At 33.3% G+C, this 288,358-nt stretch overlaps 1 protein-coding gene and 1 pseudogene across 2 annotated transcripts; both read left to right on the forward strand.

Annotated features, from left to right (window-relative positions):
• Positions 1 to 28,790: 28,790 nt before the first annotated feature.
• Positions 28,791 to 228,512, forward strand: SNCAIP (synuclein alpha interacting protein). 2 transcript variants are annotated; one of them, XM_051997926.1, is made up of 12 exons: positions 28,791 to 29,631; positions 123,525 to 123,627; positions 154,114 to 154,186; positions 186,917 to 187,782; positions 190,229 to 190,408; positions 198,302 to 198,415; positions 204,005 to 204,130; positions 206,702 to 206,871; positions 212,140 to 212,232; positions 213,592 to 214,651; positions 216,469 to 216,542; positions 227,899 to 228,512. In XM_051997926.1, exons 2-12 carry the CDS (start codon positions 123,571 to 123,573, stop codon positions 227,981 to 227,983), a joined length of 2,898 nt encoding a protein of 965 aa, XP_051853886.1. In that variant the 5' UTR covers positions 28,791 to 29,631; positions 123,525 to 123,570; the 3' UTR covers positions 227,984 to 228,512. The 2 variants fall into 2 exon arrangements, with proteins under 2 accessions (XP_051853886.1, XP_051853894.1); XM_051997934.1 differs by lacking the exon at positions 216,469 to 216,542 and having other exon boundaries at positions 227,899 to 227,988.
• LOC127545007 (microtubule-associated protein RP/EB family member 1-like) lies at positions 71,341 to 72,228 on the forward strand (annotated as a pseudogene).
• Positions 228,513 to 288,358: the final 59,846 nt, after the last annotated feature.

Consider the following 288,358-nt stretch of genomic DNA (forward strand, 5'->3'; position numbering starts at 1 on the left):
TGGGTAAAGTCATTAAAGGACCTTGTTAAAATGTAAACATTTTTTCAGAGATGGAGTAACAAATTGACTGGCATACAGAAAAACGTTCAGATTGGTATATCATAGACATTATTGCAAGCATCTCTCAATATTTCCTATTTTGACAGCTCCCTACAATTGAGGGACAGAAAAACTCACAGACACTTTTTGGCCAAATGGAAACCTTATATGGTAAAACTTGGAAGAAAATTATACAAGTGGGTAGAGGAAGGAACTACTGGAACACGTTTCTACTTTCCAGGGCCAACATTGGTCATATTTGTGAAATAATATTCCTCAAATTCCCCTTCTCAGCACTTTGACAGCCCCAAACAGTAGGTCTTCAGAGCACTCTCCTCTTACTTTTGCCTTTGTATTTCTAAAACTCCTGTTTTTATTTTTCCACACTTTTCCCCCTCCCTCCCCAATCAAAAACTGTGTGTGGGGGGGGGGGGGCTCATTTCTCAAGATTTTTTTTCCTCAGGCAAGTAGAGTTAAATGACTTGCCCAGGGTTACACAACTAGGAAGTATGGAGTGTTTGAGGTCACATTTGAACTCAGGTCCTCCTGACTTCAGGGCTGGTGCTCTATCCACTGAGCTTCCTAGCTGCCCCCTTCTCAAGATATTCTTAAAGTATAAGCCTAATCAACTTATTCAAATGAAGATAGCTTTATTTGTGTTGTTCATTTGTTTGCCACCATAGGAATATTCACAGAGGGAGGTGGAAAGATTTAGCATTAAGAATATAATTAATTTCCACCCAATGATGTTGCTTATTACCTTTGGTTTTGTTTTAAATTTTAAGAGAAGTTTCTGTGAGAAAGTAAATGTAGGAAAATGCACTTTCTATAGATGAGAATGTAAGGTCTGTAATTCAGAAGGCATTTATAATTAGTTTTCATCGAATACATTTATTGCAATCAAAACAATGATATAATCACAAACATTTTGAGTATGGATTATGCTGCCATTAAGGATTTTATCATTTAATTAAAATTGCCTCTTAACTCCTATTTCAAAAGATTTAACAAAAGTAGTTCAGATCATCTTTAAAGTAAGTCTTTATCTTCACATTAAATTAAAATAAAACTATTGCTCTGTGAAAACATATGTCATAATAAATACAATTGAAATGTTAAGGTCAAAGACATTTTTTAAATAAAATCATACACTTAAAAAGAGAAATAAATTTAATTTCCTTGACAGCACGTTTAGTGTCTTATAGTTTCTATCTCTAAAAACATTTGCTATAGAATTTCTAAAAGTATTATTGCAATGTGTTTTCAGGTGGAAGGCTCTATTTCTACACCTTCTGAAAGCAATAAGAACAGTTCCTATAGGTGAACAATGAACCTTATCCTAGGAGAAACTCACTGAGTTAAATTTAATGAGCCTTAAGATTGTAAAGTGGTTCAGAATGAAATGTGGCTGCTGGTTGGATCTAGAACATAAATGAAGCAATGTTTTGCCGGAAGAGAGTAAGCTACTGTATTGTCTAAAACTGACAAAAAAAACCCAAAAACAAAACTTTTCTTTATGAAGCAGCATAGTGTAGTAGATAGAGCACCAGCCCCTGATTCAGTAACATTTGGGTTCAAGCCTTAGCTCTGACACATGCTGGTTGTGACTAGTGGCAAGTCACCAACATCTGAGTTCCTCAAATAATTGTCTATGATTGTAAGCTGAAAAACACGCCTCATCCGTCTTGGTAGAAATTTTCTTACCAAGGAGTCAGGAATCCTTATTCCAATATAATCAGATTCCAGTGCTAGTCATTCCCCCAGCTACATCCCCAAAACTTTACATTACAAATCTTTGGACTTCTTTTCTCAATGTAACTTCAAAAATGACAAAAAGCAGGAATTTTCTTTTGGGGAAAGATTGCTTAATTTTTGTCTTGGTAATCCTGATAGCTGATTCAGTGTTTTGTGCAATTTTAATTTTAAAAAATTCTATTTCAGACTGATGCTCTATTTATAGAGGAGACTTCCATGTATAAACTTTCTGCACCTATGCAAATCACCAATATGTCTGAAACTTAGGGTCTTAAAGAATTAGGAAAGAGCTTGAATAATTTGTCCATGGTCATTCAGCTAGTTAATGAGTATCAAAAGCAGAACATGAATCTAGATTTTCCTGTCTATGAAGCTGGGATCTATCCATTATAGTATGATAATATAATAATTAGCACTATACAGTGCCTACTATATGCCAGGTACTGATGTGGAAGCCAGAATTCTAATCAGCTCATCCGTCTTTATTTACTAGCCTTGATCCATCCATTATGTTTATGTTGTCACAGCGATAAATCCAAATTCTTAAATTGTCTTGATTAGTATAAGTTTAGACACGTCTGGGACCTGGCCAGTCACATAGATTCCACCTTGCTCTATTTTGTTCCCTTACAGGCCTCTCCCTGATTTTTCCCCAACTCCTTCCTAGGTCCTCCTTTTACTCTTCAGAATTTGCCCTTGCTCCTCTTCCTTTGAAACTTTAAAGATTCCTGCACCCCAGAAGAACATTGCTTAATTATTTATGATTCTTTCTTGCTTAATCATGTTTGGTTGAGTCCATAATCTATTTCATATAATATGGCATATAATATGGCATATAAATAGCAAATTTTTGTGACCTGTGATAATTGTCTCACATGATTTCTTCATGTCTTGAATTACTTAACATGCTCCTATTTTATTACTTTTTAATAGTCTAAAACTATGTTGTCTCTCAGTCTCCTAACATATTTCAGTACTATGCTAAACACTTTACAAATTTCTCATTTTATTGTCACAACAATCCTGGGAGGTAAGTGCTATTATTATTTCAAGTTTAAAATTGAAGAAACTTAGGCATGCAGAGATTGTTACCTCCCAAGATCACACAGTTAGTAAGTGTCTGAGGCTAGGATCTGAATGGAGACCTTCCTGAACTCAGATCCAGTTTTCTCTCCACTGTACTACCTAGCTGACAGATTGTATATATGTTGAATTTTGAATTGGTATGCTTTATTGAAAGACTTTATGATGAGGAAAGGAAAAGAGTTGCACGTTTTGAAAATGTGAATGATCTCTTATTGTTCCTTTGTTCTTAATAGAGATGTCTAAGTTTGTACCACATACTTCTCCCAGATTTCTAAAAGGAAATATAATCTTCTGACTAAAAATATTTCTAATTTTATCTAATAAGTTGTTTTTCAAAAAACAATGCAAATATAGATAGTTTAGGAGATTCCAGAAGTCATTTGTTTATACATACATACAAATTAATCAGCTTGATAATGATAGAAGAAATAGTAGTAATCATAAATATCAGGCTCATTGTAGAACTATACTCCTCTATCATGATGTGCCATTCAAAAACTTACAATATTGCATTAAAAATTAATTTATTACATTTCCCCACAGATTTTTCATTCAACATGTCAATTTCACAAATAAGGCTCTCATTATTTAGAAAGAATCACTCCTATCTCTATTCCTCATCCTCCCTTCTCTCCAATCTTCCAAACAAAATGTACCATATTCTTTCTCAAGAACTAGGATTACAAATAAAGAAAATAGCCTCTTAGTTATGACAATAATGTTACATTTCACTTGAGCTACAATAACAGTAAAATACAATGCATCAGTTTTCAGCTATATTGTGGGGATTGCTTTTGCCCACATTTGTTAACTGACTACTGGTGTGTCTAACTTTATATACATGATGTCAAAAGTTTCTTCCTAGTATAACAATTAACATTATAATATGTGAATCCAGAGTTACTTTGCTAGTAAAATGCATGATACGTGTTATGATTCATTATCTTATTTTTTTAATGTAATCTTATTTTGATTGTTAACCTATGAAAAGTTGTAAATTGTTAGTTGCTTCTAATAATTCTTTTTGGACAAATTATCTTGCACTATTATTATATGACATTTACTTATTTGGAATATAATTAAGCTAGATTGTTTATTTAATTAGTTCAACCATTAACTATCTGTTTTTTACATTATTTAAATTTATATTGAAAAGCTATAATGAGGAGGTGGAGTCAAGATCGTGACAAAGGCAACAACCCAGCCAAGATCTTCCAATAGTCTTCACCAAAAAAACTTTAAATATTGTATTAATTGAATTCTGGAGCAAGAAGAGCCAAGAAAAGAACCAGGCTGAAAATATCTAGCCCAAGATATTTGAGCCCAAATATCCCAAATATTTAGCCCAAGAGGTTAGGAGGTTAACAGGAATGGTCAATGATAGTGGAGTGAAGGCTGAACCGGTGACTGCTGGGAATCTAACAGAGGACCTTGCAGAAGGCTCTGATAGTGGCAGCAAATCTTTAAAAGGTCTCATCCTCGAGAGAGTAAGGGTTTCAGGTAAGTGGTCAGAAAGATTATAGGTGATTACCCTATACACAATTCTTGGTCTCAGTTCTGAGGACATGAGGAACACAAGTGTTTATGGCCAGAGAGGAGAAGGGGCTCAGTTCCAAGACCAAGAAAAGCATTGATTGTCACCATGGAGCAGGGGTTCTGGTCACAGGAGTAAGAGAAGTGCTACCATTTACAATTGCAAAGAACTAAGGACCCCTTCCTGAGTAAAGATCAGAGGACAGTTCAGAGGAGCAGTGACTAGCTCTGGAAAACATGAACTCCTAAAACTAGCTCTGAAAACAGCAGTGAAAAAAAAAAAAAAAAAAAGCTTGAAATTTGAAACAGTAACTTCTAAAGTCCCCATCTAAGGAAAAGAGCTTAACTTTAGTGTAAAGTTAAAAGTCAAGAAATAAACTAGAACAATGAGCAAAGAACAAAAAAACTTGATTACAAAAAGCAACTATGGTGACAGAGAACTTCAAGATGTTAGATCAAAAGAAGACAATGAGAAAACAGCTACATGCAAAGATCCAAAGGGCGAAAAATGAAAATTGAATACATGCCTAAGAAAAATTCCTGGAAGAGATTTTTAAAAGAAAGATAAGAGTGATAGAGGGAAAACTGGGGAAAGAAATAAGAGCCCTTCCTGAGTATAGATCAGAAGACAGGTCAGATAGAAGAAAATCATGAAAAGAGAATTAATGTCTTGGTTAAGGAGGTACAAAATAATAATGTAGAAAATAGCATCCTAAAAAACAAAATTGGCCTAATGATAAAAGAGGCACAAAAATTCATTGAAGAAAAGATTCCATAAAAAGTAAAATTGTCCAAGTAGAAAAAGAAGTAGAAAAGCTCATTGAAGAAATAATTCCTTAAAAATTAGAATTGGACAAGTAGAGGTTAATAATGCCATGAGACATCAAGAAACAATAAATCAAAATAATGAATAGAAGAATAGAAACATAGAAGAAAATGTGAACTATCTCACTGGAAAAACAGTTGACATAGAAAATAGAAAGAGAAGAGAAAAGTTAATAATTATTGGACTACACAAAAGCTATGAACAAAAAAATGGCCTAGATATTATGTTGCAATAAATTACATGAGACAATGGCTCCAACACCTTAAAACCAGAAGATGAAAATAGAAATTGAAAGAATGCAGCTGTCACCTCTTGAAAGAGAACATACAATGAAAATTTCCAGGAATATTAAAGCCAAATTCTGGAACTCCCAGATCAAGAAGAAAATATGGCAAGGAGCCAAAAGGAAACCATTCAGATGCCATAGAACCACAGTCTAGCTCACACAAGATTTAGCAACTTCCATATTAAAGGGTCAGAGGGCTTGGAATATAGTATTCTGGAAGGCAAAAGGAGTTAGGATTAAGCCAAGAATGATTTACCCAACAAAATGGAACATAATTCTTCAAGTGAAAAAATGTATATCAATGAAATAGAGGATTTTCAGCCATTCCTGATAAAAAAAAAGATCAGAATTGAATAGAAAATTTGACTTTTAAACACAATGGTACATCAGAAGGTACATAAAAGTACACATGAGAAGCATAAGAAGGTAAACATGAAAAAGAAATTATAAGAGACTTAATGAGATAAAACTGCTTATATTCCTGTATAGGGAGTTGATGATACATGTAACTTTATCATTATTATGACAGTTAGAGGGAGTTTACATAGACAGAAAGCATACATATGAATCACTTATGTTGGGATGACCTAAAAAAAATTAAGGAATTAGCAAAAGGAATGCACTGTGAGAAGGGGGAAGAGAAGGGTTTAATGAGGAAAATTATCTCACATAAAAAGGTATGTAAAGAACAAATTTTACCATGAAGGGAAAATAGGAAGGACCAGATAATGCTTGATCCTCACTGTTATCAGAATTTCTATACCATAATGATGTGTGTGTGTGTGTGTGTGTGTGTGTGTGTGTGTGTGTGTATCTTACCCAACAAGAAACTAGAAAAATGAGAGGATAAAAAGGGGGAATTGGTGATAAAAATAAAAACCTGGATTAAAGGAAATAGTGGTCAGAAGTAAAACAGATTTCTGAGTAGAGATGAAGTAAAAACAGAGAGACAAGGATAAACAGAAAAAATAAACTAGGATAAAGGGAAATACATAGTTAATAATCATAATTGAGAATGTAAATGGGATAAACCCACCGTTAAAAGAGAAGCACAATGAAGAATGAATTAGAAAGGAGACTCCATAACATTTTGTTTAAAAGAAATACACTTGAAACCAAAAAAAAACATGCAGAATTAAAATAAGGGCTGAAACAATCTATTATGTTTCAGCTGATGTTAAAAAAAAAATAGGAGTAGCAGTTATGATCTCAGACAAGCAAAAGCAAAAAGTAGATCCACCTAAAGGAGATAATCAAGGAAACTACATTTTGCTAAAAGGTACCATACCTAATGAAGCAATATCAATATTAAATGCATATGTACCAAATAGTAGATAATCCAAATTTCTTTAAGAAAAAGTTTAATGAGTTCCAGGAGGAAATAGACAGTAAAACTCTACTAGTGGGGGACTTCTAACTTTCCCCTCTCTGAATTAGATAAATCTAACCACAAAATGCATGAAAAAGAAGTTAAGGACAAAAGACAAAGCTATAGCTAACACAGATTTAATTAAAAGAGATAAGGTAACCATATTTTGATAAAAGACACCACAGACCATGAAGCAATATGAATATTACATCTATATGTACCAAATATTATAGCACCTATATTTTTTTAAAAAGTTAAATAACTTACAGGTAAAGATAAAGTACTATAATAATGGGGGCTTTAATCTTGCCCTCTCAGAACTAAATTAATCTAACCAAAAAAAGATAAGAAGTCAAAGAAGTAAATAGAATTTTAGATAACTTATATATGATAGATCTCTGGAGAGAACTGAATAAAAATAAAAAGGAATATGCTTTTTTTCTCAGTGGCTCATATTGGCCATATATTAGGGCAGAAAAATAAAAAGTATCCTTTTCGCATAAAAATGCAATAAAATTATATTTAATAAGAGACCATAGAAACCTTTTAAAAACTATTTGGAGACTAAGTAACCTAATCTTTTATTTTTTTAAAGAGTGGCTTAAATTATAGAAACAATAATTTCATTAAAGAGGATCACAATAATATCAAAATCTATGAGATAAACAGCAAAATCATTAAACAGGAGAAATTTTATATCTCCAAAGGCTTGCATTGATAAAATGGAGATGAATAAATATATTTGTGAGTAAATAAGAGTGAGACAGAGTAGGGTAAGGTGTAAGACAGATAATTCCAATTACAGTAAATTAAAAGGGGTTTATACAAATAAAACAAATATAGTCAAGATCAGAAGGAAAGGAGAAAATTTAGGGAGGGGGAGTTTTATAGACAATTTCTCAAATAAAGGTCTCATAATTTTAAATATATAAAGAGCTTTGATAAATCTATAAAAATACAATTCATTTCCCAATTGATAAATAGTCTAAGGATATGAATAGGCAGTTTTCCAATGAAGAAATCAAAACAATTTTTAGTCATGCAAAAATGCTTTAAATCATTATTCAATTTAAAACAAATTTGAGATACCATTTTACACCTATAAGATTGGCTAAATATGTGAAAAAAAATTGGGACCCTAATTCACTGTAGAGCTGTGAAATGATTCAGCCATTTTGGAGAGCAATAGATGTTCTAAAATATTTATAGCAGTTTTCTTTGTGATGACAAAGAACTGGAAAATGCAGAGGCACCTATCAATCAAAGAATGGCTGAACAAGTTATAGTATATGGTTGTGATAGAATACTTACTGTGATATAAAAAATATGAACTCAATAAGCAGAACCAAGAGAACACTCTAACAGTAACAGCAATATTGTTTCAAGAGCAGTTTTGAATGACTAAGTTATTTTGACTATGACAAATACCCAAATCAACTTCAAAGGACCTATGAAGGAAGACACTATCTGCTTCCAGAGAAAAAATTCTTGAGTATGTATAGAATGATCCTAATATATGTATATATGTTTGTACACACACACACACCACATATGTATTTGTGTCTAATGGTAACCATCTCTAGGGCAGGAGTAGAACTGATTGGGTACACAGTATTCAGCAGGTGGAACTGATTAAATACACAATATTAAGCAGTGTAACCGATTACAGTAATCTAGAGTTTGATATACCCAAAGATCCAGACTTTCAGGGTAAGAACTCATTATTTTACACAAAGTTCTGAGAAAACTGGAAAGCAACTTGTTAGAAACTGGATATGAACCAATATACTATATGATGATGAAGTCAAAATGGATACATGATTTAGATATAAATGAGGCATTAAAAAATTAGAGGAATATGGACATTTTTACCTGTCAGATCTGTAGATAAGCAAAGAGTTTATGATCAAATAAAAAAATAGAGAAGATCATGGGAAGAAAAATGAATAATTTTAATTATATTAAATTTAAAAAGGTTTTACACAAAATCAGCATAACCAAAATTAAATGTAAAGAAGGAAATTGGGGAAAAATCTTACTGAAATATTTTCAGGTAATGACTTCATTTCTCATATAAATAAGGCACTGAATCAAATTTATCATAAATAAAATTCCCAATTGCTACATGAACAAAAAATACTAATAAGAAATTTTCAGAAAAAGAAATGTATAATCATATGAAAAATGTTGTAAATTACTATGAATTAAAGAAAACAAAATGACTCTGAGATACTACTTTGTACCTATCAGATTGGTTAATACACCAGAAAAGGAAAAATGAGAAATTCTGGAGGGAATGTGGAAAAATAAGTACTCTAATGCACTATTGGTGAAGTTGTGAACTTGAAAGTTCATTCTGGAGAATAATTTGTAGCTATGCGCAAGGCTATAAAATTGTGTATACCCTTTGACACAGCAATACCACTACTAGGTCTGTATTCCAAAGAGAGCAAGGAAAAAGGTATAGAACCTATACCTACAAAAAAAGTTTATTGGGGCTCTTTTTGTGGTGGCAAGGAATTGAAAATTGAGGGAATGCCCATCATTTGGAGCACGACTGAACAAGTTGTAGCATATAATTGTAATAGAATACTATTGTGCTATAAGAAATTTGATCCAAAACTCCCATTCTCACATTTTATAGATGAGGAAATTAATATGTTAGTAGGTTAAATGACTTGTCTAATGTAGTATACAGAGAAAAAGCATCAGAAATGAGAATCGAACCCAAGGCCTTTGACTTCCAATGCTTTATTGAAATTACCCCTTTTCTTAGTTTTTCAATATTTTTGTGGTATTTTTCATCATGGTATCTAATTACTAAGGCAGACATTGAAAATGGAAATTCTGTAGAATCCTTATTCCATCTTCATGAAAAGATGACAATATTGGAGATTCAGAGGAATAGAAAGACTATTCCACATAGAAAAATTAGAAAGCCCTAATGAAGTTAACAAAAGAAATATTTGAAAGCAAACCTTTATTACCTATTCTGAAAGCACAGACTTCCTTAAAGTTAATACGTCAGATTCTTGCAAATAAGGTGATGGAAGTGATACTGAAGGTGTCTGCATAGTATTTAACTTTGTCATTAAAAGAAAAAAACTTTATCTTCTGAAGTTATTTCTCTTGTTATTTCCTTGCTATAATTTGACTTTTACTAAGAAAATATTTCTAAACATATACAGATGATTCCCATCCTCCATCCTTTAAGTTGAAAAGGACTTGTTAATTTTTGTTCAAAAATAGAATAGCTCCTGGGTATACTAAAATAAACATGTCTATCAGAAAAGCAACCTGATGTACTTTTAAGAACCTGAGTTTGAGTCTCTGCCTTTTATTTGAAGATGTGACCATATTCCACCTTTCACCTTCAGTAACTTCATCTATAAAAAAGAAAAAAGACACACACACACACACACACATTTACTACTTTTTTCACAGAGTTATTGTGAGAAGGTACTATATATACAATAAATATATAAAAATATTTTATTTACCTATATTTTATATCATCGATATCTCCTCCTATGTTTTCTCCTCTCTTTTCAGATACTATCTTTTATAACAATTAAAAAAATAAGATAAAGCTAGAATGATAAGGCTGCACAGAGCTAGTAGGGCAATTTAAGAGCATTTGATTCTACTTACAATAAGTATTTACTATTGCAAGGTAAGATGCCATAAAGTATAATGGATAGAGGGCCAGCATTGCATCTAATAATTGTAAGAGCTAACATTTATATAGTGCTTACTATGTGACAGGCATGGTGCTAAGCATTTTACAATTATTATCTCTTTTGATTCTCACAACAATCCTAAGAGACAGGTGCTATTATCATTGCCATTTTAGAGATGAGGAGACTGATTCAAATAAAGGCTGTGACTCAGAAGTCACTATTTGCTAATAAATGTCTGAGGATGCATTTGAACTCAGGTCTTCCTGACTTCAGATCTAATGCTCTATCTGCTCCATGACCTAGTTATATTAGAAAGTAGAAAGAGATCTGGATTCAAATTGTGACTTCAACATATATTAGTCATTTGACTAAGGTCAAGTCATTTAATCACCTAGTGATCAATTTTTAAGAAAAAAGTGGTAGACCACTTACAGATTCACATCAATGGGAGAATTTTTCACATCCAGAGGCCTCTACAACAATGCAACTAGAGGGTCTTGACACTTCCTGCTTCATCCCGTTTCAAACCTCTTCCCCTCAAAAAAATCAGGAATTGCACTAAACAATAGAAATACAAAGGCAAGACCAAAACAGCTCAAGCCCTCGAGGAGTTACTAAGGAAATACAAAACAACCACATATAAGTATATTATAATCTTGAAATGTCTTGATAATGGCTGCATGTTCTCTGTTTAAAGCAAAGGAATGTCCTTTTGGAGAATGTAACAGAAAGCTCAATATAAGAAGATCATTTTATCTAACCATGACATAAGAAGCCTTTGTTTACTGCATTGATCTCAAAACCTTATTGCTGCCCTAGGTCTTTTTCATATTGCCAGTTAGTTTGTTCCTATTGCCCTTCCATGGACATTAAGATCCTCTGATTAGGGATTTACAATTAATCTTATTTTTATTACATTTCTTCAGCTTTAGAGGTTTTTCCTGCTGTGTATACAACAGATCTATAACTCTCCTCTCTTGAATATGATTAGCAATCACATTTAATCAATCTGCTGAGAAGTAAATAAGCCTTCCTTTTAAAACTGCTTAACTAGAGTTTAATTCAGACTAACTGAAAGGCCTTCTTTTGTTTTTTAATTCTTGTAATCACACTTCAGCATACTTTAACTATTTGCTAGTGTACATATAATGTTCATTTATGTATTCCTATAGTCATAAAAAATGATGGCAAAATCTTTAGCTAAAGAAAACACAGAAATCTGAGTATTTAGAACCAAAATCCAGTTTTTAAATAGTCAGGAAAATTTATTCTTGGTAATAGGAAATAAGGCTGACATCCTAGATTGCTTTGTAAAAGGAGTAAGAATGAACTTTAGACTGAAAATTAACAGTGAAAAATCTAGTGGTAGACTTGTACCCCCATGAAACCATTTTTCACAAATAACTGTAATAAGAATTTTTAAAAGAATAAATAACTTTCTTCATCAGAATACTGATCAAATTCCATGACTTGAAGAAAATTTGCTCTGCATTTCAGTTTTAGGAATTGATCAAGTATTTGGTTAAAATACTATGTAGGTAAATATAATAGAAGATAAAAATTTGTCATAGGACACAATAAGAAAATTTGTAGTAGGATGTGTAGAATAATTGGGATGTATGGTTTTTTCACCAAATAGAGAAATAATGAGACAGTGTGGTATAGTACACAGAGAGTTGGTCTCAGCCAGAAAAACCTGAGTTAAAGTCCCATCTCGACCATAAACTGACTTGTCATATAATTGTGAAAGTCACTTATTTCCCACATCCCCAGCAAATGAGATTATAAATTCTAGAGCCTGTAACAATCTGCATTGTAGAAGAAATTGTTCCATTGAAAATTCCCTCTACCAAAGAAATCAAAGGTTTGGAATATGATGTGTGTGTGAAAGAGAGACAGACAGTCAGACAGACATAGTCAGAGATAAACAGGCACAGAAAGACAAAGACAGAAAAAGAGAGAGAGAAAGAGAGGCATGGGCAAAAGAGACAGGCAGACACAGAAAGACAGAGACAGCTTTTATTGACCTTTATACTTTGTGACTTAAACATCGTGAGAAGGGAAACATTGCAAGTCATAGGTTTTGTGTAAAAATCTAGGTAAGTACATAAATATAATCAAATATTGTAGAAAGTACATAGCCACATAATGTAAAAACCTTAACAAGACAATGCATTTTAATTGTGATAAAAGAGAAATGTAATTGTAAATTGTCACTACTGGTCTCTAGACTTTGATATTATGATCACTGTATATTAATAACAATTGGTTGTTTGTCCTTTAGAGTATCACTAAAGCTGGATATTAGAGAATTCTTTATTGGACCTTTTTTTCTCTTTTCTGAATGTGCCATTTCAAGAATATATAGTTAACATTTATATATGCTCTGTTAAGTTATCAAATATGATTTCTTACTGAAGTCAAAATGTTGAACCTTTGTGTGGATAAAGTAGCTTATAGTCTTATTGGCACTGTCCAAGAAAACTTTAATGTATCATGAATAACTCTATTGTTTAATTTCCTGAAAATTTTACCACTATGTTTAGCCACCTTTGGGGCTAAGGAAATATACAAAATTTACGTATTTTATCTAAGAGCTATGTAATGGTGCTTTTCCCTATCTTGGAGCACATTCAGACATAATTCTTAATGACTACATGGAAGCTCTGTGGAGTTGGTTTTCAGCCACTTATGACTCATCACTGAGAGTACCCTAATTGACTGCTAAACTAGAAGAACTGATGATTCAAGAGACCTATGGAAAGAGGAGACAGCTTCCAGCTGGGCCCCTTGGCTATAGCTTTCAGGCTGTCAAAATGTGACTCAAGTGAGGGGTGAAAAAGGACAGGGTCCTCTTTCTGCCTTCAATGTCATGACAATCTTACTCAAATGGCAGTGGGCTCTGGGAGCTACAACTTTATAGATCTCTGAAAGTCTCTACCTTGTTAAAATTATTTTTATTTGGGCAACACTGTAAGTTTGGAAAATTCTGTAAGTCTCTGGTTGCAATGGTAGCATCATCTCCTGGCATGAGAGTGCCAGCAGTATATCCATCCACATGAACAGCATTCTAATGGCAAAGGAAGTGTCTTCAGTTATATCAAAGAAACGCTTTTACTTTCTTCTTTGGAAAAAGTCTACTTTTAGACTTTTAAGACATACCTTTTCTAGTGAATCACATTATCTCTAGGTTTCCAAAAAGGGGATAGCAAAAAAGAGGTCCAGTGTATAAAATAAAGTGTCTACAGGACAGATTATTTATTTCTATACAATGTTTTAAAAAGGTCAAACCTAGAATCATCACAATTTATCTCAACAGAGGTTTGATAGTATTTAATAATTTAATTTATAACTATACTTATAATCTTCTAGGAGGTTAATATTTAGTTCTCATCCAAACATAAAACAATAGGAAAGATTGCTGATTAGTACACTTGTTTGGTATTATCTGATCATCTTTCAGTACCGGTCCAGGTATTTTCTTTTTCAGCAACCTCTGTGAAATGCTGGTGATGTCCCTGTTGTCAGTTACTGCAGTTGCCATGCCAGTGAATTTTTGCATCTCACAAATCATATATAATGAAGAGATTTTTTTTTAAATGTTAAACAGAATCCTCCTAATGCAAAGCTAAGTGGCACAATGGTTAAAGTTCTGGAGATGAAGTCAGGAAGACCTAAATTCAAATCTAATCTTCAGGAATTTCTAGCCATGTGATGCTGGGAATGGCCCTTAACCTGTATCTGCCACAGGTTTTTTTTTTTAATTAAATCTATAAAATGGTGATTATCACAGCACTTATTCTCAGGGTTGTGGTGAAGATAAAATGAGGTATTATGTGTAAAGGACTTAGCAATGCCTGGCACACAGGAGGCACTTAACAAAAAAAATTTTTTTTGAAAATCATGTCAAAAGTAAAATCCAACAAAAATGAACTGAGACATATTTTCTCTGAACAAGATTGTATTTTATTAGCAGGGGTAGTACTTATTAAGAAAACAGGTTAAAGACTGATTCCTTTAGATCAAGATGCAGCTTCTTTTCAGAGGCATAAAACAGAATATAATAGGATAGGTAAGGAAATGATATAAATTGCTTATAGGGTTAGTGACATTGTGGGGGCAAGGAAAACAAGATTGGTTATATAGCTAAGGCCTAGGGGATAGTGTGATTGACTGGAAGTTCAGATTCAATTAGAGGCTTGCAATAACCACTCTTTCCCTCTGAGACTAAGGAAAGTCATTGTTTGAATCCACCTAAAAGATTAGACATAAGTTTAGCAGTTTTTGCCCCCTCTATCAGTATGTATATCTGCAGTAGACAGTACAAATGGATGACAGGTTGAGCCTAAATTTGAACAAGAGAAGGAAAGCAAGCCAAGCTTTGAAAAACTACAAAACTCTAACTGCCCCAAAACTTCCATTGAAAGCATTGCCAATATTCTATCAAATGTTGTTCTATATTAATGAGACATGGCATATATCTGTTTCTGAAGAATATTTTTTTAAAAAAATCTCTCAGAGAGCAAAGAGAAGAACTGCAAAGGGGATAAGAAATCTACACTATCACCAATGAGGAATTCTGAAAAATTAAATGACAAGACTTGGACTGTTCACATAACGAGATGGAAGGATGCTCCACTGGCACCCTCGTGATGTCAGGAAAAAGTGAGGAAGATATCCAACATATTGAGTGGGCACCCTTGTTGCAACTTATGAGACAGAATGGAGTTTCTTAAGATTCTAAAGAATTACATAACATGGGCAAGTATGGATAGATTTTTATTCGTATCACTGAGCAGAACTTCTAAATCAATTTAGTCAGGGTCCCTCAACCATAGACCATAAAAATAAAGTTAGTATCTTCCATCTTCCTTCTTTTTCCTTCCGTTTTCCTTCTTCTCCTCCTCTTCTTTTTGCTCATCTCTTCTTTCCCTTCTCTTATTTGTAATTTTTTATACACATATAAAGCCGAATTTTCCATCAAACTTCAATATTTCTAATATTGAATAATTATGATATTTGGAAGTTTACTATTAATTCATTTTTTTTCTTGGACAATGCTGCCATTTATTTCTGTGGGAATATTTTCAATGGGCATTAGGTAACAGACATGATGAGGATGATTTTTCACATTCTTTAGAAGGATTTAATGGATAGCATTTAAAACACATTCAGCAGACCTGTTAGTGCATTTACATCATACTATAGAGTAGAGTACTGACTGACATCAATAATAGATATTATACTTTAAAAAATGAAGCACTCTCCTCTACTTTTAACCTTTATAGGACCTTGCTATTAGGGTATCTTTCTATCAGTCAACATTGTTCCTTTTTTAAAAAATCATTTCCATGACTATGACACATCTCAGGGAAATTATTAGAAGTGTCTTTTTTTCCTTTGATTTCATGTAAATACTTCACAACTCTCATATTGTTTTTATGTTTTATATTGCATTGTTATAGTTACTTTATTCTAATAACTTCTATAATGATTAGTGTTGTACCTTGGTGTGGGTATATGTACACACATGCATATGTATGTATGATAACTCCCTACTATATTCTCAATTGTACAAAAGTAGGGCCTAAGCTTTATCTTTGCATTCCTTTTTGTTTCTAATATTCAGAAGATATTTATTAAATGTTTGTTAAATTAATAAATTTTTAAATTTTTTCTATTATAGGCAAGGGGGAAAATACTTTTTGACTAAAAATCATTGACTAATATATTTATCTTGTAGCATTTAATATGATCATTTATTTAAAGGCAAATGACTAGCTGACCTTGAAATTAGGAAGACCTGAGTACAAATCCTATTTCTGGCACACAAGAAATATGCTACATTTAAGACTGTTAAATTATACATTCTTGGGGACAGGAGTCTCCAGGATTTCCTTATTCTGATAAATATGCTTGTCATAAGGCTAGCCCAATTAAGCAAAAAATATTTTCACCTAAATCTAAATTTGCATCTAAAATTGGAAGTTTCTCAGTGCCATTTAGTTTAAACCCCTCATTCTTTAAATGAGAGAAATGAGACTCAGAAATATTAAATGACTTGTCCCAGTTCTTACAGATAAGAATGTTAAAGGTAGAACTTGAACCCAGATATTGGAGAGCATTTAATTCCAAAATAATTGTCTTTTCACTGTACCATAAAAACCCCATTCTTCACACAGCTAGTTGAGGGGGTCTGGAAGGACTAGAAAGGGGAGTGGAGAAGGTACCGATAACACACTTTTATTTTATTTTATTTTATTTTTAAGAGACTGATGTGAAAACCAGGTTTATTACTAGAGAAATGAACTTGCAGGTAGAACCCAAAGAGTTCCCAATTCTTTTTTTTTTCCTCTTTTATTTATTTATTTAGTTATTTGTTTGTTTGTTTGTTTGTTTGTTTATTTATTTTTAACCCATGCCAGGGTAATTTTTTATAGCATTATCCCTTGCACTCACTTCTGTTCCAATTTTTCCCTTCCCTCCCTTCACCCCCTCCCTCAGATGGCAAGCAGTCCTTTGCATGTTAAATAGGTTACAGTATATCCTAGATACAATATATATGTGCAGAACCAAACAGTTCTCTTGTTGCACAGGGAGAATTGGATTCAGAAGATATAAATAACCCGGGAAGAAAAACAAAAATGCAAGCAGTTTATATTCATTTCCCCGTGTTCTTTTTTTGGGTGTAGCTGCTTCTGTCCATTCTTGATCAATTGAAATAGAATTAGCTCTCTTTAACAAAGAGATCCACTTCCATCAGAATACATCCTCAAATAGTATCGTTGTTGAGGTATATAATGATCTCCTGGTTCTGATTATTTCACTTAGCATCAGTTCATGTAAGTCTCGCCAGTCCTCTCTGTATTCATCCTGCTGGTCATTTCTTACAGAACAATAATATTCCATAACATTCATATACCACAATTTACTCAACCATTCTCCAATTGATGGACATCCATCAGTTTCTAGTCACTACAAACAGGGCTGCCACAAACATTTTGGCACATACAGGTCCCTTTTCCTTCTTTAGTATCTCTTTGGGGTATAAGCCCAGTAGAAACACTGCTGGATCAAAGGGTATGCGCAGTTTGATAACTTTTTGAGCATAGTTCCAAATTGCTCTCCAGAATGGTTGGATGCCATAACACACTTTTAAATTTAATATGTATCATTAAATTTTCTTCAGCATTTTCTTAAGTTTAGACAGTCAAGACAATAAGTCAAGTCCTGATTTGTAACATTTATTGAATTCTGAGTGTAAATGTTCACTGAAAATTTTAGAATTGGCTTTCACAGGTCAGTTTGAGCTGTCTCTAGTGAGTGCATCTTTGGTTCTAATGATCCATAAGTAACTATGTGTCCTTGAGCAAGTTCAGTCTTGTTTCCTTTTTCGTAAAAATTAGTGGGCATTTATTAAATGTGTATTAAATTAACAAATAAGAAGGCTCTAAATTTTTCATTATAGATAAGGGGAAAACATTTTTTGACTAAAAATCAACTTTTAATAGATTTATCTTGTAGCATTTCATATGATTATTCATTTATTTAAAGGTGAATGACTAGCTGACCTTAAAATGAAGAAGACCTGAGTTCAAATTTGAATTATCACTCAAATTAGAATGCCAAAACTCTAGAGGCTTAAAAAATTTAATCACACAGGGGCATTTGGGAAAATCTAACCCTTTGAAAATGCCTGTACCCCAGATGAAAGTCTGATATTCTCTCCCTTTTTCCATTAGTTTTTTTTCTATATCCTATATTTATTTCTGGGACATTGTGAGCACAAAATTTCTGCACATGGTACTGAACAAAAAATAAAAAGTACTTCTTTTTATTAAACATGAACATATAGTTACAAATTATTGAAGAAATGATTATATGTGACTTGAAGCATTCATTAATTACCTACTTAATATATTCACTTCAATCAACCTCTTCCTTCTCTTCATTTCCCTCAATCACTTTTTATTCCTCTCAGATGATTTGTAAAGAACATTTATTCCATAGCCATCAGCTTCTGCTTATCCAGTATAATTCTTTGGCATTTATTTTCTTCTCCAGGTGCAGTAGTATCATGATTCCACTGGGAGATTTCTTAAAGGAACCATTCTTTCTAATTGACAAATGGAAGTTATGAATTAAGGACAGAAAGTGGAGCTCACAAGATGAACAAACTGAAAAAAAATAGAGAAAATTAGTTTGCATCTCTTATAAACTCTGAGGATCCTTAAGCTAACTCCCTCTCTCCTACATAAGTCTCACTCCATGGAGTTATAATAATTGGAGGTAGTTCTCTAATGGCAGCCGTTTGAGCCTTCACAAATGTATTCCTAACCCTCCTCCCCTATTCTGAGTTGAGAATCATTTTAGGGATAGTGGATAGAACACTGGCCCTGGAGTCAGGAGAATCTGAATTGAAATCCAGTCTTGGACACAACATTTACTAGCTGTGTGACACTGGGCAAATCACTTAACCCAAATTGCAAGAGAGAGAGAGAGAGAGAGAGAGAGAGAGAGAGAGAGAGAGAGAGACAGAGAGAGAGACAGACATAGACACAGACACAAATAGACACAGAGAGACAGACACAGAGAGACAGAGACAGAGACAGAGAGAGACACAGAGAGAGAGACACAGAGAGAGAGAGATTGAGAGAGAATCGTTTTAATCAGATTTAGTGAGTAGCTTTCAGAAAGGAGTATTTACTAAAGTGTACAATAAGAATACTTGGTATAAAATAGCCCCCTAAAAGTCACACATTCTTTCATAAATACATTAAAAGTCCAGGGAAAGTGGATTCAGTCTTAGAGATCACATGTGACAAAGGATTAATGTAGTTCTTGGCCGCTTAAAGTGCCTTTTTGCATGAGATGCTAAAGAAGTTTCCTTTGGATATGGTATAGTAGTTTGGGATCCTCATGGAACCATGAACTTGGATCCCAATATAAACACTGATTTTACTTACTAATAAATATCCTCTGGTTTGATATCATAGGTGTCAAAAATGAGATTGTATGCAGCCTACAACACTCTTGAATGCAGTCCAAACAGGATAATAAGCTAGGTGATAGGGTAAATAGAGCACTGGACCTGTCAGACACTTACTAGTTATGTCACCTGGGACAAATCATTTAATCTCTCTTTCCCTCATTTTCATTATCTGTAAAAGGGGGATGATAGCACCTACCTCAAAAAAAATATTGTGAAGATAAAATGAGATAACTGTGAAATGCTTAGCTCAATGCTTGGCACATAGTAATGCACTATCTAAATATTAGTTGTTATATTGTTATTAATGTTTTACAAAATGTAGAAAAAATAAAAACGGATGTCATTAAATTTTAAATTAAGTTGATATGGAGCCTAAGACATTCTCATGTTGGAATAATGGCCTCCATTTCTATGTGAGTTTTTTACCACTGCTCTAGTCTTTTGGAAACATAAAAATTCACTTGGGCCAAAGCTGAAACCAAGGATTCTCCTTCCTTCCAGGCAGTTTCTCCTCAGAGGTTTAACTACAATGTCTGATTGCTCAAACCTCAGATTCTAAATTAGCTTAATAATTTATAGATGCCCCTGAGAGTATGATTGAGTTTGCAAATCCTAATTTTCCTTTGCAATGCCATTCTAGACCAAGTTCTTTTTTTTTTTGTCTGTAACCTAAACTCTTTGATTGATTGATATGCTCTGTGTGTATAAACTTGTCTTTCATTTATGAAGAATATAAGCACTAATAAGCTTTTCGAATTTGTCTGAAATAATTTGGCAAGAACCTAAATTATATATTGATAATGACTGACTACTGCACAAAGTACGTACAGGTATATCCAGCAAGGAACCAGAAAGTTTCCATGGTTGTTAAAATACCACAGGAAACGTATTTTAAAATATATGAACTTTCTTCCAGTATACATTTGGAAGAAAGCAGAGACTTTGAAAGTATACTACTGAAAAAATTGCCAACTTTAGTTGGCATCAACAAGGGTAAAACAATATTTTTTCCAACCTCAAAAGGATGTCTTTTGAGTGGAACCTAGAACAGATGATAGCCCTGGAAGAGTAAAATGGGTCATCCACTAGTTACTTTCCTTGGACACTTATGATCTTTAAACTAATGTTTTTGGAAGTCTTTATCCAAAAAGTCCAGGCTAAGCCTGGTACCAAGAGATAGCCAGATAAAATGGATTTTGGGCTTTCTAGTTGTAAGCTAACAGAAGTGGCCACTCACATATGCCAAAGAAGCAATTGCTTTTATGTTGTTGAGCCTATTTTAAAGTAAATAGATGATACAAGATCATATTATTGCTGCTTATCTAGAGATGCCCATTATAAATTGGACAATATGTGATAGATCCTCTAACAATATAAGTGGGCTTCCATTGTTAAATGGAAATACTACTTTAAAGAGCTTGCAAATAATTCAGGTATTAATCCTCTTCATTAGCAGGTTGTGATGTTGCTAGAGGTTGAGCCTGAAGGTCTTAGCCCCATTGCTTTACTTGTAATAAACCTTTGACCAGAAGGACTTAGCTCTTGAGGAAAACTCTTTTGCTTGGTTTACTGATGGTTCTACCTTTATGAGAAAGTATATGCAACTAGACTCTGACCAACTCAGTAATGGTGAGTCTCTAAGTTATGGGTATGCTATCAAGTCCTCCTAGTGAACCAAGCTACAAGCAAGATTAGCCTGTAAAAGATCTTTGAGGGACAGGTAGGAAAAAAAATTAATTGATAGTAGTTATTTGGTGGTGGCTATGGGTTTGGCTGAATAGAACATATTTGGACAATTTAACTTTCTCCTCTTTGGAGTTAGGATTATTGAAAAAAATTGCTGAAATTTTTCACCACAAACTATTGTTTGTGGGGTGTGTTAGTGGCTGTTAGAGACATCATATGCTCTTTGCTGAACCAAATGATCAGATTAATGATCTTATGAGAACTGCAGAGGTTCAATATGGGGTTCAACATTAATCTGGACAAGGGAGTTGTGGTGCCATTTTATTTTAGGCATGGAGTCATGTGAACATTTTATATAAAGAGAAAGTAGGTGTTTCTGTTTGGCATGCCCATCAGAACTACCTTTGAAGAACAAGTATCGTATCATCTCATGAGGTTCACAAATATTCCTCTATTTGAGGAACTCTTCTTCTGCAGGGCAAGAAGTTGTCCTTGTTTAAGTTAAAATCTATTTAGTTTATGGGAAAGCAGAGCCATTTAAGTCTGCTAACATGGAAGCCACTCTTAAGGTATCTGTAGAACACCTCCTTCTTTCTTATGAATCCCTTTATACTTTTGATCAATATAAAATATATATTTTATTTTGAAGAAGGTCTGCTTTGGGTTCATCACTTTCACATTTACTAGGTTTTCCAAATTCTAGCCATATCATTGCTAGTATCATGGTATCACGCATTGCTAAAATAGACTTTTAAAACAAAAACTCATTATTATAACAGTGTTGGGTATTCTATCTTCTAGAAACTAGACCTGAAAAATTAGTATTATCTCAAGAAAGAGGCAGGATCTCTACTCCATGAATTTCTTGGATCAAAGTTTTAGGAAGACAAGCCTCAGCAGAATGGATATAGTCCCATTCAATCCTTTCCAGTCCTTTTTTATTCCATTTTGTCTGTGAGGTTGCCCAAATCTCAACATTTCTTTACCCTTCAGAAGGTTCTGTGAAACCTGGGGGAACCATACAGGTGTCTTTTCTTAGATTGGGATAGCTCATTCCTAAAAAGGGTTTGGTGGGATCTGCTTTTTAATAATATGGATAGTGTGGAATTATATGGGGACTACTATAGCTAGGTTGTCATTGCCAACTCCAAGTCAAAGTCAGATTCTCTATAATGATGGTGATTAAGAATTGACTTGGAGGTACTGGGAATCTTTGGCTAAATGAGTGATGATTTTCACTGGATGAAAGTGAAAGGGAGTTTTCATCCAACCCATAGAAGAAAGGTATCAAAGAATCGTCAATAGAGGCCTCTCTAAAAGAGACAACATTTAGTGGATGGTTGGAGAGAGGTAAAACCTGAGATTTCTGATCTTAGTTCTCTTTCAGTCCTTAAGAGGTCCATTACCTTGCGTTTTTCTTGTTTGCTGCTATCTGCTTTAAGTTTTATTTTTCCTTTCTTATGAAGTCTATTACAGATCTCTCTTAACCCCCAGAATAGGGCTGTCCAGTAGCAGTACCATTTAAGTGGTAAAAGGTCCTATAAGAGCATTATTTTCTAGATCTCTGCTATGTGGTCTGGGCTAAATTTTCTTAGAACCTTCTGCATGCAAACTAGGCTACTTTTTACTTAGATGTTAAAAATCATCCTTGAGACTCAATTGGCTCAGGTACTAAGGCTTGAATCCTTGAGTTGATTTTCTGGTCAACTAATAGCATAAAAGAGGCCAACTCACTATATATTATTGTCTCTTGGACTTTGTGGATATATAACTGCCAAATGACTCAATCCAGCCTGCTGGCCAGGAATACTGAATATCCTTTGCCTGCTATATAGCTAGGTTCCTCCATTAATTGCTAGATGACCTATACATATTTCATTTCATCTGATTTTGAGCCTCAACTACCAAACATAAGCAAGTCAAACCAGTCCTATAATATAGGGCATAAAACAGAGCAACATATGTTCACCAGAGTTATTCCTCACTGTCATTGAGGAGAAGAGAGCCAACTCCAAGACAAAGTCAGATTCTCTACAGATGGTAAAGTCCTCCAGATGTTCTTATTTGCAGATTAGAGTGTTTTGACTTCACAGACTACTAAAGAAGGTTCATAATCAAAATGGCTATAGAATGTCCTATATTAATATTAAGCTTTTATTCCCATACTTTAAAATGCAAAATACAATTTTGTAATTCTTTGGTTAAATACAGTTACCAACATATAAATGACCTAAAATCCTAAGTGATATAAATATTTCCTTGTAGATTACAACACTTCTACACTTTTTCATCCTATAAAAATCTTAACCATATCATTTTGCATGTTCACTACAGATGATCCACTCATGAGACATTTCTAAATATTGCACTAAAAATAATAAATTACTAGCAATTTATTACCTCTGGACTTAATTTGTCTTGTAAGTCTGGGTGCTTCCACCTCAAGTGGAAGATAACTTATCTATCCAGGAAAGGAAACACTAGGTAGAAAATAACACTTATCTCTCTTCCTTATCCACTATGGAGTCCTTCCGTTATGGACCCAAGTAATTATTCTGATGAGATTCAGAAATGGAGATACTTAGCTTTTACTCAAAAAAAGGAAAGATTCTCTGAATGATTCCCTTTTCATATACATTAGCTTGTTAAATCTTCTGCTCTAAGACCTTAGGGGAAATTTTAAAGTTTAGCTTTTACTCATGTTAATATTGCCCTAAAATGAGGAGTAAAAAGAGATTTAAAGTATAATATAAATCAGATATGACACAGATGTCTTATTCCTCCAACCCCTAAAATTATAAATATAAAAGATGCTATACATGAACAGAAAACTTAAAATAGGACTCATTAATTTAAGTTATAATTATTATAATCTAGTAGGAGGCTATCATCAATAGTTTGTAGATTGCTGATTAGGTGTTAAGAACCATGCCTAAGTGAAGGGGCAGGACAATTCTCCCAGAGCCTCCACAGCTATGAATCATAACACTTGAAGGAGTTGCAAAGCAACCTTTTCTAACTCAGATGTTCCTTGTGGATTGGGAATGAAATAAATTGCAGGCAAAAGAGAAGAGGAGAGAGATCAGAAAACATAACTGCCTCTCAGTTGAGAGGTCAGAGAACAGCAACTGCCTCTTAGTCTTCTTGTATCATCATCATCCTCTCACATGAAGAGATCCATTCTACAGGTCTGAGTTAGATCTCCAGCAGCCACTGGCAGGTGTCTCACATATCACAACAATTAGGTATTTTATATTTCCTCTTTATTGTCTCATCAGAATCTATTCTTCTGACAAGCCAGATCGGAAATTTGAGCTCCTTCTCTTATTGGTTATCTTCTCTGATGAAGAAATTTTCTTTATTGACAATCAATTTCATGCAAAGGACCTGGGACCTCTGGTCTTAATTCCTTTTCTACGACTGGATACTTACACATCAACTAGAACTTACCTACTCAGGAAAGGAAACTTTAAAAAGGCAGCTAGTGGCTCAACTTCAAATTTGCCTACTTCAGTCCCTCTTCACCACCTGAGAATATTCTGTCCCCCATCTGTCACTCTGTGTCTCAAAGTTACATGGTATTACCTGGAGCACTTAAATAAAAGAGATCCTGAGAGATAGAATGCCAGATCTGAAGTTAGGAAGACTCAAATCTTCATGATTTCAACTCTGACACAGACAGTTACCAGCTACATCCTTCTGGGAAAGTCATTTAACCCTGTTCTCCTAAGTTCCTTATCTGTTAAATGAGCTAGGGAAAAAAATGGCAAACCATTCTAGTATGTTTGTAGAGAACCCCCCGAATAAGGTCACAAAGAATTGGACATGACTGAACAAAAACAACAAAGCTGGTGTACAAACACTAAATTACCATGTTTGTTAGAGTTCTTGGAAGGTTCTAAAGATGCACCAGGCATATGATCCCTGAGATAGTCCCTGCAAAGTATTCAATTCAACATATGTCACACAACTACAAAATATTCATGCATATACATGAAGGAAATTCACTTTGGAAAAGCAGAACTAGTAGCAGCCTAAGGCTAATGAAAAACCTTCCATTCAGACTCATAGAACTTGCTTCTATAACATAGGCCTAGTCAGGGAGATTATCCAATTTGTGATCATTTATGTGAATGCCTCTCTTATTCTTTGGCCATCATGGAAGGTTAAATCTAATAGATTTTATTAAGTCAGTACAAGCCTAGTTTCTCCCATCCCTATTTTCTTTAAGGCAGTGATTTATTTTGTGTTACTGCCATTTTTTTTCTTCATTGCAGCAGATTTACCCCTTTCTAACACAATGAAGATCTGTTCTGGAAACTAAGTAGAAGGATAGGATAGATGTATTTTAGAAATAAGGAGTAATCCATTTTTTAAAATGACCTAGAGCCTAGAAATTGATGGAAAAGAGCTCTATTCTTATATTAAATAGTCACCATTATAAAAAAAAAAAACCCTGGATTGGAAAGATTATATTCTTTGGAACTTGGTTATCTACAGTAGCTAAGGAATAGGGTAGAGGAAAATGATTGATTTGGCATGATATTAATATTCTTCTAAGAAAATGTGTTATTGTTACTCAGTTGGCCCAAGTATTTATTCATTGTGGGAGAAAACATGAAGTCTACTCTGTGTTTGGGATTTGATACTGTTTTAGGAGAAACTTTTAAAAATATGCAATCACACTGATGGTATATATGGAAAAGTGTATACCAGGAAAAAATGTAAATAACAGTATAAACACAACCATGTGGAAACAATGGTGAAAATATAATGAAAACCATGTTAGCACCAGAACATAACAAGAGACAATAAAAAGGAACTATAAAAAGACAAAGAAAAAAATTTGAAAGTACATCTCCAACATGGTTGTTTTTCACTATTGGATGTTACTTATTAGGGACCCTTTTTACATTGATCATTCTGCTTCATTCCTCAGTTCTTGCTCATACAAATTCCCAGTTTAAAAAAAATCACATTTTTTCCATGTATGAATAAAAGCACGAGATTATTGAAGGAACTCTAGTGAGCATCTGACCCATTCTTATATGTTTTGGATTGAAAGCAGTTGAAAGGAGGCAGAAGTTTGTAATTTCATCCCCCCCCCAATAAAAGGTTTTCCTAATAAAAGGTGTGAAATTGTTTTATGCAATAGGAGTAGACTTATGTTCAATAAAGAATATGTCAAAGGTGTCAATGAATTCAATCTATTGATACCTACTGGATGGAAGCAAGATAGTTGCTTTTGTAGTAATACTTCATTATTATTAATAACATTATTATTAATACCTATCTACTCTGGATCTCTCAATATTTGTGGTCTGTACTAGGTTCAGTCCTTGTGAACCTTGACCATCTATAAGAGAAGTTAGACTCCATTTCTCTCTCGGACTCATTACTCCTCTCCATTCTATTATTTGGGCAATGATTTATTTGAAAAATAGGTTTGTTTCATAGGCAAGAACTAATAAATATAAAATATTAATTAGATATGGAATATCTATTTTGTACACTCAAAATAAATACATAATACACAAAATCCACAATTATGAACTGGCTGCAAACTTAGAAACCATAACAAAAAAAAAAATCATAGTGATACATTTCCAGAAGATTGCTATTTAAACTATCTAGACATAATGTAATTTGGGGGATTTCTGAATAGGCATTTTAAAATTCTACACTCAATCTGCATTATCCAAATAATCTCCCTAGGTCTTTCGGCAGGCAATGCCAAATGCTTGAACTCCTTCCTTTGTTTGTATCCCCTCTGGAGATGCCTCAGGTCCTTTGCTACCACTCAATTCTGACCAAGAGATCTCAGTTTGACAGCTAACAAACTTACAAGTTTGCCTCTAAAACTAGTAATGTCCAACTGGGCACAGTTGTTGGATCATCTACACTCAGAGTAGAAAATACATAAGGAAAATGCAGCCAGTCTACCTAAGGGCTAGGTTCAGCTCGCCTAGCAAGGCATTTGCTCTAACAGCCCATATGGTAGTGTCACCATGTGTCTGGAGTGAAGCTAAAGGCAGTCCTTTCCTCCAACCTTCACAGGTAGGGGCTCAAACAGTTATGGTGTGGTCTGCATCTGGGAGGGAAAGATTAAAGTAAAGGTAAATCATTCCCTTTTAAAGATCCACTGAGTCAGCTGCTCTTCTTGCTTAGTATCTAATACAGGGATTGCTTCATCATCCCAAAGAGCCAAGTAGTACAGCAAGCACATGTGGTTGGCCAGGAGCAAGCAAGGAACTGTGTTGCCTCTTACATTGTCAAAAAAAAAAAAGTTTTATTTTAAACAGATGTGAGTGAATTAAACTCAATATTTTCAAGTATTTTAGTGCCATGTGATGTCATCTGACAATATGTTATATGATGGATATTGTGCATTTTCTAAATAAGAAAGCCATCTTTAAGTATATACTTGCATTTTTGTACATGACAAATTTAAAAAAAGGCAATAAATTGCTTGATTGTTTGACGAAAAGCAAAGAGCCAGAAATTTCCAGTAGCAAATGGAATTATCCTAGTGTCAAATGTCTTCTGTGATTAAGAAACTCTATGCTTTTTTGAATAGGTCTAGGGAGCTGACATTTCCTCCCTAATTTCCTTGCAAGGGTAGTAATAACTTAATGAGTAATCTGGTAAACTTTGTTTTTCAAACCTTATTAGGAATTCATTTCTGGAAAGAATGATACAATTATCACCAAATCCTCATCATTAAATTATCCAGAAAAGTCCATTATTTCTACTTTTGTCTTTAGGGGATAGTAGAAGGATAATGGTCTTGGTGCTAGGAAAGAGTAGTTTCCTCACTTATGTCTCTGGTGAGTAGCTTCAGCCAAACAATCAAGGAGCAACAAACAGCATGGTCTTTAGTTTAAGATGATATATCTAAGTTATGTGAACTTCCTTATACTGTCTTGGCTAGAAAGTCCACTAAGAAGAGAAGTTCTCAAAAATCATTTAAAGCTTTCCAACAGGCAAAAATGAGATGTTTGTGAGCCAATGTTCTTATAAATGTTTTCACTCTCAACTTTAAGAAGTAAAAGAGGAAGGATAGTCACTACTTTCTTTACTAACCTGCCCCTCCCCCTTGTGAAAGAAATAGTATGCTGGAGTTTATTATTATTGTAGTTTCAAGATTGTAGTAGTTTGAATATATTAAAAAGACTCTCTAAAGCAAAACTCGACCTCCTAACTTCCTTCTCACTTTTCCTCCCTTTAACATATGAGTGTAGGTTACTCCTTCATCAAAGAAAGAGTTATGGTTAAGCAGTGAAGCGTAGTATGTGTGTGAAGCCCCTGGGGATGTTTGGGAATGCCAAATGCCATGCCTATGATAATTATTAGCCTAAGGTACTTTTCAAGCAATGTTCTGCTACTAGGACTATGCCTTCTCCACATAGGCTTTGTGTGTGTGTGTGTGTGTGTGTGTGTGTGTGTGTGTGTGTAACCTGAAGCCCTTCAATAGAATTAAGAAAATAAATTTAACCAAATGGGCCTAAAATAAAAGATTAATTAGGAAAGGAGAAAAGTAGCAAAAAATAAATAAATAAGGAAGCAGAGGAGGGAAACAGAACAAGGGAAAGGGGAGAAAAAATGGAAAAGCCAAAAAAGAAGCCGAACAAGAGAGGGGAAGAAAAAGGGGAAACGACTAAAACAAGAGGAAAAAAGCAAATGCATAAGCAGAAAAGTGGAGGTGGGAGTGGGAAAGGGTAAAAAAAAAAAAAAAAAAGAGGGCAGGTTGCAGAAAAAGAGCCTAAAGAAGCAGGAGAACAAGAGGAGCCGGAGAGGAAGAAAGAGAGGGGTGTGTTTGTGCTTGTCGGGAGGTGGAGTGGTTCGGGGGCTCTTTCAGCACCATGGGGGAGGGTCGCTGTCAGTCAGAGTGGTAACAGCGCTTGTAGATACGCGGTGGAGGAGGAGGCAGAGGCGACCTGAGCAACAGCGGCTAGAGCAGCAGCAGCAGCAGCAGCAGCAGCAGCACAAGCAGCAGCAGCAGCAGCAGCAAGTCCCTCCAGCTGCGTCCCCGCCCTTGCTCCCCTGTTCTTCCCGGCGCCAGGAGGAGGTTTGTAGCTGTGGACGTCACGTGGCGGTCCCCCTTCTCTTTCGCCGTTGTCTTACTCCCACCTCGATTTCACGATTCTCTCCGGCCCCCTCCTAAACTCGGGGCTTGGGAAAAAAGAACCGCGTCCCGGCCGCATTGTGACGTAGGGAGGGAGCCAGCAGCGGCTGCTGCTGCTGCTGCTGCTGTGGTGGCGGTGTCTCGCCTGCCGGTAAGGGCCCTTTCCACGGGAGCCGGAGCGAGTAGTAGCTGGAGCAGCAACCGTTTTCAGCATCATCGTTCCCACTCAGGAGCTGAGTTCTAGGGCACCTCGGGTGAGTTCAAGTTCTTCTGAACCCAGGTCCCAAAGAGGGAGGCAAAGGCCTTTGCTAGAGGTTCCTACAAGTTTGCATGTGTGCGACCCCCACCATACCAGCCACTTCCCTCTGTCGCTCAATGTTTCCCTTTTGTGCCTTGCATCCTTTGCTTGCAAGGGAAGAAAAGGTAGCTTTGGCCAATGGAACCAGCGCCAGAGTGGCCCGCAGCAAATCTCTCTTGAAAGGGTTTGGGAGAAGATGTATCTATAGTAACGGTAGCCGCTGCCAAAAGGGCTGTTTTAACCAAGGAGGGAAAATTGCACCAGCACAGGAATTTCAGTCTCTGCTCGCGGATTTCAATTGATTGTTCTCTTTTTATTAGCTTGTTTTGTATTTATCAGTAAATCACAGCACCGCTACTGTTACTGGCCGTGATGTTGGTTGGGACTGTTAAGGTAACCAATTAAAAGATCTAACAAAACTACGGGGGAGGGAGAGGTTGGAGAGAGAGATAGACAGAGACAGAGTCATACACAGATAGAAACGGAGAGACAAGAGACGGAGAAACAGAGACGGAGAGTTACATAGAAAGACAGAGAGATAATATTTCCATATCTATATATCTTTTTAGTATCAAAACAGTCTGGGTACCACACTGTATTTACCTTCATCGCAATTCAGTCAGATGCCAAAATCTGGCATCTTTTTTAAGTCATTCTTCTGGGGGCCTGTTTGTGTTAGCTTGATGAAATGTTTTGTACTTTGCTTACTGTCCTGGTGAATTTCATGTGCAGGTGTTAAGTGGAGTAAAGTGGTAGTTTGGCTATTGTCAAATGCCAGGTTTTGTTTGCTTAATTTTTTTTAAGAAAAGAAAAAAGGGGGGAAATACTGAGACATTACTGGCAGCCATACAGTTTCCACAGGAAATACTAGCATTCTTTGCTGAACTCACTTGCAAGGAAGAAAGAAAGCCTCTAGGAAAAGAGCAACAACATTGTGACTACTTTTAAGGGGATCATTAGTGAGTATATACACACGCTTATACACATTCTCTCCCTACCCACCCCCCATGTTGTTTGCCTTGAGAAAGTTGACCAAGGAAGGAAGTTTTACTGTTTGTGTTATTTTCCTGCTGCTTGAAATAAAGCTCTGAACTTCTCTCAGCTTATGACTGACAGGTAACTCTCTAAGAAGGGGGAAAATTGCAATAGAACTGTTTTGTGGCACATCGTATGAAGTGGAGCCCAGTGCAGGGTGCTGTTTTCTAAATGAACTTGGGACAATATGGGGGAGTTTTATCAGGACTACACATATGCAAATTATATCAATTCTCTGAATGTCACTTTAAAAACAAAAAGTTTCTCTGTTTAATCTGCAACCTGGTAAAATCTATTTTTCTTATTATGGAGTCTTATGAACACAGATGTGTTGGGACGAAGTAGAAATCTGTATTTCATTTATGTGCTGGAATTTCAAAAGACAAAAAAACAATAAAACTGCCTGTGTGTATTTTATATAAAATATCATCTGCTGTATCTTTGATTAAGTGTAATTGGAAATTTAACTTTATTTTGTTTTACCAAGTCCCTGAATAGTGTCCTTAAAGCTTTATGGAAAAGGTTTTATGTTACATTGTAATAACAATTATAGCATTCCCTAGCAAGACTACATTGATTGAGAATTTACACATACAAGAAAGTGTGTATCATACTGGAAAAAAAAATACTGATTTTCCTAGTTGTTTGGGATATAAAACATGTAGAAGAGAAACATTTATTCCTTGCATTTTTTAAGAAGGGAAAAGGAATCTAAACATGAACTTTAAATGACTTAATGTCATAGTGTTAAAAGGGATAAATACAGGATAATAGTTTGGAATTGAAGTTGTTTTGTACTTCCATGTTCACTATTTTAAAATGTGCATGGGGAAGTAGAGCAAACAAATTTTTTTCATTATGTAGCAGCCTTGCTAATTTCAGGCAGTGGTTCAAATGTAATTATGCACTAACAAAACAAAAACTATATGGCAAGAAACTTTTTACTCAATGTTATTTTGAAAGGAGTTGCAGCATGTTTAACTGATGTTTAAAGGGAAGTAACTCGAACAAACATCTAATATAAACAAATGAACTTTGATATCATCAGAAAGAGCCTGAAGCAGTTTTGCTTGCCAGATTTAAAACATTTCTTTGTCAGGGGAGGAAATCTCACATAGAGCAGGTGCATCATTATAAGAAACACAAGGGAATTTCTCTTTTTAATGCAAAATCTTATTGAACATTGACCAGAGAATAAATGACATTAGTAAAATAGATACTCTATGTGTTTGGCAGTCTGTCAATCTGATGCTGTAAGAAAAAAAATTATTAGAAAAATGTATCCTGGGATAAAAGTAGGTAGAAATCAGATGCTAGCTTAGAACCTTTGTCAAATATATGCTTGCTACTTCTTTATACTCTTGGGATGATTTGGAATTGATAGGAAGCAACTTATAGTGAATAAATACATTTATCAAGATAATGCATACATTACATATTTTATTGTACTTAATTTGTTTTTATTTAACATCAATTTATTTTTAGCTTTAAGTAATTATTGAGAAAAACTTATTAAAATATTAGGAGAAACTAAATATTGTGTTGACTTTTTCTCTTATTCTTGAAACCTATTTATTTCAGCATCTATTTATTGAACTTCTCCTCCATCCTAGGTGGATGAAGAATACAAAGGAGTATAATAAGCAGTCCCTGGTCTCAAGGAATTTAAAATCTAGTGGAAGAAACAATACATACATATATAAAAAGTTCAAAAACAATTTAGACACCAAAAAATGCAATGCAGACAAGATATGCTAAAGACACTCAAAGGAAGAACAGATTGATTACTATAAACTGTAGAGATTAGTTTCATGATTGAGTTGGAGCTTTAGCTGAGCCTTGATAAAAAACCTTTGGAAGGAGAAAAAAAGATTCCTAGGGAGAACAATGGCACTATCCCAAAATAGAATACAAATAAATACATACAATAATACATTCACATACTTATGTAAGTATGTATAAATACATATGTATAAATCTACATGTCTGCCCATATAGCTATCTCTATATAGTTCCCTTCTCATTGATATCTCTTCCTCTCCTTTGGGAAAACTGATTAAGGAACCATTGCCTTTGATTCCATTTTTCCTTTTTGAAACAAGAGTTCATGGCATGTTCATGAGACAGCTTCATATCATGTACAAAGAAGCATGCCATATTGCCTCTTCATTCAAGTATTTTGATTCCAAATCTAGCTTCCCACTGCTAGTTATTTCTTTCCAGTCATTAGAATCCATCATTTATATTTAAGCTACAGAAATAATGTAGAAAGTTAAATCCTATTCTCGGATACTACCTTTTTAAAGTGATTTTTTTTTTACTTTTTAAGTCCTGCTTTCTCTTCTAAGGTCTCCACTTTCAGTTACTTGTAATGTGTCCTCAAGTTCTTCATTTTTTGTCTAAGACTTCATAATGCCTAGGAATTCCTATTCTAGGAATAACATCTGGTTCATTCCTAAAGCAATCATCTACAATAGATGTGGAACATTAAATCTGACAGGTTTGAGAAAGCATTTTATTATATCTGGATATATACCGATAGAAAACTACATATATAGTGACTTCAGTATCTAGCTACCTTTATATCCCTCATTTAAGCAATCATTGACCCATCAGGATACACTTTTTCTCCCTGTAGTCAATAACTGATATCTTTACTACTTGACATTATCTGTTGATTCTTTTTTTTTTTTTTTTTTTTTTTTTTTTGGTAAGTAAAAAAAAAAAAAAAAAAAAAAAAAAACAAAAAAAAAAAAAAAAAACCTGCTTCCTCTTTAGATAACACCTAGGTTGTTTTCTTTTTCCTGAAAAGAGCTTTATTATAAATATGTAGGCATGTATATGTGTGTGTATGTGTGTGTGTGTGAACACACACAGATACTTAACTTTATAGCTATTTCTTTGTCTCTCCATCTCTGTCTCCTTCTTCTCCCTTTCCCTCTCCCTTTCCCTTCCCTTTTTTCCCCCCTTTTCTCTCCCTCCCTCCTCCTCTCCATATCTTCAGTGATTCAGGGGAATTTCTTTCTCTTCGTCAAATTCTTCCACTCTTTTAGATTTTAGACTAGAGATTCTTAACATTTTTTTGGTGTCATGGTTCTGTTTCACAGTCTGGTGAAGCCTATGGACCTCTTTTCAGAATAATGTTTTATTTAAAATGTATAAGATTATAAAGGAAACCAATTCTATTTAAATAAAATGAAATTTTTTCACAGTCGCATTCATGAATGTACCCCTACTCTGGACAGTGACTTAGATTCCCTTCTTGTTGTTCATAGTCATTTTCTTCTTTGATTTCCATTTGGAGCATTTCTTCTCTCATCTCAAGATATTTAATGTCAGTTAAATCTAATTTGCCAAGTTGAATAATGAACAGAGGGTCCCCCATAACAGTGATTGCTTAAAAGCCTAGTACCTTGAATTATCCAGGAATTTTTAAGATATTATAATGATATAGAATTCAAAGGGTCACATGAAACTAAGGGTTTCAACAATTATGAGAAGCAGAAAAGCTGGAATTGTGTTATATTTGTCTTCCTTCTTGGGGCAATTAACAATGATGCATGTTATGGATGTAAAAATAAACTTTAAAATTTTAAGGTGTAATTTCTTTTAGACTTTCCCTTGTAGCCTCAGATTTGTTATGGAAAGTATTAGTATTTGAATGAAAGGATCACAGAATTTAGTGTCAAAAGAGTTAGAGGATCATAGATTTAGAGTGGGAAAGAGACTTTGGATATCATCTTCTTCAACTTCCTGGTTTTGCAAATAAAGATACTACTGTAAAAATAAGAGATTAAGGCACTTCTCTAAGATAGTACCTGCATTTGGAGTCACTGAGGCCCTGGGTATTCATCCTGACTCTGTTGCGACTACCTTAGGATTTTTTTTACTTCAGAGTTTACTAGTCTTAACATTTTTTGTTAAGCAAAAATCATATCCTGTCAGTGGCAAAGAATTATGGGGGCAGAAGCCCTTGCTCATCATTTTTGTAAGGAGGCTGGCAAAGAGAAAGAGATTTCTTTGATCCAATTAAGGGATAAAATTATATAACTCCATAAGTTGATCTGAGTTGTTTTAAAATTCATACTCATAATAAAATTCATATTCATTACTTCTTTTCCAAATAATAGGATTTCTTTCTGTGCTCCTGAGATTTTTATTACTTTTCACTTTTTATATAAGCTTCTTAAAGGGGGAATAAGCCAATGTGAAGAACTAGCAATCAGTTGTTTGGATTCCCTGTGTATGAAATAGGGATGAGTTATATTCTTTGAATGTTAAGTGATAGCCTATTGAGTGGGCTGAATGAAGTTTATACAATTTCCCCAACAGGAATAACAAAAACATTGCCTATGAGTCTGTACAAGGCAGACTGAACTTGAAGCCAACTTTCCATGCCCACGGGGTCCATACTTTCAGGCCCCACTTCCCATTCATTGTCATGAAATCTGGGCTACCCTATAGTGCTTAATTAAATGTGATCACTCTAGCACTACACTTGTCAGCGACTAGAGGAGCTCTCTTCTTCTCTCATAATACCATACTCCATGGCTATCTAGGGTGTATACAATAGACCACCACCATTGGGATTCTGGGACCCACGGGTGTAGCTCATTCCTGAGGGTAGTTTAGACGTTTTGGAGAAATTGACTCAGCTAGTATTCAGCAAAAAAGATGACCACATTTTGGTGAAGGGCTTATTCTATTTGCATTCTCTGGCTTCTTTACAGCTTCTTAACTTTCCAAATTTAAATAAAAAGAGGAAAACAAAACAAAAACTCCTTATACTTTTCTAGCAGTCATCTTCTCTCTATGATGCTCTGAGGGATTCAAAGGTTACGAGAGTGAAGTAATATATTCAGAAATACCTAGCATCTTTTCTCCCATTTTGTAGAGGGGAAGGTGAGCTATGGTCAGGGTGGACATTTAGCACCTTGCTATCTCAAAATTTGCTTTTTTCTCTAAACATTCATATTATGGGCTGTGTTAGGAATCTTTATGATATACCCTGACTCTGCTATGATTGAGGCAGTGTGATACAATGCAAAAAAAAAAAAATGTTGGTTTGGGCACCTGAGGAACCAGGGTATGAATCCTGGCCTTTCATGGGTGACCCTGGGACCTATTTAACTTCTATGGAACTTCTCTCTCTCTTCTCTCTCTCTCTCTCTCTCTCTCTCTCTCTCTCTCTCTCTCTCTCTCTCCCTCTCCCCATATATGTGTGTGTGTGTGTGTGTGTGTGTGTGTGTGTGTGTGTGTGTGTGTCTTAGAAGTACAAGTATCTCAACCTTTCTTTATTGGACAAATAGGTTGTCTAAATTCCTTATAGTTATAGAGTTCTATGCTCCTAGTTTCTAAAGCAATGTAGGACAAATTTGGATGAGATTTGATGGAAAGAACATGAGCAATATTAAAAGTTTTCATGTTCTTAATCTTTAAGACTTGGTTCCCTTTCCTGATAATGAGCATTAAAATATAAAGTGGGATCACAGACAATCAAGCAATAGTATGGTTGTACTATTTATGTCTTTATTTAATAAACTATCAAAAACCAGACATAAACCAAAAAACAAACATGCTTCTTAATTTTTATAAGTTGGTTTAACCAAAATATATAAAAGTTTAAGAAAAGAAATAGTATTGGTGGGAAGCTGTTAGAATGAAATAGTTTTCTCCACATTTTCAGTAATGGTAATCATTAGTAACCTCTATAGGAATTGGTATATTTGTGTGTGTGTACATCCACAGATGTTGTGTGTGTGTGTGTGTGTGTGTGTGTATATATATACATATATATGTAATATATATATATATATATATATATATATATATATATATATATATACTATATATTATATAGTATGCATCATCTGTCTCTCTGGCTTTTTTCTCTCTCTGTCTCTGTCTGTCTCTGAGTCTGTCTTTGCTCTGTCTCTCTATTTCTCTCTTTTAATATATATGGTATTTGAATTTTGTGAACTCTTGTAACCATCTATGGTGTTTGGTTGTATGCTGTATCACACATTATAAATTGGCCAGTGAAAAGATAACCATTTTTACCCTAGATTCTTCAAAAGACTACTCTCATGAAACAGAATACAATGAAAGTAGGCATCAGTGTTTTAACTGGTAGAGATGTAAAAACAATGCACCTTCAGAAAACTGCACTTAATTCAGACCCTTTAAGATGCAGTTATGATCTACAAAAGAGGATCATTGTATTGGGAATTAGAATTGGGATCTAACCTCAGTTTCAACTTGGATCATCGTTTATTTTGGAAAAATCATTTAAACTTTGTGTGTTTTCGTGTCTTTGTGTGTTTGGGGCAACATATTCTTTATTATCAGCAGTATTAGTATTTGAATAAAAGGATCACAAAGGGTTAGAGGATTATAGATTTAGAATGGGAAGGGACCTTCAAATCCTTCATTTTAAACAGTCAAGATGAATATAACATAGGCTCTAGTGACTCCAAATGCAGGTGCTCTTTGTACCATATATATAATAGATAATAGCAATTCATATGGTGATAGATTATAATACACTTTCTTTCACAGTGATTTTGTGAGATTGATAATGTAGATGGCATAATCTCCATTTTACAGAAGAGAATATTGAAGTCCATTATCGGGAAGCAACTTGCTCATAATCATAATCTTATTAACATGGAGTCTTCCAGTACTGGAGATCATTTCTTCTTCTTCTTCTTCTTCTTCTTCTTCTTCTTTCTTCTTCTTCCTCTTCTTCTTCTTCTTTCTTCTTCTTCTTCTTCCTCCTCCTCTTCCAGTACTGGAGATCACTTCTTCTTCTTCTTCTTCTTCTTCTTCTTCTTCTTCTTCTTCTTCTTCTTCTTCTTCTTCTTCTTCTTCTTCTTCTTCTTCTGTTAAGTGACTTGCCCAGGGTCACACAGCTAGGAAGTATTAAGTTTCTGAGGCTGGATTTGAACTCAAGTCTTCCTGACTTAAAGACCAGTGCTCTATCCACTGTGCCATCTAGCTGCCTCGAGATGACAACTTCGATATAGATTTTTATCCTTTCTGATCCTTGTCCATATCCTTCTGTAAATCCTCCAAGAAGGTCCACACAATGTGTGAGAAACCTTCATCTATGTGTTTTGGCACTGTAGGTTCCAGTGCCTGAGCATTGTTTGCTGTTAAAATTTGCTTTTGCTATATGATTAGTTCACATCATTTTAAATTTGAACATTTTCTGGTTGAATTTTTATGCTGTTTTACCAATCCCGTTCATTTGAGCCATGAAGGAAGAGAGGGAGAGAGGGAGAGAATGGAGAGATGAAGGAAAGAAGGAAGAAAGACTGAAGGAGGGAAGGAAGAAATGATTATTAAGAGCTATTATGTTTCAGATACTGTGCTAAGTTTTTTATAAATATTATCTCATTTGATCCTCACAGCCACTCAAGAGTTAAATGTTATTATTACCTGTGTTTTTAAGTAGAAGAAATTTAAATGGTTAAGTGTCTTGCCTAGGATCACCCAACTAGTTAATGTTTGAGGCCAAATCTAAAGTATTCCTAACTATTCAGACCCAGAATTTTTAAAAATAACTTTTTATTGACAGTATATATGCATGGGTAGTTTTTTACAACATTATCCCTTGTACTCACTTCTGTTACAACTTTTCCCTTCCCTCCCTCCATCCCCTTCCCTAGATGGCAGGCAGTTTTATACATGTTAAATATGTTATAGTATATCCTAGATACATATATGTGTGCAGGACCTAACAGTTCTCTTATTGCACAGGAAGAATTGGATTCAGAAGGTAAAAAGAACCTGAGAAGAAAAACAAAAATGCAAACAGTTCACACTCATTTCCCAGTGTCCCTTCTCTGGGTGTAGCTGATTCTGTCCATCATTGATCAATTGGAACTGAATTAGATCTTCTCTTTGTTGAAGATAGCCACTTCCATTAGAATACATCCTCATACAGGATTGTTGTTGAGATATATAATGATCTCCTGTTCTGCTCATTTCACTCAGCATCAGATCATGTAAGTCTCTCCAAGTCTCTCTGTATTCATCCTGTTGGTCATTTCGTACAGAACAATAATAGTCCATAATGTTCATATACCACAATTTACCCAGCATTCTCCAATTGATGAGCATCCATTCATTTTCCAGTTTCTAGCCACTACAAACAGGGCTGCCACAAACATTTTGGCACATACAGGTCCCTTTCCCTTTTTTAGTATCTCTTTGGGGTATAAGTCCAGTAGTAACACTGCTGGATCAAAGGATATGCATAGATTGATAACTTTTCGGGCATAAGTCCAGATTGCTCTCCAGAATGTTTGGATTCATTCACAAGTCCACCAACAATGCATCAGTGTCCCAGTTTTCCCACGTCTCCTCCAACATTCTTCATTATGTTTTCCTGTCGTCTTAGCCAATCTGACAGGTGTGTAGTGGTATCTCAGAGTCGTCTTAATTTGCATTTCTCTGATCAATAGTGATTTGGAACACTTTCATATGAGTGGAAATAGTTTCAATTTCATCATCTGAAAATCGTCTGTTCAAATCCTTTGACCATTTATCGACTGGAGAATGGCTTGATTTCTTATAAATTAGAGTCAATTCTCTATATATTTTGGAAATGAGGCCTTTATCAGAACCTTTAACTGTAAAAATGTTTTCCCAGTTTATTGCTTCCCTTCTAATCTTGTTTGCATTAGTTTTGCTTGTACAAAGGCTTTTTAATTTGATATAATAAAAATTTTCTATTTTGTGATCAATAATGATCTCTATTTCGTCTTTGGTCACAAATTCCTTCCTCCTCTACAAATCTGAGAGGTAAACTATCCTATGTTCCTCTAATTTATTTATAATCTCATTCTTTATGCCTAAATCATGGACCCATTTTGATCTTATCTTGGTGTACGGTGTTAAGTGTGGGTCCATGCCTAATTTCTGCCATACTAATTTCCAGTTTTCCCAGAAGTTTTTGCCAAATAATGAATTCTTATCTAAAAGTTGGGATCTTTGGGTTTGTCAAACACTAGATTGCTATAGTTATTGACTATTTTATCCTGTGAACCTAACCTATTCTACTGATCAACTAATTTATTTCTTAGCCAATACCAAATGGTTTTGGTGACCACTGCTTTATAATATAGTTTTAGATCAGGTACAGGTAGGCCACTTTCATTTGATTTTTTTTTCATTAGTTCCTTTGAAATTCTTGACCTTTTGTTCTTCCATATGGATTTTGTTGTTATTTTTTCTAGGTCATTAAAGTAGTTTCTTGGGACAGACCCAGAATTTTATCCACAGTCACCAGCTACCTCTAAGGTAGAGAGCCAGACTTAGTATTAGGAAGTCCTAGTTTCAAATAGTGTTTTTGATACTTGTTCTGTGACCCTAGGTAAATCATTTAAACTACTTAGTGCTCTCCCCAAAAATGCTCCAGTTTGGGGGAAATAATTATTTGGTGGAATATATAAAATGTCTGCCTTGGAGTCAGGAAGATTCATCTTCCTAAATTCAAATCTGGCCTCTGATACTTACTAGAGGTAGGACCCTGCACAAGTCACTTAATCCTGCTTGCCTCAGTTTCCAGATTTGTAAAATGAGCTGGAGCAATAAATGCTAAACCTCTTCAACATTTTTGTCAAGAAAACCCCATGGACTTGCTATGATCCGTTGATCAGAAATAATAAGACATGACTGAACAATTGAATAATTTGTGGCCACGAGATGATGAAGTGAATGGAGCGTTGGACCTGGAGTTAGGAAAATCTGAGTTCAAATCCAGACTCTGACACTGTGTGACCCTGAACAATTCACTTACCTCGGCTTGCCTGTTTTCCTCATATGTAAAATGAGGTGGAGAAAGAAACCACTTCTGTATCTTTGGCAAGAAAACCCCAAATGCAGTCAGAAAGAGTCAGACATGACTGAAATGACTAAATAACAAGAAGGTGTTGCACAGATTTAATTGTCTTGGTAGAGGGATTTCCTCACCTGGAGTTCTCTATACTTAAGGAAATCATAGTTTTGGACCCTTGTTCTCTCAAAAAAAATGATAAAAATACTAGGGATGGAAAGACAAAGTGAACAATATTTCTTTCCACCCTTCCCTCAAGGAACTTTTATTATACATGAATTTTTTTTCATGAAAGTTATCCATTGTCTCTATATGGCAGAAATAGCAGATATATATGGAAGAAATAGTCATAGACATACAAAATTAAGAGGTGGTTCACCCCAGTTTTATAAATAGCAACTCTTTGAGGCTTGAAAAAAAAAAAACTTGTGGCTCTAGCTTTCCTGTAACTATTATACTCTTCTTCAAACACTATGGCTTTATTGTGCTGTCGCTGCAGTTATAAGAACTAGTAACAAACCTATATAAAAACTGAAAGCTACTTTTGAGTCATTCAGGATAGCCAGACTATTTGCCAGAGTAGGGAAAGGTTTAACAGAATTTCCATAAATGTGGCCTTCGAGCTGTGTTTTAAACCATAGGATTTCATTGAATCCCAAGACCTGGAAACTTAGAACACTTAGAGGGTCCCAGTGCAAGAAAGCAATATCAAAATTGAAATAAATGAGTCATTTTAATTTCCTCAGATCTGCATACACAAGCACCCTTAGATGCTGAACATCATGATTTAACATGATTGTTGTGCACTAAAAATACAATTTAAAAGTCTAATGTTTAATTAAGTTAAATACTCAAAGATTAACATAATTACAAATCCTGGGCATTGGATGTAGTACAGTGTTTGCTCTGGTTGCTAGGAAATAGGCAAGGTCCATTCTCAAGTTACTCATTGACTTGGCCAGAATGTGGATGTGAACTCCCCTCAAGTAACTGACTTGATCATTTCTTTCCTCTGGAGCATATTTCATAATGTATGTAAATATATTTTATAAGCAACAGAATTCCTACCTTTGTGGGCCAATAGGGAACAGAGGTTGCACCTAAGTAAATACAGGCAGAGAATTTTAATGAATCTTTACCTAAAAGATCTTGGGATGACATCAGTGTTATGAAGTCAGCATTTGGGTTTTTATTTTAACATATTTTTCCATTTGATATAATCATCAAGAAAAATTTTTCTTAAACATCTAATTATCATGAAGGCAATTGATGGTTTGGCATTCTACCCATTCAAGGGATGCTGTCAAAGTCATTGGGATGGAAATTCGACTCGAATTGATGATTTTCCAAAACTACTAAAAGTTCTACTTTTAGAAATCCCATTATGCTTTTCATTCTCTTCCTCCTCCCCTTTGGCAAACTGTATAGCACGACAAAGTATATAGCAGTCAAAAGAGGAAAAAAGAAAAAGAAACTAACTCATGCAAACATGAAAGGGGTAGCTCTAACTTATTTTCTGTTTGTGTAACTTGAAAACAAAAAGAATTGCTGGTATGTTCTATTTCAGGCAGAAATTATGCATGAAAGAGCAGGGTGATGAGGCTCAAAGAACCCAGAAAGAAAAACATAAGTAGTTTTTAATTTAGTCTCTTTGAAAATCAGTTTCCCAACTTTTTAAAATTGAAGCTAGTGCTTACTAATTTTGCTTTTATGAAATTTGATTTGTGGAACTTAATAGCATCTTGAAGTACCAATCACTTGCACCCAGAGGTGGTATTACAAAGTACACTTAATTTAAAAGAAAAAATTGTCCACCCTGAAAAATGCTACTTATCTTTAATAAGTGGAAAATGAAGGGAAAATATTATTCTTAAGTGAAACAATCAGGGCTTAGTACAATGTTTTCCTGAGCCTGCAGCATAATTATGTTTCCATCTTTTTGATAACAACAATTTAGTTCTTATTTTTTCTGGACTTGAGATTCTTGATTGTTTTGTTGTTGTTGTTTTGTTTGTGAATTTTAGTATGACTGGGTTAGAGATAATAATATTGGTAAATATTTAACCAGTTCACCAAAAAAAAAAATGTATAACATATTTGAAAATTTAATTTGCATTATTAACATTTTCTCTAACAATTTCTTAATTCTAATCTAATAATCCAATAATTCTTAATCAACAAAACAATATGTATTTATAGCATGTGCCAGTTTCCAAGGTATAAGTGATTATACTGAAAATTTAACAATTACCTCTTACCAGAGCTTTAAACTGAGGAGTAATGTTTTAGGTACTTACTTGAATTGTCCCAATCAATTGTATATACAGACTATCTGTTTTTGAACCCCACAGTGACACCAGTATGATTACAGCTTTTCCCTTCCACTACCTCTTTCCATTTACATATGGGCAAATTGAGGCTCTGAGAAGTTAACTTATTTGCCTTTGACTGCCCAGCTCTGGTAGAGGCAGATTGAGCAACTGATTTTCCTTTTTTCAAGTCCAGCACTCATATCTGCTATATAACAGAATGCCTCTAGAAGGTTAAAGATTATGTATATATATATATATATTATATATATATATATATTATATATATATATATATATATATATATATATATATATAAGATCAGGTTAGCAAAGAAAAAAAAACATTAAAGGTTAGATTATATAGTGATTGAGGGGTAGAGGTGCAAACTGGATTGAGGTTTCTTAACTTCTGTTTCTGTGTTTGATCCACAAAGCTATACCTATATATAATTAGATGGAAAAGTAGAAAACATATCTGGATGGAAGAGCTACATTTTTAATATATTCATTTCAACACAGATCATATATTGACCTCACAGGCAAAGGATTTTATTTTTTGTCCAATTCATTGCAATTGTACTCATTTAACAACTTAAGAAAAGTGTATCATCTAGCATTCTTTTTGCTAATAGCTGGGACTAGGGATTGTAGATTGTTTCAGTTCTCCATAACTACAAGTTGTTAAGGGTGAATTGTAGGATGTCAGTTTGTTAGCCAGAATTGGTGCTGAACATGAGGACAATTCTGCAGTGCTTTCATTACTGCTGAGCCTCTTTGTGCATGCTCTTGAACTTCTCATACTTGAGTCACTTAAGAAAATAAGGATAAGTAGCTGCTTAGTTGGACAAATAGGATCTTTATTCCTATAACTCACAGTACACTCATAAAACTTTGAGTGTATGTGTCAGAAATAAAAGCTAACAAATTGATTAGCCAAGGATTAGTCATTTGAGAAAGCCCTCACATGACAACCTCTGCCTCTTTGATAATAAAGTTGTCATGATTGGCTGAAATTTCATGCTGATTGAATACATCTTGATTTGCCTTAGAAAATAATCCAATGAGAATGTAGAAAATGGAAAAAAAAATCTCTCTCTTTCTCTCTCTTTCTCTCTCTCTCTCTCTCTCTCTCTCTCTCACACACACACACACACACACACACACACACACACACACACACACACAATCTGGGTCTAAAATTCCAAATGATTGAAAAAATATTAGCTCCTTATCATCATCATCAAGCATTTCTTAAGTACCTACCATGTATTAGGAATTATCTTAAGTGCTAGGAATACAAAGAAAGGTAAAAATCTGGTTTAGTTTTCAAGTAGCTCATAATCTGATGGGAGAGAAAACATGAAAAAAAAGTATGAAAGTATCAGAACTGTATAGTATAAATGGGAGACAATCTCAAAAAAGAAAGAATTAAGAGGTAGTGAGAGAAACTTGAAGGTGGGGTTTCAGCTAAGTATCGAAGGAAACCAGGAAATCAAGGTGAGAAAGAAGAGCATTTTAGACCTGGAGTAAAACCAGTAAAAAAGGCACAATCAGGAGATGTGTGAGGAATAACAAGAAAGACAGTGTCACACACAAAAGGGGATAAAGGAGATAAATAGACTGAAAAAAAATGAAAAGATCCAGTTTTCAGAGGGCTTAAAAGCCAAACAGAGGACATTATATTTGATCTTAGCGGTAATAGGGAGGCACTGGGGCTGATTTAAAATTTTTAAATTTAAAATGGAGGTAACATGATAGCTTTTCAAAGAGATCATATTGGAATTTGAGTATATGAAATTAGGATAAATTCGATTCAGGAAGCCCACATAACAAATATTAGCCCAAGTGTAAGGGGATAAGAATCTTAATGAGGATGGTAGCTAAGATTGAGGAACTAAGAATGATTCCAAGATTGTGCTATTAGAAAATTAGGGGGATTTTCTTGGCAGTAATAAGGAAGTTCAGAAGAAGAGAGAATTCTGGGGAAGCGATAAAGAGCTCTGTTTTTGGACATGAGTTTGAGATGTTTCTATGACATTCAGTTTGAGATGATCAGTAGACAGTGTACAATTGTTTGCACATTGTCTCTCCCATTAGACTGTCAACTCCTTGTGAACAGAAAATTGTTCTTTTCACTTTTCTTTGTATCTGCAATGCTTGCTACAGTGTCAGGCACATAGTAAGTGTTTCATAAATACTTATTGACTTGACTTGATTTGAAACTTGGAGTTCAAGGGAGAGGTTAGGGCTGGATAAATAGACCTGAGAATCATCTACATAGAGATGATAGTTGAATACATGGAAGCTGCTGAGATCACCAAATGAGAAGATATATGGGAAGAAAAGAAGAAAGTTCAAGACAGAGTCTTTGAACTAACCCTTAGTTAATAGGCTTGATCTGGATGAAAGCCAGCAAAGGCTATTAAGGAGTGATCAGAAAAGTAGGAAGAGAACCAGTAGAAAGCAGTTCATAAAAAATTAAGAGAAAGTATTAAAGAGAAGAAAGTAATAGTGTCAAAGGCTGTACAGAGATCAAGAAGGATGAGAATTGAGAAAAAGCCATGGGACTGGGCAATTAGGTCATTAGTAATTGTTATTCAACATGAGTCAATTATGTCGACCACATAGCTATCAAGCAAACAGTTAAGAATGCATATTGTCTTATGTACTGTTGTCATTTCATATAATCATTCTTTATTTAACTATAATGAACCTTTCATAAGAGCAGGAGAAAATTGTCTTATATTTCCTTGTAATTTATGCAGTAATTTTGTACATTTTACATGTCCCCAAAATATAGTTGCTTCTCAACTTTAAAAAAATTAAAATCATTTATTTTTATATTGCTTTGATTTTAAATATATCAATCCTCTCTAGGAAAGCCAGGACAGTGTGTTTGCTACAAAGGAAAGAGAGTTGTAATGATTGCTTATTTGCATATGATTGATGAGCTAGCACCATTTCCCCCCCAGCTCTTGGCACAGGTCTATATATACAACTAGCAGCAGGGAGAGAAAAAAAAAAAACCAAACCTAGTAAATGAGCCTGGAGCAAATATAACAAACACATAATTCACTCAAGAGGTTTTGCCAGTGTCATGCATGATGAGAGGTGAAGTCAAGCATAATTTTTAGATGATATAATAAAGATAGATAATATGTCACAATGGACAGAGTGTTGGCTCTGGAGTCAGAAAACCTGGATTCCAATCCTTGCTTTGCTATTAATTGATCTTGGGGAAAGCACTTAAGTTCTCTGGAACTCAGTTTGCTCATCTGTACAATGTGTGGTTAGACTGGACTTCTGAAGACTATTCTAATTCTGTTTATGTGATTCTTGATCCTATAATCCCTTGCTATTATAAAAAAGAACAAAAAAGAAAATGCCTTTTACTGAATAGAGTTGTCTTCAAAACCAAGAAGATCTGAGTTCAAGTCCCATCTCTGACAAATATTGGCTGGGTCTCTAGTCAAGTTACTGTATTTCTTATTATTCCAGGCAAGTCTTTTAAGACTATAAATTGCAAAGAAGTTGCTGAATTGGTAGTTTTTTTTTTCATTTGCTAGTATGTTACAGCAATGAAATCAAAAGTTAAATCCTTATCCCTATCTCTTTGTATTCTTTAGAGAATGTACTATAAGAATCTGCTAGTTTAGAGAGTTCCCAAGTTATTCAATGACCTCATTGAGGCCTCCTTAATTTAGTATTCCCAACCTACTGTGCATTTTTTTTTTTGCCACTTCTTGTTTTCCATCTGAAGTAAAATGCTGTATTTTTTCTGGAACAATGGGAGGAAGCAGTGTTATATTCTGAATTACTACTCCTGTTCTCCCTGCTTAAATTTCTATTATAGTAATATAAATGCCATAACATATGATTAAAATGAAGTCCTAGTCAATGAAGTTTGAAAGGAACCAAGCCAAATTTGATCTCATATACTAGAAATATTTATGGCCAATTTTCCTTTTACCTAGGAGTTGTGGCGTGGCATTAAGCCATGAAGGAGGGGCCTTGAGTTTTAAAGTGGGAGAAAAATGTAGCATTTGCTTTTTAGGGAAATAATGGAAAGAAGCTCTGATCTAAGAAATAAAAGGCCTCCTCATCGTCAGTGGATGGTATGTAGTAAGCCATCCCATCTGTGCAGCAGATATGTACACACTAGGCTTCTTGGTATAGATCTTTTCCCCAAGAACAGTCTCCCTTTAACATTTAATGTTCTCTTATTTGGAAGAATGCCTTATTGTTTATTTTTTAATTGTTCATGATGATTTCTGGTTATATTCCTTGTAGTTTCCTGCACTTTTGGATCGAACCTTTCCTTGCAGATGTGAAAAGCAGTTAAGGAAAAAAATAATAGATATACTGACAATATCTTATTAAATCTACAACTTTCTGTCCTTCAAGTTCCTCTTCCTTTCTCCTCTCTACTTTATTTTATAATTAGTTCCCCTGTACCTTTGCTGGTTTTTTAGTTACTCAGTGTTAGGCTTCTTTAGTTATCTCATTTTCAGTCTCCTATTTTATATTTTATTCTTCAGTTTTTGGTTATTTTGTTGTGTTTAAGTTTACATAGATCTCCCCATGTTTCTCTAAAGTCATCATTAAGCATAAATTTAATAATTTTGTCAGTCAGTATTTAATACATCACCCACTCCTCTTCAGGCATTGTGTTATGTTCTGGAAATATAGAGCAATGAAAAGAAAACCAACACAATTACATCAAAATGTACATAAATTATAAACAAAATAAATACAATAGAATTATGGAAAGAAAAGCATTAGAGACTAGAAAGAGGTAGAGTGAGGGTTTAAAAAGTCTTCCTTGAAGCAAATTAGGTATTCTAAAGAAGTAATAATGAAATTTAGGCATGGAGAACAGCCAGTAAAGATACATCAGCACGAGGTGGAACAGCAATACCAGTTTAACATGACAACAGAGTTTATGAAGGAGAGTAAGGTTTAATAAGGCTGAAAAGGTAGATTAGGTCTAAGATGTAAAAAACTTTATATGATAAAGAAGAGTTTATGTCTAATCCACAAGGTATAGGGAATCTCTGGAGTTTATTAAAAAGGGGAAGGATATGGTTGCCCTTTGAATGGGATTGGAAAGGGAAAAAAAGACTTGAATTAGAGGTTCAACTTTGAGCTATTACAGTAGTACATGTGAGAGGTTATTAGCACCTGAACTATGATTATAGTTTTGGGTAAAGAGAAGGGGAAGCAGAAATGAGAAGATTTGGGAACTTAGTGGATATGGGAAAGGAGACAGGTTGAAATTCAAAAATTATGGATGACTCTGCAGGTGGTTTCCTGGACTGAAATAAAGAAATTTAGAAAATAGTGGGTTAGAGAAAAATAGAACAAATTCACTTTTGAATATGTTAAATTTAAGATATCAATGGAACATTTAATTCAAAAGGTCCAGTAGGCAATTGGTGATAAAGAATTGGTATATATGCATATCTAACTCAAAATGTTCAGTTGGTGATACAAGACCCAGATTATAAAATAATATCCATTACATGTTTTTGTTAAAGTTTCTTCAGTCATTCTTCATTTGTTGAGGATTCGCTTAGTTTCCTAAGTATTCAGATTTGTACATGGTAATATTTAGAAGAATATACTTAGCAAAGCTCATACTTCTCTTCTTTCCCTCCTTCCTTCTCAGTCTGAGTTCTTTGTATCTAAAGGAAGAGAAAATAAATAACTCTTAGTCCTTAATGAACTTGCACAATGAAATTGGATTAATTCTGACTCCATAGAGCCATTATTGATTTTCCACACCAAAGAAAAAAATCAGATATGAGCGAGTCCTTATTGATTGAAATCAGTCTTTGTGTTAAATCCATGTATTTAGATTTTACGTTAGAAGAAAAGGCACACAACCTGGGGTTTATGAATTTGCTTTGAAAATATTTTTACATAAGTATTTTAAAATAAATTGACATTCAATATATTTTATTTTATGTATTAAAAAACCTTATTCTGAAAAGAGTTTAATTGAACTCTGTTAAACATCTAATTAATTCCCTATTGTGTTAGAGGTGGGAGTGATGGTTGAAGGGACTGGTCCAGACCACATCTTGCTTCAATTTACCTAAGGATATGATCTGTTTAATTCTTACACTCAATTCTAGCTAAAAGTTAGTGAAATGAGCAAAAGTCTTCATGAGTTCACTCACTTAATGCATACAAATATTAGAATATTCTTGCAGAATTTAAATTGAATACATGGAACATTAATCAACCACAATAATTATCTGTTATTTTAAGCCAACTTTCTAACTGGAAGCACCATAAAGACTTTAAAAAAAAAAAAAGACAACTAAGACAGCTGTAGTCCTTGAATTGTTTTTAAAGGTAAAGGTGTTACTGCCTTTAAATAAAGTTGACCAATTATCGATAAATATTTGTGAATTCTAATGATTAATTGATGACAAAGGTTCTCTTAGATCTGCTTGCCGATAAAGCTGTCTATGGTGTTGACTTCTTTAAAGGCCTTCTGAAGCACCCCTCTATAACTTCTTTGCTGAAGGCAAAGTTTGTCTTTCATTCTCAAAGATCAGCATGATATCAGGGAGATGATACCCTGACATGCAAATGAATTGGGTTTCAATGAGGGAGGGCTGTGCAGTTATCAGCCTCTTTCTTCTCTGGAGCCATCTGGTTTGAGTGGAAAAATATAGTTCTGGATGCCTGGAGGTGGCCCTGGATGCAGTGGGAGACCTTGGACTTTTTAAGATAAGTTCTTTTAACAAATCTCTGACTGAGGTAACACTCAATTAATGATTGAAGTTAAGTAAAAAGTGAGTCAGACAAAGGCCTCTTTTACTTAATTAAAAAAAAAAATCATTCTGAGAGAAGACCCTTAGGATTTCTGGCCAAAACAGAAGGGAAGCACAAACTGATATGGGGAGCTCCCAAATGAGGAAACATCCCCTACCAGTGAAGGCTGGTTCATTCTCTTTTTTGTTCTTCTACTGAAAAGAATATAATATTAGCTTAAAGTCTTCCATAATAAAGACTTTTATTCATCAAATCTTTTTTCTTCTTTCATTTTTCTGATTTTGTGAAATTTTACTGCATGTCACTTACTTTATGGAAAAATTGATATTTCTTTTTAATTTTAGCATTCATATTTGTGAATTAATAGATATTGTGCGGTCTCAGTGAAGAAACTCTTGTCTACCAATATAGTCTGCACTGGGAGGTTACATGACTTTCCTAGGACAACACAGCCAATATATATGCTAGAGGTAATACTTGAGCCAAGACTTCTTAGCATTCATCTCTTTCTCTCTCTCTCTCTCTCTCTCTCTCTCTCTCTCTCTCTCTCTCTCTTCTCTCTCTCTACCAGGCTTCCTATTTTATAGAATACCTTATTTTATGGAATGGAAGCATTCCAGGAAAATTGGCCATTAAGCAGATTTATTTAAAGTAAAACCTATTTTTCCCATTGATTTCCATCTGCCTGAGGAAAAAATTAGGCACTTAAGAAGGTAAAATTGATTACCTTAGGCTAACAAAATAAATCCCTTAAAGTCCTGGTTTGGTCCTTTTTTGTGACTTGGAGGTCATATCAGATTCTTGAAGAATTTATCAGAACAATATAAGTTTTACTAGGTATTAACAAGCAAGCAAGCAAGAAAAATGTTGTTCCTTCAACAGATCTAGCGAAGGATTGTATATCTTAAAGACCACCTAGCCATGTTTGAACAGGCTCATAACCAGGTGGCTAGAAAATAATGAGGTTAGTTTTTTTTTTGATGGTAGTAGTGAGGGTTTTTTGTTTTTTTTTTTTTTGTGTGTGAGTTTTTTTTTTTTTTGGGGGGGGGCAGTGTTCATACTGGTTAATTGGGTTTGGAGCTTGATTGGGTTAATCGGAATTGAGCTTGGACCTGTGACTTTATTGATATAGGGAATTCCCACTTGAGGAAACTCCTTCTATAATGCTGGACACTATCTTCTCTGCAACTTAAAATTGCCTAGAATAAAGAGGTTAAACATTATGCCCTACAGACTCATCCAAGCATTTTGTACAAGAGGCAGGATTTGAATCAAAGTCTTTCTGGCTTTGAGACCGATTTTCCATCTACTCTACCAACTGCCTCTCATAATTATATTATGAATGTATATTATGAATTATGAATTATGAATGTATAGTGAGACTGGTGTCTTCTTTGGTGGAGGATAAACCCACATGAATAAAGTCAGATTCTTGGAATGAATACAAGTCCAAGATTACCATGATAAGAGAAAACTTAATGGACCCAAGTTGCTTCAAAGAGTTAATGCTTCCTCCCTAACCTTTTATCAGGAAGTTATTTGGCCAGTGAAGAAAACATTGGAAATAAGAAAATAGCTGAGCTTGTGCAAAGCTTTTCTACTTCCTGGTAATAAGCTTACCAAAAGACAGTGCTCATAAATCAAAGATGCAGTCACATGATATAACAAGAACTGTCTTTTGTTAATAGAAAACAAGCTTTGCAATACAAGGGAAAGCTGAGAGCTTGCAGCAGCTGGAATGTCCTAGCTTGTTTTTTGCCAAGAAAATACTCATTTTTAGATAAATGGCTAAATTGAAATACTGTAACATATATTCTTCAAATGCAGTTATGGACCAAAAAAATGTTTATAAACATGTCATATTATTACAAAACTCATTTGTTCCTTAGGTGTTTTGCGAGTCCTCTCTACTGAGTGTATTGATTGAGACTAGCTTTATCACTTTACTTGGAGTCAATTTGTGAGAGCTTGTGAGTGAGACCTTTGTAGTTCATGGAGTCTCATCATATTTTTGGAAATTTTCATTCCTGAGTTGTGAATGTTGATGATAATACTACATGGGGTGGAAATATTGTTTTATGGAGAGAGAAAATACTTCACTTATTTTACAGAAATGTATCTAAATTTACATTTTCTAGAAACATCATCCTAACTAATAAGACTCAGTCATTCCCTCTCTTGTACTGCTCAGGATTTCCTATATAAAATTTGAAAAAGACAATATTTAATTATCTAGTACATGTTATCACCTAACACAGAGGGACAAAAGAACAGCAGTGATTCCTCCTTTCTTTGTACCCCAAACCTGAGAAATCAAAATCTACACTAGATATGCAGATGGATTAAAAGTGGCCAAGAATGTTTATGAATGGATAATGAGGAACAAAAGCCAGTGACAGAGAACAGACCAAATGGGATGATTGGCTTTTGTGAGAATGAGAGAACAAACAAAAAGACAAAAATAAAGTCCATATCACTTCTAATTCTCCAAAGAAATTATAAAGAACATTTAGGAAAAATAAATGAGAGTAGCAAAGAGAAAAGGATAGGATCAATTTATTTTGTTGTGTTAATGAATGAAAGCATAATTTAACAATAAGAGAATAATAAAATTTAATAATAAAATAACAGTTTTTGCTAAAGATTCTTTAAAGATCAATTCATCTCATTCTTACTATTTTATTTTATCAATAAGGATTTATACTTTTGCAGTGAGAGAACTGTAAGAAATTTTATAGATTCCATAATCTAATCCCTATATCTTACATATGAAGAAACTGAAACCTGGGAGGAGGGTGTTAAGCGACTCACATAAAACTACAACACTAGCTAGTATTTCATTTTATATTTTAAGTGACACTTGGCTTTGCAACTTGCAGTCCTTGTGATTTTGGCTAAGTCACTTAAACTCTTTAGTTCTCAGTATTCCCATTTGTAAACTGTACAGATTGGACTACGTGATCTCTGAGGTTCCAGCTCTATGATCTCTGATAATTTGCAAAACTTAGATAACCTTTGTGATATAAATGAGATACTCCAATGAGAAATCCAACTTCTTGCTATTGGCAAGATTATACTCTTTCCTTTCCCTCCCCTATTTTTATAGCCTTTAGGACCTATTGTGGTTGATGGAGCATCAAAAACTCCTTCCCTTGAAAGATTTTGTACTCCAGTTCATCCTTCATTCAACTGTCAAATTAATCCGCCTAATCATAGATCTGACCACCTTCAGTAAACTTCTGTGGCTCTGCATAACTTTCAAAATAAAATATAAAATCCTTTAGTCAGCATTTGAAGCACTTTACAAACCCATCTTCTCTTACATTTTCAAGCTTCTCCCATTACCTACTCGGCCCTCTCATGGCATGATCTAGTAACAGTGGCTCCCTTACTGTTCATTGCAGGAGACACTCCATTTCACTATTCTCTGAATTTTCTCTGGCTGTCCTCCATACATGGAATTCTCTGCCTCTTCATCTCTATCTTCTGGCATCCTCCAAGTCATAACTGAAATTCCACCTTCTAAAATAAACATGTTCTAATTCCCCTTAGTGCCAGTATCTTCTCCCCCCCAAACATCCACTCATGATTATTTCTTATATCTTCCTTATGCATTTTGTTTGCATACAGTTGTTTGCATGTTGTTTATCTATTAGATTCTGAGTTCTTTGAGGTCGGAGATTAACTTTTGTCTTTGTGATTATAGCACTTAGCACACTGTCTATCATGTAGTAGGCACTTAATAAATGCTTAACTCATTGAATCAAACCTGAAAATCCTTCAGCTAGTGATGTTTTGGAACTGGCACTTGTGGGAAGATATTTTTGGAGATTTCTCAGAAAAAAAATGCCAGAAAAAGAGGAATTAGGTTGCCAAGGACCATATACACAGATGCTAGGGATATAATTCTAATATTTTGCTCTCCAGCCTTCACTTCTCTAGACAGACTGAGATTAGTGGCTAGTGCTTTGGTTACTGATGAGTGTATTACATTGCTTATGCAGACCATATTTGGTGAGAGGACCCCAGCGCCCACTCAGATAGTTTCTCAAAACTCCTATTTATTGAATAACTCCCCTGGGTTTTTGCTTTGCTCTTCTCCTCACAAAGGAAAAGAGCCCAAAGAAGGAAGTGCCTATTCCTGCTGTAGTCAGCAGTCCCCAGCACTTATCAGTATCCATGAATTGTACTCATCTCCCTCTGCTCTCTGTTCTTTCATTGGCTTTCATTTATCCCCCTTCTATAAAGAATGGTTAATGTTGGCATTGAGGATTGAGGTCTGGGGAAATGTGTGAGGCTGGGTAGAAAGCAGAGATACATACCATCCCTAAGCATAGCATATGGGAAATGAAAAAGGTAATACCATCTGGAGATTACAAATACTTTGAAGGCTGTTTGTGAAAATATTCCCTAGGCAACTCCTAGTGGTTAACAGAAAGAGATTAATAACCTAAAATGAATCAAATGATCCTAGATATGACAGAATAAATTTGTGAGCCAGCTAATAATCACAGAACAAGGGGGTATATTAGTGGTGTTCATATGAGTTTGCCTCTTGATTAACATGTCCTCCATTTTATGTGACAATGAAGATTTACACTAGAGGACTTACACCACACATCCCTTACTTCAACTTGTGCTAAACTTTATCTACCTTTCAGATCTATTGATCACAGTTGAGTAGTCTTGATATTGCAAAGAGAGTCAACTTTGTCTTTGCATCAACTTTCACCAATTTACAACTTACACAAATTTGTATGCATGTATGTATGCATGTATACACATCTTACACACAAATTACAGGTGTCTTTATGCAGGTATCTATACATACATGTTATGTGTGTACATATATACATGTATGTATATTGACCTTACATACATACCACACCATCCATATACACATGCATGTCAGAAATATGTATATGTACACAATAACTATATATAATACAATACATGTGGAATACATTTACATACATATATGTATTTTATATTTTATGTATTTATACATCTTATATGTGTTTAATAGATAGATAAAATATCTATTATATACATTCCTGAGATTTTGTGTGTATGATGTGTGTATAAATATTATACAGGTAGAGGTAAATACACACATACATGTATTCACTTCATATATCATTTATCATATATATACACATATGCCTTTATATAAAAATTAAGCTGTGTATTCTTATGTACAATATATGTGGAGACTATTCTTGGAAATTAGTTTTAAAGAAAAAATCCCCCTTCCCCCCCCCCCATATTTTCTGGCTGTAACTTATTTGGATTTGACAAAAAGTCTCAAAGCTACAGCTTCTGGCCTTTGTTTTGGTTCTAGAGGTTGAAAAACCTGACAGACTAATTTGCAAAATTTTCCTGGTAATGATAAGATTTCATAGGAAGGACTACCTTATATTTATCACATTTTACTCACATACAAAGAAAAAAAAGTTGTAGTCAGAGTAAATATTCACTTACAGATACAGTAATACAGCAAAGTCCAGGAGAATCATGAGAAAATGGTCAGACCACAGCAAATACATAAAGATTTCATACATATCCCTGAGCTATGCTGACACCTATCACTTTCCAGTACTTTTGTTACCTGAGGGGAGACAATTACTAATGGAGGTGAAGTGCCACAGTATCTCAACAAAGAGGGAGAAAGGGAGGAAAGAAAAATTTACTAAGTGCCTATTATGTAGCAGGCACTGTGTTAAGCTATTATGTAGCAGGCACTGTGTTAAGTACGTCAAAAGCTGTTATTAATGCCCAGCTAAAAGAAAAGGCTTAAAAGGAATCAGATGAGACAGAGAATAATGGACAAAAATATGCTTCTTGGAAAGGTAAAGCACCAGTGGAATGGAGGGCACAGATCCTTCCCAAACTGTTACTTGCTGATATGGTGGCTGGAGCATCTCATTCCATGAAAACCCAGTTACTCACTTTACACTTATTATTTCATTTCAGTTTTACAATAATACTGGGAGATAGAAATTACAGATATTAATAAGAAGCCAGTTTTACATAGAGGAAATTGAGGTTCAGAGATATTGAGGAACTTGACCATGGTCACATGACTACTGGGGTTCTTAATTTTACAAAAGAAAATTTTGAACCCAGGTCTCTCTATGTTTAAGTCTAATACTTTTTAGGTAGTAGCTGTGCAGGTAATTTCTTCATCCAAAGTCATTGTTTTCTTAATTCACTCTCAAAAAATTACAGTGATAATGGAAACAAAGGGATGGTAAGGATATGGAAGTTAGTGAAGTTAAGGTAAGAAAAATACAAAAGTATAAAAAATTCTAAGAGTATTTTTCTGGCCTGTTTCATTCATGTTAGAAGAAAAATAAACCTGGAAATTCTGTTTAAAGCTATCTACAGTTGCCAAATTTTGTATTGGAAGATTTGCTAAATTTGTTTAGGATTACTGAAGTCCTAGGTTAATTTTCCTGCAAAGTATTAAGATTGCTTTCCAGGAAGACATAAAGCTGATTAAGCATGGCCTCCTAAACCACATTATTCTATGAATCTGGGTTATTCAGCCAGTCAGGATAAGTTAGACAAAAGTGGCATTGACTCTTTGGGCCTGGATTGAGTGACTTCAGTAGAATTGAGGTAAGATTAAATTACTAATAGATTTTATTAAACTAGTGTAGATTAAACTATGTTTGACGAGTCACCTGCACTGAGAATTTAGGCAACAGTTTAATATAGATTGGGGAAAGATTTAACTAACACAAATTTATTTCCAATCTACAGAATTAGATTTTTGTTTTCTTCTTGGGGTTTCTACTCCTCAAAACCAAGATATAGTATGATCTACATTAAAATGCAATATGATTAATTCTTATAATACTCATCTAAAGTGGAATATGATTTTAATTTTGAGAAATTTGTAAAAAAAATTTATATTTGAGAAATGTCTCCTATTTAATGAAACATTTAAAAAGAACAGTTGTCAAGAAGCTATTCTGTTTTTAATGGAATGTGATTTGCTTTTTTAAAAATTAGGTTTCCAGGAATGATTAACTCATCAGTTCAAATAATCATCATTTCTAAAAATCTTAAACAGTTGATATACAGCCTAAATTTAACTAGTCTTTAGCTTGATGACTAATGCACATATAATAGTTGAGTTCAAGTCCAGCCTGTGAAATTTATTAGCTGTGTGATCTTCTGTTTTCTCAACTGTTGAAGAAGAAGAAGAAGAAGAAGAAGAAGAAGAAGAAGAAGAAGAAGAAGAAGAAGAAGAAGAAGAAGAAGAAGAAGAAGAAGAAGAAGAAGAAGAAGTATAGTAGTATTTTCTTCACAGGATTGTTGTGAGGATCAAATGAGATAATATTTGTTTCATAGTGCCTTGTACATAGAGCTTAAAACTTCTCTTTTCTCTATCCATACCTATATTTATATAAATACTTTGATATTAGCAACTTTTCAATTAAACTTGATTTTGGCACAATTTCCTTGGTTGAAAAATTCCAGTAAATGATTTAGTCTTATGGGAAATTGGAAGTACCAAAAATGACACCTGTTTTTCTTTTCATCTGCCAACATTATGTGATTCAAAAACAGCTTTCCTACAGCTGTTACATTTGATGATGAATGTTATGTAAAATGGCTTTGTGCATCATGGACATGTTGTGATACTTAATTCTTTGAATAATTCTTTGGATTAACTGGTGTAACCCTTCCACATTTTCTTATCTTGTTCAATTCTTTTTTTTTTTTTGTCTGTCCATAAACACTCTATAGGAAATCTACCCAAAGTAGTAGAGGTCTTCTTCTTACTGATTTTATATTTCAGGGCTATACTTTTTGCATCATCCCTTCACCTCAATGAATAGAGTGGGCTTAGTGTTGGTATCAGGAAGAGCTGAATCCAAATCTAGCCTCAGACACATATTTTCTGTGTAACTAAGAAAATCACTTAAAACTTTGTTTGCTTCACTTTCCTCATCAGCAAAATGAGGAGTTATTGTGAGAATCAAATGAGATAATAATTGTAAAGCAGCACAATGCCTGGAATATGGTCCACAACATACATGTTATTCTCTCATTCTTCTGTAGACCAAGGCTTTATATATATTTGATCCCTTTTATGCACATACATCTATTTCATATCTTTATGCCATTTCTGATACACTAATTGCTTTTCTTATTGTTGTGCCATCTAATTATATTCATGATGTGGTTTTCCATTTCTATTTGAGTTATTTGTAATTTTAGCTCTAATGGATAAAATAATGGATTAGACTCAGGAAGAACTGGGTTTCAAACTATGCCTCAGATTTCTACTAGTTGTGCTATCCTGGGCAAGTCACCTAAACTCTTTGCATCTAAATTTCCTCATGTATAAAATAAGGGAATTAGGATCACTAACCTCTAAAGCATTTCTAGGTTTAAAACCCATGATTCTATGATCTGTGACATGTCATTGTATGCACCCATAATCACAGAGGATTCTCTAAATCTCTTTTTCTCTAAAGCCTCCAGGGCTTCTTCTCTCTACTTCCTTCCAATTTCAAAAGAAAATTGAGAACATTCCTCTCCTCTTTTTCTTGTCACCTCAAAATCTCGACATTATTTCCTATTTTCTCATTATTTTTCTAGTTTCTGATAATGAGGACTTTCTTCTTGTCAATAGTAAAAATTATATTTCTCCATGTGTCCTTGATCCCATATCTTCCAATAAATTGTTCTTTCCCTCAGTCTCCCCATCTTACTCTTTAATCATTATTCTCTTGCTATCTATGATATTTTTCCCTACTGCTTTCAAATCTGTCTAGGGCTTCAATAATTATTAAGAAAAAAATCATAGATTTCATTGAGATATTAGCCTAACTCTCCCCTTCCTTTCTCAGGCAAACTCCTAAAACGTGCTCTGTAAACATTTATTTTACATTACTCATTCATTTCTCTACACTTTGCTTTCTATCTTCCTATGTAATTGTAAATTGTAATTGTTCTTTCCAAAGTTATCTAGTGAACTTTAGTTGCCAAATCTGACTTACTTTTTTTTTCTTAGTCTTTTTTGCTGTATTTGACTGCCCTCCCCACCCAATATATTCCCTTTCTGAATTTCCTGACACTATTTTCTTCTTATTCTACTCCCACCAGTCTTACCCTTCCTTGTTTTTTTTTCCCTTGGTGACTTATCTATATTATTTTCTTTTTTTTGTTAGTTTGTTTTTAAGGCAATTGGGCTTAAGTGTCATACATAGTGTCATACAGCTAAGAAGTGTTAAGTGTCTGAAGGCTAAATTTGAACTCAGGTCTTCCTGAATTCAAGGCTAGTGCTTATTCATTGTGCCATCTAGCTTCCGCTCTATATTAATTTTCTTGTCCTGAGTCCTTTCTTTTCTCTTGATAGACTATCTTGAACACCTCATCAACTTCTATAGTTTTAGTTGTCATCTCTACGTAGGTTGTCAGCTGATCTACATAGTCAATCCCAGTCTCTCCAGAGATTCAGTCTTGTGATGCAAATATCTCCAAATCATCTCAAATGTAATATATGCAAAATAAAATTCAGCTTCTTTTCCCAGAAACTGACTCTTCTTCCAAACTTTCCTATTTCTGTGAAAGAGAGGTCATAACTTCATTGTTATCCTGTTATTCAGAGTTACTCCTCACTCTTTTTTACTGCATATATCCATTCCATTATCACATTTTCCCATTTATACCTTTATGTCATTTCTTACATTCAACCCCTTCTCTGCACTCATCTTAGTTCAGGCCTTCTTCACATCTCCCTTAGACTATTGCACCAGTGTAATGGGCTGAGGCTTGAGTTGATGCACTGAGGTCCCAAGCACATGAGGCTAAATAGTAATTGGACCATACTCTATTAATATATAAGCTTGGAGAAAGAATGGCCCCCGCCCACTCTTTGTACAAGTCCTGATGTGTTGTATAGGAAATGACGATTCTGGTGGGTGGAGGCAGGAGAGTGAAAAAGGAAGGAGAGGAGAGCTCAGATCTCTCTCTCTCTCTCTCTCTCTCTGCTAGCTGGCTTCCTGTCGCAGCTGCCCATATTGCTATCGCAATCCTTCTTACCCATATTGCTATCGCAATCTTTTTTCACCTCTTCACTTCAATAAAGACTGAAGATTTTTCCCTTTACCTGAGTTCCTGACTCCGGCTGATTTTAAATATGCGATCATTACAATTGGCGCCCAACGTGGGGCTCGAACCCACGACCCTGAGATTAAGAGTCTCATGCTCTACCGACTGAGAGAAACAAACAGAAAAGAGAGAGAGCTCTGAGCTCTTCTCCCCTTCCTTTTTCAATCCCCTGCCTCCAGCCACCAGAATCGTCATTTCCTATACAACACATCAGGACTTGCACAAAGAGTGGGCGGGGGCCATTCTTTCTCCAAGCTTATATAGTAATAGAGTATGGTCCAATTACTATTTAGCCTCATGTGCTTGGGACCTCAGTGCATCAACTCAAGCCTCAGCCCATTACACATCAGTCTTCTAATTGTTTTTTGGTTTGTTTTTTTTTTTTGCCTCAAATCTCTTTCTAGCTTATCTTCCATATGATGTGATTTCAAAGTGATTTTATTTATTTATTTGACCTTCACTTTCCTAGGCAATAAACTTCAAGGACTTTCTATTGTCTTTAGGATAAAATATGAGCTCCTCTGTTTGGAATTTAAAATCCTTGACAATCTGATCCTAATTTTTTTTTCATTTCAATTCTTTATTACTGCCCCCACCCTCAACAACTCCATTCCAACTGCATTCTGCAACCCACCCAAACTGTTTTCTGTTTCTACATGCAACACTCAACATCTCTCATTTCTTACCTTTCTACTGAATATTTCCATTGTCTAGAATACACTATTAATCAGTAAGGAGTATTTATTGAGCATCTACTATGTGCCATTTTTTCCCCTGAGGCAATTAGGATTAAGTGATGTGTCCAGGGTCACACAGCTAGGAAATGTTAAGTATGTGAGGTCAGATTTTAACTCAGGTACTCCTGATTTCTGGGCTGGTACTCTACTAGCACCACATATCTATCCCAGGTACTAAGTGGGTGCAAAGGATAAAAACACAGAAAATGAAAAAAGCACTCCCTTTAAGGAACTTAACTCCTCACTTCTGCCTCATTGAACCCTTCTCTTCTAGATGCATACTGCTCAAGTACTTCATTATACATGAAAGCTTTCCTGATTCCTTCCAAATTCAGATGCTCTGTCCCCTAAATACCTTGCATTTCTTTCCATTTTTATTGTATTTGTTCTCTTTTTAGTCTGTGTATATTTGTATAAGTATTTGCCATCTCTTGTGATAGAATGCAAATGCCTTGTTTCATTCATTGTATTTATATGCCTTGCACATAATACAATGACTGGCATGGCAGGAGCTTAAATGTATGCTTGTTGATAGACTATCTCTGTAGAGTCACTGATCATTTCCTATAATATGGTGTAGAGAAAGGATATTACAACTATGAGCAGTTTGAATTATTAAAAGAAGTCCTTCACAATTGTCCAAATGCAATACACCTAGATTTCTTCCTTACATACATACACACACATTCATATATGTATACATAACTATACATATAGTATGTACACATATAGATGTACATGTTCACACATCTTGCACATATTTTATTAATTTAAGGTAAACACTGCAATTTATGAAAGAGTTGTATTCACAACATTTGTTTGAGAATCAGTTGTTTGGAAATCTGAATACATTTCCTCATAGAAATAACATTATAAATACATAAATTTAGCTTCCAAGGGCAGCCCACAACAGCTTGTTGACCTCACAGTGCAGCTGAACTTTGTAGTATTAACAGGACTAAACTGGTCTGGGTCTGGAAGAAAGAAGCCATGCAGGGGATGAAGAAGAAGAGAAAGAATGTTCCTTCTCATAAGAAAAGGCTTAGGCAAAATTTAGAAATAAATAAATTTTTCTCTTTAGCATTCCCAAATCATTTCTGGTATACTCTCCCCATCTGGTGCTTTCATTCTCCTTAGACTTTTCAGCTTGTGAACACTATAATGTGGTGCTCTACCCACAATTACTTTAACCCCAAAGTCTACAAAGTTCCCATTTACCAGCCAAAATTACCAATCTCTTCTCCTCAATCAAAATTCTCACTGTTGTTCTCTCTCTCTCTCTCTCTCTCTCTCTCTCTCTCTCTCTCTCTCTCTCTCTTTCTCTCTCTCTCTCTCTCTCTCTCTCTTCTCTCTCTCTCTCTCTCTTTCTGTCTCTCTTTCCTTTCTACCCGTCCCATCATTTTCTTTCCTCTTCTTTCTTATTTTTTGGGGGAAGGGGAGAGAAAGAGAGAAGAAAGGGAAATGGTTGGGATTCTGCCCCTTAAATTAGCCTTTTAAGGCTGTTTTTCATAGTTTTTTTTTGTTTGTTTTTTTTTTTTTTTTTTTACTTTCCTCTTCTTCGGAACTTAAAAGATCCTTGAAAAACTAGTTTTCAAGAGGCCTTCCAAAGTGGTGGCAGAAAGAGCTATAGTGCTGATGGCAGGAGAGAGATTGGTGGGTAGAGTAGATAGAATAGTGATCATTTGTTGTATACATGGACCATTTGTAAATTGGCAACAGCATACAGTATGCTATTAAAGTTACATGTCATTGTACCATATTGATATCTATGAATTTAATTATTTTATATAAGGTATTCCCATTCATGTCCCATTTTATGTATATGTCCCACTTTCCTAGAGATAAGTTGTTAGGGCCAGATCATTTTTTTTTTATTCATGTATCTAATAAAGGCACTTAATATATATTCATTGAATTGAACATGATAGATATAATTTGTTAAATTATACATTGATTGGATATCATATAGAAATCTAGCCTTTAAATGCTATCATGTTTATTATAATTTTGTTTATGATTAAATGATTCAAACATCAATTAAAACAAACCTTTGAATGGTCTTTGGATGTCATAAAAATGCGTTCAGCGTTTAGATGTTTTTATATAATTTAGAATTTCATTTAATAACTCAACTTCAAAGATCCTGTTTCCCAGAATGGCAGGAACCAGATTAAAATGTAATTAGGAAATATTTAACAAAATATGTAAAAATACATTAGAATATAGATAATGCTTATATGTACTATTCGAAGTTAGTTTATGGATTTCAGTGATCTTTAAATATGATAGTAGGCCTGTTTAGATTTGAGTTTGATACTGAAAAGGGGACCCCCAAAACTTTGAAAATCCTTGAAGGAGAAAATCTCATTCAACTTTGCCTCATTGAGGGACTTTGTCCCAGGAACAAACAGTTTTCTTGTTATCTGGGTGGAGTCCGCTCAGTCCTGAAACTTATTGAATTCAATTCAAATTCTAGCTAGAAGCTGAAACCCAATTTGGAGCCAACTTGGGACTCCACCCAAGAGCCCCCTTTGCTTGTAGCCAAAGCCCCCTATTATAAAAGAGCCAAACTAAAATCCTCCCTTTGCAGAGGTTCCAAATATGCTAGCCCTATGCTTGTCACACCAAGGGCCTCTGTCCACTGGAATACTCTTTCTGGTGCCATCCTCTCTTTACCTTCACCTATTTCCCTAATCAGACTTTAACCTTACTTCCAATCCCCATAATAAACCTCTTTTATCAATCTAGGTTTTCGGGTTTGTAAATTCCTTAACAGAGAACCTCTGCACCCCCAGAAGGGAGTCCCCAAAACTCCCTACCTTTGCGCTGAATCCCAAGGGCTTGCAGGGGAGCCAAATCTCTCCATTTGGTTCCCCAAACCTGCCACCAGACCTTATCATTTAACTCCCTGACCACCAGAAACCCTAATTTCATTTTGATTCCCTAAATCTAAACCTCATCAATATCTCTACTCTAAATGATTGTGTAGGTCCAAATACTACTTTAATGTCTGTGAAGAAGGGCAAGGAAGAAGCTAGTTCTAAATGTATGAAACTATCATAATAATGTAAAGAAAACTTTGCTGAAATGGGGTTCTTCCTAGCTTAGAATTCCTAGCTTACTTGGTATTTTTTTTCTTTTGAGGGACATAAAGCTAAGAATTGTGATTAACTGCTGATAGGTGAAATCAGACTCCCAAAGAATTCACCACTAAATGTTAAAATCTTTCCTTTGCATTCAAAAGAACTGACTTTCTTAGATTTATTTTGACAGCCCATTAAAAGCACTTGACAAGGTTCTCTTATTTCTTTGCTTATATTGTTAGGGTACTGCTTATGTTAGGTAATATAATAGGACAGCAAAAAGGATGTCTTGATAGTAGTTTGCCTTCCAAATAAAAAAGTGCACCATATTTCAGTCTTTGGTGTTCTTTGAAACAATAAAATAAATGGCAGTTAATGGTGATATTAAGTAGCTCAGCACTTTATGTCTCCCTTTCATAGTTGAAACAAACATGATTATCCATGTTAGTGTTTGGTTCGGTCTCAAATCTTAATTTAATGGAGGATTTTTAGAATAGCTGAATAGCATGAATACATTTGTATGATGGAGAGAGAGAGAGAGAGAGAGAGAGAGAGAGAGAGAGAGAGAGAGAGAGAGAGAGAAAGAAAGATTGTGTGTGTATGTGGCACAGCTCTGCCTATATGTTAATTTGGAGTGTTAAAAAAAAAAGCATATTGCCATATTACAGTATATAATATAAGTAATGCTATTTAATCTGCCTAAAGAAAGGAATATATAAAAATATAACAGACACCTGTCTATTATACAGTTTCTGGATGCTGAATCTCACCATGAATTGTGTGTTTCTGTTCGTTCATGTCAACAGCTATGAGGCAATGGAAAATAATAGGCTAAATCAGTTGAAAAATAGTTATTCATAACTTGTTAGCATTTATCTAGCAACAAATCAGAAGTTGGAAAGGGACAGTCATTAAGATTACCACTCTTAATATGGCATTTTAAAAATCACCTGAGAATTCAAGTTTGCTATTCTTTTTGGATCACTTCCAGCAATAAAGTAAGTCAAGAAAACACAAAAAATGGCATTTTATTTTTCTCTATATATAGTAATGCAAGCATGCTGACAATGTCAATTTTCAAAAGTTTCAAAAACTTTATTTTTCTCTATATATAGTAATGCAAGCCATGCTGACAATGTCAGTTTTCAAAAGTTTCAAAAACTTTTCAAAAGTTTCCTAATGCAAGGGAATCAAATTGCAATTGAGGATAGTTTTACCTCTTTTTTTTCACTATGAATATTATATCCTGTTTGTAAAGCCACAAACTAAGTGCTGAAGTCATATTTACCTGGAGACTTCCTGTGTAGCAAGAAATTACACTTTATCCAAGAGTTTGGGTTTTCCCTGGAGAATTTGTTATGAGGTTTCAATATTCGAAGTATGTTAAGACAACCCTTCTGTAAATGAATGAACGAGTGCATTCTCAGTGAAATTTTGTCAGTTGCCAAATATATGAATTTGCTGCCAAAATAGTTCATATCTATCCTACTTTGTAGGGCAGTAAAATACTGCTAGTGTCTTGCTGTTAAGAACTCTTAATTTTTATGTGTTAAAACAATTATAATATAAAAACAAGCTTTGGTAGGTAATATTTAAGAAAATATTTTCTTGAGAGAAAATACAATAACCTGCCAGGTTTCGAATATAAACAGTGTGATTCCTTAAAACACACACATATACAACATAGACGTTTTTGCATTTGTCCTATTTTGTTTGATTATTGATAGGTCTAAAATTTGCTGCCAAATTGACTCTTAGCCATTCATGTCTTAGTGTATACTAAAGTTATTTCCTGTCTCGATTCAGGCCTTTATGGCCAATCAGTCTTTATCTGATCACTTGTCTATATACTTGATATGTTTTTATAACATTTTTAATAAAAATGTAAGTAAATTTTAATAGAGTGCTAGTTGCTCAGGGCCTCTTTCTGTTTCTTAGGTTTTCACATTTGACATTCATTGGCTTCCAATATAAGTTGGGAATGAAAAATGAATACTGGACATCTGAACATGTTTCCTTTCTTTTTCAAGTATATATTAAAGAGTAGAAGGAAAAAATACTGGGAGAGTAAAAACTTGTTGACTGCAGCTAAACATGATTTTAATTAAATCAATTTTATTAGGATATTTGAAATTGTTAAATTTAGCTCTCATTGTCTTGGAATTTGAAGTATAATATTTTATTTTCCTTTTGGTAATCTACATAGCCTTTCAATCATTGTTTTTTTGGTTTGTTTTCAAAAATTATAGACAGATTTTGGGAGGTATCCTTTCCTACATTTTGGTATTCCCAGGTTTTTTGATTTATCATGTTGTTCTGGGAGACTTGTTATTCTTAAGTTATCTTTGCACTTAACTGTCTTCAAGGTCAATTACCTTGACTTTTATAGAATTTTGTATTATTTTAATATTGTTGCATATTGTTTTTCTTCCTCTAAATTTTCCTACACTTCAATACTTTTTGTTTCAAATCTGTTAAGGGCTTTTTAATTTCTTTAGACAGGTGTTTCCATCAATTCATTTTTTTCCTAAGCTATTACTTGTGTTTTTAAAATTCTGCATGGAAGACTCCAAGTTTTGACCTATATTCATTACTAATTTATTCTTTTATTGATTTAATTTCTCTTTTGAATCATTCTGCAATTTGTTGTCCTAAGCTCTCTTGGGAGTATATAGGATCTTTCTTTCATCAGTCATTGTTAAACTTCGTTTATAATTTGTTAGGAGAGTTTGCATTCTTTTTAAAATATTGCCTTATTTCTTTTAGTTTAGAAATCCCCTGTTGATTCATCTGATTTATAGTGAGCTTTCATTTAACTTTTTCTCTTGATATTTTTTTTAGCCTTTAAAAAAATGTCCCTTCATTCATTCTGCTGGTGAATAAACTCCCTCTTTTCTAGTGAATAAAACTTTGAGGTTCAGGAATGTATCACTGCTTTAGCCTTTTACATATGGAGATAATAGGGCTCACTAGCCTGGGTCTCTTTGTTCCTTTAGGGGTACAAACAGGATTGACTCCAGCTGCTTTTCAGTATTTTCTTCAGCAGCCCATGTAGTTTTCCTCTCTTTTCTTTTCATTCTCATGACCAGGCAGATACACTTTTTATAGGATGGGGGGAATGATATGTTATGGGCCAGAACTTGAAACAAGGTGCTTAAGTCAGTGGAAGTGATAGAGACAATGGTTATTTAGCAGGGTGCTTAACAGTTCTCTAGTTAAGCACATGTACTTAGTATTTACTATAGTTCTACAAGATTCATACCTTTGATAAGAGACCATATAAACTCGGACAGACTCAGCCAGAAGGAGAATGAGGGAAGACTAGAAAAGTGGTAGCAGACTCTCCTCCTTTGCTTCTCCACTAAAACCAAAACTCTGGAAGGCCTTTAAAAAAGCTAGCAGAGCCCCAAGTAAAGGGGACAAAACTTTGAAGGAGACAATAAAGGATTTGGACCTTAATCCCTGGCTGCACTTGTGGTAATTACTGAACTGAAAGGAAGACTGCCTCTAGAGACCCCAAGAAAACTCCAACAAGAGAATATTACATTTTAGAGAGAATATTACATTAGTATAGGGCAGGTTTGGGTCAGGATGAAATATATTTTCAGCCCACCTATTCTTTCTTCATATGGCTGGGTAGATTCACTGTTTTGTGGGATCAAGGACTTAGGAAGGGACAGGTGTTTGTTAAGAGTTATTGCTGCAGTAAGACTCCGTACTCTAGGGTCAGGCACTATACAAGCATGTGAGTAGACATGTGTGTCTTCCCATGATGCATGGAGGCTCATGGGAGGGATACTGAATAAGAGCTCTATGTAGTGCATAAGAGTTGTTCTTTATTATGAAATCATACAATATTTTGCCTTGTTGGAGATCCTATCTTCTTCTGTGAATTGATCTGTAATTATATCTGGAACATAGGTCTATTTTTTTTAGAAGGAAGAGATGAAAATTGAAGGATTTTAGTGGTTTAAAGGAATTGACTAATCTGTCACCCTCAATTATATTAATTTGAAACAACACATAGTTTTAAAATGACATAATAATCTGTTAGAAAGGGGGAAAGAAAATAAAAAAGCAAGCAAAAAATGAGAAATCAGCATATTAACTTTTTTTTTTCCAAAGCAGCATGTCATGGGCTTTAAACTGTTTTAAATTGTTCTTATAAACTTCTGAGAGTAAGAATCTGATTTGTGAAGCCTCCTCAAAATTGCAAATGGTGAAGAGCATTATCTTTCCCTAATATATCAGTTCACTTGTTTGGGGGAAATTCTATGGCACTTTATAGTCACCCATTTTGGATAGGTGGAGGGGAATAAAAAGCCATTTAATAGGGTAAACATTTGAATGGGAAAAGGTGCTGGATTGTACTTTAAAAAATATTCATAAAATATTTGTTTTTCCAAAAACTTTTTTTTCAACCACATGAGTTTTGTGAACCATTATCTTTTTGTGTTTACCTTTTTGTAGACTACTTACTAAGAGGATAGTAGCCACTAGTAATCACTCAAGAAGAAATGAAATTGAATGATAGATTAAATGAAAGGCAATAAAGAGCATTGTGAGCATGAGTAAATTCCAATACTTTACAAACAAGGAATTATAAAGGAGAAATAGTGTAAAGAATGTCATCAAATAAATGTTTGGCTGAAAAATAAAATGGGTTGGTTATTTAGAGTAAGGAATAGTTTACAGTCTACATAGTCCATTAGAATCTTCCATTAAATCAGTGCTTAATAAATGCTTGTTCAATCATTTATTAATCTTTGAGATATCAAAGAATCTCAAAAAAGACACCCAATACTTTGAATGGGCCTTCCACTCTGCTCCCATCCCAAGCTACAGACTTATGGAAGGAAATGGACAACTGTTCTATAGGACAGGATCACATGGGTGAATTGCAATATATATATATATCCTTAGAGAAAATAACCATACTCTTTTAGGAAGACTAGATGGAGGAGAATAAGGGGAAGGGGAGTGAAGAATGATGTAGAAAAAACTTGTAGGTATTTATTTTTCCTCCCAGAAAGTACTGGGCCTTATTAACAATGGTTCCTGAGATAAATAGCAGGTGAAAATTAACACATGATTTCATGTTAACTTGGGGGAGAGGGAACCACTATTGCATTTTAAAAAGTAGCTATGAAAATAGCCTTAGAAAATGACACTGAGTCATGTTTAATTTTTGGTGATCTTATGAACTATAATGTCCAAACTATAATGTTTCTTGGTAAAGGAACTGAAGGTTTTGTTTGTTTGTTTGTTTGTTTTTGTTTTTGTTTTTCCCATTTCTGTCTCCAGTGGATTAAGGGAAACAGAAGTTAAATGACTTGCTTAGGATCACACAGTTAATTAGTGTCTGAGGCCAGATTTGACCTCAAATTTTCCTGACTCCAGGCCAAGCATTCTATTCACTTAGCCATCTAGATGCCTTCTAGAAAATGTACCATTCCTCAAGATTTATTTTATCAACCTGATCTTCACTAAGGACAAGCACCATTTCTTTCTCATTTTTTTATCTTTAGTCTACATTTTTGAGAATAACAATTTAATGTTCTAAAAGTTTATAAAACACTATTGTTTCACTGATTTTTACAATAAATAGTTGAATAGAATATTAGGTGGTATTATTCCTATTTTATAGCAAAAGAAAAAGAAACTTAAAGAGGTAACTTATATGATCATGGATTTAATGATAGCTAATATTTCAATATTATATTTTATCCTCACTATAACTCTGGGAGTTATGTGCTATTATTATTCCCATTTTACAGGAAACTGAGGCATATAGCATTTACGTAACTTGCTCAGAATCAAAATGATAGTAGGTGTTCCAGGCTGAATTTCATTGAACTCAGATCTTTCTGACTCTTAAGTACAGAGCTCTTGTGTGGTCTAGTTGCCTAGAGCTGAAAGTGATCTCAGAGGTCATTTCATTTAACTCCCTTTTTTGAGATTAGAAAACTGAAATCTTGTGAGTTTGAAGGGGTTGCCTAAGATCACATAGGGAATAAGTGGCCAAATTTGAATTTAAACCCAGATGATCCAAATTTTATAGTATTCTTCTTTTTCCCAAACACTGTACTACCTTGCAAGTGTCTTGCCTCCAGTCTCGCTGATTATAGGTATCATAGGTGAGGTTGGAACTCACTAATTCAGTCAGTCAGATATCATTAACTGCTTGCACTTTGCCAAATATTGGTTTTTTGAATGAAAAATCCATCATTCTCTCCACTATGACACACTTCTAGAAGAGAGCAAAAGATTCTTTGCAATAAACTCTTTTATATAAATATCTATACATTTATATATATATATATTCAAATGTATTTATATATTTAAAAAGTACATATATTATTTTTCAAAGGAGAAACAAGTTCATACAATATCCTCTGAAAAAGTTAAATTGATATTGTTAGCTTGTTACTTGAATCTTTATATGTCTAAAAATACTCACCTATTTTTATAGGTGACTATAAAATGATGACTAATGACCTATTTATAATTTACATTTTTTTTTGTGGGTAGTGTCACTTCTCAATTGAAATTTACACATGCAAATTGGGTCCTGTGAGGGCAATTGTCACAAATTGAAGGTACTCTATGGATTTGTTCAATTGCTTTTCAGTCATATTTAACTCTTTCAGATATTGAAAAGGTCTTCGATTTAATTTATAGATAATGAAACTGAGACAAACAGAGTTAATTTAATTGCCCAGTGACACAACTAGTGTCTGGGACTAGACTTGAACTCTGGGTAATGAATCTTTCTGACTTCAGACCTGGCACTCTATCCACTGGACTACTTACTCCTTCTTTCCCTACAAATTCTGTGGGTACAAACTACTAAAATTATTGTTCACAAGACCCCATTGGTATATTGTCCTTAATAGTGAGCCAAAGCATACTATTGACTCAACTCAAGACATTTACTGAAATGGTTCTTTTCCAATACATAGACATAATAGCAAGGGAAAGAAAGAATACACAGATAGTACTCCCTAAAAGAAATCATATATTTAGGAAGTATGTGTGTGGCTAAAGGCAACTCATGATCTAGTGCTACAGGGTCTTTTTCATAGTCTTCTCTTCTTGCTTCCTCCCAGCCTTTATGAATACAGACTGACTGCTGGACAGTCACTCATCTGGACTTCTCTACTTCTCCACTGCTTCTGCACTCACTGCTTGTGCTAGTTCCTTATACCCCAGGGCTCCATTACTGCAGCACAGTTGGGCCTAGTCTTCCTAATCAGGAAAGTTTCCCTCAATCTTCCAGTACTCAGATCCCCCCACTCGGCATGCAGTCCTGGAGGTGAAAGTTCCTATAGTTCCTGCAGAGGCTCCAGCCAGACCCAGCTCACCCCAGGGTTCCCCACATGGTGTTCCTGTGGAGCTAGCCAGGAGCTAGTGTTTGCACTTTACATAAATTAATCCATAGCTTGGGGTCTTAATTCAGATCTTTTTGAGTTGTGTCAAGAGGACTCCTGTTCTGCCCAAATCTTGATTTTTCACCAGTCTATGTTTGCTCTGAGATGCAATTTTGTTCTATTTGTGGGGGAAATCGGAAGACCTTGAAATTTACTGACCTGATCCGCCATGTTCCCAGAATCCTCCCTCTGAACATCTCTGTTTTTGTTAAGAGTACCACTATCTGACCTGTGGGGTCAGGCGGTTTGAACAAGACCTAGACAGAACTGGGATGCTGGTGAGGGAGGAGTTGGGACTTCTGAAGCCTAAGATGGCAATTAATGTGTATTCAACTTAAGTAACTAGAGATAATTTGAGTCAACATGATATTCTGGCCTGGATCAATGAATCTCTGCAGTTGACCTTGACAAAAATTGAACACTTATGTTCAGGTGCTGCTTATTGTCAGTTTATGGATATGCTTTTCCCTGGTTCCATTGCTTTAAGGAAAGTGAAGTTTCAAAGCATATGGAATATGAACACATTCAGAACTTCAAGATCCTACAAGCAAATTTTAAGAAAATGGGTGATGACAACATAATTCCTGTGGACAAATTAGTGAAAGGAAAATTTCAGGACAATTTTGAATTTGTTCAATGATTCAAGAAATCTTTTTGATGTAAACTATTATGGAAAAGAGTATGAGCTGTAGCAGCTCAACAAGGCTAAGAAACAGCATTCCCTTCCCTCATGACTCCAGTTTTGAATAAGCCCCCAAAAGAACTTCTTGGTACCAGTGGTGCCCATTTCCTCACAGAGAACCACAGCATCTTCCAAGACAAACCCTGGCATGGTCAGAAAGAATACAGATATGGGAAAAGGAGATGATGAGTCAGCAGAATTAATCTAGCAGATCAATGTAGTGAAGCTCACTGCTGAAGACTTGGAGAAAGAAAGAGACTTTTACTTTGAGAAGCTAAGGAATATTGAACTGCTCTGTCAGGAAAATGAAGGGGAAAGTGATCCAGTGTTGCAAAGGATTATGGAGATTCTCTATGCCACAGATGAAGGAGCTCCACAAGAGGAGCAAGAAAGAGTATTAATAACCCATGTACTTACCAGTAGAGCAGCATCTAAATTTTCAACCCCAAATCATGTGCTTAACTGTAAAATACTCCCTTTTGTTATTTTTAGAAGACTCATTGGTTTCTTTCCATAAGCAAAAAGTACTCTTCTTAAAGTGCACTTTGCAGAAGTTTCATTCCTTTTCCAATGGGTTTTGAGTAAGAAGCTTTTATCATGTGGCAGAGCAATAGTAAGGTTCACTTAGGTAACAGAGGCAAACCTTCAAAATTCACTATTTGCTGATAAACACAGTGATAACCAAAAAAGTTGTTTTTATATAAAATTTGAAAAATGGAAACTCAGAGAAATGTTAGGAAAACTCACAGAATGGATTAACTAATGTAAAATCTCAGCATAGAACTAAATAAATGTCTTAAGAGTATTTAAAAATGTTTCCATGTGTCAAATTATAAAATGTAATGTGACAGGAGATTCTGTGTGTTTCATATTGTGATTAGAAAGAAACTAACCTTCCTTATACATGATTCTCTGAAGCGTTGTGGTACGCTTCATAATACTTATAGGCATAAAAATTGATCAAAATTCAAAATAAAGAAATTTATTTTAGAAGAGTAGCACTATCTTAATCATTCAGGTTTGCAACCTTGGAATCATATTTAATTCCTTATTCCACCTTCTCAACCCCACTTTCCCATATTCAGTCTGGTCTCAATTTTTTCCTACTTTACCTCCATCTCTTACATCTGTTATCTTCTCTCCTTTAGACTATCATCACTCTAGTTCAGGTTCTCATTCCCTCTCATTTGAAATGATACAATTGTCATCTAATTAATTTTCCTATCTTAAGTCTCTCATATCCATAATACAGAGGATCTTAAATTTTTTTGGCATCAGGGACCCCTTGGACTATCTAATGAAACTCTTAGATCCCTTTTCAGAATCATGCTTCAAATGCACACAACTATATATGTATATTTACAAAGGAAACCATTTAAATTGATACGCAGTTGTCAAAATCATATCAAAACAACGTTATGGATGTCAGTTTAAGTACCTCTGCTTCAACCATCTTCCTTACAAAAATCACATTGATATTCTTAAAGTAAAAACTCTGACCATGTTATTCCACAGCTCAAAAGACTTTGGTGGCTTTCTAGAATAAAGCACAAACTCTTCTGACATTTAAATCCCTCCATAATCTTTCCAGGCTGATTATACATTACTTTCAGTCACATGCTCCATGATCTAACCAAACTGGCCTACTTTTTGTTTGTAGTTCAGTGACATTGCTTCTCCCATATCCATGCCTAGAATACTTTCCCTAACCTCCACCCCTTTGGAAATCTTAATTCCTTTCAAGATATTTTAGCTAAAATTTTCCCTTTTCCCTTTAGTGTTTAGTATTTCCCACCTTTCTGTTACTTTATATTATTTGCATCATATTTCTTATTCTGTATACATGTTTCTCTGAAGTAAAAAGTAAGCTACTTGAGGTTGTAATGTGTTTGTTTTTGATATGTATTTCCAATATTTAGGATAGTGTCTGGGATATAGTAGGGACTTACTAAATGTTTGTTAAATTGAATTAGTTATCATTTGAAATAATTATTCCTATCAATACTTCAATAACCATTGAGAAATAAAAGATTTGATTTCCTATAAAAATCTATTGATGTCTGGTAATGTTTTATGACATTAATCTTTCCTTCACTGTCAATCATTGGAAAAGTCTGCGTAATAGTGAAGATAACTTAAGTATAGTAGGAGTAGCCAGCATTCATGTGAATAAGACTTTGTCTTGAGTCTTCCCCTATATTTCATCTCACTTATGTCAGTAGTATAGAATTAAAGTTCAAGAAAGATAGAGGCCCCCAAAGTATATTGGGAATAATTTCATTCATAAGTATATTTTAATGAAATGTACTTTTTGATCTCAAGAAATATATAGCAGCAGTCTAAGTTTCCAGAAGGTCTCATATGAAATGCATTGAAGGATTAGCATATTTGTACATACTCTAAGCTAGATTATCTATTTTTCTGCAGCATAAACATAGCAGGGGATAGAACAGTGGACCTAGAGTCAGGAAGATGAGTTCAAATCCAGATTCAGACATATATTAACTGTGGGCAAGTCATTTAATCTCTTTCTTCCTCAGTTTCTTCAACTGTAAAATGGGGATCACAATAGCATTTACCTCACAGGGTTGTTGTGAGGCTCAAAATGAGATATTTGTAAAGCACATAGAAAGTGCTGAATATTTTTTTTTCTTTTTCCTTTTCTTTTGCAAATTTAAAAATCACATAATTAATATTGCCATTGTAAAAGTAGATATTTAATTTAAGAAAGTTTTTATTTTCTTTCTCTTCCTCACATACAGCTGAAAAAGAACAGATACAAGAGATCAGGAAGCTTTGGAGAAAAGAGAATTGAAATAGTAAAAGCAATGAAAAATAGTTTATAGAGCAGTGAGAAGTGAAAACCTTGGTCAAGGTTTCTATCCGTGCTTCCAGCTCACAAATCTGTGGCCAAAAAAGGTTATAGCTTTGGCATTCCTGAGGCCCCAAAGGAACAAAGAAGATGTTAATAAGCTTTCTTTGGGCCTGATTCATATTCCCTTAATGTTCAATCAATCAATAGCATTTATTAGATGTTCACTATGCCTGCTAATATTCTAATTACAGAATAACAGAATACATTAATGTTTTTAGCCTTGAGAGTTCATGGTATCAATGTGGTCTAAAAGGTGATTATTTTTCTTCAATCTAGTATCCTCTTTTTGATAGGAAACTCATGTGATTATGGCTTTTTATTCTTTTTTCTGTCCCTTTCATATTCCACTTGATATACTGGGTTAAAGTTCATTTTTAAAGTGTGATATTTATCTGTTACTTTTTCACTTATTGAAAGTTCACGAGGCACACATTCATCTTAGGCTTCTGCTGTATATCAAAGGCATATTGGTAGTGGTGATAGTCTGTGAGACTGAGCTGATTTCTAGTACAGAGGCAGTCTCCAAGACTGGAAAGCATGAATTCAAGTGTGACTTTTGGCATTATATTGGTTGCTTGATCCTAGGCAAGTCACCTAACTTGTCGAAGCCAGTCCCCAGGAAGCTCTCTAATTGTACTTTAGAAAAGAGGCCTGAATTTGGAATTAAAAACTGTGTTGTGAATTCTCCTTCCCTCGTTTACTCCCAGTATGATCTTTCCTTTTTAAAAAATTGTAAATATACAGCTGGATGGGAAATTTAGTCCAACCATCTGAAGCCCAGACAAGTAAAGTGCCTTGGCTAGGTTTGTAGTTATTGAGTGGCAAAGGTAAAAGTCACACCCAGATCTTTTGGTTTAAACTTCAGCATCATTTTCCCTGATTACAAGATAAAGTAAAATGGAATGTTCTTTTATTTCTGTTAAAATGTGTGATTATACTGCTCCAGAATAAGTGCCAAGGTGGATGACATTTTAAAATAGCTACAGCCAATATATTCATGAGTAGAAATTATATACTAAACAAAATTTTTTCTGATGACACTGTTGTTTATATAAAATCCAAACACTGAAATGTTGAAACTAAATTATGTGCTCAGCCTTCAAATTAAATCTAACCAATCCCCATTTGTGCTTACTCATCAGTTGTGGAGAGTTAAATATTTGCTTGTGAAACTGAACTGCTGCCTGCCAAATGTGTTTCTTGTAGTTTCTTCTCCATCTCTTTTTTCCCCCTCCTCCTCTTGTATTCCCTCTTCACTTCTCCTTCCTTCTGTGCCAGGGAACTTTAGTATTCTCAGACTTTCATGCTGGCAAAGGAGACTGCTAAAAGTAGTTAAACTCATTGATACTGGGAGAATTCTGTTAAAAATGACTGAAAAATCTGAATTCATCATTTAAAAAAATATAAGGCTCATCAATAGCTGACAATTATTGAACATTAAGATTTTTCAGTGCAATTTATATTTATATTATTTTATTTGATCTTCATGAGAGCTAAGTGTTATAGGCATCATCATTATTCCCATTTTATATATGAGCAAACTGAGGCTCATAAAAGTTATTTGACTTTTCCAAAATACAACTGATTTGAGTTAGCAATGCAATGCAAATCAACATCCTTCTTGATGTCAAACTCAAATGTTCTTTCCACTTTACCACATTGTCCCTCAGTTTTAAGTCTAAATGGTGTAATTGCTAACATTGTATCAACAAGAAAAGATCCTGCTTTGCTATTTCTTTATTTATCTTATCCCCTGACCAGGAGTACTCTCCAAGTTTTTTTTTCCCTGGGATTCTTCTTTTTCCCTGAATATACTATTTTGATCGGTGAAATCATCAGCCACCATGGGAATCCATAGCTATCAACTCAATATACATGAATACCAGGTCTGTGTAATCAGCCTTAATCTCTTTTCTCTGGAGTCCCCTATACTAAATTCTCTTAGAAATGCAACATATCCAAAACTGAACACTTTACTTTTTCCTATTCCCAATCCTTTCCTCTTCCCAAAATTTGTTTATTGTTGAGAGTACCATCATCCTCTTAGACTTCCAACTTTGGTGCCATTTTTTATTCCTTATTCTAATCCATACCATATGTCAAATGTTTCTACTTTCACATCTTAAATTATATATATATATATATATATATATATATATATATATATATATATATATATATATATATATATCTTCCTCTTCATTCATACAGCCACTACCACCACTATCATAGTACAGTCCCTTATCATATCTTGCCTAAACCAATGAAGTAGAATTTTTATAGGTCTTCTTGATTCAAATCTTTCCTGTCTATTCTCTATTCAGCCGTCTAGATGATTTTCCAACAGTTCAGATCTGATCCTTTTCAGTACACCCTAGTGGCTCTCCATTACCCAAAGGATCAATATAAAGTCCTTTGTTTGGCATTTAAAACCTTTCCCACACTGATCTCTTCATGGTTTTTAAATCTTCTTACCTTTTCCTCTGCTCCATTCATACTGTGAATAAACTTACTTGCTGTTCCTCACACACAACACCCCTTGTGTTTACATTGAATTTCCTCTATACCTGCAATGCTCTCCTTTCCTAACTCCATTTCCTTAACTTGCTTCTCTGATTTTCAAGATTCACCTCATATCCCACTTTCTGCAGGAAGCCTTTTCCAAATCCACCCCTTTCTGTCTTCACTTTGAATTTAACTTCTGTTTACTCTCTATTTTTTTAAAAACACATTTACTTGTTTTTGCATTGCCTTCCATATTAGAATGTGAGCTCTCTGATGGCAGGCATTATGTTTTTGTAGTTCTTTGCATCTCCTCCTTGCTTAGTACAGTGCTTGGTACATATTAAGACTAGATAATAAATGCTTATTGGTTAACTAACTGCATAATGAAATGAAAAGAAACAAAGTGAGGTGGAAACAGTGTTAGAGTTGAGAAGGACTGGTTTTCAATTCTGCCTCTAACCCTAACAATATGTCTCTCTTCATGTCCATTAACTTTTTTCAACAATAGTTTTCTTATCTGTAAAATATTTACCTCAGAGGGTTGTTGTAAGGAACAAATGAGATAATCCAAGTGATGTACTTTTAGATAAAGTCAGCTATGATGATAATGATGATGATGGTGATGAATAATCATAATTTTATTTCTTGCCAAAGTTCAGTTAGGTAAGTATTGGTGAGCCTCCAGTAACAAATAGATAAAAATCATTGTTTAGACACTTGCTGTAAGATGATTCAGGAATTCATTCCAAATTACTTTGAATAATCTGAAACAGCATGTTTCAAATGCAAAGATAATTTTTGTTCAAATATAATATTCAAAGAGTGATAGCTTGAGTTAAAGATTTTCTTGTTTATTACTCCTTAAGGAAAATATGAGAAAACACTCTTCCATCTTCCTCTTCCCCTGTCCCATCCTTCCCCTTGTAAATAGGTAAATCAACTAATTTTTAGTGTCACACAGAATAGCTCAAGAATGGTTTTTGTATTCAGCCTGGTCAAATTCAAGTTTCAAATTCAAATTTGCTAACTCAGATTTAATATTAGAATAAAAAGAAATGCTTCTAGGATATCAGACAACTAACAAAAAGAAATTTATTTAGTTGTAGCAAGGAAAGGTTTTTAAGAAGAGACATTGTTTCAGTTGGGCATTACTTTTCTGCCTCTGTTGTCCATGATAACATCATCATCAGAAGCTGAGGAACATGATGATACTCCTACTCTGTTTTTTTGTACTAGACCATGAGAAAGCTACATCAGTAACATAAACCAGGGCTATTTTGGGGTTTCAGGGTTCAAAGATTATTTTAATATATTTGTAGGAAAAACTGTTTAATCTGCATGAGGTAAGATCTTAGGATTTTGCATCTATCATAGTACATTCTTTGAGGGGAAAATTTAAGGACAGAATACCTTGAAAGACAAAGGAAAAGACCCCTTTAGATCAGCATATGTGCTTTACTTGCCATGTTCACAGGGAACCCTCAGCTTCCCTAGAAGGTATTGGAGATATGTGAGTGTGTGTGTGTGTGTGTGTGTGTGTGTGTGTACATATATTATGGAAGGGAGAGAGGAAAAGGAGGGGGGAGAGAGGAAAATTGAGGGGAGAGGAAGGAAGAGGGAGACAGACAAGTAGAGAGAAAGAGAGAGACAGACAGAGACAAAGAAAGAGACAGAGGTAAAGAGAGGAAAGAAAAAAGGTGACGAGAAGGAAGGAAATGAGGGATGGAGAAAGACAGAGGGACAGATAGAGAGAGGCAGAGACAGAAACAGAGAAAGACATACAGAAAAAAATGAGAGACAGAGAAAGAGAGACAGAATGACAAAGAAAAATCGAGGCAGAAGTAGAGAGACAGGGAAGGAGAAAGAAGAAGAGAAGGAAGGAAAGGGAAGGAGAAAATAAGGGATCTAGAAAAGGAGAGGGAAAGAGAATTCACATAATTCTAGAAAAAATGAATTCATCTCTCCCTTGAAGTTTTAAAGTGATGCATCTATCACTAGCCCATTCCTCCCTTCATGTGAAATCCCCTTGAACAGCATTTGCCACATTGCTCCATGTCTGCAATTCAGATAAGGTCTCCAGGTTCTCTTCATGTGCTCCAGTGACTTGCAACAAAAAGTCCCATTTGACACAGTTACAAATGGCCTATCAAATTCCTTATAAAATCCCAGACAGTTTCCTCAACATAATATCTAGATAACTCTCCAGTTCCAGTCTTTGAGAGGGCTGAGACTTAGCACAGTTGTTGGGCTGAAGATGACCATTACTCCCCAAATATTTCAAGGATGTTTAGAGAGAATTTACTCTCTTATTCTCCATGACCAATACCTCATGGTCAATACCACAGGCCACAAGAGGTCATCAATGGCTCACCTGTCTCTGCACTCAATTTTTTTTTACTTCACTGAGACCATTCTGTTTTAATATTGCTCCACTTACATCAGTTTTAAAGAAGAGGGAAAAAAAGAGGGAAATGAGGGGATAAAAAAAGGGAGATGAATGCCCAGGTGCTTTACAGGAGGAAAACATCAACATTCCTTTTCTAATCTTCTTCAGTAAATGATGTTACTGAATTCAGACCTATCTTTAATTAGTAACAATACAACTGAAATGGACCATTTATATAAGGGAGGGAAGATTATCAGGCCCAGAATTCCAATGGCTAATTATTTTGAAATCTCAGAAGACTTAAATATATATATATACATATATATATATATAATAATTATAATAACCAATTAATCATTTAGAATGAAACAAAAACTATAATAGTTCCTGCTACTTTTCTTGCATTAGATTTCCTTCTTAATATCCTAAATTTAACCAGCTGAAATTTTTTCAAGTGTACTATTCTTTTCAAGCTTTTGAAGGATTTGCCTTTTATAGGAAATCTGCATTTCATCATAAAGATGGAACACAACATCCTTGGCTTAGTTTTATATGCCACAAATTTGGTCTCTTTTTTATTACTATATGCTTAGTAAGTAGGAAAGACATATTTCAGCAACTTTTTTCAGACACGAATATATGTATATTTGTATTTATATATGTAGGGGAGCAAAAAAAATGGTTCCTTCACAAAGCAGTGTTTTGAATGCCATATTTATATATTTTAATTAATCTGTTCTTTCATCTGAAGGGGCATTGTCTCCGTCCATGAATATTTCATTCCCTCCCCCCAACCTTGCATCTTCCTATCTTATATAATTCTAAAATGAGTTTTTTTGTTCCCTAAATCCTCTGACTTCAAGAATCTTTTGGTTATTTAGTATGTCAAGTACTGTGTGCCATATGATTAATATTGTTTTTGTCACAACAGTCAAGATAAAGATAAAGACTAGTTTTTTTAAATAAATGTTTGATATAATCTTTGAAAGAACATCTGATAAAATAAGCTAGATGTTCTATTGATTACATTCCCAGAACAAATCATATTTCCAAGGGAAATTGGTTAGAAAGTTCAGCCAGTGGAGCATCCAGCAAGAAAATAGAGCTGAATAAACCAATGGTTAAAAAAAATATTCTTATAAACAAATTGAACATGTAGTATCATTTACAAATTTTGAATCTGGTGATAGAGATAATGGAAATCTCAGATGAAGCTATTTTAATGTTTGGACTTTTAAAATTAGTGTGCTTCACTTTTAAACAAGCCTCATAAATAAAGGTAGCATGGCATAATGGATAGAGAAGAGAGCTCGAATTCAGGAAGAAAGATGGATATTCAAAGCTTCCACCTCTGATACTAGTTTTTACATGGACAGATCACAACTTTTAAGTGCTTCAAATAACTCTCTAAGACTTAACCTAAATTATAGACACATTGGGAGTTGCTGTTGGTAGAACAAATAAGTTCATTTTCCTCTTGAAATCAGTCACCCTTTTCCTTAGTCACCCTCCCCACCTACTCTTCACCCCAATTGCTTTAGTATGTCACTGTCTGAAATCACATAATGGAAAGTGTCTGACCCATTTGTGATCCTTGAATTCTCATATTTAGTTCTTTTGCCAAAGAAAAGTCTAGAAATAGTGTTTATCATGCTCACAGAGTATAAAGCAGTGAAAATCATAATTTAGAGATATGTTTATTATAAAAATGCAATTGTTGCAGCTGGGTGACTTATCCTTGAAGCTATTTCATGAAATGTTAAACATAGGAATAGATCTGTGTAAATAACATTTTTAATCTCTTTTTAAGATTTTTCTTTTCAATTATTTTACTTGTGTTTGATTCCATGAATATGGGCTAAGTGCATTTCATGTATAAGGATCTGTGTCAATATCTATCAAAAATGAACAGATATCATACCCTATCTTAAAGGAACTTCTCTTTACAGAGGATAGAAAAGAGATTTTATACACACACACACTCACACTCACACACACACACACACACACAGACACACACACACCCCTATATAAGACTGATCTTCCATTCTACTTTTATCATCCTGAGATATATATATATATATATATATATATATATATATATATATATATATATATATATATATATACACAGGGACATGTTTTGATATTTTCTTTTGCAATAAAATTGCAACTTCTTTTGCATCTATTAATGTTTTAATTTGAGCTTTCACTCCAGATCATTATTAATGAACTAGAATAAGCTTCTTTCCCAATAGTAATTACTTTTAATTTTCTTTAGCAGGAATTCTTAATTTTGGGTCACAAAATTTTACACATATATCTTCTAATATCCTATTACTATCATTTATCATTTATCTCCTTCCTCCTCTTCCTCTTCTTCCTCCTCTCCCTTCTCCTCCTCCTTTCCCCCTTCCTTCTTTTTTCGTTTCTTCTTCCTCCCTCTCTCTTTCCTTCACCTTTCTCCTCCTCTTTTTCCTTCCTTTTTTTAAGAAAGCCTGATAGTTCAGCATGATTTTCATGTGTGCCTTAACTCTTTATCTGATAATTTATGATTTTAAATTTTTCTAATGTTTATTATAATTTGCCAATATGATAATCATCAAGGGATGATTTATATGGTGAGGTAATCTCTAGATTTGAAGTCAGAGAGCTTGAGTTTGGAAACCCACTTTTCTATTTGGACAAGTTTATCTTGGACAAGTCCCTTAAAATTCTCTAGGTCTCAGTTTCCTCATCTATTAAATGATGAATTGAACTAGAACCTCTCTAAGGTTCATTTCAACTCTAAATCAATGATTTTAGAATCTGCTTGCATTTCTTTTAACTTATATAACAATTCTGAAAACTCTTAGTAGTCATATAAAAAGCTACCAGTTTATTGATATTTCAGATAATTGAACTGGAATATGGTAGGCTATTGGTAAATGCATATAATGAATAGTATTTATCAGTAGATTGCATGACATTTTAAAATAATGACATTAGCCTACATTTTAGAATTATCAGTCAGGTTTTAAGGAAAGTTTTCTAGGAATTACTTCCAGATGTGTGTGAATTAAGCTGCAGAGTGAGACCCTGGCATTTTAACATACCTGGAACTAAGGATATTTCAGAAGAAACTAAAAAAAAAAGTAATATTTGCTTTTCTTATTTTCACGCACAAACTGTTAGAAATAGATTATAGATTATGCCCTTTTTTTCAATTGTGATGTGATAGCTTTTTGGAAGGCCTATGTGAGAAGTACTTTTTGGAGCCTGTTGGGATGCAATGGAAATCATGATATCTTTACCACAATGAACATCTGTTTACCAGCTCTGCTTTCTTTGAAAAGTTGTAACAGTACTTTAATGAATGATTTCTTTTTTCTTTCTGACAGGCTTCTGTACTTGGGGCCAGATTGCAAAGATATAACTGTCGTGTGTGTCAAGCATGTTGAAATCATAAGCATTCCTCTTATACAAACTTGTTTAAACAATTTCTCCACATTCTTTTAAAGTGTTTGGTGCATTAAACATATGTGGGTATATTAATTTGATGCAGTTGGAACAACTGGTCTTAGAATATCTATTATTAATGCATCTGTGTTTTCTTCATTTCTCTTTAGACTAAATTCTGAATTATCTAGCAATAACTATTGTCACACATATGTAGTCTTAACAGAATAAAGCATTTTATATGAAAACTTGGAAAAATTAACTTGTTATCCTAATCAATATATGCAGTCTATTTAAGGAATTTGTTGTTAAGTTTTTGACTTCTAAGTGATATTTCATAACATTGTTTTTTCTAAGATTAGAACTGTGAAATACTGGGAATTTAGAGAGAGTAGGGATGAGGATCAGGGGCCAGAGATGGCAGATTCAAGAAGGGAAAGAAGATAAAATCAATATGGAAAATATGGAAGAATTTTAGGGTAAAAAAAAATGAGGATTTTGGACAGTTAAAAATAAGAAAATAAGAAAATTGTATTTCCTCATGTACATCTTCTGTTTTTTCCTTTCTACCATATCTTTTCCAAAGATTATAATTTTGGAAACCAATCAATTTATTCATCATTCATTATATGTTTCTAACATTGTGAATTTAGATCTTTAGAATTTTCTTTTTTAAATTATTATGCATTTTCAGTTATTTCTAATTGTCTCTACTAGCTCTTTATTATCCTCTATGGCTTCAGAATTACCAGAATATCTGCATCTTTAACCTACTGTATTGTTAGGATTTGGAGAATTGAGAAAGAAGTTTCAATCAAAAATATTATTACACAATGACTCTAATACTCATTAGGGACTATTAACATATCAAAATGGAATTTTCTGAATTTTGCTTGGTGATAAATTATCATGGGAGTATATTTTCTGGTACAAAGTGCTCCCAATGAGGGCAGTTAAATAAGAATATAAAATATAAAAGTAGATTAGTCACAAAAAGATAAAGATTAGGGACATCATAAAGATATGAAGAAAGATTGATCAAAAAAAAAAAGCCATAAAGATATGAGAAGCATAAGTAGGTGGAGATGATAGTAATAATCATTCCAACATAGGCTGCAAACGTGTGGAAGACAGAGGCTATCACATGATTGAAGCTTTAGGTTTGTAGTCCTTGGCATAATATCAAATTAATGTTTTTAATCATAAGGAAACCTAAGATAGTTTGAATGGTATGGTATTTAAAGGTACTGATTAGGTTTTTAAAACTATAAACTACTTGATAACAAGTCTCTCTACAATTTTGCAAAGGATAGGTCAACACACTTGACTGATTACTGACAAAATTCTGAGGCAATAATCACAAAGAGCTGACAATGACTTCATCAAGAAGAGATTATGTCACTTCATTTTTTTTTAACTGAATTCCTAGATGGGTCAGAGGAATGTTATGTTTTACTTATATTTCAGCAAAGCATTTACCAAACTCTCAGCTATTCCTTTCATTAAGATGGAATAGTTTGGTTCAAACAATAATGTAGTTAGATGGATTTAGAACTGTTTGAATGTCTGGATCTAAGTACTCTTTGAACTAGGCTTTGGAAGAAAGGAAGAGAGCTCAGGGATCTGTTCTTCACTGTTCAACATTTTTATGAGGGCTTCCCATGGTTGATAACATTGCTAGTCTGATCGTCCCAAACTCCATGAAGCAACTCTTGATTTACATGCTTGCAAATGACCAGGAAGCTATTTCAATATGTTGAACAATAGTTCTTTTAGCTTATGAAATCTTAATGACAATTTCAATGTTGTTGTTTTTAAAAGAAAAACTACTTTTGTCTGAATGAGGCAGGACCCTGACAAAAGCAAGCTCAGGCTTCATCTCGGGGCTCTAAATTGTAATATGTTTATCTCATTGTTGGAGTACCTTGAGATTATGCTATGAGTATCTTTTGAACTAACTAATGATGTTTAATCTGTAGAAGAAAGGACTTTGGGGTGGGTCTTAAAAGCCAGCTTTAAATATTTGAAGAGTTATCTGCTTAATCCCTGATAATTGAAATGGAAGAGATGAGTGGAAAATTGCAAAGAGGCATAATTAGACTTGATTTAAGAAGTTTTTCTAGTATTTAGAGCCATGCCAAAGTGAATTGAGCTCTCTTAGAAAACAAGGGGTTTCTTTTCACTTGAAGTCTTCTAGCAAGATTAGAGAGCCACTTCCTGGATACCTTTTTAAAAGATTCTTGCTCAGGTACAGGGTTCTTTCCAACTCTAAGATTTTTGAATTTTTATGGTATTTCAAATATAACAGAACTGGCCCATTTTTATAAATTTTCTAAACTTTTTCTAAATGAAATCTAGTGTCATTTTCCCTTGCTTAATTTTAGAGCCTTGTTTATTATTTTATTTATATTAATATAAGAAAAAACGAATACTGATTAAAGAAAACATTTCTTCTTTAGTGATTTATATATTCTGCCTAGCCAAGAGAGCATCTTCTTTTGTTTTCCCTGCAATGTCATCAGACCCTATTCAAGCTTGAACAAAGGGCACTAATCAACAGTGTGCATTATCATTTGTCTATATTTGGGCTCAGCCATAACCATGATGTTTATACTGACTTCATTGGGAAAGGCTGACTCTTAAGTAAGTCTGAATAAATCTAACATGCAGATATGTGCATGTCAAGCCTAAGAAGGCAGATGTTTGTAAGAACTTGTGATCCTATAGCATAATATTTTAAATATAGCTCTCAGTAGTGTTTGTTGATGATGAGGTCTTAGTAGCAGAAAACCTGCCTGACTATTCAAATCACGACCATGATAGTACTTAACAGCTACTTAGCACAGAGGCTAAAATGCTGGACTAAGGGCTGGTAAAGTGTAATTTCAAATTCTGCCTTATAGACATTTTCTAATTGTGTGACTGAGCAAATCATTTAGTCTATATTTTAAATTCAGTTTCCTAATCTGTAATATGGAGATAAGTAAAGCACCTATTTTATAGGATTTCTGTGGAGATCCAACGAAATCTGAGTATTGCTTTATGTTGCTATAATTGTTCAATCATTTCAGTCATATAGGTATCCCATTTAAGGTTATTTTGGTTGTATTAGTGTTCCGTTTCCTTCTTCAGCTTATTTTATAGATGACAAACTGAGGCAAACAGGATTTAATGATTTACTCAAAGTTAAACATTTAAGTATCTGAGGCCATATTTGAACTGAAGGTGACTCTTTTTGATTCCAGGCCCAGCAATCTAACCATTGTACCATCTAGGTACCTCTAAATTGCTTTATAAACCATACATAAAAGTTATTTATATAACACTAGTAAATATTAAAATTAACTATGTAGGTGGAGCTAGATAGATAATTTAATCTCCCAATCTACACAATAAAGAACATGATACTTGAACTATTAAGTTCACATGATTGTCATAAGGAAAACATCTATATAATAAATATAAACATATAATATAATTTTATATAAAAATATATAAATATCACATACCATATGCAATTAAATATATGTAAATATCATAAAGTGATATTTAAATATGTCATTATTATAATGATCAGTTAGTTGCTTTGAGACATTGGTGTTTTGAAAGTTTTAACAAAATTAGGGGCCTGGGTACTATCTAGTTTATTTCTACCTTTTCCAGCTAGATTCCACCTAATTCTCTTACCCTCTAATTTATTTCATTTATAATTTAAAGCACTCTATGGAAAAAGATACCATAATCTCTTGAATACCAATCTGAAAGGGTCTCCAAATTTTCATCCTGATTTTTTCATCAGAGGATTTGAGACTGAGGCATAACAAATTTTCTTAGAAATTTTTCATGGGCTTATAAGAGAGTGGAGGATGGAGTGGGTAGGGGTGTGAAGGATTGAAGAGGACTAATTTTGCCATCAGAATCTTTTATTCACTATGTGCTGAATAGTCAGAACAGATGGAGGTCCATTATTTCATTCATTCATTCCTTAAACATTCTAGGGAACAACCATGAAGGGAAAGATTAATGAGCCATTCTCTAAAAATGGCTTCAGGTTCTTAGGAAAGAAGTTGTTCAGTGAATGAAAGATGGGCCAGTAATAATAACCATATATTACAGAAAAATGTGCCAAGTTGGAGAACTGCCCTGTCTTAGCTAGAACTTGTGTAAGTTAATAGAAATTTCTAAGTACTAGTTCATTTTGTTTCTCAATGTTTATGATAGTTCTGAGAGCCCCAGCTGATAATTATTGAGCACCCTATGGATACAATACTCCATTAGTATGGAAAGATATTTAATTTTCATATAAACAAAACCTTTCTTAAAATGAATTCTACCTAAGCCATCCCTTCTACCATTTTAGCCAAATAGTGTTTCTATAGAGGAAGGAAAAAGTATTTTTATAATGTCAGGAAATGTGCTAAGCATTGTGCAAGTATATCACTTGATTCTTACAACCATTCTGGGAAGTAGATGCTATTATTATTCCCATTTAACACTTGAGAAATTGAGGCAAATAAAGGTTAATAAACTTGTCCAGGCTAGTTAGTCTGTCACACAGCTAGTTAGTGTCTGAAGCCAAATTCACACACAGGTCTTTTTGACTCCAGGCTAAGTGCTCTATTTACTATGTCATCAGCTAACAGACACTATTAAAATTTTGATTTGTCAAGGCTGTGAATACTTTTTCTTTGAGGTCCGAGTGAGGTGGTGAGCCATGGATCTGACTTAGTGATTTCATCAGCCTAGAAAACTTGAGTGTAGCAATTCCCTCCACTAATATAGATTAACAGCATTTCTGTACCTTGGTGCTTTAGAGAATTGCCTGGGAAAGTGAACTAAGGGACTTGCCTGTTGTGAAATAATCAGAATCTGTGTTAGAGGCAAGACTTTAATTCTTGGTTACCTTATTTGAAGAATGGCCTTCTGATTTATTAATATTAAGATTTAGTGACTTGAATTTAGTGACTTAAAAGGTTACAGCTAGAGGAGAATTTAGTGATCATTTAGAACTTTGTACTTATGTTCTTCTCACCCTGGAATTTCTCTCTGCCATCTTGGTTTTCTTTCCCCGTTGGTGAATTCTTTTGGGAACCCCTGTATTGAGGTTGGATCTAGGCCAGTCTTGCTTTTCCCTTCCTTTCTGGGCTGCTGACTCTTTACACCATGCTTTTCCCCTCCTTAATCTGTTTTTTAATCTTCCTTTGATGGGTGGTTTTTTTCCCCTTTAGACTGTAAGCTCCTTGAGATCAGCAGCTGCTTTTATTTTTTATTTGTATTTATCTCCTCAGTGGTTACCACAGTGCCTGCCACATAGTAAGCACTAAATAAATGCTTGTTCCCTTCCTACTCTGAGTTCTGTTTTATGCATTAATATATAATCATACACTTGTTGAGTCATTTCAGTTGCGCTTGACTTTTCATGATCCCTTGTGGGTTTTCTTTTTTTTGGCAAAGATGCAGCAGTGCATGTTCCATATGGGCAGGGGTCATGTCTCAATTGTCTTTGTATATTTTACAATGCTTTTCATAGTTATTCTTTCATATCTGAGAAAGCTAAGGCCTGAGGGAATCCAAATCACATACCCAGAAGTCATAAATTATGGCAAAGGCCAGACGAAAATTTAGATTTTCTGACTTTAATGCTCATTCCCCCAAACGTGATGAATTAATACTATAGGTAATTTTGCATGTAGGTGTATGTGGGTGTGTATGAGGCAGCATTTAAAGGAGACAGAGTTGCACAAATTTTTCACCCTCATTCTCTTCCACAATCATTGAAATCCAGGTGATTGGTGATGTCTCATGATGCAGTGGATGACCTTGCCTTCTCAGATATCTGACCAAGTTCTAAGTGCTCCACAGCAACTACTTCAATTGTTTTCTTGACCATTGGAACAAATTGTTCTCATTCAGCTATATAGAATGAATAATGAAGGTATAGGGATTCTATAATTTATAAGATTCAATAGGAATGCCATACAGAGTCTTCCATCATTTATGTGTACATATACATATTAAGTTACTTGGGGCCCAAGGGTTGTTAATTGATTAGGTACTCATTTGCATGCTAGTGAGCCTTAAAGCCCTTAGAAAGAATTAACCAGACTGGGATGTTTGTACCACTTACCAGCAAAGACAATTGAAAGAAAAAATTTTCCTAAGAAGTTTTTGTTTGAGCCAAATTGAGAGAATTTTACATATCAATATTTTGCGACTGTGGATTACATGATATTCTTAAATGAGCAAAAACATAAATTCTTCAAAACTACTAGCTAAAGTTTCCCAATTAAAATAGATCAACTGGCCTATTATTTATTTTGAAATATTTTTTCATATTAAAGCATATGGCGTGTTCATTTTTTGTAGAAGATGTGAACCATGTTTGCCATTTTAATATTAAAATAACAAATATTAATTTCCAGTTATATTGCTTTTTCCTTTAGGACTAATTAAAGAAAACATGTTTATTTTTGTAGGCACAACTCCCAAAGCATACAAGTGCCAGTATATAAATTCTAGTTTAATGCTCCAAGAAAAAGTTTATGATTTGAGGTCATTTAATCTTTTGGAGAGTAGAATGTACATGTGCTTGTATTATGTACATTCTTTGTGCAAGAGCTTATTCTTATTTATGTGGAGTGGCCAGTCAAGATCAGTATAAAAGTTTTTAATAATTATATATATATTTATACATGTAGGATCACAATGGTATCTAGAACTTAATCTTCCTCCCCTTCCCCTCCCCACCCCCCATTTTATAAATGAGCAATTTAAGTGAGAAAAGTGAAATGACCACGGAAAGTAGGAGAATCTTTTTTTGACTTAGTGCACATTTCATATTCCCATCTATTGTATTTCATGAATATATATATATATGCATATATATATATGTGTGTGTATATAAATATTACACATGCATATACAAACAAAAAATTGAGTAAAATTAAAATCTTTTACACAATTTAAGTATGACTCTCTTCAAATTTTATTTTCTTGTGGATATATTAGATTGCCATTTTCAAATGCAAGATGGCTCCCAATGACAATTTATGAAATCATTTTCCAGTTCATTCCCAATGATTAGTGGTTATATTCAAGTCCTCATAAAAGGATATTATAAGGCCATGTACTTGGGCAAATGGCATGATGCATCCATACCAGTGACTTCATACATTTTAATTATAGTGGGGCTGTGATTTGTATTGGTGGAGGGAATACCCTCATTGAAAAAAATCACAGATCTTTGAAGTATTACCACTGAAGCATAAAGGTTCCCCACTGTCATACCATTCTTTTAATTCCTCTTCTGCTCATGAACATCATAGTTGAACATTATGGTCTTTTATGCCAGTTATACTAAATCATCAATGGAAATATGCTTCAATTATTAATAAATTATATATTCTTTGACATAAGTAAGGGTTGTGAAGGTACATCTTAGTATGAAATGTCAGACTAACTGACTTTTAATGTAGTTTTCATCTCTAAATGTATGATACTGGTACAATACTTGGCCAGTGTGGAATCTCTTTCCCTTTTTGAGTAACCATTTTCCCCAGTACACATTGACGTAACACAATACTTGCTTAAAGTCTTTCTTTCATTTTTATAATCAATTGATGTGATTTCTCTTAGAGAAATCAGTTTCTGAAAAAATCCTTATTTAGACAAATAACTTATTTTTCCTTCCCTCCTATACTGCCAAATTAGGTGCCCACCTATTGTGATACTGATCTGAGTTGATCCAAAAAAGATAAGAGGAGTAGAGAATGCTTGTGGACATTCATTTTGTTATTGGTTTTGGCATTGTGATTTTCTTTTGAAAAACTGCAAATCTAAAAAAAAGTTAATCTTGACAATGCCTGAACTTCCAGCATGTTATATCCTGTCAATGTAACTTGTTAAACAATGATTGCAGTTGAGTGCTGATTAAAAGCAGGACTTTCACTGGCTGACTTAAGAGCTAAGACCCTTATAAATTGTTGCTGTGAACTCTTGAACTCAGAAAAATATTTCTGAATAAATATGATAAGGGATAAGGTAATTTGGAGCTTGAAAATTTGCCTCCTTTGAAATAAATCCTCCAGCCTGATTCTTGGCTTTTTGCATTTTTCTTATTATAAAATGCTTTAAACTTATCTAAGATCTTTAAAGTTACTTCATAAGAATGCTTTACTTGTATTTGTACTTTAAAATTACCTACAGAAAAAGTCTTTTCATAAAGGTACTTCAAGGGATCTATTATCTCAGAAGTATGATGTGTTCTGTTCCCTGCTTTCTCCCAGAGAAATCAGTGATGATCTCAACTCATCTATTGCTTCTCATCCTGTCTAATTCTTGTCAATGTCATTCATAAATATCCCATTAAAAATACCCAAATTAATGGAGTTTATCCTCTTGATTTTTTCACCAATTTAAATGTAACAAGAGGTTTCTGTCTGTTATCTTTCACTTTTGGTAGATGAATCATCCATTGGGAATGTGTGATGCATTGTGCATCACCCATTGTCTTTGGGTCACTCATAAGTGGGATTCTTTGGCTATGGATTTAATGTCTATTAAACTATGTTTAATGGCTGTGTGTCCTAGCCATTTAAAATCACCATAAAAAATTTTAGTAAAAAATAGTATTAGTTTTGAAAAGTATTGTGGTCACCGAAAACTACACAATTTCCCAAATGCGACTAATCTTCCTTCCTTTCTAATTAATAAAGAACCAGTCAGTTAAGGAGCTTTTATTAAGCAAGGTACTGTGATTAAGTACTGGCAGTACAAACAAGAGCAGAAATACAGTTCCTCCCAATAATGGAGGGAGACAATATACCAATTATCATACATGCAAGATGTATAATAAGAGTGGAAAGATGAGAGAAGGAAAGGGAAATGAGAAAAAGTCTATTGCAGAAGGTAAGATTTGAATTGAGTATTGAAGGAAGCAAGGGAAACCAAGAGACACAGATGAGGAGGATGAATATTAGAGATCATTCTTCTGGATTCTCTTCCTCCTTGAGATATCTTGAAAATTGATTCCTAAATATCTTTAAAATCATGTCACTTCTAGCAAGGATTTTTTTTATTGTGTCCAGCAACTCTTTCTGACTTCATATTAAGAATCATTTCCACTCTTCATGGAATACATCATGTAGTAAAATATTACAAGTTCAAATGTGGTGATTCCACTGTTGTTGTTGAGAACAGATTGTAATAAAATACTGATGGATCTGTTCCACTTTTATGTCTATTTGTTGTCTTTCATCCAGCTTAATTTATAAAGTTTTTGGCATAGCCTGATTTAGTTGGGTTTTCTACAAAGCTCTCTGGTAGGTCCATTTTCTCCTTCACTGCTTTTAACATATTTTGTGAGCCAATAATGTTTGTAATATTCTTGATGCTCCTTTGAAATGTTTTGCAAGGGAGTTTATACTTCAAATTGGTGTTGCTGTTGGCTGCCATATCTTTATTTTCACTTGGCAAGGAGATCAAGGATTTGCTGAATGAACTGGTTTTTGCATTCTTTTGGCCACCTTACTTTGGTGACTGTTTTGCATCCAATAAACTTTTCTAAATAATGGGGATAATGATAGTCATACTTACATTTGTTTGTATTCCATTTTTTCAGAGTCAGCAGTTGCATAAAAATGACAAATCAGAACTGTTCTAATTGACCACAGCATCTTTTCATTTTCTTCAATTATTCTATTTTGGTGTTAATTTTGACCTTTACTCTAACCAAGCACCATACATAAATATAAACTCTGATATTATTTTTATCATTCAAATTAACTAGATCAGAACTAAACTTCTAATTGGATAAGTGGGGTGACATAGTGGCAGGAATACAGGGCTTGGCGTTGGGAAGACTTGGAAATTCCATTTGATTTGAATGATGAAAATAATGTCAGAGTTTGTATTTATGTATGGTGCTTGGTTAAAATTCAGATAAAGCATATGGGATTATTTTAAATTTTGGAATTTGATGATAATACTTTGGATAAAGATGTCACAGACCTGCAGAAAGTTTAATGAATTAGAACTTTTTTTTCTTTGAAACATCTTATTTTTTTAAATGACCTATAATTTCATTGGTAAAGGATTCTTTTGATGGGAAACTTTCTCTACCAGTGAAGATTGTCTTCTTCTCTAATGTTTAGTCATGTATAGTTATCTCAGTTCCTGAGAGATTATATCTTTTGCCCAGCTTATAAAACAAAGCTAAATCAGATGAATTTTATTCACCAGAAAAAGTAAAATGTGTTAAAGTCAAGCAATGGATCTTCTAGTTAGACAATGATGTGAAAGGTATGAAGAGATGTCCAGCTCTTCTACTTAAAATCTATTGAAGATCTAAGAGCATTGAGTAGAAAAAAGAATCCAAAAATCTACAGAGGAACACTAATAAATTCCTCCATCCATGTCATTCCGGGCAAGAAAAGACAACCAGAAGCCCATAAGTACTGGGAGAGGAATCTTGCCAGGGAAGACAGTATTACTTTAAATAAACAGGCCTGTCCTCAAGCTTTTAACCAGGGTTAATGCAAGAAACCTGAAGTTCTCTAATCAGGGACATTTGTAAGAGGGTAAAGAAGGATGAAGGGAAGATTTGGAATTTTAAGCTCTGTCTGGAGATACTCCTGGGGATGTGAAATATGTATTACTCTTACTTGAAATCATAGTAGAGGGGCTAGAAATCTACAGTTTCTGAACCATAGAAAAGAGAAACTTTAGAAGGGTTGGAAGCTCATGGCCCTTTGAGTTCAGACATGGTAGCTAAAGAGGCTCTCTCAAGAACACTGAAAACTGAGAAGAGAACAGTTTCCTGGAACAGGAAAGAACAGGAGAGAACTTTCATCAGAAAACTGTGAGAGCACATGAAGATGGTCTGCCATAAAATCCCAAATCCTCTTATCAGGTGGCCAGCCCATCTTCTTCCCTAACATGTAATTCCTTGGTTATAGTTTTCTTTAGAGGTCCTTGTTGGTTATATGCTATAGTCTTTTCACGTGTATTATATGCCTCTCCATTATCCTTAAAAATAATTAAAAAATTTTCAGATGCAATTTTCTTCCTTGTCTTGCTGCCAAATAGAAGTATTGATAGATTGTTAGTATTGAAATTATAGACCTTTGATTTCATGGAAAATTTGGTGTCATTGAAGGGACTTGGCAGTTTCCCAAATTCTTCTTCATGTTTGAATCTAAATCTAACTTCTTGCCCATCTGTGCATCATCGTGTTGTTTTAACTGTTGTCTAATATAGCATTATAACTGCTTTTTTTGAGGATATAGAGAAGGAAAAAAGGTGGCAGAGGAATTCTAGCTCTTTATAGATATACATTCATGATACTTGGGGACTCTGATGAATTCATATAATTTTCAATCAATTAGAAAAAAATGTGTTCAAAAGAGCCAGTTTGTCAGTCTTTGGATTGGAACTGTAGTGATTTAAATTAATGCTTGCTTGAAAAATGACTTGCAAGTCTACAGAAATATGGTGGAGTTGACACAGCCTATGATAATAATAAACCTATGCCTGACAGTTCTGTAGCTTGGAACAGTATAATTTTGACACTTAATTCCCTTGGGGAATTTTATTTCTTTAAATATTTGATTGTGGTCACATAAAGTTTCTCATTGAGAGGAACTCCATCTTTGTATGAATGTGCTAGGGATCTGGAGAACAAATAAAGAGTATTTTTAGGAAACTTTTTAGATTTGTTGAGTTTCCATCTATGTATTATGTGTTTGAACACTGCTCCATATGGAACATAATAAAGTCAGAACTTTATTATGGAAAGATTTTAGTTTGGGATCAATTAAGTGACCATTTTTAGTTATGTTCATAATGACTGATACATTTACAACTTCAGTGTGTACCTTTTAGGACAGCATTTCACTGAAGACAATAACAAACAGTAATAAAAAAAAGCTCTAAAGTTTTCAGGTTCCTATACATATTATTTTATTTGAGTCTTACAACCTCTTGTGAGGTAAAAATCATAAGCATGATTTCTCTATTTTCTAGATAAAGAAACTGAGACTTGAGGGGCTTGAGGGGCTAAGGAACTTGTCTGGGGTTCCATAGATAATAAGCATCCAAGGCAGGCTTCTAGCACTCATCACTTATTTCATGATGCCTCATATTTTGCCCACTGCCTCTCATGATGCTTTGCTTTTGTTATAGATAACTTATCTGAAACAGAATGAAATATGTCACCTGTTGCTGTTTCTTCCACTCTTGAGATCTTTCAAATTATTTAGCTTTTTGGATAATATTCAAATTTACATTGAATTTACATAGTCATTCTTTGAAAATTATTAACCAACCCCTGGCTGAATATCTTCTGGATGTTTCATGTTCATCTTCATTTCAACATGTCCAAAACAGAACTCATTTTATCTTGTCCTAAATTTGCCCTTGTTCTAAGTTCCCAGATTTCTGTTGTAGGTACTATCATTTCCCACAAGCCCAGTAGAGAGTTAACCTTGATTCTCCCCTTTTTCTCTCCATCCTTCAATCTAAGTTAGTTGTCAAGTCTCACTTTACAAAACCTCTTGCATAAGTCACTTTCTTTTTAATCAAATAATTTATAGCTATTTAAATTCAGACTTTCAACTTAATGAATAAGGTACTAGAAACAAAAAAGCCTGAGTTCAAATACCATTTCAACTTTTTATCTCTGTATTTGGTGATTATTACTCATTGATTGGTTTTTTGTTTCTTCACTTATCTTAGCTTTCAATTCCTTATTAACCATTTTCTTCCACATTTCTTAATCTTCAGGTAGAATGTTATTAAGAGGAAAAATGGAAACAAAATAAAAGTTGATTGTTTAGTCGTCTCTGTTATTATTCCATTAAGCAGTTTTTCCATCCCCTTTGGGTTCTTCCTTTGGTGACCCAAAACAACTTATTTATTGTCCTCAGTGCTCATCAAAAGCCTCAGGTTATTCTGAACACAAGTGATCATGTTTTTGTTTTTTTGTTTTTTTTGTATTTATTCTATTCCTTCTGTTTTTTGAATATAAGTCTTTAAAAAGTTTATTAGTCAGTCAGTGAGTGCATTCATTGATTCCATGTTCCTCATCAAGTTATGTTTGCATTATCATAATTTTGTTCTTAAAAATATTTTATCCCCCTTGATCTGGATTCCTCTGAATTTTAAGCCATGAAATAGAATCCTATCTAGATTTGCTCTGCATTCTTTTAAATATTCTCTCCTCAAAATTAGGATGCATATCAGACAATTTCTGATTTTTACTATTCTTAAAAACCCTAAGATGTTTTACTCACTTCCTTGCCAAGAGTCTTATGATTTCTATTTTGACAGCTTCATTACTGGTCACAATCAAGTACAAAATGACAGTTCCCCTCACTGTTTCTTTTGCTTTAAATTATCACTGAAGCACATCAAGAAATTACTATCTGTTCTGCTTTTAGCAGAAAGAGAACTCCAGAAGATATCTGTACTCTTATGCCATGCCTCTATCTCAGGGTTTTTTGTTTGTTTGTTTTTTATGTTTTTTGTTTTGCTTTGTTTTGTTTTTATCTTTTTCTAAAATTCATAAGTCATTTCCTTCTCCTGCCTGAGTGGTCTATATCAGGGCTTCTTAAACTTTTTCTACTCACAATCCCTTTTTGCCCAAGAAATTTTTACACAGCCCCAGGTATAAAGATATATAATACAGTATATACAAAATAAGCGTACAAATCACACATTTACTGATAATAAATCATAATTTCATGATTCCCATATTCAGTTACATGATCCCACATGAGGTCATAACCCACAATGTAAGGAGTTTTATACTTCATATGTTTACACTATTCACCATTGCTTCTTTTTCTCTTTGCAGTGATCATCATTCAATTGCTCTCTCCTTAAAGAATCTATTTTCTTGATAGCTAATGCTACTGATCTGATTGTCTAATATGATCCTTTTGAATGTCCTTTCTGTTGCATTTTTCATCATAAATTATTGTTTGATCAAGCCTCAGTGAGGTTTAATTTACTGCATTTTATATCTAATTAATTTTTGGTTATCCATACTCTGTATAACTGATTATATTACTTTCTTCCTAGTTATTATCACTCATAAAGTGTTGGACCTATCCAGTGATATTCCTTCTCCATTGTACTTGTTTCTGATTTGTGAGATCTTGCTTTTTCAGATTTAGGTGGGCAGTTTTTTCCTCACTTCCATTTTCAGTTAAAACTCCTCTTGACTGGATTTGTAAGGTTCCACAAGTTTAATGATATTAAAAGAACTAGGATTGAAACTTGGCACTGCCAATCTGTTGTCCTTTCCACTAAACAAAACTTCATGCCCCACATCATGTTTGTTGAAACTATCCTCTTAGCCTAATAAACCTGAATTGGGTAGCTTCCCTGAATGTTACCTATTAGATTTTCTAGAGAGAGATTTTCCCTTTACCAGCACAGCACAAAACAAATGACAAAGAGAGGCTCCTCTGAGCAAGTCTTAATTTCAGCCTTTACAAGTTATATTACATCACTTAAGTTTTTCTTATCTAAAATTTCCTTATACCCTTCTCTCCAAACAATAGTCACTTTAAAGAAGACAATATAGAATAGTGTAAAGGGCATTATGTTAGAACTTAATCACTCCCACTTATTAGCTATTTGACCTTTTGGACTCTGTTTTTACTATTATTTAAAGGGAAAAAGAAGGATTGACCTGGATTAAATTATCTCAAGTCTATTTTAGCTTTAAACCCTATCATCCTAGAACTGAAGAAAGGTATGAATAACCACAGGAATCTATTGCTTTCCAAGTAAAAAATGACAGTTCTTCCATTACAATCATTTTTTCATCTCCCTTCACACACATATTCTCTCTGTCTCTCTGTCTCTGTGTGTGTGTGTGTGTCTATCTCTCTTTCTCTCTTCTCCCCTCTTCCCCCCCTCTCCCCCTTTTTTTCTCTCTCCCCCTCTTCCCCGCCCTCTTGTGTGTGTGTGTGTGTGTGTGTGTGTGTGTGTGTGTGTGAGAGAGAGAGAGAGAGAGAGAGAGAGAGAGAGAGAGAGAGAGAGAGAGAGAGAGAGTGTGTTGCTTGAGTTGTAAACAAATATTGGCTCTTGTTGCACTCCTTCTTGGTTGGGAACAAATCAGCCCAGCTCAGAAAATATTTTACTCTGAATCATCTTGTTGAGTTAGTCCAGCCCAGCTGTAAAGAAAGCACTGCCTCCTCCCATATGCACTATCCTGTTATTCATTAAAATGAAGCATTGCCCTTGTCCCAATGTAGGCATAGAATCAAGTTTCAGGCATCGCTCTTTAGAAGGCAGATATTTATATTATATACTCAATTTAAAGATGCAAATGTGTGTATGTGCGTACCTCTCCCTGCAAAGCTTGTTTATCTTAGTGCTACTGTGAGAAGCTGATGCTTGAAGAAGCAAGATTTCCTTTTTTTTTCTGTGACCTAAAATTGCATAAAGCAACAGCAGTCTCTAATTAACAGTAATCCAAGGTACCTTGTGATTTAAAGACCAAATCCTTAATATTAGCCCTGTCCATGTGCCTTTGAGGAAACCTAGGTTGCTGTAAGCCACACAAAAAAGCATCTACATCTGAACCAAGTTAAAATAAATTATAAATATCTTGAACAGTTTGAAATTTGGAAAACCGCCTAAGTCCTATACATTCCCTTAGTTCTTCTTCATATCCTGTGTGTGTGTGTGTGTGTGTGTGTGTGTGTGTGTGTTAAATCGCATGCCAAAGTAAATTGAAACAGTGGAGACCCTTTGAGCTCCTCAGCTCTCATATGACCTCAGCTAAGTTTGGTTGGCATTGGTAGTGTTTGGTTTTCAGTGGAAGTTTTTTTTTCCTTTGAAGCTTCCCTTGAAGCTTCAACCTCCCAGTTACCCAATGTGGCAGGAGAAAACAGGATATAGTATTTCTTTCCACTCTTTTCCAAAGCCATTCCTGATGCAAGCAGAACTGAACCCATCACAAGGGAAATATTTAACTAGAGAATGACTAGAAGAGAGTGACCAGGAGGCTGAGGGACCCTCCAATAGCTGGATTGGGTGAAGAAACTGGGTATATTACATGCAGGAGAGAAAAGTCAAGGAGAATACAATAATTATTTTTGCGAGATTCTTAGGTGAAGAGCTGTTAGATTTAGTCTATTTGACTCAAGAGGAGAACTAACAAGGGGTATGTGTTGAAAAGAAAAACATTCATGCTTGATATAAAGAAAAACTTCCTAAATTTGAGCTGTGCAGAAGTAGAACGAGCTTCCCTAGTGGCAGTGGGTTTCATCTCACTTCAAAAAATGTGTCTTCCAAAAAATACTAGATGATCATTTGCTAGGTATTTTGTTATGCTCTGCTTTTTGTTCTGGTGCAGGTGCAAGAGGATAAATTTTGAAATCCTTTTCAACTGAGATTTCATGATTTGATGACTGCCTCATAGTGATATATTTTCTGCTTTAAGAACAAGTACAGTTCAGTTTTCTGTGTCCCTAAATCTAAGATTCTATGTTTTCATCTCTTCTTTCCTTTCCATATCCCATACTTTTTTTCTATATGCTATAATAATTTCCTAACACTTACCTAATGATCTTTTTTACTTCACTTTGTAGATTAGCAAAAACTACAGATATCATCTTTAATTTGGATCAGATATCCTACACATTCCTTTCTTGCTGTTTATATTTTCCTTGAAGTAGGGCTTTCTTGTTTAGTCCCATAATTTACTTCCAGCCATTTGGAATTCTTTCATCCTTTATCCTTTACAATGCATTTTCCTGGCTCTTTTTCTCCTTCAGTAACTACATCATGTTCTTCTTTCCTCAGTCCTCTTCCACCTTCTTCCCCAACAGTAGGTTTCTGCCAATCCTTTGTCCTCAGCCGTCTGATCTTTCTTTTATTTCTTCCATTTCCATGGCTTCAATTATCACTTCTTTGTAAATGATTTCATAGACCAAGTTACATTTGAGTTGGAGCTAGAAGATTTCTTTCTTTTTCTACTTTTATATCTTCCACAGTGCCTAATCAAAACTAAATACTTCTTGTTCAGTTATGTCTGACTCTTCATAACTTAATTGAGGTTTTCTTGGCAAAGATTATGAGAATGATTTGCCATTTCCTTCTTCAGCTAATTTTACAGATGAGGATACTGAAGTAAATAGGGTTAACTGATTTGCCCAGAGTCACCCAGCTTAACCCTATTTATTTCAGTATCCTCATCCTAGGGATGTTGCCAGGGAGCCACAGATGTGCTCATTTTCCAGGACATCACAAAAAGAGGGAGTTTGTGATGTTCTAAAGCATTGGTGCCAAACTCAGAGAGAAACAGGGCTGTTAATGGGTATATAAACATACCTGCTGGTTACATATTGATTTCATTTTAAAACATAATGTTACCTATATTTTAATTATATTGTTATTTGTTTTGTTAAATATTTTCCAGTTACATTTAATCTGGTTCCAACTGCACTTGCTTCCAGTCAAATACTTCAGCCAAATATTTGACATCTCTAGTCCAAAATATCTGGATGGATCCTTAAGTTCTGGGGTCAAGGAAGCTTGCTTAAGATGGGTAACAGCAATTTTCTGAACTTCAGGATAATGGCAGCTCTGGTTTAGGGTAGTTTGGGTATTTTAATAGTAGGGTAGGATCCTACTTGGGTGGGTTTTACTGGTTTGCCACCTCTGAAGTAAAAGGCAGGGTAACAACATTCTCCTAGGGAACTAAGTATAGGCAACTATAGAGAACTAATTATAGCCTGCTGTAGAAAAGGAAGAGAAAGGGAAAAAGCATGTGTAAAAGTCTACTTACTATGTGGCAGGTACTCTACTAAGTATTTTACCAATATTGTCTCATTTTATCTTCCTAAGAGTCTTTCAAAGTAAGTACTGTTATTATTCCCATTTTACAATTAGGGAAAGTGAGGAAAATAAGAATTAAGTGATTTGCCTAAAGTCACATATCTAATAAAAATCTGAAGCTGAATTTGAATTGAAGTCTTTCTGATTCCAAGTTCAGCACTCTAATCATTGTATCGCCTGTCTCAAATGGAATAGAAGATTCATCTTAGGCAGAGTTCCAAAATAAGGAAAGGAAAGAAGAATATCAGTTAGTAGGGGAGAAACATTGCCAGAGAAGAGAAAACATGTTGGACAAGAAAAGACTAGAGCATAGAAAATAGAGGTTTTTCTATATCTCCACAGAAGTGAGGTGTTATTTCATAACACCCTGTGATGGATCACTCTGATTATTGAGTGTTAAAAATACATAGATATAACTTGGCCCTTTGGAAGAACAATGACTTAATTGTTTTCACAAATTGTTGAAACCAAAATATTCATTGTCCAAGTGATCAATCTTTTGGTGGGAAACACAGAATTACAGACTCTGAAGTTCTTCTAATTTAGCTAGGCTGTTTCTGAGTCAACAATCCATTTGGAGACCCCCTTTTTCAAATTCTTTGCCATTTGGTAGTGTTATGCTACAGTTCTCAGTTTTCATAATTATCCTGACCCAGTCCTGACTCAGTTTCACTGCTTCAGCTCAAAGCTCAGTCCTGCAAAATCTCCCCTCTCTCTTTATTAGAATATTTGATAAGGACACAAGATTTGATGTTTTAGAATATCAGAATGCCTCTCCCCATCCCAAGCTACCAGAATGTCAGATACCGTCTTATCAAGATGCCTCCCCCCATGCCTCCCCTCACCCTGTCAGAACTGGATTGTCAAGAGTCCCATTCCCGCTCTCAGCACCCTAGCTCTGCCCCTGCCTCAATCTACCCCCTGAGCTATGTGTATATAGGTCACTGAGAACTCCCAATGTGGACTGGATTCTTGGAGATGATAGTCTCATTCAGCCCTGGGACCAAACCATGGATCCACTTGGTTCCAGTAAATCTCTCCCTTTAAATAAATTATTAAATACCCTCTAATCTCTATCTTATCTCAGTTTCTTCGGCATTACAAATATGCCTCCCATAATTTAAGTATCACTGTAATCTTTGAGAACAAAGACTCACTTCTGTGTCACTATGAGGTAAGATTTTTTTTTCCTATTTGATTTCTAATAAAATGAACAATAAAAAATGTGTTTGGAGAGAATTTACCAACAGAGCAGGAACTCAAACATGCCCACTGACTTCTCATTTTTAATTCAGGAAGTAACAGGATCTGTATCTGTGATCAAGAAAATGAGCTTTGAGAGATTTATTTCTGCTAATCAGCTTTGCAGGTGAATGAAGAACCAGGATTGAGCATAAGAGAATACAAGTTTATAATATGAAAGATCTAGTTTGCATCAAAAAACTGACAACAATCTGGTTGGTCTAATCAGTCTTCCAGGAAGTTCGCCAGTGCTCCGGGACTTGATGCAACCAAAATGTCATTCACAAAAGAAGTATTTAGAAGACTTCACCGCCATAGGGAATCTTTCAGCTTGAACCCTATACTGAAACAAAGAATCACCTGGAGAATAAAATTTATCACAGTTTTCCAGTTCATTTCACACCTTCTAAAATAACTTAGGACAAAAACTTTTTTATTGACTAATTTTAACTTTCAACAAAGCTTATCATACAAGATAATTGTCCAATCAGCAGGTTAGAGAGTCAGATACAATTAGCTAGCATATTTATATAACCCTTATTTTCTGATGTACTTTTCATTTATCATATTTTTTTTGCCCATCATATGCTAAGCAGAAAATTTCATAACATCTACCAAATGATATTTTTTTCCATTGAGAAAAACCAAAAAATATTAAATTGTTCGATTATTTGCCTGAGGTGGACCAGGAAATTATTGCCATTTTAAAAAATTATTGATAATACCCTAGTATTGATTTGTTGTTTTATAAGTTTCCTAATTTAAAACCACATCACAATTGAAGAATTTTAGGGCAGGTGGAGTGACATAGTGGAAGGAATACTTAAAGTCAGAAGATACCTCATTTTGGATTCTGATTGAGAAATTTGTTAATTGTATAACCATCATTTAACATCTCTGAGCCTCAGATTCTTCACTGTAAAATGAGGATAATAATAAATGAGTACCTGTGTAACAGGAATGTTTTTTTTTTAAGGAAAGTAGTGTACAAACCTTATTGTGATATACAAAGGTGAGCTATTATTTATTTTTCATTCTCTTTTTCCAGAACCATGGGTGGAGAGGATTAATGTTGATTCAATGGTCAATATCCATATGATCTTAAAATAGATATTTCTGTAGAATCTCTAGATAATAAATTTCTGTTCTTTCTTGTCAGAAAATTATAGGCCAGTGTGCATGCTGCAATGCTATTAATATATTCCCATGACTATTAATTAAGTGATGATACCTAGTGCTTTCTCATAATAGGAATGTCCCCTTGAGATGACAAGATACACTCCTTTCGGGAAGCATCTAGTGAGATCTGTTTTCAGCCACATCTCAAGCAACAGAATTAGTTTTTTGGTTTTTTTTGTTTTTTGGTGTGTAAGGGAGATGCTTTAAGAGCATAGGAGTTTTTTTATTTATTTGTTTATTTTTGCCAGTATTTGCCATATTTAAATATATATATATATTAAAAAAAAAACTGAGGGATTTAGCTAGAGAGAATAGATTTACCAGAGACAATGGAGTCATTGGCATGCATACTAGAAATCATCACTTGTGCCATTCTCATTTTTGTCAGCATTGTGGGAAATTCTTGCTTATTTTTTTCTACAAGGAGATGTATCAGTGGACTTTTACAACCATCCTTCCTACTTATTTTCAATCTTGTATTTGTTCACCTCCTGAAAAACTTGGTTGTGAATATCATGAAAATTGTTTATTCCTCTGGTGACATGTTGGATTCAGTCAGCTGCAAAATTCTCCGATTCACAGAGACTCTGACCACTCAGCTTGCTATCTGGTTCATGTTATTATTTGCGGTACTTTACCATCGTAAGCTATACCACATTGTCCATCCCTCAAGTGAGACTCCAAACTCGAACCATCAGAAGGGACATTTAAAGGCAGTTTCCATCATTTGGATCACTGGATTTGGAATTTGTATTCCAATTTTAGCTTTCACTGAAAAACCCCAACATCTGAATGCAACCAATGGCACAGGGTTGCTGTGTATAAAGGGGCTTGACACCGTTTGTGAGATTGATTTTGGAAATCAACAAGTAGAATATTACTATGAGAAAATATTTTTAGTCCTTATTGATCTTCTTCCTTTGACCATCTTAGTTTTTGTTTGCTTTTGGATTGTTTTCCTGCTTTGGGAGCAAAGGAAACTAACATATGGTGGCATTTGGATGGGAGATGATCCTTTAGAAATTGAAACCTTTCGAGGAGCTAAAGTCAGTATTTTGTTGACATTACTGATTACCTCTCTGTGGATTTCCCACTTTGTTTTTATTTGTTTCTTTAAAAACTTGGAATCCTATCATTTTATTCCAGCTTCACTCACAGCTCTGTCTTCAGGTTTTTCTGTTGTTAGTCCATATATTCTTATGTTGGTTAATTACAAAGTGAAGTTGGACACCTTCTGCTGCAGGAAAAAAGAAAAATCTACTATACAATCTACAAATGTTCTTTCTTGTCCATATGCATAATGACAAAATTCATGTTATTTTTAGTTTTGGTAACACAAGAGCCTTCCTAATTTAGGGGAAGAATAAATCTCCCAGAAATCCTTGTCAGCTGACAGAAAAATTCTTCAGGTTAGGAAAACAAAACACTTCATACCTAAAATAGGTATCTCAAGAAAACTATGAAAGAGAGAAGGTATGGATAACAATAACTTTGCAATAAGTCTGGGGAAAGAATGGGGGAGGATTTATTAAGGGCCTACTATTTGCCAGGAACTAAACTATGCTCTAATTGAGTAAAAATGTGCTAAATTAAAAAGATAATCCTAAATTGTGCAAAAAAAAAAATTACGTTTCTTATTTTATTTCTAAGTTACTAAGTCAAGAAATGATTGTTATAGAAAAGTTAAACCAGCACTACATAAAAGTAATCTTAGAATTATCGGAGATTCAGTGATAAAAATCACAATCATTACACTTATTGAACATCTGCTATAAGTAAGATACTTTGCAAGAGAATAATAATAGATTTAATACTAAAGATGATACTCATTTTCTGCGAATTGTAACTATTATTTTGTGTATGTGACAGTAATAATTTGTTTGTTCTTACCTATTACTTTTTTTGAAATGTCTCAACATATATGTAAGAAATAAATTAATAGCACAATCTCTTGGTTTTTTACTGACCAAAATCATATTCCACTTAAATTTGAAGCAGTGTTTATTCATCTTATTTAACTATTAGCCCTCTTAGTAATTAACAATGCTGAATGATAATTGGAATAAAGAATTTTAAGTTAGAATTTGCTAAGTTGTAATTTATAATTTCTAAAAATGAATTTTCCCTATTAAACATTTGATTGTCAGAGATTTTTTAATTTCTTACCCATCAATGCTCTTCTCATTATGTAAGGTAATTTTTCCTTAAAAACAATGTTAATGAATTTTCAATTTTTTTTCTTATATTGGTTAATTCATGAATTTTAAAGATTCAGCATTGATTATTTAGATTAAAAATAGTAATACATTATTTTCATGCCATGATTTATTTCCAGTGAAGTACATCATTGACTATAGTTTCAATTGATGAATAAACATTTATTAAGTGTTTGTTACTTGTTCCTTTGTCTATTGACAATAACCAGAACATGTTCAGCAACATATATATTGTCTCTCCTTGCATTCCCCTCTTTTTTCCCCTTTCTTTTCCATTCTTCCACTCATCTCCCTTATCCTATGAGAAGGTTAACAAGCAGATTTTCAGAGTTTTTCTAGAATAGTGAATAAAGATCTAAAATTGTTTATTGGTAACAGAAAATATTTGACTTGCTAGAGTAAAATTCAGCTTCAAGACAGATCTCCCTTACATGTTAAGATTATGTAAGATTCCTTAATACATGCAATCAAACAGATAATTTTGTACAATGCTATTCTTATTATTGCTATTAGCAAAGGAATAAATGTTATTCAAAAAAGGTATGTGTTCATGTTGTACTAAAAAAAGTCCAGTTGAAAAGCAAAATTTCTTATAAATGATGATGTTCTTCAGATGCTTCTGTTTGTAGATATTTTGCTGATCATCTACCTATGACATGATCTATGTGATTGTGGATAAGTCACTTAATATTGTAGTGCTCTAAGAACTGTCTAAAATTATACATTTCAGAGTCTCATCTTACAGGATTTGGACCTCGCAAGTCACATGGGAAGAGACAAAGAAATAAGCTATATTTATTGACCAAATTATTATCTGCAATTGGTAGCACCGTTTTTATACTTCGTCCACAAATTCAGATCAAGAACTGTAGATTCTATCTGACTGTATCTTATACATAATCATTATGTAGGAGAGAAAGGAAATGGCTCTATGCCTTCCTGACTGAAGCAGATTTCCAGACCTGGAAATATAAGAATATTATATATATAAAGGATATATTGAAGAATTGAAAAAATAGAAGCAGAAAGACCAATTTTCAATTTAATTCAACAAATGTTTATTAAGTGACTATTATGTGCAAAATTCCTGTGATATGACCCAAGAGAGGGATTCATAGTTAAGATAATACATGGTCCCTTCTGTAATAAACTTATATGGGTAGATAGAATCTGATCTAGGATTGATGGCAATGGGAATGGAGAGGATTAGTAAATTTAAAAAATATATTTCAAAGGGAGACTTGGTAGCACTTGACAGCTTATTGAATGTGGTAGGAAAGGATAGCATCAAAATTTTGAGCATTTAATAGATAAGAGAGGAGAAGAGATCAGGTTTTTGATATGGAAAAAGAATTTAGTTTTGGACATGTTGAATTTTAGGTGTCAGGACACTCTGATATAGGAACTTGAACTTCATATGAAGTTCAGAGGATATATTTTCAATAAAAATAGGAGTATATTGGCAGGATTTGTTGTGGGGATTTTTCCCCTACACAGTTATTCATATTCACTATTTAGATTTTTTAAATCCATTGTAACACTCATAAATATCTTTATTTTAATTGAGTATATAGCTAATTCATTTGAAATTCTAAGACCTTGTAACACTTAATATCAGCTCTAAATGTTGGGATCTGGTATATATACTACAGTTCAATTAAAGGATGTTTCCAAGTTGAGGTTTCCTCTGTGGGAGAAAAACACTCCAGTTGTTCAAACATCCAATCTGGATCTCATTAGCAAGTAGGGCCTCTGAAGATCTCTGCAGCTGTGAGGTGCAAAGAACCAAGGAATTTTCAAGGTAACCAGTGCCTGAATTCTGTAGGGCTTTGAAGGTCAAAGACAACACCTTATATTGTACAGTGAATAAAACAGGCAGACTTCAGAACATCTGAAGTTTCTGGGTGGTCTTCATGGGAAATTCTAAGTGAGTCCACAGAGGTAGTTTAGTCTGAAGAATACCAGGCATGGATTGTGAGCAGTGAATTAATATCTGGGAGGGGGGAAGGGAAGAAAAGAAAAGGTTACCATCTTTTTTATTTAGGGTAATGATAAAAGTTGACTAGGAGATGATCTGTGATTACATAAGTGTTTCATCTTCACAAATAATCAGCTGTGCTTGAATGAAGAAATCAATAGCCTGTGACATAATTTTTAGAATCTTCCCTTACTTGTCACTATTATGTTTATTTTTCTCCAATCTGAGCTCTAGACCAGTCAAATCTTTACTAATGGCCAAAGAAAGCAACCATATACATTAAATAATCTTTGTAACATTTAGTGTAAAACAGGATCATTCCAGGTGGGCCAAGAATGTGAAATGAAAAAGTTAGCCAGTTCCCAGGCTATTCTGTATTTCTTTCCAGAAAACAGTGCAAGACACTATTGGCTGAAGCTCATGCTTAATTTTCCCATTCCTGTAAATTTATTGTTTCCTTTTTGTTTCCCCAGACATTTTTTGTTATAAAATAGTCTATGAGTTGGACTTTTAATTGCATTTTAAGTATCATCTAACTCTTTGAACATATTGTTTATTCATTTAAAATTGACAAGTTATACTGTAGAAAGTCTGTTTCCTGAGGACATTTAAGCCAAGCATTCCTTCCACATTTTGTCTCAGGATTTCTTTTCATATTATTATTGGTTCCTTCTCCATTGCTCTTCCCATATTCCATTACTAGATTGTTAATTTTTTGCCAGTCTATCATAATGTTTTTCTATCTACCTTGGTTTCAATTTTCTCCTATTTCTTAACCCTCATCCTGCTGATCCATTAAAGTATAGTTTGCTCTTTTAAACTCAGCTGATTGGAGCATATTACTATTGATGATATTGGGATGATGACCTAGGTTACTTAAAATACAACAATTTCTGTCCATGGCTAGAGGCTCTAACATCAGTAACCACTTAATGAATCTGTGCCATTGGTGACCATAGGAACAAAGTGAAAATGCTTGTCACAGCCCCTGATGTGAACTGGAAAGACAACATGACCCCCAAGAGATTTGTCGCATAAAAGGCTGGTCAAGAGCATAACTTTTGTATGTGATGGACAATTTGAAACATAGCAATCATTTTTATTTCTCAAATGATTTTCTGAATACATTTAGAACAGAATGTAGAATTTTAAAATAGCTATTTGAATGAGAAAGATGGAGAAAACAAAGACATAGGGAAAGAGAAAAAAAAGAGAATAGAGACAGAGAGAGAAATTTGATTAGAGCTCATGTTTGTGACCTTTTTCAATTTGGTAAGGGATTTGCAAATATTTATTATACTGCTAAAAAGAATGTGGCCAGACAGCCTTTACAAACTTTCATTAAGATTATTACAGTCATTGAGAAAAAGGTGCTTTGTAAAAACTAATCTATATTTTTGGGTACTGCATATGACAGCTGACATTTTACATTGAACTCAAATTTCATTCTTTGGTTGGAGAAACAAAATGGTAATAATCAATTTTGAGCAATGCCTTAGAAAGACTATGACTCTTTGAAACTATAGTTCAAAACTAAAAAATTCTGACATTAAATGGGAGGAAAATTATAAGGTAGCTTCAGTGAAGTAGTCTGGGCATTGGAAATAGCCATGTCTGCTTGGCATTGGACAGGAATCTACTTCTGAAATCAGTACTTATTTGCTTTGTGATAAGACCCAGTTTATGGAACCATAATGCTTGGAAATTTCCCTTTCTGTAAAATGTAAACAGGCTGTTCTACCTACTTCATGGATTGATTAGGAATAAAATCAGTTAGCAGGTATATGCAAGTGCTTTTAAAAACTAAAGCCCCGTGAAATATGACAATAAGAAATATAAGAAATATGTTTGCTTTCAGAGTGTTACTGTTGCAAAATTCTTTCAAACTGTTTCTCTCTCTTTTATTCTGAATCTCTGTGTGCCTTGGCCCATTAACATTTGACATTCTTGCTCTATCTATCATTATTAGGTCTAGAACTAGGACTAGGACTAAGCTTATAGTTTCTGCCATGACTCCAGCCACTGTTGAATTAAGAAGTGAAAGAAACTTCATTCAACATTTAGAATGAGTTGCTTCCTTGCCAACATAGCTACTGCCAACTAAAGACAACATTTTATATATTGAATCTTCATTTTTTCCACATACATTTGCCAGTTATTCATTCTTTATGATGGATTTGAATTCATTTTATTGAATAAAACATCTTAGAATAGCCTTAAAAATTGAATATTCTATCTATCTTCTGCTCAGAACAGATAGCTATTCAGCATGTGAGTTGCTGAGCATACACTGATTGCTGTTTCGCCTGTTTTGTGTATTAAAGATATTTGGAAAAAGTTGCAATATTAATAAAGTTACCTCCTCATCAAAAATTTATATTCATTTAACAAATATGACTGACTTTTAATTGTTGTGCTATTAGGTATAATAGTAAAAACAACAGTCTTTTTTTTTTCCCAGTGGTAACAAAGAAACATGAGTCCTCAGCATAATTCTATACCCCTTTCTAAAGTGAGGGGAAGGAAGGCATTTTTTTATTTCTGTGGAGGATATATTTCTCCACAGAAATATATAATTAAAGGAGTACTGTCATCAAAAGTAGTCACCTTGGGAGGTTTTGCACATTTTACAGTGTTGTGAGCTCTTTGTGAGCATCTTTTTTGGAATTGTCTGGAGAGCCACTTTATAAGCTATTCACACCTCATTTTTTGACAATAAACACTTTCACTCAGCTTGATCATTCATTTTATTCTCCAGACTTTTCTTTGAAGGAACTTCCAAAAACCAAAGCTACCCTTCTTGAAGGATAAAGATTTGCTACTATTGAAGACTTTTTTTTAAAAAGGCACTATAAGGTCTGAAGATGGTTCCCTGAGCTGGTAGAGACACTCACAGTTGAAAAGATGCTTGATGTATCTATCTAGGACTTTGGAATGTAGCAAATCCTTTAAAAACACTAGATCTATCTAGTTGACATTTCTTTTCCTAGTTCATCTGGCCATATGGAGCACTGTGAAACAAAATTTTTGGTAACATTTCAATGACTGCTTCAGATGAATGGGACTAAGTTTAAAAGTTTCTCAACATTATGGACATGCTCCACTACCTGCACCTGTGTTCTCTTTTCATTCCCTCTCTATTTACCTTTCCCTTTCCATTTTCCCCTCTTGTTTTACCCATCTTGCTCATATTCTCTATAGAAACTTATTGAACCACTTGGTAAGTGATGGGAAAATTAATCCCTCATGTCCTTTTCTCTCGTTTACATTTTGTCCCCACAAAAAGAGCTGGACATGACTGCATGAATGACTGAACAACATGAGGCAGGTACACAGAACATTTACTCATTGAATGTGGAAGCTGGGAGTGACTTGAAAGATCACTGAGTAAAATTTTAAGTTCTTCATTTTGTGTCATGTCCTGTCAGAAATGGTAGTCATGTCCCTGAGATTAAATTTTCCCTTTAAATCTACTTATGGACCATCCCATGGCTGCTGCTTTCTTTTTGGGTCAGTCTGCCAAAGCATTCTGCTTCCTGGTGTCTTTCCCTTTCCCTTTCCTCTTCCTCTATAGCTTGTGTTATCTCTCCTAACTCTGCTGTGCTTCCCAACCCAACTTCTCCTCCTTACAGCTAATTAACTCTTTTAGGGTGCCAAGTCCTTTTCAGAATTTAGACTGCCAGCTAAGGGCATGCCCCAACCTCATGGGATGCTCCCTTTCTACTAGATAATTGTGAATTGTACTGAGGAAATTGTTTTTCATATGTTTTCCCACTCTATTTCATATTTACTATTCCTGATGTCTATTGTATCTCTTCATTCTGTCTATAACTTATTCCTCTAAATAAATCTACCTTTTAATAAAGAGAATGGCCATTGTGAATTCTTCACATGACTGAATCCCAACTTTTGGTACCAAACCCCACATCACAGACCACATCAATCAATTCTGTGGTGCTGGGCTTTCCTTATATTACAATTCTCATAGTCATACATTAAGTGGGGAAATCTATATGGACCTTTGTTGGCAAAGTGATATTTCTACTTTTTCGCATGATAACTAAATTTGCCATAGCTTTCCTGCCAAGAAACTTGCATGGCTGCAGTTTTTGTCTGCAGTGAGTTTTGATCCAAGAATATAAAATCTGACACTTCTTCCATTTCTCTCCCTCTTTTTGCTAGGAAGTGATAGGACAAGTTGCCAAGATGTTAGGGATTTTTTGTTTGCTTGTTTTGTTTTATTTTTTTTAATATTAAGTTTCAAGCCATCTTTTATACTCTTCTCTTTCATTCTTATCAAGTGGCTTCTTAATTCCTCTTCATTTTCTACCATCAGAATGGTACCATCTTTATATCTGAGATGGTTAATTTTTCTCCCAGTAATATTAATTATGGCTTTTCATTCACCTAGCCTCACATTTTACATTAGGTACTTTGCATAAAAGTTAAATAAGGTGACAGTTTTGTCATACTTCTTTTTCAATCTTAAGCCAATCAGTTGTTTCATGTTTTGTTCTGTTTTTTTTTTCTCTTGGCTGGCATATAAGTTCTTCAGGAAATAAGATGATTTGATACTTTCATCTTTTTGAGGATTTGCCACATTTTGTTATGATTCCCACAGTCAAAATACTTTAATGTTGTCAGTGAAGTAGAAGTAGATATTTTACTTTCTTCATAATCCAGTGAATTTTGGCAATTTGGTCTCTATTCTGCTGCTTTTTTGAAAATTAACCTGTGCTTCTGTAACTCTTGGTACACATACTATTAAAACTTAGCTTACACAATCTTAAATATAAACTTGCAGGCATATGAAATGAATGCAGTTGTTCAGTTAGTTGAAGTTTCTTTGACATTGCCCTTCTTTAGATCTGGGACTTAAACTAATACTTTCCAATCTAGTGACACTGTTCATTTTTGCATTACTATGATGTTGAATGGTTTACCTTGAATTAGAATAGCTATCATTCTGTCATTTTGGATTGTAGTTGGCCTTTCCTCTATAGTGTCTTAGATTCCTTCTAACCTGAAGAGTTCTTCTTCCAGTGTCATGTTTTAGCATTTTATTACTGTTCATGGGAATTTCTTGGCAAACTGGAGTGGTTTGTCATTTCCTTCTTCATTGAATCAACTGTTAGTAGAACCCTCTGTTATGATCTGTTTGGTCCCTACATAGCTTAGCTCATTGTTTTATTGAGCTACATAAGCCCCTACCCTATGACAAGGCAGCGATCTAAGACAGAGCCTGACACATGTTAAGTACTTCAGACATGCTTACTGATTGGTGCTAGCCAGTTTGTTCCAAATACAATAATGATTCATTTCCTCTCTGAACTTCACCAATTTATCACAGTTAAATTTTGTTGATAGTTACAAATGTGAAAATAAATCAAATGTATGAATTAATAGTGTTACTTTTCAGAAATTGATAGTATGGAAATAATAGCTAAACCAATTGAGAGAAAATTTAAGGAAAATTTGAATCTTATACAAATCCTTTTGGTGGTCATGCAGTTGATATTGCTAAACTCTTGATTGTTTATTTTCTTTTCATTGTGACAGTAAGTCTATGTAGCCTAGTGTAAATAGATGAGATATATTGATGAAATGGGAATATTAGTATAACTAAAAGGTAGCATACATTAGAGTTAGTTTTTCCATTTTCATGCTTCATCCCCAGTTAAGTACTTTGTTGATATATGAAGAATCTTTGTTAATTAGTGAAGCTCATAAGGCTTTCAGGTTAAAATAATTATGTTGTGGCAGGGACCTAGTTCTGATTCTTTCCATCATTTTAAGTAGTGTTTCAATTCACATCTGGTATGGATTATAAAATAGAAAAGATGAGAAGGGCAGGATCTTCAGTAACCTGAATATTTAGAATTGAGCAGCCTAATTTCATTAATGAAGATCACATACACTTGTAGAGACCTGACTCTTCTGATTCTGATTCTTCCTACTATCTTTTGATGTTACTCATCCAAAAATCCTCTGAAAAGAATGATTGAAAGCATTAGATAATACAAAGAGAGAAATATGAAAAGAGGGATTATTTTCAGTATAACTTCGACATCTCAAAGAATAATTGAATTTACTTCCAGGAGTATTAGAAGAATAAATTCAGAAGAAGAAATAAAGATATATATATATATAATAAAGGATCCCCCAAAGGCTCCTTTCTTAGGTAAAATGCTTTATCTACTTATCTTGGGGAAAGTAATATATTCACATTTGGATTCTTATATTTTCCTGATGATAACTTTTGCTTATCACTTTTAGCTGATTAAGGAAAATTGTAGTCCAGTTTTTTGACTTCTGTTATTAACAAGGGAATCATTACTTTAAAGTTTCTATACAACATACCTCATGTGAGGTACAGAACACATATTATCCAAATTCTGAGGTAAGGAGGGATAGCCAGAATTTAACCCACCCAATTGTCATTTCGTCTATAGCTAACCCTCATTGGGGCAAGAATCTTGCCCACTGCTCCCCTGGAGGTAGATGGAAACCACAACTATCAATCTCTGTAGAGAACAGAGAAGTCTGCAAAGTTTACAGTGTGAATCCCTGAGACTTATGAGGCTTAAATATGTGACAAAATTTAAACAAATAATGGCAATATGTAAATGAATAAAGATGTTCTGCCTTGTATTTGAATAGTTTGATTTGGGGGGTTGGGTTTACTTTCTATTCTAATTGAACATATGGGCTGTATAAGTTTGACCCCACTCTTTAACAGTACACATTTTTCTCTTCTTTATCTTTACAAGTCTGTATTTATTCTTCTAACTTAACATTTCAATATAATAAGAATAGAAAACAAGACTATTGACGATACTTTAAACTGTTTTAAAGGGTTTGTTAAATTTATTGAGATAGTAACAAAACAGACCTGATTGTCTGTATCACCTTCTGAATTCCCTTATACTCTATTTTGTGTATTAATATACACTATTAGTATTTGTATGAAAACTTTTTAATTTAATGTAATTTAAATCACCCATCTTATATCTCGTACTACTCTCTTATCTCATTTATTCATAAATGTTCTCCTACCCATAAGTCTGATAGGTAATATATTCCATAGCCTTCAAATGTTCTTCTAACATCTTCCTTTATATCTAGGCTATATACCCGTTTTGTTCTTATTTTGGCAAATGGTGTAAGTTGTTGGTTTATGCCCAATTTCTGCTCTACTGCTTTCCAGCTTTCCTAACAATTTTTACAAAAGAATTCTTATCCCCTAAACTTGTCTTTATTTTTGTCAAATGCACAGTTACTACAGTAATCTGCTGCTTTAAATTATGTCTATTCTGTTCCTCTGATCTTCCTTTCTATATTAGCCAATACAAATAGCTTGGATAATTCCTACTTTATGATATAGTTGAAGATATGATACTGATAAACCTTTACGTTACATTTTTCAATGTTTTAAATCTTTTTTCCTTCCAAATAAATTTTGTTATTATTTTTTCTAATAGTAAAATAATTTTTGGTGACTCTTGTGAATACCCAAATTAATTACAAAAGACCTATGAAGGAAGATACTATCTGGATCAGATCAAGATTGATAAATAGAACTATGTATAGAATGATCTTACATACACACACACACATGCACACATACACACACACACAAACATACACATTTATGTCTAATGGTTACCATATTTAAGTAGAGAGGAGGGGGAAAAGAAAGTTAAATGTTAACTTCATTATGTGTTTAAAAGGAACAGCATGTTGCATAAAATAAATTTCTAATTTCATGTGTAAATCATCTTTTTCCCCTATTCTACTACATTATGTAAATGCTTGTTTTATCTTTTAAGTTTAGACTTATTCTCTCAATATTTTTGCCTTTTCCAAATTTTTGCCTATTATAAAAATGATAGTTCTTGGGTTTTTGATAAATTATATTGACCATATTGCAAAAGTCCATTTATTCCTATGTTTTGTTTTCTATCATTTTATTTGTATTAAGCTAACTTTGAATTCTTGGTATAAAATCTATGTGGTCATATTTTTATATATTCCTGTAGCCTTCTTTTTAATATTTTATTCAATATTTTGGTGATAATACTTATTAGAAACAAAAGCCCATAGTTTTCTTGCTCTTACTTATCTTTTTCTGGTTTGGTTATTAGGACTGTATTTATTTGATGGAAGGAATTTAATTTAATGCCTTCTTTTCTTCTTTATTTTTTGTAAACAATTTATGTAACATAAGAGTTGATATTTTCTTTGACCATTTCAAAATTTACTTCTAAATCCATCTTATTATGATAGTTTTTTTTTCCTTTCCAAAGGAGTGGAGCTTAGATAGGATACTCCCTTCCAAACAAAGAGATAATGAACTTAAGCAGAAAGAGGAATGTATCTTTGCATATGGCTGATATGAAATTTATTTTGCTTGAGTGTAAAGTTATGTATTGAGGGACTTTTAAAAATTATTTGATATAGTAAAGATAGTGGTAGAGATAGATTAATTTAAAAATACTTATTACCTGAAAAATAAAAAAAAAAGTTTGTTTTTAAAAAACATGTATCATATATAACATTTCTACAATTTTGTTCTGATCATTGTCTTCTTTTCTCTTTTTTTTTCTTTTCTTTTCTTTTTTCTTGTTTTTGAGGCAATTAAGGTTGAGTGACTTGCCCAGGGTCACACAGCTAGTAAGTATCTGAGGTCAGATTCTGACTCCAGTACCAGGGCTTTATCTTCCATGCTACCTCTTCCCCCTTGTTTGTTTTATTTACTTAATTTTAGATCTCTCCGGTGTATCTTCAGTGATACATAATATGGTTTCCAATTATAGTTTTTTGCCTATTTTTCTTTGAATTCAATTATCTTATCCTTTAATAGTTTGATGTTGTGAAATTTGATATATATAGATAGATAGATAGATAAATATGTGTAAACATTTACAGATGAGACATTTTCAGAAATGTGTGTGTATGTCTGTAGGTATATATATAGCACCAACATTTCATTACCTATGAAGCTATTAAGCATAATGTGATTTCTGGTCTTTTCTCCTTTAGATGTGTCTTATATTTACTGTTACTGTTTCTGAGATTATGGTTTGGTTTCACATGAATCACAATAAATTTTACTCCATTTCCTCTTATTTAGGTGTGTATCTTCATGTTTCAGGTATGTTACTTGTAAATAAAATAACACTGGATTTTAATTTCTATTCCTTTCTACTGCCTTTTTAAATGAATATATTATTCCTAATTAGCATTCATCACTATTCTTAATAAGTGTGCTTTTTCCTCCATTATATTTCTTTTTTTAATTTATTTTACTCTTGGAAATCTCTTTTTCTTCTTTATAAAGAGAAAAAAAAGATAGGAAAAGAATGGGATCAATCTATAATTTAAGTGGAATTATACCACTTCCCTTCTTTTTCTTCACACAGTTTAGCTTGTGACCACTAGTTCATCCATTATAACACCTAGCTGCCTCCCATTTGATATATTACTGTGTATTTCTTGTCAGTAAAAAACTGAGGGTCATGAAATGCCTGCATTTTCCTTCCCCAACTATATCTTTGTATCTTCTTTTTCTAGAATGGTCCATGAGAAATGCACTTACCCTCATTTCTTTCCCAGTATATTTTCCATTCTCTTATATTCTTAAAATCAACAAAATAGAATAAAATGTCTTATAACTCTTACAACTTTCTACCTGAGACCTTTGAATATAGTAGTATTCTGAAGGGACACATCTCTTAACTTAGCCCCTTGTGATGACTCAAATAGATATATTTTTCTTGGGTTTTCCCTTCTACTATGTTTGTTTTTCGTATAGCTCAATTTTCAGTATCAAGAATGCCTTAAAATTCTCTCTTCCTTTAAATGTTATTTCCCCTGTAAGATTATCTTCAATATAATACTTTTATGTAAGCCTTTCTCTCATATATCAAAATTTCCCCTTTTTTAACTTGCTCACTGCCTTATGTGATCCTGAATGTATATAGTTGTATTTGAGCTCTTTTTTCATAGTTGTTTTCTGGATTATTTTTCTACCTAGAAATTCAGATTTTGGCTCTGATATTCACAGGTATTTTAAATTTGCAATTTGTTTCAAGGGGTTTCCATTGAAATCTTTCTATTTTTCATTTTCTCTATTTCTTAGGGATTTGAGCAGTTTTCTCTAATGATTTCCACCTCCCCGCCCCCCAAGGTACAATATCCAACATTTAGTGTTTGCTCATGTGTTTCATGAAATAAAAATTTGGGGAGGATTTATCCAGGCTGGAAATGTAGTGGTCACTCATGGGTCTGATTCAACTACTGATCAGTATAGGAGTTTTTACCTGTTCAACAGTTTATCAATCGGACTCACGAGCAACCTGGTAGTCCTGTACTCTTGATAGTTCACTATAAGCATTATTGGCATTAGACTTAGTGAAAATACTTGACTGGTTCAGCTCAGATTTCTTGTGCTCACGAACTCCACCAGTTTTAGTTCTTTTCAATAAGGATTAAGAGTGTGTACCACTAGTCAGTCCAATTATTCTTAAATTTTCTCTCTTCAACCTGTTTTCTAGGTCAGTTGTTTCTGTCTGACTGGAAATACCTTCCATATTCTTCTCATTTTGGGGTTTTTTGGTTTTGTTCTAATATTTCTTAGATCAATATATAATTGAGTTCTGCTTATAGTATCTTATGTTTTTCACCCTTTCTTCTAAGATACTTATTTTGCTTCCAATTTTTCTCTCCATATTTCAAATTTAATTTTTTTTATCCCATGCTTTGTTTTTTCCATCCATTCTTGAAAGGAAGAAAGCAAGCATTTCTAGATATACATATAAAATATAAGTATTTTATAAATATTTCATTTGATCTTTATGTGACTTATTAACAGATGGGTGCTATTATTATCCCAACTTTAGAGATGAAGAAACTGAGGTGAACAAAGATTAAGTGACTGTCTCAGATTCACTTACTAGGGATAGAAATGGTTCCAGCATCGTTCAGGATATCTTTGCTAAGACTTCAGGTTTGGCTTTTGTCATCCTTTATAAGATCTCAAATTTGGTCCTCTCTTCTAAGGGTATTCCTCACCAGAGAACCCCACCTCCTGGATGCTATCTTAGATTAGATATATGAATTATAATTTTTCTATTGATGGTGCTTATCACTTTTCTACCCTTTAAATATTTGCTAAAGTTTTTGTTTGAAGTCAAGTTGACCAAAACTTTTCATGTCATCATCTTAATTGGAAAGTAAGGGAGTATCTTTTTTTTAGTTTTTCTCCAAGGCCTATCCTAGTCTTTTAAAATTACTACTTAAATTATTGGAGTCATCATGGACCTTGTTTTTCTGGTGCTTATTGCTTAACTCAAAACCAATTCATATAAATATATTGATTCCTCTCTAAATTCTTTGTATCATATTTTGATGGAAGTGGATTTCTTTGACAAAGAGACCTGAGTTTCAATTGATAAATGACGGACAAAAGCAGCTACACCCAAAGAAAGAACACTGGGAAACGAATGTGAACTATCTGCATTTTTGTTTCTCTTCCCGGATTATTTATACCTTCTGAATCCAATTCTCCCTACGCAACAAGAGAACTGTTCGGTTCTGCAAACATATATTGTATCTAGGATATACTGCAACATATCCAACATATAAAGGACTGCTTGCCATCTAGGGGAGGGGGTGGAGGGAGGGAGGGGAAAAAAATCGGAACAGAAATGAGTGTAAATATAATGTAATTATTAAATAAAAAAAATTTAAAAAAAAAATAAAGATACACAAGGGAAAAAAAAAAATAAATTCTTTGTATCATGTTTTTAGCATTTAACACATTTTGTTATATTCATGTGCCATAATTTGTTTAGCCATTCCCTAGTCAATGAGCATCTATTTTGTTTCTAGTTGCTTATTTGACAAAAGATGCTACTACAAATATTTTTTATATACAGAAGCATTCTTTCTATTTTTCATGGGTTATACCTAACACTGATCTACAGCTTTATAGGTCAAAACATATAGATATTTTAGTCATCTTTTTAGCATAATTCTAAATTATTTTTCCAGAATGGTTGGGCTATTTTTTCACTCGAAATACAGCAATAAGAGCCTTTCCATAGCCCCTACAACATTATTTCTATCTTTTATCATATTTTCTAGTTTTATGGGTGAAGCTTTAGAGTTTTGATCAGTGATTTTGAGCCGTCTTTCATATATTTATTAATAATTTTTAAAATCTGCTTTTGAGAATTTTTTGTTAATATTACTTTGATTTAAGATGTTTGATAGATATATTTTCCCCTTAATTGACACTTTTTTTCTTTTTTTCCTAGCAGTATTGATTTTATTCATGAAAAAGCTCACTTCTTGGTTTAATATGCTATATAAGATACTTTAGTGCCATCTAACCTTGTGGTATTAGTGGCATTATCAATGAATTACCCAGAGTAGGAGAATACAATATTATATTATCAAGTCAATATGTATTGTAGATTTTTAAAATAATATTGAATTGGAATAACTTTGTACTAGCTATCCACAGAGAACAAAGAAAGTCTGGGATGTCTCAGATTTATTCATGTTGATTTAACAACCACAGTTTGTACTACATGTGTATGTTGGTACATATTTTCTTTTTCCTTTTTTCCCCGCTGAAAAGTTCTGGGAATTTGAAAGAATAATTATATATGTTATTGGCTTAAATTATTTGCTCCAGAATATATTTTGAGATTCAAATAAAGAACAATTCATGAATTCAACTTTGCATATCTTTTGCACTTCTTTATTAACATTTTTTAAATATGTTTTACTTTTTAAAGTATAATGTCATTTAAGAAAGCAAAAGCTTTATTTTGAGTTATAGCTCTCTTGGAAAGTAATGTTCAATATCAGGTTTTACTTTTATAAATCATTGTTTTAACGTTGCTGACCTAATCTTAATGGTTCTACTTTGATGATGAGTGATTCATTTCTTCTCATGAGCAATGTGCTTCTGAATAACAAAGTTTAACCTTGTTTACATAGATGAGAATAGGAGTCATAGAATTCTTTCAGATAATGGAGTTATAGTATGTGAGAGTTTAAAATGAGATTAAAATGAAAATGGCATACATGAGGAAATAAAAGTCCATTTTAGATAACTCAGTCAAATATACATACATACAAGAATGCTGCCAGGAGAGATATATTTTTGTCTGTGAGGTAACAGGGTACTATTGCTACTGATAATGTGCGATAAGTGCCAGAAAAATGAATTAGGGGATTATGTAATTTATCTTGAGAGATTTAGGAGACAGCCCTAGGCAGCTCTAAGGGAGAGTCTAATTGAGGATACTGGTTTTTATTAGATTACTTGGCAAAATCAGTCCCTCAGCAACAAAAGTGTTAGAAAAAAAATTCTAAAAACCCAAAATTTAGGACATATAGATATCTTTTCAGTAGTAGATTTTCCCTTAAATTAAAAAAAATAATAATTGATATCTTTTTGGTTTTGCATGACCTATATTTCTTACTATATTCTTCTACCTTACCAAGACATCCTTCATAACACAGGACAAAAAAAGTATTATCCACAAGTGTTGTATTAGACAGCTGAATATGGTTGAGAACTTTTCCCCTCACAATAGAAAGGACTGAGTGCTGAATATCATGACTTCCTCTAACCAGAGTGCCCGGTTTGAGCCATTACAGTCAGTTCTGATAAAACATGACATATGCATTCCCCCAAAGCACCTAGCTATGCACAATTTCATAATAAAAACTACAGAACTTATGGGGAAAATGGTGTAGGGGCATGATGGTCAAAAATTTCATCAGTGACACAATTTTTAAAAAGATAGAAGCCCAATAAAAAAGATAGCCATAGTAAATGATTAAGAAATATGCCTTGGACTTCACGAGCAAGTTGGTCACATCACAGTTCCATGAGATTGGAGGCCACAGTGGAATGGGACAGATCAGCCTTCCTCTACTCACAGTTCTTACTGCATCAGAAGATAAATGATAAATATAATACTTTCCCTTGACAAAAGACCTGAAGTTTACTTTTGGAAGTGAGCCTAAACCAGTTGCAGCTTGTGATTTACTTTGAAATGGTGTGATTTTCTACATTCTTACTATTTCTTGTGGAAGAAATCTCTGAGAAGCAAACTTGAAATTTTCATTGAACTCAAAATGTTCCCTAATATATCTGTCACATAAGAACAAATTCACACTTTCCAAACATAGGTTACAGCAGAAATGATTATACTTTTCCCTCTGGTGCCTTCCCCTACTCCCTTCTTCAATCATGGAAAGATGGAGACCTTGTCTCACCTCAAGCACCTCTATTCTAAGAAAATCCTTAGTGCTACAGATAAGCTCGTGATTTTATTTAGCAGAGGTCAATGGTTTAAAGGTTCCCTTTTCCCTTACCACCTTTCCCCTAATATTTTGGGAATGTTTATTAATTCAGATTTTTTATTAAAACTTTTTATTTACAAAACATATGCATGGGTATTTTTTCAACATTGACCCTTGCAAAGCCTTCTGTTCCAAATTATCCTCTCTTTCTCCCCATCCCCTCCCCTAGATGACAGGTAGTTCAATAGGTAGTTCAATACATGTTAAATGTGTTAAAATATGTTAAATACAATATAAATATACATATTTACACAGTTATCTTGCTGCACAAGAAAAATTGGATCAAGAAGGAAGAAAAAAACTGGGAAATGCATGCAAATAACAGAAAGAGTGAAAATGCTATGTTGTGGTCCACACAGCTCTCATAGTCCTCTCTTCGGGTATAGTTGGCTTTCTTCATTACTGAACAATTGGAATTGATTTGAATCATCTCTTTGTTGAAGAGATACCTGTCCATCAGATTAATTCAGATTAAAAAAATAATAATTTAAAAATCTCGGATTAAAATAATAATAATAATTTTTTAAAACTCTAAGAAATGAAAAATAAGATTTTTTTAAAAATTTAAAAAACAGGGCAACTGAGTCTACTCCCCAGGCTGGAAAAGAAGTTTCCTAGCCAGGTAATTCTCTGTAGTCAAATAAAACACTTGCAGCCATACATTTTATAACAAAGACTTACTCAAAACACAATTCAAATTATATATTTATCTATGAGAATTATAATTAAAGAACAGACAAGTAAATTGTGCCCAGCTCATAACATAGTGCCCAGCATATGGTAGGTGCTTGATAAATGTTTATTGACTGAGTAAAATAAATAAATTTCAAAGGAGCAGAGAAATACATAACAGTAAATAAGTTTAACTACTTGTATGTGACATTAAAACAAATAGAAGCAGAGAGAAGAGAAAGAAATTCACAATTCGGTCACTTTCTCCTGGATTTTCTTAGGTAGCAGAATGGAGAGACAGGGTAAGAGAAAGTTGCTGGAATATTTCTTCTACACAGTGTCCTCCATTTGCTGCTTCTGCTCATCTAAAGTTTCCCTTATTAAGTCCAAAATGTGTGATAAATCCCATCTCTTTTTTTGGAATTGAAAGAATTATTTTAGAGACTATGAATAACATTTCCCAAGAAGCACATACATTTAATTCCTAGAGACTTTTTTCTGCCTGTAAATCTATGGGATGCTACAAAAGAAAGAAAAAAACATTAGTTTAGAAAAAATAATAAATAAATCAACCAAGTCTGATAATATAACCATTCTTGAATATCTCTGTAAAAAAAGGAAGGGGGTTTATTTTCTCACCTCTTTTCTGGGGCTATGTTAGGTAACTTTAATTATATGGTGAAGTTTTTTTTTTTTTTTAATGGAAGAATATATCATTATTGGTTCATCTGCATATACACACATACATATATATATATGTGAGTTATCACTAAACAATTGTAAAATAAACTGCTTTTCATAATTTTCATAGAATTCCTGGGATGGATCTTTAGCTCCCAATTTTCCAATCTGATACAGTTGAGAAGTGAAGGGAGCCCTGAGTAGAGAGCAAAGCCAGAGACTAGAAGATGACTTCTTGCTGCTTGTTTTTGAAATCATAAAAGCTTAAAAAGCAACAAAATATGCCTTTAAGGGATTGTGGAATTGAATTTTTTTCATAGAGGTTTCATAGAGGTTGGATTTCTTGAAGTTGAGACTAAGTTTTTTCTTTTGTCTTCTTGTCTGTTCTCTTTTAAAACAGGTATTTCTACGCATTCTAAACTACCCAAAATGTTTATAGTGGAATAATGGAAGCTCCTGAATACCTTGATTTGGATGAAATTGATTTTAGTGATGAGATATCTGTAAGTATAATCATTTTATCAAACAATATTTTTGTAATATATAAATTACAAATTTTTCAAATATGATCTTCTGGATGTTAGATAGAAATATTTTTTAGAATCATAGAATTTTAAATTTGGAGAGACTTTATAGTTAATCCAGTTGAAACTCTCCTCCACTACCAGAACCTAATTTTCACTATCTCAGAAAAAGGGCATTCAGTCTTCCCCATATGCTTTTTTAAAATGAATTTATTCACATCGTCTATTTTTACATCAATTCTATTCCCCAGTATATCCTTTCATCCTCTCTCTCTCTCTCACACAAAGTCATTCTTTACAATAAAGTATAAAAAAGTTCAGAAAAATTAAGGACCATATCAGAAGTCTGATATTATATGCAATGTTCCACATTTCTAGTGGTGGGAATAGGTAGAGGAAATAATTGAAGGAAGATACCTTTTGTATCTCTTCCTTGGGGGGGCCTCAATCTTTGCCACTATAATTTTACAGTCTTAAACTTCTATTGTTTTGTTGCTGTTCCTCCCATTTATATTTTCTTGATCCTTGTGTATATTATTTTCCTAGCTCTGCTTACTTTACTTTAAATCAATTCATATAAGTCTTCTCATACTTCTCTGTATTCATTCTATTTATTATATCATACAATCCAGTAATAATACAGAATGGTATCACAATTTGTTAAGCTATTTAACATTTGAGGAGAATTTTAACCTATATAAAAAGTGCCTCTATAAATATTTTGTGGTATATGGGGACTTTTTTGGTTATTATCTCCTGATAGATGTGACAAGCCTTAGTGTCCAAAATTTAAAAAAAAAACAAGATGTCACTCCATAAGAAAAAGAAAATTGATTCTTCTCCTTTCTTCCACTTTGCTCCAACCCCAACATTTATCCAGACATCTATCCAAGATATATGTGTACAGTTAGATTGTCAATATGCTTACTCTACCTTTTTTCTACTACCCATCATATTCTTTGAAATGTTGAACTTTTTAATTTCAAAGTTGATTATTTTTAATCTGACATTAAATTTCATAATGAAATCAGTCAAAGTCTTTAAAAAATCTTTATTTCAAACAGTGATTTTATTATCAACTGGTACTCCACATTAAATTCTCTTCAGGAGGACTTTGGTTCCTAAGATATGCTGTCTCCTTTTAGGAATTTAAGTCAGCAAACATGCCTTAATTTCAGTGACTAAAACATTACGTGAAGTAATAGGAATACTGAGATAAGAATGGAATAATCTTTACTTTTGTGGAGTTTACAATCAACTAGGAAGATTATAATATTTCAATACATAAAAATGTAAATTATATATGAAGTAAAAGAAGATTAATTTCAAGAGACAAGGAATACTCTCTTGGCTGAGTTAAAAAACAATGCAACCATTTAAAGAGATTTCAAACTTCTCTGTTTAGTCTGATTTACTGTTGGCAAAAGAATGTGATGTTTGTTAACCTGTTTATCAACTCAGAATTGGTCCTTAAGGTCTGGATTCAGTATAAAAAGTAGCTGTCAAATTGACCACCATCATTCTTGACTGTGGTTAAGAATTTTATGGGAAAAGAGACCGAAGTAACTTCTAATACTTTAAAATGATCCCCTCTGAATCTGAGCAGAAGCAAACGAGTGCATCTGTTTTTCTGGTTACACAGGGAACAATCAGTCACCAAAATTGAAAAATGAAAAGGGTTTCAACTTATGGATTCACTGTTATAGAAATAAAAGTAATTTCCCATTAGACATGCCTTTATTTTTAGGACTTCATAATCCTCCATCTCTGACAAGACTAAGCTTTTTTACTAGTTAAGTGTTGTCTTAGGGAAAGAAAATGCACATTTCATTTGAAAAATATGTTCAGGAAGGAAGACACGCTGGCCTAAAGCTTGTGTCTTGCTTTCCAGCCCTAATACTTTTTGCACATGGTCTCAACCTAGCTTGTAATTTATATTCTTTCCTTCTGGTCATGAGTCCATTTCTTGTTTTAATTATAGAATATGTTGTATAATGGTGCACAACAACTATAAAATTATTATTTTTCACCTACTGAGACAAAACACAGAAGGCTGTAGAAGAGTTGACAGTCCTTCAAATTCCAAAACAACCCATTTCCCTCTCCCTGCCAAATGAACAGTTTTAAGTATATATTACTGGACTTCTGCCAGCCCAAAGGGCAGAACATTGTGCAACAACCCTGCCGATTCATTCTGGGGAGAGGAAGATATACACAGACATAAAAGTCCAAAATGTGAGTTTATGTAGCTAAAAATAATTTTTCAAATTTTAATTTATTTCCTTCAAAGCTATATTTCAAATTAATTCAATATACATGTATTCTTCTTAGGAATACTATTTACTTTATACTTACTAACTTGGCTTTGATGTGTGCCTTTTGTATTTTAGATCAGAAAGTCAAGATGCTGTTTTTATAACATAAATAGTATTGTAAACAAGATTGATTGTCTTGGACAAGGTCAATAATGGCAAAAACAGGAATTGTGTTTTAGTATTATTTTGACTGATTTTAGAGGTCAGTGTGGTATAAATAAAAGACCTTGGCAGTAGAAGATCAGAAGTTCAGTAACTGATAACAGATTGTGTAATCTTAGGAAAATCTTTGATTTCTCTTTTCTTCAGCTGTCTCATCTCTATAGTGGAGATCATAATCCCTACCTAACAGGATCATCATAAATTCAAGTGAAAGAATATTTCAAAAGGTTTAAAATTCGAAACCATGCTAATTTTCATTTTATGTTACTTAATATGACAGTTTGATGCGAACTGCCAATTTGCTCAATTATGTGGTTTATTTGGTGATCCAGATAAATGTCTACTGAGCAAGGGAACTAGGTATTGATCCCATCAGAAATCCAAGAGGAACACCAGGTTACTAATGTATAGATAGAAATCTGTGGGCCAGACCACAATCATGCTGGGTGGAACAACTGGGTCAAGACTTTATCTACACATAAGACCACAGCAGCAACCTAGATTGTGAGATGGAACCCATGACCTGAAAAATTCTAGAAACCTGGTTAATGTGGAAATTTTAGTACAATTTGACACCTATGACACTACAATAGAAAAATTTATTCAGCAACCACTTTTTTTGTGAGGCACTTGGGTAACTTGCCCAGGGTCACACAGCTAGGAAGTGTTTATGTGTCTGAAATCAGATTTGAATTCAATTCCTCCTGACTTAAGGGCTGGTGCTCTATCCACTACACCACCTAGCCAGCAGCCATCTTTTTAAAGAAATTGTTCCATGTTTAAAATGCTTAGCAAACCAATAATACCAACATTAGTGATAAAAGCACAAAATCTATTACTCTAGCATCAAATCCTATATGCAGTAAATACACAGAAAATAAACAATAAACAAATATGCCAAGTGTTACCAATGTAAGAACAAATTCAAAATAATGAAAAATAATATCAATAGATTATTTGGGGGGGAATTCCTTCAATTAGCAAATAACTATAACTATGCAAGGATCATGCAATAAATCAAAACACTGGATGCAGCTTATATCTTCATCAACACACTGTATTGATAGCATCTAAGAAAACATTTTGTATAAATCACATTTCCATGATAACAGTGGATCAGTCAGGGGAGGAAGAATTGTCTCTCTGCAAATAAGAACTATACCAAAATAATTTCATAACAAAATAGAAAAAGTTGAACTTTAATGTTATCAAAACTACATATTATAAAGAATAACTAGAAAGTATTTTAATTATCTTGAAAATGAGAATGAAATGGAAAATCTATTCAAAAAAGACCTGGCCTAAAAATTGCTCAAAGTAGAGAAAACTAACTAAAGTAACTAAAATAAAATTTCCAGAGGTAAGCATAAATATTAGGGAGAAGGAAATGCTAAACAAAACATAAAGCAAGACAAAAAGTTAAAACAGATTTTGAATTGTCAAGATAAAAGAGTCAGTAAATAAAAACAAAGTTATTTCTAAAATGAGCTTCTGAAACATAAAGGTACAACAGAAGTGGAAAGAGAGATTTTCCTTTCAGCTAGTATCAATAAAATCTGGAATAGTAATTAATGAAATGAGTGAAAAAGAATTAATTGATCACATAGTATATATATATATATATACTATGTTACCCTCTGGGAATATAAATAGAATAATAAGATGATCTATGCTTTCAGTAGTTCACATTCTAATAAAAGACAACCTATATAGTTTTCAGTCTCAAGTCAGGTAAAGAAGTTCCTTGATTTTTAGCCACAACATTTAGTGTCTTCTTTAGTGTCATTCCCATGAATAAAACCATATCAGTTTTTGATGTTTCATTTTGACTCAAAATTCAAAACGGTCAACAATGATTCCAGTCAAATGAGGAAAATAATATTTTCAAAAATAATAACCACAATTTTAGCAGCATGGAAAGTAAGTTGATTTCTTTTTAACTACTCAGAAGAAATACTCCAGAAGAAAGGTACAACTTCAGGACCTCCCATATGTAAGCTGGAGTGAGGTTCCATGGGAGAATAAAGCCTTTGTAAATAGAATAGAAATGATCAATACAGCTATATAGTGGCTGGGAGAACTCAGCTAGTAAGTGTCCTCTTACAACATTGCAATTAAACTACCTCAGTTCAAATATCTCAGGCTAAACTAGCAGCACTGAGCCTTAGTATCTCTGTGATCAAAATTCACAGTGCTTACCCCAAGGAAGATTATTCTTCTAAGAAGCTCAAATTAGTTGAGAGTTTTTACTTATTGGTTCAGTTTATGTCTCTTTTTTGGAAATTCAAAGACTTTTCCTTTCCCTCGCCCCCATCTACTTTTAAAAGGGAACCAGCCTCATTAATGGCAAAAGGAGCTCCCTCTCTCAATTATTGTGCGTTCCTTTCATTAATTACATCAGGCAAGGACTGTCAACTGGCAGCCTTTTGACTGCTGCCAACTTTTCCTTTTTAATATGTCAAGCAATAGGAATGACATCAGAACTGAAAGAATTATAGTCAAGGTGACAAACATTTGGTTGCTTTTTTTGTTGGCAGCCTGGGAAGGACAGATGGCGTTTCTCTTCCTGTTTCTTTCTTCCTATTTTTAGGCAGTAAGAGAACCTGGAAGAGATTTCTCAACAATTAGAAAGGATATAATTTTTCATCTAAATTTTTTTAGTTGGGGGGATCTAAAAAAGGGATGTTCAAATACCCCATCTAGCATTCCCATCCATTTTCAGTAGGAGGTAGAAAGATTGCTCCTCAGCTTTAATCACCATCACCTGGAGTACTAGTCCACCAGCTTAGCAGAGAAGGGGGCAGAGAGGTGAGTAAAGAATGGAGAAGTTCATAAAGAAGATTTGTGGGGGAAAAAAATACATTCTGCTGTTACCATATGGAATTATGAGACACTAAATCTGAAGAGTTCAATAGATAATTGGTGATATGGGAATGAAGTTTGGGGGAGAAAGTAGGAATATCCACATGGTTCTAAGAGTCACCCAGAATAATTAATCCATTAGAAGATGATGAGGTCACCATGTGGGAGAATATATATAAGAGAGAACATATCATGTTTATTTTTGGCAAATGGGTTCCTTATGCATCCATATTTAAAAATATCTAGGTCTTTAAGCTAAATTAAGAATTACTCCTATAGAATAGTCAAATATTTACTAGGCATGTCTTTACTTTGATTTCATTTTAAGAATAAGTATTTTTTAAATTAAGAAACATACCAGATATTATTTTGTAATCTTGTTATACATTTTCTACTTCATTAATTCAGCCAGTTAGCTTTCTATATGTGCAGATTTTGTACCAGTTTCTTTAGAATACTCAAGTTTTTTTGTGTTTTTTTGTGTTTTTTACACACACAAACACACACATATACATACATATAACAAATGTACAACATTCAGGAACATATTTTAAATAAAATATGTCTATATCATATTATTTTTTGATCAAAGCTTTTTATTTTCAAAATATATGCATAGACAATTTTCAACATTCACCCTTGCAAAACCCTGTATTCCAAAAATTTTTCGTTCCCTTGCCCAGATAGCAAGTAATCCAATATATATAAATGTTCAATTCTTCTGTGCATATTTCCACAATTATCATGTTGCACAAGAAAAATCAGATCAAAAAGAAAAAATGAGAAAGAATACAAAATGCAAGCAAACAACAACAACAAAAAATAAATGTTGTGATCCACATTCAGTCCCCATAGTCCTTTTCCTTGATGCAGATGACTCTCTTCATCACAACACCTTTGGAAATGGCCTGAATCACCTTGCTGTTGAAAAGAACCTCATCCATTTGAACATCATATAGTCTTGTTGTTGCTGTGTATAATGTTCTCCTCATTCTGCTCATTTCATTTAGCATCAGTTCATGTAAGTCTCTCCAGGCCTCTCTAAAATGATCCTGCTGATCGTTTCTTACAGAACAATAATATTCCATAAAATTCATATACCACAATTTATTTAGACATTCTCCGATTGATGGGCATCCATTCAGTTTCTGGTTTCTTGCCACTACAAATGGATTGCTACAAACATTTTTTCACACATAAGTCCTTTTCCCTTTTTTATAATCTCTTTGGGATACAGGCCCATTAGAGACATTGCTGGATCAAAGGGTATGCACAGTTTGGTAGCTCTTTGAGCATGGTTTCAAATTGTTCTCCATAATGGTTGGATCAGTTCACAAGTCCACCAACAATGTATTAGTGTCCCAGTTTTCCCACATTCCCTCTAACATCCATCATTATCTTTTGCTATCATCTTAACCAATCTGAGAAGTGTATAGTAATACCTCAGAGTTGACTTAATTTTCTGAATTTTATCAAATATCCTAAATAATTTATATTTGGGGGTTTAATTGAACTCTGAATTAGTGAGTTCAGTTATTTGTGATTTCTCCCTGTTCTAGTTTATTCATATGGTCTAATTCTCTTTTTAACCAATACCAAGTAGTTTTAATGACTGTTGCTTTGTAAGTTAGTTTGACATTTAGAAATGTTATTTCCCCTTTCATTCTAATATTTTTTAAAAAGTTACTTCTTTTGATATTTTAGAACTTTGTTAATCCAAATTGATTTTATCATTTTATTAAATTCAATAAAGTATACCTATAATAGTTTAATTATCATGGCATTAAATTTCTAAATTAACTTTGATTGTATTGTCATTTTTGTGATATTTACATAACCTCACAAGAAGCACAAGTGGCAATCCAGCTAATTACGTTGCTTTTATTTTTTTAATTGAATCTGTAGAAGCAGATTATGTTTGGTAGATTAACCCCCAAATACTTGATATGTTTTGTAGTTTTCAAAAGAATTTTATTTTCTACTCTTTCCCTTTGAATTTGCTATAACAATAAAAGTATTATTATTATAATACAGAAATTCTGAATGGGTTATATTTTATAACCTGGATCTTTATTAGAACTATTGTCTCAATAACTATCTTTGTTGATTACCTAGGATTTTATTTTTTTGTGTGTGCATGAATGAAATAGTTTATTATTGTGCTATAAGAAAGAATATATAAATACATAAAATTGAAACTACTGCCTAAATAACTTACCTATTCAATGCCATACCAATCAAACTATCAAAAGATTATTTTACAGAGGCAAAAAAAAAAAACTGTGAAATCATCTAGAAGAAAAAAAGACCACAAATATCAATGGAAATATTGGAAATGGTTGGAAAGAAGGTGGGCAAAGAGCTAGCAGTACTAAGTCTCAAACTATATTACAAAACAATAATCAGTTAAAAAAAAAACCAAAAGATGTATCAGAAGAGCATATTTGGTATGTAATATACAAATGGAAATTGAAATAATACCCTAGTGTTCAATAAGCAGAAAGACTGAAGCTACTTGGGTAAGAACTTGCTGGTTGACAAAAATCACTGGGAAACTAGAAAACATTTTGGCAAAAATTAGAAATAGAGCAACATTTCAATGGGCAACTAGAGTACTGTGGTTGGAGTCATAAAGATTCTTCTTCTGGAGATCAAATCTGGCTTGAGATACTTCCTAAATGTATGACATTGGGCAAATAACTTAATACTGTTTGCCTCAATTCCTCATTCATATAATAAGCTGAAGAAGGAAATATAAAACTACCTCAATATCTTTGCCAAGAAAACTCCAAATGGGTTATGAAGAATTATCTAGGATTTTCTAAGTAAATATCATTTCAGAAAATAGGGATAATTTTATCTCCTCTATTTTCATAGGCATTTTATTTTATTTCTTTTGTCTTACTGCAGTTGCTAGTTTATCTAAAACTATATTAGTCATAGGGAAAATGAGTATCATTGGTTTATTTCTATATTTACTGGAAAAGCTATTTGCTTTTGTTGATTGATATTCTTGTTATATTAATAAAAATTCCATTACTCCTTCTTAGGGTTTTTAAATATAAATGAATGTTGTACTTTCTGAAAGACTTTTTACCTATATTTCCTAAGATAATTATATGGTTTTAGATGGTTTGTTTTTAATATAATTAATTATATTGTGAATGTAATTAACCCATCCTTTCATCCTTGGTATAAAGGTCATGATGAATGATTTCTTGAGTTAATTGCTGTAGTCTCTTTGACAGAATTTTACCTGAAATTTTAAAATCAGTACTCATTGATAATATTGATATGCAGTTCTTTGCTTTATCCTTCCCTTTAGGAATTATGATGACTTGTTTCAAAAATAGAAGTATGGTTGAGCACTTTTTACTCAATTTTTGAGTGTAACATTTGGAGTATTGGCATTGTTTTATTGTTGCTTATGGTTGTTGGAAAGAATTCTCCTTTTTAGAAATCTACAATTAAAGAAGTAAGGGGAGAGATCACTAATCAAAGTTAACTTTCTAACCAAGGACTAAGATCCCAAAAAGGTATGGTTTTCAGAGGAGTCTGAATTGGGGTAATTTGGTAATATGGGCATGTATTTTAGCTAAAACTTTATTTATAAAGACCAAGGTGTTTTCCCTCCCCCTTCCCCCTTTAATAGTTTCTTTATAGCTAATTTTAGTAATATAATTTTGCCTCTGAGGATTGCTTTTGTTGCCTTCTAATAATTCTAGTATCTTGTTCTGACATTATTATTTTCTTTCACATAATTATTGTTTCTTTTATTTGCTCTTTGAACCACTCATTACTTTGGATTTTATTATTTAATCTACATTTGAATTTATGTCTTTCTGAGTTTCTGTGGGTCTGATTAGCCACTGTTGGACACACTGTAATGCAGCTCTAACATATTGTAGTCCTTTTGGTCCTCTTTGAGAATGAAGGACAACAATCAGCCATTTGCAGTTTGAACCATTCATTACATAGGATTTCATTATCAAATCTATATATGGGTCTGTGTGTTTTGTTTGTGCTTTATTAACTTATTTTGATTATGATTGCTTTATGGATTGTAAAATATGTGTTTAATAATTTTAACTTTTGATATTTATGTTTATATGTCCTTATGCATGCCAGTTTTACAGATATTACATGTGGTTCTGCAAAATACAGAAAAGTACACACACACACACACACACACACACACACACACAGTCTTTATTGGTCCCATAACAATATGCCACAAGTCTTTTAGCTCTATTTTCTTCAACAATTTGCTTAATTCAATATTTTCCCTTTTTTCTGTTTCTTTTAGATTTGTTTAAATCTGTGAAAGGAACATTAATGTCTCCTACTATTATTCTGTTAGCACTCTTGTACATAGTAGTAAATAAATCTTTTTTGGTTGATTCATAATCTTTGTGTTTATTTAATTCTTTGTTTTGTCTCTCTGCTTCCTCATGGAATTACCTTTTCTGAAGTGACAATTTGGAGTTCTAAACAATTCTTCTAAACAATTTCTATATTATTGTCTTGTAGATCTTGCCCTATCCTTTTTTTTCTATTGTGCCTCACTTTTAGAAGTTTCAATTTCTATAAAAAGGAGGAAAGAAAGAGTATTATTGCCTCATGGTAGAAACTTTCCTATCCTTCTGATTCTATGTCCTGCTTCTATAGTCTGTCTTCCTTAACATCATTTTCTTTTCCATTTGCTATAGAATATACTCTCTAAGTCCATGTCATCCTGCCTTTTGGATATTGGTTGCTATCAGAAGCTTTGATCCTCTTTTTGAAGTAGAATAATATACATAGAGGCTTGATAAGAGTATTATTTTTTACATTAGGGTGTTCAGGTTTTTTGACTTTTCATCTTCATTTAAAGGCCTATTACCCTTAGTCATCTCTATATATCTGTCTTTGAATTCTATTAAGTTCATTTTGTTATTGTAGAGATTGTGTTTTTAAAATGTTGTTTTTTACTTCTCCCAGATTATCTTTCGCTGCAATGTTTTTGAATTTCCAATTAGTTATTCTTCCCTTTACTTCTTTGGAGAAGTATACCACTATGCAGTCATATTTTTTTTCTATTCTACTAATCATTTCTGTAATGAAGACCATAAGTTCTGCCATTTGTTCCCTTTTAATTTTTTTTTAATTCTGATTTCTTTTTAAACTATTTAGGAACATTCTGCTACAGTTTTATTCTTTCTTAGGAACCAGAAAGTCCTTTACCTCATCTGATTTTAGTTTCATTTCATTTGTCTGCAAGTGTTTAGATTCTAGACCATGTGGTTTATTTTGTGGTAATACTTCAGTTCTAGGACAGTTTTTTGGTTGAGTTCTCAAAAACATTTTAAGGTGTACATTTGTAGTAGAGGAATATATTTATAGGAATGGATGAAGCAAACTTCTGAAGAATTTATTTAAATATATGGGTGCTTCTAGGTGTAAGATTACATTCTGTTTTAATACCTTCCTTTTGATTGAACTTCTGACATTCTAAGATTTTAGGTAAGTTTTCTTCCTTTTGAGATCTTTGATAACTTGTCTTTCCCCCCACCCCCTTACATTATGTTACAGCTTCCTTTTCGATTCTATCTCATTTGATGATGAATCAAAGGTTTTTTCAGACTTCTACACTGAGGATTTCAGTTTTTGCTAGCTTCAACGAATAGGAAGAGAAACAAAAACCACTCCAGATGGAGACTCTTCCCCTTTCCTTTATATGAGCTACATTATCTCACTCTTATTCCAAAGATATCATTAGCACCATTCTCCAGACTGAGCTCTGTCACCCTGCCCTGCAGTCCCTAGTAGAACTCTTTCTTGCCTTCCTGTACTTCCCCCCTTTTATAAGTGGGAGGGGATAAATTGTACTGTTTGTTGCTGTATCATGTGGGGTGAGATAAAGGAGGCTACTATGGCATCAGGAAAATTATTCCTGAGTAGATCTCAGAGAAGTATACAAAGTGGGGTATTCATTGAGGAATGGAGGAGAACAAAGTGAGAAAATGGAGACTAACATTCTTAGTAGTTGTCATATTGCTGTTACCTAGTTAGACTTCTTATTTTGGCTTATGGAGATCCTTGTAATTGCTTTAACTTTGTGCACAGTTCCTTTTAGAAGTGGCTTTTGAAAGGATTGGAAAAATATCTAGTTTTCCATCTAATAGATATGTGATAATAATAGATCTGTATTATTGCTATGATTCTTCTATATTTACTGTTCTATGGAAATAAGATATATCAAGTACTTTGCAAACCTCAAAGTGCTATTTAAATGATAATTTTTATTGTATATTGCTTAGAGGTTCTGAATATTGTAGTATGGCATTAGAATGTTTTTATTTAGCTTCTTTTGGTCACTGTTACAGGTAAGTGACTCTAGGTAACAGGATTTGTTCTGTAATAATGCTTTAGTTCCAGGACAGTTTATTGGTTGAATTCTCAAGAATATTTTAAGGTCTGCATTGTAGTTGTAATGGAATAAAGAAAACTTCTGAGGAATTCTAGATATTTATTATTGTTCAGATTGTGAAAAGTCTTGAATGCCAAAAATTTTTTTAAACTTTATTAAAATGCATAACAGGAAGTCACTGAAATCACCTTCATATAGGTAAGGATTGGAAGGTAAAACAGAGGTGGGAAGAACTTTTATTTATTTGTTTGTTTGTTTGTTTATTTATTTAGCTAAGACATTTGAGGTTAAGTGACTTACCCAGAGTCACCCAGCTAGGAAGTATTAAACCTGGGACCAGATTTGATCTCAGGTCCTCCTGACTTCAGGACTGGTGCTCTATCCACTGCACCCAGCTAGCTGCCTTTATAGGAAGAACTTTTAAAAAGTTATTTTATTAGTCTCAAAGAGTGATAAAGAAAACCTATGACAAGAAGGAAGAAAGAAGAGGGGAAAGTTACAAGGAATATTTTGAGATTAAATAAATAGGACTTAAAAACTGTTTGGATATAGAATTGAAAAAAAGAAAAATGATAACACCAAAAATTAAGTAAATTTTATCCTATATTCATTGTTTTGTTTTTAATTCAAATGCTTTCATCAGAAATACTAGCTCCTTTTCTTTTGTTAAGGCCTAGAATAAGATAAATTATGATAATGCCAAAGCAGACCTTGAACTGGTATGTTATTCTTATTTTTGTATCAATGTTTTGCATTTATTTAGTATTACAAATTCCAGACCAGGACTTTCAAGTGGGATTAAAAAGCAACAGATTACAAAAGCTATGAAACTTCATTTCAATAATAAAGTAATACCTATCTTTTGTAGGTCAAAATAGTATGTATAATCTTGAGTATACCCTATTTTATTTATTGAGCTTAAAAAGTTTTAATTCAAAAGTTTCTGGAATATATGCACATATATATATATATATAAACAAAAAATTTGAATAAGCAGAAAAAGATAATATCTCAAAGTACCCTCTAATTTAACAAATGGATTTTATCTATAAGTTTTCTAGTTGTGGGAGAAAAAAAACAACATAGCATTCAGTTCTGGAAATAGAATACTAATACTGGACCTAGAGACAAACTATGGACAACAAAAGCCTGTTATGACATAGTGAATTTTTTATGAACTTGGATATTTCAAGGGTCAGTGAAACATCACAGCAAATGGTAAAACCTTACACAGAGTAAGCTACAGAGTAGCTAAAATAAAATGAAACCCACAAATCCTGTCTCAACTATACTAGTGCTTTAAAGTGTTTGCACAGCACATATGTTATTCTTCATGCTCAAAGAAAATGCTTTATTAATAGAAGTATGTGTGAACATGACTTAAGGAACTTTGGGACAAATTCCAGCTCATCATTTTTTATTATTTTTCTTCTTTTAAACACATTTTATTTGATTTTTATTAATAAAAATATAGTTTCTCTTCCATCTTTTTGCCATAGAGAAAAAAACTTTTGAAACATTTTTTCAAGCAAAACAAATTCTCACATTGACCACACACATGTATACACACACACACATATGTATTTGAATCCAACCTCTCTCTGTTAGGTTGGTTGCCTGTATCATCAACATCCTCTGGAATTATAGTTGCCAAATGTATAGATTAGAGTTCTTAAGTCTTTCCAAGTTGTTTGTTAAGATGTTATTTGTATGTGTGTGGATGAGTATGATTCTCCTGATTCTGTCACATTTCTGCATCATCTTATGTAATCTCCCTCTGTTTCTCTAAAACCATCACTTTCCTTGTTTGTTATGGCACAATAAATAATATTCCTTTACATTCACATCATTATTTCTTTAGTCATTCCCCAATAAAATGAGTCTTCCATAGTTTCTAGTTTTTTTTCTATCAGAAAATGAGCTGCCATATATATTGTTTTAACATACACATCCCTTTCCTCTTTCTTTTTACCTGTTTGAGTATAGACCTAACAGTGGTATCATTGAGTAAAAAGATATACATAGTTTATTTATTTGACTTAGTCCCATAGAGCTTCCCCAAATAGTTAGACTAATTCACAGCTCCATCAATAGTGCATTATTGTGCTTGTTTTCCTGCAAGCCTTTAAATATACTTGTCATTTTTCTTTTTTTTTTTTTTTGGTCAGGTTTGTTAATTTGATACCAACCTCAGGTTTTAATTTACATTAACAATTATATGAAACATTTTTAAAATACGGCTATTAAGGATTTTTAAAATCAAGTAAGAAATAGAGGAAAAATTGGGTAAGGAAATGAATGATGCAAAAGGATATATAAAGCATTAACAAGAAGAAGAATACCTTAAAAAACAAATTTGGTCAAATAGGAAAGGAAGTGCAAAAGTTCATCGAGGAAAATAATTTCTTAAAAATTAGAACTGTGCAAATAGAAGCCAATGGCTTTATGAAAAATCAAGAAACAAAACCAAACCAAAAGAATGAAAAAAGTGAAAACAAAGTGAAATATTTCATTGGAAAAACAACTAACTTGGAAAAAAAATTCAGGGGAAATAATTTAGAAATTTTTGGTCTACCTGAAAACCAAGATCAAAAAAAAAAAAAAGCCCAGGCATCATCTTTTAAGAAATTATCAAGGAAAATTGTCCTGATATTCTAGAACCAGAGGGTAAAATATTTAAATAATCTACCAATCACCTCTTAAAAGAAAGCTCACAATGAAAATTCCCAGGAATATAATAATCAAATTCCTGAACTCCCAGATCAAGGAGAAAATATTGCAATCATACAGAAAGAAACCATTCATGTATAATGTGCCACAGTCAGATTAAAATAAGATTTACCAGCTTCTATATTAAAGGATTGGAGGATTTGTTTATGTGATGTTTTGGAGAGCAATGGAGCTAGGATTACAATCAAGAATCAACTACCCAGCAAAACTGAGTATAATCCTTTAGGAGAAAAGGTAAATATTCAGTAAAATAAAGGACTTTTAAAGCATTCATGAGGAAAAGACCAAAGCTCAATAGAAAATTTGATTTTCAAATACAAGACTCAGGAGAAGCATAAGGAGGTAATCAGGAAAGAGATACCATAAAGGGTCTAATAAGGTTTCTCTGTTTACATTCCTACATAGGATGATGATACTTTTAACTCAAGTATCTTTTAACTCATAAGAACTTTCTCATTATTATGGCACATAGAATAAATATATAAATAAAGAGGTCATTTAATTTGAAGGGATAATATCTAAAAAATAAAATTAAGGGGTGACACAGGAACATAAAGGGAAAAGTAGAATGGTGTAAATTATCTGCCATAAAAGAGGCAAAAAAACCATTTACAACGGAGGGGAATAGAGCAAAGGAAGGAGTGAGTAAACCTTGCTCTTATCAGAATTGGCTTAAAGAGGAAATACCATACACACTCAATATGAGTATAGAAATCTATCTTACCCCATATGAAAGTGGGAAGGGGAAATAGGGCTAAAAAGAGTACTTTTGAAGACTTCTTACATTGACCATACAAAGACTTTTGAAGAGTGTCAGGGTGAAAGGAGAGAAAGAAGAGAATAAATGGGAATAATATAGTTAGCAAACGTAATTGTGAAAAGAATTTTGAAGAAAATTTCTTTCATAAGGCTTCATTACACACTATGAAAATTCCTCTTCCCCAATTCACCTACTTCCCTTCTAATTTCAAGCTTATTGATTTGGTCTCTGCAAAATTTTTAATTTTATGTAATTTTAATTTTATCTTCTATGATCCTCTTAATCTTTTGGTCATAAACTATTTCTGATTCATATTTCTAAAAAAACTATTTCTTCCCTTACATTCTAATTTGCTTGTAATGTTTCTATTTCTATCTATCATGTATTCATTTGAAACTTATCTTGATATATGATGTGAGACATTTGCCTATACCTAGTTTATGCTGGTCTACTTTCCAGTTTTTCTAATAAAATTTTTTAGTTTTGTTGATGTTTTACAATAGTAGTTAGGGTTATTTGTTCTTTCCTTCCCTTTCACTTCATGGGGAAAGCAGTTTCTACATATATTTATCAATTTAATGGTTTTTTGTTTTGTGTTTTGTTCTTTGCAAGGGGGAGGCATGGAGAGTGATTGCCTTTAATTTTTCAGAATGTTGACTTTGATAATTAGTTGGGTTTTAAAATTTTTGTTGTTTTTCTATTTTCAATTTACTTATATATCCTTTCTCCCTTTTATTGATGGGAAAATATAGAGATATAAAATTTATTCTAAAGATTATTTTAGCTGAATCCCCAAAGCTATCATATGTTGCTTCATTTTTATTTTCTTTAATGATTTCGGTTCATTTGACTGATTCTTGATGTCTCATATAGTCATTAGTTTCCATTTGCCCCATTCTAATTTGAAATGTGTGATTTTCTTCATTTAGCTTTTATATCTCCTTTCCATTTGATTAATTCTACTTTTCAAGTATAGTGTTTTCTTCAGTGTGGTGTTGTTTTGTTTTGTTTGCATTTGTCCTATTTTGTTTTTTAAGGAACTGATTTTTTCAGTGGATTTTTTTTTTTTTTTTTGCATTTGGCTAATGTATTTTTCAAGGAATTGTTTTCTTAAGTCAATTTTTTCCCTTCCTGTTCCAAGCTGTTGACTCTCTCTTGCTTACCTCTCTTTTTTTTTCTTCTACCTCTTTTATTTGCCTTTTAAAATCTTTTGTGAGAACTTCTAAAAAGCCTCATTGGCTTGAGATCAATTTATATCACTCTTTGCAATTTCCTCTGTGGATCTGAGTTGATATTTTGGTCTTCCCTGTCACCACAGTAGCTTTCTATGATTAAGGTTCTTTCTTGTTTCTTACTCATATTTTTTTTCCTTAATGGTCAAGCTCTGCTCATGGGAGAAAGGGGATGTTGTTCCAAGCTTCCTGTACAGCTCTGAGCCTTGGTTTTTGAGCACAGCACTCTCTTATGTTTGGTATCTTCCTTTCAGCAGGGAATAACACTACCTGTTCTCTCCAGGAAACAGCATGGTTTCCCAGAATTTGCCTTCTGAGCCAGAGCTAGAGAATGCCCCACTACTCAGTTCTACTACTGAGCCATGACAGGAGGTCTTGGTTGCTGATCTGCTGTATTTAAGACCCTCTGCTGGCTTTCCCAGAGTCTATCTGAGCTGGGCTGAACACCCTTTTCACCCTGTGAGACTGACCTTTCTTGAAGTCCTTCCAATCTATCTTGAGCTAGAGAGAGGTTTCATTCCATCAAACTCTGTTCAGAGGCTTGGGTTTTTGTGGGTTTTGAAGGAAATTAGAAGAACTCAAGCAACTTCCTAGCTTTATTCTGCCATCTTGGCTCTACCAATGAAATTCCCTTTTGGTTCTATGATATTGTTCTTTGGATCACCAGTTATTTAATATTCTGTTACTTAATCTATTAATTCCTTAAGGTCATTTTTATTTAGTATAATTTTATTACACTATGAATCGTTTGGAATAATCACTTTGGGGAATGATTTTTGGAAATTATCAAAGAAGTACTATAAAACAACAAGAGCCCAAATAAAATTGTATGCCATAAATTTAAAGTGACAGAATTTTTCTAAAAAAAAATTGATGACTTTCTTTAGTAACAACTAAAAACCTAGTATTAGATATGACAAAATTCAATCACTCAATCAAAAAGCATGAATTAAGTGCTTATTCTTTGGTGGCACTAGAGATGTGAATACAAAAATAGAAGTCTCTGTTCTTGTGGAATTTTATTCTTTATACAAGTATATACAAATATATATACCAAATAAATACAAGATAATGGAAGCAAGGAAACAGTGGAGGGCAATCAGAGAAGATGTCATATATGAGATGGCATTGAAACTAAACCCTTTTCTTAGTGAAGAAGATTAGCAAGTTGAGAATGGAGGGAGATCAGGGGGACAAAGGAGTCTAACATAGAGCTTGTGAAAGATACTGGGTCAACACTGGATCTGAAAGCAAATAAATCAGTTATGGAGGAAATAGACTTGGAGTTTGGAAATGGGTGACAGCAAATGATCAAAATAAAGGTGTTGAGTAGCGACCATAAGTACAACAAATTTATATAAATCATTTTTGTATTCCTTTACAATGTCTTGAATTTAATTAGTGCTTAGTAAACATTTGTTAGAGCTTCCATATTTTCCAGGGACCTGAGAATCAGAAGCACTAACGTGCTGCAGCAGAAAATGATGCTTATAAAAATAGGTGAACCAAATCAGGGGCTCCATACTTGTTCCCATTATACTAACTCTGGTTTTGTACCCAATGCTTAACCACCCTAAATAGGCTTAATGATTCTAATTATGGACTATTTCCCCAGGATCCAATTCATGTAAGGGGGAAATTAAGCAATGATGAGCTTAAAAGGCATATTTCTTCTAAGCTTCTTTAAATGGAGAGGAGTCCTTTAGGGTTTTATTTAATTAGAAAGTATGTTGCAGAAGATAGGGGGTAAAGGGAGTTATGCTTTTCTTTTTTTAACTTGGGCTATTAAAAGGAAGTATTAAAGTGCAAGGGAAGGTAGATTTGGTGTTAAGCACCTGAGTTCAAATCCCAGCTCTAAAGCTTACAACCTGCATGACTTAGGACAAAATCAGTCTCCCTTAGTTTTAGTTTTCCCTTCTATAGAATTGGAATGTTGTAATCAATGGCCTTTGAGCCCCCATCCAGCTCTAAATCTGTGATCCTGTGAAATCTAAGGTTGCTTAGCTTGTATAACCAGAAAAAAAACCTACATCCATATACATCATGTCGAGTTATAAAAATAATTTAATCATTTCTAAAAAATTTCATTTTTACCATCTTTCAGTACTCTTCCTTTTAATTTTGTCTTTTTTTGTTCCTGAACTCCTGCTGTTGTGTCTGCCTTTTGGAATGCTATGTAGGAGTAATTCATGAACCTTAGTGTGGTTGTTTGGATGATTTCAATTATTTTTCCTTTAGAAATCTGATGGGACCTTAACATGTTTAAAAGGCTCTGGCTGCTTGGAATTTTTGGTTCCTAAGATTATGTGGCTCATTTCCATTTGAGTAATGTCTGCACATTCACCCAACTGGCTCTCATTTTGGGAAATACAGGCCAAAGATTTACAGTCCTAAAGAATAGTTTGAGTGTCCAGGTCTCCACACAGAATTTCTTAAAATAAGTCATTGCACTTGTGAATCCCATGCATGCTGTAAATGCTATTTTGAATGGCACTGTTACAAAACTGACTAACACAGACAGGTATGCGTGGTTTTCTTGTGTTACATGAAGTATATGCAATTTCTAGAACTGAACTTAAGGGTCATTTCTGAAATGATGACTATCTTGAGTCAGTAAAGACTAGAGAAAAAGCAAATATAACCTGCTGAGAAATAATGAGTCTTCTGCTCTACTATGCTTCCTTCCCACCCACTACTAACTTCATTAGTATTCACATCTTAATGATTTAAAATTCTGGCTAAAATAAAGGGGGTTTAGAAAATACTGGAAGAATCTGCTTAGAGTAGAATGAAAGTCAGAGAATGAGGGAAAAAGGTATCTGCCAGAAGAGTGAAAAGGAGGTGGGAAGGGAGGGCCTTTAAAGAATAAATTGGTCAAAAAAGGCAGACCATGTGTTATTGTCCTTCACTTTATTGTGCTTTGAGGTTATTGTGTTTTTTTTTAATAAACTGAAGATTTGTGACAACCCTATGTTAAGCAAGTCAGTGGGTGTGATTGTTCCAGTTTCATGCTCACATCATGCCTCTGTCACATTTTAATAATTCTCAAAATATTTCAAACTTTTCATTATTATTATATCTGTTATGATGATCTCTGATCAGTAATCTTTGATGTTACTATTGTAATTGTTTGGAGGGATCACAAAACATACCCATAAAAGACTATGAACTTAATCTATAGAAATCACATGTATTCTGACTGGCTTTTTCCCCTCCTAGTCTCTTTCCCTCTTTTGGGGCCTACTTAGAGAATACTCTATGAAACAACAGTGTTGAAAGTCAATTAATAATCCTACAGTGATTTTTAATTGTTCAAGTGAAAGAAAGAGTCAGTTGATGAGGCAAACTTCCTTATTGTCCTACTTTTAAAAATTGCCACAGCTATCCCAAACTTCAGCAACCACAACCCTGTTCAGTCAGCTTCTATCAGTATCAAGGATAGCAAAACAATTATGGCTTACTGAAGATTTTGATGATGGGTGGCATTTTTAGCAATAAAATATTTTTAATTAAGGTATTTTTAAAAATTATATATTTAATAGACTACAGTATAGTGAAATATATAACTTTTATATGCACTGGAAAAGCAAAAAAAAATTGTGACTTGCTTTATTGTGATGGTCTGAAACCAAACCTGCCTATCTCCAAATTATGAAAATATTTGTCTCAATATTTCAAAGATTGGGGAGGTCATCCACGTGCGCACTTACTTTCTCCTCTAAAGAGTGTAATACATTCGTATCCTTTTCCATTTTTGTCCATGTTTGCCAATAAACCTTTTAATATAATGCTTTTGAGGCTTTCTTATTATTCTGGGAATAATTCTATTTCCACACTGACCATCTGTTGTTTCTTATTCTTACTAGTTGCTAGGACTTTCTCTTTTTCTAGTCTTTAAAAAATTATCCCAGATGTGTAATTTCATCAATATGGGGAATTTAAACTCCCTTCTCTGATGCAGATCATCCGCTCATTTCTTACTTTTAGTTTTGGATAGTTGACCAAACACAGAGAGTTTTAGGGACATTGCATATAGTCACATATTCAATCTGTGTCAGAATCAACATTCAAATCTTGGTCTTCCTGGATTTAAGAGATCTCTATCTGCTATGCTATGTTGCTTCTCATGTGCATATTTAGACATTTTTAATGGATGTATTTTCCTTGCTAATATGCTACAGCCTGCTTATTTATACCTACCATGTGTCATTTTATTGAATTTAGGATTATTTATATTTTTAATTCAACCAAAATAATAATTGCATGTTTAAAGCTAGATTTTCTTATCTCACCTAGACTAGAAGTGTGAGTGTTACTTATTGGCCTGATCCCTCTTCCTTAGAAGAAAACCTTGAATCTTTAACCAGCTTCTGACCTAGATTGGTTTGCCCTTCCTTGGCAAGGCAATCTTCTTGCTCCCACTCTGAGGGAAGGTGTCACTAAATTATTATCAAACTGAGTATATATGCTCAAAGGGCTATCAAATTATGCATTCTCTTTAACCCAGCAGGGCCACTACTGGGTCTGTATCCCAAGGAAATCATAAAGAAGGGAAAAGGACCCACATGTGCAAAAATGTTTGTAGCAACTCTTTGGATGGTAGCAAAAAAACTGAGTGCATGCCCATCAGTTGGAGAATGGCTGAATAAGTTGTGGTCTATGAATGCTATGGAATATTATTGTTGTATAAGAAATGATAAACAAGCTGATTTTATAGAAAAGCCTTGAAAGATTTACTCGAACTGATGCTCAGCAAAATAAGCAGAACAAGGAGTACATTGTACACAATAACAGCAAGAATTTGCGATGATTACCTGTGAAAGATTTGGTTCTTCTTAGGGGTTCAGTGATCAAAGAAATCCCAATAGACTTTGGACAGAAAATGCCATCTGCATCCAGAAAAAAAATAAAGGAGACTGAATGTAGATCAACTCATGCTATGTTCACTTTTTTTTCCTGGTTATTTTTTTTCTCTCTCCTATGGCTTTTCCCTTTTGTGCTAATTTTTCTCTCCCAACATGATTCATAAAGCAATGTATTAAAAATAAATAATTTTTTAAAAACAGTATAGATATCCAATTGCTATGGGTCACTGTGTCTCAGAACTCTTGAATTCAAAAGATCTGCAGCCTCAGCCTTCCTGGTGGCCACAGTTATTAGCATTGTAATTGAAATTGCATTGCTACATGATTCATAATCATAGAATTACAAGGATATTATGTTAAAGAAATGCTCTTTTGTAGTGAAAATCTGTTTGGCATAATTACCTAATATGTCTTGCTTCTCTATGGACCACTGGGCCTTTTCCTCTTCCCTGCTCCTGAAATCTCCTAAATATGTTGTCTCTCCCCTTAGAATAGGAGCTCTTAGACAGCAAAGACTGTTTTAGTTTTCTTTTTATATCTCCAATATAAATAAATATCTCCAATATTTACCATAGAGTTTCCTCTATGGTAGTACTTAATGAATGCTTTAACTTTTATTCATTCATTAATTTTTTTTATTCTATGAGATTTCTATTATTTTAGATTCTTTCTTTATTTAAGGTATCTTTAAATGAACTCTTGAGCCTGGTAAAATTCACATATTTAGGGTTGTTGAACCTTGTGATCTTTCAGTGAGGTACAAAACCAGAGTTGGTGTGGTAAGAATAGGAGTGCAGGTCTTGATTTGGTTCACTTAGCATTTATAAGCATAGGAGCTGTTCAGAGAGTCAGGATAGGTGATTGATCACTTTCTGCTATAGCACATTGACTGTTTCTACCTCTTAGCTCGTGGAAAATGGGAAAACTCCCACAAATCTAAATAATTATGAAAGTTATGAGAATCATAAATCCTCAGGGAACACCTAGGGCTGATTTAAGCAATACATTTTATCAGATAATGAGATCATCCACAGTGTGAATACAAAGTATTGTTGTTATGTTAAACTCAGGCCACAACCTACTTGCTAGGGCTTAACTATGAAAACCAGGGTTATCTCCAAATATCTTGACAATGTATAGTGATCAAAAAGTGCTTAATATGTCCCAACAATGAGATCAATTATGATAGGTACTGTGAAGGGTACATAGATAAGACCTTGTTTTCTGACCTTAATGGTTAAAATTGAATTTATCAAAGTTATATGAAAACAATAGTTTAAAAAAAAGGAAACATTTATTTACACATTAAACTGTATGATCGAGTATCCTTTCTTTGGAAGTCCATTTGGACTATGGCAAGACTTCTCGGGAAAGTTAGATGAGCTGGCTTTTGAAGGATAAGTATGATTTGGATGAGGAAAAGAACAAGGCATTCTACACGTAGTCTCAAACCAAAAAATACTTATCAGAGACTCATGGGAAATAAGTATAGGTTAGGTACATTAAAGAGGCTGCTGTCAATAGGGACATTCTATAAACATTAAAAAAAAAAAACAATGAAACTAGGGTATCATGAGATGAGGAAGTTTCTCTGTATTCTCAACTACTTTTATTACTTTTACTCCTTTATACTTCAGAGTACAAAGGATAACCAAGAATAAGTGGAAGCAAGATAATTGAGCATGGAGATTAAAAGATTTGATATAAAGGGCATATGCATTATGCTTTAAAATAACTATAGCAAGTAATTCTGAAAGTAGAACATACTTTAAAAAATGAGTGTAGCATGGTTCTCTAACTCCAATTCTCTTGCCCACATATATAAAAACAAAATAAAATAATGCTTGATATTCTTAGATGAGAGTTGGGATGGTAAACTTTGGGGAGGGGCTACCTTTCTGATTTGTACATTCACCATTCTGAATAATGTACTTTAAAAGACCTCATTAGTTCTTACTATTTTTCACTTCAGGATATTGTTGGAATGTTCTTAGAATTATAAATGATATTCTAGCAATGAGTTTCATGATTAAATCTAATAAAACATCTAGCCTTTAACAAGATTTGAATGAATGCAATTTTAACCATATCACACACCAATTTTTCTTTCAAGAAGAAGAGAAAAAAAGAGGTGAAAAAATAGGTACTTGGTAGAACATATGGCAATGGATTACAAAATGCCTAATTCTAATTTAATTATAGACAATAATTATTTAACCTGTGCCAGCTGGTCTCAAGAAGCCACCATATTCCTAAGGGACCTAGTTCTTCTCTTGAAAACATAAGTTACCTAGTAGATAAAAACAAAACAAAACAAAAATTTCTCTGTGTTTCTGATTTATCAAAGCCAAATATGTCAGAATATAGGGAAAATAATGATTCATTTTAGATATAAGGAAAGCCTGTATCTTTGAGTGTTTAAATTGGAACACATAAGTGTTTTTGTGGAATGCTTATCCCAAATGGTATCTTGTGGCATCACAAAAATGAAATAATTTCTATACTTAATAACTTGACACTTCACTTTTATGCCTTGGAAACTCTTAAAATTTACTTTGCTTATAACATGAAGTTGGTGAATTAAGTCTAACACCACCTCCAGTCCCAGCAATCTGTTGGTTCCTACTATTATACTGAAAACTGTAGTACATTTCTTTTAAGATGTTGTACTTTTATCACTCAATAATCAGCTAGCTAAAATTATCTGCCTTGTTGAACAGCATGTGGTAATTTGACATTCTTTAAATTTTAGGGCAATTGAAGTAATCCTAAGGATCTCCTTCAGTCATTTTTTCTTTTAAATTGGATGTCCCCCCTGCTCTCTTTTCATATCATTTTTCCTCTCTTCCTTTTTAAATGAGGACTATGGATTTCTGAAAACATAGTGATTTAAATGTGTGTTCATTTTTTTAAAAAATAACATTTGTGATAGTCTTAAGCATTCTATTTTTGGAAAACCATATTTTTATAGGTTAAACCATGCACATGATTAAAGGAAGAAATTCCCTGAACTTAAAAAGAAAAATAATATCTTAATCATATGTGTGTATACATATACATATATTTTCATCCTAACCGTATTTTTCCTATTTTATAAAATCTTTGCTTATAGGAATAATCCAAATGACTGACATCAAATCTAGTGCTGATAAATCATAATGTTAACATAAAATTTATTTTGACTTTTTATTTCTAGGGAAATTATAACCAATATCTTATATTTTAGTAATTCTAACCATTCTTTTAGTTATTTTTCATTTAGATTTGGTATTTTTTCTCCCATTTTTTTAAAGTGAGACAGCCATTCCATTGGCTTTTTAAAAAATTGTTTCTTTTTTCTTTTGCTGCTTTGTCTCCAAAATACTCTCCAATAGAACCTTTCCTTGTAACAAAAAAGTACAATTAAAAAACAAAGTTGATCATTGATGACAGCATATACTTCATTCCCTACCATTGTCATCACCTCTTTCCCAAGAGAAGAAAGATATGTTTTGTACTCAGGCGGTCAAAGTTGATATTGCTCTTTGCATTTCTCTGAATTTTTATGTTTTTTTTTTATATTTTCATGTCATTGTATATAACATTTATTTCACACTGTCTCAGTTCTCACAAACCTTACTATTTCTTTGTGAATTTCAAATATTTGGTTTTTTTCATGAGACAATAATTATCTATTACATTCATAAACCAGAATTTGTCCAGTCTGTGGGCAACTATTTAATTTTCAGGTTATTTTGGTAACATAAAAAGTAATCATTTGCTTCTGAAATTAGTGTGAATGACTCCCAAATATTTACTTCTGATATGATAGTGTGTCATATTTTTCCAACTTTCCCAGTGAACATCTGTATATGTATGGCCTGTCAATAACTCAAATTCCATACTTCCAAAGTTGAACTTTTCATCTTGTCCCTAAAATCATAGTAAGTCCCCAACTTCTTTAACTCTGATTGTACCGCCATATTTTTAGTCACTCAAGCTCAAAGCTTCAGTCATAGTCAAATCCTGTCTTTCTCATCATTCACATCTCCCAGTTCTCAAATCTTATTGATTTTACCTTTGAAATATCTCTCTATGCATTGTTTCCTTTCCATATGTCCACCTTCACCTTTCACCTTGACAATTGTAACAAATCCTAACCTCTCTTGCTACTTTCAATCTTTCCTCCTTATAATTGATTCTCCATAATACTACTATTCTTCTGCTTTAAAAAAGTTCTATGATTCACTGTTACATGAACAATAAAGTCTAAAATAAATCTTCAGAAATTTGAGTTCCTATGCAGACTGGTTCCAACTTACCTCATCAGATTTATTTTATAGAATATTTTATGTCATGCACTATATACTCTAAACATCTTGACTACTCTTCATGCCCTATGTCTGTTCTCTTCACAGAAACATAGAATTTTAGACTTGAAAGGATCCTTAGTAGAAAAATAGTTGGACCAGTACTATAAAGAAATTCCAGTTATGCTTAACAAATACTTATCCAGTCTTGAAGATCTTAAAAAATGGGGAGCTCACTGCTTCCTGGGATATTTCATTTTATTTTTGAAAGCTTTCCAGCTATCATACCTAATTTTTCCTCTTTGCAATTCCCACCCATTGTTCCTGGGTCTGCCTTCTGGGACCAAAAAGAACAATTCTAATATTTCCTACACAAGTCAGTCCTTTAGATATTTGAAGACAACTCTCTTTGTTTACTTAAATCTTTTGCTCCTCCAGCTAAACATCACTATTTCCTTCAATCCATCCTCATATGAACTCCAAACTTATTTGCCATCTTGATTGCCTTGATTATCCAGAAAATCCTGGACACTTCTTAAACTGTGATTTCCTAAATTGGACAAATTATTCCAGACAAAGTCTGACCAGGATTTAGTACAGAGACAACACTATCCTTTTATTTCCTGAGGTTGTGCTTCCATTAATGCAAGTCAAGATTTTTTTTTGTTTTTTGGCCATTGACACATTGCTACTTCATTGGGCTTGTAATATGCTAAAACCCTGAAATATCTTTTTTCTTAATTATAGCTTGTTATTTACAAATTATATGCATTGGTAATTTTACAGCATTGACAACTGCTAAATCAACCCTGAAATATCTTTTGGACCAACTGTTTTATTAACCATACTTCCCTCATCTCATGCCTATAAAGTTGATTTTTCAAAACCAATTGTAAGGCTTTAATGTCACTTCTGAATTTCATTTTCTTAACATCAGCAAGACTGTTGAAATCTTTAGATTTTTGTCTAATGTGTTAGCTACACTTTCCAGATTAGTGTCATTAGCAAATTTGATAAGCACATCCAAGTTACTGATAAAAGTGCAGAGAGACAAACACATACTTTGAAAGAAAACTTGATTGAAGACTGCCAGTGAATTTGACATTTAACTAGTCATTAGGTTTCTTTGAGTCTGGCCATTTAATGAAAAAGTGTGAAAAAATATGGAGATTTGTGGACTAGAATATTGCACTCTCTTGCAACACATTATTGTATTTTGCACAAGAACAATATGGGATTCTCTATGAAATGCTTTTTTTTAAAATCCAGATAAACTATTACCACACACACATTTGCACAGACTAATTCAACAGTTTAATAAATCTATCAAAAAAGGAAATAATATTTGTTTGGCATAATCTCTTTTTGATAAAGCCATAGTGGATCTTTGTAATCCTTGCTTTCTTTTCTAGTTCTTTTTAATTAACTCTTTAACAATGCATTGAAATCAAGCTCTCTAGTCTATAGTTTGTAGTCTGTATTCTCTCTTTTTTGAAAATCCAAACTGTATTTGTTTTTCTCAAGTCCTTGTAATATGTGTTTTCATTCTTCCAAATATTACTGACAATGGCTCTATGAAACAAAATAAATAAATTACATTGAAATTGAAAAAAGATTGGCTTTTTTAAAAATTAGGTAATTTTAAGTGAAAAACTAAAAATTTAAATTAAAAAATAAAAGATAATGGCACTGCAATCATACCCACGAGTTTTTTAGTGCTTCAATTCATTCAAGACAGTTATTTTCCTACTATTTTGCTTTTTAGATACAATATCTTGTTAGTTATTTTTGTTCAGCCATTTTCGATGAAAAGTCCATTCTTGGCAGCAAAAATGACAACTACAACAAAATCAAAATCAAGTAACTCTGACTTGTTTCTGTCAATGCTTTTTGTCACATAATATACTCCATGCAGGAATCCTAACCCTCCTCTTTCTCCCAATGTAACTTTTTGTTTTGACTTTTCTTCCTCAGTTCATTTTGTGTTTTATGGTTACTGGCACTTTTTTAGGGACTGGGCAGTTCTCATATACTTATCTCCATTTTTAAAATCATCTTTTGATTGTTTTATGTTATAATTTTGCATAAAAAATTGGTTGGTGAATTCCTTGTCTATGTGTTAGTCATTTCAGATAACTCCTGATTTTCCTATTTATTACAATTGCTTCCTTTTGTATATTCAAAGTTTCATTCTTGATGATCTCCCATCTCTCCTGACCTGCCCTTGAAGAAGTTTATTTCATGAAGTCCTATCCATTTTTATTAAAACCTTGAAACCTATGTTCCTAATATCTGAGGCATATGTCCAACCGTTATGTATGTATGGTCTTTATCATAAAGTCTAGGAGAAGAGGGTTACTTCTTCCCAAAGATTCCCATAATTTCCATGACAGCAACCAATTTTTCCCTGTTAGATCAGATTTAGAATTTTAGTTCCTCTATCTCATAAGGGAGGTCAAGAAGTTATTAGATGATGATCTTGGAGTGGATAAAGAGGAGAAAGGGGAGAAAAAGGAAGGGGGGAGGGAAAGAGAGACAGAGTGAATCAGAGACACAAGGAGGAAAGAGAGAGGGGAAAGAGAGAGGGGGAGGGGAAGAGAAAGGGAGGAGAGAAGAAGAGAGGGAAGGAGAGAAAGAGGGAGGGGAAAAGGAAAGAAGGGAAAGAGGGAGGGAAGGAGGGAGGGATGGGGAGAGGGTGAGAGAGAGAGAAAGATTTAGTAGATGTCTGAACAATTAAAGTCTCCCATCAGTTCTGTATTCTTCTTTTTTTGAGAGGGAGAGGTGTTGGATATATTGTTCTAATATATCAGTCTTGTCTACTTATTTCCAATAGTCGGTTATATATTATCTTGACAAAAAAGTGATTTCATTTCTTTGCCTTGATTTTCACCCAAATGTTTTTCATCATGTTTCTATTTTGTTCTTAGATTTCTTGATGAAGATGCTTTCTAAAAAGATAATGCTGTCCACTCTCCCCATTTTACCTCCGTTATTTCTTTGAATAGATATATCATTCCATAGCCATGTTCCAGTCATGAAATTCATTCATTTCTTCAAGTCTCAGTTATTTATACTTTGAGGTCAAATTTTTCTTCTTGTATTAGAGCTTCCAGTTTATTAACTAATCTTTTGGCATTCCTATATAAAAATTTGAGACCATGGATTTTATTATATCATTTCTTAATTTGTCTCCTGTGAATTTCTGTCTCAACTGTTATGCTTCTTAAAACCTACTTTCTATGGTATCCAGCTTAATAGATAAACATAAAAAACTCCCTTCCCACATCCTTTTTAGTTGTAATCTTTTTATTAGATTAGCAAAACACCTGGCAAGAACAATTTTAAATTGATTTTGCCAGTTTTTGTTAGGTACTGACTGGGAGTTTATCATCCTTGTATTCTAAGCCATTGTTCAGTAATCCAAATGGTATTCTCAGATACCACGTTATTTACAAATATTCATAGTTTCTTTTTTTTCTTTCAACATCTTTTCATTCAGTGGACAACAATGGAGAACACAGCATGAGCCCCTATAGTTTTTAGTTCTTGCCCCATACTTTGTAGTTTTTGGCAGTTCTTTCTTATATTCCTTCTGGCAGTATACAGTGTGCCCATATGAATCACCAGAAATCAGTAGTAGTCATCTGTTTTGATAAGTCTTGGATGGTTATTTGTTATGGCTCGGATGCATGCCCCAGGAAGACAACAGACTTCTCAAATGTTCTAAGGTCAACAAACAGATGCCTCATTCCCCATGAACAGTGACTGACCAAGCACCACACTGCTCTGTACTTTTCCCTCTGACCTTTATTTAATGATCTCATCTCTTCTGTTTCTGTCTTTGTTCACACTTATCTCCTATGGCTATGATTCCACTCCCTTTTGCATTTCCACTTGTGGAGAATTATCCTTGTAATGCTCAACTTAGTTTCTTCCTCCTTCCATCACACGCACATGCACACACCTCAACCCACTCCTCCTTCCAAATAAAAGTTTTAGTCCCTCTCCTCAGAGTATTTTGTTTTGACCTCTCCTTTGCATTTTTGCATTTTGCCTTGTATTATATTCTTTCATGTATGTTGGATTGTAAACTTGAAGTGGCTGTATTTTAGTTCATTTTTGTGTATTCCTAGCTCCTAGCACAGTTCCTTAAATACAGAAGATATTTTTAAGTGAAAAAAAAAACGTTAATTGGATAGAATTTAATATTATCCTGATAGTCAGCTACTAAGTTGATGCCAGGCCCTTGCCCTGCCATATAACTATTTGAAAATGAAGCCCCTTTCCTGTTCAAATACATATTAGTGCTTTGCAGCCTCCATCCTGTTGAAGATTTTTTTTTCTTTTACAATGGTGTTCTTTTTTTTCCATAGGTTAAGGGAGGACAGTTTAGGAAGTCCATGCAAAGATGGATGTCCAGACTGTCTGTTGTCTTTCATAAACTACCCTAATCCTTTATTGTGCACATCATTTAAAGTGATTCTTGAAAGTTTCCCAATTTAACTTTGGGTTATTATTTTCTGTGGATTATGTGCATGAGACACAAAAATACTCAAAGCTAAGCAGCACTCAGATTGTTTTAAGTACAGAGATGATATCATTTTCACAGGCCACACTCTAGAGTGAAAAGAAGGCAAACTATCAAATTTATTTTGTTTCTCTGTCTACCTCTGTGTTTTTATAAAATCCAAGACTATTCCAAATCATGCAAGTGATCTGAATCTCTCCTTACAGGGAGTTAGGTTTTATTGTCCTGATTTGTGTCACTAATTGAGCAAATAAATTAATCTATCTTTTGGTTATCATTTCACATGTTCTTTTCCCTCTGGTTTCCCATTTAGTACTCAGTAACATCACTCAAGACTATCCCAGAACTGTGTCGGAGATGTGATTCACAGAATGAAGACAGATCAGGTATGACCTTCAATCTCTTTTGCTACTTCCCCCCCCCTTTTTTTTTCTACACTTGCTTTACTGAGTACAGATTTCTGGCAGCTTGCTGTTTTTCCTTTGTGATGTTATTCTTACACTGCTTTTCTCCAAAAAGTTCCCTGTTCCCTTCCCTCAGATGTTAAGTCATTAGCAAAAAGAGATGTGAAGACCTAAGAGGATTGGTCATATATTTATAAAGGTAGATCATCTCATCAGCTCCAAACCACATTATATGTAACAATTTACTGAAAATCGAAGAAACCATTGGTGACAAGACATAATGATACAGGCGCCAATGAAAAAATGTTGGATGCATTTACTACCCATATGGTAATGGACAGCTTGAAAGATGGGTCTTTGCCAAAGCCTGAAACCCTATCAAGGAGCTACATGATAGAATCTACTATAAGGCATACTGTAGCAGTTAAGATTAAAGCAAAGCTTTTGAGTCTAATAGTGTAAACTAAACAGAGAATCATGGCACATAGATGAGAAACAGCTGGATGAACTCTCCTCCCTGCACTGCCCCCCTCCTTTGACAAAAAGTACATTTAGTGGTGTTTTTCACTCTGTAAATCAAATTAAGCCTCTTTGTTTTTCTCTCTCTGATGGGCAAAAAAAAAAAAAAAAATAAGGGATTGCTGGGTGAGTGTTGTATTGAGCTATGATATATTTGTTATTTTTTCATGTGATGATTTGAGAGCATTGTTAAATCTGGAACCTCAGTAGTAGCTATCTGAATCCTTAAATCCATGGGTGATGTCAGACTTGAAATTATACTCAAATTATTTGTCTCAGGTTTAGCAGTGAATAAATTAAAGTTCTTTACTTATAGTGCTACCAACACTATAGATATATAGTTCATTCACATTAAAACCATTTTTATATATTAAATGTATTTTTTCTACTACACAGAGGGGAAGAGTGAATACTGTACTGAATGTGGAGACCAGAAAGACTTGGGATCAAGTAATTCCTTACTTAGTAACCTTGGTTTCTTTATCTTCAAGTTGATCTTGCTGGATTCTAAAGTCTCTTAGAGTTCTGAGTCTATTATCTTCTTATCTCATAGACCAATGGTTCTCAAACTTTTGTTTTCAGTATCTTTATCCTATTAAAAATTATTGAAGATCTCTCCAAAGCACTTTTGTTTATCTGGATTATATTTATAGACATTTACCATATTGGAAATAAAAACTATTTTTGAATTTGTAGACCTTCTAAAAGGGTTTCAGACATCCCTAAGATTCTCTAGACCATACTTTGAGAACCACTGTCACAGACTGTTTATTGTTGATGTTTACTTTGATGAATTTGTGAAAATGGATATCATTTCTTGGCTTTGTTTATTACTCTAGATTTTGTGATGAGAATTGGTTTTCATCAGAAACAACATTTATGGATATATTAAATTCAACTCAATTTTTAATATTTTTAAAAATCATAAATAATGGTTTGAATTGTTTAATGGCTTGGTTACAGAGTCTCAATATGAAATTTAAAATGACCTGTCTGGTTAGGAAATCACCTGAACTGAAATTGAACTTTAGCTGAGTCAGTGAATGACTAAATGCATAAGTAGAATTGAGGAACAATAAAGTTTCATGGTGAGATCACATCTTAAGTCCTACCTCTCAAACATGTTCAAATGCTCTCACTGGTTCAAAAATAAATTTCACTTATCTAATTATTTGATAAAAGCTTTTCTTGATCACCTAGATAAACAATTAACAGAAGCTTCCAAATAGTTTTTCCTGGTACATTTATTGCTAGTTACAAAACAAATGCTTTAACCTTCTATCCAGAAAATTATCAAAATTCATCAATTTGATTAAATTTTAAATGAATTTATTTGGGGGTGGGGAGAGGAGTTTCTCAGCTATTGTAAGTATTGAAATCACAGAAGGGGCAGAAATAATGAGGTGTCAATCTAGTAATTCTGTCATAAAAGAAAATGAATTCCATTCCTTCTTCTTGTTTATCCTAGGTGCCACTTGGTGATCATTACTTTATTCTCTAAATATTAATATATAAAATATTCTAGAATTTTGCTAAGATTTAAAGTTAATGTACCTATGATTCAAAATATCTACCTTCTTTATAAAAACTAGGGCATCATCTGCTCAATTCTAGTCCTGTAACTTCTCTCATTTTCTTAACAATAACTTGCTTAGATGGGCTACAGTAGAGTGTTTAGGGAGAGGATGTTTAGGGATAATATTAATATGCATGGAATAAAGAGGAAGGAAAAAAGTTGAGGGAGAAGATGAGGGAGGGATCCAAGGGTAGGGGGAAGTTAAGTAATGCAAGACAAGTTAAGGAATAGAACTAAAATAGAGGAGTTAGCAAGGATAGGAAATAAGACATGCACATAAACAGACCAATAAGGATAAGGAGTAAATTTATTAGGAAAAAAAGTAGAACTAATAATTATTGATCTCAGATAAAGTCAGACTTAAAGATTCAATCAATAGAAAAATCTACATTATATGTCAGCCATATTAATATTGTTTTAGAGGTATGTATTTGTATGTATAAATATATATGAATATGAGTGTGTTTAGGTGTGATATAGGTATATATATATGTGTGTGTATATATAGATGTATGTATATATGGATATGTGCAGATGTGTATATGCATTTAAATACACAAAAACACATATCTACACACACACATTTATACATTTATTCTTGCTCAATTATACCATTTTTGGGGTAGATGGCAGGAATGAAAAGGGGGAAAAATAAAAAGTGCACAACAGAACAAAAAAATAACATACAAGGAAACAAAGAAAAATGGAATACTCATGAATATAATGTCTTCTATTATATATGTTTTTTGTGAAATGGAAATTTACTTTTATTTTTTTTTTGAATGCTTCCTGATGTTCTAACAGGCATATGTTTTTTGTTTTGTTTTGTTTTTTTCTTTTTCTGACTTTTTTTTCTATTTTTTTCTTATTTTTGCATTTAGTTTCAAATAAATAAAAACCCAGTAGCTCGCCCATTACAAACCTGTGAGATAGTTTATTTAGTCCTGGTAGCTTGAACTCAATGAAAACAGATAAGGGCTCACTTTTCTTTTTTTATTTGAGTCTCAGTTCCCTGTTATCCATTTTTGTTTTCTACTTCCCCTTGTGTTATATCATTATACATTATTCCTTGAATTATTCTATATCAATTTTTTGTACCTTTCTCCCATCCTTCATTCAGAAGTTCAATATTTAACATTTATAATTTTGTCATCTATATGTATCCTTCTATATATGTTTCTCTATATTGATGTATATGTATATATACATCTATGTGTGTATGTATATCTATTTATATATAGATACATACATACATATATATGCACCCCAATATGTGTGTGTATATGTATGTGTATATATATATGTACACTTGACTTTATTAGGTTCCTAAGATACAGTGATAAAAACTAACACAATTTCATTCTTGCATAGGTGTAGTATGTCATTGTCTGTCTCTCTATGTATAAAACATACTTATGCATGTTTGTAGACATATGTGCATGCACACACGTAAATCTGCCTATATCTTCATATACACATATATGGATATATGCATATGTAACAAACATCACAGTTGACCTTTGGAAATTAGTTGTTCAAGCCCAGTTTCATGAATATGGGTCTAGATCCATTTGTCAAGCAGCAACCTAAAACTGGAATAGGCTTACATGAGATTTCAAGGTTTCAGGAAGACCCCACCCTACCTTAAAAATCTCTTCCTAATAATTATCTTCCCAAATGACTAATTATTTGGCTGAAATTCTATCATAAAATTTTAAGGCTTTTGCCCCAGGGAGAAGTAATACTTTAACTTCTTGTCAGTTTATTGAGAATAAGTCTCCAGTCTTTTTAGAGAAGGAAATTTTTTGGGGGGAGAAATATGCCAAGTACCTCAGGATTGTATCATCAAGTGAGATATATAACTAGGAAACTGAAAACCCTGAGGACAAATTTCACCTGCCTCACAATTTTGCATTTAGTATCATGGCTACAAAATAGGTTAGGGGGTCCCTAAACTATTCACTCATTCCACAGACATTTATTTGTTTAAAAAAAAATCTATTCTGTGTTATGCACTATTTCAGGCTCAGGGAAAGAAAGGATAAAATTTGGATAAAGCATTATTCCTGATTTCATGGAACTTTTCAGTCTAGTAGGGGGTCTGAGTACACTTGTAAAAATTTGACAAGCTTGGAAGACAGGCAGTTCAGCAAATAAAGATTAGTTTTGGTCAATGATTGCTATAAAAGTGAAAAAACAGTGATTTGCAGTGAAACATTTGATTGCTGTGTAGCTATTGCATAATACTTGCTGTCAGATTTGGTAAGTCAGAAAAATCATATTTCACTTAGCAAAAGTTTAAAGTAAAATTATATGGATATATACTATTCAAATAAAATATAATCAATTTAATTTAGTTTGGAGCTTATTTTGTTGGCCTGCATATTCAGATATGCATTCATTTTAATGTTATATAAGTTGTTGATTGTTATTTTTAAAAAGTAGATGCTAAACTCTGTATGCATTTTTCTCAAAACAAGGCAAAGTAGTGTTTTATGCAAAATTCAGCTGAAAACGTAGATACAATGAAGTAAATAAATAACAAAACAGTTTATATGTAATTATTTTTCATTCTTTTTTAAAAATTTATTAAATGACTATAATGTGTTAGGCATTATGCTAGACTTTGCTTGTACAGAAACAAAAAAAAAAAATTAAATAGAACCTGCCCTTAAGGAGCTTACATTCTCTGATGAGTAAACTATATATAAGCAAAAAAATAAAATAAAATATGCATAAAAGCAGTACTAAATAACTTCAGGGAACTGGCTGCTGGCAAATTTAGGATAAGTATCATTTGAACTGAACTTTGAAATACGTAGATCTTAAAAAGTAAAACACTTTTCCCAGTTAACCCAATTACAGCACATGGCCAAACTCTAAGTGTTTATTTGCTTTTCGGTAAATGCCATCTTAGAGGTATATTTATATTCTTGGCAATGGTGTTAGGCTTATTCCCAAGTGTTTTCCAATGTTGCAACAAACTTATAAATTTGAAATCTATGGTTTCCAAAGATTTTTGTAGGTCCTGAGCCAGCACTTAAAATAATAAATTGACATGACAACCTTATGGGAATCACTGACATAGTTGATGATGCTAAATATATAACTCTTCTGTTTTCAATTTAAATAAATATTTAATAGCAACTCACATAAAAAGATTATATCTCTGATTCAAATGAAAGTACTTCATTTTCATTCAATGTTGCTGATATTGAGGTTGCAATACAAATTTAATCCCAGTAAATTTGCCCCTCATTCATTAGAGAAGAATTTGGTCTGGGGTTTACAGTCCGACTAACTTGGAATAGCCTTTTAACTTTCTAGTACCATTGAAGAGATCAAGAGAGAAAAAACAAAGAAAGAAACATACAGGTTTTCAAGGTCTACTATTTCAACACCCCATATTTTAAGTCCCTTTATATCTACATCTCCCAGACACAAATTGACTGTTTTCCCTTTCCCACAGCTCTTCACAAAATATGTCTTTTGTCCTGGATTCTCTTCTCTCAAAGTAAAAAACAATGGTGACAATAAAAATGAAGTCAAGCAAATACAAAATACCTAGTAATCAAACAAAAGTTAAAATTAAGATTTTGGAAAATAGACGTACAGTAATAAAATGTCTTCAGGCATTAGTATTTCACAGGTCATCTATAGCCAAGGGAGTAACTAGGAATTTTATCTCTTGGGACAAGTATAGATCAAATTAGTTTGTTTTTGTTTTTAGTTTTTTGTTACCTGTCGCATTGTATTGATTGCTGTCTCCTCTTAAGTTTGTATAGTTCACAAAAACTCACCAGGTCTTTCTCAGACAAATTGCTGCCTAATCATGCATTCTCCATGCTGTACTTTTGAAAATGAGTTTTTATTTACCCTTCCTAAATTAAATTTCATTAGATTTCTACCTAATGCTCTATTGTGTCAAGATCATTGGGGATATTGTCCAGTTAGCTAATTGGATTAGTGGATAGAATGATAGTCCTGGAGTTAGGAAGGCCTACATTAAAATCCTGCTTTAGATACTCAATAGCTGTGTGTGACCCTAGCAAGTCACAACTCTGTCATCCTGTTTCTTTACATGTAAAATAGGGATGATAATAACTACTTCAAGGGATTGTTGTGAGGAACAAATAAGATAATATGTAAAATGATCCTCAAATATTAACAATCCAGACAGATACTACTAACTACTATTAGCTTTCTATCACTTGCAAATTTGATAAACATGCCATGTATTCCTTTATCTTAGTCACTGATAAAAATGTTAAATGCTATACATTCAGCATAAGTATTCTTGGCGTGGGTACATCACAGCAACTACTGATAATGAATCACTGACAACTACTCTCAGTCTAGTCATCCATCTTGTTCTGAATTATATTATTGTCTAATTCATATCTCTATGTTTTCCTCGAAAAAAAATAAGATCCTTTATCAAACATTTTTGTAAAATCAAAGTAAATTTGACCATAACATTTCCTTTAATTCAGAGCTTAATAATTCAAAAACAAAAAGAAATTATGTTAGTCTGGCCTGACTCATTCTTGACAAAGCCATGATGGCTCTTTGTAATTACCACATCCCTTTCTAGATGTTGAATATTCCCAGGAGTTGAACTCAAGCTCATGGGAGATAGTACATATGAAGTATTTCTGGTGAATTAAAATGAATGTGACCAGATTTTTTTTTGTTCAGACTCATGACTTTATTATAGGAACCTTTTGGTATGGAAACACACTCATAGATCCTGATGAAAATCAAACCTATACAATATTGTCTTTTGAAATTTTCAAGAATATTGAAAATCTAACAGGACTGTCCAGAGTTGCACATGTTACCATCTGCTGCATATGCCAAAGACAAGACTAGAATGCATAATTCCCTAACTCCAAGGTTTACCCTCTCTATCCAGTAAGCCTTCCATCATCAGTCGATTGCTTGATTTAAATGAAAACATATATTTAAATTGAGCTTTCCTATGCATGAATATTATCTGTAATAAGGAGTTCATATTTCTTATACCTTTGATGGTATTTGGTAATTCTGCTAATTGCTTTCTTATCATCATCTCTTCAATTCAGCTCAATAAACATTTATTAAATACTTACTATGTACCAGAAAAAACTATTTTAATAGCCTCCTCAATTATTGTCTGTATACCTTGGAAACCATTAAAGACTTCAGATACAAATATTTTTTCACAATTGATCATTTCTTTCCTTATTCAGCTTGCATTAATTTTTCCCATGCACAAGCTTTTTAATTATATGTAATCAAAATTAACTATTGTGTGTGTGTGTGTGTGTGTGTGTGTGTGTGTGTGTGTGTGTGCTTATTTCTATTTCTTGCTTGGCTAAGAATTCACCCTTTTATAGTTATGAAAGATACTTGATCTGCTTCTGTTCTGCTTTTTAAAAATATTGTGACTTTTACTATTGAAGTCATCTTCATTTCAAATTTATTACAATACATTGTTTATGGTATTGGTCTAAGCTTTAATCTCTCATACTGCTTTCAAATTTTTTCAACAGTTCTTATCAATTAGGGAATTCTAAGTATTTTATGTTTTTCAAACACTGGGTTACTGAAATCAACTGCTTATGATGTTTTTTTCTCTAAGAACCTTGATGAATTAGAAGTGTGGAGGTGCTATTTCTCCTTTACTTTAGTAGTTACCCCCCCAGGTGAGCCCTGAGCATTAAATAATAAATAATTAGCTGGAGTGGTGTTTTTGTTTGTTCCTCCCCCAGAGTCTCTGTAGCAAGAGGAATGGAGTGCTAAGACAGGCCCAGCACAAGCATGCATTTTAAATTGTACTCCAGCTGTGTATACATGGATGCTAGTGGAGGTGAGGTGCTGAGTGAACACTTTAGAATTTATAAAGTTCTTTCCTGTCTCCATCACTTACTTTCCAGACAATCCACAAATCTCTTTCAGCTTCAGTTTCCCTATCTGTAAAGTGAGGATAGTTATGTATGTATCTAAGAGAATTGTTGTGAGCATAAAGTATGTATGTTACTTTTATTAAAGCACTATTTAAGTATAATGATGATGATCTTTGTAAGGGTTCTCTCTTCTTTCTCCAACATATTTAACTAGAAATATTCTAAATCTGATAATCCATCCATTTGAAGATGTATAGAGTTGAAGAGGCTCAGAAAAAATGAGAAATTCACCATCTTGCTTGTCACTAGAACTGGAAATCTAAATCAGATCTCTGCTGTTTTCCAGTTTTCCCAACAATTTTTATCCAAAAATGAAGGTATTTCCCTAAATAACTCATGCTCTTTGTTTTACCAAACACTGGAAAACATTTTTCAATTATTTATGCTCTTTTGCTTATCTAATTTGTTCCACTCTTCTATTTTTCTAGATTTGTTTGTTTTTTAAAGGAGAACCATATAGTTTTAATGACTGCTACATTAAAATGTAGTTTAAACTCTAAAAATGTTGTGCTTCGTTTATGAATGCTTTTTCTCAAAATTTTTCTGGATATTCTTGATTTTTTTCCTACCAAATGAATTTTATTATTATTTTGTCCCTTGGAAGTGTGATTCATAGAGCACCAAATCTGTAAATTAGTTTAAGTAGCATTGTAATTTGTTATTTTTAATTTAATTGCAGTAAAACCATGAGACACTAATCTCCCTCCAATTGTAAAGAGTGTTTTGCATTTGTATGCATACAAGTCTCAAAGTTTATTGGTAGGTAGACTTCTAGATATTTTATTCACTTTTTTGATAATTAATTTGGATGAGATTTCTTTTTCTATTTCATCTTACTGGGTTTTCTTAATGAACTAAAGGATTAATAATTTTGCTGATTTATTTTATATCTTGATACATTATTGAACTTATTGTTTCCTTTGATAAGTTTTATCTCTCTAGGATTTTATAAGTAAACTCTCATATCATTGGCACATAGAGATAATTTTGCCTTCTCTTTACCTATTCTCATTCCCTAAAAGTTCATTGTCCTGTCTTATTTGCTTGCTTTAGTCTTGATCTTTTGGAAAGGCTTTTAGTGTATTTCTATTCTTCCCCCTACCCCTCCAAAAGTAATTATTATTTTTAGATAGTTATTATTTATAATGTTAAATAAAATTTTATTTACTTATTTATTTGTAGTATTCTTACCATAAATGATGACTGCTTAATTCATTGTATCTTTTTTTTTTTTAAACTTTTGTTGTGTTTGAAGATGTAAACTTTCTCTAAGGATTGTTTTGGTCTCATGCCAACATTTTGGTTATGTTATGTCATTGTCGTTACTTTCTTTGATAAAAATTATATTCTTTTTTTAGTAGGATCATATTTTTGTTTTCCATTTAAAATCTGAATTTTTTTCTTCACATTTATCTTATTAGTAATTAACTTTTATCATGTTGTGATCTGAAAAGATATTTTTAAAAGAAATATATGTTAATATATTTGTTTGTCTGTATTTGTCCATTAGTTTTTAATGCCCTAAAACAATGTCAGTTTTTGTAAAGGTACAATGCAAAGTGGGAAAACAAGATTTTCATTCAGTAATTCTTAGACATCTTTTTTTTTGATAAAATTTTAGTCAGGTAATTAAGTTCTTTTAAAAAGTAAAGCAGATGCACAGTAAACTCACCAATTAACTTAGGTATTTAAAAAAGTGTTTTAGTAAGATCACATAACAGAAGATAATTTAATAGTTTATCACAGTCCTGTACAAATAGCATTATAAACACTAAACTTTGAAGTGATCTGAAGCTGACAAAGATAAATAAGGGCAACAGAAAGAGTAGATTAAAAAACCTATATTGGCAGAAGTAACAATCAAAAAATGAATATAACCATTGCTTAGGGTCAATGGGATAATGATAACTGGCAGCAGAGAGGATAGGTTGCTCAATTTTTATTTTATTCTTTTCCCACTGGAAATGAAAGAACAAAAATGGCTAACAGGACTTTGATATTCATGTAAAGAGACAGTAAGAGAGCATCTAGTGGTTCTTGGTGAATTGATTCAATTGATTGAAATAAACTATGTCTTATACTGAAAGAATAGGCAGATATGATTGTTGAATCATTCTTATATATGAAAACATGTAGAAAATGAATGGTATTTACAAGATCAAAAAGGGCAAATGTACTAACTAAAAAAAAAAAAAAAAAAAGGAAGAAAATAGTATCCGCATTCTGTAAGCCTGTCAATTTGACTTTGATTCCTTGGATACTCCAAAAGGATTATTATGGAATAGCATCTACAGTATGAAATCCCAATTAAACAGAGATGGCATGGCTTCCTCAAGAACAAATCATATGAGACCAAACTTATTTCTTTTTCATGCAGTTATTAAACTGATAAATAAGAGAAATATAGTAGGTCTTATTTAAAATTATTTCATGAAGGATCCGATATTGGAAATATAAGAGTTTTTGGTAATACAATAATACAATTAGATGGATTCAGAATTGATCAGATGACCAGGGTAATTTTCAACAATAATAATAGCTAATAATAGCTAGAATTCATAAGGACCTTTTACAAAGTAACTTGCAAATCTTATCTCATTTTTTATCTCATAACAACTCTAAGAAGTAGGTACAATTTCTCTCCCCCCATTTACACATGAGAAATCTGAGTCTGAGATGGCCCAGAGTCACACAGCTGGTATCTAGGGTAAGGTTTGAACTCAGATTTCTCAGATTCATAAGTTCAGCATTCTATATGCTGTGTTGTCTAACTGTCAATGATTAGTTGTCATCATTTCAGATAGGGTCTTCTAAGGGATCTATGATTAAAACCATTCTGTTTAGCCTTTTTAACTTGGATAAAAACATAGTTGACATGTTCATCAATTTTGCAAATGATATAAATCCAATAGGGATAGCCAACATATTAGATAATAAAGTCATTATGCAAAATGTTTAGATATATAGAATTGGATGTGTGTGTGTTCATTGTTTATTTTAACAGTAATATACATTACCTAATTATCTCTTTTAACCATGACCATTTATGGTATCAATCCAAGATTTTAGATTCAGTTAAGACATAATAGATTCTATTACAATTCTTCATTTTAACTTTGTGTGAATCCTAATGTTTCAAGTCTGTTTCTTGTAAACAGTCTATTTTAGAGTTTTGTTTTGTGATCCATTCTGGCAGTCACTTCCATTTTATTGGAGATTTTTATTTAATTCATAATAATTATCATAATTATTAGTTTAGATTTTTCCCTCAGTCATATTTTACCATGTTTCTTCTCCCTTCATCCACAAGGAAAAATAAAGCAGAGACTGAAAGAGAATTAAATAAATGCTAGAATATATAATTTAAAGATCTAGATACTTCTCTTTCCTCTTCCACTTTTCCTCACTAAGATCCAGGCCACTGGGTATTGCTCTTTCTCACTGTCTTCATCTTACCTTTGTAATAATCATCATGTTGATGTAGAATTAAATTAGTAGAGTTAAGAGAACACTTTCTATAATGATGGCAGCAATCATTTAGGGAAGACAACGTGCTTATCTAAAATTAATATATACATGCTATATAGAAAATTACTATGAGGTAGTTTGAGAAGAAAACGTACTAAGTGGTGAATGGGGGTAAAGAGTGAGTTGGGATCAAGAAATCCTCTATCTAGACAGTAGCATTTGAACTAAGTTTTAAAGGAAATCAGAGATTTCAAGAGGTAGAGATAAAGATGGAGTAAGGAAAACAGCCAGAATAAAATCATTAACACAAAAGAGGGAACAAAGTATAAAAGCATCGCTGGTTGATAAAATATGTATAGGGAAGTAATGAATAATCTTGTTAAGATAGAAAAGGGTCAATTTTTGAAGAACTTTAAATTACAAGCAGAGGAGTTTAGGTTTCATCTTAGAGGTTATAGGGAACCACATAAGGGTGAGGAAAAATATACAGTTAGATATTTGCTTTAGGAAGTGCCAATCACTTTGATGACTATGTGGAAGCTGGATTGTGATAAGAGACTAGAAACAGGAGACCAATTAGGAGATGATTAAAGTCATGGGGACCCAAACTAGAATGATAGCTGGGGTGGGTGAAATGAAAAGTTGGATGTAATAAGTGTTGTTGAAATAGAAACCAGATATTGCAATATATTGGATATATGGGAACTAAAGTAATTGGAAAGATGGTGGTTCCCTCATTAGAAACAGGAAAGTTTGGCAAAAGGAGGCTTTGAGGAAAAGGTAATGACTTGTAGTTAAGATTTGTTGAGTTTGAAATGACTATACAACATGCAGTTTGAAATCTCTTATAGATAGTTTATGATATAGGCAATGAATCTGAGGGATTACAGTTGAATATGTCAGGAAATGGTTTCAAAATAATTCCCACCACATTAATTTATCACACTTAATATATTTATCAGATATGAATATATCTTGATTGAATCATTCAAACCATAGGTGTGAACAAGATTTATAGACCTTCATTAAGTAAATCAATCAGTCAAAGACTTTAAGTGCAAAAAGTCTTTGAGAAAATTTGGTCATATCTGCTTTATCCATTTCAGGGCTAAGATATTCTAGGGAGGCAGAAGAGATTGTTAGAGCCCTTAGAAGAAACTGTTTCCGGAGATGGGGAAGAAGAAAGCTCCTCAACCCTAACTTTAGTGTAGGTCTCTCTCTGTCCCCAATTCCACCTTGACCAAAGGAGAATATTGTATGCTTAGAAGATTTTCCATCAGTGTTCAAATAGACAGTAGATGACAAAGTAGAGGATAATAGAGCTTTGAACTGCTTCACCAAAGGGTCAGAATTAGGAAGGAAGAAAAATATTGTTAAAGTAGTGGTAATGATTTGGTAAAGCATTGAGAGGTAAAGGAATTAGAGATTGTAGTAAGGACTAAGAATAAGTATAGACATAAATCATGGGGAGAAATGAAATGATAGAAGATTGTTATTAGATAAAAGGATATGGATATGACTAAACTTATGTGAAACTGAGGTGGAGTAGAGTAGGTCATGGCAGTTGAGAGCTGAAAGGTTATGATATTTGAGGGAACACCAATAATTTTTTAAATTTTCCTAATAAAAGGACAAATATTGGAGTGAAAAGGAAGATTATGAATCAGGCACTGAATTATTGAGAAAAGAGGAAGAATGTTTTGAGAGTCTATAGATAACAGCCACTAAGATCTGAATTAGGTGATAAGTTTGATAGAGTAAACTTCAAAGGAGGTAAAACTACTGAGGGAATGAGGCACATATTACTAGGATTAATGGGTTTGAGAAGTTGGGTATTAAGGGTCCAACTCTCTCAGGTCAGTTTTTGTGTCAACCTGGGTTTGGAGGGTACCAAGTCTTATTAAAAGCTAGAATATGGAATAGAGAGAGGAAGATGTCTAAAATTAACAAAGGCTTATTAAATTTAATTTGAGGGATCATAGTAAAAGGTAAGCAAATAAATGGAATGGGGCATTGAAGATAGGGCTGAGGTGAATGGAGATGAGAAGGCACACAGCAGTTGACAGAAAAAGATTTTTGCTCTCTCACTGGGGGATTTAGTATCACAGGGATGGAAAAGTATTAGGGAGAATATGTCCAAGAAGAGTAGAGGCAGAAAGGAAGAATTCAGCTGATGAAGTCAGCTTAATAGAATGTTGAAGGTCTCTGTAAGGTATTTAATCTCTTTTCTTTGTGGATAGCTGGTGCAGATTTATTATTTGCATTTCCTTCTGAACTTCTCATGACTCTAAAATTGCTGAAGTTATTGTCAGTTTAGTCCTTCAAGGTGGTTGAAGAGAGTGGCAAGCAACTACACTAAGCTGTCTGTCTTCAGCTAGAAGCAGTGCAGCCAGTGACTAATTTTTAATAACTTTTTAGCCATTAGTCGCTTCTAATGTCTAAGTTGGAATGCTGAGACTGTGGTTTCAGATAGGACATCTGTTTGAGACCATCTATGCATTGCCTATTGCTGCAATCCTGGACTAGAATGTTGGCCAAATCCAAGGTTTATATCCTTTCTCATAGTCATGGATGGATAGTTGAGCCCAGATTTTCTTCCTGTTGAATTTTGGAAAGGGATTCTCAACTGGGACTAGAGGTTGTCCCCTACTCTAGTCCTGAGAAGGATAAAGGAGCTAAAATCTCCTGGATGGGGACCAGAAGATTAAAGCAGAGATCGTGGTCCCAGGTCAAGGTACCCATTGTGGTTCACCTCTGGAGTTCATACCATTTCTTTGATTGTGTGTGTGTGTGTGTGTGTGTGTGTGTATTGTATATGAATTACCTCACTAGTGTTCTCTATTGTTTGTTGACACTCATTTATTAATGTTTTCCATTTTGCGATCTTTCATTTAGATGTCTTTGCTAAAAGTTTCAACATTATTAAATTTTATTGTTGCCTTATCTGAGATTATGCAGATTAGGCAGTCTGATTTTTAGAGTTCCTTAAAACACAATAAATTTTATTCCAACCCCCATCATTTTTCACTTTCATATTTTAAATGTGCTTATTATCTGAAACACATTGTTGGATTAAAAAAAAATTTCAATCACTTTTATTGGGGAATTTAATCCATTCACATTTAGAGTTACAACTCTTGAGTTTGTGTTTTCTTCTATTAGATATATATGTTGCTCTTCTTTTAAATCAGCACTTAATCTCTGGGATTTGTTTTGCTGACCTAATCTTTTTCTTCCCCATCAGTTCCCCTTTCTTTTGTTACCATGAAAAATTTCAGACTCCTTGGGCTTACTTTTATTATTTCCCTTTTCCTCTCCCTCCCTCTCTCTCTTTCTCTATCATTCTTACTCTTCTTCTCCCCCTCCTTTTCTCTCCCTCTTTCCCCTACTTTCTGTTTCTCTCCTTCCCCTAATCCTTCTGGTTCCCAAAGTTCTCCACCAACCACATCCATTTTTGTTTCATTGTTAGTAAAATTAATGAACCTTTCCAAATAAGTGCTGTTATCTACTCTCTTGTAGATTTTTCTTTTTAGATTACTTTATGTAACACCTGTCCCAAGCCTATTGGTTTAGGACTCCTTATTGGTAGAGATTAATACCCTTCCCTACATGAGAAGTAGGGTAGAGTTGATGAGAATGGAAAAGCTCCATCCTTTTTAGGTCCTCTTTAGGAACTTTTCAAGCTTCTAGTATTCTTCAAGGGTCAAATTTCTTATGGTGTTTCTGGCTTCCACTACTAAGAGAGAAAATGGAAGAGGGAAGCCCCACATCAGATTGATGAATAAAAAGATTCTGGGAAGGTATGAGAAAATTTATTATATCTTTCTATCTAGCTTGCCATACTAGACTTTGGACAATTTCCCCTTAAGTAAGATACACCATTTCTTCTTGGTTATTTTCTTCCTGATGGGAGAATTCCTTCATTCATATTGTCTGGTGTATGTTCATATATACATATCATCTTTGATTTCTTTTTTTTCTATGATTGGATAAATGGATTTCTTTGCTATTCACATTTTGTGAGAAAGAGATCAAGCCTTGGATGTAGTGCTTAGAGTCCTCCTTCCACCAAATAATGATACAATAGATCAGGTTAGATTGAACCTGATCAAATTCCCTAAACTAACAATATTTAAAGATAGCAGATAAATATAATTCTAGGTAGTTATTCCCTCTTTTTTTTAGAGAAGGGAGCAGCATCTATCCCCAACTTCCTATTTCCTTTCCTCATAGGAGTGGAAATCTCTCTTGGAGAAGTGTCAGGGAAGAAGGGACTAGAGATGTCTATTCTAGCTCCCTTCAAGTCACATTAAGATAACCCCATTCTAAAATCTAGAGGATGGCCCTTGCTACGCATGGGGTCTTGTTACATATAGGGCTTTTTACATTTAAACCTATATAACACAAATGCGTCATGGGGAGTCTTTTGTTGTCTTGAATTCAGAGAGATCTATATTGTTTTTTGTCTTTTTCAATATCACTTACCTCTCTTGATATCATCTTCTCTGATCTTAATCAATTCTAATCTTAATTAAAATTACTATTGACACACATGACTCCATCTTGTAGAAGTTGATTTCTGTAATCATTGTCATCTCCCAGCACTGGTCATTCCAAAATGCCTCATTTTTAAAATTGATGTTCCATTATCCAACTTGAACTTCTCCTATTCTATCTATATTATCCCATCATCTGGTTTACTAATAAATGAATGGATTTTCCCCAAAAATATTTTTTACCTTCACTTGCTTTCCACTTGCAATCGTTTTGTTCCATAGATTCTTTAGTTCAGTGATACTCCCTTTGATTTGTCAGTGTCTTTTAATATCCTTTTTTTCCCTTAAATCAAAATATCCACCAAAATTAAAGAATATCCTCCCACTCCATATTCATGATTTTTCTATCCTTAACCTCATGAAAACAAGGATTTCATTTATTCATCTTTCATTGCTGTCTGAAAGAATTTAACTTTCTTCTGTTTAATTAGCTTGCATATTTATATTTTCACATCTTGGTCCATTTGAAGAAATGATTCATTTTCTTCCATTTTGCTAAACAAATAGTTTTTCTATTATCAAGTAGGCTATATAGGCTCAGTTTTGCAGGATATGCTTTTGGGAGAATACATATCTTTATTTGGATTTCAGTTTTTTCTTTGATTTCTTGAAAATATGGGCTGTTCTGTATTATTCTAATTTAGCCTTAAATGTGAAAAAAATTAGCCTTGCCTGCAAAATTTTGTTGCAGTTATGATGTTTCCTGATGATTTTCTGTAAGATCTATAATCATTAGATTATCTCTTAACATTGGATTATCTTCTGTTTTCATGTTAAGTATTCTTAAATGGTACTGCTCCTCTATTTTCTCTGATTTTATTTTTTTTAATTTTCTTCTTTTATTTTTTTCTGCCTCTCTATTTTGTAATCCAATTCTACTACTTTCCTCAAAGAATCCTTTGTTATAGAGTCTTTGTCTTTTGTTCTGAAATTGATTACCTTTTTTTTTCAAGTTCCCAATTTCTTTCTTAAAACATTTAACTTCTATTTTTATTTCTTTGATATTTTTACTTAATTCTTTTATTGTTTTCCTGAACCAATATGAATAGTCATGAAGCTTCTTCTTTCTTCTTGAAGTGGCTTTCAGAACTTTAAGCTTATTTATTTTCTCAAAAAATATTAACTCAATTGCCTTTGCTATAAACCATTTGTCCATTGTGATGAAATTGTCTTTAATGCTTGCTAATTTCTTCATTCATTTTTATTGCTATTTATCAATACCTCTTGTGATTATAGTAATCTTGATGTTAATATCCTTCTTACAACAGCTTTCTCTCTTCTAAGGGTACAATATATTTGTGTTCCTTCTCTAACTCTTACTTCCTATTCTCTATTTTTTCAGATTACCATCTTGGGGGAGGAAGATTATGTCTTCCTCTCTAAAACTGATTTACTTTTATCCTTAGAATTATAGGTAAAGGATTGTGACAGTATTTAAAAATAGCTTTGGAGAAATTTCCTGCATGATACTTTTTGGCAGAGTACTAGAGTAGTACATATTAAAATCCTTTGAATTTTAGTGTCTGCTCCATCTTTTTTTTCATTCTTATTGCTGTCTATTTTTACTCATTTGTGGTACTATAAACTTGTAATAAGTGCTACACATGTTCCTCCTCAAAGTCTTGTCCCCTAAATTCTACTGTTTCACATTTGCCCCCTTTCCTCCCTCTCAAGTCGTAGAGCTTCACAGGTCTCAGTCTATCCAAGAAGTGGGGACCACATCTTTCATATATAGATATATACCTTTCTTGAGTCTTATATTTGAAAGACAACTTTTCTATTCACCTCTTGTCTTTTTTTTCAGGAATGGTTTCAGGAAAATGGTTTTCAGGTCTATTCATTAAATAGCCATTCCCTCCCCCTCAAATGATTATACACAATATACAGTTTTGCCAGGTAGGTGATTTTTGATTGTAATTCTAGCTCCTTTGCCTCTGGAATACCATATTCTAAGTCCTCCAATCTTTTAACAAAGAAGCTGTTAAATTTTATATTATTCTCACTATGGAATAATAATATTGAAATTTTTTTTTCTGACTGCTTAGAATATTTTCTCCTTGACCTAGGATCTCTGGAATTTGGTTATAAAAGGAACTCTCAATTTGGGATCTCTTTCAGGAGGTGATTGATGATTTCTTTCAATTTCTCTTTTTCCCTTTGGTTCTAGAATATCAGGGTAATTTTCCTTCATAATTTCTTGAATATGATGTTGCCTCTTTTTTTAATCATAGCTTTCTAGTAGTCAGTAATTCTTAAATTGTCTCTCATGGCTCTATTTTCCAGTTCATTTGTTTTTCCAGTAAGAGATTTCACATTTTCTTTGATTTTCTTTTATTGTTTCTTGATGTCTCATGGAGTCATTAGCTTCCTCTTGCCCAGTACTAATTTTTAAGGAATTATTTTCTTCAGAGAATTTTTGTACCTCCTTTTCCATGTGACCAGTTCTACTTTTTAGTGAGTTTTTTTCCTTTGATGAATTTTTGCACTCTTAATCCATTTAGTCAATTCTACTTTTTAAAAATAGTCTTCTTTTCAGGTGATTTTTGTGCCTCTTCTTACCATTTGATCTATTCCATTTTTAAGGAATTATTTTCTTCAGTTTTTTTGGTGTTTTTCTTTCAGTTTATCAAGCTTGTTGACTACTTTTTTCAGTTTTTTTGCATCATTCTCATTTCTTTTTCATGTTTTTCTTCTTTGAAAACCTATTTTGAGCTGTTCTAGGAATTCTTTTTGCGCTTGAGACCAATTCACATTTTTCTTTAAGGTTTTGAATATAGTGGCTTTGATTTTGTTGTCTTCTTTTCAGTTTCAATCTTTGATGTCAACACAGTAATTTTCAGTGGCCAGGTTCTTTTTTTCTAATCTATTTATGTTAAAGTTAAACTCTACCTGTGTTAAAGGGGAGAACAGTTCCAAGCTTCAGGCTTTTTGTACAGCTGTTTTCAGAACTAGTTTTAGGATTCTGTAAGTTTTCAGTTCTTCCAAAGTGGTATGATCTAGGAAGAGGTATATTTACTACTATTCTAGCCTCTTCTCTGGTCTGAGTAACCACATGCACTCTTTTCTGTCCTGAATCCAGAATCCCCTGCTCCTTTGCAGCTATATGCCCTAGTGTGTCCATATTCCTTCTTTATCCTGACTGTGACCCAGATTCATATATGGACAGTGCAACAGTCCTGTACTCAGTGCCATTGAAGTGACTTCTGTAAACTTTTGTCTTACTCCTTTACCATTTTTAGCGGAGTTCCTGAAACTGCTGTTGCTACCACTAATTTCAGTTGCCCCCAATGCCTGTTGTTTGCTGGGGCAGTACCTACATTTGTGTAACCTAAAATGTATTACTCTCAGCCTAGTGTGACATACTTATCCTGCCAACTTTCTAAGTTGTCTTGGGCTAGAAAATTGTTTCACCCTGTTCTTTTGTGGGTTCTACTTCTGAATTTGTCCTGACACATTATTTTAAATTGTTTGAGGGGAATTTGGAAGATCTATGCCCTTTTGGTTCCACTCACCCTCCCTTTAAACTCACATGTTTTAAATAACACTACCCTTATAGTTTTTACAAAACTTGTGAAAATTCTCATTTTTGGCAAAACAAAGAACCCCAGCATTGCATTTCTTATGGTTCAAACAGTATTAAAACTGTAAAAAATGCCACACATTTCATTTCGATTCTAAAGCTTGTTTCCCTGATATCAGTAATGCCAGAACTATGTGATGTTATTTTCTCTGTCTTTTGGAATATCCACATGTATTTCTAGGTATAGAAACCCCAGTAAAAGAACTTGGAGTGAATTCAAGACTTAATTCCTTTAAGAAGTTTTACCAGTGTCATGAACCTTAAGAAGCAGGATCAAGCACATTTTTAGATGACAATAAAAAAGAAATAGTTGGGAAAAATGAGAAAAGCAATAGATATGAAGTCAGAGGATCCAGGTTCAAATTCTGGCTTTTATTCCTTACTTGTATTATATTTGGCACCTCATTTGATCTCTGGGACTCAGTTTTCTCATATGTAAAATGACCAATTATTATGTTTTATTAAAAGTTATTTTAAGATCTAAAAGTAATCTTGTTTTCAAAATATTGTCTCCTCTTTCATGAAGAGATATTCCTATAGATAGAGAGTCACTTTTTATTTTATAGGATCCCTAGAGTATGGGGCTTGCAGTCAGGAAGACTCATCTTCCTGATTTCAAATCTGGCCTCAAACACCTATTAGCTGTGTTATCCTGGGCAAGTCACTTATCTCTGCCTCAATTTCTTATCTGTAAAATTAACTGGAGAAGGAAATGGCAAACAATTCCAGTAAATTTGCCAAGAAAACACAAAATGGGGTCACAAAAAGTCTGAAATGATTGAAGAACAAAAAAAGAATTTATACTTAGTGCTCAAATAATTTAGTTCCTATGGAAGTTTTCATAGAACAAAGACATATACATAACTTAGAAGCAATTTCTACTCTAAAATGGGTAGGAAATGGGAAAAATCTGAAATTGACACATTTGCTTATTTTTTTTTACTTATTGTTTCTTCCTGTTAGCCACTGAAAGGTAAACACTTTCTAAATCTAATTCAAATAACCTTTTTCCTTTGTCAGTTAGACTCTGTTATGATCAGATCATCAGTTGAAATTTTTTAAATAAAATTTTAGTAATTCTTAAGTTAAAAAAAATATATCTCCCATATACCTACTCCTTTGCTACCACTTTAGGATTTCCTCATCTGTTGGTCTCCAAATCTTTGGGAACAGAAAAAAAGAATACAGGTAGTGCTCACCAAGGCTTTCCTACTCATCAGAAACCTTGTTAAAGGAATTTTTAATGAATTTCAACCATAATCACCTTTTATCCTTCTCCTCTAATAGAACCAAAATAGGTAGCTGAGGTTGAGCCCTCATCTTAGTCTTTTAGATTCTTGAATAAAGAGAAAATAGAAAATGTTGGAGGAGTTCCAGGGAAGATTCACTTAGATTTTCTCTGTCCACAGATATGTTAATACAGAGTTTTCTTTCCTACCACAAAAATTCCTGACCCCATTCCATGGATCAACAGGTAGTCAAAGTTATCTCCAATTTGAAGTTACTATCCAGCCCTCAGTCATAGGAACACTGAAGATACTTATTTCCCCCTGGACTCTATCTTTCTCTTCCTATTGTCAGAAAAAGGTATAAGCCACTTATCACTTCCTTTAGACCTTGAGGTTTTTGTGCTGAGGTCAATTTATGAAAGGTTTGGGAACTTGGAACTTACATTAAGACTTTTATTAATTTCTGTTACAGACTTTTGGGTGTTCAAATAGAAGGAAACACATAAGACTCAGAATAAAAGCATTCAGAAAATCTTAGATTCCCAATGCCATTCTTAGTGGAGGTTAAAAAAAAAGTCACTATATGCTCTGACATGGAAATAATATATTGCTCCTACTTATCTTTCTGCTTAGGATAGGAATTGAATTCTGTATAAAGCAATTATTTTATTAGTGTTAAAAACCAAAATTTGCTTGATATAAATTAAATAAAGGAAACTTAGAAGACTATATTTTTTTCTCTTTTGATTTCTCAAGCTAGTGTTCAAATACAGAAACCCAAATTTTATATTAGGATGGCATTATAAACAGATGTCAGCAAAGAATTGGCATTTTGGCATTCAGCACTGGCATCAAGGCTTAAAAATAAACCTACACTTAAAGTAGTAAACTACACATTATCTGCATAAGAAAATGTTATTTTATCAGTCTCGTGAGCCAAATAATTGTCCTCTGTCAGCAATTAACTTATAATTATAATTATAAACTTATAGAAATCAGATTAAAGTCAAGGTTCAGAAGAATGTGTTACATTCTGGTTTGGGTCATATAGAATAAAGTATGCATATGTATGATGTGCTTAATGTAGGACCTGTGTAGAAATCAGGCAGATTACAATGTGACACATATAATTATCTTAAATATCTGCCTTAACTTTTTATGTATCCTTTCAATAGTTTGCTAAATAATTACCTTGTCTTGTGAAGACTGGGTTCAAGTTTTGACTCTACAAAATAGGTTTAAGAGCTTTGGAAAGTCTGAACTTCAATCTGTTCATCTGCAAATTGAAAGGAACAAATGCACTATCAATATCATATGTTTGTTTTAAAGATTAAATAAAATAGTTATAAAAATATATCACAAACTTTGTTATATTAGACTAATGTGAATTATATCATATATTTAATGTAGCATTCACTTCTAAATCATCAAGTTTTTAAATATGCCGAATAGTCACATGTTGAGTGAATATTTGCATAGTATCTTTAATTTTCATATATATTTTTCCCAGACCATTCTTCTAGGACAGATTCAGAATAAGTCCCTGTCACGTTCTGGGGTTTAGAAGCATAGTGTCCCCTATGATCTGGAAAATCCATGTAAAATGTTTTGACTCTCCCTTTATACCATAGAAGTCTGAATTTTTTTCCCTTTTTCTTTTATGGTATGTCTACATTACTTTATTGTAAAATTTGGATTAAGTATATATATATATGTGTGTGTGTGTGTGTGTGCATATAATATATATAATAGGCTATATTATATAAAACTATACATATATGTAATGCATTTCTGAGTTTCTAAACTGTTTTAACATTGTCTGCTGACCTTCTCATGCTTTCTGCAGCTTCTGCAAAACTCCCCCAAATTCCTATTTGATTTCTTTTGCTGACATCTAACATATTAAAACTGCAGTGGGGAAAATTGTGATGTGGAAAGGATAAGTGTACGTAGTTATACCCTGTAAATAAATTGTATCAAAACAAGAGAGTTGTTGTATCTTAGACCTAATTGAATATTTACTGTCTTTAATTTCAAGAATGTAAGAAATATAAATTATCTAAAATAGTGGGTTTTAGAACTTGATGGGAAAGGAAGAACACAAGAAAGAAAAGTTTAACTCATTATGAACAAAACTTTTGAAATATTAAAAATAGTCAAAAAGAATAAAGATTCAGACATTACTTATTGAACAAATTCACTTAAGTCATTATGTTAATCAATATTTATTAATTTTTAATGTGCAAAATATTATTGAACACCATAGGAGACTACAGAAAAAAAGATGCAGTTCCTTTCCTCAATGACCTTTGATAACTCAAGTATACAATCTTATTTTCCAACAAATTTGTGACAGTTTGATTCATGTTTTTAAAATTAATTTGGGATTTGTTAGAAAAAAAATTCTAGAAGACTACTGATAGTGGTTAATTATTTCTCTATTTCTGTATATTCTAAAAACAACTACTATTTGAGAACAGAAGTTAAGCTTTCTGAAAATTTAACTTGAATTATACTTAAAAGTTGATTATCAATTTGTTCTATCTTTTCCTAGTTTAAAAGAAAGTGTTAGAGTTTGGGGAATTTACTTTTGTTGGGTTAAGTTGTATATGTACAGGAATAACAAATCTGAGCACCTTAAGAATAATGGAGCAAAGAAAAGTCTATTTTGATAACAGTAGCTTCTGGCTGTTGTTGTTGGGGTTTTTCTTCAAATCAAAGGTAGAAAAGAAAAAAAAACACATTTCATTTTCAGCTTCAGACAGAATAGTAGATTTGTGAATAAAGAGAATGACAACAAAATCAAAATGTTGATGCTTCTTTTGCAATGTCTAGACCCTTCTGTAGAAGGAATTATTTTCATAAGGCACAGACAGAATCCATTTCCATGTAGAGTTCTTAATGGTTTCTGTCAGAACAAAATAGCTAGGAAACATATGGTATCCATTTCCCTGTATCACTTGGAAAAAATTTCACATGTAAATAAAACCAACATAAAAGTGTAGCCCTTTGAACTCAGGATCTTATACAATACATAAATATATTGGTACAATGTGCTCTTTGTGTTGACCCACTGAGTTACGAGTTTTTAATTTTTTTATTACATTCTGTGATACACATTTTTCAGGATTTTCTCGAGTCATTAAAATAGTTGGAAGTGTTTGTTACAAATCTTTAGGTCAAAATATGTACATTAGCAATGTTTGTGAATATTATTTTCACTTGCAGAAAACATAATTTTGTTGATTTTCAGTTGTGTCTGCTCTTCATGGCCCTGATTAGGATTTTCTTGACAAAGATGATGAAATATTTTGCCATTTCCTTCTTGAGATCATTTTTTTGGGTGACAAAACTGAGGCAAAAATAATTAGCCACTTATTTGCCCACAGTCCTGCAGCTAGTAAATGTCTGAAGCCAGATTTGAACTCAAGAAGATGAGTTTTCCTGACTCCAGACCTGGCACTCTATTCACCAGGCCACCTATTTAGGATAGTCCATAATCTTTGAATGCTATGAATTAGATTATGTCATTATGAGAGATAGCATTAAATAGTGAAAACACAGCAGACTTAAATTTAGGAGACCTGGAGATAGATTTCAGCTTTGCTGCTCCCTATCTGTTTGTGCTGAGGAAAGTCTATTAATTTCTCTGTGCCTTTTTGGTCTCTTCTTCTAGATATTTTCTTTTCTCTGATTTTTCATGGTTCTACTTCCTCCTGATTTTCCTTCTACTTTTCTAACATTTTTCAGTGTCTTTTGCTGACTCATCCATATCATTCTTGCTAATTCTGAGTTTACCCTATGATTTTTCCTTGAACTCTCTTCTCTTCCTTCTCTACACTCTTTCATTCATTGGCTCCCATGGGCTGAATTATTATTTCAGCAGGTAACTCTCAGATCTATATAACCAACCCTAAAATCTTTCCTCAGTTCTAATCCCACATCACAAACCCTTTATCAGACTTTCTGAAGAGAAAGCCTTACAGACATCTCAATCAGTATGTCTAAAATCCAGCTAATTATCTTTTACTTTTTATTTATTGTAAATTGTTTTTTAAATATATATAATGAACTCATCGTGCTACTTTTAAAAACTATCTTGCTTCTCTGTGTTTCCCTCTGAAATCCTTTTATTCTCCTCTCTGTAATTTAAATATGCTTCAATAATGTATTTAATTTCCACTCTTTTCTGGGCAACACTATACTTACTCCACCCACCCCACCCCCACCCAAATCTAAGTCTCCCTCTCCATCAAAAAGGAAAAAAAAAACAATCAATGAAAAAAAAATGCTAAGTAAAGTCAAACAAATCTTTTTTCTAGTCTAAAAATGTATCTCATTCTATACTTTGGATCTATAACTAGAGCTCATTAGTTAAGTGGCAGTGGATAAAGTGGATGACCTGGATTCAGTATGATCTAAATTCAAATTCTGAGTCATATATTAGCTGTGTGACCTATTGAAAAGTCTCAACTTCTCTTTGCCTCAGTTTCCTCATCTGTAGGATGGTGATAATAACAGTAACTACATTTCAAAGTTGTCATAAGGATCAAATAAAATAACTTATATAAAGCACTTTACAAACTTTAAAATGATAGACAAATCATAGTTATTATCATTAATCCTCCCAAAATATTCCACTTTCACATTTTTGTTTCTTTCAAGGAAAATTCTTCTAATTTCCCTGATTTGCAACCTTATTATTCTTGACTTTTTATTCCTCAAATTCCATAAGCAATCATTAGTCAAATTCTATCATTTCTTAATTCCACAAAATCTTTTTATGTTTGCCCTTCTCACTTTTCACACATCTTCTATCTTAGTTCAGGTTCTCATCACCTCGGAATGTATTGGATGATGTATTGGAATGATCTCTAACTGGTTTCTCCATTTCAAATCTCTACCCACTTCAATTCAGTTTTCACATGGTTGCTAAAATTATTTTCTTTAAAAAATTTTTTTCATTTTTATTATTTAACATATTTATACATAAGAAATACATTATATATAATTTTATTATTTAATAAACAGCAGACATAACCATATCAGTATAAAAAAGAAAAAACAAAAAAGGGTCATAAAGTTGTTTATCATGTTCACTTTGATTTCCCCCCCAACTAATTAAAACTTTTAAAAAATTCAAATTTGACACAGTAATTTCAACACTGCCATGTTTAAAAATGTCCCTTTCTGAACATCATTTTGCTCTCTTCTTTTTAAATAATTCATTGATGATTTTTCTTTATTTTCTTCCTTTTCTTTTGAATATCACTATCACTCCTAAATTTCCCCATTCTCCCCCAAAACAAAAATTTGAAAGTTCCTCCTTGCAAAAATTAATCATTATACAATTAATTAATTATCAATAATTTTTATTATTAATTAATAAATTAAATTAATAATTTAAATTAATAAATTAAAATTAAATTAATAATTTATGTATACAAAATAAATTTTTCCTTGTGTCGGAAAAAGTATGTCTCATTTTGTACTTCTAGTCCATCTTCTCTGTGAGAAGTAAAAGAATAAGTCATTATGAGTCTCCCAGAATTGTAATCAGTCAATAATTTTTAATTGTATAATGTTCTTGCTCCCAATTTCATTTTGCATGAGGTCATATAAATCCACCTAAGTTTCTCTGAATTTCTAAAATGCAAATAATTCTATTTCATTCATAATTTGTAATTTCTTAAGGCATTTTCCAATTGATTAGTATTCTCTTTGTTTCCAAGTCTTTGGTACAAGAAAAGTGATGCTATAAATATTTTCCTACACATAAATCTTTTCTTTATCTTTGACCCCTTTAAGAAAAATATCTAGTAGTGAGATTTCGGGGTGATTTCAGGTATATAGTTCCAAATTGTTTTTCAGATTGGCTTGATCACTTCATAGTGATCTGTGTGCCTGTCCTTCCACAGCTCTTTCAATGGTCACTTTCATTTTTTTTGTCTTTGTACATGTGTTTTGTAAGAAGTACAATCTCAAAATGTGTTTGGTAAGAAGTACAATCTCAAAGTTGTCTTAATTTTTATTTCTTTTATAGTTAGTAATTTGGAGCATTTTCTTCATAGAATTGTTGATAGCTTACCTTTCTTCTCTTGAGAACTCCCTGTTCATATTTCATTGGGGGAATAGCTATCATGCCATTATTTGTGTCAGTTACTTAAATATTTTGGATATGAGACCTTTATTGGAGAAATTTCCTACAATAATTTCTCCCCATTAACTCTTAATTATTTCTTTTCTAATTCTAACAGCATTGACTTTATCCAGAAACATTTTAACTTTATATAATCAAAATAGTGTATTTTTATCGTCTGTGATTCTATCACTTGAGAACTCTTTTCCTATCCATAATTGTGAAATTTATCTCTACTTGTTTATGATATGAAATTTTATTTGTAGATGTATTCATTTTGCATTTGTTGTAGTACATAATGTGAGACACTGTGCTAATCTAAATTTTCCAGATTGTTTTTAGCTTTCCTGGCATATTTTGTTGAATAAATATTCCTTACCTCAGTATAATTGGAGTTCTTGGTCTTATAGAATAATATCCTACTATATTTAATAACTTCTAGGTCTTGTGTACCTTATTTATTCCTCTGATCAATTTTGCTGGGTTTGGATGTGGCACTTAGGATAAAAATATAGGGACAAAAACTTTGTAAGGTATAGTTTTATAGGAAATTCTTAAATGAGGATGTTCTTTCTATCAATACAGATTGGCATCTTCTCTGCAATTTAAAATCTTAGTTATTTAGAGAGCTAAGTGACTTGTCAAGGTTCACATAGTCAGCATCTTCCAGAGACAGGAATGGAAACCAGGTTTTCCCAGATCTTAGGCTAGCTCTACATTCATCATCAGTATACATTTTTAATATAGTACAATAATTTTGATAATTACTGCTTTGAAGTATGATTAATTAGAAGTCTGGTGCTACTAGGACCCTTTAGTGACCACTTTTTGTAATTATGTCTCTTGAAATTTTGAATTATATGTTCCTTCAAATGAAGGTTGCTATTTTTTTTCCAGTTTGGTAACCATATCTGACATTTAATAAATACTTTATTTGACTTGATGATGTAATTATTATTGCACCAAATTTGCAAATTAATTTATGTAGTAGCATAATATGTATTTTATAGGCATGGCTCCATCATAAGCAGTTAAAAAGATTACTGCTTTGTAGTAGTGTTTGCAGTGTGATCCTACTAGACTTCTCTTTTTCCCCCCATCATTTCCCTCCTGCTTCTTGAATATTTTTTTCTCTCCAGGATTTTGTTAAATTACAAATGGTTCAGAAATAAATTAGGAAAATAAGTAGAGGCAACTGTTGTTGAAAAATATTTTATTTAGGATAGATAAATAGAAGATTTGATAGATAATCAAGTTAATAGATAAAAAGAAGAGAGCCATAGGACATCAGCTTGAGAGGATAGAAGGATTTGATGAAAAAAAAAATTTAAGAATATGAAAAAAAATTATAAAGGATATGGGAAGACGAGCATTTTGTAGGTAAATAAATAAAGTTAGGAAGAATTTGAAGAGACAGTAAACATAATTTAAAAAATACTATTTCCAAGAGGTAAATTCAGAAAAAAGGTGAGTTAACACCATATTTATAAGTATATCCTCAGCAATGACTTGGATTTTAGAACTCTGAGAGAAGCTGAAATAAATGAAACAAAAAACAAAAAGTAAAATTATAACTGAAATAATAGTTCTGGAAGGAAGAATTAAGAGAATTAAATAGCTGAGATAAGAAGGTAGAAGCTATTACAAAAATGATCATTCAATTCCATTTGTTTATATTCTGATTTTCAGTAAGAGTAGATATAAGTAATTCAAAAAAAGAAGACATTAGTAGCTGGGGGAATTGGAAAAGGTCTCCTGTAGAAGATGCAATTTGTGCTGTCTTGAAGGAAGCTGCAGAAACTAGCAGGTAGATATCAAGAAGCAAAGCATTACAAGCATGAGGGACAGGCAGTGCAAATACCCAGAGATGAGAGATGAAGTGTCTTATCAGAAGAGTCTCAATTAGGACAGCATAGTTTAATCATACTATTCATGGAGGTAAATAACATATGAGATGATCAGAAATGTAAAAAGAGGCTGTATTCTAAAGAGCTTTTCATGTTGGAAGATTTAGATTTTATTTTGGAAGGTAGCAGGATTTAGTGAGCAGCAAATGAAATGGTCAGATCTACCATTAGAAAAATCACTTTGGCGATAGAATGGAGAATATATTGCAGTGAGGAGATATTTGAGGTAGGGGGCCAGTTAATAATATTTTAGTTGGGAGGTGATGAGGATCTTAATTAGGATTGTTGCTATATGAATAGAGGGAAGGCAATGTATATGAGAGATGGAAAGAAGAAATGACAAGATTTGGAGATGAAATAAGAATGTGAAGGTTTCAAGCTTAGGTGACGGGGAAGATTATGGTGCTATCAATAGTTAAAAGGAAGTTTAAAAGGGAAGGTTTGAGAGAAAAGTTAATGAGTTTGGTTTTGGACATGTTTAGATTGAGCTACATAGAGGATATATACTTTGGGATGTCCAAGAGATATTTGGAGATGTGTGAATATAGCACAACTGAGAGACTGGATTTTTCTGGATTTGTGGATCATCTATAGAGTGATGGTAATTGAATCCAAGGGAACCAATGAGACTATTAAATGAAAAAGTATAGGGCAAAAACAAGACTTATGAATTCTTATCAAGTGATCACTCATGACTCCAGAAGACAAATAATAAATAGCATGCTTCCAACTTCTTGATAGAGAGATAATGGACTATCAATTTAGAATGAGACATATATTTTGAAATATGGTCAATATGTGAATTTATTTTATTTTTCTCTTATCTATTAGAATGGAAGATGCTCCAAAAAGAAAAGGAAAAAAATGTGTCAATGAAACAATTAAAACTTGTACAGAAGAGAATAAAAAGATGCTCAGAAGGAGCTACAGATAAGCAGAAAAGCCTTGGCACTAATAAAAAAACTGGAATTTCAGTTTCAAAAGCAATCCATTTTTTGATCTTTTTATATGGGAATATTTGTGTTGTTGATGTTTATCATTTGGAATAACTTACAATTAAAATCCTGAAAATAAAGAAAGAAGCTCTCTTTAGATATCAGTCAGCGAAGTGGAAGAGATCCAAGGGCAGGATAGTACTGTGCTGTGAATCTTTTCCTCATGATTTTCCCTCCTAGCACAATAGTCCAGGCCTCCTCTAAACCATTCCTAGAATCTTAACATGAACTAGAATGAGACTAAGAAAATCAATCAGTTAATGAACATTTATTTAATGATCATATACCAAAGACTGAATTAATTCACAATCCTTGTCTGGGCTTCAGAAATTTTCTCCATTTTTAATGGATAAGAAAAATATCTAAAAGTTCACCCATTCCACTCTTACTAGTTTAGAAAATGCATAAGAATTTGCACAACAATACTTACCCATAGATTGAAGCCATCTGTCTCTGAGAGCCTACTCAGAACTGAGCCCCCACTCTCTCTTCTCTTCACACTCTATTACAAGTTTTTAAATACAAGTCCAAAGTCACATAGAATCACATGTTTGGAATGGACTATGAAAGTTCATTTATTAAATTATTACCTCTAAGAAAACTTTACCTTAACTAAGCTTGGAAAGAACATGGAAAAACTAGCCCAAACCTAAATCACAACCTGCCTTTCTCTTCATGATTTTTATCTTCCAATAAGTCTTTCAAAGGACTGATTGGTGCCTTACTCTTACAAGGGCCTAGGATTTAAATCTAAAGAGCTTGTCATATTCTCTCTTGTTTGGGAACTGTATGTAGTAGCCAATATGTAGCCATGTCTCTGGGAAAGTTGTGAACTTTTTGTCCAACTAAGTTTCAAATAGCTAAGAAGTGGTAACTATCAAAGCTTTATTTCTTATGCTTTTATTTCACTAAGTTATTTGTCCCTTGGAGGTCCCATCTCCATTTATTCTTTATTCCACTTGTTTCACCTAATAACCCCAAACTTCTAGTACAGAGGAAAAGGAAATTGTTCTCAAAAAGGGACATTGCCATGAGAAAGGCCAACAGGGAAAAGCATGAGAGGAGCTCACTCCTCATTATCCCTACCTCCATGGATGGAGCAAGGACTCAGATATTTTTATCTATTTATTTTAATATATATTTTATTTTATTTTATAATAACTTTATATTGACAGAATCCATGGCAGGTAATTTTTTTAACAATATTATCCCTTGCACTCGCTTCTGTTCTGATTTTTCCCCTCCCTCCCTCCACCCCCTCCCCTAGATGGCAAGCAGTCCTATATATATTAGATATGTTGCAGTATATCCTAGATACAATATATGTTTGCAGAACCAAGCAGTTCTCTTGTTGCACAGGGAGAATTGGATTCAGAAGGTAAAAACAACTCAGAAAGAAAAACAAAAATGCAAACAGTTTACATACATTCCCCAGTGTTCTTTCTTTTGGTGTAGCTGCTTCTGTCCATCATTTATCAGTTGAAACTGAGTCTTTGTCAAAGAAATCCACTTCCATCAGAATACATCTTCATACAGTATTGTTGTTGAAGTATATAATGATCTCCTGGTTCTGCTCATTTCACTTAGCATCAGTTCATATAAGTGTCTCCAAGCCTCTCTGTATTCATCCTGCTGGTCATTCCTTACAGAACAACAATATTCCATAACATTCATATACCACAATTTACCCAGCCATTCTCCAGTTGATGGGCATCCATGGACTCAGATATTTTTAAATAGTTGTGTATTTTAATCTCAATTCAGGAATCACTCAGGTTCTGACAAGCTTATATAAAGTCACATCACAAACTTATATAAAGTTTTAGATAAAGGGCTGATGTGATACTAATAGTAGACTGCTCCATCATTCATGGGAAAGAGAGCAGAGCAGTTTGACCACTAAAATTGGGGTGTTATCTGTGATACATGTCAAGGAATAAGGAATATACCTCTATGTTCAGCAAGCCAAGTGACTGAAGAGAAAGCAATTCCCAGTTCCTAACTCACTTGAGTCTTGACATACATGCATAATAGTGGTGGTGCTATCTAGTCAAACTTTTTTTTTTTTGCCAACTTACATGCATGATCATAGATTTGGAGGTGGGAGGAATCTTAGAAGCTGTCTAATTCAGCTAACTCCATACTTCCCAGCAGAGGCAAGTGAAGTCCAGAAAGATAAAATGACAATTAGGTCACACAAGTGTCAGGCATGAGATTTGAACTTAGATTTTCTGAGTCCACAACAATTGTACTTTTTAGTGTATCATGCTATCATTTATATGTTACTTTCAAAATATTATGATTTTTAGGAGTATTCTGTTTTCTCAAATTAGATTATATACTTCAGGACTACAACAAACCACATCTTCTAATTCTATCATGTATTCTTCTGCTTCCAATACTTGGAATAATAGCCTTCCACCAAATGTGAATATACAATAAACCATGAGAAGTGATTTAATACAACTCTTCAAAATAGATAACCAACTAACCTATTTTTAAAATCTCTCTATTCACAAAATCCCTCTTCTCCTTGTCTCTTAGTGATTTGGTTCATGATTTTGTGTGTATGTGTGTGAGACAGAGAGAGAGAGAGATAGAGACAGACAGAGAGAGAGAAAGAGAGAGAGACAGACAAAAAGTGAGAGACAGAGACAGACAGACAGAAAGTGAGAGACAGAGAGAAAAGAGACAGACACACAGACACAGAGACACACAGATACACAGATTAGAATACCAAAGTTACAGAAACAAGATTTTATGCTCCTCCTAATAATCCTCTTTTAATATTTTAGTTTCTAGTTCTAGTTGGAACTGTGGAGTCTCAACTCTTATTGCAAATGCACAAAAGCCAACAGGAATTGCAGATGTATACAGTAAGTTTCGTCCTGTGAAGAGAGTTTCCCCCTTGAAACACCATCCAGAAACACTTGAGAACAATGAAAGCGATGATCAAAAGAATGAGAAGGTGGAGTACCAGAAAGGAGGACCTTTTGATCAACCACCTCCAACTGAAGAACTGTGCCCTGGAGATGGAGAGGTCCTTAAAAGTAAAAACCTTGAGCCCAGTGTTTTATTGGGAGAGCTGGAGCATTATGACCTCGATATGGATGAGATTCTGGATGTGCCCTACATTAAGTCAAGCCAACAGCTTGCATCTTTTACCAAGGCAGCTACAGAAAAGAGAATTTTGGGTATATGTTCAACAGTCAATGGCCTCTCTGGCAAGAGCAGCTCCACAGGAAATGCTGAGAGCTTAACAGCTAGCATGACACCCTTTTGTGTCTTGTCTCCAGTAAAAAGCTCTCACTTGAAAAAAGCTCAATCTCTTATTCTTGATCAGCACAAGCTTTCTACTGAAGATTCAGAGCTTTCCCCACCTCTGGTTTCATGCAACTCAGTCCATGAACCTGAAACCCAGAGCAAGGGCTTCCTTAACAAGGCATTTACTGATCCCAGCATACTAAAAGTTGAGAACATTGTACCAGGCAGCAGCCAGCTCAGGACTTTACACCTGCAATCCTCAGTCACAGAGCCCAAACTGGATGAGCAGAGTAGCCATGGGAACTGGAATTCAGGAAATCCAGAAGAAAGGGGCGAGGATATGAAAAAAATTAAGAGCATCTTGAACATTGTTAAAGAAGGACAGATATCTCTCTTGGTAAGTGTTCCTTTTTAACATATATAAATAGATTACAAATTGTGTTTAAGGGGATAATTTCATTAGCCGTAAATTAATAAACATATTTTGATTTTTGTTTTGATCTTGCAGTTTTATTTCAGAGACTTGGGTTGTTCAGTTCTCAAAATAAGTGGTTTTAGGGGGACAGATAAAATAAACTGCACTCAGTTTATTTTATTTCTATCTAATTACATATTCGACTGAATTCAGGCAAAATGCATCTTTTTTTCTGAAAATACCAACACTATTTTCAAAAAAATTAAAACTTAAACCTTTGCCTTTCAAAATGTGAGCAATTCACTCATTTGGTTAATGGTGGCTCATTCTGATGACAGACCCACTTAGAGGACAAAGTATTCCAAAGTGTTGATACCAAAATGTTCATTAAACAACCTTAAGAAGTTCCCTCCTTCTCCCTGCCCAAAGATTATTTACACCTTCACTTAAATGAAATTTTTCTTTAGTTCCCAGTTACTAAAAACTAGAGAAAAAATACTTCCAAAATGATTTAAGATAACCTTGTGATTAAAAAGCTCTAAAATGAAATACCTCCTTTTCAGAATGCCATATCCTCTACTGGCTTCCACATTAGAGTTAAATTTGAAACAAGAACAGTTGTAAATTGGTATTAACAATATGATGTTATAGAAATTATATTTAAAGACTTCAGTATGTATACTGATAGTGTTTTTCTATTTAATAAGCTTTTAGTGTCACTCTCAGTAATATGAGCTTTATCCATTATCAAAAATTATATTTTACACATGGTTTATATAAAAACATAATTATTTGAATGTAATTATATTGGGAGATATAAAAGAAGACATATTAAGTAATAGAACTACCATTGGATCTTAGATAGATCAGAGACTTGATAATTCTGTTACTTATTGGAAATGTAAGCCTGAGTGAATCATCTAACTTCTCAGTGTTTTAGTCATCTCATCTGTGAAATGGCAATAATAATACCTGCCTCATTTATTTCATAGAATTGGTATGAGGATCATAAATATTTGGAAAAACATTTTGAAAATAAGGTGCTATATAAATATTTGATATTAGTATGTAATTGAGTAAATAAAATATGGGCTTGCACCCCTAAAAACTTCTTTTTTCATCCCTTATTCTTTTTGTCTATTTCTCCCATTCTTTTTTCCCCCTTCTCCATGTTCCAAAAATAGAACACCCTCTTTCGTTCATTGTATCAGCTTCTTTTCTCCTGTCCGTGATAGCTGTAATAAATCAAAGAAGAACATAGTTGTACTTAGATAGAGAGACATGACCACAGACATTCTGAAAAACTAGAATAGGGATTAATTAATGCCTCTTGAACTAGCTCTAACAACTAAATTAGTATATCTGTACCAAAAATCACTGTAAACAGTATGGATGGCTAAGACTACAACTTTCTTAGGAGTTCATGTTTTAAAGCAGGGATTTTATATAAAAAATTTCCACCCAGTTACATGGGAAAATAATATTTAACATTGATTTAAAAAAAATTCAGGTTTCAAATTGCCCCTCTTCCCCCCTCATTTCCATCCTCCTTGAGACAGTACAAAATTTTATCAAGGTTGCACATTTCAATCATGTAAAACATACTACCATATCAGTCATGTTGTGAAAAAAGAGACTCAAAGAAGGGGGGGAATATGAAAAAATACAGAAAGTGAAAAATAGTATGTTTTGATTTGCATTCAGACTTCCTTGGTTTTTTTCTCTGGAAGTGTATAGCATTTTTCATCATGAGTCTTTTGGAATTGTCTTGAGTCATTGTGTTGCTGAGAATAACTAAATAATTCACAGTTGATCATTATACAATATTGCTGTTATTTTGTACAATGTTCTGGTTTGGCTCACTTCCCTTTGCATCAGTTCACATAATTCTTTCCATGTTTTTCTGAAATCAACTCACTCATCATTTTTTATAACGGTAATATTCCACTACAATCGCATATTATAACTTGTTCATCCATTCTGCAATTGATGGATTTCCAATTTTTTGTCAACATAAAAATAGTAAGGCAAGGGTTCTTAACCCCAATAGATTTGTGGATAAATTTCAAAGGATCCATAATCTTGAATGCAGAAAATAATTGCATCTTTATTTTCATAACCTCTAATTGAAATTTAGCATTTCTTCCAGTGACTTAGGAAAAAAAAATCTGGAAAGAGATCATAGACTTCATCAGCCTGCCAGTGAGATCCATCCCACAAAGAAGACTAAGAATCCCTGTTCTAAAATGTTTGATGAATTAAATGGAACTAATCTATTTAATAAGCTTTTTAATAACTTGTGGATAAGGTTGTAGAACATTACAAGAACTGTCTCTCTGCTACTACTCTCTTTACATAACCCCCCTTAGGGGATCAGCAGCTCATTCTGACCATTTGGATAATTTTTCTTCCTTTTCTATTTGCATAGCCACACCTAGCTGCAGACAACCTGGATAAAATTCATGATGAAAACGGAAACAATCTGTTGCATATTGCAGCCTCCCAAGGACATGCAGAATGTTTGCAACACCTTACTTCTTTGATGGGAGAAGACTGCCTAAATGAGAGAAACAATGACAAGCTAACACCTGCTGGACTAGCAATAAAGGTATGTCTATACCAGGAGCTCTGGACTTGCTCATAACTGATGATGATAGAACTCAGGTTTTTGTTTGAAGAATTCCAATGTTTCAGGGAATAATCAGGGTTTGCTGGGCAATCACTAATGATAAGCCCCTCCCTATTTAGCCAGACAGTTCCTTGGACAACAGACACAGCCTGTATCCAAGAACCCAATGTCATCTTCACCAAATGATGAGGAATCAAAAAGTATTAGAGCACAAAGAGTAAAGAATAAATGCCATATTTTTTTCTGGATGTGCTATTTTTTGTAAACCAAAAAAGCCAATAATTACACATTCATGTTTAATTTAAATTTAACACATGCTTTTTCTAAAGATGAAAAACTTTGATGACAAAAAATAAAGTATCTCTGAATCGAAAGTAACGTAACATAAAACAAAGCAAAACAAAAATCCTTTCACAGAAACTCATTTAATTACTTTTCTCTAAGTGAATACTTATAAATTCTTTTTCTCTTTTCAAAAGAAATCTCATTTGGAAATGCGATCTATATTTGGATAGATGTGGTAATATTTATATAACATTAGAACTTTTGATTTTTACAATGAACTATTTTTTTGGATTTTTTTATTTAAGGTCCAAGTTCATATCAATTAATTAATTTTAAAAAATGATCCAGTCTATTTGTTTTAATTCATACTTGCCTTAGTTTAGAGGTCTATATGAAACAATGTCTCCTTTGTTCCTTTGTTGATTTTTTAAAGTATATTCTTAAGACATGATAGCATTTAAATGCTTCAGAGAATCAAATGACTTCTTAATGGACCATATCTGATGTTTAAATGTCCTGAGTATCAAGCGTTGTTGAGAGTATTAGTTTAGGGCATTTGCAGAGCACAGCATGCACTTTGTCAGAAACTACACAAATTAATGTCAACAGGGGAGAATTTAAAACTTCAGCAGAATCTGCTTCAAGAAAACAGCCCTATAGTGCCTCAGTTAGAAGGGTAACTCTTTAATCAGTCAGTCATTAAACTTTGTGTCTACTATGTGCCAGGAATTCTGCTAAACAATAGAAATACAAACCAAAGTGGGGAAGAAAAGAAGGGAGAAAAACTGATCTGGACTCACCTTGTCCAGGGTGGAAGAACAAGATCTACTCACCATTCAGATCCAGCTCATAGATATTAGAGCTGATTCATTCTTCCTTAGGCCATATGCTCTTGTCCCCCCACTCCTTTCCTGAAGGCTCACCATAATGCCAAACTTAGTGCAGACGTCTTATAGACTTAGTCTATTCTAACTCAGAATTCCCAAACTCAGAAAGCTCCATCATCCTGAAAGCAGGAATTACAAGCAGATCCTACACTTCAGCAGTATTTCTCTCTCTCTCTCTCTCTCTCTCTCTCTCTCTCTCTCTCTCTCTCTCTCTCTCTCTCTCTCTCTCTCTCTCTCTCTCTGTCTCTTTCTCTCTCTGTCTCTCTCTCTCTCTTTCTCTCTCTCTCTCTTTCTCTCTTTCTCTCTCTTTCTTCCTCTCTCTACTCTCTCTCTGTTTGTGTCTCTCTCAGTATATCTTTAGTAAATCTGGATTTCCATGTACATTGTATTTCAAATTGAGGTACAACTATCTTTTTTGATTAAAAAATTATTGAAAAATATCATAAAGTCCATTTTTCTCTTCAATAAAAATTATGCTTTTCTTGGAGTTCTAATTGAACGAAGAATGTATAAGATGTTTTTCTTTTGATTCTGAGTTCTTTATAAATGAAATATGATTTATGTTATATTCATAATGAAAAAGAAAGTTAAATATGAAAACTCAATTCCAATTTGCATAATTTTATTAATAGTTTATTCCAAACTATTCCAAAAATATTTTGATTTTGTGTGTTTTTATGCCTTTATTAAATAATGGATATTCTCCATTACTAAAAGTCAGTGAATGGGTGAAATTTTTCTAGGAGGTATAAATCTGCAGAATGATAGTCCTTTGACTTTCCTTAGAATATGAAGATACAAAACAATATTTGTCAATGAATAATAATATATTTTTCTATTTGATCCTTAATAATTTAATCTTTAAAAATAGATACTCAGAGGTCAATTGACTTGCAAAAGCTTGTCCATGTAGTAGAAGAATTCACATTTGAAGTCAGATCTTCTGCCTCCATGTACTCTATATATAGCATGATACTTTTTTACAACACCACTGTCACTGTCATGATGACAATGAGCAAACCAGTCCTCTTTTCTGGAACTCAGTGACTCTGTATGTAAAATAAGGAATTGATTCAGATCTTACTATCACAGGAACGCAGATTTAAAGCTAGAAGGAACCTTATGAGCCATTGAATTAGGTTAGTCCTGTCATTTTACAGATGAAGCATCAAAAACTAAAGGAAAACTAGCTAGTAAGTGGCCAGAGACAAGTTTCTCTAAAGTCCTTTTTACTTCTAAAATCTATAATTCTGTGATCACTTTGTATGAGATTATACTCCCTAAACTGAAACTGTAAACTTTTACATAGGAAGAATCTCCTTTTCTTCAATTCTCCAAACTTCAATTTAATCATCTATTAAATGGGGATGCTCCCCACACTTTCTGCTACACCAACATTATTTTGAGGAAGACGCTGTGTAAACCTGAAAAAATGATAGAAATATGAATTATTACTGCTTACTATGAAGTAGGGAAGGATAGCAAATGAGGGAATGTGAAGTAACTTAGGAGGAAAGAAGCTGTATCCATGATTCTCTCCCCATAAATTTTTAGGCCTAGTGGATAAAGAGATGGTTCATAATTAACCTGTCTTGTCTTTATTATTAAATATGAGAAAGCCTATTGGAATTTATATGTTAATGTGTTATTAATATGTGGATTCTTGGAAGGCAGAGAGAAGGCAAGAAGTCACCTGGGTTCTCACTAAAATTCTTCTGAAATCTTAAAGGAGGAAAAGGGACCCACATTGTGCAAAAATGTTTGTGGCAGCCCTTTTTGTAGTGGCAAGAAATTGGAAACTGAGAGTTTGCCCATCAGTTAGAGAATGGCTGAATAAGTTATGGTATATGAATGTTATGGAATAATATTTGTTCTATAAGAAACAATCAGCAGGATGATTTCAGAAAGGCCTGGAAAGACTTATATGAACTGATGCTAAGTGAAATAAGCAGAACCAGGAGATAATTACACATGGCAACAAGAAGACTATACTATGATCAATTCTGATGAACATGGCTCTTTTCAACAATGAGATGATTGAGACCAGTTGCAATAATCTTGTGATAAAGAGATCCATCTACACCCAGAGAGAGGAATATGGGAACTGAATGTGGATCACAACATTGCATGTTCACTCTTTTTGTTATTGTTTGCTTGCTTGCATTTTATTTTCTTTCTCATTTTTTTCCTTTTTGATTTGATTTTTCTTGTGCAGCAAGATAACTGTGGAAATATATGCATATTTTGGATTTAACATATTTTTTACCATGTTTAACATTTTTTTTTACCATGTATTGGATTTTTTACCATATATTGGATTACTTGCTATCTAGGGAAGGGGGAAGAAGAAAGGGGAGAATGGAACACAAGGTTTTGCAAGGGTTAATGTTGAAAAATTATCCATTCATACTTTTGAAAATTAAAAAAGTTTTAATAAGATAAAAAAAACTACTCTGAACACCTTTAAATAATGCCATAAAACAATTCTTGAAGTGTCAGAACCCTCAAAAAACAGGGTGAAATAATTTTTCCAGTCAAAAACAAATAAGTTGCATCTGGGTAAGAGTGCAACACAGTCGAGGACAAGCTAGATGAAGGCAGACCTGAGCTTAGCAAACCAGTAACAGGTTTTAGGAGCCACTGACTTAGCAGCAGCAATGGCTGCTCTCAGAGCTCTCAGTCCACAGAAAGTTGGGGGTCGGTGAGAAAAATCAAGTAGCTGATCAGGAGGAGATTATAAAGGTCTTTTTTGCTGGCAACTATTGCTCTGCTCATACTCAGGACTGGATCACCATTCTGGGTGTCAGTCCCAGGGAGAGTAGGAGTATTATCATATCAGAGCTTGCAGCCTCACTGGAGCAGGAACCCTCATCACAGCTCCAGGGCAGAAAGGCATGCTTGTGCTCACTCACAGACCAGAACATAGGCCAGGAGAGTAGTAAACACAAATCCTGTTAAATCATACCACTAGAAGAACTAGAAACTTACAGGTCCCTAAAAATATCTTTGAAAATAGCTTCACAAAACCCCCGAAGCTTGGGGCAGTGCACCCTTCACCTTGAAAGCAGAGTCTTCCATTAAGAAAGTTAAACGTCAAGAAAAACTGGAAAAATTAGCAAACATCAGAAAAAAAATTCTGACCATAGGAAGTTACTATGGTGACAAGAAAAGTCAAGATACACACTCAGAAGGTAAAAAAAGTCAAAGCTCCAGCATCCAAAGCTTCCAAGAAAAATATGAATTGATCTCAGCTCATAGAAGAGCTTAAAAAAGGATTTTGAAAATCAAATAAGAGAGGTAGATGAAAAATTGGGAAGAGAAAAGAGAATGATACAAGACAGTTTTGAAAGAAGAGTCTGCAGCTTGGTAAAGGAAACACTGTCATTATAAGCTTTGATTTTAACATATGTCTTATAAGTCTAAATTTTAAGCTTTTTGAAAGGACATTTTCTTGATTTTCCATTGTAATCATCATGTATATGCTGTTTTTCCAAAACTTTGATAGGTTGAAAGGGGAAATTTTTTTCTTTCCTAAGTAAAAATGACTTGATAAATGGAATAGTTTTTATGCTTGTTTATTATTTCTAGAATTATATAGCCTTAAGTCTTTCAGACTTATTGCCTGAGACTAGGAATCTCATTACTCTTGATCAGCCTCAGCCGAATGAATACTCTTTAAAAGATACTCATTCATCAAAAAGTGGACTTTGATATCTTTTAAATACTCCACTATGTTCTTTGCCAGATTCTCCTAATTTAGCACCTTGTTTTATTCTTAGTTTCCAGATGGTGAGTTTTTTTCCCCTCATAATTAACAAGGCTCTGCTGGGAAAGTTACACAAACTTTACACAAAAGATTTAGAAGCTAATCAGATGATCTGAGGTAGCTGAAAGGAAGTAGAATTAATTAGGACACAAAATTAAAAGCTTTGGGAAAAAGATATAGGAAGTGAGCATATGATAGTTATTCATTGTGTCCTTGCCAAAAAAAGAAAGCTTTAATCTAAATCTGTGCAATTTATTGTTATTGAGTACCCCCTAGATGTAAATGCTGAACTAATGCTATCAAGAGTTATAAAAAAAAGAGAAATCTACTTTCCAGGTTAACAAGAAGTGTAGCATTAGATGCCTGCTGAATACAGTTTAGGAGTGTAGAAATCAGGCTGAGTATCTGTTTTTAAAAAGCAAAGAATAGTGCAACACATTCATTCATTTATTCATCTACCCATTCACTTATTGATCCAGAAAAACTGATGTGGTGAAAACAGACTCTGCCATTTACTTCTAATAATATCACTAATTTGCCATGTGTCTTTGGGATACAGCATTTAACCTTTATCACAGTTTCCTTATCAGTTTACTAGTGATTATAAGACCTGCCCTTTCTAGTTCCCTTGATTGTGGCAAGAAGAGCTCTTTATATAATTTAAGCCTCTATATAAATTTAGAATTTGTTTTGTTTTGTTTTGCCAGACTCAAATGAGATCATGAATGTGGGAAGTATCAAGAGAAGTATAATAATATGCTATTCCTATGATATATCATTGTTGTTATCATAGTAAAGTAAATATTTTTAAATTATAATATTAACAAGCACCTGCACAAGGAAACACAGCTGTTAGTAAGGGGAGTAGAGGGAAGGAGAAGGTGTAAAAGAACACAGCTGGGTCTGCTATGTTCTAGAAATTAATTCAACCTGTTACAAAAGAGAGACTATAGACTGGGTCAAGAGTATAGTTAAGACAAGTGTCCAGATGACAAAGCCAGTCAATATTTTGTGTTATTCAAGTGACTTGGTGAAAAAATAACCAGGAAAAGCTGCACAGAACCTGCAGTAGTCTGATTATGGTTGCCTGGTGTTTACCTGCCTTTCCTTTTGTGTTTCATTTCATACTTCTGCCCAAGGAAAAGTCAGCAGAGATCCCCTGTCATGTCTATATTTTCCCATGTAATTTTATACTGGAGAATGTAAGAATCAGGGAAAGAGTAGGAAAGGCAGTCTCTTCACCAACTCTTATCAGATCTCTGTGGCTTCAGATGGCTTCAAAAAATCAATGCACTCCAGATATGGCTTCAAACACTTCTGCCTTGGGAGCTGGAAGAGAAAAGTGGCTGGCAAATTATTAGAGCCCCATCTATGGCTCAGACTTTGACTGTATCTGCTGCTGCTTCTGGGTCCTCTTGCTCAGATCATCCAGTCAGACTCGACTAGTTGTCATGTGCTTAGTATCCTTCAACACCCCATATTTTACTTTTTAGGATATTTATCAAAAAGTGAATTTGGTCAAGAAGGAAGGACCCCAACTGGGCTGGGCTAGGCTGGATTGGCTTATTTCGCTGCAACTGGAAGCCCCACTTGTCCTTTTGGGGAATTGAGGGGGAAGGAATCGTTAGGCTGTGGACTGAAGATGTACTCTTTATGGGAAAAATTTGTTCAGCACTCATCTTTTTCACCACTCACTTTGCCTTCTGGAATCAATTAATGATGAGTACCGAGGCATCACTGTATAAACATTGAGGTGAATAATTATAAAGATCAATATAAACTTTAAGATAATTATTAAGGTGAACATAAACTTTGAGATTGTTAGAAAATGTTTCCTCATTTATGAACAATCCCTAATCAAAAGAACAAAAGAAGACCTCTTTTATAGTTTGATTTTTCACAGTCCTTAATGTCCCTATCAGGAAAACATTTTAACAACAAAATATCCATACCCTGAAGAGAGAGATTGGGGGGAAAGGAGGGAGAAATATAGGTATGTATGTTTAGAAACTGAGACATCTACATGTTTATATATATATATACACATATATACATATATATATACATATATATTTCATATATAGAATATTTCTTACCCATTACATACCATACATGCATATATGTATATATTATCATAATATAATGAATATTAATAATATATCATATATTATATAATATCAAAGCAGTTGATTCTGCTTTTGTCCCCATAATATTTACTATAAGTGTTATCTACTTGTCTTAACAGCACTTGCTATTCAAAATAATTCTTAAATGCTTAATAATAATGCAGGTAGAAAGCCCTATAGTTAATCATGAACCATAAAATAGCACTTAGTGAAAAATATCTGTCAAGAAAAATGATAATGAAATTTTTTATTTCCATGCTATAAACCATAAGTTGTAAATATAGCTGATCTATGATAGAAATAGTTCATAAAATTTTAAGTGTTTGAGGGAATGTGTATTTTAGTTGAAATTGTGCCACCAGCTAAAGAAACCAAAATTAAAGAAAAAATAGGATAAGCATTGGAGCAAGAGAGTCTAGGACAGATGCATTCATTTATCTATCTACTTCTGTATTGTAGTGGTAAGAATCCTGGCTTTGGCATCAAAGGATCTCAATATAAATCCTGATTCCACCACTTATTACATGAGTGATTTTTAGCAAGTCTCTTTGTCTCACTGGCTTCAGTTCACTAATCTATAAAATGAGAGAGTAAGATTGTCTGTTCTTTAATGTCTTTTCTGGCTACAAATGCTATGAAATATGACCAAGACCATGAAGCAAGCTTAACAGTCTTGTAAATAAACTAAGCCACATGTAAAAGCCATTGTTCACAAATGATTTCTTCCAGAACTAAGTTTACCATTTCTGAAAAGTTTTTCAGATTAAAAACCACTTTAATATCTAACCTTTCTTTTTTTATCATTTAGAACGGCCAGCTTGAGTGTGTACGATGGATGGTGAGTGAAACTGAAGCTATTGCAGAATTAAGTTGTTCAAAGGATTTCCCAAGTCTCATTCACTATGCAGGCTGCTATGGCCAGGTAGGCTGTTATTATAAATTATCCTCCTTTTATAATTTCCAGTAATAAACCTTTAAAAAACAAACCTTGTTTTTCACTAAAAATACTTATCTATGTAAAAAAACAAACCTTTTTTCACTCAAAATACATATCTATATTCTTCCGGAGTATCTTATTAAATGTGAAATTGTCGTACTATAAGGAAAACCTGCTTTTCAGCAGATAAGCAGGCATGTGGCTATTTGAGACCATGAGTGACATGAGGTTTTTTTCCCTTTGGGAAGTTATAGAGTTAATAGCAGATCTGTTGCCTATATTGCTATTACGAGTCTAGTGATAAAATTCATTACATTTCTTTAAGAGCAGTAATTTTAAGCTAGCCAAGAAAAAAATGGAACTATAGTGTACTAACGATCCATATTATAACCCCTCAAAGCAACAATTTATTTGAATAGATATAAGGTTATATTTTTATGGTAAAAAAGAAAAGAAGTATGCTTCTTATATGTGAAATCATATTTTCTGATTTCATGACCATACCCCATAGGAACACATTCTAGTGTTGTTTTTAACAGATTATTATTTCTGAGCATTAAAAATCTCAAATTTTAAAATGTATATATGTATATATTTTGTATATATATGTACATATATATAAACATATGTGCTTGTATGTGTGTATATGTCTATATACTATATATATTTTTATTCTTATGGGGTATCTTTCATTTTTCTATGGGGACTCTTTCTGGTTCACTGATGGTTCTTTTTGTAGAGTCTATTTTCTTTTACCACAATGATCTGTGACATTTATTTCCTGTCATCAACGATGGTCAAGAAAAATGTCCAATTTTATGTAACAAAAAAAAAAAAACAAAACACCAAGGAAAGTCAAGATATATTTATTGTCTGTCATCTTATTTTTTTATTTGGGTTACTTTGCAGAATTCATTGATTCAATAAGCAAACTTACTGAATAAATAAAAGAAAGAGGCAGGAGCAAGAACTAAAAATTTGCAGATGCCCATTATCCTTGGAATGTAAAAGAGTAACTATCTTAATTAATTTACCTCAATCTATAGAAGTAAAGTGATAAATTGATCTGACAAAAGTCATTTGTGATGATGATTTTAATATAACTATTGGTAATAGCTAGCAAATATATAGTACTTTAGGCAAAGTGCTTTGTAAGTTCTCATCTGATCTTATCACAACCCCATGAGGTAGGTGATATAATTATCCTCATTTAATAGATGAAGAAAATGAAGTTAAGAAAGATGAAATGACTTGCTCAGAATTCCATAGCTGATGAGGCAGGCAGATTCCACATCTAGCTCTATATAAAAGTACTAGCGTTGAAATCAGAAGATCTGATTTAAATCCTGACTCTTTCGTTTATTAACTATGTGAAATGGAGTGAATCATAAAACTTCTCTGGTTCTCAGTTTTCTCATGTGTAAAAATGACAGAGTTGGACTATGTCCCCTTTAAGATGCATTTCGGAAGAAACTGATCATTGTACATCATTAATCCAAGAGTACATTCCAGAATACATGATATTGCCCTTTTATAGTAATTGGCTATAATTAATGTGACTATTAAAGATAAATCTTTCCGTTTTCCACTTTACTTTGCCTATATAAATACTAACTAAAAATTATATACCTTTTTGGAGAGATTTTGGCTAGGTTTACATGAAAAGAGGGAGGAAAGCCTATAACCACTTTGAGACTTTTAAGTACAGTAAGTAAAGAGATATTTCACATTATTCATCTCATGGATATGGCTTTTTGTAGATCATGTTCAGTGTGAATAAAAAATTTTGTCTCTAATTATTTTGAAGTTCTTGGAAAGCAGTGGAAAGAAATGATACTTTTTGAGACTGATTGGTTAATAATGAAACATCTTTGACTTGATTTAGGAAAATAATGAAATTAAAAGCCTACTTGAAGAGATTATGTTTTATTCTTTGCTTCACACTATCAGTTTTCAAGTTGTTAGTCCAGAGGTACAAGCTTTTATTAAACACCTAATATGTTCTATGCATTGCTGCTAAGCACTTTAGAGATATCTTATTTGAACTTAAGAACATTATGTATCCTCACATCATAAATTATAGTCTAGAACAGAGTACATAAATTTTTTGTGGGGTCATTACTATGAAAAAAGAGTTCAGCTAGTCTAAGCACAGCCACTTACATTTTAGATAACCTATGGAAATGTTAACATTGGAAAGAGACAAAGAAAATATTTTCACAAAGACTATTCTTTGGCAATTTTCTAATCATTCCATACAAGCAAGTTTTACAACAAGCAGGCATTTCAATGTGCTTCTTCTGATTTTATTTTTTCAATAAATACTTCTATAAGAGATAGTACAAAGGAAAATTCCTTTCTTCATTTGTTTTGCTTGTCCTCTGCCCATCATATATATTCTTAAAGCATTGGCTAGATCTGATTTATATTCTTATAAAAATTAGCTTTAAATGTCCCCTTTAAATATGAGATAGCTAGTAGTTTTTAGTAATCTGCTATAATTCATCTTCTGGGTGATGGCTACTGATTTTCCTCATCTTGACAAATGATGTTTCAGAGAGTACAATTACTTCATCGCCTGCTTATATAGAGTGAAACTAGCCAAAAGGAATAAAAAACCAGAAACCTCTAAGGACATTAAAGGAACAAGTGGAGAGTGTTCTTTGCCAGTTTTTCCCACTTTACATTATCTGTGTCCCTTGAGATGCTGTTGGTTGCCCAGACAATTGGGACAAAAACCCCTTTAGTCAGTCAGGTTTCCTGACTGATAAATCATGTTGTTATTCATTTCATAGTTTAAATTTATGCAGGCGTCATACTCATAATTCTCTTTGTACCACAGCAGGGAGAATACAAAAACACAATGAACTAGGACCCAAGATACCTGGATCCCTGCTCTGCTGATCTTTACAAAGTCATGTCAACTCTCTGAGCCTATTTTTTTATTTGTAAAATAAGAAATTTTGATTGGATAATCTCTAAAGTCCCTGATACACTACAATTTTGTGACCCTAACTTCTTCCTGCTGTTAAAATATTTCCTTCAGAAATGTCTATATCTTTCTTAAAATCTTCATTAGGAAAGTGGACAAACTAATGGCTGTTGCAAATTCATGATGTTATGACTTCAATTTTTTCAAGGAAATAATTTGAACTCAGGTCTTCCTGATTAAAAGCACAGTTTTCTATCCATTATGCCCCTCAAGTAAATAAACAAGATTATATCACAGGATAACTATTTTACTAAAAAGCAATTTTTGCATTTTGCATTTTGCCTTAATGTCAAAAAAAGGATAAGTCATGGTTCTATGATATTTTATACTATAAACACTTAGCTTACTTCAAAATTTTGAGTAAAAGAATGTAAATATCATTATCTCCATTTCATGAATGAAGAAACTGGAACTCAGAGGCTAAGCCATAGTCTAGTAAGTATCAGAACTGAGATTCAAACCAGATATTTTTAATGTTCTTTGATTTATTTTTTCCCTTATCCTACTATGCTACTCTGACAGAGAGCATTTCAATAAAAGAAAAACTTAATATTCCTTTCTGGTAATCAAGTTACATGATTGGGATATGAATGATTTGTTCACAAGTGAGTCCTGAATTTTTTGGATGGATTATTAAAAAAATAAACATTTCTTTGTACTATTTCATGGTCATATTTAAGGTATACAGCAATAATGCTGCAAATGTTTATATTATATATAAAGCCAGAGTAAGAATCATCTTTTGATTAATGTATGAGCACTTCAATCTTTAAGGACTAGTTTTTCAAGAATCATAATTCACAAAGTTCCATGGTTCTATAAGCTGATATGACAGTTGAGAGTGATTGGTATAATCTAGGGAAAAGAGGAAGAACTAGTCTTTTATACTTAATTATCAAAGAGTAACAAAGAGTCCTGCTTAAATTTGACATGAATCTAATCATTTCTGAGTTAATTTCAGTTCAAAGAATCACATCTTACTATCCAGAATCTGATCATCACATTATGTAAAATACTGGCTATCAACCAAAGTATTCCCAAAAAAGAAAAAGAAGTCATCAATAAAGATACCTTAGGAAAAGTAATCTCCCTATGCATGTTGGTTAGCTGTCACCAGACTAAAATATTTCTGCCCTGCCCCTTAAAAAAGGAGGGTTTAAGCTCATGATCCATTCTCTAACCCTTCTTGAAGCCCCAGTCTCTCACCCCTCTTGCCTCACCTCCACCTGATTTCTGTAGGGTCCCAGGAGGGCAGTAGCATTTTCTGTGTCTTTTTTGGCTTACTAGTACTAAACTCTCCTTATGTACATTCATAGCAGGTTTCAGTACTGTTGAACTCATTATGATTGTCTTTCTCAGCAGGGGACCTCACTTCCCACTTGCTCATTTGGAAAAACTCCAGTGCAAAAATGTTCAATCCATTTTTGATGTTTTGCTCCTTTTCAAACATTGACCTGTTCCCCTGCATAAATGACTTTAAAGCAGTTTGCTATTTTCATCCAACATTCTTTTAGCAGATTAGTTGGCATGTTCTTAAGGTGAAGACAAATTTAATCCAGAAAAGTATAAAAGTTCATGACCAGTAAGAACAAATAATGGGGGTGGGGAGAGGAGAGGAAGAAGAACCCTAAGTTAAAAAAGAAGTTCAAGGTTGTTTCAAATGTACAATCTTCTAAATGTCAAACTCCACCCACTCAAATGTGGACTGTTGTTTTTACCCCTTTTATATTTATTTAAACTTTATATTTAATTTTTCTATTTTAAACCAATGTAATACATTTTCATTTCCCTACTTTTTCCTAGAGCCAAATATAACAAGAAAATACCACAGAAATGGGTTGTAGCAAAGTCTTCTTACTTGTCTCTTGGCCTGTGGAGGTCGGAATTCACAGCTTTGGTTTACCCTACTTCGTAATGGAAAGGGAAAAAAAAAGTTAAAATAACACTAACATTCAGTTTAGTGAAATCCCTAGGGATTCCAATTTGATATCTCTAGTGATTTCTTATATAACCTATTTCACCAAGACATGATGGTATTATCTTTTCTAATGTTCCTACTGACAGTGGGAAAAAATGGATTTTAAGTGTAAATATAAATGGCACTTATCAAAATAGTATTTGCTATTTAGTATTTCACAAATTTTGAGACAATCTCAGAAAATTCTTTTTGGAGTAGTTGGAAAACAAATTACTATGAACAAGGAGCCCTAAATTCTAATCTAGCTTTCCTATTACTAACTATGTGACATTGGGCAACTTATCCTATTTTGGGGCCTTCCATTTGTTTCTTCATCTGTAAAGGAAGGAGATTAAAAAAGATAAAATCTGAGATCCCTTCTAGCACTAAAGTTTCTTCTCAGGTTTTAAGTTGGGTATTTTTCTAAGTTTCTTCCTTCTTCACACAAGTATATAGACCTCTTTAATTTCTTCAACAAATGTTTTTCCAATTTGCAATTCCAATCTGATAAGATTCTTTTTTGACACAAAACTTGTTTCTTTCTAAGCTACTCTATATGGATTTTTATTTTTCCTTTTCATTATTTCTGCTTATTTTTTTTAACATGTGATTTGTTATTTTGTAGGAAAAAATCCTTCTCTGGCTTCTTCAGTTTATGCAAGAACAAGGAATCTCTTTGGATGAAGTTGACCAAGATGGTAATAGTGCAGTTCATGTAACATCACAGCATGGGTACCTAGGATGCATACAGGTAGGACAAATTCCCACTTCATTAGCACCAGGCTTTTTAGAAGAAGAGAAAAATATGTAATAACAAAAGTCATTGTTGATAATAAGAAGCAAATAAGTAATATTAGAATGAGGGAAGAATATCTGAATTAAATTAATGTTCTCTAACAACCATTACAGTAGACAGTGATCCAAATAGCTTCAAATCTACATATATGGTGTGATATATGTGTATCTATATATGATTGTATTGAACTTTATATAATATATATGTATGTGTGTATGTATATATATATATATATATATATATATATATATATATATATATATATATATATAAATGGATTGTATACCTACCAAGTTATATGGATAATGGGATGTTTGCTTTACACGAATAATAACTTATTCATTCTGTATCATAAGTATAACAACAGTTAGTAGAGGGAATGAAGTTATGGAAAGAATTATACTTAAAGAAGAAAAACAGACTACATAAAGATATTCTTGTGATGTTATTTAAGATAGTAAATGATTAGGGCATCTTGATGGCATAGCAGGTAGAATACTAATCCTGGAATTAGAAAGACTCATTCATGAATTCAAATCTGGCTTTAGATACTTACTAGCTATGTGAATCTGGGCAAGTCATTTATCTCTATTTACCTCAGTTCGCTCATCTGAAAAATTAGCTGGAGAAGAAATGACAAACTACTCAAATATTTTGCCAAAAAAATCCACAAAGGAGGTCGCAAAGTGTCAGACACAAGTGAAAAAAAGACAAAGCAGCACAACATATGAATGACCGAGCAAGATATAAAGTAGAGGGTAATCTAAAAGATCCAATAGACTGTATTTAAGTATGACTAAAGCTAGCCTGAAACTGAATCATATCAGGCATAAAATATGCAAATATTTCAGTCATCTTCCTATTATAGTTCCTATTATCTACTGTTTTTATTTGGGGATACTACATTTTAAAAATGTCAAGAAATTAGAGAGAATTATAGAAGAGAGAAGTAGGAAGGAAAAAATTAATTTAGCCTCAAAGTTGAAGGTTCGTTAATCAAGAAGCAAGTATTAAGTGCCTGTCACTGTCCTATGCAAAGGGGTAGGATGGGTATAGCACAAAGACAAAGACAGTACAATCTTGAACTGAAATGCTGAAGGGACTAGAGAGTGGACATAGTGCAACATGGTCATAGATAAGTAAATGTAATATGTATACAAGATAAATACATGGTTATTTGGAAAGGCAGGAAATTATTAACAATCATGAGCATCAAGAAAAGCCTAATGAAGGAGATAGCACTGGAAATAAACCTTGTAGGGAGATAAGAGTTTCAAGACATGAAAGGGAGAAAGGGTACTACAAACATGGGATGGAACCTGTGCAAAGGCACAGAGTAGGAAGCTGTAATGTCATGTGGGAGGAAAAAGAGGTGGACCAATTTAGTTAGAAGATAGGAAGAATAACATATAATTAGCTCCCAAAAGTACATAGGAGCCAGAGTGTGATAAGATTAAGGCCAAAGAAATGTACATTTTATCCTAGAGGCAATAAGGAACCACTGAAGCTTTGTAATCACAGGAATAAAGTGGTCAGAATTGTACTTTAGGAATATCAACATGTTCACTGCATGGAGGATGCATTAGAGAAAAAAGAGACTGGATACATATAATCCAAATCTGAAACTATTGTAGTAAAGGCTAGAGGTGATGAAAGCTTAAACTAGAATGTTATGATGTGCATAGAAAGGAGGAGTTGCATGTAAGACAGGTAATGGATATAGAATTAATTATACTTTGTCAACTGATTGGATGTGAAGGATGAATGAGTATTGAACTGGAAAAGAATCAAATACTACATCAACCCTTCAAAAAAATTGTAGACTGTTATAGGTATACTTCCTATAGTCCTTAAAAATATCAAAAATGAAATACAGGGGGAACAGATTGATTTTGCCTGTTAAATACAATTTTCAGGCTCTTACATAAATTTAAGATTATTCATCACTAAAGAGAAAAGATTTCTCTACTTGATTTTTTAATTCATTTTTAATTTAGATTGTTTAATAGCTAGTTCTCAAATCATGAAATATAGCACTAATCAAAGAGTCTGAGAAGAGTAGATTTCCATATGGTAGGAGAGAAAAAGAGAACAGCGACAAAGTGTCAAAGAAAAAGACATGAACAAGAAAATAGAAAATCATGAGAAAGTACTAGAATGAAAAATGTTGAAGTTAGAATGAGCATGGAATTATGCTCACCATTGTTCATTCGCTCAATACTCCTCTGAGGTAAATGACAAATGCTGAGTTCACCTTTGCATTGTGGATGAGCATAAACTTGAGAGAGAAAATACTTTCCCTTAATCAGCTTTAATTTTCAGCACACTGAGTATTTAATGACCAGAAGTTTTAGTTGACAAACGACAAAGCACAACATATTTAGGGGTCCTTAAATGAACTAGGGCAATACCATACCAATATCAGATGTTGGTAGTTGTTGAAAAATAACAATTGTGATGATAACAAAAAAAAAAAAGTTTTGACAATTCTTTTCCAAATAAATTTCTCTGAATTTTTTTTGACAGACTTTGGTTGAATATGGAGCAAATGTTACCATGCAGAATCATGCAGGAGAGAAACCCTCCCAGAGTGCTGAGCGACATGGGCATACCATGTGTTCCCGTTACCTAGTGGTGGTAGAGACGTGTATGTCTCTAGCATCTCAGGTTGTGAAGCTAACCAAGCAACTGAAGGAGTGAGTTTATTACCTTTTCAGTAGGAAAAAAAATAGATTATTCTGAATTGGCCATCTGAAGAGTTGATGAAATGCCTTTTCCTTTTACAAATCATATGGCTAATTTCTAGAATCTATTTCATTTTTGTATGATTTATTCTAAGGAATAAAGGACTAGGTATGTGACTTCACTTACATGGGAAGCTACTTGGTGAAGAAAATCACCATCCAACTACCAGTTAGCAGTTTTTCTGCAATTTTTAAAAGATGGAACCTGAAGCCAAAAAACATCCATGACTTGCCAAAGTTAAAAATTCCAAGTTTTCTTTCTGCTTTATCACATCTTACATAGGCAAATAAAGGGCTGTTAGTGCACTGCCTTAATTGCCTGTGTTCAAATCTTTAAAAATTCAGAGAAATAACTTTGTAACATATAAATTATTCTGGTGAAATTACTAAACTGGAAAAAAGTTTTCCATTCTCTTTATCCATTAGTCTCTTTTTTACATTGATGGGGTGAGTTTAAATGCATAATAGTTTTCTGGCCATGATTAAGAATATTTACTTAAAATTATGGAAGCATACAACTTCAGCTTTTTTCTTAATATTATTTTATTTTTCCAAATATGTGTAAAGATAGTTTTCACCATTCATTTTTGTAAGATTTTGTATTCCAAATTTTTGTCTCTCATTCCTTTATCTCCCCCCTACTCAACACAACAAGCAATCTAAGTTAAATATGGGCAATATGTTTAAATATATTTCCATATTTGTCAAGTTGTAGAAGAAAAATCAGATCCACAGAGAAAAAACATGAGGGAAAAAATAAGCAAAAAAAATGGTGAAAATACTATGCTTTGATCCACATTTAGTCTCCACAATTCTCTCTCTGGATACAGATAGCATTTTACATCCCAAGTCTATAGGAATATACGTAATAATTTTAAAGCAGTAGTATAGAGGAGAGAATGCTATGCTTGAAATCAGTAAGAACTAGTTTCAAAATAGGTATGTAACTTTTGGCATATCAGTCACAACTGTGTGCTTCAAACAACTTTCTAGGACTTATCAGTTTCTTATACTACAAATCAAAAATCTTACACTACCAAAAATATCTTTATTCTTCTTCAATTGAGTGAGTAAATTCAAAGGAGGGAAAAAATACAAATTTAGCATTTAATATTTAATTAAGCCAATTTAGCTAGATGAACTAAATAATCTAATAAATTATATATATATATATATATATATACAAGAATACAGAGAGCTTCCCCAACTTAATATTAAATAAATTAATTACTTGAATATTAATTCATGACTGAATATAAACTTTTAGAACTGGAAAATGAGAAATTCTGGGAGTCATTTGAATAGCAATGATAATTAAAGCTATGAGAATGGTTATATATCACCTAGGATAAAAGTATATAATAAGGGACAGGGACAGAACTTTGGGAATAGTTACACTTAGAAGTCAGAAAGACAGACTATAAACTCTCAAGGAAAACCAAAAAAGAATACTCAGACAAATAGGAGTTGAATTAGAATAGAACATTTAACTATCGATTGTGCTGTTTAGAATTTCATGTATAAGTCCACTTGGCAAATGCATAAAAGAATTTATCCCCTTCTTTTAGTAAGATGGGGAAGAAAAATAAGCTTTAGAATGACAGCAATTTTTTCTTTAGTGTCTCCTTTAGACTGATCTTCAAAATACATAACACATAGAAATTCACCTATTAAAGAATTCACGGATGCCTTAAACTTTTTTTTTTTTTTTTTTGCAAATGGCCCAAGTTCAGCAATTTGGTTACAAGCTTTTGTCCATGGCCATAAAATATATATGCACACTAATGTGCTGCAGTCCTTTAATTCCCCTTAGATCTTAATGGTGAGCACAGCTTAATAAAAGTATTTAAGTGAATGTAGCCAATGCTATGATTAATCAATAAGAAAGGCTCTGTGTTGACCCCAGGGCCTTCTCTAGATGAATTGTTTTATTACAGTATACTATAGTCAGGTTGGAGAAATCTGAAGTGACTTAAAGGGTTCGGTTTAATGGGCATAGCTTTAGTCCCTGTGGCCCTATTTTTTCCTGGTCTTTTGCATGAGTGCTAAAGTTGGCTATCTCTTTCCATTAGCTCCTATAGACCCTATAAATAACCTTACATGGAGATGGAGTTGGGGGGAGGGATCAAGGGAAAGGTAGGACTCCTACTTTTCCTATTAAAAGGGTTGATGGAAGTCCAAACAGGGGGAGGGGACTAGAGACAAGGGAAAGTACCTAGGTGGCTATTATTTTTCTACTAGCTGTCCATCCCCCACTCATCTAAGCCTATTTAAGGCATACAGCTCATAAATTAGTTTGAGGATAGACCAGGGACCTCTTGTTCACAGAGAAGATTTTAATACTGTGAAAGGATTAGGATCAAGATCCCTAATGAGCATGGGGACTCTCAATTTTGACATAGGATTAAGTGGACCAAGTTCAGCTTGGTACATACCAAGTTTTCAATGGGCAATATATCTTACTAGGCAATAAGATAAATAATATTATCTTATTACACTCTCTAGCAGTTCATAGAAAAACTTAAATTTAAGGATAACTGCTTTGGAAGAGAATTTGACTCTGTGAAGAAACTGGACCTAGCAAGGAGTAGTTAAGATAAAAGGGATACAGGGATGAAAAGATGGGGAATATCTGTGTGGGCTTGGGAATAGTGTTATAAGGATAAAGAAAGTAGAATTGTATTTGGAAGCACATGCTGACCTCCTTTAGTAGGGTAGATATTAGGGAATGAAACTACCAAACATTTATGTCATGTGGAGTCTGAGTTTCCTTGAGGCATTAAAGATTAGATTTACCAGAATGGGGATGGAGGGACAAGATGTGGGGGGCAAGAATTAAAAATGAATAGAAGCAATAGATTGAAATGGTATTCTTCAGTTTTGCCAAAATCTTGATCCATTAGCATAGTGTTTTTTTTTTCATCAAGAATTTCTCTTTTGTCCATTTGTAATTAACTAGATTAGTTCTTTTTAAATGCTCTTTTTCAGAGGGGAAAATTGAATAAAGACTATCATTCCTCCCTAAGTTTTAAGCAGTCTCTTTAGATGCCATGTTACTTACTCAACACAATTATTTCTGACTACTTCTTTCAAAGTCACAACCTCCCAAGAGCTACCTAATAAACCCTTTGAAAGCAGATCTAAAGCTCTCTGTATCACCCACTCATTACAAATTCTTCCTAGCAAGCCTCTTGTCTATCACCACTCAGCAAAACTGAAAGGATTTGGAGAGAAAGCATTATCCTTTAATGTTTTCTCTGACCTTCAGTCCTTTCTGTAACCAATTAGGTTTTCACCTTTGGTCAACTCCAGCTGCAGATGGACTTGACAGAATGAATGAGAGAAAATGAGAATAAACCCATACTTTTTTTCTTAATCCTTCATTACTGAGACAAACTTAGACTCACTACCTCCAGAGAAGAACATTGCTGTGGGGTTATGGTTGTTAGTTAACTTTCATGGCACTAGGCTTGGGAAACTATTAATTGGTGTTCACATAAATTGGCTTTAGAACAGAAAGAAAAGTGATCTCTAAAAAGACAGAGTCTAAAGTTAGCCACTAGGAAAGTGAGGAAAAACATTCTTCCCCAGGGAAGGCATTCATGTTATAGAGAAGTTGTGTAGGAGAATCACTGGATTTGAATTAGAAGGCTGGGATTCATGCTCTAGTATTATTTACTAACTGTGTTAGCTTCATAAAGTCACACGCAAATTTAACATCTGAAAAGACCTTAGAGATTACATAGTTCAAATCCCTCATTTTGGACAGAGGGGATTTGAATTCAGGTTCTCTGCCCCATTATAATACATTGACTCTCGTTGAGCTGGTTTTCTCATTTCTAAAATAGAAATAGGAATACTTCAGTAAACATCTATTAAGCACCCATTGTGTAATAGTGTAAGAATGAGGATCACTGATTTCTCAACTAAATCAAGCAGAAATATCCAGTAGGTGTGAACAAGACCTAGATGTCTCTAGTGAATTAATCACTACCCTTCAGCCCAGAGTAAACATATTTGAATCAAAGATATTTACACTAGATTTGATAAGTCTGAAAAAATACACTGGAAGAAATGCAGTGATTCTACACAGAAATTGTATTTATATTATCTGAAGAAACGTCTTCATTTTCTGTAGATTTTATATAAAATAGAAAGCTCTGTTCAAGACCTCAAAGCTTAGGAGTGTCTTGCAGTATAGAGAAGAGTATAGCTAAACCGCTCAGATAGAATTTCTGGAAAGATGGGGAAGGATAGAGGTCCTCCATCACCTTTCTACCCATCCTTAACGAGAGGAAGATTTTATGAATGTCAGAGGGCTGTTTGATTTATACTTTTCAGCAGTATCCTAGCAATGTTCCTGGAACAACAAAAATTGGTGACAGTATCTGCATTGGGAGCTGAGAGCACACTGGAAACATTAAAGAAAAGTAAATTCAAGACTTAACTGTGAGTGGCAAAACCATGCTAACTCAAGGAAAAAAAATGTCTAAAGTGACTATCTGTACATGGAATTGTAGTAATGGTCTCTAACCTATCTTTTATAGCAACTTCATCTAAAAAAATAAAAAAAGAACAATAAGACAGCAAAAAACTACTACATATCTAAGGATAACTTCATGAATATCCTACCAAAGGAAAAAAGAAACCAGGTATAAAAACAAATACCTATGAGTTAGCCCTTTGCCACATATGGTTGGTGATTTTGAATCCATTCCCATTGGACTCTGTAAGTAGCTTCAGAGTACACATAAAATAATAATCATTACTTGGTATGACTTTTTTGCCAGTTACTGTGCATCATTTGGACTATTTTTACTTCTTTTGGGAGGGAAAGGAAGCAATTGGTTTTAAATAACTTGCCCAGCACCACACAGCTAGGTAGTATCTGTGGCTGGATTTGAACTCAGGTCCTCCTGATTCCATTTTTTTCCAATACTGATTAATCGATAGCCTCTGACTATTCCTGAACAACAACATTCAGTCTGGTTCATTTAGTTCAAACACTATATTTCATGATAGTTAATATGATGTGAGAAAACTGTTTACAGATTGGTTTGACTTTTTATAACCAGTGGCTGTTTTGTATCTCTTAATTTAAAGGAAGTTTCTGTTGTCCCTTTTGCAAAGAAATGATATGATTTAGCACAATGTTTTCCTCTAAATGAGAGAATATCAACTACAATAATAAAAAAGTTTAAACTTTTTTTTAAATTTCAGGCAGACAGTGGAACGTGTCACATTACAGAATCAGCTCCAGCAGCTTTTAGAAGCACAGAGATCTGAGGGCAAAGCCCTCCTTTCTTCCCCCAGGTAATAGCAAAAAATGTTGATATTTGGAATTCTGTTGTATTGTGTTGTTCACAACAAAAAGTCCTGTATGACTCTTCATAACCCTAGTTGGGGTTTTCTCAGAAAAGATACTTGAGTGGTTTGCCATTTCTTTCTCTAGCTCATTTTACAGATATCAAACTAAGGTAAAATAATTGACTTGCCTAGAGTCAAGACAGTGTATCTGAGGCCATATTTAGTCTCAGGAAGATGAGTCTTCCTGATTTGGGGCCCAACATTCTATCTACTGCGTCACCTAGTTGCCCCAAAGCCTTAAAGACATTTTATTTAAAATCCCTATTCTCCCTTTTGCCCTTTACTTTCAAAAAAATTACCAGGGCAATTAATATTCTTCTTGGAAAGAAGAAAGGAAATAGTGTTTGAAGCTATGAGTCTCTTTAGTTACCATTTTCAAGAGTCAACAAAAACTCCAAAGTTTGTACTATATCATTTCAGTCTTAGGTTTGTGATGATTGAAAATTTCCAAAAGACAGAGTTTCTGAGTAAAATATAATTAATTTTATTGACTTTTTCTAGAAAGCAATCAACAAAACTGGCTGATTGTTCCTCTCCATAAACAAAGAGACTGAACTTATTGAATCTTCTGTATTTATAAAGTTATTTTGAAAAGGGGGTACACCTGAGAATAAATCAACTCTGATTGGTTAACAAGTAATAAAAGAATGAATATAATAATGAGAGGTGAGCTGATTCCACCAAAAGTTTTGAGGTAAATTAACACTTAGCACCTAATCTTAATTATAGAGATTTATTAATATCCATAACAGTGATCTATAAAAGACAGAATCTGCATTTTCCCAGAGTAAATGCAATGGGCAGAAATCTACCCATTTCCCTAAACTTGGGATTTCTTTATTGTCTGATTAGATCTTAGTTTTCCTGGTTGGAAAAATCTTGCCCAAGAGTTCACCCTCTGATGGATTTCTGGATGAGGAAATAGAAAAGGGGAAAAATGTTGGTCTTACTCAGTGATTAATTATTAAATACAATTAAACAAATTGTACTTGTTTACAATTTTTTCTTATAATATAATTGCAATTACAATTACAAATAAAACAAATTAAAAACAATTAAAAATACAAAAGAGAAATAATCATTTCTTTCAGGTTGCAGAAAACAATATTTTTTATTTTGTTTCATTTTTCATACCGAAGGGTCAAATGAATAACTAGTATTGTGATATTTTGACCACATATTTTAAAGTAATTTCCATTGTTTTTTCTTGTTCCACTTGAAGAATTACTAGATGCCCTAAACATGAATAATTGCAATTTATAAGCAAGATATTACACCTCTTTTTTCTTTTGCCTGTCTTTTTAGTGCACCATCTTCACCAGCTTCTGGAAAATCCCAGTGGAAGTCAACTGATGCAGATGAATTGTGTGTAACAAAAAACAAGCCAAACATCCAAGATGGAATTCAGGTTCTTGGAAGTATATCAGCCTCCAACCGTACCAAATTCAGGGCAAAAGATGAAGATTCAGATAAAATCCTTCGTCAGTTACTGGGGAAAGAAATTTCAGAGAATGTTTGTACCCAGGAAAAGCTGTCCTTAGAATTCCAGGATGCTCAGACTTCCTCAAGGAATATGAAAAAGATTCCACCAGAGAAGAGAGAGCTGAAACTTGCTCGACTGAGACAACTGATGCAGAGATCACTGAGCGAGTCTGATACAGATTCAAATTCAGAGGACCTCAAAAATACTCCTGTGCGAAGGACTGATAAACCAAGGCCCCAGCCCATTGTAGAAAGTGTGGAAAGTGCTGAAAGTCTACACCTGATGATTAAAAAACATACCTTGGCCACAGGACGCAGGTTTCCTTTTAGCATCAGGGCCTCTAAGTCTGTGGATGGCCATAGCCCATCTCCTACTTCAGAAAGTAGTGATCTGGACTTAGAAACCCAATATGCAACATCTGGGAGTACATCTCAGGGCCAGTCACCTGGGGACATCACACAGTCTACTCCTGATAGTACTACTGCTCAAAAGGTTGCAACTAGCCCCAAAAGTGCCCTCAAGTCTCCATCTTCCAAGCGCCGAACTTCCCAAAACTTGAAACTTCGAGTAACCTTTGAGGAGCCAGTGGTACAGGTGGAGCAAACTGAGCTTGAACCTAATGGAGAAAAGGACAAAGAGCGGGGTAAGGTCCTTCAGCGACTTCCCCCAAATAACGAGACAGGTGACCAACTGAAAAGACCATTTGGAACTTTCAGGTCCATAATGGAGACACTAAGTGGCAACCAGAACAATAACAATAACTATCAGACAGTAAACCAGACCAAGACCTCATCAACACTACCCTTTACCTCACTAGGAAGGAAAGCTGCAGACACCAAGGGAAATTCAGTGACCTCTACTAGCAAAGGAAAGAATAAGGCAGTGAGTGTTATATGGAAAATCTCTTTTACTAATTAATGTCTTGTTTCAGCATGGAGCAGATTTTTGTCCTGTGTCACATTAAGGGAATCCTTAAAGAGTTTCAGCATAAGTAGAGAAAAACATAACACTAAATTCATGCTTTGTTTGAATTTTTTATGTCTTTTTTAGCAAATATTCTGAAAGAGCAAGTAAATTCATCAGAAATCAGATTCAGATTCTCCAGTCTACTGAAATGACTTGATTCCAGGGAAGTTATAGTTTTATTCTCCAAAATGTCATACATTCAATTTATTTCTACAAACATTTATTAAAAGCTTCTTGGGTGCAGAGCAGTGTGACAGCTACTAGAAAAGATATCAAACTTAAATATGACATTTCTTAGCTTTATGAAACTTATAATCTAAATTGCCCATCCATGAAAACTGTCTTCTTGATACTGATTCCTCCCTTACATGACCAATTGACTCTTAAGTCCAATCAATGAGAACACAAGTAGAAATCTATTTTTTAAGGAATAGTCTATCAAAGTTAGGTATAACTTTTGAGGAAATATATAGATATACTCTCTCATTAATATATTCAACATGTATTAATAAATATACAATTGTGAATACCATATTTGTTTTTATTATATTATTTATTTTATATATGTCTTGTTATATAAGTTTGTGTATGTGTGTATATATACATACACGTATATCTTCCTAAAGTGCCTGAATTAATGTGGAATTGCAATAATGATCTCCAACCTGAATTTTAGAGATTATGTTAAAAACAAATATGTTGTAATATAGAGTATCCTAAAAGAGTTAAGTCAGTTCTAAGCTATTTAAACTTAATAAGTTAGGCTTTAAACTGCACTAAGGCTTTTGGGATACATAATTGTGTGAGAATAGATTCTTATTATACATGTTTTGTTACAGAAGAGACTACAGAGAAATAAAAGTTTGAGATCTTGAACATTCTATTAGAAAACATTCTCCCAACTCGCTATGTATACCCCCTGAAGAGGGACAAAAAGCTAAAATGAAATTCAAGCAAAACAACCAATTTGTAATAACAGAAAGTCTAGAGAGCACATACAACTGAAATCAGCCAGACTTAATTTGAGATTCTGGTACAGATACTTATGCTGCTCACATTCATGTGGTACGAAATCAATCCACTAGTTAGTGTTTTACCTTCTGTCTTATCCTTGATCAATTTGATGGGAGTACTCATAAGGACTGAAGTGTCCTAAGGGGAGAAGTCTAAAAGTAACAGGGGTACCAAAGGGGAGGACACACAAGGAAAAAGTAGGCAATCAAATGATCTAAATAATCACTAATTGAATAATCAAATCCTAAATAACTGAATGTTGGCTTTCCAAATTATTGTTTAAATCAAAGGACTACTAAATTTGTTAGTAATGAATTGAACTGCATTAACTATTATTCTAGATAATCCATTGGCTGTAGCTTGGATGGTCTCTTAAGGTGAACATTGGTACATCATGTGGTATTGTCCTGGTAATGGAATTTTTCTTGGATTTTATTTATGTGGAATAATAACACATTCTTTGAAATAGCCTCAAACAGACTTTTGCCTTTATCTAAATATTGTATCAAAACTTAAGTCATTTTAAAATTATATTTTATCCTAATAACTTCTAGGTTTGTGTCCCTCGGTAGTAAATAATAAAAATCTCCTGTTTACAATATGAAGCATGTGCCTCCTGCCCTTTCAACTTTGTGTATCACTTTCAAATCTCCTTGAGTTTTGTGCATGTGCTCACATCATTGCATGTTTTCACTGACTTTGACATTATACTTCTCTAGGGGACTCACAGCAGCAGCTGTACCAATCTTTCCTCTAACTTGCTGCTTGAAGAACACCTGCGTAACTATGCATGGTATGTGCATCATGAAATGAGATAACCCACTTTTCTTTTGCTTAATTTTGAATTGCATGAGCTCTTAACAAATCTTCCTGGTCCTCATTTGCTCAGAAGCTGGTGCCAGAGAAAGGTCGATGACAACCATCCCAGTCCCTCTAAACAAATGTATAATTGCCTATCAAGTTTTGATCAAGCTTGAAAATGATCGATCAAAGAGGCTTAGTTGAGGCCGTCAGCAGGCACAGGCGGCACAAAAGCAGCAGCCTGGTTCGTAAATCATCTCTGTTGCTTCGTTGCTTTTGGCATAACTTTCAGTCTCTGATGAAAGGGAGTCAAGGGCCAGATGAGTATGGAAATTAAATTTCCTGTCGTGCACAAAGTAAACCAGCCTCGAGTCAGAACCAGAACTTTCAAAAAAGGCAATGTTTATTTGATTGCCAATTAAAGATTGGAAGTGTTCTTTCTCACCATGATGCTATCTTAAGGAGCAACAAGACCTTTGTTGTATTAAAGTGTTTGTTTTTTCCAATTTTTTTTTCTGGATCATTGATTTTAAAGTTGTAGAGTGCTTCCAGTAGGGAAACTTCCTGCACTAATGTAGATCCTCAACAATTCTGCAGTTTAGTCTTAAAGTTACCTGGGGTATTAATTGACTTGTTCAAGGTCAAGCAGACAATGTGTATCAGAAGTAGGACTTAAATACTAGTCTTCCTGACTCCAAGGCCGGTTCCCAAGGGATCCATACCATAATACTTAACCTCTTTTGTTTATATTAAGATAATGAATCAAACCATAAAGCTGTAATTCTGGAACGGGATCTCAGAAGTCAACTAGGCCAAATTATCTCACCATTTTTAGACAAGAAACTTTGCCTTACTCTTTGTACTCTTTGATCCAGTGATGGCCTCCTGCTGTTCCACAAGCAAGAAACAACTTCTCACCCTGCACATACCTTTCTGGTCATCCTCCATACCTGGAACACCTTCTCTTCTTCTCCAACTCTGACTTTCTTTAAATCCCAACTGGAATTCTATATCTTTTATTGAAAGCCTCCTTCTAACTCTAAGTACCTTCCCTCTGTTAATTATTTCCTTTTTATCCTGTACATAGTTTACTATATATTTGTTTGCATATTGTTTCTTTGTTAACTTGTAAGCTCCTTGAGGATAAGGAATAATTTTTGCCTGTTTTTGTAACCCCAGTGTTTTTAGCACAGTGCCTGTTACATAGTAGATGATTAATAAATATTGGTTGATTGACTGAAGCTGACGCTAAGCATACAACCAAGAAACATTGATTAATCACAATGTGCCAGACACTTTTTATAATAAAAAAGAAAAATATCCCATAAGAAATATTTGTGATCAAAATACATGTGTTCTTATAAGAGATGAGATTCACTCTTCCAAAAAAAAATGTTTGAAGGAAAGAAAAATGTTTACAATTCTATCCATTGTGACTCTGTCACCTCCTGGTGTCTGGAAATCCAGAAAATATTCATTGTAGTTCCAACTCCTTGGAAAAAGGCCCAGTTTCTCTATATCAACAGAAATGAAGAGAGATATGAAGAGCAAGGGAGGAAAGATAAAGCATTTCCCAGACATTATACATCATTCTCTATGCTAAATTATTCCTCAGTTCCCATCTGGACTCTTGATTCTTAAGGGATTCATTTCAGCCTTTAAGCTTCCTTTTACTTAGAAAATTGAAGGAATGGTTTTCTCATCTCCATAGCTGGAACTATTAGAAAAGGATGAGTTAGAGTCTTATGACTGAATCTTAAACAAAAGAAAGAATTTCCCAAGCTTGTTCTTAGAATCCCACTGAAGGAAAGGAAACATTGCCTTAGATACACGGTAGGGGAAGCTTTGTGTTCCAAGATGAAATGTAGATTTTTCAGAGAAGTTCAAGCCAGAGTGGGGAATTGAGAAAGAATAAATCAAATGATTAATTCACTTCTCAGCTTCATTTTTGCCTGTGAACACCTGTCCAAGGCAGCAGGAAGAAATATCTACTCTCCATCCTAGTAATGTGCCTCAGGCCTAAGGGCCTCAGATGATAGCGAAAATAGCTGCAGTTAATGAAAGCCTTCTGGATTTCCTTAGTAAATTTTTCTGAATTAAAAAAAAAATTCCTATAGATTTAGAAAGCCAGAACAAGACTTGTTACTATTTTCTCTTGACTTGGTAGTGGACATAAATAATGTATGAAATACCACCTAATTGGGTGATTAGCTTGATTTGTAAGAGAAGGAAGGGAAGCTGGAGAAAAGCAGCTTTAAAACTTGGATTTCCCTACAATGAAGCCCAATCTGTAGTCAATATAGTGAAAATCTTTACTGTGCTCATGAGGAATTATGAGTTGGAGACCCTGTACCAGGAGTACACTTGATTTGGACTTGATGTTCCCAAGAACCTCTCTGTTAAAAGAAGAAATGGATACTCCATATCAAACTATTAAAAGAACAGCATACATAATTAAAAGGAATGTCAATTCCATGGGGAGGTTTTTGTTTGTTATTTTTTTTTTTAATTTCTCACAGCTTGAGAAAAGAGGAAAAATTTTTTCTTTACCCTTTAGAATTCTATTCAATTTTACAACTGAATAACTACAGTATGATTCAATTGTAGAGAATGACTTTTACAATGAGCAGATAAATCTTTTTTTGTGTTGTTTTTAAAAGAACAAGTTAGCTTTGTAATATTACAATTTGAAAGGAATGTTGGCAATTACCTTTTTGTTCAAATACCAGTGAAACATTGATTTAATACACTTTAAGTCAGTCTGTGACCTATAACACATTAAAGTGAGCACCAATTCCTGTTACTTATAAGTTTAATATTAAACGTTGGCCACTAGATTTCTTTCTATCTTGAGGGAACAACTTCAGTGTCATATCCAATGATTTAATATTCAAAAATCCCTCATCCCAGCACCAAGCAGTTAATTGTGCAATATTTTTAAAGCATTTTCATGAAGCAGTGGGCATCATGGGATGCAGTCAGTTTTCCTGCCAATAAATTAACCACACTGAGAATTAGGGATCCAGAGCTAAAACTAAGGCTATCCAGTGTTATTTTTATATTTCAAAGTCTAATCAACAGAAATTCAAGAAAGGGGTGATGATTTGAGGGCATCAGGAAGTCCTCTACTGATACACACCAGAGTTATACTTACATATAAATAAATATATACATATTCATATAATGAATAAAGTATTGTGAGAAAAATTCAATTAAAAGTAGATAAAAATATAGTGGTTTGGGAGGATCATGGAAAAGACTAGAATGAGGGCATGGCTAAAATATCTTTCCCTTGCATATTTTAGGAAAAGTATCATTCGCAAAAGGTGACGCCAGTCCTACTGAACAAGCTTGTCTTTGCTTTGATAGCAACATCAAATTGCCTGATAGAGGTATTTGGTGATAGTGACCCATTTTTTTTAATTCTTAATTGAGACCCATCTAGTGTAATTACTGTCCCATATTCCCATTTAATGTTTGTTTTTTCTCTTAATATTTGACTCTCAGAAGACAAGAAAAAAGAAAAGCTGATGCTAGACATCTACATCACTTTTCCAGAACCCTCAACTGGGACATTTTTTAATTCAACATCACCTTAGGTCTATCATCTACAACTTCTAAATCTATAATCCTTTCTAATAATCACTGATGATAATCAAATAATGATCCAAGATACTGGAAAAAGTACACAGAATTGTGGACTCAAAGAACCTTCAAGGTGGAAGGGACCTTAGAAGGCATCTTCCAACCTACATTTGAATTTTAAAATCCCTCTATAACTTTCCTAACACATGGCTGTCCAGTCTTCACCTAAAGAATTTCAATAATAGACAGCTTACCATCTCTGAAAATGGACCATTCCATTTTTCAAAGTTTTAATTACATTTATTCCAAAATCTTCCTGTGCTGATCTGGTCTTCCTGCTCTCTCCACATTGTTTTTAGCTTCAGAAGTCTCCTTTCCCTCCTGAGGAATGGGGCGCAGGACACTATAGTTTGTCTTTGGGCTAAAAGTTAAAAAACAAAAGTATTCATTGTGCCTCTCCCTTAATGCCGGAATCCATTCAGTTAAAACTGACCTTATACATAGAATTCCACACACTTATCCACACAAGCCATGTCAGGCTGCCACAAACATCCCTTTCCTACAATCCCTTATGAAGGGACTGTAATTGAGTCACTTATCTTTTCTAAAATTCTAATCTATAGGAATGAGTTCAGTGAGACTGTGTCCAGCTACATCCTAATGAGGTGATTTTACACAGATCATAGCTACTTTACTGGATTTCATTGAAGAACAGCTGTCAACTGAAGCCAAATGGAGTGATAATCTTTCCCTCTATTTGCGCAGATTGTAATACTTCTCCTCCCATATGATTCTTGTCCATGTCTATAAATAAATCATATTATATGTGTGTGTTTGTGAGGGGTTCACCCAATGTGTCTTCTTGTATTTCTCTTGCAAATGCATGAGTACCAGACAAGCACAAGGTTAATCTTATCTATAATCTGTTGCTTTCAAAAGGGATACAAGCTCATGCATGTCTTTTTTCCCTAAATATGTATCTCTCTGATATCTTTTAATTAGTAATATAATATCTTTTAATTAGTAAAATATTCCAATTCATTATGCCTCTCTGGACTGTCCTTTGGGGATCCTGAAATTCTGATTTCTCAGGTCCTTGATTCTCAGTCATGTGGTATCATAGAGGGAAATTAGTTTTGAAAAGATGGTATTTATTGTCAAGGCAAAGCTTGAAATCATCGTGTAGCAGTTTTTATAAACACAATCCAACAATCTCTATATTCAATCATTAGCCTATTCTCTGTATACCTGTAGCATCTTTCTAATATATATATACTATATATACTAGTGAATTATTTCTGTGAATTTCATGTCATACTTGACAAAAGACTCGTCTTTAAACACTTACTTCCCAAGTGACAATTATGCCAAACCCTTGAGCAATTATGGCTCTCTTGGGGAGTTCTACAGTTTTCTGGGACATAATGCAATAAGCACAATGTCAAGTACAAATAAGAACATTTGATGAGCTTTACCAACTATAAGGAATCCCTATTCTACTGAATTTTGCATCCTTTATGGCACTGGCAAACTTGTTTGACAAGCATACACTTCTAGGTTTACTTCAATTAGTATTTATAATCATACAGTTGTAGAAGAAAGTTCTGTTGAATCAGGAAATTTTCTATGATTTTGACAAATATATGTGTGGAAACCAAATCTTTAAAAGTCCTTTTTTTTTTTTTACTCTCTGTATCTCTGACTTTTGCTGTCTGCCTGTGAGTGTCTCTGCATCTCTATTTCTGTCTGTCTCTCTCCTTTTGTTTTCTTTTTTGTTCTTTTCTTCCTCTTCTATAACCTCTTCCATTTCTGGCCCAATTTGTTAGTTAGCCTGGCGCCTTCCTTCCAACCCTCAAGGGCTTATTATATTGGCGCTGAAATTGGTGAAGATACCCCACTTGCTTTTGCCATTTTTCAGTACTCTAAACTCAAGTGATCCATCAGCCTCAACCTCCCCAATAAGAAAAATTACGGGCCTATCCCACCATGTCCTACAGATGATTTTTCCTTAAAAACTATTAAAAACTGTTCTAAATGTCTCAGATGACTAAAGACTTGCCTTTTGCATAACTTCCTGCTGACAATATATGAAAGCCAAGGCATGAATAGCAACAGGCATCAAAGAATCATGGAAACTATTCCTACTTGGATCAATACTATACCATTGAAGATTTTTTTTTCTGCTCTGAATCTCCTACTGTAATTACTAACTAAAATTCTCTTTTGTAAAATGTCAGTCTTGAATTTGATGTATAACCCCTGCCTATGTCAGCTGTGTCCTATTACAATAGGAGATAACTTTTTCAGAAGAGAGCCTCGAAGGGTGTATTTTTTCTGTGAAACTTTTTTGTTCTGACTTTAACAAATGTCTTAAATAAAATGGTCATTTCCATATACATACTATAATAAAATAATTGGGATTATAGCTTTTCTTTTAGCAAGTAAAGCTTGCTTTTCTTTTAGATATAAAACAAATTCAGTTACAGTTTTCAAAAAGTATTCTACTTATCCACAATTCTTTCAAGACTTCCTCTTTTTCTGTGCATTTTAAAGATCATTTAATCATCCTCTTTTTTATTTTTCTTTTAATTTTTACTACATAATTCTTACCATTCTTTTCTTCACACCAACTTCCATATCAGAAAGAAACAAAACTCTTATAACAGATATGTATAGTCAAAGAAAACAAAAATCAGCCTTGTCCAAAAACTTTGTCTAAGTGTGCATGTTAAGTCCATCAGCATTCTGTCAAGAGATAGATAATATACTTCCTTATCAATTATTTGGAAACCCTGGTTGATTATTGTATTGTTTTAGAGTTCTCTGTCTTTCAATTTTTTCTTTATAATGTCACTATAGAAAACATTTTCCTGGTTCACTTTATATCAGTTCAAACAGAGTTTTCTAGGTTTCCCTGATACCATATAAATTTTGTAATTGCTTATGACACAATAATATTCCCTTATATTTATCTATATATATAATAAATTGTTTATCCAGTTCTCTATTGATGGTCATCTTTCAGTTTTTAGTTCTTTGACTCTTCAAAAAGAGCTACTAAAAATATCTGTGCACATACCACTGTAATGGTATCACAGTTCAATGATTTTTTAAACTAGTTCCAAATTGTTTTTCACAATAGCTGCATCAAGAATCCATAGCTCCACCAACTATTCATTAAGGGTGCCTCTTTTCCAAAAACATCCCCAACAATTACCATTTTTCTTTTTTTTTTTTTTGTCTTCTTTCCTAAACTGATAGGTTTGAAATAGAATCTTGGATTTGCTTTAATTTGCATTTTTCTAAACATTAACAATTTTTAAGCATTTTTATGTTTACTGATAGATTAGATTTTTTCTTTTGAAAGCTATCTGTTGGGGCATCTAGATGGTGTAGTAGATGTCAGGAGGACCCTGAGTTCAAATCTGACCTCAGGCACTTAATACTTCTTAGCTGTGTGACCCTGGGCAAGTCACTTAACCTCCTTAATTGACTCAGGGGACAAAAAATACTGTTCACACACTTTGATAACTTCTTTCCTGAGGAATGCCTCTTGTTCTCATAAATTTGAATATGTTCCTATATGTTCTAAATATAAGACTTATATAAGAGAAACTTATTACAGAGATTTCTCCCCCAATTATGTTTCCCTTATAATTTCATGCATTAGTTTGTGTGAAAACTTTTAAAATTTTATGTAATCAAAACTGCCCGATTTATTTTCTGTGATTCTCTCTATCTCTTGTTTAGTCATAAACTAATCCAGAACCCTAACCACATATCTGAAAGGTATTGTTTTTGTTTTCCTCTAATTCATTTATGTTCTCACTTTTTCTTTCTAAATTTCATATTTATTTGGAACTTGTCTGAATACATGATTTGAAATATTATTCTATACCTAATTTCTACCTGTTTTCCAGTTTTCCCAGCAACTTTTGTTGAATAATGAACCCCCTTATTCCAGCAGCAAAAGTTTTGAGATTTAGCAAACACAATGTAACTGTGTTCCAATATTTTTGTAAATTGTTATTTGATTTGTCCAGGTGATAAATCTCTTTTTTAAACCAGTACCAAATCATTTCAGTGATTATTGTTTTGTGGTATAGTTTTTTATCTGAAACTGCTAAACTTCCTTCTTTATCAGCTTTTAGCTACTTAATATTCTTGATTAATATTTTTTGTTCCTTCAGATGAATTTTTTTTACTAGCTCTATAAAATGATCCTTTAGTAATTTGAAAGATAGGACATTAATTGAGTAAATCAATTTAGGTAATATTGTCATTTTTATTCTACAGGTAGGGCTTACTCATGAGTAATTAATATGGTTTCAGTTATTTACACCTTTTTTATTATTTCTGTAAAGAGCTTTTTGTAGTTATATTCAAATTGTTCCTAGATGTGTATTGGTAGATTCCCTAATAGTTTACCTATTGTAGTTAATGTGAATAGAATTTCTCTTCTGAAATGTTATTTATTTATACGAATTTATTTTCTTTCCCATAATTTTCTAGAGCTATTATGTTTTTTTCATGTTCAAACTTTTTATTATTATTATTATTATAGATTTTTATTGACAAAACATATGCATTAGTGTGGCCTGCTATGTTTAAAATTTTCATAAATTGAAACAAATTTGCATTCCTGTAATTAATCAAACCTGGTGTATATTTATTATAAACTTTGTTAATATTTAATATTTTTCTAGTGATGTTCATTAAGAGTAGTCTATATTTTCTTTTTCTGTTTTAATCTGTTAGCTTTAAATATCAAGACCATATCTGTGTCATAGAATTTGAAAGATCCCTTATTTTCTTATTTATATGTAAAATAAGAATTAATTTGTTTTTTGAATGTCTGGTAGAAATTAATTGTAAATCTACCTGGCTCATTCTCTTGTAGCTTCACTTAAGTTTGGGTTTTGACTCCTTCACTGTTTCCTTCTTCATGTCTCTGTTCTGAGCTTCTACAAGTTGCTGATAGTCTTTTGTGAAATCCTAGAACAGATGAAGCAACTTATAACTTTTTCCTCTTTGTTTTTTCAATCATTGTTCCTTCTGGTGCATTTTAAGAGCTTTTGCCAGGGTATTTGTGAGGCATTACTGCCATCTTTCCCTAAGTCTTCTGTCAAATGTTATTTGCTTATTTTTGATCAATAGCAAGCACAGGGATCTTGAGACTTTTCAGTTCTTTGTGTTACTATAAATGTGTAGTCTTCTCTATAATATTTTTTGTGAAAGCTTCCATTCTCATCAAAAATATCCTCATTATACATGTACATTATTCTCAGGAATTTTTAGATGCAAAAAATTGATATTTTCTTTATTCCCTTTTTTCCAGAAACAACAGAATCCATGATTTTGTCCCAAAGCATGCCTACTTCTCTTTCAGATATATTTAGAATCCATCTTTCACCATCCTCAAAACTGTGTTGCCTTGAGCACATAAATCTTCTTTATTTATTTGGTCTAGTATAGTTGCTCAAACACAAAATATTTTTGTTTTCTTTCCATTTCTACTTCCACATGAAATATGCTGAAGACTATAATGTTAGAGTTTAAATGTGATTATTCCTCTGTCATTCATGTAGAAACAGGTTTGTTAGCTATCCCTTGGCTGTTGTTCAATTCATTGTCCTTTCAGATTCATTTTTAAATGCTCACAAACTATTTGACTTAATTGGACCTCTCACGGAATTATTATAAGCTTGTTTTTCCTTCATTGCTTCTTATTGTTCCTTAGAGCAATACTATTCATAACTTTCTGCAGTGTTCTTCCATAAGATTTTATAAATGAGTTTATATTCTAAAATGATGTTTCCTTGGCTGCTGTAGCTCCCTACCTAGCAAAGAGAGCCAGCGTTTCTAGGCAATTTCTTGATTCTCTTGGCTCTCTGGGTGATTGTTTTATTTTTTATTTATTTAATATTCATTTCTATGTCTTTATTTTATCCATTATTCATTTTTAATGCCAATAGCTTGTTAAATAGAAATGTTGGAACTTTGTTAATTGCACATTCTCACTTTTGTTCTTTTAATTTGACATTTCTTTTCATTGTTTGAATGTTCTCTTGCCTTACAGAGAGTTTCAGGTGTCCCATGAAAGATTTCTTATTGCTTTGGCTTTCATGATAAAACAGAATAATAGCAGTTTCACTGACTTCTTTATTTGCCTTTTTGAGAAGAACCTATGAGTCATCCTTTGATTTCACTACAATTTCCTTCTAGTTTCTGAATTTATTTATAGAGAGAATGTTCTACATGATACACTTTGAAAAGCTGCAGACATTGACTCTCTGATCTTTTTCAACATCCCTTTGAGAGAAACAAGAAAAAATTTTCTTATTCCCATTCTATCAGTGAAAACGCTGAGGCTCAAGGCAACTTAAATGACTTGCCTAATATTGTTCCATTAATAAATTGCAGAGATTAGACTTGAATCCAGATCTTCTGCCTCCAACACAAGTTATTCTACTGTACAAGCTTTTCTGGTTAATGACTTGCATTTACCAAACAGTTTAAAATTTGTAAAGTATTGTTTCAAATTCTTCTTAACCTGGTCTCCTTCTACCTTTCCAAGCTTCTTACAGTTTTTTTTCCCATCTTTCCCATAATCCAGCCATGCAGTGCTATTTGCTAATTTTCACATATATTATCTTCCATGTCTAGAATACTCTAACCTCTTCGCTTCCCTGACTTGTTCAAGATTTAGTTCAAATGCCACTTTTTACAGGATACCTTTTTTGGATCCCATAGATGATCCTATGTGATAGAAGCAATATCTTAACTCTTCTTTCCCATACAAGTTATGTTGATTTTTTAATCAGCCCTAGAAATAATGATACAATGAACTCCTTAAAAGTTCATTGACTTTAGAATTAAAGACTCATGCTGCTAATATCACTCCCTCCTGACAAGAATACAAAGCAGCTAGCAACATGATAATACTTGACTGGTGGAACAGAATGGGAGACTCAAGCAAAGAGATTTCACTCAACTGAATTAACTGAAAGTGTCCTCATAACCCATCCTTGTTGAATATCCTCCTTCTGCTACGTCTAAGTAAATGAGTATGAACTACTGGATTGGGATAACCTTTTGAGTGTCTCATTTTGTTTCAATTATTACACTTCCAAGGCTTGAAACAGGCCCAGCTCACAATATCTCCCAGATGGTAGAAGATCTCTAAATTTTCTCTTTTATGTTGTATCTGCCTAATTATTTACACATTGTTTCACATACTAAAATATAATTCTCTGAGGGCAGAGACTGTTATTGCCTTTCTTTGTATCCACAAACTTAGCACAGTGCCTGACTTGATACATCCAAGTTGAGTAATTGATTTCCAATTCTCCCACAATGTGAGCCAGGTTTCCTTGAGAATTTAAGGCTTCACCAGTGACTTTATGCCGTGTAGACATGTCTGAATACTTCTGGTTTCATCTAGATATAGTAGACTGCATTGTTGCTCATATCTAAAGTGGGCTGACTTGAATGTTGATGGAGCTGGAATTCACCTATAAAGTTGGAAAGGTATTTCTAAGACTCAGTGAAATATGTATTGTTGCATAATTCTTGATTTTATTGTTCAAAAAGGAGAAGTTTATATGAAAAAGCAATTTGATCACTGAAACATTTACTGTGCGGTTTATATGAAGACAATTAATTTACATTTGGGTCAAATTGGTTTGAGCTCAGGTTTATTTGGTAACAAACCTAACCACAGATTTACCTAATTTTTGCTATGTGTATTCTTTTCTCCTCAGGCATACTGACATAAATCAGAAAATTGAGAAATCTCAAAGCAAAGAGAGTGTTGATGAGCCAGAACTACAGGAACTCTTCTTGTAATCACACCTCATCATGTCTTACTGCTGACCTTTGGATACAGTTGGAAATCCTTTAAATATCCTTTGGGGAAACAGGACTATGAGAAATAATCCTCATCAGCAAATGAATGGATTATTAGAATGCCTTAAATTTGTAGCAGTTAGACTATATAAGAAATCCTTTTTTACACTATGTGTATATATAACTTGTTTTTAAAGATGTATGGTTTAAAGGCATTACTGAACAAACATAATTTTTTTAAATGATGTAAAGGCTACAACATTACAGACTGTTTGTCTGACCACTGATCCCATTTTGTTTTTATCAGGTGCATGGGTATATAAGAATGCTAATTTGTCTTCTTTTTTCAATGACATAAATTGTTTGGGCTCAGGTCCCTCAAGACCAGTGGTTTTATTTTATTTTTTGTCAAGTATAATTTGTCTGTCATTTCTATTTTTTGTAAAAGGAAATAAAACAATGTTAACAGCCATCTCTAATCTCTGAGTGCCTCCCTTTCCAATAAACTTGTAATATTTGTATTTCTAAAGTACTTTTAGATTATTTCAAGTTTTGACACAAGATATCAATTCAATCCAACAATACTTTTTAATTGTTAATTTTCATTGATCTCTTTATTGCCTTCATTGCTGAATTATATCCTTGCCACTTCCCAACCATTTGATATAATAATGACATTATTATATTATAATTATATAAATAAAATAATATGTGATTATAATAATAATATAATGTAATATAATTTTAAAAAACAAAAACAAAAAAGGACATTGACCAAACCAATCTACATATCAGTCAAGTCTATATTTCCTATGTTCCATACTATAATACCTGACTTCTACCAATAGGAGAAGGAGCTGCATCTCCCAGGTCCAAACTTGATCTTTTTATAATCACATAGCACTTTTTTGTTTTTGTTTTCTTCATTTACATTTATTTTTTGTTCTCTTCTTTTACATTTACATTTATTAAGCAACTGCTTTGTGATGAAATCTACTAGGCCCTAGGTAAACAAAGATTTTTTAAAAGTCCTTGCTCTCAAAAAGAATACATTCTATGAAAAACATATATAACATGATAATTTGAGAAAGAAGAAATAAATGCTAACTGCCCAGTTCAAAAATTTCTCTATATGGAGTCAAGTACTAATATTCATATGTTCCAGTTTTCAAAAAGTGCAATTATCCCTTCTACATTATAGGAGTTAGGAACTCAGCATTCCCATGCTTTGTGTAAAATTTTTTGACCTTTTCACAAGAGAAGAAGTATAAATTATTATAACATTAAAAGACAAAATATGTTGATGTTATAATTAATATATATGCATGTATGCCATGCATATATATATATCATGAATAATATAAAGTTTTCTAAAGTTTTTCTGTGTCATCTGCTGGCTTTTGCACATCATCTGCAGCTTTTGCACATCATCTGTAGCTTCTGCAAAACTCCCCAAAAATTCCCATTTAATTTCTTCTGCCAACCTGCAAAATATCAGAATTGTGATGAAAAAAATCCCAATATGGAAGGTACAAACAATTAGAAAGTCAATTGTTTCTTCCTTCTGGATTCCCCAAATTGGATGGAAAAATACTAATGACACATAAGAATACATCCCTTTCTTGGGCCACTTGGATCTGTTGATAACTTATGACAAGGCGTTTCCTTGTATGTGTGCACTTACCTACTTGTGAATTCTCTGTGTGTCCTCCCTTCTCTTACACACTGTATTTGTGGAATGGTGGACCCTAGATTTTTGTTGTGGTTGTTGCTCCTTGCCTCAGTATGCCATTTCACTAAATGCTTTTGCTTTGAGCTAGTTGTATCCACTGAGACAATTGTCAGGGTCTTATTACCCACTCCCACCTCTACTACACACACATATATAAACACATAAATATGATGGTAGCAGGTAGAAATCAGGGAGAGCTTAAGTAAACTCTTTTACTCTCTGAATGGGAACATTTCTCGCATTTTGTGACATAAAGAAGATTGGACAGAAAAGATGATAGAGGGATGAATCTCACAAACCACTGAGGGGAGGATATATATATTGTGAGCATTATAAAAACAGGGTGGCATTCAGAATGTATTTTTCCTATTCTTTATATGTTCTCTTTTCATCCTTAGATTATATAAACTTAAAAACTACAGAATAAAGAAGAGCAACAAAGATTTTACAAGCCAGTTATGAAAAAGTCCCTGAACAGAGACAGGAAAGTTTGTGTTTGAAAGAAAAAATAATGCCAAATCTCAGGTTAGCTCCTGACAATCCAATTATGCAAGGAAATGGGTGTGTTGTTAGCATGTCAGATATGCCAGTGAATTACCCACTGAGATTCAGGAAGAAAAATATTGTAACAAAGAAGAAAGTAGCAATTGCAGATCAACTTCCCGACAAGATACTGAGTCCTGAGAATAGTGATATCATCAGAGTAACATTATAAAAACTCATTTCTATAATAAATGCATTTCAGATTTAATTGACTAAGATTGACTTATGTTTGCTTAGCAATAGTAATAATAATTTTCCCACAAATTAACATCTATATGCATAATGATATAGTATTTATTTTCCTATACATATAAAATAATTTAAGGGAAAACATTTCTGTCTGTGACTGTTTTGTGAGGAGTGATAGAGAAGAAAGAGAATAAATTTTCTCTTAGCAGAGCTGAGGAGGATAGTAAAATAAAGGTCTACCCCGTGTATAATTATGGACAACAGAGTGAGACACTTCACTCCATTATAAAATATATTAGACAGATGTCAGAATATTTTCAAGTCTAATTTCTTTTCTATGGCTAAAAGGACACATATTGTCAAAGTGCAACACATCAAATTAAGAATATATCTTAGCAGTGATAAGAAGCTCCAATTCCCCATGCCAGATAAGTTGTGTGGATATTATTTATGCTAGTGAGAATATTAGAGTCAACCTTTCAACTCAAATAATATCTATTCTCTTCTTTCCTTCAACTTTACACCCACCACCATATTATTCTTTTTTTCCATCAGCAGGTTTCCAGACTTGATTGTGCTATTCCTATATCTGCCGCTATCTTTCTTTTTCCAACTGTTCATCACCTCTGGGAAAAAGCATAAACCTTGTCCATTCCTCCTCCAATGAGAAACTGGGCTGGTTGTGATTCTTGGAAACTTGAATTCAACTGAGTGGTCTCACAATAAACCTAATACAAAACTGCTTTGTGTACTGTTGCTTAAATGAAGAACATCTGTCATAGCCAAAGACCAAGCTCTGGCCATGTCCTCTATTTGAATGCAAATAGTAACCCCTCTGTGTTAACTCCCCCAATTTACATTTACTTTGACAGTTTGAATGCCCAGAACAGCATGGTCCATGCCTTTATCACACTCCTCCCCAGGTTGAGCATGCTTTGATTATTATCCCTTTATACCAAGCATGCATCCACATTCCCTACCTAGTTCTAATCTACAGTGTGGAATTTTGGGGGCCTGCTTCCAGCCATGTGAAGCCAAGGGGCCTATACTGTATAACAAATAGGAATTCTCTAATTGGCCTCTGAGCTTTCCAAAGGAATGACTCAGGGGTTGCTGAGCCAGAACTCAGTGGGTAGACAAAAGGAGTAACCCATACCTCTGTTACTCCTTTGTATCTGTGAGTGAGGAATGACTACTTTGGGCTGCCTTCCCAGGACTGCTTTGTTTCCCACATTTCTGTGCTGGCTATGAACACACTGTCGACTCTCTTTGTATTCTTTCCTATCTTAGGTGAACTAGTATCCTGAGATGGAATTGTTCACAAAGAGACCTCATGAATTTTAAAAGATCTGAAAGTTCATGGCTTAAGCAGTGATAACAGTGCCCACTATAGTGAACAACACCCATGGAAACGCCTATGTTGTAAGTGGAGAGACACACCAACAGTAATCAGATGGGGAAAGAATGAAGAATGTTTTATTCAATCATTCTTACTATAGTATCTTTAGTAAATGTTTTTGCCAAAAGTAAATTAAATCTATTGTCTGATTATTAATGGAAAACTCACTGGTGGGGTTTTGGGAGCTCCAGTGTTAAGGACTCCCACAGAATCATTCTTAAAGCTGTGATTAAAAATAGCCACTTTCTAAGGAACCCAAACTGTGATGGTGAGTGCCAGGTAAGAGTACAACCTGCGGGGGGGAGGAGGGGAGTTGTTACAAAAGTGAAAAACAAGCTGCTAATTAAAATGATCTTGAAGCTTATCACCTTATTAACTTTTATTAAAATGCCTTTGTACTTCTTTGAAAGGTGAGAAAGAAGAGATAGTCTCAATCTAGGCAATCCCCTATTTAATTGTGTCTTCTAAATTTATTAGTCAGTTGTCTAAAACTAAAAATGTATTTTCTACTAGATAAGATTTAAATAGATTATGTAAATCAATCCATAGAAACCTATCTAATCCATGAAATATTTGGAATATTTTACTAATTTCTTTTGAATATTTCTAATATTGCATATATAACATTGCACTGTAGAAGGTAGAACTTGGGTTGGGGGTTTATCTCTCCCCATCCCTTGTTTAATATAAGGACATTTTGTGGAGGAATTCGGATTTAAGAAGACTTGAATGAAGAGAGGAGGTGGTTTGGCAGATAATGAGATAGAAGGTTGTTACAGAGTGGCCTGGAAGAAGTCAGGGGAAGGAACAGGAGAAAGGAATGGAGAGGAATACAAAGAAATTAGCTTTAGTTTGGAAAATGCAGCCTTAATTTCACCTAAGAACATAAACCCCATCTTTTCCTCCATATCCCAGAATAGTAACAGAGACAGGAACTCTCATAAGAAGAAAGAAAGATTTTCATGAATACCATTACCTTGTTTATTCTTTAATCCTCAGCAACTGCCTGAGAGAAGTCAAACTATCCAGGTCAAGCATTCCCTACCATCTCTAGATGCCCTTTGGGGGAACAAAGGGAAATGGAAGAGGGAATGGAATTTAAGGATTTTAGCATACCTTATCGCACATAAACAGTTTGTAAGCTCATAATTACCTCTCTTTAGAATAGCTAATTCTGAGGTAGGGAATATTAAATTGGATAGAGTAAATATAAAATAAAAAGAAAGAAGATTCCTGTATTATATTTGAACCACCTTTCTGATAGTATAGTAATCTGTGGGAGTGCATAATCATATGTATATATATATATACACACACACACACACACATATGTCCATATATCTATGTGAACATATATGTGTGTTATATACTTTTTGCTTCTTTTACTATTTAATTAAATGGCTTTTGCTTGAATTTATTCTTTGTTTGGATGGCAAAAGAAAAACATCAGTAGGAAGTTGTAAACTGTGTTTTGCTTGCTCCATGCCTAAGATGTATCCTGAACTTGAGTTATTTTGGAGAGATTTAAATATGAGGGGAATTTCAGGTACCACATAGGTTTTTTATAGCAATTAGGCAGTTTCTATCAATGCAACATACAATTTCTCAAAGAAGTAGTTAATGGGGGAAACTCAGGCACTGTGATAAGCACTCTCTACCACAGTGTTTGAGATTCCTTTCCAAAATTGACTTTTGAAGGTAGATTAATATCCATATGGTATAATTAGTAACTTTGCATATAGGGGGAAGAATCTGCAAAACTATTCTTTTCTGCCTCTAAAGCTACTTATTCACTGCTTTTCTTCTCTGCTTCTATTATCTGCTGAAACTGTCACTTTCTGCTATGGTTTCTTTCTTAGATGAGGAGAGTGTTATCCCACTTTTGCTAACTATGCTTAAGTCATGGCCTGGGTTATGCTGACCAAAAATTTTTCATTTCTGAAGAATGATGTGAAGAGTTTCCTCCTGCTATATATCTTAAGCAAACCATGATGTCATATCTAGAAACTGCCTCCCTACTGGCTAATCAGCTACTGTTTCCTTGCTCCTTTGTTTGAGCACTATATAATGTGTAATTTAGAGATACTCAGAGAGAGCAGGTCACCCCTTTCTTAGCTTTTCTCTCTGCCAAACTGCTTAATAAACAGTTTTCCAAGTTATTTCAGTTCTGGATTTTGTTCTCTGCCACATCAATCCTCAACTACTCATGATCCTTCACCTCACATACACAATGATTGTATACTGTTGCCAAATTTTGTCATTTCTACCTCTACATCTCTCATATTTTTCAGCCAATAAATATATGTGATGGCACTGTGCCAAGTACCAGGGATACAAACAAAGCTAAAAGGCCAAAAACTGTTCTTGTCCTTTAGGAAGCCACAGTCTCATTACAGAGATATTATTCAAACAACTGTTTAAAAACAAACTAGATACAGGATAAAATTAAATGATTAATAGGAAGAAGCAGTAGAATTAAGGGGAATTGGGAAATTGTTCCTATAGAAAAATAGGATTTAAATTGAAATTTGAAGGGAATTCAAGAAACTATGATGAGGAGGGAGACCATTCTAGGCTTGAGGAACAGCCAGAGAAAATGCCAAAGTCAGAAAATGGAGAGTCTTGTTTGAGAAACAAGAAGAATACCAGTGTCACTAGATCACAGAGTATGTTGGGAAGGAGGGTATAAATTTTAAGCAGAGTGGAAAAGTAGGGGATGCTATAAAGGGTTCTGAATGACAAACAAAAGCTTCTTGTATTTGATCTTGGAGATGATAGGGGGTTTATGGAGTCAGGGAGCAGAGAAGGAAGAGGAGTTGGTTAACATAGTCAGATCTGCACTTTAGGATAACTGAAAATTTAGTGGTAGACTTTGGAAAGGAGAAAGTTCTAGTAGGGAGAGTAAGCAACAGGCCATTGAAAAAGTCCTGACTTGAGATGACAAGGGTTTATATCATGGTGGTGGCAGTATCAAAAGAGAAAAATGGATTGAGATATTGTTAAAAGTAAAATCAATAGCCTTAGCAATAGACTAGATATGGTGGATTAGAGGAAATAAAACATTAGACTTAGACAGTGAGCTTGGGTGACTGGGAGAATTATGTTGTCTTTGATAGTTATAAAGATGTTCAAAAGGGGGAAGAGTTTGCAATGGAGATGGGGAGAGAGATAATGAGTTCAGTTTCATTCATGTTGAACTTAAAATGCCTTATAGGATATCTGGTTTGAGATTTCTGATAATTACATTTGTAAGACTAGAGATCAACAGAAGGGTAGATACATAGATTTGAGAATCATCAATATAATAATTGAATCCATGGGTACTCATAAAATCACTAAGGGATCAAGTATAGAGATTAAAAAGATGATTTAGAAAAAAAACATGAAGGACACTCATGGTTAGTAATTATGACCAGCATGAAGGGCCAGCAAAATCATCAAGAAATATGTGTTTGAGGAAAAAAAAACCCTTTTCTTATTCATATAGACAGGACCTTTGATACCTCTCAATAGTACTATGACAAGAGCTTTCTGGATAAGTCTTTGTTCTCTAATCCAGGGCTTCTTAAACTTTTTTTTATTATTGCTAATCCCTTTTTGCCAGAGAAATTTTTATGCCACCCTGGGTACATAGGTATAAAATAGGCACACAAATCAAACATTTATTGATAATAAATCATATCATGACCTCCACATTCAGTTATTTGACCGTGTGTGAGGTCAAGAGTCATAATTTAAGAAGTTTTGCTCTACTCCATCTTTGTACAACCAGCCACCAAAGTAATTTTTCTAAGACATATGTCACATGCTCTTAAGACAGAGAATAGAACCACTTGGCCAACAATACACAAAATGCTAAGCAGTTGATTTTTTTGATTTGGGCACTTAATTAAATAAATTGTCTTGCCTTTGGGAACTAGATTAAAATAATATTGAATTCTTTATACCATCCCACAAAAGAAAAAGAAAAGAAGTTAGGAAGCAAGACTAATGTCCTCTATTGTGCAATGATTACTTAGAAAACAACATTCAGAAATATCCTTGAGTGCTAACTTTTTCTGAAAAGTAAGTTTATACTCTTGATCCCCATTCCATCCTGCATCTACTTTGATTATCTTTTAACATTCTTTTTGATCTTATTAGATTCTGGAAATTTGTAGCCAAAGAGCTACAAGGTTATACAATAACTATTAACTCCAAAAACACCAGTGAACTTACAGAAGTTATACACCAACTGCTAACTCTGAAAAATCAACCAAAGAGCCATAGAAGTTAGTACATGAATTGTCAACTCTGACCAAAAATGTTATGTCAACTGTCAACTCTGGAAAATAAAATAAAACCAAACCAGACAATTCATGGAAGTTATAAGCAAAAAGCTTTCCTTACTCCACTGGAGGAGAGAAATTAGATATACATGCTAAAGTCTCTTCTAAGACCAAGAAAATAAAAGGTAACAAGGTTAAGTCTTGATATATATAATTGTGACTAGACTAAGAACTGAGCAGTGAGGTGCAAGCATAGTAGTAAGAAAATAGCAACAATGAGGTAAGTTTGCCTAGTGAAAAAAATGTCTATTCATAGCAAGAATGATTAGTAGAATCTGGTTCCTTCAGGTGCTTATCTGTGCTCAGTGACTATCTGATGGTTCATCAAGACCACCACAAAGACCACGGCAATTCTTTGATTAAACTACAGCAAAATCCATCCAGAAGACAGGTGCAAAGATTTGTTGTTATGACAACCTCAGGTGCAACTTGCTTTCTGAGCTTTAACTCTGGAAAACAGGATATCACCTAAAAGTGCAAAGAGTGAGGTGGTCTTGGAATGGAGATCCTGATAATCTGTATTTGTGCTCAATGAAGTGTGACAATGCCAATATTGCAGAAATGATCATTAATGAAATATCTTTATCTTATCTCTCCTTTTCTGAATATGCTTTCCTGTTTTCTTAGTATATAGTCAAGAGAGGGTTCAAATAGTCACAGGACATTAAAAGACCTTGGAAGGCTCCCTGATTCCCAGTTGCTTTCTGGAAAGACCATACAAACAGCATCCCAGACAAGTGATTGTCTAATCTACTTATAAAGAGCACCAAAGAAGTACATATACCACAACTTCTCTTGGTAACTTTCTCTGGAATATGACAAACATCATAGATATTTCTTCCTAGAAGCTAGTCTAAATCATAATCATAAATCATGCAAACCCTCAATAATTTTCAGCACAACGATCTCTTAGATGAAGATTTTTAGTCCTAATCATATCCTGGAGAAGGTTTAGAAAAAACTCAAGATGGACAACTCATTAGAGTTATAAAAAATAATAAATGCTCTTTACCCTTAAACTAGAAGTATCAACTGACAGTAAAACAATAGAAAGGGATTAAGAAGAAAAATATTATTAAGTTTATATGTTAGTTTACAGATTTATAATAGTACACTTAAGACATTAGACAACAAAGTCAGTTCTGATATAGATCCCCAATTCTTTGAATTAGTTAGACATATGTGGTGGGTTCCCTTACATGTATTTAATGTAATACATATCAAATCTATTTTATGTAGAATTGTATTTTCTCAAAAGAAAATGACCATTACATTAAAATTGTCAATTTATTTTCATGTTAGTTCCAGGTTACTTCCATGTGTGTATGATAGCTGATAGAACCAGCTAACACAACATGCATGTTTTCTCAGTTAACAAAAATGAGTTACTTCATATAAATTTTTCCATCTTGTACAGGGTCTTAAATATGTGATTCCCACCAACTCAAATTGGAGATTTGCTGCTGAAATATAACATCTGCTTTTTAAACCCACCACTGCATAGTTTCTGCCCTAGAGAACAGGTGATGAGCTATAGAATCATAAAATCATATATTTAGAGCTGAAAGGAAACTTAAAGGCCATTGACTCTAACCCTCTCATTTTACAGATGATGAAATAAAAGCTGGGAAAAATTTAATGACTTATTCAAGCTTATATAGCTCATAACTTTCTGAGGCAGATTTGAACTCAGGTCTATCTTTTTCAGCCCAGCCCAGTCAGCATGGTCTCCACTGTGAACCTGAGCTGCCTCAAGCAGAAAAATGGGGATCTATAGAAACAGAATGTTACATTTATTCTTTTCCTTAACTTTTGCTTAACTTTGCCAGCTTTGAAGGGAAAACTCAATGCTGGGAATATGGAAGTGGGGAGTTATAACTGGAAATAACTGTGATATAAAAAGAAAAGGCATCAGTACAACTTTTTTTAAGACTCGCCACGTTGTTTCCAGGAATGCCATTATACAAAATGCCCTGCAGCTTCTGGAGACATTACAATGAACAGTAAAATGTCAACAAATGTGGAATTTGAGCATCAAGCCCATCTGTCTCCAAATTGCCTTCTTTCCTTTGAGTTGGCAGCCTTTGGGTTTTTTGAAGAGAAGTAATAAACTTTAACACTTCAGCTGACCTGAGTTATGTTTCAGAAATCACATTCCAGTGCCAGAAGCAGTAATACCTCTAACTTGGCCTCCCTGATTCATAGAACCAAGGAATGGGAAATCTAAACACAGAAGAAGAACAGACATATATGTCCCCAATGTTTGGGTCTTAGGCATCTGACAGGCACACATGAGACATCAGGCCATAAAGAACAATAAATCTGGAACATATTTAAAGAGCTTATCTGGACCTCTATTCCATGAACAGCAAAAATATATAAACAGAGCTTAGGACATGAAGGGTAGAAGTAATGGAGGTTAATTCAGAAGGACATTTTAACAGTACCACTCATTAAAATTGCAAGCCAGGACATCTCTATCTCAGACTTACCCTTGAAAGGAAGGGCTGCAAAGTTGAATATAAAAAGGAGCTTTATGTGGACATGTGATGCTTATAGAGCACTTAAAGGATCTGTGTTTATGGAATCATAGAGAAGTCTGTTTCCACACTAATATTCTGCAAAGTAAAGTTGAACCTCTGAGGGAGAAATTGGTTTTCTTCCATGATGACTGAAGATGAAAATTTCTTTAATTCTGTGCTTTTCTACTCTTGCTGACATATTTTAGTTGCCAATTCTTGTAATAAGATATTTTTTTCTGGTAATTCCGGAGGCATATCCTTCTGTTTTAGAGGGAAGGTAAGGTTGCAGGTAAATTGCTAGGAAATTGTCAGAGGGCTTAGGTCTCACACCCAGAAGCAAAATGAACCCTGCTTTACTCTGGAAAGCACCACTTCCAGCCTTTGTCCATTCATATCAGGAAAGTTACTTAAAATTAGCACAGATAGTGGAGTCAAGATGGTAAGTAGCAAGAAGTACAGTAAGCTACCCCCAAAACTCCTCCCAATAGATATAAAAAATACAACAGAAAAAGTCACAATGAGTAGTTTGTGCAGCCCAGGTCAGCATACAGAGACAAATAGAGAGGTTTGTGAACCCTGGGAATGGTGTCTGGTCAAAAGTAGAACACTTCCACACAAGCAAAAGAAAGAAAAACAAGTCTTGATTGCTAACTTACACGTCTCCTACTACTTGTAGGGTAAAAGAACAAGTACTGATGGTCTACTTTGTCAATTATTACCTAGATCTTGGTCACAGATCTCAGATAAAAAAGAAAGGGCTTGTGGTCGAGAAGAAATCCCAAGCTCTAGCCTGACCAAGCAAGAAAGATGGTCAAAATCAAACAGTAGTAGGATGATGGCTCAGTCAGATGATCAGAGCAGAGTAGGCTGTCATTTCCAACTTCTAGACCAATATGAAGCCTGCAAAGGAACAAATTGGGCAAGAAGCTCTACTGAAGTGAAGCGTACAGCTCTGTCAATCCTGACAAAACTTCCTAATTGAGTCCAGGAGCAAGTCTACTATTACTGAGATGTTGAAACCAAGTCAAAAGACTGAAACTGATAAAAATGCTGGGAAAATTGGAAACTAGTATGGCAGAAAGTAGGCATAGACCCACACCCAACACCATATACCAAGATCAGGTCGAAATGGATTCATGATCTAGACATAAAGGATGATACTATAAACAAATTAGAAGAACATAGGATCGTTTACCTCTCAGACTTGTGGAGGAGGAAGGAATTTATGACCAAAAAAGAACTAGAGATCATTATTGATCATAAAATACATAATTTTGATTATAGTAAGCTAAAAAGTTTTTGTACAAACAAAATTAATGCAGACAAGATTAAAATAGAAGCAATAAACTGGGAAAACATTTTTATATCCAAAGGATCTTAAAAAGGCCTCATTTCTAAAATATATAGAGAATTGACTCAAATTTATAAGAAATCAAACCGTTCTCCAATTGATAAATGGTCAAAGAATATGAACAATTTTCAGATGAAGAAATTGAAACTATTTCTAATTTCATATGAAAAGGTGCTCCAAATCACTAGTGATCAGATAAATGCAAATTAAGACAACTCTGAGATACCACTATACTCCTGTCAGATTGGCTAAGAAGACAGGAAAAAAATAATGAGGAATGTTGGAAGAGATGTGGGAAAACTGGGACACTGATACATTGTTGGTGGAACTGTGAACAGATCCCACCATTCTGTAGAGCAATTTGGAACTATGCGCAAAAAGTTATCAAACTGTGCATACCCTTTGACCCAGAAGTGTTACTACTGGACTTGTATCCCAAAGAGATCTTAAAAGAGGGAAAGGGACCCACATACACAAAAATAACAAGTATTAAATAAGAACAAATTATTTAAATTTAAATATGGCAAAATGATCCCAGAATTGGTTATATCTTACTGATCTTACAAGAAAAAATGGAAAATTGGAAATATACTTGGATTGAGGAAAGGGAAAAGGAGATTAGGGAAAATTATCTAACATAATTGTGCTTCATAAGTAAAAAGCCTGTACAAACAAGGAAGAAGCAGGAGTGAGGGGGAAGTGGTTAACATTTGAATCTCACTCTTTAAAAGGAAGAAAAAAATGTGTGTATCCTTACTGAAAATTGGGTATAGAAATACATTCCACTCATCAAGAAAACAGGAGAGAAAGAAGAGAAAGGGAAATTAGAAGGAAGGTAGAAAAACAAAATTAAGCAAAACAAACTTTAATACTAAAGATACACAAAATTACTTACAGCTCTTTTTTGAGGGGGCAAAAAATTGGAATTTGATGGGGGTGGTTATCAATTGGGGAATATGTGATCTCCAAAACTAGTTCTGAAAACAGGAACATAAAAAAACTTAAAGTTTGTCACAATAACTCCTCACCCCAAGATAGAGCAAAATTTTAACATAAAGCTCAAAGTCAAGAAATAGTATGAGGAAATAACCTAAAAACAGCAAAAAAAAAAAAAAAAACTTGATAAAAATCTACAACCATGGCTAGGAATACCAAGATGTAAACTTGAAAGAAGACAGCAATGTAAAAACAACTACAAGCAAAGCCTGAAAGAAAAGTGTTTATTGGGTACAAGACTAGTAACAATTCCTGGAAGATTTAGAGAAAGAGATAAGAATGGTGGAGTCAAAAATAGGAAAAGAAATGAGAAGGATGCAAGAAAATTGTGAAAAGGGACATTAACATCTTGGTAAAAGAGACACAAAAAATACTGAAGAAAATATCACCTTACAAAGCAAAATATGCCAAATGGAAAAAAATCACTGAATCAAAAGAATTCCTTAAAAATTAGAATTGAACTAGTGGAAGCTAATGACTCCAAGAGACTTCAAAAACAATAAAAACAAAATCAAAAGGATGAAAAAATAGGAGAAAATGTGTAAATTGTAAATTGCCTCCTCCAAAATATCCCAAAATGAAAACTTTCAGGAAGATTGCAGCCAGAACTCCAAAGTTAAGGAGAAAATATTACAAGTACCACAAATAATATCATGGATCCACAGTGAGTATTATACAAGATTTAGCAGCTCCCACATTAAGAGACTAAAAGGTATGGTTCTAAACTTTTGGTATTTTACCTGTATTCCAGAGGGCAAAAGACCTAGAATTACAAGCAAGAATGACCTAGCCAGCAAAACTGAGTATAACCCTTTAGTGAAGGAAAATGGTTCTTTAACAAGATATGGGAGTTTCAAGCATTCCTGATGAAAAGATCAAAGTTGGAAAGAAAGTTTGACATTCAAACACTTTGGAGAAGTGTTTTTATTATTTATTTATTTGTGATGTGTGTGTGTGTGTGTGTGTGTGTGTGTGTGTTTGTGTGTGTTTGTGTGTGTGTGTATAATTATTTAAATATATAATTAAAATATTATTTATTTTATTAATTTATCATTAAAGGTTGAGGTAGATGTGGCAATTTCTTAAAATAAGACTAAAGGGAAATTTATCTCATCAATTGACTCTTGACTTGATTTGACCAAACAAAAGAAAGGTAAAACATGAAAACAAAAAAATAAACATGAAAGAATAATCATAAGGAATTCAATAGAGTTAAATTATTTTCATTCCTGTATGGGAAGATTTTACATATAACTTCTAAGAACTTTTGCATTATTAGGACACTTAGAAGGAGTCTGCATAGACAGGGGGCATGAGTATGAATTACTTATCTTGGAATGATCTCAAAAAAATGCAGAGGAGGAGACAGGCAATTCTTGATTATTATTCTGACCAGAATTAATTCAAAGAGGGAAATACCCACACCACACACACACACACACACACACACACACACACACACACCATTTGGGTATAGAAATTTATCTTATTCAATAGGAAGATAAGAGGAAAAGGGAAATTGGAGAGGGGGATGATAAGAGTGAGGACAGATTTGAGGAGGCAATGGTCAGAAACAATACAAATTTTTGAGGAATGACAGAATAAAAAAAAAGAGGAAAACAGATAAACAGAAGAAAATGGGATAAAGTGAAATACACAGCTAGGGACCATATCTGTGAATGTGAAAAGAAAGAGCAAACTCATAAAGTAAAAGCATAGACCAAAAAGAACTAGAAACCAGAATCCAAAAATATGTTGTATATAAGAGAGACACATACCAACTCAACAAATTATTGCTCTGAGACATTCTCATGATGCTAGTCTGCCTGTAGTAGAAAATGAAAATTAAAGCATGCTCTTGTATCTTCCCCCTGTTATTTAGCTAGGAATATGGTCAGCCAAAATATACTATTTTATAAGGTTTGTCTTCAATTTTTAGTACTTGAACCAGAGCCAGCACTGGTGGGAGGCTGGAGCCAGTATGATCTGTGCTTAATGATCCATACCCAAATGGATAGTTTTCACAGCACTACCCAGACTGATGGCCCAGATGATGTTCGTAGAGGAGCCACTTTTTTTATCCATGACTTAAGTTCTTGGAGTCTATCATTGGAAATGAGAAACTATTTGATTTCTAACTGGTATTGCCAAATAAAGAAAAACACTGCTCTCTAAGAAGAGTGGCATAAAACTACATTTGAAAAAGTTCCTATTGATGTCACATTTTTCTCCTCTGGTTTCTGACATTTAACTCATCTGGTTCTCCTCCTTCCTTTCTAATCATTCCTTTATCTTTTTGATAGTTCCTCTTTCTCCTACCCCATTAATGTAGTGTTCTTCAAGGCTAAGGCACTGATCTTTTTCATTCTTTATTTTCTATAGTCTTAACAATATTTTTAACTAACTCCCCTCTGTTAAAATGACCACTAAATATTTTTAGTTACATTCTTCCTAACTTCATACTGTGTAATGACCGCACTAGCACCCAGGGCACTTTTTCGGTAGACGAGGGAAAAGGAGGTCCCAGCAATTCTGCTTCCATCCTGTTCAATCCTGCATCTAAAGACCCAGAATAAAGACTAAGAACTTTTGCTTATCCTGACTCCGGCTGATATTGGGGTATCCTGAATCTTACTCCATCTCCTAGTCCCTCCTACTATCCTCTGTATACACCAATCATTGAGCCAGCACAGGATAGTGGGAAGGACCATTTCCCAAGCAAATGCCCATAGAGTATTGTCCAATCAGTAATGAGCCCTAAATGCTTGAACCAACCTTAGTGCAACGACTCAAAAGTTTCAGCCCTCTACAATACTGTAAATTTCTACCAGCACCCTAAATTCAATACAATCTAAAACTGAATTTGTCATCAATCCATCCATTGTTTTCCTCCTCCTAAGTTTCCTAATTTCTATTTGTTACATCACTATTGTCCTAATTACTTGTGTTCCAATCTTCAGTGCAATTTTTGACTCCTCTCTCATCATTACTTCCCGTACTCTATCAGTTACCCTGTTGATTCTATCTTCCTTTAATTTTCTTCATTTTTGTTTTTGTTTTGTCTATGTTTTGAACTTGTGTCATAAAAGAGCATTTCTATACATGTAGAAGAATATTTTAAAAATGAATCCTACATGATACCATGAATCTCCATTTCACACCCCTTTTTTTTTTGATGAGACAATTGGGATTAAATTACTTTCCCAGGGTCACACAGCTAGGAAATGTTAAGTGACTTAGGCCAGATTTGAACTCAGGTCCTCCTAACTTCAGGTCTGGTGCTTTATTCACTGTGTCACCTAGCTGCCCCCACACCACTTAATTTTTAATTTATTTATTATTTTTAAATAACAAATAGAATGTACTATATACTTTAAAATAAGCATTTTTAAGTATATAGTACATTCTATTTGTTATTTTCAAAACTCTACTGAAAATCTGATCTTTTTTTGCTATGTGCCCAATTTATTGATCTGTTTGTCTCCCTTTTATAGATGTAAACATTTAGAAATATAAATTTCCCCTAAGTTCTGTTTGGCTATATTCCACAAATTTTGGTCTGCCACTATTTTTAATGAAATTATTGTTTCCATCATTTAGTTTTGGACACACTTGTTTAAGATTAGATTATTAGTTTCCAATTAATTTTAATCTATGTTTCAAAAACCATTTGTTGAATTATTTTTTCATTATGTTCCAAAGGGGATGTATTTAACATTTCTGCTTTTTTGTATTTGTTTGTGAGGTTTTTATGCTTTAATATATGATCAATTTTTGTATGATTGAACAGATAAGAAACATACATTCTTTTCAATTTCCATTCAATATTCTCCAGATGTCTATAATATTTGCATTTTTCTTAAATAATGTTCATCTCCTTAAACTCTTTCTTTTTATTTTATGATTAGTTTTATCTAGGTCTGAGAAGGACAAATTGAAGTTTTCTAGTTATATAATTTTCTATTTCAGCTTTAATTCATTTAACTTTCCTAAAAAATTTTGATACTTTGTTCTTTGGTACAAATACATTCAGTGTTTGTATTAATTTATTGTCTATGATACCTTTCAACAAAATATGGCTTTGCTAACTACTTTTTATTGTTTATTTTGTTTATTGCTATTATTTATTGTTGCTTTTGCTTTGTTTGAGATCATGATTGCTAAATTTGTCTTTTTGTTTTCTTCACCTGAAGCATAATGGATCCTGCTCTAATTCTTTATTTTACCTCTGTATATGTCTTTTGGTTTCAATATATCTCTTGTAAACAATATCTTTGGATTTTGATTTCTAATCTAGTTTGCTATTCTCTTCCATTTTATAGGTGAGTTTATCCCTTTCAAATTCACAGCAATAATAGCTTTACTGTGTGATTCCCTCCATCCTATACTCCTCTATATATTCTCTTCTTACTTATTCTGTTCCCTCCTTAAAAGTCTGCATTCCTACTGACCACTGTCTTCCTTAATCTACTCTCCTTCTTATCACCCTCCCCTTTCTTCTAACCCCTTATCCTCTTACTTCCCTCTTGGGCAATATAAATTTCTAGACTCAACTGTGTGAACACACACACACACACACACACACACACACACACACACACCTATGTTTATGTATATGCACTTCTTTCCTTGAACCACCTAAAATGACAGCAATTCAAGCATTGCCCACTTTCGCTCACTATTTCTCTCCATTGCAAAAAAAGTCTTTCTTAATAGATAATTTTCCTCATTTTTCCTCTCTCTCCCCTTTTTCCAGTGCATCCCTCTTTCTCACTTTTATATTCCTCTTTTGAAATCATTATGACATAATACATTCATGATGATAATACTATTAGAGATACATTATCATATTCTCATATAGAAATGTAAAGAATTTAACCTTGTTAAATTCCTTATGATTTGTCACTAATTTTTTATACTTCTTTTGGCTTTTATAATTGAATGAACATTTTTTTTTTACTGAGTTTTGGTCATTTCTTCAGAAATGCTTGAAAGTTCTCTATTTTATTAAAAGCCATTTTCCCCCTATAGGTTATAATCAGTTTTGCTCAGAAGGTTATTTTTGGTTGTAATTTTAGCTCCTTTATCTTTCAAAAAGCATATTCCAAACCTTCTTCTTTGTAAGGGTAGCTGCTAAATTTTAACAGATACTAAGTTTGGTTCAAAAGTATCTGAATTATTTCTTTCTGACTGTTTGCAGTATTTTCTCCCTGATATAGGAGAGCTATATTTTAGATGTACTATTCCTAGAGGTTTTAATTTTGAGATTTCTTTCTCAGAAAGTGACCAGTGGAGTCTTCCAATTTCTACTTTGCCCTCTGGTTCTAAAATATCTTGGTAGTTTTATTTTACAATTTTTTTTGAAATATGATATATAGGCTCTTTCCCCCTCATGGTTTTCAAGTTGTTCAATAATTTTTAAATTGCCTCTCTCCATCTATTTTCTAGGTCAGCTGTATTTTCTATGAGATATTTCACATTATCTTCTGTTTCTTTCATTCTTTTCACTTTTGTTGTTGTTGTTTCTTGATGTTTCATGAAATCATTAGCTTCTACTTGACCAATTTTGATTTTTAAGGAGAAGTTTTGGAAGAGGTTTGGCAGTTGTGACATTTCACCTGCTTAATTCTGCCACACACATCTGTGATTCCTTCTGGACTTAATTCTGCTTTGTCCTAGTCAATTATATAAGTAAAGGCAGAACTCAGCAATACCACAGGTTTGGTTCCAGACAAAATAAAAAATAAGAAAATATCTCAATAAAGCAAATCATACTAAGTTTTTGTTTTCCAGTGCAAGTAAAAGTTATATTTATATTCTACTACAGTTTATTAAATATTAAGTAGAATTTTGTCTAAAAAATGTACAAACCTTAATTAAAATATTTTATTGCTAAAAATGCTAGCCTTCCATCCTCAGCCTTCAATGACTCATAATCTTCTTACTAGTGAAGAATCTTGCCTCAATGTTGATGACTGTTAAATAATTGGGAGGTGGTTATTAAAGGTTGAGGTAGGTATGGCAAATTTAAAAAATAAGATAATAGGGAAGTTTATTTAATTGATTGACTTCCTTTCAATTGAACAATTAGAGGCTAACAATTATGAGGTTATTAATTGACAATTTCAATATTGTTTAATCTCAGGAAATAGAAAGGACTAAGGAGAAGGAGACAGATTGGGATAGCCAATTGATTTTCATTGGATTCATTGCCCTAAAAGCAGATTCTAAATATTTTTTTTTTAATGAGTAAAAAGGCAAAGCAAACTCTAACTATAGATAGTTTCTATGGTGAAAGAGAAGAATACATTACAAACCCTGAGGAGACTAAAAACAGTTTGTCTCCAGATGAAGCCCCAAAGGGTGGTATAACCTGGTCCCCACTACACTAAACTCTTCTAGAAGAAATTAAAAAGGATCTTAAAAGAGAGCTAGAAGAAAAATAGGGAAAGGAAAGGAAAACTTTGCAAGAGGGTTTGGAAAAGGCAGATAACTCATTAAAAGATAGATTTGACAAAATGGAAAAAGAAAACAACTCCCTGAAAACCAGAATTTGTGAAACAGAAAAAAGAAAATAACGCCTTAAAAACAGAATTTGTGAAATGGAAAAGGTAACTAACTCCCAGGAAAACAGAATTTTTGAATTAGAAAAGGTAAATAACTCCTAGGAAAACAGAATTTGTGAAATGGAAAAAGAAAATAATTCCTTAAAAAAATTTTGAAATGGAAAAAAATTCCATAGAACAAAACAACTCATTTAAAAACTCAATTGGACAAATGCAAAAAGAAGTAAAAAAAAAAAGTAAATGAAGAAAATAATTCACTAAAAATCAGAACTGAACAAATGTAAATGAATGACTCAATGAGACATCAAGAATCAGTCAAGCAAAACCAAAAAAAAAAAAAAAATAGAAAAAATAGAAAAAAAAGAAAAAAATGTAAAATACCTACTTGGGAAAACAACTGGCCTGGAAAATAGATCTAGGAGAGATAATCTATGAATTATTGGATTCCCTGAAAACCAAGATGAAAAAATGAGCCACTATTTTTCAGGAAATCATCAAAAAGAACTGCCCAGGTGTCACAGAATCAGAAGGTAAAATAGCCTTTGAAAGAATTTACTGAAAATCTCCTGAAAGAGACTTCAAAATTAAAACTCTAAGGAATATTGTGGCTAAATTTCAGGACTATCCTGCCAAAGAAAAAATATTACAAGCAGCCAGGAAAAAAAAAAAACAATTCAAATACTAAGAATCCATAATAAGTATTAGTTGATCAGTGGAATAGGTTAGGTTCACAGGACAAAATAGTCAATAACTATAGCATTCTAGTGTTTGGCAAACCCAAAGACCCCAGCTTTGGGGATGAAAATTCACTATTAAAAAAAAAAACTTCTGATGGATGTGGAGTTCTTTTTTTTCTTTAAAATAATATAATGATTTTCTCTGGGGGAGAGCAAGTAGATTCCAACAGATGGATGTGGCTCTCTTCAACAATGAGATGATTCAAACCAGTTCCAATTGTTCAGCAATGAAGAGTCATCTATCCAGAGAGAGAACTATGGGAAATGAGTGTGGACCACAACATAGCATTTTCACTCTTTCTGTTATTGTTTGCTTGTATTTTGGTTTTCCTTCTCAGGTCTTTTTCTTTCTTTCTGGATCTGATTTTTCTTGTGCATCAAGATAACCATTTAAATATGTATATATATATTGGATTTAACATATATTTTAACATATTTAATATGTATTGTACTACCTGCCATCTAGGGGAGGAAGTGGGGAGAAGAGGAGAAATTTGGAACAGAATGTTTTGCAAGGGTCAATGTTGAAAAATTACCTGTGCGTATGTTTTGTAAATAAAAAAAAAAAACTATAATAATAATAAATAATAATGACCAGATTTTAAAATAAAGAAAAAATAGCAAGTTTCATGCTTGTCTTCCTTTTTTCTATAATAGTATACTCCCCCTCTTGTCTTCCCTTCTTCTTCCCCTTTTTATACTCTCAGAATAGGCTTTCCATTTTTCTTATTTAATTCCTTCAATACCTTGAAGACATTAAAGTGGTGAGATGACACTTGTTTTTCATCCTCTTCTTGAACTAATAGGACCACTTCATTGCCCACTTCTTTCTACTTGCTCAAATCAATTTTCCTTTGTAGGTTTCTCTGGACTCTTAAATATTTCAAAGTTCTTCCCCAGCTTTGGTCTTTTCATTAAAACATCTCCAACATCTTCTATCCCATTAAAAATCCACATTTTTATGCTGGAGATTTATGCTGTTTTTCAAGATTATTTTTTATTGTAAGCCTTTATCTTTTGCTTTTTGGATGATAGAATTATAAGCTCTCTTCTAGTTTTTAATTGAACTGTCAGAACTTGTGTGATTCTAACTGTAGTTTCATGGAATTTTTTCTGGCTGTTGGCCATTTATTAAAACCCTCACCTCTTTCTTACAAAAACATTATTCTATTCACATACTCCCCTTTCTGTACTTGAAAAGCTGATTTTTTTAGATCTTGATTAGATCTTGATCAGCAAATATTTTACCTTTCTCTGTGCTACAAATAATAGGCTTTAATATTTATAATTCACTAACTCAGTCCTATGCTTTTCCATCTTTCTGCTTTTGCTCACTCTCTTCTGCACATCAAATCTATCCTCCAAAAAAATTTTACTACCTGGAATCCTACCTTACCTTCAGGGTCCATTTCTTCTATGAAGCCTTGCCTTAAGACCATCACTCCTAAGCCAGAGTTGATGCTCTCTTCCTTATAGAATAGTGTACTTCTTTATGTTCGGTTTACTTGTGGATTTTCCTTTTCCCTTTACTAGATAATAAGTTTCTTGAATATAGAGATACATTTTTTTCATCTTCTTGCAGTCTTTAATGTCTAAATGCCTTTTACAAAATATATGCTCATTGAATTTTAACTGAATTTAATTAGCTGTCTTGTTGCTCTTATATTCCCATGTGATATACACTCTCTCTTCAAAGTATTTTTTAAAGAAATAGTCAATGATGAAGGGCAAAAAAAAGTGTTTTTGTTTTAAGGAAGAGATTTTCATTAACTGCCAAAGCTTATAAGGTATTGCAAGTGTAATGAACATTTTGGTATTTAATATGAGTAGAAGAAGAACTTTGTTTTAATATCCACTGCTAAAATATGTGTATGAAGAAACACTGTTTTCATATGGGACGTAAAAAGTTTTGAGAAAAAAGTGATCTATGGCATAGACATGAAGACTCAGATTTCTTTGTTAATAAGGCAAGAGTGATACCTCATTTGTGGGGGAATAAAGCAATGATATAAAGAGCCAGAGAAAGCTCTGTTATTTTAAAAATAGAAAAATGTGATTGAAAAGAAACTCAATTTCAAGTGTACCAAAGAGATGGAGAACTTATTTGGAGACTTCAAAAGTGGACATTTGATAGCATTTTCCCTAATTGGCATATATACATGTTTAATCACAAAAGAGGATAAATCTAAGAAAATGATTAATTATACAAACATTTGGAGGATCAATGATTTTTTAAAAAAGTATTTTGGTAGGCGAAATTTGGACAGTTCTGATTGTTAAAGTAAAATTTGAGTCTCTTGAGAATCAGGAAGCTCTCATTTAAGCCATTGATCATGGAAAGATTATACAGCAGGGCAAAAATTTGGCTGTAAAAGGGAGAAGAGAAGAATAGAAAATACAACTTTGGGACTGAAAAGGTATTCTTTGAAAGCTATGGCAGATAAAATGAGACAAATGACAAAAGTCTTCAATTGAGTGATGTCTAATGTCAGAATGTTGATTTCATTGGAGAAGGGCTCAAATGAGAGTCATGGCCCATCAGTATTGCTCATTCAGTATGAAGGAAAGATGAAGTTTTTAATAAAGCCTTGCTGCTCTCTGCTGCCACCTCTCACTTTATTGGAAAAAAAACAGAGAAAGTGGAGAGAGAAAGGGAAGAAAATTAAATTATTCATTTATTAATTTACTATGTATCTGTGCTAACTGGAAATACAAGAAAATGAGATAGTCCCTTCTCTCAAGGATTTTATGTTCTAATAACATAATAAAAATATAATAGGAGGTAGGGGTGTGAAGGAAGATTGGGGGCAACACTTATTGGAGAAGTGAAGCTATCAATTGAGTGAGTTGACTTGGGTTTGAAGCTAACTTTAAAGCTTAGATTTCCTCAAGAAAAGGCAATTCTGACAAGGAGACTCACCAATCAGAAAAACCAGTCACCATTCCAAGGCATAGCAGCTGGTACTAGCTGGAGAAGTAAAGGGAGCCATACTTCTATCAACTCCATTTTGATTCAATTAAGCATTCAATTAAGTAAATAACTGTATAATCCAAAGATAGCCAGTTTGAAGGGCTTTGCAGATCTCTGGCTTAAAGAGTATTGCTATTCACATTAAGAGCTAACTTTTCTCAACCCCTTTAAGGAGTTGTGCTTCACAATATGTACTTCACAAGCCCAGGTGAAAGACTGAGTCACTGGTAATGTGGACATTAAAACCCCTATTGGATGGGGCCCTATGTAACTATTCACATTACATTTGGGAGGATTCAGAAAACCCACATACATTACTAGAGTTACAACCACAGGACCTAGAATGGGCTGTGCACCTAGTAAGTTCCTAAATATTTATTTTTTAATTTAATTCACCAGCAAAAAAGTCTGCTTTTGGCTACCTCCCAAAGCAAATTTTGTTGTGGGAACAGTCTAATTGCCCTTTCCCTGGGTTTATGGGGCCTCAAGTAGTAAGAAATAAATGGCTGCAGATAAGGTAGAGTAGGGAATTTTGGAAAACTTGGGACTTTATTTCATTCTAATATGTTCTAATGAACTACTTTAGCTTGCCTAGAAATTATTTAGGGGGTGCTGGCACAGTAATCATTTTTGTCGTCTCTTATTCCCAGTACTTAATAAAGGGAGAAAGAGAACATGATGAGATTTGCTCCAGAATCCTAAACACTAGGAGAATGACACTATGTCCCAGTTAAAAATCACTCTACCTATATGACAAAGCAAAAGTTGGGAGAGAGAGCAGGACCCACGTGTCCTGAGCTCAAGAGGCATCACCATTCATAAAATAGACAGTGAAATTTCTACTTTTTTGTCTGTTGTTCTCCCACATCCTTTTGCCAGAAGCAGGGCTTCAGGGCCTCTCGATTTCTGGAAAAAGGTCTCAGATTACATCTGCAGATGGGTCCTGGTATTTGCCCCTCTATAAAGTTTATGAGAAAGCAAAAAAGAAACTCCAGCAGGTTGTGATTTCATAAAAAGGGACCTTTAAGAGGAGTATATTTTCTTCCTTGCATTTCAGTTATCCTTCAAAAATCTCCACCCAAGTTTCCCTGCTTGGCACAAGGCTCAATAATTCCCTGAAAGCAGAGTCCAGTTTGGATTAAAGTCAAGTGAGCCCTGAATGATTAAATATCTGATAATGTTCCAAGAATAAAGTATTTCCTATAGGCAGGTTCTCTCCATATGAGATATGGGCACCTTAAGGTTGTTAATAGTGAGCCAGATTGAGGGAGCTTTAAAATCTCTTACTGGGTAATAAGATTTGAACAGTCTAATTCTAATTTAAAGCTATCAGTACAATTCTAAATTCTTTAGAATGACTCAAATTTGGGGTGAGACACTATTAACAAAAATGATAATTGGGTTGACATCTTAAAAAGTGAAATGAGTAATTATTGCAAATTGAACTTAACTCTTGCTTTCAAACCAGGATAAAATAACAGAAGGAAGATAGGAAAAGAAGGAAGGACGGAAGGAAGAGAGGAAGGGAGGAGGGGAGGAAAGAGAGAAAGAGAGAGAGAGAGAGAGGATTTCCTCTTGTGCAAAGAAAACCAAAAGAGCATAACAACGATCACCAGAGGGAGACAGAGCTTTAAATATTACAGGCTAGTTTAATCTATACAAGGTAATTTAGGGTTTTTTTTTTTTTTCCTCCTAATGCTTGGAAACTACCATAAGTTTTAGAGAAAGATAGAAATTTCTGGCTTAAACTGCTATAGATCACATATTCTCCCTGTGGTATTTGACAGGAAACATTAAATATGAAACCAACACTAAATAAATATTTTCAGAAGAAAAAGGCAAAGGAGAATGAATGACTCATTTATATTATACTTTTAGTACAAAGAGTTTTCTTCACAGAAATCCTGTAAAAAAGTTAGTGTAAGTATTATTTATCTAAACAGTCACCAAGACTCATCCAAAACCAGGATTTTTTTTCCTTTCCTTAGCCGATTTAGTTCTATTTCCTCTTTTGTAATTGGACTGTTTGAAATCCTTATTTGGTGCTCTCCAAGACTGTATATTTTATATATATTCTTGAAGGTAATCCAATTTCTTTTCTATTCTCAATTTTGTTAGCCTATAATTAGAATTCGTTTCTAATAATTCTTTTTACTTCTTCTAAGTTTGGGTATTTTTGTTTTTGCTTTTTATTTTAACTTGTTCATTTTTATTAGTGATTTGCTTTTCTGCTTGCTTTTTAATTAGATCTGTTAAGTATTTGTCAATCGGGTTAGTTGTTTCCAAAAAACAGCTTTTGGTTTTGTTTTTTTAATTTTTATAGTTTTTTATTTCCAACTTATGTAGTTCTCCTTTAATTTTCAAGATTTCCAATTCTGTGTATCTTGGGTTTTTATTTACTAGATTTCTATTTTTTTTAAATGCATATGTTGTTCATAAATCCTCTTTTTGCTATGCTATTAATCTGTACTTTAGGAATGTGATTTTTCTTCTGAGGATTGCTTTAACTATATTGTATAAATTTTCAAATGTCTGATCATTATTATTGTCTTTCACGTAATTGTTAATTCTATAATTAAAGGTTCTTAAATTTAACTTTTGTTTTTGGTTTTCATTATTAAGCTCTTCTTGTCATATTGAATATTTTGTTTGTGTTCCCTGAATTAATTACTATTTTTATTGCAATATGATTTGTAAATAATGTTAAGAATTATTGTTGTTTTACATTTATTTAAAATCTCTGTCACCTAGTGTTGCTTAATTTTTGTAAAAGTTTCATTTGTATTTAAAATTATTAAAAATATGTATATTCCTTATTGGTCCCATTTTAAAAATGTCCTGTCTATTAGCTCCAAATTTTCCAAAAATTTATTGATTTTTGTACTTTATTTTTGATATCATTTAAACTTGTTTGATTCTGAGAAAGAAGCATTTAAATATCCTATTATTATGATGTTATTTGTGACTTCTTATAATTTGGTTAATTTTTCCCTAATAAATTTCATTGCTATAATATCTGAAACAATACACTAAAATGTTGGTTTCTTTAAACATAATATAATTTTCTTATTTAACTCTGTTTATATTGTGATTTTTTTTTAAAAAATTTGCTTTATTTGTTGTTTTTCAACTCTTGCTTTTTTAAAAAATTTGTTTGATACATAATAAATTTTGTCCCAGGCTCTTATTTTTATTCTATATATTGCCATTTAATTTTAGTTATGTTTCTTGTAAGCAACAGATTATGGAGCTTATCTTTTGTCCTTCTCAGTTCATGGAACTGTTAAATCCATTCACACTGAAAGTTATGATAATTTGATTTAGGTTTACTTGTGTCTCAAGTTTTTGAACCTGCTAAATGGTACAATGGCTGGAGCACTCTACCTGGCCTTAGAAAGACCTCAAACACCTCAAACACACATCCATATGTGATCATGGGCAAGTCACTTATTTTTACCTGCCTCAATTTCCTCATCTTTAAAACAGGATTAATAATAGTACTGACCTCATAATGTTGTAAGAATAAAATGAGATAACATTTATAAAGTGCTTTGCAAGCCTTTAAGAGCTATATATACTTTCTATCTATTAATTTAATCGGGATTTTTTCATTGTTCCCCTTTGTTTTGTTTTTTTTTTCGGGGGGGGGGGGGTTATGTTAGTACTTTCCTCCTGTGATTAGCTTTAATTTATCTAATTTTGATGCAAGTCCATTCCTGCAGGTTTCCCCTTAGCCCACTGCTGCCACCTATTTGTCCATCATTTCCCTATTTTTGAAATTTTACTGGACTTTATTGATTTTTTAAAAATTTACTTTAAATATACTTTAGATAATTCTTTCCTTTTTTACTTCTCTATTAATTAGCTCAAAATTCTTCCTCTTTCCCTCTTTTCCAACTTTTTTTTTGATAGTGGTTTCTTTAGATGATATGATTTATGTTTTTCCTGAGTAGCTTTGGGAAATTGTGCTTTTGCTTGTATGTCTAGATTATGTTTAAGAACAAACTAAAAAGGAGTTATCATGGGAAGAAGAAAGTGGCTTAGCAATCCTGATCTCATTTTATGTCTATTTCATTTATGTAAGGGTGTGTCCTTTTCAGACTTTGAAAAGTTTATCACAGGAGGCACAGATAGATAATGATGGAAGGTTTTGAGTAATTGATTTGCAAAGCCAGGAAAATTTGGAACTCCTTATGAATATCTTCCTGGGATTTGAACTGAGATGAGGTCATTTGTATGATGTTTCTATGAAAAACTCATCCTTGTAGAGGCAACATCTAATACAACATTTAATGAGGAAAAAATGACAAAAAAAAAAAAAACCTACAGATTCATAGCAAGAGCCTATGGGATTTTTTCACCCAGATTTTTATATTTGAAGATGTATGAAAAATATAAGATCAGATATTCTATCTCTTGAGTCCCTCAGAGTTAGTTAATAGAAGGTTAATTTGTAACATCTCAAAATCATTGGTTGTTGACTTCTACGTGGCCATACATATTGACAAGAGTTATGAGTATAGAGATGCTATGCATTGGTCAACTAGAAAATAGTCTAGCACTATCTGGAGTAGGTTATATCTTAATCTAGGGTCTCAAATTTTAAATAGATTCACAAAATTCTTAATAGATTTGAATTTTTTTAATGGTATGGATTCCTGTGCTATCGAAAAGGGAAAAACTTCCAGAGCCAATTTTGAGTTGGATTTGATTTTATATTTTGGCCCAGCATGGTATTCAAATTAGAAAGTTGTTGAACTTCATCCTGAAGCCATGTGACTCCTGGGCAAGTCACCTAACTTTATTTGCCTTGATTTCCTCATCTGTAAAATGAGCCAAAGAAGGAAATGATGAACGAACCACTGTGGTTTCTTTATTGAGAAAACTCAAAATGGGATCATGAAGATTAAGACATGACTGAAATGGCAATTCAAATTAAAAAAGTTATTGAATTTTAACCTGAAGTGTGAAATACACTGAGCAACAACCTTCCTAGATCTGTTTTCTCATCTGTCAAAAAAGGGTTTAAATGGCTGCTGAGGTCTCTTCCAGCTCTGTATCTCTGATTTAGATTAGATATAAGTCAGAGATTCAAGTATTATAATGGGACCAAAGCAAGATCTTTTATGCCCATTGTTCATATAACCAAAATAGACTAGGCTCAGTTAATGAAGGGGAAAAAAAGTTGAGATACTTGTGTATGTTTTCCCTTTGGTAAGACTGAGGGTACTTTGGAGTAAATGAACTAGAGAGGAAATTGGAAGGTCTGCCCACACAATCCTTGCAGCATAAGTAGATACAGCATTCAGGGAGACAGAAGCAATGAATGTCAGAACATCCATTCATTCACCATCATTTATCATTTCTTATTGTGTGGTAATAGTCCATTACATTCATTCATGTATCACAACTTGTTTATCATATGGGTCCTTCTTATTGCCTAGCCATGGGATCTTTGGGTGAAAGGGTAAAGAAATTTTAGTCACTTCTTAGAGAAACTCCAAATTGCTTTCCAGTCTGACTAAACCAATTCAGAGCTCCACCAACAGTGTCAACTATTATTATGGTAACCATCCAGGCTTCATCTTGTCCTTGACCTTTTCAGATTCTGTTAATTGTAATCCATCTATTTCAACTCATTTCTCCCAATCCAGTTAAAAGAAACAACAACTTAGAATTAGTAAATTAATTCCAGTCTAGATATTTATTTATTCAATGTTATAATGGATGTAAGGATGCAGCATTAAAACAGGAAAAAAAAACATTTATTTGGGGCAAAATAGGAATAATAAAACAACAGAAACAAGAGGAATAAGTCAACAGGAATCATATTTCTTGAATAAACACAATATTTTTCTCTTTCTTCTCCTACTTGTTTAGGAAGTAAGCTCCTCCAAACACAACAATTTTGATAAGGGAGAATTTAAGGAAGTTCCTCTATAACTAGAGTGAAAAGGCTAAAACCTTCAGTGAAGAAAACCTTCTACTGTTGCTCAAAAACTGTTCAAGCTAAAATACATTTATTTATTTACGACTCACTGGCCACAGCTAATCTATAATAAAACTTCTGGATTGGACTGTGTTAGTCATTCCTATCATCATTCATCTTTTCTGGTTGCTGGTAAAGCTCTCAGCAGGTTTTCCCAGGCAATACTAGACACTACTGGCTGAAGGCCTTTTCCAGGGTCTTTTGTCCCTTCTTTATCTCCCTCACAAAGTTAGTGGAGATGTTCTTCAGATATTTTATCAAGAGGAAGGGTGAAAACAACTCTGTTCAACTGTCAGTGGGAATTTTTTTTCATTCTTTGATTCACTCAAGAATTGTGAACCTCTTTCTCTTTCTAAATGGAACTACAAAAAGGATAACTCTGTTTTTCAAGTTTCCATCTTATGTCACCAAATTAAAAAAAAAAATCTTGCAATATCTTCAAATCAAATGCATGTAAAAGTACAAAATCTACTTTTCTATGTAAAAAGTGACATCATAGTCAAATTATCCCAGATGTATAAGCTAATATCCACATTAGAGTTTCATACAGTTGACTATAAGTATAATTCACATGTAGTTAATAGTAGATTCTATTACATACTAGATTTGCTTACTTTATTTCCAATTTATCCTATATATAGCTTGTTTATACATATTTGCTTGCATGTTGTCTTCCCTCATTAGACTAGGAGGTCATAAAAGAAAGGAATTATTTTTTGTCTTTGTGTGTCCAGAATTTACCATGGGGTTTGGCACAAAGTAGACTCTTGATCACTGTGAATAAAATGCATAGTTCAGATTAACTACTTGTGTGACTTTTGTCTTATCTTTTCTTTATTCTTTATGTCTTACCTATTCTTTATTTTCCTTATTATTTTATTTTTCACCTTTATTATTTCTTTATTCTTCATTTTCTTTATTACCTTTATTCTTTATTTATTATTTTCTTTATTAAAATTCTTTATTACCTTTAAAATGGAGGAATTGAAATAAATGACCTTTAAGGTTCTTATTGGCTCTAAATCTATAATCATATGATTTTAGGTTAGGATTTCATATAAATTATATATACTTCATTGGTGAATGCCACCTGACTATATGGAAATCTGAAATTAACACTATCATAACATATTCTCTTATTATACTCCCCCTCCATCATGCCATATGGTACCTCAGTCACCAGTTGAATAAGACTAGTACTTCTTCAAACTTTTCTTTCCAGAGCTTCACCAACTAGCTACTGAATTTCCTGAGCTAGATGATCCATAGGCTTCTCAAAATCAATAGTCCAAAATAGAATTCATAAAATTCCCCCAAAACCTGCCTATTTTCTGAACTTTCCTGTTATATTTTGTGAGCATCATCATCCTTCCAGTCAGCAACCTCAATTTCTATAAATCTCTACCATATCTCATATATCTTATCACTTCTCTCTGCTCACATAATCTAGATCAAAACCTCCTCATCTACAGTCTGGACTATTGCAAAAATTTTCTAATTGGTTCCTCTGCCTAAAATCTCTCCCCATTCTAAACCATCCTACATGCAAAGTGATTTTCTAAAAGTCTGGGTTTAATCATGCTTCTCCTCCCAACTCGATAAATTCTAATGGTTCCCTATTAACAATCTGAGCATCTGAAACTCTCACACACTGACCCTCCCCTATCTTTCCAATCTTTCAAAATATGCACACACTGTGCCCTTGCATTCCTCATGCATGACATTTGATTTCCCATCTCTGTGCTTTTACACTATTGGTCTTCATGTCTAAAATTCTCTACCCCAGCACTTCCTACTTCTTAGACTTACTGGTCCCCTTCAAGCTTCTGCTTAAGTGCTACCATCAACATGAGACCCTTCCAGTATCTTTCCTTCCAAAGTTATCTTGTTTCTACTTTACATATGTTTTGTGCATAGTGTATATTTATATGTTATCTCTCCTATTAAAATGTAAAGGGAAAAATTGATTTATTTTGCTCTTTACAGCTCTAGCATCTAGGATAGCACCTGGCATATAGTAAGTGCTTAATAAATATTTGATTGCATGATTAAATGCCTTAAAGACTACTTGTTGGGATCCTCATCCTTTCTGGACTTTCAGAAACAATTCAGAAACAATTTCAGATGAGAAAGATTGCCTGGATTTAAGTTCTCACCGTCAAATCATTCTATTTGAGTTTCTATGGTTTTCTATCTCTTAAAGCAATTGTAAAATCCAAGTGTGATGCTACTCCAAATTATCAATGAAGATCTATGAGAAAAAGGTGTAAATTGGGGATTAGGGGTGGAGAGAGAGACAAGAGCAACTAAATGGGAGTGCAAATAAACATAATGTTCTCTAGAAATTTAGTTATGCACAAAGCTTTTCATTGCACATGAATCATAGTGTACAACTTTAAATTCATCTTCCCTCCGGAATTCCCATTTTGTCAGTGGATGGAGCATTTCCCTTCCCATATTAAGCCAGCAGAGGGAGATGTTGTCTTTCATTGTGGGACAGTAGCCTGTTTTTCACTAAAATATTAGAAGCCAGTATTCTACTCTTTTAAGAAATGTTCTTAAAGCAGGGGGAAAAGGTTGATGTAGTAGGAAAGACATTGAATTCGAAGTAAGAAAGCTTAAGTTGTAGTCTTAGTTCTGTTACTAATTAGCTATGTGACCCTGGGTCTCTCATTTAACTTTATTTTTCTGAGCTCTAGTTTCTTCATCAATAAATTGAAGGAATTACTAAAGAAAAAAGTTATTTATGCAAAAACATTCAGGGTTACTCATAATGACAAAACCAGATGGAAATAATCCAAATGCCCAATAATAGGCCCATATAAACCAATTGTAATATTAAAACAAAGAGTAAATACTATAGTGGTATTAAAAAAAGAAAAGTATGTGAGTACATAGAAAAATATATCTATTTTATATATACTTTTGTATATATGATAATATAACATTATAAATAATGTTATACATAATATTAAATATATTATTTATAATATACTTATATATTATATATGTAATATAGAATGTATATAATAACATTAAATAAATATATACATATATAATAACATTACATATAATATATAAATATATAATAATATTAAATATATGTTTATATAACATATCATTTATATATATATAATAACATTAAATTAAAAAGTTAAGGCATATACTAATATATTTACCTTAATTTAAACTATGTAGAAATGTATGTTTATATTTTTAAAAGACTTGAATTTGAAGTAACAAAGATTATTATACATTAGATATTTTGTCATTTAAACTTCTTTAATCTATTATTTATTAAAATAATTCATCTTTTAAATCTCTTTCAACTCTAAAAATTTTATTATTCATATATACTTTCTTTAGAGACTGAATGAGGAATAAATGATTGTAAGTATTTTTAAATGGTGGAATTAGATGACTGTTGACTGAAAATAGGTTGCAATTGTAGAAGGGAGTGTAGTTACTATTAGTATTTAATATTGTAGGTTTTAGTATTATAATTTGGTATGTTTGTTCTATAGTCTCAGAGATGACAACTTAGTTTTCATTAGCTCCTTTATCTTTCATTTATTATTTTTCATATGTTGTCTTTCATTTCTCTGTGAGCTTAACTTTGTGTCTGAATCTCTTAGAAGCATCTCTTAGAAAGACTTATGAGTGACTCATGAACTACTTTTCTGATTAGACCTTGTATTTAAGAAAAATCATTTAAATTAAGGATCATTCGAAATCTGAAGGCATTGCTGAAGACCATACCATTGAATACACTGACTTTGCATTCCAAAAATTTACCAGAAAGCAACCAAAATATTTTCCTTGTGACATTATATTGACTAGTGAATGCCTATATATTTAATTCAAAAGTGAACAATAGCCAAGATTTTTTTTCTTACCTAGTAGTAGTTATAGACAATCTTTTAATCTCCTATCTATATTACTCTTCCTATTCCTCATGTCATTCCTTGATACCTCCCTACAGATATTAGAACATCTTCCTATTTCTTAACTGAAATACCATAATGTTGTCAAGAGCTTTTATGGTATTAGGCATCTGGCCCAAGTAAAGAATCAGAGAAAGAAAATGAAATTTTCTTCTTGTGCCCAGAAAGGCATATTATATATTATCTTCCCAATCCAGAGACTCTTATTTTAATTTCTGGTTCATAGGGATCTTCAGTTTTCTCTTTAGCCTGTCATTAATTCCCCAAATCCAGACATCATTTTTCAGAGTAATATTGTATTTTTTGGGTCAGAGCCATCTTCTATTTCTCTAATTTCTACTTCCCTCCATTTCCTCTCCAAAGGAAAACAAAAGATACAGAAATTCATGGCTGCAAACTATATGAAGTCAGGGACTTTTTTTTTTAATCTCCCTGATTGCCTACTGTGCTCTGGACATAGTAGGTACACAATAAATGTTCAATGAAAGAATGAATAGGAGCAGGAGGGGAAAACAATCCAAACAGGCAAGTTCATATAATACATTCCTCCATCTTTTCTTCACAAGTACCTTTCCTTCCTTCTGTGTTGCATAAGAAAATATAATGTGTCAAATACTCTGTACTCTACTCTCCAAATAGACCCACATCTCAAGGAAAAATCAGTCCTATAGGTAGAAAGTTGAGATGTTTCCTTACTGTGTTACTTAATCATTCACACTGCAGCAAAATAGAATTTTCTCAAACTTTTCATGTTCCAAATGTATTGGAAAGCAAAAGTTTATTATATCCCGAAAGTGATTCTTGACATAAACAAGCTATTAGTATAGTAATAGTATAGCTGTTAGAGTATTCCATAATATAGTGCCCCTAAAAAGAAATAAATGGGGAAAATAAATAGGGATTTTTAAATAGAGGGAGAAGATTTGAATAACCAGCATACTTCTTCTCCTACACTTGCATTTTGTAAAGTCACAAAATTTTTTGCTAAATCACCATAGCTTTTCTCATTTTGACAAAAAAAGTGATATATAATGATACGAAAGAGACAACAAAAGAAATTGATTGGCTTATTTTTCTCTACCAGACTGTCATGTGTAGTGTGTTTCATTTATATACTATTAATTTCATGAATTTTAAACTATGAATTTGCAAGAGGCATCCAAATATACAAACATCTTAATTTCTATTTTATTTTTCTCTCTACATTTTGTAGAAACTCTAATGAAATATATTGTTCTACATAAAGGTTCTGGGTTCAGTAATCTAAATCATAGAATATTAGTCCTGAATAGAAGAGCTCAACTCCATCATTTTATATGGGATTCAGAGAGATTATAAAATGATAGTTCACATTTCATAGAATCCCATAATTACAGCATCTCCAAGAAGTGATTTGTTCAGCTATTATATGAAAATCGATAATGAAGGAAAACTTGTTACCTCCAAAGACAGCCCATTCTACCTTTGAATAGCTCTGTTTGTTTGGTGTAAGACATGCATATCACAGGTGGCATGTGATCAAAGATCCAATTTGGACAAGTCCATCTTGAGAGGGACTGTTTTTCTTCCTTTAGAAGTTGGGGGGATGAGGAGGATAAAAAAAGATCCAAGCAAGACCTACTGCCAGCCTACATGGGGATATTGAACAGACAAGGTCCAAGACTGCCAAGACCAACTGATCTCTCCTTCAGATTCCAAGAAGACTATCCAAATATGCTTAGATCTAATTCTATCTATCCACAACCCCTCAGATAGCTCTAATATGTGGTATGAGACTATGTTTAGAAGAAAAACAGGAAGTGAAAGGTTAGCTAACATTTTCTAGGTAAGAATCTTCCACCAAGAGCTGGTTAAATAAAATACCATTATGAATAACAAATGATGACCATATATCCAAGCAAAAGAGAAGTTGAAGAAATTCTACAGATTAGAATATATAAAAGAATGTACAAAAGTAAATGAGACTTAATTTATATGAGATTACTTGCTGTCTTGAGGAGGAGGAAGGTAAGGGTGGGAGAGAGAAAATTTGGAACAAAAAATTTAACAAAAATAAACATTGAAAACTATTTTACATGTATTTGGAAAATAAAATATTATTGAAATTTTAAAAATGTAAATGAGCTCTTCAGCTGGGAGCAAGATAAGATCTCAGACTGAAGTAGAAAAGAATGAACTCAGCCATGTAAGGTCTACTCTTAAGCATTCTCTAGAGCAGGGTTTCTTTTACCATTTGTGACTTCTTTTCAGATGAGAAATTTTTTTAAATTTTAATTTAATTTTATTTAATAATAACTTTGTATTGACAGAGTCCATGCCAGGGTAATTTTTTACAACATTATCCCTTGCACTCGCTTATGTTTCGTTTTTTCCCCTCCCTCCCTCCACCCCCCCCCAAGATGGCAAGCAGTCCTATATATGTTAAATATGTTGCAGTATATCCTAGATACAATACATATTTGCAGAACCAAACAGTTCTCCTGTTGCACAGGGAGAATTGGATTCAGAAGGTAAAAATAACTCGGGAAGAAAATCAAAAATGCAAATAATTTACATTCATTTCCCAGTGTTCTTTCTTTGGGTGTAGCTGTTTCTGTCCATCATTTATTCATTGAAACTCAGTTAGGTCTCTTTGTCATAGAAATTCACTTCCATCAGAATACATCCTCATACAATATCGTTGTCAAAGTGTATAATGATCTCCTCGTTCTGCTCATCTCACTTAGCATCAGTCCATGTAGGTCTCTCCAAGCCTCTCTGTATTCATCCTGCTGGTCATTCCTTACAGAGCAATAATATTCCATAACATTCATATACCACAATTTACCCAGCCATTCTCCAATTGATGGGCATCCATTCATTTTCCAGTTTCTAGCCACTACAAACAGGGCTGCTACAAACATTTTGGCACATAAAGGTCCCTTTCCCTTTTTTAGTATCTCTTTGGGGTATAAGCCCAATAGAAATACTGCTGGATCAAAGGGTATGCACAGTTTGATAACTTTTTGGGCATAATTCCAGATTGCTCTCCAGAATGGTTGGATTCGTTCACAACTCCACCAACAATGCATCAGTGTCCCAGTTTTCCCGCATCCCCTCCAACATTCATCATTATTTTTTCCTGTCATCTTAGCCAATCTGACAGGTGTGTAGTGATATCTCAGATTTGTCTTAATTTGCATTTCTCTGATCAATAGTGATTTGGAACACTCTTTCATGTGTGTGGTAATAGTTTCAATTTCATCATCTGAAAATTGTCTGTTCATATCCTTTGACCATTTATCAATTGGAGAATGGCTTGATTTTTTATAAATTTGAGTCAGTTCTCTATATATTTTGGAAATGAGGCCTTTATCAGAACCTTTAACTGTGAAGATGTTTTCCCAGTTTGTTGCTTCCCTACTAATCTTGTTTGCATTCGTTCTGTTTGTACAAAGGCTTTTTAATTTGATATAATCAAAATTTTCTATTTTGTGATCAGTAATGGTCTCTAGTTCATCTTTGGTCACAAATTTCTTTGTCCTCCACAAGTCTGAGAGATAAACTATCCTATGTTCCTCTAATTTATTTATAATCTCGTTCTTTATGCCTAGGTCAGACCCATTTTTATCTTATCTTGATATATGGTGTTAAGTGTGGGTCCTTGCCTAATTTCTGCCATACTAATTTCCAGTTATCCCAGCAGTTTTTATCAAATAATGAAATCTTATCCCAAAAGTTAGAATCTTTGGGTTTGTCAAACACACTAGATTGCTATAGTTGACTATTCTGTCTTGTGAACCTAACCTTTTCCACTGATCCACTAATCTATTTCTTAGCCAATACCAAATGGTTTTGGTGACTGCTGCTTTATAATATAATTTTAGATCAGGTACAGCTAGACCACCTTCATTTGATTTTTTTCATTAATTCCCTTGAGATTCTCGACTTTTTATTGTTCCATATGAATTTTGTTGTTATTTTTTCTAAATCATTAAAATATTTTCTTGGAAGTCTGATTGGTATAGCACTAAATAAATAGATTAGTTTAGGGTGTATTGTCATCTTTATTATATTTGCTCGGCCTATCCAAGAGCACTTAATATTTTTCCAATTATTTAAGTCTGACTTTATTTGTGTGGAAACTTTTTTGTAATTTTGCTCAAATAATTCCTGACTTTCCTTTGGTAGGTAGATTCCCAAATATTTTATGCTATCAACAGTTATTTTGAATGGAATTTCTCTTTGTATCTCTTGCTCTTGGATTTTGTTGGTGGTCAGCTGAGAAATTTTTATGTGACCCCAGTATATAGGTATATAAAGTAAGCATACAATTCAAACATTTTCTTGTAATAAATAATAATTTCATGTCCCTGACATTCAGTTTATGAGACTCCATATGGAATCACAACCCACAATTTAAGAAGTTTTGCAATCTGATAACAAGACTTGTAGTATTTAGAGACATATTGCAATGGTTTCCTATTCTCTTTTATAAGTCAAAAGTCTCTCTTCTCTTTCTCTCTCCCTCTCCCTCCTTTCTCTTCCTCTTTTTCCCTTTCTTTTCCTTCCTAATCCCCTGTTTCTCTGTTTTTGTCTGCCTCTGTGGGTCTACTTTGTCTCTTTTCCTTTTTTTGCCTATTTTCCTCTTCCTTCCACTCCCTCCTTCCCTCCTTTTAGGAATCACAGCTCTATACATGAAACATCAGGTTATCCTTTCCTACTTTGTTTAAATGAGAGTGGGTGTTAAATTAGAATTTTTTTTTTCCTCATATAAGTCTAAATCTCCCTCTTTGTAACTTTTGCCCACTATTCCTAATTGCCCTCTTAGGCTAATAAGAAAAATCAAAATGATAAATGTTGGAGGGGATGTAGGAAAACTGGGACACTAATACATTGTTGGTGGAGTTGTGAACAAATCCAACCCCATTCTGGAGAACAATTTGGAACTATACCCAAAGAGTTATCAAACTGTATCCCTTTGATACAGAGATTATCCCAAAGAGATTATTAAAAAGGGAAAAGAACCCACAAATGCAAAAATGTTTATAGCAGCCCTTTTTGTAGTGGCAAGGAACTAGAAAGTGAATAGATACCTATCAGATGGGAAATAGCCAAATAAGTTATGGTGTATGAATGTAATAGAATATTGTTATTCTATAAGAAATGATCAGCAGGCTGATTTCAGAAAAGTCTGGAGAGACTTACCTGAACATCACATGATGTTAAGTAAGTAGAATCAAAAGAACAGTGTATGTAGCAACAAGATTATATAATGATCAACTGTGATGGATGCAGCTCTTTTCAACAATGAGGTGATTCAGGCCAATCCAAAGTGATGGAGGTGAGCCATCTGCATCCAGAAAGAGGACTATGGAGACTAAATGTGAAGCACAACATAGCATCTTCATCTTTTTTGTTGTTGTTTCTTTGCTTGTTTTTTTTTCTTTCTCATATTCCCCTTTTGATCTGGTTTTTCTTGTGCAGCATGATAAATGTGGAAATATGTTTAGAAGAATTGCAAATATTTCACTTATATTGGATTACTTGCTGTCTAGGGAAAGAGGGGAAGAGAAGGAGAAAAATTTGGAATACAAGGTTTTACAAGGGTGAATGCTGAAAACAATCTTTGCAAGTATTTCGAAAAATAAAAATCTATTGTTATGAAAAAAATCAAATCCTTTTCCCACATAACTCTTTCAATATTTGAAGACAACTATTATGCTCTCCTTCCTGTAAGTTTTCTTTTCTCTATACTACATCTTTCCAATTTTTCTTGATATTCTTCACCATGCTAGTCAATATCTGAATATATTCCAACTTCTCAATGTGAAACTGAGCAAAGTGTGTTCTAGCCAAGGCAGAGCACATATTTCATGTACATATTCTGTATAGCTTTTTTATACCCCCATTTCAGAAATAAAAATGGAGGGTCTGGCTCAGATCTAGGATCTACTCAAAGAAAGAAGTAGAAAGATATTTAATGTATATTTTAAAACAAAAAAAAATGATTAATATACCACAAGCTTACATTGACAAAAAGTTTAAGCAAGAATAATTAATTCTTGTTATATTCTCCTGTGGTGTTAGAACTTAAAATAAATAATATTTAAAATATTTAAATAATCCCACAAATTGCTTCATGTTTTGGTGTTTTGAGCAATTTGTGGGATTATTTAATCAGCATTTCACATTTCAGCAACTCTTCTGGAAATCCAGGTTTTGAACTGATTCTACTACCAATAGTCATGATATACAAGATGCCCTAGAGTTGTCAGAAGATCCTTCCAAAGTGCAGCCTCACCTACCAAGGAAGACAAAGGAGCTCCCAATGTCTCAGTCTCACAAGGTTGCTTCCAAATTTGTAAATGTATAACTTAAAACTGATTCACTGTCACCTATACTCAGTAAAGAAGTATAACCCCCCCCATAAGCAAAGGCTAGTACAGAAAATCTTACTGTAAATATTTTTAATGATAGACAAACCTCTTAGGATGTGTAGTCTAGTATCATAAAGATCAATCTCTTCTTAGCTCAGAGAAAATGCAAAAGAGATTATCTTATGTCTTCAATAGCAGGATGAGATTGAAGCAAGCCTTGAAGTTCAAGGCTGATGAAGTGGAATGAGATGGAGGGGAGACAGAGAGAGAGAGAGAGAGAGAGAGAGAGAGAGAGAGAAACAGAGAAAACAAAGAGAGAAAAAGACAGAGACAGAGAGACAGAGAGATGAGGTATAAATGGAGAATCATAAAATGACTATGACAATTGAGAGTGAGATTCTGAGGAAATTATGCAAAAGTTATCTTTTCAATTCCACTTTCTCCCAATCCCCTGCCTGCTTGCTATGTTAAGCAATGACTTGATATGCATTTCCCTGGGTACATTTGGTAATGTTCCCAATAAGCAAAGGGGATGGTTTCAATAAAGGCTGCTTTCATTGGGCAGAAAGAGCTATGTTTCTCTTCTACATCTCAGTAGCTAGGTACTTACTGTGGAGCATTTTATGAGCTGGTTTGTTTGTTTTTTTCCTGTATTCTAAAATATCTTTAAAAACTTCCAAGAATAAAATTTAAAATGGAACTTGGAAATTTTCTTTCTGCCTCTTTGGTGACATGAAAAAAAGATTTGCTTGTCATTTTAATTGGGGCATAGCTCACTTGGAATATTAAATTCATGGGCCCTAGAATTAAGGCTGAATTCTTCTCCATCCCCTACTCCCACCACAGAAAAGATGTGGTAGATGAGAGTCAGAGAAGACAGAGATAGCTGCAAGGGAAGCTACTACATGGTATGAGCCTTAGACGGTAGAGAAAGGAGCATTTGAAAGAGTTTTGACATTTTAGAGATGGGATGGGATGGTTTTGTGAGAACCCAAACAGATGGTCTCCACAATGGCACCTAGAGGTTGTGAAAACAAAAGAGGCAGACATAAATCTTTTCTTTAGGTTCACTTGGACAGGGTTACCTTATGCCATGTGCTCATGGCTACCATGGTACCAGAGAGAGATGGGAGATAGAATCACTCCCTTGTACACTTCTTGTGCAGCAGCCTACCCTTTTGAGGAGAAATTTCATGACACTCTCATGGAACCCAGAGACCAATAAAATAAATGCCTACATCATTTCAAGGTTACTAGGTAGTCCAGCACTGAGCCAACACATACTCCATGGGATGTACTCCAATCTAACCTCATCTAAATACATTATAAATAGATTAATTTTGCTTAATAAAAGCATTCATATATAGGATTCCTTTAAATAATAAATTTCCTTTTGCTTTTAAATAATTGAGAATCTCAGAAATCATACAGTCCATATCTATCCCTTCTATAACAACTCTGAGAAGTGGTCATCCACTGTCTGGCTAATAATCTTCAATGTTAAAAACTCAACCCAGTGACAGCCCATCCCACTTATGCACAGTTCTGAATAAAAGGAAATTTTTACTTATGTGAGTAGAAATCTACTTCATTGATTCTAGTTCTGTTCTCTAAGGCCAAACAAAATGGACTAATCATTCTTCTTGTGTGTAGATATAAATTCATGACTAAATTTATTTTTTATAAGTCCAATCCAAAAAACTATTATAAATTTAGAGATACCTGTATGTTTAGGTATGTAACTGATAATTTACATTGGAAAAAGGAGGAAGGTGTCCAAATGTTATATAGAGAAATAAAACTCAAAATTTCTCAGAGATTTTCAGGAGACCTGAGGATCTGGTAGCAAGAGATCAGGGAAGGGAAAACCAAAGAGAAGGCTGACAATTTGTTTTGACTAATGACCTATGCTTTGAATGTTTATCTAAATCCAATGTTTATGGGTTATCTGGGATTTGGTAGTTTGGAGTTGCTCTTAATAGGGAAATTAAGGAGAGGGCAGCAGTTTAAGCAATATCTCATTCATTTCTAGAACAAGTTTTAGGCTACTAAATTCCTGCTAAAGGTAAGAACAGAATATCTCTAAGAGTTAACAGAATCTACCACTGAACAAATTCCTGAAGACTTGAAGTAAGATCCATTTCCCTTCAACTACTTTGCATGGAACTAATACTTTTTTTTTACATATAGCTATGAAGTTACTACATTGCAATTAGGAATTGCAAAACAAGTAAAGAAAATGGTGTGTAAGAATTACATATTAGGAATTAGGTCTGGGCTCTGCCTTTTCATAAAATCAAATAAAATCAGGCTGAGAATGTTTATCTTTTTAATGTAAATGTGGCATAGCTAGTCTGCATTACTTTGTTGTTGGTTTTTTGTGGGTTTTTTTTTTCCAATCTTGACTTCAAAAGGGTAGGATTTGATTCAGAAAAAGTGCATTTTTATTATAAATAGAATAGTAAAAAATTGATTTTTTTCCCAAGCCCTAATTGCAAAAGTGTCAAATAACATGTCACATTTAAAGGCTGTCGTGGGAGCCAAACAGTGTAATTGTATATGGACAGTGTTATCTAATTTAGGCTGGTTTATGTGATTTAGTGGTATATATTTGCTGTAGTTTGCATTATTTAGATCTTTGATAATCTCCTTGCTTCCCCAGTGATCCAAATCTGTAGATTTCTCCTTGCCTTGTAACAGGAGGTCATTTTTGTCAATCAAAATAACTGATGCAAAAGCAACTGGGACAAAAAGGTGGTGGGAAAACAATACACTAGAGTATAAGCAGGTTCCCTATGAGTTGATTAGGGAGGTGATCAGAGAGTAGGTTCAGATAGCAGTCATTGGTATTATGTGGAAAGAACAAATAGGCTAGTCAGCATTGAAGAGCCTGTTTGCATCTGTCCTGTGGAACCATGTAATTGTCTGAACAACTAATGAAAACATTTCTTTTCTCTCATATCCCTTTTATTTCTTTCACTTTCCTTTCAGTGGGAACTATTTTTCTCAAGCAAATCTAATTAACGATTTGCCAAATTGATGTTGGATTTCCCCATCTTGAACTACACTGTGTGGGGAAAGTAATTCATGTTTCTGACCAAATTTGCCTGATTAATTAGATAAATTTGAAATTGCTTTGAACTTATTTTGAACTTATTTATCTTTGTACATTTTTAATCAAATGCCCTTCTCCCAAACCCTTTGCCCAGTAGAATGTAAGCTTCTCCTAGACAGGGACTGTCTAATGACTTTGTATTCTCATCATCTAGTATTGAGCCTTGTCTAATAATCAATGAGCATTGCATAAATGTTCTACGGACTGTTATTAAAAATAATCAGTTAAGATATTGAGCCTACAGTTCAAGGACCTTAACATTCTACCAACACATTCTTGGATAAGTAAATGCCAGGTATATGTAAAGTAGTGGTGGTGATTTGATGGTAGGAAACTAACAATTGGGGAAGCCAGTCTTTCCTCTTGAAGGAAGTAACATTTGAGTTGAGTGTTGAAGGGACTAAAGGGTTCTCAGGAGTTGAAGTGGGGAAGGAGGATATTTAAGTACAGAGGGGTGAGATGTGGAAATAGCCTATGCCAATTCAGAAGATGGGACAGTAAGTAAACTAGTCTGCCAAGAGCAGAGTGAGGGAAGGAAAGAAATATAATAAATCTGAAAAGATAGGCTTCAATTGCATCCTAAGAATCATTACTATAGCACACTGAGCATGTGCCAATTGTAGAACCATTACATCATCTTATCATACTGGGCAAGTGCTAACTAGAGTGATCAAATCTTTACATTACACTAAGTATATGTGAACTAGAGAACCATTATCTCATCAATCACACTGAGTAAGTGCTTAACTATAAGCACCTTACTGTCCTTGTTTTAAGTATATCTTTCCCAGAATTCTCCCACTATCTGTGGTTGTCCACAGCATACTTACAAGGAAATTTTGGTACTCTTTTGTTAAATTAATTACATACAATTAAAAATAAATTTTTCATAACAGACTCAATTTCATATGTAATGATACATTTTCTATTTTTGTCATTGAAATGTTCATATTGATATTTTTAATTTGTTAAAACAAACTTTTATTTTTTTAAAAAAAAGGACAATAAGCTGAAGCAATATTGTGAAGAGCTTTTCTTGTCAAGGGAATTTTTATTTTATCCTAAAGACCACAGGGAGCTACTGAAACTTCTTGAGCAAGACAATGATATGGTCAGATCAGTAAGTGAGAAAGATGAATCGAAAAAGAAACAAACTATGGAAGTTCAGTTAAGATGCTATTGCAACAGACCAGTTGAAAGATGAAAAGGGCATGAACTGGAATAGTAGTGATATGAATAAAAAAAAGGAGGATTAGAAAGATGTGAGAAGATGGAAACAACAGCATAGCAATCTATTGAATATGGGGGTGAATGAGAATGAATTAATAATCCCAAAGTCAGATGGGTACCTTTAATAGAAAAAGGGAAGAGAGGAAAAGCAATGATTTTGTAGAAATTTATTAAATTTATTTTTTAGATATGCGAAATTAGAAATGCCTGTGAATGTTTAATTGAAAATATACAATAAGTGGCTGGAAATCAGGAAAAAGTTGATGGCTGGGTTTCAGCATAGACATGATATGTGTATATAACTATGGAAGCTGAGAAAGAAATAAGGAAAAGCAGAAGGTACAAAAAAGGACATTGGATAAAGTAAGCATTTAATAAATTCTTTTAAAATTAATGAATAAATTTTAAAAATTTGAAAACTTTATGTTAATTCATATCATTGGGTGTGTAGTTTTTTTTTTACTAATATGATGATATTTCATGATAAAATGTCAAACTTTGGGAACTTTTTCCCATACTTTTATAATAATGAAATTTAACAAAACAAGATGACTATGACTTAGGAACTATAAATATTATGTCATCTATTGTTGATTGCCAATGCTAGCTCTTTCTTGAGTGAATGGGAAGCTCTCTTCTTTTCTACCAGGGATTCAATTCTGCAAAGCTACACTCTCCCCAAGCTACTGCCTTGCTATAACTGTATCTGTTTGAAATATTGTCATTATTCTTTCAATTATTATTCATACTTGTTTAAACTCCTGCTTAAATAATGGTTCATGACTTCAAATGGGATATCATAACTGAATGTAGGGTCAAGAAATTATGATTTATTATTAGTAAAAGTCTGATTTGTATACCTATTTTATATACCTATAGACTTAGGGTTACATAAAAATCTCAGGTGAAAAAGAGTCATGAGTGGAAATTTTTTTTAAAAATTATGAGGTTTGACTTAAACCACCTCATTCTTGAACTGCTAGAGATTTGTTTATATTTCATAAAGGCATATCTGTAATTTTAATTAATTTGAAATTTTGTTACCAGATTAAAATTTTATCATCTATGACTATATAAACTGAAGCATCATATTCCTGTTCCCTTACATTATTATGACCTCAGTCATATTGTACTATTATCTTCATTTATAGAGGAAAACTTACTCTTGAAGAAGAGTTACAGTGGAGAATATTGGGATAGGTAGAAGATCAGTTCAGTGCCTTCCACTGACAGGTAATTAATACATATAATTGAAAGAAGAAAGAACAATAATAGGTCATTTTAAACTAGTTTTTTTTAAATAAATAATGAGTTGAAGATGATTTATATAGTTTATATGATCTTTGTGGCTTTTAAGTCTCTGTGAAAATAAGCTATTATATCTTTAGAAGCTAAGGAAGTATATGTTGTTGTACCTAAAATATTTTAATATACTCTTCTCTCCTTCAAAAAATTACAATATTAATGAGAATAATATTAACTTGTAAGTTATTTATTAAACCCCTACTACATTCAGCCACTGTGTAAAGCCTAGAGGATGGGCCAAAACTGTCTTTATCTTAATGAAACTAACAATATAATGGGGGGGAGATAATATATAATTGATTGAATTATATACATAATAAATTGGAGATAGAAGAAAAAAGGTTAACATTATAGAAGACTTAAAACTTTCCTGGAGAAGGTGAAATTTTAGCTGAATCTAGAAGTAGGGAACCAGCAAACATGAAAGGTTGGAGAGAGAATTCTAGGTACGGACACAATCAATGAAAATTTGTGAAGTCAAGAGATGAAGCATGAAGAACAGCAAGGAGGTAGAGTTATTGGATCATAGAGTGTGTAAAGGAGAATAAAATATAAGAAAATCATGAGAGGAATGATTATTTCTCTTTATATTAGTAACCAATTATTAAATTAGGATTAAAGTTTTCCCTTTACATTTCCTCATTGAGAAATCAGCCCTTATATGCTATTTGGCCAGCCTCTGAAGGATATTGCTAATAGATGAGATTGCCCAAATACCCAAGATACATGCTTTTCTCTCTTGAGTAGAAATCTACTTTAGGAGATCTTACAAACATAATTCAATCTAAGTAAGATCTTGTCCTTAAAAAAATTAGTCCTTGTCTGTCCTTGAGACTTTCTATTAGAATTTAAGGTGACACAATTTGTGAAGGTGAAAAACAAACCAGAAAGGTCTGGATAGAGATGTATACCTTTGCCAAGATTGCTGGAGGTCACTGAGTTTTATAATTAAGTCATATTCTCTGCAGGAGAGGCTGAAGAATTTTTGCCCATCTCTTCATTAATGTGTTCATTCCCGCATTGATTATTAATTTCCATTCCCAGGAATACCTCTCTTTCCAAATCTATTTGAGCATTCAATATTCTCCAGGGGGTATCATTGGTTTAAGAGAAAAACAAAGACCATCCTTTTCTTAATTATTCACTGGCCATAATTAATAAAATGGTTGTTAATGACCCAGAAATTATGTTCCTCAGACTTTTCATACATCACAACCTGAAAGGTAGGAAGAGCCCCGATTACAATGGAATGTGAAAACTAAGCAGAGAATTTTATAATTTGTCAAGAGTTGATGGAAAGCCACTGGAGTTTATTGAATAAGGGAATTAAATTGTCAGACCAGTGTTTAGCAAGGTCATCTTGGTAGCTGAGTGGAGAATGAACTAGAGTAGAGGGATATTTAAAGCAGGGAGACCAACTAGAAAGTTATTGCCATAGTGAGGTAATGAGTGCAGTATCAGAAGAAAGTTGTTGAGAAGGTAGAATTGACAGAACTTAACAACCGATTATATTTGTGGAGTAGAACGAATAAAGAATTGAGGATGGCACCTAGATTTTGAGGGTGGGTGATTCTGACAATAAGAAAGTTAGGAAAAGAAGATAGTTTTGAGTTCAGTTTTGGAAATATTGAAATTAACTGCATGACATTCAGTTTGAGATTTTTTTAGTTTTCCTTATCAGTTACACAACAATTCATAGTGATTTTGAAGACTGTTGAATCATTTAGCGATGATATTTGTTATTGTTTCAATAATGTCCAAATCTTTGTTGTTTCAGTTTATTTTGGTCATGCCCAACACTTTGGGACTACTTTGGGGTTTTTCTTCATAAGATATTAGAGTGATTTGCCATTTCCTTTTCCAGCTCATTTTATAGATGAGGAAACTGAATCAAAAAGAGTTAAATGACTTGCCTAACATCAAACAGCTAGCAAAAATCTGAAGTCAGATTTGAATTCAGCAAGATGAGCTTTCCTGGCTCCAGGCTGAGCACTCTATCCATTGTGTCACCTAGTTGCCCCCAACCATTGATATTTAGTTATTTGCTTTTCTGTATTCACTATATGTATTATTCTTACAATAAAATTCCATGACATTCATGTTTCACAATATGTTTAGCCATTACCCAATCAATGAGAATCCCACTTTGTTTCTACTTCTTTGCTATCACAAAAAGTGATGCTATAAATATTTTGGTATATATGGGATATATATATATATATCCTCTCAATGTCTTCCTTGGCCAAAAGAATGTCTAGTCAAAAGAGTATAGCCATTTTAGACATTTTGTTTTTATGATTCCCAATTGCTTTCCAAAGTGGTTATATTAATTCATAGCTCTAGCAAAATACTCTTCCCATGAACTCTTAAATCTTGACTTATTCTCACCTTTTATCTTCTTTGCCAAACTTCAGGGTATAAAATAAAACTTCAAGATGCTTTTGATTTGCTTTTTCTTAACATTAGGGATTTGGAGCATTCTTTCACATGGTTGTTAATAGTTTGAAATTTTTCTTTAGGGAACTGTTTTTCAAATCCTTTGATTACTTCTCTAACAGGAATTGAGTTATGCTGCTCAGGCTTTTATATAAGTTTAGTCAAGTTTAGATTAATAATTTGGCTAATCTGACACTGATGTTGTAATAGCAATGCCCAGAGAGGAAGACTGAAGTTTATTCATTCTTATATCATAAGATTCTTCCTTTAAGGTGGGAAGAGCACAGCTCAAAACATTGCCAGTGGAACTGTGACCATTAACTTACTAAAGAATTGAACTGATTAGCCATATTCTGTGTAAATGACTTTGTTTCTACTTTTTTGCTATCACAAAAAGTTATGCTATAAATATTTGATATGTATGGTAACACTTCTCAATGGCTTCCTTAACTAAAAGAATGTCTGGTCAAAAGAGTATGGCCATTTTAGACACTTTATTTTTATTATTATGATTTGTTTTTATTTATTTTATGATTTGTATAATTATGAAATACATTTTGAAGGAATATTCCCTGGGCTTTAAGTGTTAAAACTATTTTTCTCCTTCATATAGTATACTATGTATTCTTTGTGGCATAATGGAGGCCCCAAGTCCTTTTTAAAAATTAATATTTTTATTACTAATTTATATATTAAAACATATTATTTAGTAATAATATTAACAATTAATAAAATAATATAATAAGAAAGACGACTGCACAGGATTGCAAATATTATTTACAATTTGCTATTTCTTTTATATATATCTATAGCCTAGACTCTTGAAAGTTTTGAGAATAAAACATACGATGGACTTTATATCTATCCTACAAAAACTACCTTCAGTAAGTTTAGAGAAGATCAGAGTTAGAAAGTTGCTTTCAAAATGACACTTTTTCAACAAAAGCAATTCAGAAGACCATTTTCTGAGATGTAAAAGGATTGTGATCTGCATCAGTAATGTGAACTGCTTCACCATTGCAATCACAGATTCTTGAAATATAAACATATAATATGCTTGGTGATTTCTATATCCTCAAATTTTAAATCATTAAATCAGGCTGAAATGAATAAATTTTCATATTGGTCAATTTAATTCGTCACCTTGGTATTTATTTGAGTTGGCTTTTTATTTTCTTGCTCAGTATCAGAAGAAATGCTCAAAGGTCAGTCAAATGTTGTAATCAAAAAGGATTCATTTGTTATAGAATATTATTGCTTAATAAGAAACAATCAGCAGGATAATTTCAGAGAGACCTGGTAAGACTTATATGAACTGCTGCTGAGTGAAATGAGCAGAACCAGGAGATCATTATAGACGGCAACAAGATTATCTAATGATCAATTCTGATGGATGTGGCTCTTTTCAACAATGAGATGATTGAGGCCAATTTCAATGATCTCGTGAGGAAGAGAGCCATCTACACCCAGAGAGAGGACTGTGAGAACTGTGTGTGGATCACAACATAGCATTTTCACTATCTTTATTGTTGTTTATTTTCATTTTGTTTTCTTTCTCATTTTTTCCCTTTTTTGATCTGATTTTTCTTGTGCATCAAGATAATTGTGTAAATATGTATACATATATTGGATTTAATATATATTTTAATATGTTTAACACATATTGTATTATTTGCCATCTAGGAGAATAGGTGGAGGGAAGAGAGGGGAAATTTGGATCACAAGATTTTGCAAGGGTCAGTGTTGAGAAATGATCCATGCATATGTTTTGAAAATAAAAAGCTTTAATAATAAAAAATTTAAAAAAGAATTAAGCTCCTCTCTCTCTACCCATATGTTAGTGGCTAATTGTGAAGGATCATCAAGTCACTGAATATGCCAGTATTTGTGATAAAAACTCTTCTAGTTCTGTAATCATACATGAGAAACCCCATTTTAGAGTACTGAGGTGGTTGTCATTGTGTCTAATGATAGTTAAGGTGAAGGAGGGGGGAAATCCTCCTACTAAAAAAACTCTTTAAAGGCCAGATAAATAGTAAGGAGTGTGTTTAATAAAACTAATTTATAGATGAATGTGGTGCCAAGCTAGAATACATTAACAAGGTAAGGCTGCTTGATCTCTAGGTAAGATAATATATTGCTTTCATTAAAAAGCAATCTGCATGGACCATATCCACTAACAGTGGAAACTCTGCAGCTGTCACCTTTATCAGGGGAACAAGAGCAAGCCACTACATTTTAATCACTGGAGTTTGTCAGCAACGAAAAACAGCCAGCTTCCCACAAATCAACAGACATGTATCCTGATAAGGAGAGTGAATTGGAAAAGGACAGCTATACCCCACATTACGCCACCTATTCTAAAGTGATCAAAGAGCTGTAATTGTTGCAGATAAATCTACTGAATTAGGCTTCAGAGTGAAACAGCCCTCCTTGCACAAAGCAGACACACATTCACATGAGTTACCCATGACTCAGAACATGTTTGGCCATAAGCTTTCCAAATAGTTCATGAAGTAGTGAGAGATAAATGGAACAAAGTACATGGTGACCCAGCTGAGAAGCAGATTCTAGTAGCACATTGGGGTCAGGGAGAGGGGGAGTATTATCTATTAGTTGATAAGAGAAAACATACAAATCAAACAGGATGAAGTTCAATAAGGACAAGTAAAGGAGAAAATATCTGGAGAAGGAGGGTTCAGAAGGAAACAAAGTATAAATAGAAATAGGAAAAGAGAACTTTGTTATATAGAAATATAACAAAGGACTGAGAGAGCACAACAATGTTGCATTATAGCTAGCAATGAGGATGCTTAAATTATATGTATCCATAACAATATTTAGATTCCTTTATTCTGTACTAGAATTCTGCTCTTTCATGATATATTAAGGTTCTTGCAAGATCTCAAATCTGGCCTATGATAGGCTTTATGCTTCTTGTCAAAGGACCATCCTAGCAATATTTAGAGAAATTGGTCAACCTCAATTCCAGGGTGATGAATTTTTCACTCACAAAATCTACCAAAGACCAATTATTTAGTCACAGAGAGGTTAGAAGAGAGGATGAGAATAGTTAAGGTGTTCCTTTCAAAAAGTTGGCAGTGGTAGAATGAGACAGTTCTGGGGGTAGATGCTGGTAGACAAAATAGAGCAGATAAGAGAAAGGGAAAAAAAAAACCAAATGGGACTTGGGCTGGACTACAGGTGCAAGACCTGATCCTTTTCTAGACCTGGGCCATTTGTTATGGTATAATTGTTTCACTTCTTGATTTGTACAAAGAGATATTTGTTAGTATGAAGAAGAGGGAAAGGATTCAAGGACAAGTAATGAAGGTAATTTTGAAACTGGGAGATAAACTATAAAATAATTTAATTTCATATATATTTACTAGAAATCTACAATGTACAAATAATTTGGAATACAAAGACAAAAAAACAAAAATCTGATCTCTTCCCTCAGGGAATTTTTATTCTACCAACAGGTGCCAATACACAAAAGAACTGAGATAAATTTGGAATACAAAGACAAAAAAACAAAAATCTGATCTCTTCCCTTAGGGAATTTTTATTCTACCAAAAAATGCCAATACACAAAAGAACTGAGATAATTTTCTACAAAGAAGAAAATTTGAAAGGTAATCAGCTGACAAACTTGAATATAAGGTATTCCTAAAGATTGTATATAGGGAATTAATACAGTTAGATGATGCAGTGGATAGGGTGCTAACCCTGGATCCAAGAAATCTTTGTGAGTTCAAATTTGGCCTCAGACATTTAATAGCCATGTGATGCTGGTTAAGTCTTTTAACTTTACCTCATTTCCTCAGTAATTGAGTTGGAGAAGGATATGCCGAACCAGTGTGGTATCTTTGCCCAGAAAACCCTAAACGGCATCACAAAAAGCCAGAGAAAACTGAAATGACTGAACAACCACCACCAAGATTTAATATCAATTTTCAATGAAGAAAGAACAAGAGAAACCTAGCTTATATTGCAAGATAAAAGCTTGAATTCAACGAGGGCAATTTTGGAACATGATTAAAAGTAAAACTTCATCTAAATCATTCCAATCATCATCAAAACAACAATATTAGTAGCAGTTCTAAATTTAATATAAACTCCTTTGTGGCATAGATTATTTCTTATTCATTTTTTAAATAGTATTTTCCCCAATTACATGTTGCAATAATTTGAACATTCTTTTTAAAAGTTTTGAATTCCAAATTCTATATCTCCTCCCTCTTTTTTTCCTTCCTCCCTCCCTGAGATAGTAAGCAATCCCAATGGACTCATGATGAAACATGCTATCTCCATCTCCAGAGAAGGAAGTGATGCTCTCTAAATACAGAATGAATTATGCTATTTTTTCTCTTTTTTTCTTTCTTTTTTTTTTTTTGGTTTGTTTCAAAATTACCTTCATTGTCTTGAATCATTATGAGAATAGCTAAATCATTTACAATTCTTCATATAATTTTGCTTATTATTGTCTACAATGTTTTGCTTTGTAATTGTGGTCACATAATTCCTGTGTTTCTCTTGGCAGGTATTTTCTATCATCTATGGTTATTTTAAATAAAATTTCTCTTTTTATCTCTTGCTTCTAGGCTTTGTTGGTAATATATAGAAACGGTGATAGCTTACATGGATTTATTTTGTAGTTTTCAATTTTGCTAAAGTTCTTAATTATTTCAATTAGTTTCATAGTTAATTCTCTAGGATTCTCTAAATTACCATCATATCATTTTCAAAGAATAATAGTCTTGCTTCCTCAGTCCCTATTCTAATTCCTTCAATTTTTTCCCTTTTCTCATTGATATAGCTATATTATCCATGGCTTATTTAATTTCTAATTGTATTAGGCAGGCTTATAGCATATCCTATTACAGATAATGCTTGCTGATGTTTTTATAAAAATATTACTTATCATTAAGCTCCACTATTTCTGTTTTTTAGTATTTTTTAGAAGAATAAAAGCTGTACTTTGTTAAAGGCTTTTTCTGCATATATGATATACATATCATATAATAATTACATGATTCCTGTAAATATTCTTTTTGATATGGTTCAATTATGCTGATAATTTTCCTAACATTGAACCATACCTGCATTCCTTGTATAAATCATAACTATCATGGTGTATGATCTTTGTGATATATTCCTATAATCTCCCAATAGTATGTTATTTTAAATTTTACATCAATATTCATTTGCAACATTGGTCTATAATTTTCTTCCTGTTTTCACTCTTCCTGATTTGGGTGCCAGCACTATATTTGTGTCATAAAAGGAATTTAGTAGGATTCCTTCTTTACCTATTTCCCCAAAAAGTTTATATTGGGTTAGCATTAATTGCTTTTTAAATGTTTAGAAGAATTTGTTTCTAAAGCCATCTGGCCCTGGGGATTTTTTTCTTAAGAAATTCATTGATGGTTTGTTCAATTTTTTTTTCTAAGATTGGGTTATTTAAATATTCCATTTCCTTTCTGTTAATCTAGACAATTTGTGGGGGATTTTATAAATGTTAATTTATTTCATTTAAATTGTCAAATTTATTGCCATTTAATTGGACAAAATAGCTTCTAATAATTGTTTTAAGTTTTTCTTTGTTAGTAGTGAATTCACTCCTTTTATTTTTGATGCTGATAATTTGATCTTTTTCTTTGCTTTTTAAAATCAAATTAACCAATGGTTTATTTATTTTATTGATTTTCCCCATAAAAACAGCATCTAGTTTTTTATTTATTAGTTTAATGATTTTCTTACTTTGTCTTACTAATCTCTTTTTTGCTTTTCTGCACATTCAATGTGGTCTTTAGTAGAGAATTTTAAATTTGTTCTTTTTCTAGTTTTTTTTACTTGCATGCACAAGTAATTGATCTTATCCTTCTCCATTTTACTGATGTGAACATTTAGAAATATACATTTTTCCCTAAATGTTATTTTGAATCATACACATTTTGGCCTATTGTCTCATTATTGTCATTCGCTTTTATGAAATTATTGTTTATATGATTTGTTCTTTAATTCACTTATTTTTGAGAATTAAATAATTTAGTTTATTTATCTTACCATTGCTCATTATTGAATATAACATTTATTGCATAATGATCTGAAAATAATGCATTTTAAATTTCTGATTTTCTGCTCTATTACATGCTCTAATTTTTATGTAGGTCTCATGTCCTGCTAATAACATTTCCCCTAAAGTTCTACCATATTTAACCTTTTCAGAATTTCATTCACTTCCTTTTAATGTCTATCTTGCATATTTTTTGTTAAATTCATCTACTTCTGAGAGGGGAAAGTTGAGGTCCCTTATTAATTTATTACTATCATTAATAAGTTTTATTGTCTATTTCTTCCTGTAATCATTCAACTTGTTCAAATCTCTTATGTTTTCTTTATTGTTTATTATTTACCTTTTTATGTTTCCCTTGCATTTGAAAATCAAATTTTTTGTTTAGCTCTACTTTTTAAATTAGGAATGCTTGAAAGTCTTCTCTTTTTTTTAACATATTTTTTATCCTTTTGAAGGATTATAGTTAGTTTTGATGAGTAAGTGATTCTTGATTGTTATGCTCACACATTTGCTTTTTGGAATATCATACTCCAAGTCTTCCAGTTCTTTAATGCAAGCTGCTAAATCCTGTGTAATCTTGACTTTGGCTCCATGATACTTGTATTGTTTCTGATTGCTTTTAGAATTTTCTCCTCGACCTGAGAGCTCTGGAATTTGGCTATGATATTCCTGGGAGTTTTCATTTTGGAATATCTTTCAGATAGTAACTGGTGGATTCTTTCTATTTTGCCCTCTGGTGCTAGGATATCAGGGCAGTTTACCTTGATGATTTCTCAAAAGGTATTGTCCAGTCTCTTTTTTTAATCATGATTTTCAGGTAGTCCAATATTTCTTAAATTATCTCTCCTAAATGTTTTTTTCAAGTCAGTTGTTTTTCCAGTGAGAAATTTACATTGTCTTCCCTTTTCTATCATTTTGATTTTGTTTTATCATATATTGATGTCTCATGGAATCATTAGCTTCCACTTACCCAATTCTAATTTTTAAGAAATTATTTTCTTCATTGAGTTTTTGAACCTCCTTTTCCATTTGGTGTATTCTATTTTTAAGGAGTTATTTTCTTTGGCAACTTTTTATATATACTTTTTTTGTTGTTTTTTTTTTTTTACCAAGATATTAACTCTTTTGTGATTTGTGATTTTTATCATTTCTTTTCCAATTTTTTCTTCTAATTCTCTAATTTTCTTTTTAAAGTTAATTTTAAAGCTCTTTCAGAAGTTCTTTGGGAACCTGAGACCAATTTAAATTTTTCTTTCAGGTTTCACATATGATCATTTTAATACTATTGTCCTCTTGTCCTTGTGCCTAGATCCTGTCACCACTGAAATGTTCTATGCTTGAGCTCTTTTGTTATTGTTGTGACAGTTATAGTTGTTTGATTATTTTTTCTGACTATTTTGTGACTTTGTTCTTTTATGAGAGAGTTGGGATCTGCTCCTGCATTGTCCCAAGTTTCTTGATCCAGTGCTTTTCACCTTGCTGATGATTTTCACTAGGCCTGAGAATCTACCTGCTGCTTTGCCTGAAGGGGGGACTCTCTGCTGCCTTGAACTGGAGATGGGACATTTCTATTGGTCTGCCCTAGATCAGGTCTTGCTACTGGTTTACAATGGGGGTAAGACCTAAGTGGTACCCTGCAGCTGGGAGTGGAATCATTGGAGTGGAGCCTTGCTTGCTACTGATCTCCATAGTATCCTTGCTTGCTTTGGGCCTGCTCAGCAAGGGTTCTCACTGATGAATTATTCTTTGAAATTTGTTGCAGGAACCCTGATATGTGGCCTGCCAGCTATTGCTCTTAGACCTTGCTCTCCAACCACCCCTGTGAGACAGACTCTTCCTGCTATATTAATGAGCTGATTCTTCACCCCTAATTAAGTTCTGAGATGTTTTTCAAAGTTATTTGGAGACCAACATGAGAGGGCTTCAGTGAGTTCTTTACATATTTTGCAATTTTTGCATCAGAAGATCTGTTTTATTCATTTTTAAACTTCTAAAAAAAAAAATATATATATATATATATATATATATATACACATATATATATAAAACAGCATTTTGACACAAGACACTGAATGTTGAATGAATGAATGAAAGGATGTGAAATTCAGAGTTTTTAGTAATGTCTATCTTTGATTGCCACCTTTCATTAAACTCTCACCTGTGGCTCCAAAAGCTGTTACATGCATAGCAGCCACACATACCTCAGTAGATGGGCTAAACTAGGTCAAGACCCATGATGTCATTGCTCTTCTTCAGATCAAAGGATATACAACAACTCCTTTGAGTAAAGAAGTCAGATGATAACTGCAACAAAAGATAGTATGCCACTGTAGGAAAGAATCCATCTGTTTATTGGAGTCTAGATTTAATAGCTAGCTAGCTGGGATTTGAATGATACTGTATGACACTGGAAAACTTATAATATCCTTGATCCTCAGTTTATTCATTTGAAAGATGAAGGGCTTAAGCTAAATGATTGCTAAATTTCAATGCAATTTTAAAATCTTTTTTAAAAAGTTGCAATTAGTAACCAAACTGGCTGAAATTTGAGAGATATTGTATGACACTGGGCAGTTTTATCATCTGAAAGATGAGGGGCTTAAACTAGTTGATTGCTAAACTTTAATCCATTTTTTTAATGTTACAATTGGAGTTCTGTTACTAAGCAGATTCCTTTTCTTGATTTTTTTAAAGAATAAATTACTTGTTTTGGGTGGTCTGAGTGTTGTCATTCTGGAGGCCAGACATAGACGAGGCAATATCCCAAGATCCATAAATTTCTAAATTTGTATAGTATTTTTGTAGTTCTTATTAAGTTAAGATTTATCACAAGAAAATTAATCTATTTAGCCAGTAAACAACAAATATTGTTACTTTTAATATTTGTGAAAATTAAATGTTTACTTGCATCAAATATCTTAATGAAAAACTGTTATATTATTTGATAAATAATGATTCTCTTCCACTTTAGATACTGGACAGAAAATGATGGGAGAGAAATTAGAGATTGAGATAGGAGCCATAAGGTAAAGATTCAATAAATTTGGCAGTCAGGATAACTACTCAATAGCAGTCTGATAGCAAACATATTTATAATGAATTTTCCATAATTAAAGAAAAGATAACTATAAAGAAATGAAAAGAGCAAATATTTTATTTCAGTAGCCCTTGAAATATCAATTAGCAAAAATAAAATGTATTACAAGAATGTTATTTTCAGTTGGAAATAACCAAAGTAAATATTTTTCCACAGAAAAGTATAATATTTGGATCTATAGGATTTATAATAGAAAAATTTTGAATTTTTTTTTCCAATAAAAACCTGTGGATTGTTTTTTGTATTGTTTTTATTTTGCTAGCCATTTAGAAACCTGCTGATGTAAATTATTTTTGTTCTGTATTTTTAAATTATTGTTAATAGTTTGTGATGAAAGGAAGTATAGGATAGAGAAAAATGAATATAGCCCCAAAACAATAAAAAAATAAGTAATAACTAGGATATTCATGCAATGAGTATTACCTACCCTAATTATAATGTGGCACACACACATTTCTTCGTTCTTTCTTTATTAGTCTCCTTTAGAATTTGAGAAAATAGGCACAGAAAGCATAAGTGGCTTCCATGTAATTTTTTTATTTTTAAAAAATAGTTTTTTTATTTTCAAAATATATACAAAGATACTTTTCAACATTAACCCTTGCAAAAACTTGTGTTCCAAATTCCTATTTCTCTCTTCCCCTACTCACTCCCCTAGACAGAAAGTAATCCAAAATATGTTAAACATATACAATTCCTTTATACACATACACACACACACACACATATGTATGTATATCCACATTTATTATGTTATGCAAGAAAAATCAGATCAAAAAGGAAAAAATGAGAAAGAAAACAAAAAGGAAGCAAACATAAGAAAAAGGTGAAAATACTATGTTGTGATCCATAATTAGTGTCCATAGTCTTCTTTCTGGATGCAGATGGCTCTCTCCATCACAAGTCTATTAGAATTGGCCTGACCCACCTCACTGTTGAAAAGATTCAAGTCCATTAGATCTGATCATTGCATACTCTTATTGTTGCTGTATATAATGTTCTCTTGGTTCTACTCACTTCACTTAGCATCAGTTCATTTAAGTCTCTATAGGCCTTTCTGAAATCACCCTACTGATTATTTCTTATAGAACAATAATGTTCCATAACATTTATATATCATAATTCATTCAGTCATTCCCCAACTGTGGACATTTACTAAGTTTACAATTCCTTGCTACTACAAAAAGGGCTGCTACAAATATTTTCACACATATGGGTCCTTTTTCCTTTTTTATGATCTCTTTGGATACAGGCCCAGTAGAGATGAGGCTGAAATAAAGGCTATACACAGTTTAATAGCTCTTTGAGCATGGTTCCAAATTGCCTCCAGAATGGTTGGATAAGTTCACAACTCCATCAACAACATATTAGTGTCCCAGTTTTTCCACATCCCCTCCAACATTTATCATTATATTTTCCTGTCATCTTAGCCAATTTTAGAAGTGTGTAGTGATTCTCAAAGTTGTCTTAATTTGCATTTCTCTGATCAATAGTGATTTAGAGTATTTTTTTCATATGACTAGAAATGGTTTCGATTTCTTCATCTGAAAATTGTCTGTTCGTATCCTTTGACCATTTCTCAATTGGAGAATGGCTTGTATTTTTTACAAATTTGCGTCAGTTTTCTATATACTTTAGATATGAGGCCTTTATCAGAACCCTTGGATGTAAATTTTTTCCCATTTTTCGGCTTCTCTTCTAATCTTATCTGCATTGGTTTTATTTCTACAAATCTTTTTAATTTAATATAATCAAAATTATCCATTTTGCATTCTATAATGTACTCTAGCTCTTCTTTGGCCATAAATTCCTTTCTACTCCCCAGATCTGAGAGGTAGACTACCCTTTGTTCTTTTAATTTGCTTATGGTATCACTTTATGTCTAAATCATGAACCCATTTCAACTTTAAGTTGGGATAGAGTGTTAGGAGCTGGTCAGTGCCTAGTTCTTGTCATAATTTTCCAGTATTCCCAGCAATTTTTGTCAAATAGTAAGTTTTTTATCTCAGAAGCTGGGGTATTTAGGTTTATCAAATACCAGATTGCTATACTCATTTATTATTTTGTCTTAGATGCTGATGATTTTAGATAGATACTACTGATCATTTTAAGGAAAATTCTATTATTCCTATGCTCTCTAGTGTTTTTAATAGAAAAGGATGTTGAATTTTGTCAAATGCTTTTCTGCATCTATTAAAATGATCATATGATTTCTGTTAGTTTGGTTATTGACATAAGCAATTACACTAATAGTTTTCCTTATATTGAACGAGCCTTGTATTTCCCTAGCTAGTATAGTTTTTCAATCTATTTCTTCTTGCAATTCTCTTAACTTCTCTTCTAGGATTTTGAATGCTATGCCAATTGGTGCAAATATGTTTAGTATTGATACTACGTCATTATCTATGGTACCCTTTAACAAAATGCTACTCTTTAGTTTCCTTTCTCTTTTTGCTTTTGCTTGATCTGTTTTTTGTTTTGTTTTGTTTTGTTTTGTTTTGTTTTTTATTTCAAGTGAAGCATGATAGATTCTGCTCCAGCCTTTTACCTTTACTCTGCATATATCATTCTACTTTAAATGTATTTCTTATAAACAACATATTGTAGGATTCTGTCTTTTAATCCAGTCTGTTATCCACTTCTGTTTTGGGGAGAGTTTATCCTATTCACATTCATAGCTAAAATGATTAACTCTATATTTCCTGCCATCTTATTTTCCCCAAATTCTACTTTTCTCTTTCTTTTCCCCCTTTTCCTCCTTACCTCTTGTTTTGCTCTGACCACCACCTTCCTCAATCTACCCTCCCTTGTTATATATCCTCTCCCTTTCTTATCCCTTTTCCTTTCTATTTTTGTTCTCCTTTCTATTAGCCTCCCCCTTTCCTTTAGCTTTTCCCCTTCTTATTCCCCTATATGGTAATATAAGTTTCTATATCAAACTAAATATGTTTGATATTCTCTCTTTGAGCCAAATCCAATGAAATTAAGATTCACACAATGCTCATCCCCCTCCCTTCTTCCTCTCATCTGAAATAGATTTTTTTGCCTCTTCATGTGATATAATTTATCACATTTTACCTCCTCTTTTCTCTCCTTCCAATACAATCCTTTTCCACCCTTAGTTTCTTTTTTTATATCATCACAATAAAGTTAAATTATATCTATACCTTATAAGTATATCCCTAGCAATGATACAGTTCACAAGATTTAAACATATGATTTTATCATATAGATTTGTAAACATGATAACCTTAAAAAAGAGAGAGAGAGGTTTTTCCCCCTTTTTCTCTTTTTGTGCTTCTCTTGAGCTCTGTGTTCAAAGATCAAATTTTCTGTTCAACTCTGGTCTTTTCATCAGAAATGATTGAAAATCCTCTATTTCATTGAATATCCATCTTTTCCCCTGAAAGATAATGCTCAGTTTTGCTGAATAGTTGATTGCTGACTGCAATCCAAGCTCCTTTGCTTTCTGGGATATCATATTCTA

This window comes from Antechinus flavipes, chromosome 1 (genome assembly GCF_016432865.1).
Source record: "Antechinus flavipes isolate AdamAnt ecotype Samford, QLD, Australia chromosome 1, AdamAnt_v2, whole genome shotgun sequence".
Lineage (NCBI taxonomy): Eukaryota > Metazoa > Chordata > Mammalia > Dasyuromorphia > Dasyuridae > Antechinus > Antechinus flavipes.

Bases quoted from the DNA above. Each gene is read 5' to 3' on its own strand.
- SNCAIP (XM_051997926.1), top strand. From the start codon at position 123,571: ATGGAAGCTCCTGAATACCTTGATTTGGATGAAATTGATTTTAGTGAT. The intron at 123,628-154,113 runs GTAAGTATAATC...TTTCCCATTTAG, and splicing joins ATTTTAGTGATGAGATATCT to TACTCAGTAACATCACTCAA. The intron at 187,783-190,228 runs GTAAGTGTTCCT...CTATTTGCATAG, and splicing joins AAGGACAGATATCTCTCTTG to CCACACCTAGCTGCAGACAA.